At 39.4% G+C, this 237,825-nt stretch overlaps 8 protein-coding genes across 21 annotated transcripts; 6 read left to right on the top strand and 2 right to left on the bottom strand.

Annotated features, from left to right (window-relative positions):
• The first annotated feature begins 1,604 nt into the window (after positions 1-1,604).
• Positions 1,605-66,564, top strand: camkk1 (calcium/calmodulin dependent protein kinase kinase 1). Of its 2 annotated transcripts, XM_023342604.1 has the most exons (17): positions 1,605-2,247; positions 27,075-27,491; positions 32,989-33,036; positions 34,594-34,647; positions 37,774-37,825; positions 38,391-38,524; positions 45,953-45,989; positions 46,332-46,353; positions 47,071-47,159; positions 50,455-50,654; positions 54,362-54,415; positions 54,714-54,787; positions 57,061-57,148; positions 58,342-58,470; positions 60,227-60,330; positions 62,096-62,143; positions 63,103-66,564. In XM_023342604.1, the coding sequence occupies exons 2-17, from the start codon at positions 27,159-27,161 to the stop codon at positions 63,173-63,175; spliced, it is 1,539 nt and encodes a 512-aa protein (XP_023198372.1). In that variant the 5' UTR covers positions 1,605-2,247; positions 27,075-27,158; the 3' UTR covers positions 63,176-66,564. The 2 variants fall into 2 exon arrangements, with proteins under 2 accessions (XP_023198372.1, XP_023198373.1); XM_023342605.1 differs by lacking the exon at positions 62,096-62,143.
• Positions 66,565-67,367: 803 nt separating this feature from the next.
• p2rx1 (purinergic receptor P2X 1) lies at positions 67,368-89,841 on the bottom strand. Of its 10 annotated transcripts, none has more exons than XM_023342608.1 (14): positions 89,494-89,841; positions 81,704-81,848; positions 77,899-77,970; positions 77,502-77,571; positions 76,414-76,501; positions 76,060-76,140; positions 72,760-72,901; positions 72,468-72,613; positions 71,303-71,393; positions 71,141-71,221; positions 70,948-71,043; positions 69,125-69,214; positions 68,952-68,990; positions 67,368-68,867 (listed from the first exon to the last, which is right to left on the bottom strand). In XM_023342608.1, exons 1-14 carry the CDS (start codon positions 89,628-89,630, stop codon positions 68,862-68,864), a joined length of 1,284 nt encoding a protein of 427 aa, XP_023198376.1. In that variant the 5' UTR covers positions 89,631-89,841; the 3' UTR covers positions 67,368-68,861. The 10 variants fall into 10 exon arrangements, with proteins under 10 accessions (XP_023198376.1, XP_023198377.1, XP_023198378.1 ...); XM_023342609.1 differs by having other exon boundaries at positions 68,952-68,987; XM_023342610.1 differs by having other exon boundaries at positions 67,368-68,870; positions 77,514-77,571.
• On the bottom strand, positions 72,908-76,050 carry LOC111610110. The gene is made up of 2 exons (XM_023342617.1): positions 75,433-76,050; positions 72,908-74,885 (listed from the first exon to the last, which is right to left on the bottom strand). The coding sequence occupies exon 2, from the start codon at positions 74,877-74,879 to the stop codon at positions 73,917-73,919; it is 963 nt and encodes a 320-aa protein (XP_023198385.1). The 5' UTR covers positions 74,880-74,885; positions 75,433-76,050; the 3' UTR covers positions 72,908-73,916.
• A 5,418-nt stretch (positions 89,842-95,259) lies between the features above and the next one.
• Positions 95,260-104,505, top strand: dhx33 (DEAH-box helicase 33). Its single transcript, XM_005800788.2, has 12 exons — positions 95,260-95,603; positions 95,794-95,954; positions 97,359-97,586; positions 97,669-97,839; positions 97,964-98,149; positions 98,231-98,342; positions 98,906-99,065; positions 99,176-99,264; positions 99,370-99,497; positions 100,219-100,422; positions 100,503-100,589; positions 102,995-104,505. The coding sequence occupies exons 1-12, from the start codon at positions 95,393-95,395 to the stop codon at positions 103,301-103,303; spliced, it is 2,046 nt and encodes a 681-aa protein (XP_005800845.1). The 5' UTR covers positions 95,260-95,392; the 3' UTR covers positions 103,304-104,505.
• Positions 104,506-105,271: 766 nt separating this feature from the next.
• c1qbp (complement C1q binding protein) lies at positions 105,272-108,584 on the top strand. Its single transcript, XM_005800787.2, has 6 exons — positions 105,272-105,669; positions 106,707-106,857; positions 107,178-107,271; positions 107,414-107,509; positions 107,744-107,869; positions 107,957-108,584. Exons 1-6 carry the CDS (start codon positions 105,417-105,419, stop codon positions 108,104-108,106), a joined length of 870 nt encoding a protein of 289 aa, XP_005800844.1. The 5' UTR covers positions 105,272-105,416; the 3' UTR covers positions 108,107-108,584.
• Positions 108,585-109,869: 1,285 nt separating this feature from the next.
• LOC102233325 (carbohydrate-responsive element-binding protein-like) lies at positions 109,870-130,563 on the top strand. 4 transcript variants are annotated; one of them, XM_023342568.1, is made up of 17 exons: positions 109,870-110,360; positions 111,369-111,475; positions 113,984-114,066; positions 114,162-114,251; positions 114,738-114,779; positions 119,199-119,373; positions 121,502-121,582; positions 123,473-123,624; positions 123,714-124,326; positions 124,403-124,479; positions 124,887-125,127; positions 125,898-126,013; positions 126,194-126,316; positions 126,489-126,616; positions 126,808-126,931; positions 128,798-128,927; positions 129,062-130,563. In XM_023342568.1, the coding sequence occupies exons 1-17, from the start codon at positions 110,023-110,025 to the stop codon at positions 129,208-129,210; spliced, it is 2,769 nt and encodes a 922-aa protein (XP_023198336.1). In that variant the 5' UTR covers positions 109,870-110,022; the 3' UTR covers positions 129,211-130,563. The 4 variants fall into 4 exon arrangements, with proteins under 4 accessions (XP_023198336.1, XP_014324911.1, XP_023198337.1 ...); XM_014469425.2 differs by having other exon boundaries at positions 124,884-125,127; XM_023342569.1 differs by having other exon boundaries at positions 124,866-125,127; positions 125,946-126,013.
• Positions 130,564-131,498: 935 nt separating this feature from the next.
• On the top strand, positions 131,499-215,730 carry srrm3 (serine/arginine repetitive matrix 3). The gene is made up of 14 exons (XM_014469434.2): positions 131,499-131,681; positions 171,538-171,840; positions 183,133-183,234; positions 191,253-191,354; positions 191,759-191,839; positions 192,168-192,236; positions 195,877-195,912; positions 196,093-196,143; positions 196,992-197,099; positions 199,582-199,744; positions 208,784-209,061; positions 209,795-210,046; positions 210,138-210,263; positions 213,871-215,730. The coding sequence occupies exons 2-14, from the start codon at positions 171,551-171,553 to the stop codon at positions 214,133-214,135; spliced, it is 1,923 nt and encodes a 640-aa protein (XP_014324920.1). The 5' UTR covers positions 131,499-131,681; positions 171,538-171,550; the 3' UTR covers positions 214,136-215,730.
• Positions 215,731-217,039: 1,309 nt separating this feature from the next.
• Positions 217,040-222,008, top strand: hspb1 (heat shock protein family B (small) member 1). The gene is made up of 3 exons (XM_005800786.3): positions 217,040-217,611; positions 220,185-220,248; positions 221,396-222,008. The coding sequence occupies exons 1-3, from the start codon at positions 217,224-217,226 to the stop codon at positions 221,550-221,552; spliced, it is 609 nt and encodes a 202-aa protein (XP_005800843.1). The 5' UTR covers positions 217,040-217,223; the 3' UTR covers positions 221,553-222,008.
• The last annotated feature ends 15,817 nt before the right edge of the window (positions 222,009-237,825 follow it).

Raw genomic sequence — 237,825 nt, 5'->3', positions numbered from 1 at the left:
ATGGGTGTCAACGACTCAGTGATCTCCTGGGTGACTGACTACTTGACAGGCAGGCCACAGTTTGTCCGTCTGGGCAGTGTCCTGTCTGATGTGGTGGTCAGTGACGTAGGAGCTCCACAGGGAACTGTGCTTTCTCCCTTTCTCTTCACCCTGTACACCACTGACTTCCAGTACAACTCTGAGTCATGTCACCTACAGACGTTTTCTGATGACTCAGCGGTTGTCGGGTGTATAGGGGATGGAGAGGAGGGGGAGTACAGGACACTGGTGGACAGCTTCGTGGAGTGGTCTGACCAGAATCACCTGAGGCTCAACATTAGTAAGACCAGAGAGATGGTGATTGACTTCAGAAAGAAGAAGATACCTTCACGGCCACTAAAGATCAAAGGGGAAGTGGTGGAGGATTACAAATACCTGGGAGTTGTAATCGGCAACAGACTGGACTGGGCATCTAACACTGACGCTGTGTGCAAGAAGGGGATGAGCAGACTCTATTTTTTAAGGAAGCTGAGATCCTTCAATGTGTGCAGCAAGATGTTGGAGACCTTTTATCACAGTGTTGTTGCCGGTGCCATCTTCTTTGCTGCTGTGTGTTGGGGAAGCAGCATCAGAGCCAGCGACTCTAATAGACTAGACAAAATCATCAGGAAAGCTGGCTCTGTACTGGGACTAAGGCTGGAGTCCCTGGAAACTGTGGTGGAGAGGAGGACACTGAAGAAGGTTCTGACTATTATGGACAATAAACAGAACCCTCTCCACCACATAGTGGACAGACAGCGGAGCACCTTCTCACATAGGCTGCTCCAGCTCTGCTGTCGTAGGGACAGATACAGGAAATCCTTCCTGCCACATGCCATCTCACTGTACAATAAAAGCTAAATCATTGTTCTGCACTAATCAGTCCGATTTTGCACAACTGCACTGTGGCACACTTGCTGTACATATATTTACATATACATTCTGTTCTGCATTTTGAATTCTTGCTAGGACTGCTCTAAGCTGCTTTTTATATTGACAGCATGTTATATTTTATTTTTATTTGTCTACAATTGCTACTCAGTGGTGGATGTTGTGTGTCTTGTCTCTATGCTGCTGTAACTGCGAAATAATTTCCCTGCTGGGATGAATAAAGTAATTCTATTCTATTCTATTCTATTCTATTCTATTCTTTCACAAAATAGTGCGTCATACTAATTGTGTACAATTATGTGCTGCTTTATCGCATAAAATGCAGTGATTATTGTTGAAAAAACTGTAGGAGTTCAAGGCATTATATTAAAAAAATATATAGAAATGACAGTAAACTATCATTTCTACAATTGATTGAATGAGGTGTTGAGAACCTTAAACACATTGATTAGTTAAAGCCAGGTTTGTTATAACGGAGCCTAATTCCAGGTGCATTCGCGTTCTGCACCTTGCACACATTTCTGGGGGGTAATGGTGTCCAGCTGGCTCAGCACAGCTCAGTAATTGGGTTTTGATTCTCCTGGTTCTGCAGAACTAATCAGAACTTCATTGGAATCCTGGCTTTCTGTAAATATCGCCGGGAGCTGGCCGCTAGGGGCGCTGGTTGCCCTAAACCACTGTAGTCCAGTGTTTAATGGAGGCGCGATATGAAAGATTGGACTTCGTGGCACGTGCGGCATTAAAGCTTATTATGAAATTCAGCGCACGTGCTTGGTTAGACGGAAACCGAGCCGATTTATTGCTGGACGCGAATCCTTGGTGCTTCACAGCAGCACCAAGGATCGTCTTCGGGTGATAACGCTGCGCGAAGTGGGCGGATTTTAGGACCCGCGGGTGGATTCCTGTTCGAATAATAAAAGTTGTGGGGATCCGTTCGCTTGCCGACGCGAGACAAAAGCAGCCGGACTCCATCAGAAAGTGCTCGTGGGTCACCCCCGCCCTCCCCGCCGGTGCCGTTCCGAACCTCTCCGCTGCGGCGGTGCAGCAACCAGACAAAGCCGAGCGTAGCGATCCCTCCGCCTGCTTCACTCATACATGTAAACAGACGCAGGGAAAGGGGGCGCGCAGGCTGCCGTGTCCGTGTTTTCCGGCAGAGAGGGCGTGAAGCATGGGACGCAGCTCCTGTCGGGAGCCGATCCTGCCACACACCTAGAGCTCCGAAGCCCGTCGGATCATCCGCTGCCCAGCTCGGCTGTGAGGAGAGGCGCGGAGCATCCTAACGGGACATCCCTCCGGATCCCCTCCGGTGGAGAGCTTCCAGGATCCCGTTTGGAGGGGGTGAGTGAAACTTTTTTCTTTTTTTTTTTTTTTAAATTCCCCGTGCATTCGCGTTCTGCACCTTGCACACATTTCTGGGGGGGTAATGAATGTAATGCGGTTGGCTCTCACTCGCCGCACACACCGGGAAGAGGCGGGATTCTCGGCAGTTTGTACCCACTTTCTGCGCAGCGGAGTCCCGGAGGCTGCACCGGAACACATCATGCACGGTGTGGATCTGTGTCATGCACCTGGCATGAAGGGATCCTGCTGAATGTATGTGTGTGTGTGTGTGTGTGGCTGGCAATAAAGGTACTGCTGAAATAATTTATAGATGTAAGCCCTGCACATTTACGGGGCCTCCTGCGTGTAAACTCCGTGGTGTGCGCTTACTGTAACAAAGTGTTTTGTTTTTTCTTTGAGAAATAACTGTAAGCCACAGTGGACGATGCATTTGCATCACACTGATGAGGCTGAAGCTTCATGTCCATCTCAACTGGGGCTCATCTAACCGGTTCTGCAGGTTTGATATATTCAGGGCTGCAGGGTGGTGCTCAGTCGTTCTGCAAAATGAAAGCAGAGCCAGCCTAAGGTATAAGCAAGATGAGCTGCTGGTTATGGGATCCATGTCAACAAGGGGTTTCCCCGAGGGGAGAAAAAAAAAAATTCAGCCACGGACTAGTTTTTCTTTTGCTTCAGAGGTTTGGAAATGGCGAATTGGAATAAGTTTGACATTCCTTTCGATTTAAAAATGTGACCTATTTAACATTCATAAAGAACTGATGAACATAGTTAGAATCATACAGAAGATTGTGCTAATAGTTTGAGAATTGTATTTGCCGTATCTGTCCAAAAACTGTCAAAGTAACTACAGACATTATTTTGGTTTGTTTTTACATGCAACCAATTTATGTTCCTGACTAAAGTAAACTATTGTTTACCAGGCACAACAACTGCTAGACTCGATTAAGTTATTGTAAATAAAAAAATCAAACAACTTAACATTCAACACGTTAACATGCTTGTTTCTACAGGAAGATGCTTAATTTTTCTGCATGCCTATAATAAGACATATTGAAGCAGAAGGTAATGCTGACAAAGCGATTCATCGGGGGAGTTTGAGTGGGCGGGGTGGGCTGAAGGAGGGGCAGCATTCATGGCTGACATGTAATGCATAACGCGTCTGTTCTGCTCCTCAGACCAGCAGAACCAGCAGAATGTGACATGATGCCTGCTCTCGCACACAGAAAACCAGCTTGGCAGGGTGACAACCTCCATCCCCCGAGGCCGTGCATCAAATGAGTTCAGCTGAGCTGCTCAGAGGCCGTGTTGCAACATTGCCGATGCGTTTGTGGCTGTCGGGCGTTCAGCCGCTCGACTTCCCTCTTTTGGACTCGTTAAATGCTTCGCCTTCAGTTTTTTTTTTTTTTTTTTTTTTTATGGGCTGTGAATGTCACAGACGGCACAGAGAGACGTAACGTGAAAAGGGGAAAAAAAAAAAAAGGATTTCTTGATGGGATTCCATGAACTTTAGACGGCTTTTCCAACTGGAACAATTTGGCAGCAAGTAAAGCGGCTTTTATTTTGTCCCGCTGGCCTTGTGCACATTTGCAGAATGCTGCTGCAGAATGGTGCAATTTTGTAGAAAGAGAAGGCAAACGAAAAGAAAAAAAAAGACAAGAGGAAACTGTTGCTGAAAGCTGGTTACGGTCTATTCCTTTTTATTATTTCTGCTGTATGTGCTGAAGGCTGTGACACGGCATTGGCTCTCTTCACACAACTGAAGCCGTCTTTTAAAGAAGAAGGAAGTGTCGATACCTTCGAGATCTTTCCGCCTCTTAAGCAAATCTGCTTCATAAACAGAAATCTACTGATTTCTCTTTCGATATTTGTGCAGTGGCATTATGTAAAAAATCCTGAGCAGCACTGTGCGTTGTTTTGCCTTTCATTCCCAAAGGATCTGCTGTTCTTGGCATCTTGCATTCACACAGCACAATGCTGCCACCACCGTGTCTGACTGTGGAGATGGTGTGTTTAAAGTTATGTCTAATTTAGATTAGCTGCTTTTTCACTTGTCTTGACAGCTGTACATGCAGGGCTGAGTATTTCTCACTTATATTATGTAAAGGTTAGCTCCTCCCACATGAGTCTGATTCGCAAGCGAGAGTTGGACTCTGGCCTAACATCGCCCTGTGCTGGTTGGTGTCAACTTTGGCTTTACTCTGCATGGCAACCATTTTCATTTTTAATATCGTCACATGTCTATATGCTCTTTTACCAAAGACAAAAGAGAAATCCTACAACTGCTAAAATCTGACACTGCTCCATTGTTGTTAACATGTCTGGAATAAGGAAGTTGCTCTCGTGTCTTCTTCTTTGGTTTTTCTGTCGTTTTCTTCAATAGTTGTTGGTGCAGCACCACCAGAGGCGAGGGAGGGAATTGTTTTTTTTCGAAGGGTTTGGTTTGTTTGACACAGTGCAGTTGAAGCAGAGGTAGGAAGACAGCCTGCCATGTGCAACTGAAGTGTGCTTTCCCAGAAGCACATGCCTGCTGTATCCAAAGCAAACATTTCTGTGTTTAAAGTCTCACAATCTTCAATCTTGCATCCCTGACACCAAAGCGCAGCTGTACACGCGCTGTCGCCGCTCTTGCTATTGTTGCAACTCCTGTTGCCTCCTCTCCTCTCTTCTGCGGAATCGGCCCCCAAGTTCCTGGAAGCTCTCAGCGTGTGTTTGTGAAACTCGGCCGTTATGGAATCGTTCTGCCGTTGCAGGGTTGAAAGACACGAGTGTGGAGAACAACAGAACGCAGAGGCTCCTCCATACTTATATTTTTCATGGTGCGCTCAGTTGTCTTTATGATTACTGCTAAGCTTTAGCCAGTTCAGAACCCAGCAGCGACAGACTAAAAATATTACCGCTATGAGCGAGATCCACGGATAAAGAGTCTGGTGGATGATTTCTGAGCTTTAAGTTGGTAGAGGTTAACAATATTAGTCAAATTCAGCTTCCTTTTTTAAGCACTATCAGAATTGGGAACAGCATTCAAACATCTTCTTTCTAATTTTACTGCGAGCAGTCAGAAAATATTCAGAAATGTAGCAAATACTGTAAAACAAAAAGGTTTTGCTCATTTAAAACGCATTCATCTTAACTATGATTAGCATCCAGTATTAGTGATTACTATCTGGAAAAAGCATTCTTCTTTAGGTCTGTAGCCAAAGATCATTTTAGTAATCAGTATTCTATCGGTTATTCTGGCGATTAATTGAGTAATCGGACAAAAAAACTAAAGGTCAGGCCCTCCAGAAACTACTTATGCTTATAAGTCATGAAAACAAACGTCTAAGTAAACAACACATTTAATAAAAATTTTTTGCAAATATATATTTTATTGCTTAAAATGCAGTAATGGCTTTTCAAAACTCCTATTTAATTTCTACTCCGAGTGATTACATCTTACCAACTACAACAAATACTATTAAATTTGAAATGTTCACTCTAAGTATCTTGAAGTTAATATAGGATAGCATCAAATAAATGATTTAACTTATGCAGTCAATATGGTGTTGTGCTTTTTAAAAATTTGACACACTTGTAAATAAAGTGCCGCATAATTGTTGTTTTGACACAATTTACCCTGTTAGCTAACTCACTGCCAAGAAAGCCCCTACGATTAGCCAGTACATGCTACGTTAGCTAAAATGTACCTCCTTGTTCACCTGTCACAGATTTAGGAAAACATATTTTTTCAACGGAACATAAATAATAACTGTTGGCAACTATGGACAAGCTTGGTGTATTTAATGGTAAATTACAGAAAATTGTTTATAAATGTGGTTTTTGATCATTTTTGTTTTCATGGGAAATAAATTGCTTATATTGCTTTTGGATCACAAAAGTAATTGCTAACAATTCTTTGAAATCACATTCCAACAATTTCCCTTGGAGCGTGGAGATCTTTCTCGATTTTTGCTCCGTATATCACCATCCTGCTGATCCTAACTCTTACACAGGTTGTTCTGGGATTATTACTGTGAAATGAGGTAAAATCTGATAGACAAGCTAAGACCAGACTGTCTTAGCTTATCTTGTGCAATCACCTGCTGAGGCAACTGCATGACAGCCATGGACTTAAAAAGGCACAAACACCAGATGAAGAATGCTGGTTCTGTTCTGAGGACGACTGTGGAGCCACTGGAGATTATTCCTTGAGGAAACAAATAAAAATCAAGAAAATGATGGGCAACCGTGAGTTTCCTCTTAATGAAGCAGTTAAACAACTATAATTTTCACTGTAGTACTGTCCACTTCAGGAGAAGCTGCGAGGATCTACAATGACTAGTTGGAGAAAATTGTGCAAAATGAGTTGCGACAATGTTAAATTTAATGAAAGTATTTTTTAACTGAACTGAAAAGCAGAAATTGCACTCTTGCATGTCTTTGGATTTGTTCTCCATAAGCTCTACAGATGACACATTGCCTGCAGTTGCTCTTTACGTAAAATAATTTGTTTTATGAGGCTGTGTGTGAAAACGAGGCAGCTCGAGTTACAAAAAGCATGCAGCAGCCATCTTCAGCAGTCTGTTAATGTTCCATGCAAACAAGTTGTTCTCCACCGCTTTGTTTCCACTGAGGATCACGTGTTGCAAACTGGAGCTTTTCGCCTCTCCCGTCAACAACATCCTTCCTGTTTGACCAGACATTTTGATTTTGCACTCCAATAAAGAAATGCATATAAATATAGACAATATTTAGGTCTTGGTCTACACATTACGATTAATGTCTCCAATTAGTTTTGCCTAATTAGTCTGGGAGTTTTATCCAGAAAAAACAACAATAATGACTTCCTTTTATGAATTAAACTACTTTAAAGTAGCATATTAGCATATAAAGTTAATAAAACATTGGACAATGTCGGTTAGGTATTATGTCAATGCAAGCATGTGAATATATTGGCACATTATTTGATGCAGACTGTACTGCGACAGTCTTCGTTTTCCTATTTACACACGCAAACACAAATGCAGACCTTTCTCAAGTCTCCACTTTGGTGGGAGTTTTAATGACTAAGCAGTTTTAGTCGCACCATTTTAACCGTGCCTCCTTAACTCCCTCATTTCATCAACCTAAATTTAATCTGACAAATTGAAGGTGAGAACAAAAATACGTTAAGCAATACACCTAGTTTACCTGCATTGTAAGCATTTTTGACAACTTCTGCACACAGTTGCAGGAATAGATTTGCTGTTGACATTTGTCTTTATTTATCTCTGTTGCTGTTCTCCAGGTGCATTCCTAAATTTGGGAATTTGCCCTTTAAATAGAGCCTCAGACAGTTTCTTGGTGACTCTGTGTCAGAAAACATGCAACTCCAACATAGGGCAGCATTCAATTATAATTTATATCAGATTAGCCACTTCTATCTTAATATTTATCGTGTAATTTAGAAATAAGCCACCAAGTTTAAATGAAAGTTGAACAAATATTAACTATAAGAAAAAAATCTTAACAAAACCCTGATTTTTGGTACAATTAATGTCAAAGAGGTAAGGCTGCTGTTACACTTAAATGCTACCTTTCATATTTCCACACCTTCTTGATGAAAATATAATTTTTGATGTCAGCTTGGCTTTAAGAGCATCACTGTAAGCTTCAGTTTATTGGGTTGGGAAGGTGTAGCCGGAGAGAGCGAATCCACGCATGAATACATTTCCAGGTTCTCATTTTTCCGCTTTGTGTGAGGCACACTTACGCTTCATTTTAGCCTTGATTATTCAAAACACAACCAGCAAGGATTTAGGGACTTCTCAGATCTCTCACTTAAACCTCATCGAGTGCAAGTCAAGCAACCACACGCCCACACACTTCTCCCCACTTTTCATTAGCATGTGTATTGGAGGTACCTGCTTGCATGATGTACCAGCTGCACCGGTTATTTAATATCATCAGCACATGTTTAATTTCAGGGGAATATCTAAATGGTGCAGCTTGTGAGCAGAAATGAGGAAAACCAAAAACTGAGAATGGACATGCATGTTTGTTCACTGCGCCTCTAGTTTAACTTTAGTTCAGAATATTAAGATATTATTTACTTGAATCAAGCTCTTATTTCTGGCTGTACGGTTACTGCTAAGTTAGTTTTGTCTTATTTCGAGTGTACAAAACTAGACCTAAAGTACCTGACAGTTTTTTCAGTGAAGCTACTCTGACCAGCTTCCCTACCTCCGTAGCATGATGATGCCACCACCATGCCTTACCATGGGGCTGACAGTATTTACAGTGATGTGCGGTGTTCAAAGGTTTTTGCATCCATGCCATAGAAATTGAAGTTAGATTTTATATGACTTTCTTTCAACAAAAGTTTTTCTTGTCCACTGGGCCACATCTATGACCCAGATGTTTCAGTGTTAAGACACAGAATGTGACTCAGTCCACAGGAAACGAGGAGCACTTCTTGAATGTCTGATTCTCCTCCGGGAGCTCCAGATGCTGTTCAGTCGGATATTTGCCAGACATTTTGATTTTGCACTCCAATAAAGAAATACATATAAATATAGACAATATTTAGGTCTTGGTCTACACATTACGATTAATGTCTCCAATTAGTTTTGCCTAATTAGTCTGGGAGTTTTATCCAGAAAAAACAACAATAATGACTTCCTTTTATGAATTAAACTACTTTAAAGTAGCATATTAGCATATAAAGTTAATAAAACATTGGACAATGTCGGTTAGGTATTATGTCAATGCAAGCATGTGGATATATTGCCGCATTATTTGATGCAGACTGTACTGCGACAGTCTTCGTTTTCCTATTTACACACGCAAACACAAATGCAGACCTTTCTCAAGTCTCCACTTTGGTGGGAGTTTTAATGACTAAGCAGTCATTAAAAGCAGTCAGACATCTGCTGTTGTTAGATAACAGCAGAACTAACTAATGTGTGCTGTCCGAACCGTCTCCCCAGACAGTAGCTTCTCCTCTGTTCGCTACCTGTCACAGTTTTTCTCCCTCCTTGGGGCATATTGGACCGCTCAAACTCTGCCTTCTCTCCACTTTTGCACAATCGTTCCACACCTAAACAGGATTTTATGTTCTTCCAAAAAGGAGGGTGATGTGCAGATTTAAGCCTGCACACAAACAGTTGAGGAGAGTGTATTTAACTTGCTTTGATCTTGGGGAAACTCTTTGCTTTTTTTAGATAGAGGAAGCAAAAATGATTAGTCACATATCTGCACAGAGAGGCTGATTTAAATTATTACTATTATTTTTTTGTTGCAAAAATGAACTAGCATTGACTCGCAACAACACAATATGCAACAACACAAAACAGAACTGTTTTGCAGCTGCAGTCATCTCTTCTTGGAATTTGTTTATTCAAATTCTGCATTACTGCACCTTGTGGAGGGTTTTTCTTTTTGGTTGCTGCATGAACCTGTCAGTTCTGCATAATTTTATTTGCTTAAATAAATAGATTTCTTTTTTTTTAGATTTGTGGTTCTTGTTGTCCCATCAGGGTGAGTATTAATAATCCTCCACATCGGGGTTGGAGTTTATAATTTAAAGTAAAATCGCTGATCGCTTAGAGAACTGATTAAAAATTCGTTCACACACTCTTTTTCCTTTGGGGTGAGTAGTAGTAATTATGCTGCTCCATTTTCTTCCTGTGCCATCATGTTTAGGTCTGAACTTGCGGTGTCAGCGAAAAGTTTTCACGCACTCCTCATCGCTGTCGGTGTAATATTAATTAATAATATTGACCTTTTAATGAAACATTTGTCATTTTTTTTAATCTGGAGTGAAATTGCTCAGCAAACTGTATTTTACTTAAAAAGTTGGGATTTATTGTAGATTTTTATCTCACTTTACAAAAGGTCTAAATTTTTCATACAGTGTCAGATACATGCATGTGCTTACACCAATTTTTGATTTAATGTTCCTGATGTTAAATCTTCACCTAACTTTTTGTAGCCAACAGCATAAAGAAAGTGTAGAGTTTATTTGTGATGGTTTGTTTTTAACGTTTTTAAGCAAAATAAAAACTAAACAGCCTCGTAGTAGAGTTGGGTTCGGGGCCCTTCTGAAGACCTTAATATTACCCAGATGTATCCATTCCTGAACCAGTTTTGATCTGTTTTTTGGATCTGTGTTTTGCTGCAACTCCCAGCTGTGCTCAAGTTTCAACCATTTAACATGAACTGTTGACCCTTCATATAACAGGAGCCGAGACGCAGACTGGCCACAGTGTCAAGAAGTTTGTTGGCAGGAGTCAAAGTGTGACTTTCAAGTTGAAGTATACTGGCTGTGACAACAAAATGCTTTTGGTGGTGCTGATGGTGCTCAGAGTAGGTGAAAGTAACGATGGAGGACAATCTACAAATTCCTGAATTTGAACTCTGATCAAGATGGTTAAAACTTGGAGACGGTTGAGTGTTGTAGTGACTGCAAACACACAACCAAACTGGTTTTGAAAAAAGAAAAAAAAAACTGCTCTCACATCTGACGGTCTGGTAGAACCGGTTCGATTGGGGACCAAAATTGCAACATTTGGTCCATTTTCAGCGTGTTCATTTGAACCGCTGCACTGTGTCAAATGAGCCAAATTCTTTGAATAACCTGTTCCCCCTCCTCACCTGTGGTGGCGCTGCACCAAGAACTATTGAAGGAAACAACATAAAAACCTCTGAAAGCACAGTGCAAATTTCTTCACTAAATGTAGGCAAAAATGGAGTAGCGTCAGATTTTAAGATTTCTTCTTTGTCTTTGGCAAAAGATCATGAGTCCTTTCTCTGGCTTGCGCACTTGTTTTGGTTGTTTTTATGCAGGATGCCCTGCACTACAGTCCGCTTCCTGCTTTTGGTGTAGTACGTGGTTCACTGGGCATTCACATATTAATTCAAACTGCCATTAATTCAAACCAGAGTTCACTTCAATTGAACCAAAGTTAGGTTTTTAGACAGACCAGAGTTTTCTTTTCTGGCCTGCGTCAGAGTTTTCTCCCCAAACAAACCAGATGTTTTAGGCAAAAGAACAAGTTTGATTAAAGCAAACTAAACAGGGCTGGTGTGAAGGAACCCAGAGCAGACTGAGGGACTTCTGATCGAGTTTTAAATAGATCAGACTGAAGATTCAAAAAACTAGCAAGAAATTCAAACTTATCCACCTAATTTGTGTGTGTATGTGTGTTTTTTTTTATTCATTAAAGGATTCATTAAGGGTGGTTTTTGTATAACCGTTACACCCTGAGAAAAGGGGCTTATTAAAAATTCTAAGACTGAAGGACCAGAATGATGAGGGTATGTCAACTTTTGCCCTGCACTGCATACAGTCCAGTAAATAAGGCAGCAGTCTGGCTGTCAGCAGTAAATACTAATGTGTAGAATATCTCTACCTCTGTGAACTAGAGCTGTAGGTGGCTCCTGCTGATTGCCTGCAATTACTTAATAGATAAATTGTTGCTGGGCAAGAATTCAACCCTCAATGCTCTGATGACAAGTTTTTTATTTATCACAATTGGTTTTGCCAGCTGAGAGGAAGGATCTTAGAGCTCTGCACTCTCTGCTCCCTCTTCAGCTTCTCTCTGCATGGCTCGCTGTGCCATTTCTGTCCTTGCAGCAGCTCCATATAAATACCCTTCAGTGTGGATGAGCTTGCTGGTCTTTTTCTATTGAATCGTTGAAGGAGTGGAAAGCTGAATATGACTGGGAGCCTGCCGACACTAGTGCTCTCCTTTTCAGACGGAAACCTTTTTCGGAGGAGCGAGGCATTCTTTAGATCCGTTCCGATTCTGGAGCTCGACCAACCTTGGCCTCAGCCTTCATCAACGTTTCTCTTTGTAGCTTTTACAGAGGTAGGGTGTAAGAGATTTTTATTTTTTTTACTTAGTGTGGTGTTTCACATCTCGGTAAAATGAAGAAAAGGCCTTACAGCTCAATCTGCTTACGTTCCCCACATTTCGTGATTAAAAAGCTGGCCTTCATCCTTCAGAGAGAAAATAACCAGAATGATTCTACTGGAAATACTGAGAATACTTTGCAAACATCTGTCATTAATCCTCTGAAGGGGAGAAAATGTTGTGCCCTAGATTATAAGTGGGGGAAAAAATATAAGGTTAAGTCCATGAAATATATATTTTTTTGTAAGTCAAAATCATAGATCAACAATACATAGAGGACACATCTCCACACATCGCAGGAGGTTTGGCTGGCCATTTCCTTACGCAGTTCCACTCGATTCACATTTCCCTTCGCTGCTTCGTCTGGGATTCGTTCCATGGAGTTCAAATTCTGAATGAGTTTCATCCTGGCCAATCAGTGAACAGAAAGAGGAGTTGTAAACAATGACATCGATTTATTTTATTTTTTCTGCGCTGTTCTGGAATTGTAGTCTGACTACGACTGGCAGCAGAGGAAGCTTTATTTATTCAAAAGTTCATCTTGGATGCCAATTGTTGCGTCTCATTTGTCCTTTAGATGTTTTACAAACTTCCAGACACTTTAGCTTTGTTCTCTGTACATTTGCTACACCGTGTTAATCTGTGCTCTTGGATTACTATTTGCTTTAGTGAGCATTTTTAAAGTTTGGCCTAAGGGACAACAAAACTATTCAGATATTTGGACTAAAATCAGGTGAAATTATGTTTGAAGTTTTATAGAAGTCAACATTTAGTACAGATTGGCAAGAGAAGACTAAATAAATGATGCAGCACTCAAAGATCTTATCTTTATGATCTAGCAAGTTGCTAAGATTCCTTGGCATCTCCTATTGTACAGGTCTATTAGTTCAGTCATTTATGCTACTTAATATTTGAACCATTGTGATTTCTGCTAAGTTTTTGACATTTTCTATTAAAGGCATCTTGTCGGGTTTTTAATGCTGCACTCTAGCTTTGCTTTGGATGAAGCCGTAGATTATGGCTAGGATACATCCAACTCTGACCTTCCTGTCTTCATGGGGGCATTTTGTGACCTAGATGCTAAAATCACTCGCTGGATTAAACCAAGACAAAACAAAAAAACAAATTGTAGTAAACCTGAGGATGAGACGGAAGGGCTGAACAAACGAGGAAGAGCTGGATTTGAAGTCTCTGAACTCATTGGAGCGCGTTTTGGAGCTGCTTACTATGCTTCAGGATAAACTCAAAAAAACATCAACAATTTGTTCTCAATTTAATGAGCATGTGGAAATTGACTCGAACCTTTCTGCTTCATGCAGCAGCAGTGGAAGCAGGGGAAAAACAAGCACAGCTTTCTTTAGAGATTGCCATTATTTAGATGAGTCATCAAAGGACCAGTGGGCTAAACATTCCTCTCTCTGATACCAGCAGTCGGCCTACAGCGATGCCTCTCTACTCCTTTGTCTGCGACCTTTTCCTCAAACAAAGAGCCCCACCACATATCCAATTAGGTTTTTTTTTCCAAGAGTGTCTTCAGGTTTTTCAAACCGCCAGAGTTGCATTCAGGAACCTGTTTTACAGAGATAAGGATTAAAACTATTTGCCTTGTTTTCCTAAATCCTGCGAGAAAGACTGATTAGTTTGGGATTTACTGAGGAGAAGTTGAGGACGCAGCTCGTTTTTAGTTGTCAAGGAGCAGCAATAATTACTTCTGCCGAACAACTAGAATCAAATCAGTAGATCAAAAAGCCACATCAATCATGCTGCTAATTAGGTTAATTAAAACATTGTTTATAGTCAGAAGCTGCAAATGGGTGTGCTGTGATGGGAGCCTGTGATATTAAGATCTCACAGTAGTTATTGTTGAATGAAAGTCTGCCTTACAACATGAGTTACAGCTGAAGAAGAAGCTCAAATGGCATTAAAGATTGACCCTTGACCCTGGTAAATAAAATTTCTCTAGAGCCACAAAACTTTATCAAGCTTTATGAATGCCTCTTATGTACACTTTGGTTGTTTTTATGGTTAAATTAACTTCAACTTTAATTTACTTTTAGGCCCAGAGCATCAGGGGTTTACAAGAAAAGGAGGAATACATTTTGAATTGAACATTTTAGGGATGCAGCGATATTAAAAATTCGAACAGATATCGATATACGATATTGGTTGTTATTAATATTGGCCTGATTTTACTTATCAGACCAAACCAATTTGTTTTTTTTTATTGACTAATTTAATAATTGGATAGCAAATGGTGTTTAATATATTTTTTAAATGTATAATTTGAATTAGGTGAAACTTAAACGGGCACTAGAGAAGTTCAGGGTTTTTACAGACAAAATATTTTTCATCTTAAAAGCAAAATGTGTATTTTTTTGTACAGTCTGGCTTAATAACTAATTTGAATGTATTCTTTCAGCAAACAATTAACAGATTACTAAATTAGTTGACGGTTATTTCAATAATCGATTATTCGATATTTTATATTCAGCCCTATATAAAACAGACTAAGGAAAGAGGAAATGTCTTTCAGAATAGTGTACAGGTTTAGTCACCACAGCACTTCTGACCATTTCAGAATAAAATGTTTATGTAAGATCATTAACATATATCACTATTATTCCTATGCCAGCCTTTCTACACCTTTAAAACTGGTCTACAAATTTTACCCTGTCTGCATACCGACTCTGTTATGGTTGTGCTCGGGTTGTTTTTTTCTTCCAGGATTAAAAGATAGCGAGAGCTGAATCGGTTTGCTGCCTACACAGTCATGGCTCCCCAGGCACTTTATCAGTCGGTTAGACGGCAGAAACATTCAGCCAGCAGCAGCAGCAGCAGCTGCTGTGCATCAGGACTTTCCTAGTAGCCCACAGGTTTGTGCAAGTGATGAGAAGGCATAGAGATCAATTGGATGTTCTTCCTCTCTGAAGGATTTAGAGTATTACTCCCAAGGGGAGAGATAAATGGCTTCTCATTTTCCACAGCAGCAGATTAATCCTCTGCAGGTTCACAGCGGAGCATCCAAGGTATTTACATTCAGGTGTCTCAGGCTTCTCGGGGAGAATTTTAATGGTCAAATAAAGATGAAAAATATTATGTTTCTCTGAATTAAAAAAATGCGGTCCCCCCCACACACACCAGCACTAGGTGGTTCTAAAAATAGATGGCCGACTCCACAACCAAGGCGTACCACGGGTAAAAATCGAGCGACTCTTTGGTTTTCGTGTCAAGAGGTGGAGGGTGCAAGACGACGCGAAGCAGATCCCTCTGTGTCGGAAAGGAAGCTCGTCAGAAGACATTTCTTAGACTAAAGGGAGGTCAGCCATGCCGGACACTGCAGGCTCATTGTCAGCGCTAGCAGAGGAGAAATAATTGGCTCATTCAACTTGCCAGTTTGCACTCGTACATCCTGTGTAATCCCGGGCTTATTATCGCCTGAGGCAGCCAGGCTCAGAGAGGGTGGCCCTGGATTTGGTTGGGATTGTTGTCCCAGACTGTTTCCGCTTCAGTCAGATTGATTACAGCTCATGGACTTGGTGCGTGTTGTTTGGCCTGAGGAGCAGCAAGGGCTGCATTGGTCCAACGCATCAGTTGGATTGGATGCACAAACTTCGTGTTGGACAGGTTCACAGATCCAACTGTGTTTCATAGTGTTAGCAGCTAATCCTGCTGATTGAATTAAAGTGTTCAAGGGATTAGTATGTGACAGGTTAACTCAATAGAAAGTGTCTTGGTGTTTTTTAAGTAGCACTGACTCAGTAACGCTGTCATCAAGTCTGAGTCACCCCCACGGCTTCCTTAAATGATATGCAATTTCTCTCTTTTGTCTCCTAGCAATACAGTTTTTATTTATTTTATGTAATCTCAAAGCACTCTACAACACAAGTGGGTTCTGCATTTAATTAAAGGGGCAATATTATGTTTTCCAGTGTCATGATATTATTTTATTTTGAACAAAGTAACTTTTACAAAATGCTGTATATCTCAAATATGACTTAAAAGAAATTTGACTTTGCAATTTAATGCCTTGAAATTGGACCTCTGTCTCTTTAAGAAGCTCCTGCTCTTTTTGACGCTCTGCCATCACAACATTCCTCTATCAAGCGTTGTATGATGGTAGTTAACATACCAGTAGCATTGAAAATAATATCATCATCTGGGCTTTCCTTCAGTGTTTAAAGTGAAAGTAGTCGTTCTATATGTAAAACTCAGATTTTGTTTTATTTTATTGTGGCATTTGACAAAAATTATTTTGCTAATTTAACAGACCTAGTGATCAGACCAAACATAGTAAGTGATGTTTGGTCTGAATTTTTTATTTATTTTATTTTTAAGACGGTGAAAAATGTTTTTTCTCACTGTATGTAAACTTCTGGTTTTGACAGTAAACCACTTTGAGCCCTTCCCACCATGTCTCTCTGTGTTCCACCATCACTGCTCCGAAAAGAGTCCAGAAGAGCTTTGCAGTGAGTGATTGCTGTGCTCTCGTAACGTCTGGGCTGCTGTTCTGGTGAGCCTTCTGGATCCTGACGTGTCATTTTGCTTCTGTTGTTGCCACTAAAAATGAACTGGCTTTGGCACAAAATAAACAATCACATTCCAAAGACCATAGGAGAGAGAGAGCAAAAGAGCCTGTTGCTCAGAGTGTGATGGATTATGGGTTCTTTGACTTAAGCTGCTGCACACTGCTGCTCCATATGGATGAGGCTCACCCAGTCAACAGTGATGTAGCATAATTGCAACCAACCAGGAGAAACACTGGGAAAACCTTGTCCTAGTGTGAATGTTTTGGGTAATCCTTTTGAAATCCCAGAAAAATTAAGAATTTGTACAAATGTGGGTGTGTGTGTGTGTGGGGGGGGTATGTGTAACTGTAAGTGCGTGCGTGTACATGCAGAGGAGCTATGCAAATCCTCTTTTTAGTCTTGCTGCATCATCCATCAAGATCAGCAAGTGAACGTTCCCGCTGGCTCGTCCGCTCCTTGTATTCTAGCACTTTGTTTTCCCCATGAATACTTAATGTGACCTATCCTTCACTTGAGCGAGATGAAATGTGACAGGACCCCGTTAACCTGAGGGAACGCGGAGGACGTAGCTTCAGGCAGGGAAAACTCTTTTTTTCTAGGAGCCAATTTCTGCAATAACAAGCAAAAGACAACATTTGATGGCTGGAGCTGAATGTGGCCTTTGCTGCATATTGCACCACCTTGAAAAAACTTTTCACACTTCAATATAGAAGTGTGAACACCCCTAAAGCATAGTAGACTTTTACATTTTTTGGCATTTCACAGTGTACTGTTCAGTCTAGCAACTAGAAATGGAAAAAGCATGTCACAGCTGCAAGCCTGTCGAGACATGGTTGTACACCTCAACTGACAGGATGGACCTTTACACAGGGGTGGCAATTGGAAAGCAATTTGTAAATCAATCAGAAGCCATCAAATATGCTATGGCCCTTTTTTACTAGCACTTAGCAGCATGTCTCAACTTTTCTCAACTGTACTATCAACTGTACTGAGGAACTGCTGTATTGGGTCGGGCCATCAAGAAGTGGGCGATCCCAGAGTCTGAAAAGTAGTACGGTGTGATCTGTGCGCGGCATGAAAGCAATGCAACATTGACGACATGGAAGCTACATTGGACATTCTGCTCAGTCTGTGGCTTTTTTGTAAGATTCAATCCCCGTTGTGAGCTTTTACAAATGGTGGGTTGGACGATTGTAAGGTTCCTTCCTGGTTCTAGTCAAGTTGGGTGTCTCCATTGGCAGTCTGTTTTAGAAGGTGTGAGCCCGCAAAAGCTGTGGTCCACGCTCCCATGATGTCATTTTGCGGGTGTACCCCATTTTGCTTCCAGTTTCTCCAAAATCCATGTGCCAGTCAAAGAATGCAGTCCGCTGCCAATCAAATAGCTTGCGTGTCGTACATGACTTCATCTGTGTTACCTCTGAGGTGATTACAAAAAACGTTGAGAACCGCTCAGGATGTGTGAATGGAGTCGACTCTGGCCATGGAGAAAAGGTTTAAAGGAGTCGTTCTTGTGACCCAACCGTTGATTCCACCCGTTAGCCAATAACTGACAGTCTTCTGACGTCTTGCTTTCAGCCAATGCTGTCTCGGCACGCTTTAAACCACAGTGAAAAAAGTTCTAAAACAGGGACTGGTTCCATGTAATCGTTACCAACGGAAATCCCTAAGAACAGAGTAGACCCGCACTGAGCAAGTGCTGGTGGAAAAGGACGACTAGAGGGTGCTCTAGTGAGATGAGACCCAAATCTGAACGTTTTACAAAACATAAAACAATTCACGTCCACATGAACACTTCATCCCCACTATGACACAAAACGGTGACAGACTTCAGACTGGGCTGGAGGTTCACCTTCCAGTAAAACAACCATACTGCTCATACAGGAGAGATGCATTGAGATGTAACGGTCCAAACATATTAATATTTTAGAATGACCCAGTGAAAGTCCAGGCCTAAATCTAAAGGTAATCCTGTGGCATTACCACATAATGCTATGTTAATAAGTGCTCTCCATTCAGCCTGGCTGAGCATGAACTATTTTTACTTGCAGGATATTTCAAAAAAATCCTGTATTACTACCTTTTGTACCTGTTACCTTCCACTGCACAATAATATCTTACTTCGTGTTTTTCTCTCAAAATACACTGAGCTTTGTGATTGGAATATGACAAAATGAGAAAAAGTGGTATGACAGTCTTTGCAAGGAACCAGTGTGTCGGTAGTCTGCAATAGCCTGCAGCAGCAGTGTGTTGACTTCAATGAAATCTTATTCCCTGATTATGCTTTGATGTACCTCTATCACTCAGCTAACACCGGGAATATTGGATGCTGAGCAATAAACGTCTGTAGTCGTAGAGTCGATGAAAATGATGTGTTGTACCTGCGGGTTTGTGATGTTTCTGTCAGTAACTTATAGATCTATGAGTGTGCTGTTGTTTGGTAAGTTGGTAAATATTCAAATAAACTTAGTCTGATGTTATTGCTCCTTAATTAAATGTCTGGTTATTGCCACAGTTCATTTTCTGATCATCTTTTTAACCCCTTTTGCTTTTGTTCTGTGAATGCTACATGTAGCAGGGTATGTGTGTTGTTAAAGTCCGATACAGTGACTTTCCAGGCATAAATATTGAAGTCAGTGCAAACGGGGCACCAGGGAGTAACGTGTACAGCAATCAGGCTCCCTGATGTGCGCAAGCATCTTTGCATGGGAGGGACTGTAAATGTTTATCGTTTAGCTCAATCTCCAAAGCCCCAAAACCTGATCAAAGTTCAACGATTCAGAGGGCACTTCCAACTTCAAGGGAAAATGTTTGGCATTTAATTTCTCTTGCTTGACTGCAATTTACTGGACTTTGAGTGTGGATGAATTCATGATTCTCACTGGGATGTAGTGTCCTCTGAAGCATAGAGAAACATATTTTCAGTGCCTGTCTATCTAAACCACTGTCTTTAAAACAGACTTTGTAGCTTTATGTCACTTGACTCACTTTATTGCATAGTAATCTCTTCGGTTGTAAAACCTGTAGGAAGCAAATCTCACTATATTTATCTGACTGCCCTTGTGTCCTTTAATGATTAGTTGTTATGTCCGCTGTTGTACTAGTTGCTATTGGAAATTATGTGTGAAAGAAAACAATTCAGCCTCAAAACAACTTATAAAACTGTTTTTCCAGATGGACTGATGCACTTTAGTGGAACATCATTACCCTGTTCATAAGAATACACCAACGAACTGAACATAGAAGTTGGTAGCGAGCTAAAAGAGCCTTTCTCAAACTCAGGGAATGCTCACTAACATCAAGTCAATCGAAAACAACCTGAACAAAGGTAGAATTTGGTTGTTTTTACTTTTGCAATAACAAATATGGGGTTGTTCGACAATCGAAACATCACATAAGCGTCCCATTTACACAAATATTGTCTACAGGTCTGGCTGGCTGGTCTGCCCTTTTGTGCCAAGCGACAAATCACAACTGAACTGAACATTGACCGTTTTCAATGGCTATTTTGTGGTATAATCTGTCAATCCTGATGTTGGTTAAGACTGCTTGCACTACTTTATTAATTGAGGAAAAATTCAACTAACTCAACATTTCTTTACCCTTAAACTTATTTTAGTTGTTGAACATCCGTCCATTCATTCATTGTCTAGACCTGCTTATGTATAGACATTTGGTGTTATCATTTTGCAAGAGGCTGGGTACATCCTAGATAGGTCACCAATCCATTACAGAATTTTAGAACATAATAAAATCAAAATAATTTCAGAAATTGAAAAAATAATATTTTACTGCTGACTGAATTGAAAATATCATAAATTTTCATTCATTTTGCCTGATTGAAGCGCACCAAAAGCTGAGTTTTGTGGATCATGACGCTTCTAATTTGCATAGTGAAAAGTTGGAGGCTTGAGTCTCGAGCAAACAATTCTACTGAAGAAGTGTCATTGCGTTAGCTTGTAAGCCACAAATTTCCTACGTCTTACAAGCTAACGTTTTCAGGACCGAGCTGGATTATACTGAACAAAGCACAGATCCTACAATAAATGTATCTTGTTGTAATACATTTATTAAAAAGCATTCTGAATCAGTTAAAGTTGTCAAATGTATTGCAGGTCAAAGCTGTTCAAAAACTGGCCATCAGAAATCATAAAAATTTCTGACTGTTGCATCTGCACCCAACTCTGTCTTTGCAGTTTCTATATGGAAGAAAATAATTATTTGACACACAATGACCTCATCTTAGTGAAAGTGTTTTTTTTCCCCCCACATGTGATATAATCCAACCATTCTGTTAAAAGCATGTATCCAAACACAAATGAATGATCACAGGACTGAAGGGTTGACGAAATCACTCAAATTGAGGAAATCCTGTTTATTTTCAGCTTCCAGGCAAACATCAGATAAGTCTGCAAGTCAAACTCTGATGCTCACACATCCCAACAAAGAACTTACTTTTTGAACCAAATCATAACCTTTCTTTGAATTTTATTGTTGTTTGTACCTAAAGATTGTCTGCTTAACTACTTACTTAAATTTGTTCACGTTTTACTTTTAATTTACTCTTTACACAGATAAATAATCTCCTGAACCTTTATTTTATCTTAACAACTAATCCTGAGAGCCTTGTTCTTATTGGTGCTTGCTGCTTCTTCTGTTCGCCACTTTATTTGATCTTAAACATGGAGCCACAGTATGGTGCCCATCAATACACACTCTGCTCTGCATCAACAGTTCACAGCCTGCCAGTAGCACTGCAGGAGCATATTCCCTGCATCTTGTGGTTTTCTGTGTTTAATGCAGACATGACTTAGAAATCATAAAGCTCTCAATCTAATCTAAGCAGACATCAGTTTTGACCTCAGAAGCCATTACTTCCGTCTGAGAATCGTGACATAATTTCTAAACAGTTCAAAGTCCAACATTACAAAACAAGAAGAAATCACAAGATGCACATGTCACTGTATCTGAAGAAAACCAAAAGGAACACCTCACACCAACCAAGAAGTCATTGTTTTATAGCTGCAGCTGACTGTAGGAGTTGCACACAATCACAAAAATTACAAAACGACCAAAGTAGAGATGACTGACCAACGCACAGCTCTCTGCAAAAAACCCAAAACAAAACAAAAAAACAAACGTAGCGTGTTACCAAAAAGGAACGCCGTATCATCTGTCAAAAATGGTGGTGACGAGATATACTGAAGTCCCCAAGTCAACTACGAACTGCTTATATCAAAGTCTTCTTAAGTTAAATGTTAAGCCAGCTGCCCAGCAGTTAAAACTCGGATCAAACTGGGGCAGGAAACCAAACATCTCAAATCTATAACAGAAGTGTCACAGTACATGTAGGAATCAGACCAAAACACTGACGGGACATTAGGAGTTTCTTGAAGGCAAAGGGAACCAACAGGAGGGTCTAGTCATGAGAGAAAGAAAACAGTGATCCTAAATACAAGAGAAAGACTGTGGCTGATCAAAACAGGGTGCAGCTGTGAGGAGAGAACAGCCTGGCAGGCTGAGGGAGAGAGAGAGAAATTAACAGCATAAGCTGAGCAGAGGATGAGTAAACATAAACTGAGGGACAGGCAGAAGATAAACCTAAATGAAAATAACAAACTGAATACAAAGAAAGAGCTAACAGAAAAATCTAAACATAGGTGAATAAACAGCTAATCTAAATAAAAGCAAGACAGAAACAGGAAAAAAATTGCTAAAGCTGAGTACAAACTAAAAAAAATATCAAATTGGAGAAACATTAATGATTAAAACCCAAAATCCTGACAAGAATGAACAAGGAAAGGGCCATCAGTCAAGAGTCGATGTCTAAAATTAAACGTGAATGAAATAATGTGGCGCAGCGTAAAAAGTAAAAATGAAATTGTTGTGAGAGGTGACTTTGCAGCAGTGAATCCAATTTTTCAGCCCTTGAGGGTCGATGCTCTGCTGTCTCTGCTTTAGTTGAAATGGGGACATTTCCTCATCTGTGTGCCATCAAGTGTTCCTCGTTTATTTAAGCCGGGTGCCCCCGTGAACTGAAGTTCCTGCTGAATCGTGGGGTGTACTTAGTTTTACACAAGCAGGTTTCCTATCTTTGTTTAAACCTTTGAGTCCTAAACCGTAATTCTTCCATAGTTTGCACCATCTGAAAAATTCCAACGGTTTCTGAAAGAGGAGACGTTGTGCTTTCCAGCCAATATCGGGTTATTATGGTAATTTAATCCCAGGGAGTGAAATTATTCTGAGGGGCGCTCTTTTAATAGACAATAAATTCTGAAAATAACTTGCTAGATATTGAAAGTTATGGATTAACGGGAAAATATATTTACTCACAGGACATTTTAGGAACTGCATACAATTAAAATAAGCAAAAATATCCAAGCAGACATTTAAAATTTAGGACATAAAAGGTTAATTATCTCAAGGTTCTATTTAACCAATTCTTGAACCCCGTAAGGACTGGCTGATTTTTCTGATGAGTAAAAAACCTTAGGATAGAAGGAGGGTGTACTTTCTATTTCCCACAACTGATTTATTTGCTGTAGTTAAGCATTTCAAACCATAATTTGGACCAGGATGGCTGGATTTGATGTCAGCACACAGCCAAAAGATGATTGAAAGCAGGTTAGGGGTAAAAGTGGCTCACAAATGGAAACCAAATCAATTTATCTCTCCTCGTGGCAACAGGCCATTCATCCCTCTTACTGTAATTGTTTCTGGTGTTTGCTACATGCTGTATGTCAACAGGAACATTTTCAAGAGCCCTAGAAGAAAGAATACAAAGCTTGAGGTGAATATGCTCTGTAAACCAACAAATGTTGTTGGCTCAACTCCAGTGCCATAAACTGTGGGGGATTGGCATTGAATTGATGCAAAAGGTTGAGTTTAATCACCTCATATTAAAACAAAATAAACAAACAGAAGTTGCTTTTTCAGTTTTTAAAATTTTTTTAATCATATCTAGAAAGTCACTGCAGTAAACGACCAAACTCTCATACTTTTTATGAGCCTCGGTGAAGCGTTGGGACAGAGCGAACGTCACAGCTGGTCCATTTCAACTGAAAAACAATTATCTGACAAGGTGGATTGAAGCTGCAAATATACAAAGGTCCCATGTGAGATGAAATATTAGTCCTAATGGAACCCCCCCCCCCCTCCCACATCCCCCCAAAAAACTGCATAATGCGCTTGTGTAAACCAATAGAAAGTCTCTCAGCGCAGCTAAAATTGATAACCAGAGCAGGACTTCTCCTCCGCCGCCCACTGCTGCCAGGATATCGCTCCCACATGCATCTCGCTGAGTGGAACCACAGCAGAGAGAGCGAGAGCCTGTTTCAGGAGACGCATAATCACCAGTTGGGATGAGAATTAGCAAAATATGACAGTTCCTCTTTGTTGTCGTTCAAATGAGTCAGGACGCAGACAATGCACTTCCCCCTCGCTGCAGGTGGTTAAAAGGACTCTTCCCGCTCGTGCAATGCATATCATTTAAATAACAGCCATTCGGAAACCGAATCGGGCGGACGTTGATGTGCGCATGTGCCGCAGGGCGATCGTGGCCCTGACGCCTGACGAGCACTGCTCCACATGACATCCCTTTCAAGTCATTAAGCTTGTCTGAGTAATGGATGAGAGCGGCCATTTTGTCACATGAGCCAACAGAGTCGCTGTCAGGTTGCATCACTGATGTCATTAAATGGTTTTACTTCCCACCATGTGGCGCTTCCCATTGTGATGCCGGATGATTCAAGGATTTGTTTGTCTACAGAAAGCCTGTAGGCTTCAGAGCTGAAGCGACAGGGACTGTTGGTGAAGGCCAGACCTTTTGGCTCAATGCAGTTTTTCTTTCCATTTTGACATTCTGAATGTGTTGCTGTCTTCTGGCAATGGGGGAAAATGAAGCACTGTTTTGTTTTTTCTTGTTGCTGAAATCGGACTTTCTCTGCATAGTTGTTAATACTGCAGTATTATTAAATGCGTCGCACAGCAGCGCACCGTTTACAGAACTAATAGTGGAGCTGATTATGGCTTGGTTTTAAAGTTTATTCAACAATAGGATCTGACAGTGTTGTTGCAAGATCATAAGACGAAATAAGCTAGTTTATGAAAATATCGCAATGTTCTTTTTTCCCCACTATCAAGCAGCCCTAAACAACACCAAGCAGCATAAGTCCTGATGGAACATGCTTTAATCAATTTATTTATATTTTTGAGAACATTTTCCAACCTTTTATCAAGTTTTAGTGAGCATTTGTGTAAATATTAGTTTAAATATACCTAATAAAAATGTTCGGTTAGTATCACTTGTCCTTTATCGGAATAAATTTCTTGTCATGATAAAAAATTTAATTTATCGCCTTCATGATAAATTTCATATTTAAAAAAAAAAGAGAGAACTGTTCATTTTGTCAAATTTTGTGCTATTTTCTAAACTGTTTGTTCAATGAGAGTAATAATAAATATCAAATAAATTTGAAAATATTAAATGCAATGTAGTGATACAAATCATACTTCTTTTTGTGAAGCGCTTTACAAATGAGAATGTTTTCCAAGAGACACGTGTGTTTGTGAGGCTGTTACTGCTGTCTTACGTCCACAGCCATATAATCACCTAAAAAAAGAAGTAAACAATAGTTCTCGTCACTCTTATTGTCATCACAATAGTGTAACAACGTAATATTGTGATAAAACTAATCACAATTGGCAACTGATTCATATCGCCAGTGAGTGTAGAAAAGACAGTCAGGTGGATGAAGAACTGCAAACCACCTTGAGATCCAGGAGCACATCACTGCTGTGTGTGACTGTACCTTTCTGACACACTTCAGGAATAGCATTCTGCAACATGGCCCACTTCCTGAACACCTCCAAGGTGACCTTGCATTCAGCCTCCCTGTCTCACTTTTGGGTTTCTTTTCTAGTAGCTTACGTAGGTAGCAGAGACTTCTGTCCTCCAAAACCTGAAGCAGATGTTGGAGAGAGTTTTACTACTTTTTTTCCCCCCGTCTGACATCTTTTTCTTTATATATGAAAGGCTAGAATGCACTTAACAAATTTTTGGTTATTCAGCCAAATTTAAGCTTCATGTCAGTCTGGCTTTGTGTGTATTTCACAGGGGTACAGTGGGTCATGACCGAAGGCATAACGTGTAATTAGCTTTTCAATGAAAGGGGTTGCTTTTATTATTTCTGACATTTGTTTGAATTAATGAGCACATGTCTACAGTAAGAAACTTGACCCACCAGGCCACCCACATACAGAAGAAGATGACATTTCCTATTTGCATCAGACCGCTTAACTAAACTCCAGCCTCTGGTTTGCGTTGGTACTTCGATCAGCTTTACTTGTTGAGCTTTAGTTGTGTGAACAGTTTGGTACCAACGGGCACCGAGGCATTTTAGAAGAGCATTTTAAATGAATCGGTAATTTTCTAAATGTATACAAGCTTGTTTTTGAGCTTTGAGTCATTCCTGCAGGTGCAGATCTCTTGCACTTATTCATATACAAACGGCATATTTTATCGAATAAATTTTTTTCTTGCGCTTTTTCTACTAACTTAAAGAAATGACAAATGAATGAAAATATTTTTAGAAAGTGGCTTTTACTCCTATCATCCCTTCTGCAGGTATTAAGACCATGCTATGAGAATTTTTCTTTAAGTATTTATAATAACAGAATACAGATATAATTTTACCAGAAGCAGAAAGCTTGGATAGAGTTGTCATGATCTGACACAAGCAGCTCGGTCTGTGTGGTTCACGCAATTTCCAAGTTTTTTTTCCTCAAAAATTTCTATTAATCTCAAAATTTTGGGGTCTTTTCTAACTAATTTTTGACTTTTAAAATCCTTGTGAAAAATGTATTACTCCTGTTTTGTCTTTTTTTTCGTTTTAAATCTACAATGGCCCTAATACACCATTGTATGATGTTGATGTCGTAGAAAATGTTGTATTTTCTTTACTGTAAAACTTGTAAAACGTCATTCCTCATTTTCCATTTTTTTTGTTTTCATAAATTTACAACTTTAATCTTTTGCATCATTGTCATTATTTGGACTCTAGAGTTGAAATAATGACACTAGAGTCAATGTACAAAAAATATTTTTGTAATATTATAAAAAACATTTTTTGTACCATTATGACTTTATTCTTGAAATAAATAAAAAAGTTGTAGCCTGCCCCTAATGTTCTGTCGTAGAGTTGACCTGAATTCAAAGTCCAAATAAATAAAAGTTGTAAAAAAGGCTTATCAAACAAAGATGGCGGCCTTGGGCGTACCAACATCACTCTAAACTATGGCTTGCATTTGTATAAAAAAAATCATCCAGATTTTCCAACATTTAAAACAAACATTTTTATTTATCAATTGAATCAATTTATCGCCCAGCTCAAACCCTTACCATATTTCATTTCCTATTTGATTCCAGTTCAGCTGAGGACCGCAGGCTGGCCCAGGTCACATTGATGCTGCTGGGTGCTTCTTGGTACACGATCACCCCCCTCTGGACGCCATGGCGATGAGCAGTGACCCGGGCTGCGAGAGGCTGGACCCCAACTCCTCCAAACAGACGAGCAGTCTCACCGACATCATGGCCGCCATGACGATGAAAGACCCCGAAGGCTCGTCTGCCAACGGCGTGAAGAACGGAAAGGCTCAGCAGGAGGGCATTCAAGGCAAGAGGGTCCAGGTGCTGCGACCTCACCTGTCCGGCAGGAAGCTGTCCCTTCAGGAGAGGGGCACCTATCTGTCGGCGGGGTCAGAGGGAGGTTACACACACATCTCCCCTCGAGGGGCTCGCAGGCCCACGGTGGAGTCGAAACGGGTGTCCATATCAGACTCTCAGGTGAGGCTTTTACTTTTCTGTTTATCTGAATAGAAACCTCTGAGGGATGGTACAGGTTGACGTCAGACACGAGGTTTCTCTTTTTTGGTTTTACTTAAAGGGGCAGTATTATGTAAAATTCACTTTTTAGTTAGTCCAAAACAAACCTTGAGTGTTGCTTTGACTCTTTTATGAATGCTTGAGGAATCCTTTAATCTCCTGTGGCAACCATCCAGCTGTGGAAAACGCATCGGCTTTCGACAAAGCTCCTCCTTGGAGTTGGAGTTTCTAGCCGAGCAGCCCACCCCCACAGCTCCGCCCCCACTCAGCTCCTTCAAACTTGTGGCAGCAGCAGATAGCAAACAACTGGTGGAACTGTGCGTTTGCTGAACTCATTATATAAAACACTGCTTCTCACTGAAACGCTAAGAATGCTGTTAAAGTGTTAATAGAGGAACAATGTTGTGATGACTTCCTGAAGGCGGTGTGTCGGAAAGAGCAGGAGCTTCTTAAAGTGACAGAGGCCCAATTTTAAGGCGTTCAATTGCGAATCAAAAATTAGATCAAATCAAATTCTATTTGTGTAGTACATTTCAGCAACAAGGTAGTTCAAAGTGTTTTACATCTTAAAAACAGAAAATCAACAATTGAAACATTACATTAGTCAATTTTATTTTTTTTAATATATATATATATATATATATATATATTGATATATACAACAGAAGCTAAGTTTTACTTGATTGTGCTATAAAATGGCTGTGTGAATGTGATGTAAATATATAATTCTGCCCCTTTAACATTCAGAGTCAGAACTTGACCTGAATCCTTTCCTCTCAGCTGCTTTTCACCGTTTCAACAAAGTGAAATGACAAACCCAGTGTTGCGTTCATAACGGAGCAGGATGTGCACGATCCAAACAGCCACAGCTACTTGACACATTGTGAGTGCACTCGAGCTGTTATACAGCTGCTTACTGAGCTTTTTTTTTTTTTTTAGTCAAATAGCTGTGAATGCATTTTAAATACAGCGGACAGTTATTGGAGTTTCGACACTTCTTTTAATGAAATGGATAAATCTAACCCCTGAAATCAGCTCACAGCTTTCCTGTATAACGACCTGATAGATGAGCTCCTATATGTGATCTCAGCTCCCTGCTCCCCAGAACCAGACCGGTACTTGGTGCCAGCCGACAGCTGACTGCAGCGCGACAAGGCAAAAACAAACCTTTACTGATCCTTAGAGATTACCCTCATGGACAATCAGTTTGTTGTGTTTCAGTTTTCTTTCTTTGACGCAGCTTCGTCAAATTAGAACCTTCAGTGAAAAGCAAACTTACCTTCTAACCTGAGTTTTTGTCCAACCTTGAAGTGGAACGAGGAGTGTTGCTCTGGAGGTCTGAACTCTGCTCTGTCTGGCTAATTGCTGTACCAAGTGACCAGGATGAAGTTTGTTCACATTGTGCCAATTCCCCCAAAAATATTGTCTCAAGGCATTTACGAAGAAATTCAATCCAGTCGTACAAACAGGTTCAAAGTTCCACTTATTCCAAGTGGAACCTGATTACAATAGAAACCAGACGCTTACTAAGTAAAAATACACAAACATTTTTTTCCTCACTCTTTGGTTTGGACATTTTTGTTTTAGTGATATTAAGTAATACGTTTTTGTGTTTATGAAAGTTCAAAATGCGTTGATATGTACTTGTGTTCCCAGGTGTGTGTACTAGGCCAGAGTCAGGACAAAGAATAGAGGCGACAAATCAATAAAAAGCAGGTGATTCAGACTATGGTTTATAGTGGAAGATGTGATAGTGGGATTGCACCACGTAGGCAGTTACATCATTTCTTCTAATAATTTTCATATATCCGGTTTGGATGAGAAAAAGGAACAAGAAAACCGTTGTTTTGCTAATTATCTGTGTTAGCATCGACAAGCCGTTAAGATAACGTCTGGTTAGAAACCAAAAAAAAGTATATTTGTTAAAAGCTGTTTATTCAAGTGTTTGGCAGCGGGATATATCATGTGTAGCATATGGAGAGTAGTAGCTGGTTACACGTGTAATGTAGAAGGGGTATCATCTGGCACTAGGAGTCTCCTGCATATCCATCATCCCCTTGCATTTTTCAATTCGGCGTGAGCATTAAAAATGCATAAGATCTGCCGGGATGTGGAAGCCCTCTGAATTTAACAGACTGCTGCCACAGATGAGCAGAGCTGTCATCGTGTTCGTTCCCGTCCTCCTCTTACTAAGACTTTATGAAGGACCGGGTTATATTTTAGTTCTCTCACTGGATTTGCAAAAATGACACTTTACAGAGGAAGGCGACAACACTTCCTGTCTGCGCAAACAGCGATTACGCCATTTTTTTTTCTTGGAACCTGAGGGGAATATGTGGTTAGCTTAATAGCTTTAAAAAGGTGCTTAATGTTTTTATTTGTTGTAAGAGAAGGTCTAAATGATTTGCCTGTGTCTCAGCTCTTCTTAAAAACAGAAGAAATCTTTAGATAATGCCATCTGAAGAAAGATGCTAACACCTCTTACCTAACTGCTGATTTCTTTTTTTTTTTTTTACCCAGCTTTGTAAACACGGTCTACACATCATTTCCTGCCACAAAGGGAACTGGGTTCAAATTCAAACACAATAACTTTGCTGTTCAGTGGATTAAAGTTGGGATTAAGATAATCCAGAGGAAATAGGAGATTAATCCAGGGCTGCGGGAACAGATAGACTGTAATGTGCCGAACGTGGTTATGGCTGTGAGAGCACAAGACAGACCGGAAACAAATTAAGAGGTCTGAGCCACTTAAGTCACCCCGTGACATTGTCACAACAAAAGAAGAAATCCAGCTGTAGATTCACTAATATGACGAATCCACTGTTTACTAAACAAACAGGCATTTTTACAGATTTTTTTTTACAGTATAGCACCAATCCATACACAAGGCGATAGAAGGCGAGGTTGTTGCGTTTGTACAGCAAGCATTGATTTAAACGGTGATAAATCTGCTTCCCGCTCCAGATGTGACAGTGCTTCAGTTTTTATTTCATTCTGACCAAGGAAGAAATAGTTTTACTCTCACTAGACTTAAACGTCAAACACAGATTCATCTTTTTGTCATATTTTTTGAAGCTCCAACAGCAGGGCTGGTACAACCGGCTGCAGAAAGTCTGCACATTAGCACAATCGGGCACATCGTTAATCCATAAAACATGCCTTAAAATGTTCTTGAACATTTAATCAGAGCAACATGGAGTAAGCGCTGTGTTTATAGCAGATTAAAATTACACGGGGCGTGCTGTGGTGGCGCAGGGGGTTAGCACGCCCAACGTTTGGAGGCCTTAGTCCTCGTTGCGGACGTCGCGGGTTCGACTCCCGGTCCCGACGACCTTTGCCGCATGTCTTCCCCCCTCTCCTCACCCTCCTTCCTGTCTGCCTACTGTCAAAAAAATACGAGCCACTAGCGCCGCAAAAACTCTTCGGAGAAAAAAAAAAAAAAATTACCCACCTCTTCAACCCACCTCCACACCTTCTCCATCTCCATGCTCTTGGCTCTCCGGGCCTCCATCTTTCTCCGACCTCCATCACCAGTGTACAGGAAGACATTCCTAGTCAGCATTGGAAATGCTCATCTAAGCTTATTGCATTTCACAACAAAATGTCTTCCGCCAGGGTCTGAGCACCAAAGAACTTTAATTCATTCATGTCAATAAACCCTTTTAATCGCTGTTTTTCTCCGCCTGAGTCTCTCCAGACTGAAATAAATCATATGAATAGAGGCGGGCTAAAAAGTGAGTCCTTTTAATATTTAAACAGTGTTAAAACAGAATATTGGTTTCCTTAATATTCACTATTAAGCACCACTTTGTGTTGGCGTATAACATAAAATCCTAATGAAATACATGGAGGATTTCTGTTTTAAACGGGACAAAATGTGGAAAGCTCTTGCGAAGCATGCTTCCCGTGAGTCATGTGGGGCTTCAGTGTTAAAGAGATTGTCTGACATTAAAGAAAAGATGGAAAAATCCCCAGCGACTCATTCCAGCACTAGAGTTGGATTTTTGTGAGAAGCGTTTTAATGTGTCAGATGTACTTGAGGCTTTCTGAATGGTTTGTCTGAGTATTAAGTGAAGCACCATGTCTACAACTCCCCTCCACCTTTTTCTCCTACTTTTTATATTCTTGTTCATCTCTCCTCAACCAATCAAAGCAGTGCTGTTATAAGGTGCTTATATATCCTGTTTTCACTCCTGTGCTATATTCGCAGCCATACAGTCATAGCAAACTACATACAGTTTCATGAGTCCTTTAAATTCTTGAAAGCTTGTGAATTTGAAAAAAAAAAGAGACAGTTAAAGGTCCTGGAAAGTTTTTGAAAGCAGCCATGAAAAGACACCGTCGTTGAAAGTCCTTAAATGTTTTTTTGTGTGTGTGTGTGTGTATGAAAATTTACATGGATGTTGACGGTTGTCAACATGTCATTATTTCTGTTTGTTCGGCGCCACATTCTGCGAACAGAGAAGTCTTGAGCCGAACAGCTGTTAATGTTAGCTCAATATTTGGAAACGTGGCCAAAAACGGCCATCTTGGTTCACCTCTGCTGCCATCGCTAAAACTACAATCAAACTACATTTCTAAAACGTCATTTCTAAAGCGTCGTTTTTTATAGCGTCTTCTGTTCGCTGATCGGTCCCGTTGAAATTCTACCAGAGGAATCCAAGTGAATGGGAGAAAACCCAGATTGGGCTGTGAAGTGAAATTTGAATTGAGCGGAATTGCATAAGAAGGTAATAGCCAGATTAGTAATCCATCTAAATTTGACATTCTTACGAGACAAGCTACGCTGCCTGCTGGCTCCACGTCCAAATAATGAGTATTTTGAGTTCTGCGCTCACCTTCCATCCTTCATCCTGTAAACAACGCTCCAGGCTAGGCCCCCGGCTGAAACCAGAAAGCCGCTTTCAGCCCCGTCTCTCTACAGTTCCACCTCTTCCTTCTTCAGTCAGAAATCCCCTGCTCACTTTCTGCTCATTACCGTGCAGTCCTGCACTCTCAGCACTAGCCTCTTGACAAAATATCCTCCCTCCCCACCACCACCACCACCAGACCCTCACCTTTCCTCTCGCCTCCTCTTCTTCCTCCCTCTTCCTCCTCCCCTTGTGTCCCGCTGTGGTCTGCTCTGCGCTGCCGCAGCCCTGGCTGACTCCGTGCTGGTACGGCGGTTGCTATGGAGCTGCAAATCAGCCATTTAAGCAGTAGCACCCTAATGGATTTGCAGACAGTAAACAGAAACTACAGACTGCATCATTTCCTGCGTCTCAGAAGTAAATGACTTGCAGGGCACGTGGAGACACACTCACCCAGAGGGAATGTGTGTTTTTTTCCTTCCCTCTGTACCAATGAATATATACAGTATATATATTTTTTTTTTTCCTTTCGTTGAAATGCTGCAAATAATAACTGCAAAGGATGATAACACTAATAATTAACTCTCCATCTTTTGTCATCCTTCCAGGATTGTATCCAGCTGAACCAGTATAAACTGAAGAGTGAGATTGGAAAGGTGAAGTTGGTTTTTTTTCTCTTTCAAAAATGTCAACCCTTAAAAACATAAGAAGCGCCACAAAGACTGTTCTTTAAATACAGCTAAAAACCGACATTTTCAATATACAATCATTTCGTACAATAAAATCGCTGCCTAAGAGAGTGAGTGTACAGATTATTTTTTCTTTTCATTTTTTTTCTCCTGGAAAACCTTTCAAGCCACATACTGAACAGGGTTGTATGAGTCACAGGCAACAGAAAGAGGGTCGGAGCTAAAGTTTGAAGCTTCAGTCTTTACACCCAAAATAACCCGGTCACTTCAAAATTTATACCGGGTGTATGATCTGTGGGGGAAAGACTCAGAAACAATGAGTTTCTTTAAATCGAGGCTAAAACCCGCCAGTTTAGAGTTGCCTTTGATTCATAACACTAACTTTATTGTTTGCAAAAATGTACGTTTTGTTTACATCTGACGGTCTGTCAGATGCCTCATGTAAAAACGACGTCTGTCGCACAAAGTACAAAGAAAATAGTTTTTGTCGAAGTGGCCACAAAAAGAACACATTTCATTCTTGCCATTATATTTAATACTTCATAAGAAATTCAAATGCAGAGAGAATGCATTTCTCAGTTCTTAAAAAGTTTGTACCAACTTTTAGGGCTGTGCTTTCGTGATATAAACTTACAAGTTTTTTTTATTTTCTCCTTTTCAATTCATTTCAATAAAAAAAAATCTTTAATAATCCCAAAGGGAAATTAAATTTGGTTTTAATCTATCTTATTCAAGTTTCTTCCTTCAAAAAGTTTTTGGCGATTCTTTCAGATTGTGTTGCGTTATGTTTTTTTTTTTTTTGTGGAGGCGTATTGTCTGCTAATTGAAGCAACATAAGTTTAATGCTGAAATAAAATTTTCAGCCAACCAACTGTTGCATTTATTCTGCTATCACAATAAAGCACGACATTTATTTTGTTAGTATCTCACTGCTTGCATTAATTTCTCTAAGTAATTTCTAACAAACATAAATTGTGCATTTTCTTTTTCAGGGACATTTATGTAATTTGCTTTCAGCACGCTTCATAATCACGGCGAATAAAAGCAGGACCTCGCCAGTGCAAGCGGTTGTTTTTTTTTTTTTTAGATGCTCGAAGCTTCTAGAAATCTGTTTTGGTGCTTTTGATGGAAATATCTCAGACGGTCATTTATTTTTCAAATAATTTGTAGCAAATTTCAAACGCATCAAACCTGCTAAAAAAACATGCTGACATGTTTCTTGAGAAGGAAACATGTCAGAAAAGGACATGTTTCTTTTGTGTGTGTGTTGGCGTGTTCGTCTGTGTGGGATGAGCTTATTCTGAGCTGCCAAAGAATAAAAATGTGGTTTCTGAATATGAGCTGCGCTGCCTTGTAAACATTCTGTCAGTACGGTGCTACCGTCTGCTCTCTGACGCGATGCTTTAGAAATATCAGCAGTCTCTCTCATGGGTTTAAAAGAAATGTGGAGCTCAAGGAACGATTGCTGCATGTCCCCTTTGTATAGGTCCGTATTTAATGAGTTTTTTTGTTGTTATTTTGTAGGGCTCCTATGGCGTGGTCAAGCTCGCCTACAACGAAGATGACGACAAACATTATGTAAGTCTGGTTTTGTGTCTCAGAAAGGCTTCGTAGACGGACCGCTTGCTTTGTGGTCGTCATCAAACCTTCACCTTTAGTTGTTGACAGAAGACCGCTGGTATCGATTGTGTTTGGGGTTTTTTTCTTCTTTTTTTATCCCGTTGCCTAGCATTGAGTTTTATTTCCTTTGGCTGTCCCTTGTATTGAACCTAAAATAAAAGCTGGTGGCAGTTGAAGTGCATCTTTATTTATATATATATATATATATATATATATATATATATATATATATATATATATATATATATATGTATGTATGTATGTATGTATGTATGTATGTTTTTTTTTTCTTTCTTCAAATATCCTTGCTACTTATGCTTTGTACACCTGCTGCTCTGAGGTCAGTCAACAAAAAAACAACAAAAATAAAATGCATACGAGGCAGCAGTGCAAGGTCATTTTTCGACATTTCCGTCAAGGTAATGTGTTCCCTCGGAAAGCAAAGCGATCTGCAGATGTAAGCCGTCTGATGCCTTAACATAGCTAAGCTGTCCTGTGCAGCAGCAACAATGAAAGCCTCTCGGTGAGTTACGTCTTCTTAAGCTGCCAACTCTGGATGGATTTAAGAAGTACTTTTGAACTGCAGCCAGTGGAAGCTCACGGTTTTCAGTATAAAAATTCAAGCTTATAAACACGCAAGAAGTGTCGGCCGCCGAGCGGTTATGTAAAGGCATGCGCGAGCCCTGAACCAAAGGGCATAAAAAGATCTTTATTCTACAAACTTTGACTCCTGATTGTGATTACGATACGACAGAGCTGCTCAGACGTGCAGCAGCTCGTCGTGACGAGAGCTGGATTTTACAGGGAATTTAGAAATTTTCCATATGTGGGTGAAAAAAAACCCCAACTGCAAAAGCAGGTACAACTGGTGTGATATTTTACTCCGTCTGCTTTTCCAGATTTTCACATTAGTGCAACTAATATGTAAATCTCTTTTGGGCCAGTACATCAGCGTTTTCTTTCAGGCATGATCAAAAACATGCACAATATAGTATAAACTTGACCACAAGGCTAACATTGTGGCCTTCAGAAACTGTACTCTAAGACAAGTAAATGATGAGGCACACTATTGCGTCTTAACTCGTTTCCTGAGGATTGCTTTGCTTCCAAAAGAAGGTCGAGGGGGGAAAAAGTGAAAACTATAAATCTCACTTACAAATAAAAAAAAAAGTCGCTTTCCTTTAATTTCATCATTCCCTTTTCTTAAGCAGCATAACAGCACCCAACTGTGGGAATTAATGGCACAAATAGAGCATTTTAGTTGAGAGAAGGAGCTTTGAGTTGAAGGGCTGTCAAACTCAACAACAGAATCGGTCAAAACTGGATGTCTTGGAAAATGTTGCCAATTCAACAGGATGGAAGTTTATTCTTATATCCCCGATGGCATTTAGTTATAAGATATTGTGAGAAATCTATAAAATGCTTAGGAGTGTCCTTCTGAGAAACGGCAATTTGTTCAGCTAAAACAAAGTGAGTGATTTTCTCACAGGACAAAAAAAACCCAACAGATTTCTGGGTCTGTCAACACCTGCGAATATTGTCAGTTCTCAGCAATTAACAGCTGTGGCGTTCAGGTTTCTGCTGTTAGCCGATGATGTGAGGGGGGCAATTCACACGCCAGTGGTTCCGGTTATCATTTGTACCGTTGAATTGCACAACACCATGCCACGCCTTTACAAGAAAAAGCTGGCTTTGTATCTGTAAAACATAACCTCCATGATGAGACGGTAAATTTGCCATCACTGGTCACTCTGGCTCAATATTATGCTGATGCTCTTCTTCTAGTCAGTAAAAGCTGAAGTTAGTTGAAAAGTGAGTTTTTCAGCTGCTGCTATTCACTAGAGCTATCTACAGTTCACTCCTGGTGTTACAAACAACATCCAAGTGAGGTTATAAATTACCTTTACAAAGAAGTTGCACTGTCTAAGTGACTGAATACTTCCATTTTGACTGAGTAAATAAGCTGTGTATCTTGTTAGCAAAGGGCTTCTGTAGTTTCTGCCTTTATTAATACACACATCTTACAACCCCCCCATGGGAGTTCTGTTTAGCTCAGTAAAGATTGCTTCTTTCATTTCTCTGTATCTCATTTGTCTAGCCTAGCCTAATCTAGTCTACACATGTGATTGATGGAGACATCTTCTGCTTAATGAGGCAGTAATGGGATAATCACACTGGACCCTTCATGCATATTCGACTTGCTCCCAGGCTTTGATCGAAGCCAAAATCCACTCACATTACCTCCTTAGCCTGTGGTTGATATTAAGCTACAGAAAGATTACATTTAATCATGTTTTCGCATTTTTGTTGGAAAACTTCTGTCTCATATTGGTGATGATGAGCCTCTCCTCCCAGTGCAGACAGATTTGATTCAGGAATTGAGACGGACAATGTTTTATTTTTAAGAGGATGTTCATGAGGAACGCAGGCGGCGCGCCATGGAAACCATGTAGAGGCGAGGGGGCCGCCTTCCTGCCGAAGCTGCTTTCTGCACAGTCATAGCCATGACGACCGCAGAGGCCGCTGAGCGACCCTTGAGCATCACGCTTTGTGTTATCGAATTAGAACACGTTCCACCTTTCCGATGAGCTGACAATAAAATCACCAAGTCACTATGGCAGCATGTGCTGACGAATGTGCCAGTGTTGTTTTTCTTTCTTTCTTAAAGATTTGCAATAATTACATTTTTCTTTTTCAGCTGTTTTATCAATTTTTGTATATATTTTTAGGAAAAACGCTCACACACGGCTCTCTTTGGAAGCCAGTAAATGCTGGTTTTGTATTAAAAATTCAGGGGCTGTAGACTTCTCCGGCCTGTTGCAAAGGAGAGTAGCAGATATATCCCTAAAATTTTTATGTTCTGCACTTTGATGTTGGTTTGTGCTGCAACTCGGCTGAAATCCGCAGTAGAACACCCTTAGTAGTTAAAGATTTTGTTATGCAGTTTCATCTAATTAAAAATGTCTTCTTTTTTTTCCCCCCTCCGCTGCTTTTTATACATCTGTCTTTTCTGTTTTTGTAGAGCTTATGACGTATTCCTGGATATGTGGTCATGCTGTTTGATCAGACTTCTTTCTGTCCTAGGCCATGAAGGTGTTGTCCAAGAAGAGGTTAATGAAGCAGTGTGGTTTTCCACGTGAGTTAGTTCCATTTAAATCTGCAGTATGTAACTTTTCTAAAAAAAAAAAAAATAATCTTTTAGATATTTGTTTAAACTGTCACTATGTTGTGACAGTAAGGTATGAGACAGATAATGTGAAAAAATTGAGCTCGTCTAACTTCTCAGTGCTCCCATTGCTAACTAGCGCAAGGCTTGGCTGCTAACTAGCCTTGGGAACACTAGGTTAGTTAGCAAGATCACTAATGACAGTGGATGAACGACTTCTCTGTAATGGTAAGTTGTTCTTCCAGCATTAGCACAGTAGTAGCGAGTACAAGAGGTTGATTGACAGTGCTAAGACTCTCCTGGCTCTGATTGGTTGTTTTTGATCAGGCAGCAGTAGTCGCTCAGGTGGAGTAGATTGATCTTTTCACAGATTATCTGTCTGTCAAGACATGGTGTCAGTTTTAACAAATGGGTAAAACTGTTGTTTGTTTTTTTTTTTTTTAAAGTTACATACTGTAGCTTTAAGGATTTGTAAACTAAATGTTTGACAATAAAGTTGGACCGTGTGTAATCCGGAGTGTGTGGTGCTCTGCAGGTCGCCCTCCCCCAAGAGGACCCAAGGCAGCCCAAGGAGAGCAGCCTAAAGTCTTAGGACCCTTGGAAAGAGTTTACCAAGAGATTGCCATTCTTAAAAAACTAGACCATGTCAACATTGTCAAGCTGGTGGAGGTATGAATTTTCTGCTTTTGTAATTGGTTGCTTCACTCGTCTTTGTTTCATAAGGATTTTTTTGTACTGGAAGGCATTGTCAATGGCTTGGATTCATTGTTACAAAGAACACAAGATAGTCGTTGTTGTTGTTTATTTTTATTGCTGAGTGCTTTTACACGGACGTGCCGTCCGGTTAAACTGTAAATAAAGTAAAAAACAAAACATCAATACTTAGTATTGCAGAATTCAATCAACACAAACTTAAACACGGATTTATTAGCTAGGCTTGACTAACCAGTTATAAGGCAGTTTATTCTTAGAACACTTCGTCATATAATAAACATCGGCCTTCAACTATCACAGCGCAGCAAACACAGCTAGCATTGGGCTAATTAGCGCTAGCAAATTCAGCAAGTTCACGCTTAGAACAGATAACAAAAAACTCATCTCCCCACAGCTTACAGCATTAATAACTCACCACGTTGGGCAACACTCATGAACGCCAGTAGAATATGATTTTATTGTAGCTTCAGCTTGTTAGCTTCAGCTAACGGCAGTCTCGGTGTATTACTGGCCTGCCGCAAGTTTCTTCTCTTGTTTCACCTCCCCTCCGCTACCAATGCAAAACAGCTACAGAGCCCCCTAGCGGAATGGGAGGAGTGAATCCAACATTCATCATTTGGCTAAGCTAGCAGCATCAAGCTAAACGTTTTGAAACGGATCTGTTGAAGCCTTTGCTCCACTTGTTGGATAGAGAAACCGACATCCTTGTTCTGTGTACAGGTGTGCTGAGTTTTAAGCCTGATTAAAGAACAAAAGCATTTAGCACTGAAATGTAATCTAAATGATTCACTGTCACTTTTTTAGGGTTAGCCCTCCAAAAATAGCTAATACAAGAAGACTAGTCTCTACCTTATTTGCAACAACCAATCAAGAACAACAGAACAAACCTTGAGAAACGACCTTGAGAGACAAAAGCACATTTAAACTTCAACATATTAACTCATGCTAGCACAAACAGCTAGCTAGCTTCACTAACAGAAGAACCTAAGCTGCTGCTCTGTTTTATTATCTTGCCGCTTATATTTGTTGATCTAGAACTGGTTTTTACATGAGCGCTTTATTTCTTTACTTCATAAAACTTTTCGTAACATCGGTTCCATCTGCTTTGTATATAGCTGGTGTGTTGGGATCAAGGGTGTAAAATGTGCCGTCTGGTGTACTACTGTGCAAAATAGTGTATGTTTAGCCATGATATCGTCTTTTTTTTAATGATCGCCTGACCCTATGGGAATGAAGGTCGGTGCTTCAAAGTGGTTTTAATATAGCTGATCAAAAAATAGGTCATTCTGGGCGTGCCGCGGTGGCGTAGTAGGGGATAGCGCAACCCATATTTGGAGGCCTTGAGTCCTCGCAGGTTCGACTCCCGGACCCGGCGATCTTTGCCGCATGTCTTCCCCTCTTTCCTTTCCCCTTTCCTGTCAGCCTACTGTCATATAAGGGACACTAGAGCCCACAAAAAGACCCTCTGGAGGGGTATAAAAAAAGTAGGTTGTTCTGTTCTGCAGCTGGAGCCACATAAAGCATTCAGTATGAGAAAGTCACCGTTGCTGACAGAACATTTGCATGCTGTAGCATGAGATTGAGTAAAGTTTAGTAACATCTGAAGTAATGGCATGTAATATGTTCGGTAAAACTGCAACTTTAATGCATTTGAATTGTTTGACATGTCCAAAAACTCTGGGGAATTCTGGTTTAGTCTCATTGAACCACCTCATTAAATCACATTCTGCAATGTTTTTCATTTAGCTGAATTTTAAAGTAGAAAAATGAAGAGCTAAGAAGCGGTTCTGTGTGGATGTTTTCACATCTGCCTCTCTAATGACAGCTAGTAGACATGCTCAGCACGTTTAGCATCCTTTGAGGTCAGGATTATCCTTCACTGTGCTGTCTTCAGATAACCTTTCCCCTCAGCGTGCTGTGACTCACACTTTTTCATTTTAGCTGAAAAGGTGGCTAAATCCCCGTGGTGCCGTAGAACAAGCTGGGAATATGCTTCAGGGTTATTTTTCAGTCACATTTCTTAATCCTTTGTTGATTTATTCTTGGACAAGAAACACTTCTATCCTGCAAATAAACTCCGTTTGATTTCAAGAATTGACAGACGTCCAGGTTCCGCTGGGGCGTTTTGTTTTGGAAAGACCATCGCTGATATCGACGACTGTGACTCAAGACGCACGCCGCTCTCTGGTGATATCATCGGTGTTTTCAGTCCAGCCCAGATGGCGGGGGCAACCGATGCGCTGCTGGGAGTTAAGCTTGGGCAGTCGGGCTGCAGGGAAGCAGTCTGGCTCGCTTGGCTGAATTAAGGGCCAGGACTGCTGAGTTTCCAGGAACAAAAAAAAAAAAAGAAAAGTTGAGTGCTTCTGCACCATGTGCTAGCTCTGACAGAACACCCTCGCTTTCATCTCTTCCATCCTTTGTCCACCCTTGCTTTCTCACACTCCTTATGGGCGCAGGAAATTAGTCCTCGCCTCCTCTCCATCCCTCTCTGTTTGTCATTTTTTAAATGGGGTGTGGCTCGGGCCCCCATCACATACATTAGAGGTACCCAGCTGATTCCTCCGGGAGACCTCACTCCAGTCTCGTCTAATCATGAATATACTGTCCATCCGTCCCTTAAACACTGAGCCCACGCCAAGTGGAACAGACTAAAGCTGATGAAAGTGATTTGGTCATTTGTCACAGATGGTGGGAAGAGACAGACGAGCCTGTGCTGTTCTCACCAGCATGTTTAGCTCTTATCCATTAAAAAGGACTCCATTAAAAAAAAAAAAACAAAGCACATTTTATGTCATTACTCTTTTTTTTCCCCCATCTTAGTCCCTGCAGTAACCAGCAGTTTTGCAGAAAGCTATTGACGGATTTCACTTTGCAAAGGGACGTTTCTAGGTAATGGTTTTGTCTCCAGCTATATTGAAAAAGCATAATGTGTTGTGTAAATAAAACTTTGCTTATTGAAAGCGCTTGCACAAGGCCATGTCAGTAAACATTATTTAAACAGACACAAGCAAACCTTGGAGTTTCCTTGTGGCTTCAGCTGCAAATTTTGGGAACTAGTTGTTCCAGTGTCGGGTGTCCTTGACTGGCGCTGGCCTCTGTTCCAGTCAAAAGCAGCTACCAGGATGTTTAACTCAGGTGACTTGTGCTCTGTGCTTTGTGAAAACTGTGAGCCGTTACCTTGAAGCAGCAAATTGTTGGCTGTGCCGTCCATTGTGAGTCTGTTTTTCATGTGCGGTTTGTGGTTCGAGGCTGGATTGTCAGCCTCAAGGCCGCTTGCTGAGCTGAATGCTTCATGCATATAAGGACGTCTGTCTGAGTCAATTCAGAAAATAATCATGAAATAATAAACATTTATCCTGTTCCGCCTTGCTTCAACCCTATAGGTCGATGAATATATAGATAATTCTTAACTTGTAAAACAAAAACAAAAAAACGCTTTATTTATTGTTGAAATATGAATCGTTATTTCATTCCATACATTGTTTGATAGATATTTCTAAGTATTCTAGATTTTGGACTAGAAGTGATCAAATGTAGCCCACATTGATTATTTTAACTGCAAAATGGCACCAATACAAAGCCGCTAAGCAACTTTAGAGTCATAAGCCACTAATATCTTGTCTGTTACTTTGTCAGCAAATGTAAAAATCTTCTGACTTCACAAATGTCATCAGCATTTGGATGTGACTTTTGTCCAAATGTGAAGAAATCAGTGCATGAACTTGTTTTTCCCATATCTAGATTTTCTCCTGAGTTGCACAGGATGAAGGTCCACTGGGTTTTAGCGCATGTAGTTACATATTCCTGTTTTGACAGATTTGGGTTTTGGGATTGATTAAATTTTAGGTCTTTATTTGACTCTTTGATCAGTGCTTTAGACATGACTGCAAATTAGGGATTCAGTCAAAATTCACCACAAGGGAGAATAACAAGCAGAAAGTAATGACATTGATGTAAGTAAACTACATTTGTTCATGTGTTCAAAACAAAAAACATGACTTGATCTAACATCATTTTACAACTTTTAAAGATTTCAGTTTCCACCAGCCATTAATTTCAGCTTTTAACATTTAACGGGGCTTCCATTGTTAATTTTCCATTATAGCAAGTTATACATTCTCAATTTATACAGAAACAGCATGGAGTTTTGTCTGCCTGAGACTGTAAAAGAATCTTAGACAGACAAAGAAATAAAGACACGTTGGCGGTTTGTTTTAATATATAACAGTATGTGAGATGTCTCTGTCTGACATTTATAGAGCCACCTACTTGAAGCTAAACACTTGATGCAGCTGCGTTCTTACCAGATTTCTGTTCCTCTGTATTTGCCATCTGTCACAAAGGCGGCCCACGAACCCGTGTGCTGGAAAAGATCTGCAGTTTGCTGGTACAGCTGGTTAACTGGGGTGAGACTGAGGCTGACACTGAGAGACTGGGGAGAGATGCTGATGAGGGACAGGCAGGGAGGAAATGAAGGAACATGGAGCTGAACTGAGCCCCCGAGGAGAAACGGGGAGCAGAGGAGGTGGAGACCAGCAGGAAACAGAACGCTGGTGTCACAGGAGAGTGACTCAGAGCACAAAGTGGTTTAATATCTTTGTAAATAGCTGGTGACAGGGACAGACTATTAATAAGGCCTTGATTGCGGCTGGAGACGCTCCCTAGCAGCTCTATGCAGGGCAACCCGCTCCTTTCATCTCACACAGAAAAACAGGATAGACGTTCCGGGCCGGCGAGGAAGAGGAGGCAGCAGTGAAGAGCAGGTCTGCCTCTCATCTGGACTGCAGCCGGTTAAACGCAGCTCCAGCTGAGAGCGTAATCCATTTTCACATTTCGACATGTCAGCGCTGGAGCTACATGCGTATTAGTAATCAGTCAGAAGTCCTGTATATTATATTTTACTGCCACAATTATTTGATGTAGCGACTGTAAACGGAAGTGAGCCGTCGTTAATGTTGTTACTTCTCCGATGCGATGATAGTTTGTGACTGTGATGAAAACATGCACGCTCCTAGATGCGGGTTCTGCTTCTTCTCACGTCGAGAGATAAAATGTCATCTGTTTAGTGTTGTGTTGTGAGTTCTGCTTTGTGCAGTGCAAAAGTATTTTACGCCTTTGACCTTTTGCCACACTTTATGACATTATGACCACAAACTTCCGCGAATGTTATTGGGATTTTAAGTGCCAGGCTGACACAAAGTATGAAAATGTTCACACTTATGTGAACATTCACACCTTCTATTAGCTTTTGTCCAAGCTAATGGGTGATATAGACTTAAAGTTTTAGCACAATATTTTTGATAAGACCTATTTATTATTATTTTTTTTAGTTAACTCTATGGCTGACGCAGCTGACATTGTGCCATAAAGACAAATACTACTGTTGAAGAACGTATACACATAAAGAAGTGATTTGTTTCACTAAGCTGCACACCATGCCTGCATTTAATCATATTTCTATTTTTTTTTTTTGACATTAGAAAAAATTGTAAAATTAAAAATCTACAAAATATGAAAAGTTTTGGGTAAAAAATTATTAATCTGAATTTATTGTGCCACAATAAATAATTCTGATTTATTGTAGCAACATTAAATCAGAAATATTATCATAATAAGACATTTATTGCAATAAATACGAAACGATAAGATAAATGATCACCCCCAACTTATCCCTTTTTAAAAAAAAGCAGTATTTAGCCCCTTTTATACGATGCCCTGAAATGAAATCTAGCACTTACACTAGCATCCGGGCATCAACCTGGTTAAAACCTGGTTAAAATGACACCGTTCCCGGTAACCCAGCAGGAGGAGATCTTCAACGACAGAAACTGTTAACAGGAAAGTCCACAAAACTGGCTATTTTTGGGAAAGTGTCACAATGAAAAACATTGTTGAAAGAAAGCCAATAAATGTCTCATTTGTAATTTGCCACATACGACACACAGCAAATACAGAAAGACGTGTTCAAGACTGAGAACGAAGTTTAAAGCTGTGGTCAGAAGGTCCAAACTCCAGCTGTGCAAAGCTGGTAGAGACGAAACCTTTTACTGTTGTAATTGCACTAAATGGTTCTTCTAGAAAGTATTGCCCCAGAAGGACTAAATAAAAATACTTTCCACATTTTTCAGTTTTGTCTGTAGAAATAATTTTAAAATGATGTAACTTTTCCTCAAAAGGCAGAACTGTAGGCTACTTTGTGTTTTTGTGTAAAATCCCAAGAAAATATTTTTCTTGTGGCAAAAAAATGGGAAAGTTCAAGAGTTAGACAAATTTTTACAACATCCTCTATAAAACTGCTTTATTCAGCAGTGGCATAAAGAACAGCAACTACACTTAAAACTACAGCAGAATCACAACATTGCGTCACTTACTATTTCCGACCATAATCCCTTTGAAGATAACAGAACGAAACCCAGTTTCCGTCATTAAAATCACGTATTTACCACCGTTGTGAAATCTGTCCAGACTGTCTGACCTCTGCTGCCAACTGTTTGTAATCTGCATCCAAGAAAATCTGTCTGCTCAGTGGAAAAACTGTCATTATCAGAGCTCATCTCGCATGCGGCAGTCTGAGGCTCGCAGCCTAATGGACGGGATTAAAACGTCTGCCCACGTTATCCTGTTTGTGGTCAAGCCACCACCCATTTATTTTAGAACGCAACTCGACATGCACGTGAAGATAAGCGGCACTCATTCATTCTATACTTGCACGGTTTTATTCGGTCAATCCGTCCATGCCTTGATTTTATTTAGACATCGTAACAAGGGAAGAACAAAGTCCGGGAATGTAAACTCGAAAGTCGTCAGCATAACAACAAAATCAAATTCCAAATTGCCTCAAAATGAAATCAAATGGCAGGAGACACGGAGAGAGGAGAAAGTCTCCTAGTTTTGACCCCTGAGGCACCACACAGCCAAAACACACAGCAGATGTAGAAGAGCGTCGCTGATATCTCAACCTGATACTGTAAAAGAATAAAAAGAAAAGAATAAAAGAAGGATTTTCTCTGTTGTTTTGGAGATGTCTGAGCATTCTCTGGTCATGAGTTGACTCCTTTTAATGAACAAAAATTAAAGTTTATATGTACTGTTTGTACTGAATGTATTTTTATTCACAAAATGTGTGTAGTTGAGTCATTTTAGCCTTATTTTGTGTTTGTTTTCAGCAAGACAAATGCTGCAAGAAAAATAGCCTTTTTGGCTACTTTTGGTGAACTTACAGAAATGTTAATTAATGTCCATTGTCCCTGCCTAATGCATCAGTATATTTTTAAAAAATCCAAATGTACAGTTTGATGAAGCTAAATTCTGCACATTTTGAACAATGTGTTATTCTGGCTTGAATAACTCAACATTCTCCGTTTCACCTACTTAATATTGCAGGTGCTTGATGATCCATCGGAGGACAACCTCTACATGGGTATGTATGTCTGATTTTCCTTTAATTTATCTGCTTTCTGCTCAGCAACATTTGCCAGTTGGACAGGTGTATGTGTAATTTCTTCAGAACCCAGTATGTCTTTTGCACCACCTCAGGGTTCACACAGTACGTAGGTGAAATCCTCTCTCAGCATTCCCAGATCGCAGTTCTCCTGCTGAACATCAAACTATTCGTGAGCTAAATCTAGGCTGGGTAGACGACGGCTACTAGGAAGTTTGGATGTAATCTCGCTGGGCAGAAGTGATTACAATGAGCTAATGAGTAAAAATATTCCACCTCACATGTATCCTCTTTGTTGTCCCCTTGTTTTGTTCCCGATAGTGTTTGAGCTGATGCGTAAGGGGTGAGTAGAGAACATGTCCTCTGATTTCTGTCTTTCTCCTCCGTCTCTTCCTCATTCCTCCATTTCTCCATCCCATGCTCTGCAGCGCTCATTGCTCTAAGCTTAACACCGTGCCTTAGTTTTTCCTCCATCTCAGACCTCAGAGGAAGACGTTACAGTCTTGGGGGTTTTCACAGTTATTTCCAAAGCCAGCCGGCTAGAAAAGGGCTTCGGGTCGTGATGTTTCTGAATCGTTTAACTGATAACAATAATAAACATGAGTGGTACTTTTTTTTTTTTTTCCTAAATGTGATTTAGTTTTTTTCAATGCCTGGAGAACAAATAAAATGACCCGGATATTTACTTTTGTACTTAGTACTTCATTGGTACATTCAGTACGTCTGCTTTTTACATAAACTCGGTTCAGTTTATCCATCCAGCATTTCAAATGCAGTTTTCTGATCTGATTCGGCTCCATTCGGAATGCAGCATAATTTATGTCCGCTGGTCATATGTTGCCATTTGATCATAAAGTTGTGTGTCTAAGGAAAGCGTTGAGGATAAAGAGGTTGTTGGGTGTGATGAATAACACATAAATAATGTGTTATTTATCACATTCAGTGTTGTCGCCTCACCTTTGCTTCAGACATTAACTCGTTGTTTTTGTTCCTCAATCTGAATCCAGTTTTAAAAGCAATGTCTGAATTTGTGTTTCTGCCCGGCTGTGTGAATCTGCAGTCCAGTGATGGAGGTGCCAACAGAAACTCCTTTCTCAGAGGAGCAAGCACGGCAATACTTCAGAGACATCATCCTGGGCATTGAGTACCGTAAGTCTGCAAATCATGACAAAAGTTGCTAGTATTTAATGCGTGTATGTTTTGGGTATCAGAGCGTCTCCTGGGCGTAAACCATCAGTTTTAATACTTCTTGTTATGATGTACATTATAATGCTAAAGTGTGATTAAAAATTTTAATAGATTGTAATTTTTTTTTGTTTTTATTTGGTGTCTTCCTTTGATCTGCATAAAGGAACAAAATGTTCTTGAGCCTCTGCCGCCGTTCCCTCGCCTCGCCTTCTGGCAGCATTTATGTCCGTCTGTCCGTCCGATCATCGCTGAGCCACAGTTTGGTCCAACAGTTTTTCTCAAGCTGCCTTTTCGCTGTAGTGGAACAATTTCACTTATTTGCTGTTATAGAGCTTGTTCATCCAAAAGGACATTGCTGTCTTTTTTTATTTTTTCTCACGTCACGTTGGTTTGTGTGGAGTATTTACCAGCACTCTAGCGCCTTAAATCTTGAAGATGATCGCAATAGAAAAAAAATCAAGTTTTTTGAATTCCCAAAAATGCTACAAAAGAACACATCGAAGCATCTAAGTTAAGTTAATCTTTTTAAACACAGATTTTTTTTTAGAGTAGACAACAGCATGTCATGATGTCTTTTGAAGAGTGTTTAAAAGATGTTTCCCTTAACGTTAACATTTCTGCCATAGTTCTCCAAACGAGGAACAATCTGATTGCTACAAAAGTATCCACCTCTTTTCAACTTTTCCACATTTTGTTGCAACCAGAGAACTTCAATGCATTCATTCAATGTATGTGGCCTATAGTACAAAACCAACATAACTCTGTACATAATTACAAAACAGAAGAAAAATCATCATTTCAAGTTGAAATCAGAAAAAGAGGCATGTGTTTGTGTTCGCCCGCTTTACTCTGATACCCCTGAAGAAAATCCATTGCAACCAGTCGTTTTCAAAAGTCAGAAGAGTCCAGATTTTTGTAGTTTCGACTCGAGTTGCACAAAATTACTGTATTATAAATACCATAAAGAACGCAGACGGCGTAATAAGGAAGTCATAATTTGCAATGCTGGTCCAATACATTGACTACTCATTTTTAATCCAAAGCAGCGACAAATCAACTTTATATTTAATTATTAGTGAGTTATCTCTGTTTTAGTATTGTCCCGTCTTAATTTAGACTTATCCAGAGTGTGTCTCACCCGTCCTCCATGAATTGTTGGGGATAAGTGACTGATGTCAGACGATACCAGTGTTTTACTTTCACCCTAAACACACCAAGTTCACAGTGAAACAAGGCGGTGGATGCTTTCAATTCAATTTTAAAGAAGGAAACATTTCAGAGGGAATGATGTTGTAGTTATGCTCATTATTTAAGAGTCATTGTAGATTGGTTATCGCTACGGGCAGGAAGGATTTCCTGTTGTAGTGGATGTTGTGTCAGATGTGCAAAACTCTCCCAAAGAGGTTGTACAGCATCTCTGCATTAGCAGGGACATGGAGGTCATCCTGGAACGTTTAGATATTTCCCTTGACGCTAAACACCCTCACTAGCATTCAGTCAAGCCGAAGCTCTGCTAATAGCTAATATTGGAGCCGTGTGCACTGAAGCAGAGAGACGTCTAAAAGTTTCCTTGAGGACGCCGGTCCTCGAGGAATGCAGTTTAAAACCACTGGTGAAGATGACTCCACATTTCGAGTTACAAATGACCCACTCAAAGTCTCAGCCTCATCCAGTTGAGGAATCTGTGGCAAGATTTTAAAGATTGAGGTTTACAGACGATCTCCTTCAGTTCAAACTGCGTTTGAACAACGTGCCAATCAGACTTGAATCAGCTACATTGGAACAGAGATGCTTCTAAAAGTGACAGTACTTTGTAGACAGAAGCTTGACACCATGACTTAAATTCTGTTGAACTGAAAGTCCAAATAAAATGCATTGAGGTCTGCTATAGATAAAGCAGGGTATAAGCACTGAAAGAAGTGCAAAGCCTGTGTTTGGCAGATAAGTTAAAGAGAATCTGTTGGGAAACGTGTCCCTCTGCTTTGTTGCAATATAAATGCTGAACTCTGGCAGGCACAATAAACTTCAAGCCTTTAATTTTCTGAATTGTAGTTTTAGTGCTTAAAGTGCATTAAAATGTCTCCTGCAGCCTCCATGAATCTTAGCCGTGAGTCGGAGCTGGGGCTCCCGATGGCATCGTTTTAATTTGACCGTTGTGAGCGCTACGACATTTAATAGTCGAGAAGTCAAGCGCCCCCTGTTTCAGGAAGACCTCCTCACAGCAAGTAGAGACCACTTATCCCATCAGGGACGCATTCAGGGCCTATATTCCAGAAGACGTTTGAGGACGTACTTAACTTTCACTCAAAGATGACCCCTGGTTCACAGTCCTCCCATCATTCTTATGAAGCGGCAATCAAAGCTGGTGATGCTTTCCTCTGGGGAATAATCACTACTTCTCTCTCTGATGGGTTGTTTTGTTAATTATCCCACTTCAGATTCTTCTTTGTTTTTTTTGTTTTTTTTTCCCAAGTGGGTTGTGGTTAAAGAATAGCAAATCTGCATTGTTGATTTCATCAGAACAAAACTGACACTCAAGCACATATAATTACATGCAGAAAATAAGGACCTGATAGAAACAAAGCTATTGAGGCGGTCGACTGCTCAGGTCCGCCTGTAGTTAAATACCTGGGTTAGTTTTAAAATGAGCGAGGTCGTGGTATGGCAGTGATTGCCAGTGACGTCAAGCTACTAAATTTAGAACAGCGCACTGGTGCCATTTTAGTTTCGGACAAACAAGAGCGGTAAGCCTGGATAGTGAACAGGTAGTGCAAGTCAAATCATCTGCTCGACAGCGATAAAAATGGTAACAACAAAGCCAGATCACAGAGGATTTTTATTTCAGAGCCGTTTCGTGGCGTCGCTGCTTAGCGTGTTTGTGTGGGGAAACATCTGTTTCTTTAGTTTCTGATCAGCTGATTTGGGTTATTAATATGAACAATTTAATGCCCATCTATTGGTGTTTGCCAACTGCAAAGCAATATTGAAAATATTTAGAATTTTGATAGAAACATTATCGTTTTCATGCACAATCTGGGAGACTATTTGGTGGATTAAAAAGAAAAAAGATGGCAGGAATTCAATAAACTGGAGCAAGAAATTAAATGTAGTTTTTAAGGGAACGGCGTAGCCCCGTATGTAAGCACTATTCAAACTGTTAGATCACAAACATATTATTGAACTATTACACACCAGGTGCATTTTGCTTGATTTTGTCGGGATGGCTTCTTTAACTTCTCCCCTCCTTTTTCCTCAGTGCACTACCAGAAGATCGTCCACCGGGACATCAAGCCGTCCAACTTGTTACTAGGAGACGACGGCCATGTGAAGATAGCTGACTTCGGAGTGAGCAACCAGTTCGAGGGCAACGATGCTCTGCTGTCGAGCACTGCAGGGACTCCTGCTTTTATGGCGCCAGAGACTCTGTCAGAGAAGTGCAAGAGCTTCAGTGGGAAAGTGAGTCGAATCAGTGGATTTGAAGTGTAGTGCATGTGCGTTTGGGTCGGAATTTAATTTCTTTATTTTCTGGGTGTCATTTTTGGGTAAATAAGTCTGACTTTCGTGGTAAATTTAAATAATCACCCCCTGCTTCTGAAGGGAATGTGGGAGAAAGAGAACGTTAAATGAAGACTGCGGATACTTAATTAAATATGTCTAGAAATTAGTCCTAAAATTTAAATGTAGCTTTTTAAAAGATCTGTAAGAGTGGAGTTCGGAAGGCTTTAGCTTTCGTCGACAAATACTGAATCTTGGATCTTTTTTGGGGGGTATTGTGTTTCTTATTAGAAGTAGATTACAGTGTTTTTGAACAATCTCTGATCTGTTTGTAATGTAATATTTGGGGGGGGGGGTGTAAAGACCTTTAAATTTATAAAGGTGGGGCCTAAACCAATTCTAAAACGACAAGAAACCAGTACAGGGGAGCTAAAGTCATTTTGTCCCTTTTTATGGGTTTTGCAACACAACTCAAAACAGCTGAAGAGAAAGTCTTCACTTGGTGTAATCCAATGAAGTTAAACATGAATTATCATAAATTCTATGTGTATATTCTAGTATCAAAACACAGCGATTTGCAGATGTCTTTAACTCCTTGAACTCCCTCACATTTCCTCTGTTATTTCATACCAAGTTTTGTTATAAAGTTTCCATTGATTAGTTGTGTTCTCATGTAATAGGAAGTTAAAAAAAAATGCATTTCAAATATCTCACTCTCACTCTATTTACGTTTTCAACAGCTTTCTCATATTTTTCAAATTGTCATAACTATCAGTTTCTGATCTGCATTTGGATGTTTTCAATAGGCTTAACATTTTCTGCCAACATGTGAACACGATTTCCTCCAGACTCAAAGCGGTTGATCTTTATGAGTGTCCTGCTGTATTCATGCGGTCAGTTTTGACTTCCTGCTCCTGTACAGCCGCCTCCCTCTTCGCTCCGTCCTCCTGTGGGTTTCCATAAAACCTAAGAGAAGGGCTGTGTATGTACATTAAAGAGGAGCCAGAATAGCACATTTGATTGCAGACAAAACACCACCAGGGTAAAAGAGCCACTTTAAGTGCTTCAGTGGGCTGTTTTGCCAAGGTTTCAGGGACCAAGTGCCTCTTCCTTCCTGATTGTTCTTGCACTCTCTCAGGTTTTGATAAAGAAAAGCCTTTCTTCCAGGGGATGTAAAAATTAGAAGTGAGTTTTATAATATCCAACACTTGTATGTCACTAAAGCCCTTTATGCTTCATTCCCAGAAGTACATGATGAATCTAGCACTATGACAAATTGCAGTAGATAATGAGAGGGTGCTTTAATCAAGTCTTGCAAAAAAAAAAGAAAAAACTATTTTCTCGGTCACCCCTTTTGCTTTCTTGCCAAACTTGCATGATTCAAATCATCAGCAAATTTTAATATCGATAACCGGAATAAATGCAAAACTCAGTTTTCAAATATTGATTTTTTTTTTGTTAAATAAAAAAACTTTATGCAAATTAACCTGACTGTATGTGAAAAAGAAAGTCAAGCAATTCCATGAAGTAACTGTTAACCACATTTTTATTTTAGTTTTATTAGACGTGCGCAGATCTGATTGGCGCCGAAGCTGCAGAATCAACAAAACACTAAAACGGATCCTGTGACAACATGAAATAGTCTGAAAAGCCTCAACAAGCAACAAATCCCGGCTCAGTCTGACGTAGCTAAAGAAACGAGAAACAAAGTAACAGTCATGTTTCAGTCCGGAAAATATAATGAAGTCTTTTCAGAACGACTCAACAATCAGAAATGTCTTTTTTTTTTATTATTTATCTAAACACGTTTCAAGGCCAGGAACATAATGCTTGATTATTTACATTTTGCTTGATTTTGATCCCTTCTGTGAAAATATTTGGTAGACTGACTGGAAATGCTTCCTGTTACACCTAATGTAAAACTAAATGTTATTTCAGAAAAGGAGCGTAATGAAACGTGTGACTTGCTTGTAATAGATACAATAAGGAATGCTACAGCAGAACATCAGTTTCTGACCTAAAACCCAAAAGCGCACTTAGTTTAAGCTCCAGGACAATCTTCGTGTAGATCCACCTCGGAGCTGGTAAACCAGCGTGTCCCCGTCAGTGTTGTAGGTTAGATCGCATCTAAAACACTCTGAACATGTCCGAGCCCTGTGGAAAAATTCATCTGTAATGGTAACAGATCAGGCTGAGACTTCGGCAAATGGCAAAGAGCAAATTCTTTATTGCATCCGCGGATGGGAACAGCACACAGCAAGCTGCAATGAGTTCTGAACCTTCAGTTACAGTTACACCTTTACTTATACAAGTTAACCGATAACAGGAAGGGAGAGTACAACCTATACTTGTGTGATAACAGAGTTAGAAGGGTGTAACCTAACCGCCAGTTAGGTGGTAAACGTCTTCTTGTTCAAATATGTGAGTTTCCAAAAATCAGGTTTGCTAATGGAACAATTTTGCATAACAAGAGCATTGTCAAACCAGAATACTTCACACTAATGCATCAATTTCTTAAAACTCTGAGCTGGTGACATTCCACAGAGAAACTTGTTAGGACTCAGGGCTTATTCCATCACACTATAATTACCTAAACTATCTGTTCTTATCTGTTAACAAATACTGGCTCCTTACCGTGGTGAGGCATTGTTGCTATCAGCCTGCTGCAGTTGCTGCAGGGACCCCTCTGAGTGGTTCTGCAGAAACTCTCTAGCCTACATACTCTTAACAGGTTGAACAATACTAATGTGGTTAAATGAGTAAAAGAATTAAATAAAAACATAAGCAAAATAATAAAACAAATTTTCTTCCACAGCCCGACAGGTTATTGAGAACTTCCCCCATCTTTAGCTTTTGTTTAGCATCTTCCAGCTCCATCTTGTTGCTTGTTTTATCGCAGGGTGAGTCAGATGCAAATCTACTGGGATGTGTGATTGATGGGAGCGGAGCAGGGTGGAGCTGCGCTTGTTACAGTCTGATTAACTTCTGCACCCTATTTCCTCTCTTTATTTCCTCAACGGAGTGAACAACCTGCTCCTCCGGTTACGCTATCATAAGTAGATCAAAGCAACTTTATATCGTTCATTCTCGCTTGACTTTACCTGTGCTGTAGGTATTGCAGGGTTATTACATGTGCCACAAATAATTCTGTCCCAACCCGGCCCAAATCTCTGCTTGGGCTCGGGCCGTAAATTTAAACTCTGGTCAGTATCTGTACCTAAATCAAATAGAGGGACTGAAGAAGATGCCTGATTAAAAACGACTCTGCAAGGTCAGGTTGGTTTGGAAAGCTTTTCTTTTCTTAATAAATTAACTCTAGTTAGTCTTTGTCTGAAGCCAAAATTAGCCGGGTGATCTTAAACGTATTATGTCTCCCAAAACAAATTAAAAAAATTAACTCTTTTTTTTTTTTTTTTTTACAGCTCTACCTGGTAAGGATTACCTGTAGAGAAAAACCAAGGCAGAGGCACAAAGAGTGAGGTGGCTCAGCTAGTCTTTCTGCTTAATTGTAGCACAAATCCATCTTCAAGGCTTCTGAAAAAGACGCCCTAAAATAAAACGACCTGACGTTCCATAAATCTCCCGTTAGGTTTTAGTGCTGTGAGTGATTTCCAGTCGGTGTGACTCACATTTGCATTAAACTCCTGTTTTGTTTGTCTGTTTTAAAGGCGCTGGACGTGTGGGCCATGGGAATCACCCTGTACTGCTTCGTGTTTGGGAAGGCAAGTGTGCACACTTTCTGTCTCTCGCTTATTTAACAGCGTTGTAACAGCGAAAGCCGTCTCCCTCTGTAGCAACACCTCTGTGGGAACAAAGCGTGCCGCCTTCTCTGCGTCTGATACGGCGCTCGTTCATTTAAATCAACACCAGAGGCTGATTGCTGCAGCTGTAATTTGTCTGATCCGTCTTCGGAGAAGCAGATTGAATTTGCCAGAGCTGTGATTCAGGCAACCTGCATTGTGGATTTAACTCATGTTTTTTTTTGTTTTTGTTATTGTTTTTGTTCTCCTCTACCTGCAGTGCCCATTTATTGACGAGTACATATTGGCTTTGCACAATAAGATAAAGACCAAGCCTGTGGATTTTCCTGAAACGTGAGTTTTTTTTATTGTTCCAGACGTTTTTCATACCTTTTTAGAGAAAATTGCAGAGTTGATTACACCTTTTCTGTCCACTTTGTGCTGCTATTTTACCTCTTATTGTGAATTTTAGCATTAAAAAACACTCCCCCCCCCCCCCCCCCCCCCCACACACACACACACACACACACACACACAAATCAAAACAACTGGAATATGAAAGGGAGTCACCGGTTTGGCATCAAAACAAGCGTGTAGACTGCAACAATAGCATGTGAACATACAAGCTGCGGTGCCTCCCTCATCTTTCTTTCAAGTAAAAGATGAAGTAAAGCACAGAGGTCTTCCTGGGTGATTAAGTAAGAAAACGCATGAAGCCACGTATCGAGCGTCCGCAGAACGAACAGACTGATAAAATATAAACATGGAAGGCGGGCGGCTGTGTTAGAACAAAGTGTTATTTTGTTAATAAGGAACCGTCATGCTTACTGGAGTCATGGTTGCGCAGGAAGCTCTTGCATTAGGTTCGCCCGTCCCCCCACGCAGACTGTAATCGCATCATTTGTATGCTATCAAAATCAATAACAATTAATGGTGCCGTATTCTGAGCGGTGATGGGGCCGTTTGTACAAATAATGTCACGCCACTGTCACCATGACGGAGACTGGGTTTCCTGATTAACATCATTTTTATCACATTCTCCTCTTTCAGTGTCACGTACGTTGGAAAACGCAGGCGGATTGAAACCGTTAGTAATTTTAGTGTTTAATTTTAGTCATTTCTGTTTGGATAAACTGAATTTAGAATTAAAATTGTTACAAATTAATTGATGAGCCCTTTTTAATAAATTGTGAAAACTGCTCCTTATAATAAAAGTAAAATTAGAATGTTTAAAATTAGAGGAATCACAATTAGAGATTCTCCGATCAGAATTTTGTGGCCGATTTCCGATATCTGTTTTTTTTTTTTTTGTAAAGCTTTGACCTGCTACTTTCATCTTCTTTTTAAGAACAATATGTGTATACTGTGCATATTATGGACAGAGGCAACATAACTATATTCATGCAAGAAAGGATTGAGTGTAAGGCAAAGAATAAATGTTTTGAATTGACATTTAGTTTAATCTTTAGAGTCTTAATTTAGCAATAAGCAACGTTAGCATCATTGGCATTACAAAAAACATCCTGAGCTTTCCTTAGAAAATGATTTTTTTTAAATCTGATGTATGCAGAATGTTTTGCTCTCTCTTGCTTTCTTGCAGGCTAAATAAATCCTATTTGTGTCTCTACATGTTATGGGGAAAAAATGATTTTAAATAACTTCTCGCGTTTCTTTGCGACCTCTAATTTCACTTTTAAACACCTCACTTTTTCAGTTTTTCTTAGTTTTTGTTTCCAGACTGCCTGGGTAGGGTTAATCAATCTCTAAATTGGTCAATACTGTACTGCATTGTTACTTATTATTTCTTAGTTTGAGGCATTTTAAATATTGTGTTATTAGCTGAGGAAAATATTGCACTTTATTGAGAATATTCAATAGGTAATTTACATTTTTTGCTTTAGAAATTCCCCCACAATGATGTGCCTGCAGGGAAAGTATGCATATGGGGACATAAAGCATTTCCACTAACAAACCATTAGAACAAATTGACGTCCAACTGGCGACAGCTCGCTACAACCACCGCAACACTTGCAAGTTAGCAAAAGTGTTTCGAAAAGCAGTTGAGAAATGGATTTGTGAATAATTTAGAAATAATTTGTTTTCTAACATTGTCAATAAGCTGATGTGTAATAAAATGTTTATAAATATTATATTAATTCAACTATGCCTTTATTATTTGTTTTAATTGTCTATAGAAACCCTAAATTGAAGGATTGAAGTTTACCAAGTCAATATTTTAGAGTAGCCATGATTATTTCTTCTACTTTCAAATGATAATTTCAATTTTGTTTAATCTAATGTGTAATTATCTTAATTGTTCATGTAAATACTTGATACTCTCATTACAGCTGAATTTATGTACAGTAGTATATTTAATTTCTGCAGCTTAGATAACATTTAGGAGAGTGTTTATTTTTAAGTGCTGGTTGATAAAGTGCAGTTCCCAGTCTGTTTTAATTAAGCATGGGCTTTCATCTTACCTACTTAATGCACTGTTAATAATTTAATCATAAAATCCTGAAAAACACCCGGAGCCGTTTTAAAAACGATGTCAGATGATCTCAGTGTCTGTGCGGATAAACGAAGCAGTGTCCAAAAACCTGACCGAGTCTCGTTCTTCATGGCAGACCAAACATCTGCGAAGAGCTGCGGACGTTAATCTTGCGGATGCTGGACAAGAACCCGGACACCAGAATGACCATTCCTGAGCTCAAGGTACTGTGGCAGCAGTAGTCGATGTTCAGACGTGTGAAAAGACTGCGGGTTCAGCGTGGCGTTGTTTACCCTCGCACGTTGGCTTTCGATTCCACCAACTTACTGTCACGTGAACAGTGGGGCTCATTAAGCCGTGTGTCCCTGTGGACTAAAAACTGAGTCAGTCTGAATCCAGGGGCCGGTCACAAACGGAGCAGATAGCAGATACTTCTCCCTCCCCTCCCCCCAACATGTTTCCATGACACAATCCGACGACGCCGCCGAGTCATTTTCTCACCAGAGATGCTTTGTGTTTATGGAAAAGGAGATAATGAGTCTGTTAGACATCATGTGTGTCCTTGTGCAGAGACATCCACACACTCTCTCTTACACACACACGTCAGAGAAACATAGGATGAAGCACTGAGAGGTGCGACACTTTCCTTTGGCATCTTCCGTGTTTTTCATTGAAGATGACCAGTCAGAACCAAGTGCTCCATAGACGAACTAAAGGACAGGCAGCTTGTACTTGGTTCATACCTCAAATGATCTCAAACCGTGTCTCTCAGAAGGTGTAATCTGTCTTCAGACTTGTGAAGACACTGTTGCAGTAATCAATGCAACCAAATGCTACATCTAGCTAGGATATTAGCCCTTTTATCCCGGAAATGTTCTTGAGGTGATAGAAGACTGACTTTTTAACTCTCTTTATGTGTCTCTGAAAGTTCAGATCTGAGTTCACCCCTCCCAGATCTCGGGCCTGATCTCTTGTTTCCAGCTGTAATAACTGAAGCTGTGTGTTGACTCTTTGGGTCCAAAGATAATAACTTTGGTTTTGCTTCTGTTGTGCATTAGCAAAAAGCGCAGAAAATACGATGAATGATTCTAATGTTTTTACATTTGGCTCCTCCCGACTCAGTACCTTGTTGGACTAACGACACATAACAGCAGTGAGTGTTTTGGAGTATGTTTCTACAAGCTTTGCACATCCAGAGTCTTGTGAAAAAATACATGTAAAGATCTAGTTCCAGAATACGGTTGACATGTTTTGGGTAGAAATTAGATCAAAATCAGTTTAGGTCTTTGCTTCATGAAACAAACACATCACATAACACTTGAAGTAAAAGCTCCCATTGAGAACTAAGGTGTAATGACAAGTGTGGAATACATAGTGTTTATTGGGGGTGTGTGGGTGTGTGTGTGTGTGTGTGTAGATGGACCAGTGGGTGACCCAGGGAGGCACTGACCCTCTGCCTTTGGAGGAGGAGCACTGCTCCATGGTGGAGGTAACGGAGGAGGACATCCAGAACTCTGTGAAGTTTGTCCCCAGCCTCTCCGCTGTGGTAAGAAACACCGCTGGTCTTCAGCAGAAATGTGACTAAGAGCAGCATCGCCTTTCCTAATCCGAGCAAGGTTAAACAGAGCAGTAGAATTACAGAATAGTACAGAACGTTATTAAGACACATGGAGAGTTTGCAAAGAAGTAGGACAGGGTGTTTTTATAAGACAGAATACAAGTCCAGAAGACTTCCTGTGAGGATGTTTTAAAGACCGTATCAGCTGGAATCACTCTCCTGGTGTGTAAACAAATCCAAATTTATATGGATTCTCTGAACTTCACGTTGCACGAAATGAATCACGTCCAGCAAGCGGGAGGAATTTTTGCCTGTTTTTGCATCAGGTTGCAGTTGTCCACTTAGCCACAAAGGCAGCAGCCGAAGGGACCAAAGAGGTAAAGAAAAAGAGATTTCGCCACAAAAAGCTTCAGATCCAAACAAGATCATTGCTCTCATCAGAACTTTAAGTACAGTTTAAAACTGCATGATGGAGGAATCGCATCCAGTGTGGTTCTTCTAAATTTTTAAGCAATGTAGATGTTTGGTGGGGTTTGTTTTATTTTTATTGAGGAGTAGAAACTTTCTAACCATCACCTTACTCCCACAGCCCCAACCACTGTCAGAAATAACAGCTGTCAGCAGACTTTACTTTGCACATAATCCATGTGTTGCAAATAGCACCGGTCTTCTACAATGTGGCTCCATTTGCATTGTAAATATAAGTATGGGGAGATTTATAACTAGATAGTAACTCATTTAAATGAATAAAGTTGCTGTTTGAGAAACATTTAAGAAACAGACTGAGTGCAGTTGGAGAATAAAAAAACAACAACTCTGGTTTCCAGTAACTTTAGCAATCAAAACACACCGTGTGTGTTTTACAGCCACGTGGAACATATAATCTTATCTGAACTTTCTGTTTCCTGTTTATTTGTTATATTCACCTGTGTATTATTGAGTGTGTTTTTAAACGGGCAGTATTATGTGAAATTGACTTTTTTGAGCTTTACATCATGTTGTGAGTGTTTCCTTGAGTCTTTCATGTTTATTTGAGAAATCGAATGGTAACCAGTCAGCTGTGCAAAACGGCTGGGTGGACCTAGCTCCGCCTTCGAGGCGCAGCTCCTCCCCGGAACTGCAGTTTCCAAGCTTCCACCACACAGAGGAACCCTCACCTGCGACTGTCTTACTCAACTCCTTCAGACTAGCCAACAGCAATTAGCAAACACATTGTGAAGCTGTGCATCTGCTGAGCTCATTGCATGAGTTACTGTACTTCTCAGTAAAACGCTGTTAAAAATGTTGGTAAAGGGTTAATTGTGATAACTTCCTGAAGGCAAAGTTTCAGAAAGAGCAGGAGTTTTTAAAGAGACAGAAGCCTAATTTCAAGACATCAAGTTGCAAAGTCAAATTAGTCATATTTGATTTATTTATCGTTTTTGTAACAACTGAAGGTAAGATAGTTACTTCATTGTGCTATAAGATGGCACTATGTGCCTGGAAAACATATAATACTCCCCCTCAACAGCTTTTTATGTGTGAAACTCTGACATATTTTTTTTAAAATCCACAATCCCCAGCCTACACATTTATAATTTGTTTCCAAGATGTTGAACATTTTTCATAATGTGACTCTAATTTCATGTCTCCCCTCCCCTCCCAAGCTCACAAAAACTAAATAATTCATATTGTTTACTTCTGTCAGCTTCAAATCAAAGTGGAGCCTTCGCTCATGACGGTTTTCGTCCTGTGTTTGCCTCAGATCTTGGTGAAAGCGATGTTGAGGAAGCGCTCGTTCAGCAACCCCTTTGAGTGCCCGAGCAGGCGAGAGGAGAGATCCATGTCTGCACCTGGCAGCCTGCTCATGTAAGAACACACAGTCCAGTCTGCAAATATCACCAGAGCTCCTACATATTTAATATTTCCATATCCCCTCCTCGAGGATGAACCAACACAAGGAGCCGCTCCCATTTCCGCCGTAGTCTGAAATTCTGACATTCACCCGGGTCCCTTTTATTTTCTATCTGCTCTATCAGGTTAACTTGCTCTCAGTCTTCTCTGCAGCACCTGCTGCTTTGTGTTGCCATAGCACCATAATTCAGTCTTTCATTCTATGCAGTAGAGCTTACAGCTTTTGTAAGTACGTGTTTTTTGAAGAATTGTCACCAGCTTTTATAGCCAGAAGGATTCAAAGTGACACGGGAGGATTTAGAATAAATTTTTTTTTAAAAACTAGGGTGTGATGCTGACCTTGGGTTTCCTGAGCTGTGAGTTGAAAGCATCAACAGAGGGATGATAGCCTCATCCTACCATGCAGCTTCCACATACACAGAACATCCGTAGCTGCCCTCCGCTGGTCTAATGGTGCCCCTGGAACAGCGGTCTGTGTGAGGGGGTCTGGTTTATTTATCAGGGAGATGAGCCTCAGCAGCTCTGTAATCTCTAACTGTGGTGGGTATATGAGATGCTGTCTTATCTATCTGGGCTGAAGCTTGCCCCGCACTGCAGAGAGCTGCTACTTAGAGGTGAAGGTTATTTTGTGGGGAAAAGTGAAAAAAATCTGCCCCCTGCTGGCAGACAGGAAAAGAATCAAGGCGTTAATATACTCGCTATAGTTCTGCTTTACGTTACTTAAGCATCAACTTAAAAACAAATACACATAATTTCCTGCAAATTGCAAGGAATGTTATTTAAAGTGTTATGTAAAATGTATTTTTTTTGTTGTTGTTGATTTTTTGCTTTACATGATGTTATAATGTTATTTCCTCATCCAAAACATACCTGGAGAGTTGCCTTGATTCTTTCATGAATGTTTGAGAAATCCTGTAATCTCCCGTGGCAACAATTCAGCTGCTGTTTTCAAGCTTCCGCCTCACAAATCAATTACTCGCCCACTCAGCTCCTTCAGACTAGCCAGCAGCAATTAGCAAACACCAGGTGGAACTTTGAATCAGCTGAGCTCATTATTCCTGCTACTTCTCAGTGTAATGATGGTAAAAATGTTGTTAAAGGATTAAAAGGTTTCTTAAAGAGACAGAGGCCCACTTTCAAGGCATTTAGAATACAAAGTAAAATTTGTTTTCACTCATATTTGCTATGTACAGCAGTTTTATAAGAACTGAAGGTAACATAGTTACTTGATTGTGTTATAGAATTAAACTATGGGGCTGGAAAACACATAACACTGCCTCTTTAAATTACATTTAAATCCAGTTTACTGTGCCAGAATGTGCAGGCTGAGTTGCGTTTCAGCTGCCCTGCTCTTTGCCAGATGGATGATTCCTGTCATCTTGGCCTCCTGATCTTATTTGCCATCATGTTTACTTGAAAATACAACATGATGCAATCAGCTCAACAGATAGTCTGTTTATTTTTTTTTTATTCAGCCCTCCTCAAGCATTAAGTGTTTGATCTTATTTTTACCTCTTTTGTCCGTCTGTGTTTAAAACCCTTTTAGTCATGCAAAGCTTCAAACTGGTCACTTCGAGTGGCATCAGGTTTGAAGCGTTTTAAATGTTTTGTTGGTTGATGAATCCAATATGTTGGGCGGGGGTGGGGACCTCGTCACCTGTTGGCATGACTCCACCCACTCATCGGTGACCTCTCCGTCTTTTCTCCCACTCTCCTGCAGGGACTCGTGGCCCTTCAGGCCCTCTTTAAAACTGCACCCTTCACGCAGGTAATCCCTTTGTGGCCCATCTGCCCGCGCATCATTATCCTCACCTTAGATTGCTCGGCGCTCACTTACAGAGCCTGCAGAACTCTATCTGTCTCATGAATCTGTGCGCTTTTTGTCACATTGCAGCAACAAACTTAATTTTTTGGATTTTGGGTGACAGAAAAATGTCTTGCCTGGCCACCCCATTGATACACCGCTCAGGCATGTGTAAGAGATACTACAGAGCAATCGTCTTTAATCAAGACATAAATGTAAAACCCAATAACTAATAAATATGAATATAAAATTATAAAGAAATTATAGCCGTTTGTCTGAAGCTAATCTGTTCACTTCAAAAACACAAAATCTTACCAAGCAATTTTGGTCTAGTTTTAGTGCAAATATCTTGGACGAAAGGAACTCACAAGGAGCTTTTCAGCGAGATATAAGATATAATCTGCCAGGTTAACATACACAATCTCATGTATGTTTCTGAAAATCTGCTTGCAGTCTAGTTTTGTAAGAGTTTGTGTTTTGGCAGTGTTGCGCTGGGTTTTATGTCAAGTGATCAGAGTAAACAAAAAAAATTAAGCCACACTCTTAAGATTTTTAATAAAAACTAATAAAAAAGTGTAATTTTCCAGCAATGTGATCTTTGTCCACTATTTTGTTTGGTCCATCATATCACAAAACTGACATCTTCGGTTGCAAGGTGACATAAGGTGGAAAACGATGACATGGGATGTGAATGGTTTTGCAGTTGCTTCTCTCCAGCTGTCATCTCAGAGATGCTTCTGTCCTGTTCCTGCAGACCACCTCCATCATTCTGCTGCAGCTGCTTCTCTGTCCCCTCTCTCTTTGTGTCTGCAGAGGCTGGAATCATAAGCTTTGTGGGTGGGGGGGGGGGTTCATATAGACCGCTCCACATCAGAGGCACAGGATCCCCTGCTGATCTCTCTCCTCTCTGTCTCTTTGTTTAGAAAGAGCAGCGCGGGGGACGGGCCCAGAGAAGGAGAGCTGGAGGACCTCCACGAAGACGAGCCTTTCTCTTGAGGCGCGACGGGAAGCCGAGCTTTCTGCTTTGACCACTGTGCGCTCCACGCCTTCACCCAGCTCCAATCAGTGCCACAGTAAACCGTGTAAATAAATGGATCTATAAATGTGAAATATCGCTCGCAGATGCTAACGCTAACTTGGCTTGATTTTAGAAAATTCTTCATTTTCTTCTGTTCATTCTGGATTTCTGAGCTCAACAGCTTACAGGTGACACCGCTGACCCAGTGAGAACAGCTTTTTTCTCACTGGGTCCACTTGGTTTGCACACTAAAGTAAAAAAAAAAAAAAAAAAAGGAAATCTTTCTTTATTTCCATGCATGCTCATTATCAGATCATCTACAGGATCTACTCAACAGTTTCTCTCTGACTAGCATGTTAACCATACTGGTTCGTCTCTTCAGTGAACTACAGGGCTTCTGACTGCTGATCAGTCTTTTTAATTTTAGAGCCTGATTCCTTGTTCCTGTCGCAGCCCTTTTTTTTCTCACACCGGTGCCGTCGGTAACGTTTACAAGGAAGGCAGTGTGAAAAGCCTCCGTTCTGCCTTCATGGACCAGCTCTACAACGTCGAGCAGAAAGGACGTTGGCTTTGCTATGCATGCACACATTTTGAATGGCACTGCCCCCTGCTGTCTGACATCAAGTGACTCCAGTGTTGGCAGGTTAGTTCACGCTTCTGCTCCTACTCTGCGATTATCACTGCTGTCAAACACAATCTCTGCTTTTAATGTAAATAACAGAGAGGACTTTTAAAATGCGGCATTCTGAACGGTGGATAGAAACGCAGACGAGAACTCCTGGAGTGTTATCAAAACTGTAAATATATGATACATACATATATGGAAATTTGTTTGCGTTTTTGCTCAGGATTTTTTTTTTCCACTGGACATTCAGTGAAGGGCATTTTTTGTTTAACGTTAATTAAAAAAAAAGGGAAGCAAGTCACCTTCAGGTTCAACAGTTTGTATGCAAATGGTTAAACGTGTGCCAGTTCATTAAGATTCTTTTTTGTATTTGCTAAGAAAAAAAGAAAAACAAAAAAATTATCTGTACATGCATCACCAGATCATTCTGAGGTTCCGAGAAAAATATGTTGCTTTGTCATTTTCAAAAACTGTTCCCTTACTGAACTGCTTGGCTGACCTTTGAAAAAAAAAAATGTCATAAACCATAACAGAGAGAGATGAGTGAAGGTCGTGAGCTTTACGGCCTCATAAAGCGTGACAGAAGAGGAAATGCACAGATTTTTTCATAAGTAAAGTTCACAGTTACTCAGAACAGTTGGCACCGACTCAGAAACCGACACTTGTAGTTTACTCAGTCTCTGCGGACTCAGCTGTACAGTAGGGATGTCCTAATCCAATCCCTCGATCGGCTCTGAGTACCAATCTATTTTTATAACACCTGCATCAGTCCCAAACTAAAATAAACCCCCAACAGCTGTCGGAGTCTTATGCTGCAGCCCAATGAAACGAGCAGCTGCAATTTGCAAACCCAGTTTTTAAAGTTTTATTTTAGTGCGAAAGGCTTGTGGGAAAAAAAACCCTTGTTCTATACTTTGGGTGACAGAAAAATGTCTTGCCTGGCCACCCCATTGATACACCGCTCAGGCATGTGTAAGAGATACTACAGAGCAATCGTCTTTAATCAAGACATAAATGTAAAACCCAATAACTAATAAATATGAATATAAAATTATAAAGAAATTATAGCCGTTTGTCTGAAGCTAATCTGTTCACTTCAAAAACCCCTTGTTCTATACTTTAAACATTACTTTGTTCATCTAAAAAAAATCAGGGTATTCTGTAACAATTAAGTATTTTTCACTCTATCTTAACTTATGCCATGAAAGAGAGACTGTAATGTTTGTTGGGGTTTCCTTTGTGTTTCAGTCATGACCCGCCCCGTCCTCAGGAGAGAGAGCAGCACAAAAAGCAGCTGAAACACCAGTTATTAAATTTTTTGACATTAAAAAAATAGGTTTATAAAGCAGGAGAACTGTTTCTCAAAGTTTTGGCTGTAGATATTTAACCAGAAAAGCATTGAAATATGTTACTAGACAAATCATATCAAGCATGCTAGCGTTAGCCTTGCTCTTGAGCTAATTGCTCCACAGGGCAGCACCGTCAGCACGAGCAAGATGCATTTGAGTCGGATACGTTTCTTAGTAACAAATGATAAATATTTACACATATTAGGTGATTCTTTGTCAGATGATTTTAGTAGCCCTTCGGAACCAAGCTAAGCTCGCCGGAGCAGCATATTGAGACTGGGATAGTATTTCAGTCGCTGTGAGTTAAAACCGATTCACTGTCAATTTTTAAATGACTCATCAGTTTCTGGGACAAAAGATCCATATCGAGACATCCCTCTTGCATCGTTTGGGTATTTCTTTCATTTCACTGGACAGATTTCAAGCAATTCCGTATAAGAATAAAACTCTTTCCAGGCCAGAACCATCTAATATCCAGTGCAGCCCTTCGCGTTCCTCCATCTTGACCTCAGAAATCTGCATTAATGAAAACAGAGGACACACACTGTAAGTGATTTCTGTACTTTTATGCTCAAGGGTTTACACAGATTTTAAAGACACTCCATTTTATCACAAAGCGGGTAATGGAGAATGTATAATGTGTTTGCAGTTTTGACCTTTAATTTGAGTTTGTGTGTCTGCTTGCAGGGTGTCCTCTATAGAAGGGCTCTTGAAACCAAAAAGTGTGACCAGCTGTGATGTATTTGCTTGTATTTATTTGCTTTTAAGATTCACATCATTCTTTTATATTTTGTACATTTCTCTAAATCTGCAGTAGTATGTTTCTATGCAGACTGCTGTGAAATTGTCCACACATTTTTGACTTGTTGCACTGCCAGAGATCACTCATGTTGCTTTCTCTTGAATCTATATTTTAGTAGAACGGAAACACAGCTCACATTGAAACGAAATGATTGCACTTTGAAACACACAGCTTCGTCTACAGGCTGCCATTTTATACAGTTGCCATTATGTACAGTTTCCGAGCTGATGGTTCACCTGTAAAAGACCATATTTACTGTGCTTTTTTCTGCGATCAGTCTGCATGTCGCAATTATGTCATCTACTGTTTGAGAAAATTTGGCAAACTGCTTTTTCTTTGTGTCAAAACAACGTAGAGCAAAAACACTGCATTTTAACTGCTGTTTTTAATGTGTATGTTCATATTAGGGAAAAAGGTGAATGTTGTAAAACAAGGGCAAACTTTTATTTATTTATTTTTTTGTCTTTCCTGCTGAAATGCCAATTAAAACATAGAGCAGGGTGCAGAGTACAGGAGCAGCCAGAGGGGGCAGCATTGAGTTTGGGATCTTCTTCTGTGATTGAATCCAAATACAGCATTTTTTTAACATGACTCTGAGATGTACTGCTTCGTTTATTTCACCTCCTGCATTCCTTGTTCACCATCTTGTCTGAAGCTACAGATTAATCCAAGAGGAGTCGAGCCAAATTAACCATTTAAAAACAACTTAAGTATTAAAGGTGTCAAGAGAACACCATTTTAAAACGATGAAAACCATCATCCCTTTTATTTACGCAGAAGCTGATGAGTATTTACACAAGAAATGGAGATGGAAGGCAGTGCGGCCTCAATACTTTTCCTGTGTTGAACACAAACTCAGAATGGAAGACGTAAAAATCTAGAAAATCTTCATGTGAAGCACAATAAAACTTTACCTTTTTCAATAAATTTACCTTTATTTCAATTACTCTGACAGTGACGCTTTATGGGGTTCCTTAGGATTTGTTTCACACAGGAAGACCATTGGTGGCGCACTGACTAAAAAAATCAATTCCCATTGCAATTATTGGTATTATGATAATGTATATTTAAAGGAATACACTAACAATACAAATTGGGGAGTTTGGGAACTCTGGTGTTTATCTTAAAGGAACAGCTTTGTTTGTTTTTTGTTATATAAAGCTGTTAACATTAAGGGTTCCGTTATCCATAATGGAGAGAAATTATATAGAAAGAGCTGCTAATGGCTAGTCAGATGGGCACCAAAGTTGCAGCTGAAATGTTCTATATAAAACAACTCAAACTAAAAATACTACATCCATGAGTTGCATCATATTCAAATCTATATTTTGAAGATACAACTGTTTTCTGATCATCTTTGACCCACCAGAAAAGCACAGGAAGCAGATGTATTGCAGCCATATTCCATCTAAGCTAATTACCATTTTTTAAGTGTATAAGTTTTAATATTTGCTAGCATAGCAATGTATCCCACAGGTATGAACAGTTTCCGTATGAATTGTTTCATTTGCTTAAATCAGCTAAATAAATGTGACTGTTTTAAGTGATGCTCTTTGTGTACATGAGCCACTTTTCACAGTTTAAACTAAAACCTCTTAATGCACTGGCTTGTAATAAGAAGAAAAGAATAAAGAATTTTTAAAAAGCTGCATTTTAATTACAAATGTGCACAAAACTTTGTTGATATTCCACTAGTGTTGAAATAACACAATTTCGCAATTGCTGCATTTTCATTAAATAAACACAATTAAGATCACATATAAATAAGTTTCTTCACCCGATAAGTCATTAAAAAAAACATGCTGTGCTGTCATCCTCCTACTTCCTGTTGTCTTTTCTGCCCGTGATGACATCCGGTTATTGATCACGTTACTTATGTAATGTGAAAAATGTTTCCATCCCAGTTTTGCGAAACTCACTAATTTTTGTAATTCCAATTTGCGCAATAGTTGATGGAAGCGCAGCATGCGAGTCATTAAATCTGAATTGTACTCATTCCTTTCTCACTTACTACAAACTGACTACAGTATGACATATTTCTAAAACAAGTAAGGGAGCTGGCGCTTAAAACGTCACAGAACTTTAAGGAAAATCCAAACTATCCCTTTAACATCTTTGTTGCTGTCCTGCTGTGACTGCAGTCTGTGCCTGCTCTCTGTTTGATGTCGGGCTCACATCTGAATGTACTCACTCCAATAAATGGAAGCATGGCACATCCCCATGGAATGCAGTTACAATGTAAATATGTACCAATATAAACAAGCTATTTTTTTTGCATGCTTTTTGTACTCAACAGTAAAACATTAAAAGTATTCTCGAAACACCCGAACGTTTGCCTGTTGCTGTATGAGTAAAGCAAAAAAGCACAACGGTTGAAGAACTTGTTTAATTTAGTTCAACTCTTCGTCACATGTGTACACATGGGATGGATCGCTGTGGCGGCAAATGCAAACACAAGTTTGGTCTGTTTTTTTATGTGGAGTGACGGGGACTCTGACGGAGGTGATGAACGATTTGTCCACACAGAACACCAACGTACCACATCTTCTTCTCTCAACCGTTTGTTTGCAGACATGATTAGAGTTGTGGAGGTTACACCCTTCTTGGGAACAACAAACACCAAAAAAAATAAAAAATACACATACAGCTTGGAAATAGATGCCTCGACATTGAACGTTAATGATTGCAGCCAGTCATGTTGGCTTTTTGAGTGGGAGGAGGTCTCTGGTTGAAGATGCTGCTGAGGATCAGTGAGAAACAATGTCTTTTATTTTCTCAGAGGTCCATCCAGAGTTGGTGTGCGTGTGTTTTCCTCCGTTTCCCATGATGTTGTTTCTGTGCAGTTCACTTTATGAAGCAGCTTGCACGCTGCCTTCGTTGCTCCCAGATCACTTCTGCTAAAGAGTGGAAGGGGAAAGACCTCAGCGATCAACAAGGCTTTATTTTTCCCTACAGTCTATAATCCTCATTTCAGATACCTCAGCCTCTGTGGATCCTGCCTCTGAATCAGGATCCTGCTGGACAAAAGCAAAACAACAGAACAAGGAACTATTTAGATCTCTACTGTGAGCCTCGTCATTGCTACCTTTACAGAATACATCTGGAAATCAACAGAATCTGCTCTGATGTCCTGGTTTCACCTTGCACTCACATTGGGCTTGTCTTCGTCTTGAACTTGTCTTGAATTTGCTTCAAGGGTGTAATAGGCGTTAGAGTCTAAATCAATAGACTCATTGTCCTGCTGTAAATACAAAACGTTCTGCCTGTTTTAGTGGTGCGACTTCAGGGTAGAGCAGGGGTGGGCAACTCCAGGCCTCGAGGGCCATTCTCCTGCAACTTTTAGATGTATCTCTACTTCAACACACCTGAGTCAAATAATGAGGTCATTAGCAGGACTCTGGAGAACTTGACTGCACTTAGGAGGTGATTCCGCTATTGGATTTGCAGGACACCGGCCCTCGAGAACCAGGATTGCCCCTGAGGTAGAGGATAGTTTTTATACTATTGATGAGGCTTTTGGATGGGTGGGAGAGGAGAGCTCTTCAGGTGGGATCAAGCTTAGGGATAGTGGATGCTTGTGTGGGGGAAGACTTGCGGTTAGGGGAGGTTTTCATGCGAGTACCATGTCTGATAACTGGTTGTGCTTTATATAACGCATGCGGCTCTCTAGCTCTAGCGGTCTCCGATGTTAAGAACCAACAGCAATAACCTGTTGCCCTTAATCTGATGGATGGATACATGACATTATGACCATAGTAGAATATTTGCTCCCCTTTTGGTGGTAAAAAACAATCCCTGACATGGATTCCACAAAACCCCTAAAGGTGCACTGTGATATCTACACAGCTGCAAGCAGTAGATTCAACTATCAACAATCTCACATACTGTTGATTGGGTTGACATTTGTGGAACTAACTACTCGGCCAAGTCAACATGTCAAACCATTTTTGGTTTGAGATGAAATACACCGCTCCCAGTCAAAAACAACCAGTCAGGAGGAGGGTCTTAGCGCTGTCACTCATGCTTGTGTTTTCACATCTCAATGGCAGAGAAACAACTTACCGTTACAGGAGATCTGTGTATCTGCCGTCATTGGTGCTTATGCTAACTAGCCTGAGCATTCCTGACAGACTATACTATTGGGGAGAAGCTGTAGTAGTCTATCACAGCGCAAGGGAGACTGGGGAAGAGAAGTTGTGAGCAGTGCCTATGCAATGATTGGCAGCGCCAAGGCCCTCCTTCTGGCTCTGATTGGTTGTTTCAAGTTGGCACTGGGAAAAGGCAGAGGATCTCAATTTTTTTTCACAGATAATCATTCTCATGCCATACTGTCGTGACAGTATTAACCAATATGTACAGAATATCTTTTATAAAAGTTACATACTGTAGCTTTAATCGATGTCTAATTTATTCCATCCACTTACAGGAGCCATAAAAAGAGCTCACCAGGGTTAATCTCAGTGGTCATAATGTTATGCTTGATCAGTGTATGTGACACTCAACAGCCAAAAGGTGAAAGGTGTTAGGTGATGTTGGGAATGAATAATTCTGTTTTCCTCCGTCTCTTTTAGCTGTTTGCATGCTTGCACACACACACGCTCACACACCCCTGCACACGCATAAACAGAGCTTAAGTTAAGGGAAATAACACACTGGGGACCGCCCTCTTAAGAGCGTAGCTTAGATAGAGGCCTATAAAAGGAATTAGAAACTGTAGTTAGGTGCCATTTTGCTGTGTTCTCCCATAAGGAAAGAATGACAACGGGCCAACGCTGCATTTTAGTCTTAATAAATGGAATTCATGAATTTAACTCACTGATTCTTCTTGAACCTCAAACTTTACGAACCTAGCTGAAGAAAGGATCGTCTCCAACAGTGAAAAGAATTAGCCGTTAGAACTTCCCAACAAGGGCTGGTGTGAGTAACAGTCTCTCTGCTGCCATCTTGTGTTTAAAGTAAAGAAACAGAACTTACCTGTGTTTGTGTGTCTGTATATTTGAACTTCATGTTCTTATAAAACTCCCTTTTTGGTAGCAAGTAAAGCAGCACCAAGTCACAAACAACAGTTGCCTGCAGATAAAGAGAAAAAAAAAAATTTTTAGATTGTGAGTGACTCTTATTGTTGATGGATACTTTATTAATGTGGAATATAATCCAAGCAACATACCACTCCAAAAATCCCCACGCCTGAGCCTATTGCTGTGAGTGTTGGGATTATGTCAAATTTTCTTGCCTTTAAAGGACACAGCTCCAGTCATACAATAATTTTTTTAAATGATTTATTAATGCTAAATTCATATCAATGAAAATAAATATTTATTTTACTCACCAGTGACTTCACAATGACATCAAACCTGATGCCAAAAACTTTAAGGAGGGTTCTCTTGGGAATTTTATCCTCCATATAATGCTTTGCATACCTGTAAACAATCACAAGGACTGTCAGAATAAGACCTCACTGCTTCTACTTCATCTCATAGGCGTCGACTGAAAAATATAAGGATGTATAAATAGTACCCTTGCAACCAATAGAGCCTTAATAGAGCACGAGAGAAGCCGCAGAACAAAATGAAGCATTCTAAACGAATAAGGAATACAAATCAATGTGTTAAACTGCCCGAGACAAGCAAACATCATAAAGTTCAAACTAAACACATCTGAGGCAGAATAACATCAGGAGTAAACAATGACTTAAGTCCAGTCAATAAAATGAGCAGTTGGTGATGGAAAAACAAGGTTCATCTAATTGAATATTTGAAAAAAAAAACCCTCCTTTTTCCTAGAATAAAATAAAAATCCTAGAACCTACCAGACAACAGGCTGGTACACCTGTTGTACTATTAAATATTAGTAGTTTTATATAAATACATATAAAAAAGTACAATGTCATTGCAGAGTTGACTTCTTTAAACTAGCTTGAGTTTCTAATATTAGCTTGATTAGCATTACTGTCTGTTCCCCCAGAGAGTCCTGGTCCTAATTCTGGGATTAAAAAAAGTTGCCACCAATTCTAAATCCAGAATGTTCCATAAATAACAGAGGAATCAGAAAACATGTTTTGTGTATGTTTAACCTTCCTGTTATCTGCTGAAAGTAGCTTTAGATATTGTTTCATAATCTATCCACGCTCTGAACTTCTTCACAATGTTTTCCCTGACCTGCCACTTGTGTTCCTTCAGTCCTCATGATGCTGTTTATTGACTAATGAAACAAACTACTTATTTTTGGCGTGTCCGGATAAATTAGGAAAAATACAAAATGCCTACTAAATAAAATCACCTCAAAATGACTAAGTAATTCACTGTAGTTTGAGGATCTAACTTGCACAAATGCAAAAAAAAGTTTAAGATGTGTGACTACCTGTGAAAGGTAAGCAAATACACAGAGACTTAATTATTTTTTTAAATATCAAAATTGCATATCTCTAGATGAAATAACTGTCATCTGAAGTCTCCAAAACTGACATAAATTTGCTACTCAGTGTATTCTATCACCTGAAGTTATACCCAACCGACGCACTGGCGCTATCTGTCTCACTTGGGTTTCCATAGAGACCGTGAAAGTTGTACTCTGGCTTACAGTGTTTTACATCGACGTCGAAGTTACATGTCCAGTCGACGACAATGCCAATAGCCCCTCCCTGTCAAGCAGACAAAAAATGTAAACATCCATAATCAGACAATACATCTGCAGCTGTGATTTCACAAAACATAAACCTGCTTCATCACAACTAAATAACGCAGAATCATTATCAATTAATGCAGAGATACTTTGCTGGAAACTTACCTCTTGGGCTAATTTTTCAAAGCTGAAGCCAGACAGTTTAACTATATCTCCCAGTTTGAATATTGGACAGAGCGGTTCTTTCTTTGGATGGAAAAGGCATTTGCCGATGTAGTTACTATCAATTCCCTCCACCAAGTTACTCCTGCGAACAGTTCAAGTATCAGTAAAAACAGCTTTTCATAAAAGCCACTTCAGCTTGGTCGTATGCATTCATGAACTGAAAACGTTTTATAATTACAGTAATTTTACAGAATTAAACCACTAATGAACTATTCACACATTTCAGTGATTCTTGAGATAAGGGACAAAATGGTTTTAAAATTCTTCCACCAAAAATGTTATTTATTCCTGAAGTTATGTATTCATACATGACAAATAATGTTTTGGGAATGTAAATATGTTCAGGTGCAGGCTCCCAGCTGCAGCATTTTCTTTTAAATTACATTTTTACTGGATCTGACTGAGAAATTTGTCAACACCATCAGACAAAAATAAATTGGTATAAAATTATTTTTTAATGAACTTATGACTGATATTTTTACTCTCTGTGGTGTCTTAATTATTTTAATTATGTCCATGTTTTTTAAATTAATCATACCACAATTTAAACATTTATTTAGTCTGTATTTAATTACTCCAGTTCAATTGATACAAAAAACAATTTTGAAAGTAATCACCACAATGAACAGTGTCATTTATTAGTAAAAAAACACATATGCACCAAATACATGAATTCAGACATTTCACAAACAAATGCCTATCAAGAAACAAAATAAATATTATTTTAAACAAAATGCAACATAAACTACATCTGACAGAGTTGACGGCACATGACGGTGTTGACACAAAACTGATGGTGGTGACAAACTAGTAAGTAAAAAGAAAACACTGAACTTGAAATGACATTTAAGAAGAATTAAATGCTGAAATGTTGTAGAATGTGAAGATATGAAGAAAAAATGTGAAATAACCATATTTAGATTTCAAGGAACATCTAAATTTTTGAGAATGTACCTTTGTCACTGAAGTCATCAACCAGGACGATTTTCAATCAAAATGTAAAAGATGAATACAAACAAAAATATACACGACAGAACTTTTTGAAATATATTGTGAACTAATTCATATCTTTCTAAATCGCTTAAAAGTCAGAATATTTAATCCCCAGGCAATAGACGTGTCACATATTCTCCTTCAATAAAATCCATAACAGCTGGTGAAATGCGGTATACACCCCTGGTGCTGCTTGTGCGGACTGGTGAGGATGGTTTTCTCAGCCTAACTAGGACATCCGAAAATGGCACAAAGCAGATATCCCGACGACCTTGTTTTTGCTTGAAGCTAAGAGTTGGTCCATGAGGATGAAAAAATTCCACTTGTACATCTTCGTGCTCTTTGTCAATTTGTAAGGCTTTAGCCAGCCACCATTTTCCATCATACATCACAACAAGCCAGTCTTCACTTTGGACATCACAAGGATCTATCAGGGTTGTTGTTCCTTTAGGTGTCTTGCTCGGCTCCTTCTCCATTTCCTCCATCAGCATTTCCAGAGGATTTTGAACTTTAGCAGTGGTTGAACTTTCATGGACATCTGGGTCCTGTGTTGTGTTGCCAAAAGAGTGAATGGTGGGACTGAAGCACTTGCAAATCTGTGGCTCTCCGCAAAAACATGAAAGGAACCTACAATGGATGACATTCCCCTGAGCTAGCACTTGGTGAATGTTTCTTGTTCCTGGAATTGATTTCAGGGTTTGCAGGAGGAGAGAGTCATAAGACTGAAAATCTTCATTTGTCACAAATTGCAGCTTGACACCACTTAAGCTGTTGGACACCTTGTCAAAGAATAATTTTGCAGAGCCTTCCTTTGCTCTGTTTCTGCGTTCTCTTGCCTCCTTTTGTTTTTGCTTCCAAAGTCTTCTCTTACGTCTCTTATCTCTTTCACCCAGATTATTGATATGTTTTATTTTTCCCTCTTCCACTCTCTGTCTCCATCTTTTCCTTTCCTTTCTTAAAAACTCTTCCTTCAGCTCAGGCTGGCTATTTATTTTTTCTCTCCTTCTTTTCTGATACTCCCTGTTCCTTCTCTTGCGCTCCTCCACTGACAGCTTTTCTCTGGCCATTGTAGCCTGAAATATAGGCAATTATCATCAGTACACTGCTTGTCATGGGATAAACATACCCTCCCTTACAAAATAAACTACATCTTATTAATTTTAAAGGACTAATAAAATTGTATTAAATTTAAACCATTAAACTTTACAAGTTGCTGAAAATAATCAGAAACATTTTTAAAAAGAAATACATGATGAATGTGAAGTGCTGTCAATTATGTAAAATACAGTAAAATGAATTAACTGCACACTTAAGTGACATTTGTCAACACCATCACTAAGAGAGTCAACACCGTCAGTTAAAAAATCTGATGGAGTTGACATCTGACGGAGTTGACAAAACGCCATGCTAACTTCATTTATATGATGATATTCTGAAGGAGGCCATATTGTAGCTCATCAGTTCTTTTAAATCCTTAAAATATACTAAAATTAAGCATTTATTTAACAAAATTTCATCAAAATTTTGAAAAATGTTACTTATGGTGTTGACACTTTATGGTTGTGACAAACAACTTAGGAATAAAAAAGAAGAAAAAACAAAAGAATAATATAAGCTTACCAGAGCTGCTTATCCCCCCCAAGCACAGGAAGAGAAAGGAAGTGGTCATGGGGTCCTCAGAATTTCTGGTGCCCTTCAATAATGCCTGATTTTTTTCACATTCTTTCTATGTCTGACGGTGTTGACAAAAACTGAGGACACAATTTCAATTGAATTTGAAAATACATTAAATGACTTTTAATTGCATTCATTGATAGTTATGAAGTTAGTTGTTTGAATACTTATAAAATAATATATTATGACAACTAAATATAATTATTTTAGTTCTTTTAAACTATGATAATGTATTGAGTTCTACACCAGGACAAGGGTTTTTACAGACACCATTCACCTACTACAATGTTTAAAATAAAAAAATATTCAGCAAACACCAGGAAAACATACATTGTTGTGCTCAGATGACCCAGGTTAGTTTAGTCAGATATTTAAAATATATATATTTGGTGTATATTTTATTCAAATTTTGTACTTTATCCATGGAACCTGTTTTGTCCCTATTCTCAAGAATCACTGATTTATCAGAGCTCAATTAGGATTTTTCAATAGTTGTAGATAAGCCTGTTGATTGTTAATATTGAATTAGAAGTAAGTTTTGTTGTCTAGTTTTTATTTGGTGTGAGCCTTCACCTGGTGACGCCAAATAAAGGGAAGGTTACAGAGTTTTTGATGAAAAGCGTGTAGTTTTCTGCGGATATCAGAAGAGGAGGACTGTAAAAGAAAAAGAAAAGAAAATTAGACAGTGTTTCTGCTGTTTTAAAAAATATATATATTTAAAACATCTTTTTATTTCAGTTCAATTATGAGGAGGAATTGCTTAAGCACAAATTGAATCAGGGATCATAACTCATACTTAGCTTCAAACATTAGCTGAATAGACTGATATGTTCATAATGAAATTAAACATTTTCTTTATACTGACACTTCTTTTACAGTTTGCAGCATTATAAACTGTCACAGGATAAGATCGCAGATCCCACGTACTTCGGAATAGTGTGGTCATCCTCAATTGGGCACCATGCTAGCACCTCACAGGTTTGTGTTTTGTTGACACAGACTCCAGTCATTTGTCCTTAAAATGGGAACATGTGAAATCTCATCATCAAGACAGAATTTCGAATTGGAACAAGAATGGGGCAAAAAGTACATCTCACGCTCTGAGAGGCAGCATCTAACAGAAACGGATGTCACTTTTGACATTAAAGTGTTTTAAAAACATCCTCTGCCTCCGCACTTCTCCTTATCTCTGATTAACATCAGCAGCGGCAAAGCGGGACATGAAAGTGAAGCAGAGCAAATGCTGAAGTAGATGTTTTTCTTTATCTTGCCCCTGATTCTGATATGTAAATATAAAACTTCTGTGCACGCGATTGGTTCGCGGCAATCTCGTCCTCTCATCCGGAGAAACGTGCAGACATTTCAATGGCAGGCACGCGAGGAGCAATCGCTGACCTTTGGCTGAAACTCACCGACCTGTTTGGCCACAGGGGCCCGTTCCCGTAAGCTTATACATTTCCACCAGCCTGTCACCTCTAAAGGTACTTTGCCACCTCAAAGTGAATTTGATGGGTCTGAAGAGGACAAATCTAAAGCTTTGCTCTTATTGAAGTCGATGTGGGACGAGGAGAAGTGGAAAGACTCCGAAATAAAAAGCTGGAGACTGACAAAGAAGAATACGTTTACGTAACCGTTGTTTGGACCCATCAACGGTGCTCTCATGTTCTGTCCCGTTGCTGTCATGCAATGAGACAGCTCAGACGCAGAGCCTTAATCCGGTGTCTGTTCGCTTTAGGTCGGGGTTTTAGGTCACAATATAAGCAAATACACCAAATGTTTGGTTGCTAAGGCTTGGAGTGTTGGTTTCAACCCCATGGCCCCATGACCCCTGCCACTCTGCTTCTGGCAGTTACTGGAAGCCCCTTCCTAGATCGCAAATACTCAGTAGACATCAGACTTTGCCGTCCTCCAAGGATCACTAAGCAATGTGTTTTCAGATGCAAAATCAAAACGCGATACCGTGAGGCCACCGAGGCTTGATTGGAGCTCCGCATAGATGGTTACTCAGACTTTACCGTGTCCCGTACGTTTGAAACTCCCTCCTACGCAGTCTGCGTTTGATGTGCAGTCGTGCATCCCTTTAAGCTGTAAGGGAACAAGAGAATGGGGTCAGTTTGCATATAACATGTTGGAATGTAAACAGACAGCCAATGAAGAAGAAAACAGAGCAACACCGTTGGGTTAAAATGATCTCCCGTACTGTGCAGCCTGTTAGTGTTGCATCGTACTGAAGCCATTAGGTTTACACGGGTATTTCCTGCTACACAACAACAACACAAATGACCAATTACAGAAACAGTCTTGGAATGAGACACGATTCAGGCTTTCTTTTACTATTTATGGCAGTGTGTAGGACAGACCAATGGCAGCAGGTGGGACAGTAGCAAGAAAGAAGGGAGGCTTAGCACATACCTCTGGGCATTTTCCCATCTTCTGACCTTCGGTAATGATGTAGTTAGTCATCACTACGAAAGATGAGTCTCCCTAAAAGTTCAAAAAGAGTCACAAAACATTAATAAAATATTTCATGTGAAGGTATATCTGCCATTATACTGCAGAATAAAGAATGCAGTCAAGATATCGCCTGAAGTGTTCACAACCCTTGAATGCATATTGACATCCATTGGGGATTGTTTGTGATAGACCAACACAAAATGGCACAACTCTTGAGTTGCAGAGATCCGCGGTTTGCATGAAGAAAGCCAAAATTAATCTTGTGTCCAGTTTTCTACAAGCCACATAGGAGACATAGCAAACATGTAAGGGAAGAACATGATCTGATCATATGGGAAATATTTGCAAATATGGGCTAAAATCTCAGCTTGTAAATGTGCAAAACTAGTAGAAACACACTAAAGCACTTTCAGCTGTAATTACCTCAAGGTATAGTCTATAAAGTATTGACTTAAAGGCACTTTCATGTCAAATCCATGCCACACTTTCCAGATTTTGAGAAAAGACTTTAAATCATACGATCTTTTCAGGCCACTTCACCTCTGGTGTTTGTTTTCCTTGTATTAGATGAGGAGATTTTTAGTTAGGTCCAACATGAACAGTGTAAACCTGAACAAACTTGACAGATCTTCATCTCACATCTTGTTGAGAAATTTGACAGTTTAACATTTTTATTTGAATACTTTCAAACAATATTCAAAACAACTTCAGGCTACAATGGACACAAGGAGCTTATACATTTGTTAAAGTCTCCAACTGATTTTACATTGGACAAATATTCTCCTAGTCAACAGACTGTACTCTTGAAATCAGCCAAATGTTTATGATTATGAAACTGAAACTTGCAAACGTGAATGAATTCAGTTTCCTGTTAGGAGTGCACGCAGCAGACCTTGAGGAAAATCACTGCAGACTTCCTTCTTCTTACTGTGAGATCTGAATGGAAACAAAAACTACGGTTCTCTTTTGAGAACCTTCATGATGAAGTGTTAAGAAACGACATGGCAACACTCTTCCCCCCTCTCTCCAGTTTTCAGTGCCTGCTGACATCACAAGGTCAACTTTGGTGTGTTTGGTGAGTGCTGAGTCAGTGTGAAGAGATAAAGGAGAAATCCAAATGGGAACACAATGAGGGAGGGACCAGCAGACACAATGTGTCCATTCAGATTAACGAATCAGTGGCATAGCAAACTTTTCATCCATCCATCCATTTTCTGTACACCCTTGTCCCTAGTGGGGTCAAGAGGGGTGCTGGTGCCTATGTCCAACGAACGTTTCGGGCGAGAGGCGGGGTGCAAACTTTTCAAAATGTATTTATTTTATTATGTTGTATTGTTTTCTTAAATGCTACAATTTGTTTCATAATTTCTGCAACTTGATGTGGTTTCTTTTTTTTATTTGCTGGTTGTGACTGTTTTTTTTTTATTTCATCCAAGCAAATGCAGCATTTGCAAGGAAGACTCTGTGATTGGTTGGCAGTGTGGGTCAGTTGCATACACTTGAGTTGTACACCCCTCTTGCAGGCGGGGCAAGAGTGCGTGAGAGTAGAGTGCCTGTCAGAACTATTGAGCAAGAGTGTGTGAGATTTAAAAGCTCACACCATAAATTTTTGTTTGTTCACATGGATATGTGCGCTCATGTCACGCTCGGGTTGGTGGCACAAGTAGTGTTTTTGAGTAAAACTGCGGGAACGGGAGGGTTTCGAAACGCTTATGTAACCAAAGATGAATCGAGTTGAAACAAAAAAAAATACAAAAATGTAGCTGGATTTATTTTATACACATTAATAAAGTAATCTGCCAGAAAGATTTTTTCAACACATCAAAAATGAAGACCAAAAGGGAGAAACCGCTTCCTCCCCTCACAACACACACACGCACCATTTTCCTGACACATACTACATTGAGGGGACCCACTGCTCCTTGTGGGGACCGAAGCCTTGTCCCCACAAGGGGAAACTGTGTTTTTGGGTCAGGGGTTAGATTTAGGACTAAGCTGTGAATTGAGTTTTGGATAGGGTTAGGGTTAGGAATGTAATGGATAGGGTTAGGATAAGGGTTAGGAAAAGGTTAAGGTTTAGGCTGTAGAAATGAATAAAAGTCAATGGAAAGTCCTCATAAAGATAGCCACTCAAAGATGTGTGTGTGTGTGTGTGTCCCCACAAGGTATTGCAAACAAACGCACACACCATCTAAGCTAACTGGTGTTTCTCTCCATTCCAGTCTGTGATAAGGTTGTTTTCTAGCAATTTGATGTATCGGACTTCATCTCTTCCTGAACCTCTCTTCTGAATGAATCAAACATTTCCTTATATTTTATATAAGTATTTGGAAAATTCAAGTTATACCTCAAAAAGAATTAGTTTTCTTTTCAGAAAGAGAGAGAGAGAGAATCATTGACAGATGTTTTTGATAGAGTTGAGTCTTTAAGCAGTTTGAGAACCTGAGCACTCATTCTTAGTACAGTTCAAATTTAACCTGTATGTTTATGTTTATGTTTGTTTACTTTACTCACATTTTAATAGAAACACCTTAACATGATTTAAATTTAGATTTATATACAAAAACTTTAAGTGACTAGATTCAACATAACCTTTCAATCAATAGCCAAAGCCCATCATGATCCACCATTTTGGAAACCTTATGTAGCCCTGCGCTACATACGTGTGCTGAGTCTTAGTGAAACATTATCTTTACCTATCTATAGTAGTTTTTGCAACTATCATTTTTATTGCTTAGTTTTATTCTAAAGGTGATTTCAAGATCTCACAGTTGTAGTTTTGTGATCCCCAGTTGGTCCTGACTCCAAGAATTGATCAGAGAATTTGTTGATGCTAACAATTTCTAATTCAAACTATGCTATTCATGCTAATTACCAGTATAAAACCAGAGTTTAAAATTTGAAATCTGAAGTCAATTTCTGCCTTTCTATTAAAAGTAATGGTGAAACTTTGTTTTATATGGAGCCCTCTGTCACACACAGTGTGACATCACCTCTAATCCTCACAAAGGTCAAAGCTTTGTAAAGGGTTAGCAATTAGCTACAAAATTCTAAAAGTTGCCTCTCCAGTTTATTGCAACCTAAAGAATGACCATTTAAGAGTTCTTTTTTCCACACGTCATGCTGGAAATTGATTCCTACTTGATCAAAGCACACAAAAAAGATCTGTTCATCAAGTTGGTAGCATCTTGTTTGTGTGATACTTTTAAAAAATGTCCACACCCAAAACTCAAACCAAGCAACCTTTATGATGTCTTTATGTTTCTTTCCCACAGGTTATAATCCTGGGTTAGGTTTTAGGTCAACAAATGTAGTTAACTGCAGTGTAACTTTCAACTTGTTGTGTACTTAGTTCATGCACACAATATCATTAAAAAACAAACTTCTCAAACCGGGTGAGTACTAAATTTAAAGAGCTACTTTTTTGTCTGCGTATCATTTCAGTGTGTTCATAGATAGATAACAGAAATGTAAGCTGTTGTTTGACAGTTAGTATGACTTAAATTCTGTCATGCCTTAACTGATATGCAGTTTCCTTTTGAAAGCAAAGAGTGGTGACATTTATTTTCAGAGTCAGGCTGACTTTTCATCTGTGTGACAGTTTGATTTATGAACAATGCTGACTTCATCCCCTTCTGAGTGATTGTCCAAACAATGCTCCCTGACTTGTTCCAGGTTTAAAGCAAAAACTGGAGCGGTTTAGATAACTGGAACAGGCAGCGACTAAATGACCCGGCCGGGCTTCGGCTGACCGCTTACTGACCTGAGGAGGGAAGACGTAGTCGGCCACGTCCCAGACGGTCTCAATCCCGCTCACGTTAGTGTAGCCCACTCCCTTCATTTTGGTGAGCACGGAGCTCACTGCCGTGTCTGTGGACTGGTAGCCTTTCTCATAGATGAAGACCCACCTGTGAAAGACACATCAGTCCTGTCAGCACCTCAACCGCTTTCCAGCTCAATCCGTCCAACCAAAACCCAACAGCAAGGTTATATACAGGAGTGATTGAAGCATGACGCTCTGCACAGCCGGCAGCTCACTGTGGGTGAGCTAGTCCTCTCCAAAGAAAAGGACAAATCTGACAAGCTGTTTCTCAAAATGTAGACATCTACTAGCTTCAGTTGATGATTTAAAAGAAAAAGAAGAAGAAGAAGCATAAAGCATTCCAGGAAGCTGTTGAGCGAGTGCAAGTGGTTCATGCAGAAAGTGAACTTTGTCTCTGCAGAGATCAGAAAGGAGACCGTGCACATTGCTACATGTGGACACATGTGAAAACACAGATGCAAGAGTGCATTTTGGAAGATTGCTTACACGTAAAAGGAAATTAAGAAATTATTTGAACAATAAAGTAAATACACTCTCAGTATGTTTTTGTTCATGTTTAATTTTGCCTCATAATGGACCAGGTGAAGCTTGTAAAGTTAGATGGCAACCCTTGTTTAATTAAATCAAGCTAATTAGATTAAATGTCAAGTCACTATGGGTTTGATTATCTGCTGAAAATATATGCCTAGAATGCACATCACGTTAGAAAATGTCATGTAATGCCTTACTCTGATTTTCTGTAAAGAAAAACGCACAACATTGCTTTAAGAGGTCACAGTTTAGTCCTTGTAACGTCCGGGGTTGTTTTGAGTTGTTTTGGAGTTTGATTTATTGATTCTAGTTCCTTTGTCCCTTTCTTTCATTTGATCAGGCTTGTTTCTGTTTTACTTTAGTCAGGCCTTACTAAGTGATTCTGGTTGGAGCCACATCGTACTGAATACCGCCACCGCACACAGAGCTTGCCCAGACCGCGTTAGGCCGTGTTGGTTTAGATACAAATTGCTATTGACCAATTACTGCCCACTTGCAGTTCTTCAAGCTAGTCTATTGTCCCGCTTTCTTACACAAGCTCAAACATTCTTTAGGAAAGTTTTGTTAAACAGACATTAAGTTTGAGAGTTGAATCTTATTACACCAGTTGTATAACACTACAAAAATGCATTATATTTAAAGCTGGGGTATGGGACTTTTACAAAAAAAAATGTTTACCTATATTTTATTAAAACTCTCACCATGTTGTGATAGCTAATCGGTGAAAAAATCGATTTCGTCCACCTCCTCCCTGGGCCAAAAACAACCAATCAGAGCCAGGAGGAGGGTCTTAACCGTTACGAATCAATGCTGCTCAAAGTTTGTTTTTGTGTTTTTTACTTTATTTCAAACAAATAACATCAACATACATACTGATGTTAACTCAAAGACAAATATTAAAATATTATAATAATAAAAAACAAATAAAGAATAATTACAGACATTGAGGGTGTTGATGTTAAAGTCTAGAAAGACAAAAGTTAAATAAATATCTATACATTGGTAAAATAAAATGATGTGTACTTTTTCAGTTAGGTTTTCATAACAAAAAGTGTCAAAAATATATTCAAATACATGCGAACACACAAACAGCAAAAAGAACAATAAAAGCAACAAAAAAAGAAAAGAAAATAACAGAGGGATCTGCTTATGAGATGAAGTTACATTTTGGGAAAAGAGTTAAAGTTTTTACCAGTTTCTTATTATTAAAGGTAAGTTTTTCAACAGAGGCAATATACGTTTTTAAGTCAGTTTTTTGAAAATTATTAAGAGGGGATTTTTTCCACTCCATTTCATCCTGTGTACATAATATTTTGCTAGGATTATAATAAGATTCACTATATATATTTCATCTATAGAAAAAGTTTAATTGTTAAAGATGAGTAAAATATGTAAATTTGATAAAACAATATTTTTTCCTATTTTTTCTGTAAGGAGTTTTTGCACGCCTGATCAAAATATTGTAGTGTGAGAACATTCCACAAATAAATGTTCAATACTTTCGCCTTCTCACAGACAGAGAGCAGTTGTTGCTGACATCTGCAGAGAAGCAACAAATATTATTTTCAACTGGATAATATCTATGTAAAATCTTAAATAAAACTTCTTTGATCCTATTAGTAATTACATATTTATGAGGCAATAAAAAGATTGCACTCCACAATTTTTTGCTCAAATAATTTTACTTATGGGAGTGCAGAAAGTTTGTAAGTGAGTTCTGATAAACCCGTTTGTAAATTTCTTATTCATTATATTAGTTCCTTCAATTGGAATTGACTCATGAAGGTTTAGATCGTTTGGATGTATGGTTTGTGCTAGACAGAGCAAACTATGAGGAACAGCTGTAATGACCACTTCAAATTCTTTTTGAGACATCTCTCTGTCATTGTTGTTCATAAAATGGTATACCACTCACCATTTCTGTCAAGTAACTGATTTATCAAATTAATATCATTATCAACCCACTTATGAAGAAATAATGATTTGTTTTTATGTATTATCTAATCATTGTTCCATATGATGCAGTAATGAGGAGAGTAGTTGTGTTTATATAGAAGATTTCAACATAACAGAACCTGCTGATGAAATGTAGCTAATTTGACTGGAAGTTTTCCAACTGAGAAAGGACAACGCAATAAAACATTTAGACCCCCTAGTTTACTGAACAAATGATTTGGGAAAATATTCCACATGGGAAAAATCCATTTGGGAAAAATCCAACAGAATTTGGATTTTTTTTTTTTTTGAAATCTTTTAATCCAATTAATTTTTAACATTTGACAGTAAAAGTCCAAACATTTAAACCTCCTTCAGCTGAAGAGTTTGACAGAACAAATTTTTTTTATTTAATGGGCCTTATTTTTCCACATAAACTTGAAGAGAATTTTATCTAGATCAGAACAGAACGGTTTATTAACATCTAATGATGCGAAAGGATATGACGCCCTGGTTACCAATCTTTAAAAAGCCTGACCTGCCGATTTTGATTTTGGCTGATATGATTATTTTTTTTGTCTGCAATGTCGCTAAATATAGCAAGAAAGTCACTGAGTTGGCAACAGTGGGGTGAATATTGTTAACTGTAAACATTCAGACCTGACCTGGTGGGCCGGTCTCAGTCAAACCTCTCCTTGCAGAGCAGAAGAGGACAGAGTCTGATTTTTAAACCTTTGCTGACGAAGATAAGATTAGGGGATAAGATGGGCTTCACATGTAAGTATCGGCTGATCACCATCCACCAAAATGAAGGAAATCGGCGCTCAGAAATCAACTGGTCGATAAATCAGTTGGCCAATAAATGTATCCTGTATTCTATGTATAACATGTATATAATGTACACAGCACTGCCAGAGACGCAATAAGTTTATAGCAGGTGTGTGAATGATCTAATGATCGGACTGCTGATTGCAGCCAGTCCACAATGTTAGCAGAACTAGAGGGCCCCAAAACCAGATCTCGCTTAGGGCCCCATCGAGGTTTGGGCCGGCTCTGGTCTTTTCTATAACATTAGAGGTTCTTGAGATAATATAAAAGCATGGCTGCCGGTGCAGAAATCTTGTTTTTAACTGTTTATCCTTTCGCCTCTTTAATATGCAAAGTTTGTGCTGATGAAATCTTCTGTTGTCAAGGTTTCAGTATTAATGCCAGGATTTGAGGCGTTTATGATGATTCCTGGCATGTTGCAATGCTTTGTGTTTGCATAAGATCACCGAGAGGGACAGGCAACAGCTGGCGTGCCCTGGATATCAAGATATCATATCCACACAGAAATCCTCTGTCGAACATGTGGAGCTATTTTACGCTGGGTGTGAGGAGCAATTACCCACTGGCATGACGCCCACAGGACAACGTGTGTTTCATCACGGTGTTCATTTGTCTTCAGACAGTGGAGCGCTACAGACAAGCGTAATTCTGAGTACACCAAGAAAATAAGTTCAGCACAAAAGGCTATTAACAAGGAAAATGGGGGGGAAAATATACAAGCTAATGAACTAAATGAGTGTGGAAATAATAGATGGAGGCCGTGGAAAATGCTAATCTAATTGAGATTTGCGTTTGACGGACAGAGAACATAAATGCAATAAAGAAAGCTTCAAGATGTGTGGGAGCTTTTCTTCTAGCCAATCTGCAGCACTGAGATTAATCTTCCAATAGTGAGTAAGACTGATGAGAGAGCAAGAAAATATTGGATGCAAGCTAAAAAAAAAACAAACAAACAAAGATTGACTGACATTGGGTAACTACGACTGTTAATAGGACTTAAATAGATGGACAGCTCTCACACTGGATCTAAATTCAAGAGTTTCAGTCATAAAAGTGCCATAATACTCTGTAAAATGTCTGATTTGTCTTTGTGTGTCCATTGAAAATGGGACTAAAAATTAAAGTGGGAATAAAAAGCGGTAAAAAGAGAGATATTCACAAAAAGATGTATCGATTTGCTGATGATTTTTTTTGGCAACTTCTTGATATTTCTCATTTAAAAGTTGGCAGTGTGCAGAAATTCTTCATTTGTCTTATCACTCAGCAATCTGGCCACAAGCCAACAACATATTGTTTCTAACTCTCAGATTTCTACTGATTACTTGTTGAGGCTGACCTGAGGTTAATATGAACATGAACGTTCCTGACAAGACTGTGTTTGTCGGCCCCGGCGCCGCCCTGACCTGTTCTCTGGGCCGCTAAATTCTGAAGAGGAGATGCAGGACAGCTTTCTAATTACATCTTCTCTGTGGGACATCGCCGTTGGCTCTAATGTGGCCTGATAGGCTGCAAGAGGCTGGTGACAGAACTGGAATGAGGCATGGCCAGCCCGCGACACAGAAAAACCAAATTGAAACGGTTCCCCCTTTTTTTCACTCACCTTTCTACCGAGCTCACCTGTGAGCCAAAACTAGCTGTCATGTTTTAATAGTCATATATTCCTACATGGGCTGCACAGTGGCACGGTTGGTAGCACTGTTGCCTTGCAGCAAGAAGGTCCTGGGTTCAATTCCCGGCTGGGGTCTTTCTGCATGGAGTTTGCATGTTCTCCCTGTGCATGCGTGGGTTCTCTCCGGGTACTCTGGCTTCCTCCCACAGTCCAAAAACATGACTGTCAGATTAATTGTTCTCTCTCTAAATTCTCCCTAGGTGTGTGTGTGCATGTTTGTTTGTCCTGTATGTCTCTGTGTTGCCCTGCGACAGACTGGCGACCTGTCCAGGGTGAACCCTGCCTCTCGCCCGGAACGTAGCTGGAGATAGGCACCAGCAACCCTGGATATATTCCTACATGCCAAACCTCAATTTTGTGTAGTAGAGTAATAGAAAACCAACTAAACCAATTGTCATTTTATGCATGTTGCTGATTCTGTGGAATTAAATCATTAGTTGAAAGGGGCCTAGTCAAAACAGCAGTTTATGCATTCCCATAGAAAAACTGGTTTCAAACAGGTTGCCTTTACGCAACAATGAAGTCAGCAGCTGTTGCTTGTGCTGGTTTTAGTATAGATCTATTTGAAAAATTTGAGTAAAATAGGTCATTGTTTTAAAGCAATGAAGCGCAAACCCTGAGAAAAAACCTGGTCTTAGAGGAGGAAATCATATGAAGAAATACAGGAAATCTTCAGATAAACTGATCTAAGACGATGTCAAATTGAAATCTAAACGAGAAAGTTGATAAATAAAACAGAAAACCGTCGTTGGAACTAAAGCAGCAAAGACTATCAGGGTGAAAGAAGAATCTGTGTGAAACCGAGGTACGCCACAGTTTTACTGATGGAGAAACGACATGTAATGATAGATAAGCATGCCTCTTTTTTTATAACATGTATGTCTTTCTGAGAAATTGCTTAGGGTTTATTTCAAATGAAATGGATGTTGAGATGGAAAAGAAAGGAAGGTTCAAAGGGAAAGAGGGAGATAGAGGAGACAAAGAAGGATAGAGAGAACACAAGAGAACATCCTAGAAGTCTGCTTCTACACCTGCAGAAAGGAGAAACAGAATCTTGGTTCTCAGAAAAGCATGCCTTTAGTTACTCTGCTGCTCATTCTGCTTGGAATATTCACCAAAAAAAATTTAAAAAGGTTTGAACTTGTCTCATTTAAAACGTTTGTTTATTTCTCACGTAAAAGACAAAACGCATGTCTTGTAAAATAAACATCGCAGCTCATTACGACTGCTGACCCATTTTGCGAGGTCGGCCTTACAAGCTGTAACTAGGTAGGGCTAGCCAGAGTTGCTCCCACTTTCCCAGTGGGAAATGCAACTTAGGAGAGCATTCCAGTAGCTTTTTGCAACTGGTAAGTCATAATTTCCCAGTTATGACTAAAACTGGAATGCAGCATGAATACCAGGGAGTTTGCTGACTGGATAGAGAAACAGTGGTTGATTAGTAACTGGATTCAGCTTTGAGAGGAGGCCATACAGGTGGACTAACAGAGCGTGGGTCCAAGTCTGATCCAAAACCAGAAACGTGGAATGGCATCGTACCTCCGTTTTGGGAGAAACAGTTGGTTTAAAACATTTGGCTCTCCCAGAACTGTTCCTCCATTGCAACTGGAGCAGTTGGGCTTGTAAGAAGACAACAAGCAAAAAGCGTCTGACCCAACATAAAAATCAGCGCTTCTCTGATGGCAGTCAATTTTCCTCCACTGCATGGCGAAACAACAACAATCCATTCTAACGTCATGTGACGTCGGCAGTACCATATTTGAATACCAGATATTATCACGGACCTCCACATCTCCGGTTTCTAATATACACACGCAAATGCAAGTAAGAACATTTTCAAATCACCTTTTTTATTGGAGTTTTTATTAATACTTGTTTTAAAATTATATTAAACAGAGTTGAGGTGTGCATTGAAGATATAATTGCATAATTTTGGGGGGTTTTTCCAGATATCTGGCTATGTGTGGAAAAGGCTTGAGAAGAGAGAGATAAGGACCGGAGCTGGGAGTAAACATAAATCTGCTGCTAGGATTAAGAAGGTACACAAAATAGATGATACACTATAAAGTTGTAAATTCTGCAACAGGCCGTGTTACATCACTTTCTTTCAGAGTTTCATATTTGAGGACTGTCAACATCACCCTGAGCAGATAACAGGTCGGGAGTGTTTGGCAGCAAATTGTGCAGCGCTTGATCTTTATCCGTTGTAGCATATGCCTCAGTGTGGTTCATCACACTCGCTCCTGCAGGTTCTGCTGCTTAGATGCACAAACTACAAATAAAAACATATATTGTGCAAATGCTGTAAATGAGACAGGTGTATTTTGAGCTAGTAAGACCACATAGCTGGAAACAATAAGCCCATTAGAGCTACTTTAATAGACTCCTGCGTGTCAAAGCATGTTTGTGGAGGGTGGCTCAGGAAACATTAGTGAAGAAACGCGCACTTTTTTAATGTCTGGATTTGTAGGAGTGGACAGGAACTATCTGTCCTGTTCATCAGGATCTTCTGCCACGGCTGCCAGTCAAGGCTCTCCGATTGTTAAAGAGTGTTTGCTCTGTCAACAGGACGTGGTAAGCCAAAGTATATCGGTTTCCCACACAAACACTCGGTTCACTGCAAACAAAACCTCTCTGTTTCAGTCAATCTAGCGAGTCAGTCCCCCTACTTTCAAACCCAAAAGTAGAAGAAAAAATCCTCAGAGGTCATGACATCTTCACTGCTCTGATAAGCAAAGAGAAGAGGAGATGACTTTAAGTGTCTTACCCGATGATGTAAACCAGGACCCCCAGCTGGATGAGCCGGCACACCACTCCCACCCTCCTGTTCCTCACCAGCACCTGGCGAGGGGTCTCGTACTCGAAGAAGAAGTCAGACAGGGCGCTGGTGATTTGGTTCTTCATCTTTTCTCACCAGCTGACCCGCAGACAGGAGGGTCTTCTCCTGTCGCCTCAATCGCATATATGTATATAAAAGAGAAAGCAGAAAAAAAATATCCCTCTTTCTCTCACTCTGAGTCTGTGCCTCGGCTCCGGGCTTGCAGAGACACTCCTCTGCTAACGTCTGACACGCTTCATGAGATGAAGTAAAGAAAGTTCCTCCCTCCAGCTCGGCTCTGCCTCCCTCCCTCTCTACTCGCCGGGGTCACCGTCTCCTCAGACAGTTGTGTTTGATCATCTTTTTCCCCCCTTTTTTTGGGCATCTCTTGTTTTTTTTGTGCATCCTCTTAACACAACAAATAAATCAGTAGACATTTGTTTGACTTCTTCGAGTTAAGAGCAGTCTTTAGCTGTTGCGCTAAGAACCGGACCTCCTCCTTACTTAGAGCAATCAAACCTTATCATCTCCACCGAGAGGCTCTTCCTGCATGCAAGCCGGAGATAAACACAAACACAGCACGTGCATTTAAGCTTGTTTTCCGTTTCTCTTGTCACCATTTGCCAGAAGTTAAGCCTTCTTAAATTTTTATCTTCACTCTATGTGACTGTATATGTATGTGTCGGCGTGTGTGTGTGTTTAGGGGAGTGTTTCTCACTCAGCTTTACATTCCTTTTTCTTCAGGAGGTGCTTTGCATTCCTAATCTTCCCTCACAGGATGTGTGAAGTGGCAGCTTGGAATTATGCAACAACTGAATGAGTGAAAATAAGATGGGATATTAAGGGAAATATTTCCCACAATGATAGAGACGTATGGCTTGTCCACAGAGTTTTGACATTTGGGCTCAACAACCAGCTCCAAATCAGGGCAAAGCTGTTGATTTTTCTAAAACGGGACAAACGTGTTTTGAAATTTTCCCCCAAAAAGCATGTTTGGAAGGATTTGGCGGGACTGCAGCGAATTTACAAGGATTGCAAGAAGGGTTTAATGTCAGTCTAAACAATAATCCAAAATTAGTGGAGTATTTGGATTCCAAATGCTCTAATAAAAACAATATAATCTGTAGAATCTGGTGCAAAGGGCGGTTGTTTTAAAGGGATACGGGCCGATAAAGGACTCGCTCGGAGGGCCAAGGCTTTGTTTGGAATTTTTTCATATTAATCATGTAGTTCTCTGTGTTTACATGTCTGCCTTTATCTTTGCCTGTGTTGTTTAGTCTGTGTTTTCAGTACATATTATTATTTAAAGCATTAGTTTGGGAGCAGAACTTGGGGAATTGATATAAATCGAGCGAGAACAACAACAGGCAGTCAATGTGTGGTGAAATTTAAGCTGTTCTTACATCCACAGTCATAATGCTCAAGCAGAGCAACAAGAGCTACTACTGGTTCTGTTATGAAGGGAAAAGAAGATATGGCCGACAGGTGGTTTTTCTCAGTCGAGATTGTTTTGCAAAAACAGTCTAGTACTAAGGAGGAGTGGGCTGCAACTGTGCTGTCCTGCATCAAGTACTGCACAGACACTGTCAGCATAGAAAAATGCACAAGAGTGTATGCTAAGCAGAAGTCTTGGATTCCTCTGAGGAGCAGGAACGCCGCCTTCATGTCGTGGGGGACGTGGAGCTGTAAGGTGACCAAGAAAGACTTCAGAATGAGAAACAAGGATCATATCTGGAAGGAGATGTGGCAGAGTGTCCAGTCAGTTGCCAATTACAAACCCAGTGACAGAGCTGTGGATGATGTTACTTTGCTTACTACTTATTGTACTACTTACTACTGTGGCAACATGAAGTGAAACATGTTCTAATTCATGTTATCTCAATCTGCCTGACATCTTCAACTACTCATCCCAAGACCAAGAGTCCAAAGTGTTTGGTTTGTTTTTCACAGTATAGTGTGAAAGAGAACGGCATCAGCTGAAAATGGCACAAATGTTGCAACTTTGGTCCCCAAATCGGATTGAGTCTACCGGACTATCAGGCCTGATTGTTAACGTCCAATAGAAGTCGTCAGAGATTGGTCTTTGATTATACATTTTATCTTTTTCTTTTACAGCTCGTCTTCATCAGGATACCCACTGGTCTACAATCAGTAGCACTCATCATGAAGTATCACATCAGAAGTCACATGATCAGCTGAGAGGGCAAGCCATTGGTCCTTTAGCTTTATTCTGCAACAGGAAATACTCATGGTTGACAACCGTCTGATTTGTGGACTTAAACATCAGATTTCATTTTTCAATCCAATAGAGACTGTTTGCTTTTCCAGAGACTGTTTGCAGACCAAGGGGTTTGTCCAAATATGGGTAAAGACTGCTGTATTCTCCGGACTGTAAGCCGCACCACAGGACACATCAGTCAGAAAATGCAGCATGAAGATGAAAAACATAATGAGTAGCTCTGGACTACAAGTAGCAGGACCAGCCAAATTATGAAAAAACTGAAATTTATAGTCCAGAAAGTACAGTACTTAAAAAGTACTTTAAAAAACTCAGTATGTTAACATTGGAAACACTTTAAGAGATCATAGCCTGGTTACAATTATACTTTCATACACTGACATAACATGATAGCCACCAGCTAAACCGCTAAATATATCTTCATGGTGGCACCTGTTAGTTTGTTAGTGGGATATATCATATTGTTATGCTAAATAAATGACTGCGTTGTCAAAGTTGAATTGATGAAAACACTGAACCTGATGATGAATTTCTAGTTTATATTCGCAAGAGGCCACATCCTGCCAGCTTTTGGCTTCGAACCAAGAGGATTTCTGGATGAAACTGAAACACAAACATCAGGTAAACTTGGAGAATCACATACAAAGCTCAGAGGCGGTTAGATCATGTAATATAAACAGTGTGTGTGTGTATTGTTGACACAGTGAGACAGAGATTATCTTAATTCACTGCCAGGTCTAACCTTCTCTGCTTCTGTCTCCTAGGAGATTATTAACTAAACCTCAACAGGGAAGCATTTGCTTTTGTTCAGTAATGTGGAGAGAAAGAAATCGATTGCAGGTCAGCAGAATGAAGCACACTGACGTATCGGCAGACGCCGTGGAAGGAGAGAGAAAGGTATTTCTGCTTAAGCCAATTAAAAGGAATTTGTTACACAATTTCCTGGTTGCAAGCACCAATTTCTCTGGAATATCTAAGCATGTTGGTGCATGAACCATTTCATTTCCTCCAATTGTAATAGTCCAGTGAGTCTGACAAAAGAACGTCACACCATGACGGATGGCGGAGCGTGCTTCAACAGGAGCGCTGCTCTGAATGAAGGTTTGACAAATGAACTCTGGAATTTAAGGAATTTTTACACCTCATTTCTTAAGACAACTGATGACGGGTTTATCAGGCAAAGCAGAGAGTAACAACATGTGATGGAGGTTAAATAGAAAGTATAGTGTTAATTTATGTCCTTATTTTTTCCTACCTTTGCAAAATGTGGCAGAGGGAAATGTTTGATATGTTCAGATTTATTTTCTGCAATGGCCTGCTGACCTGCAGAACGTTTACCTCGCCTCTCATCTGACGACCTCTGGTGACCCTGTGAGGATAAGTGTGCTAGACAATGGATGGATGGTTTGTTCCTTGATTCATTTTCTCTACTTCGCTGTATTTCATATGATTTGTTTTGTTCATCTTAATAGTTATTCTGATACTATGAAATGCAAAGTGTTAGAATAAGAAACTTCGACAAAAAATAAATTAAAAAATGTAAACACAAAGTATATGGAAATATCAATTTATCACTATATTTCTTCTAATAAAGTAGGAAATCTCTACAGCCATAAAAACACCAATTAGGCTGACTTCAGGATTCAGAAACCAGTGGTCGTGACAATTAGATTAAAAAAAATAATAATAAGTGAAATGAATTTGTTATTAAATGCTTTTTCACATAAATCTTTAGAGAAACTCATTAAATCAACCATCAAAAAGAAGTAAAAAGAGCTGTGAACAAGTGAGAATAAGAAAAGTGTGGGGTCTCACAAAACAATCAGAGCATTTACTGAAGGGTTCATTACTGCCATCTTTTTTCTTGTGCTTTAGCTGACATCAGCAACTTATTGACTGAGAAAAGATGTGAGAAATCTTTAAACATTGTGAAAAATCAAAGCAGAAGCAGAGCTAGATGTTGCACTATGACAATGATCCACAAAATACCAGCAAATCCTCTAAAGACTGAATCAGGAAAACATTTTTTTGTTATCGTTTGTGTAATGGCAAAACAATATTGTTGTATAAGTGTAAGTAAATCGTGTTCCTTTCCATGGGTAAAAAAGATGACATCAAAATGTGAAAATGTTTTCATAAAGAACTCAATGTTTGGGATATAATTTTTTCCCACTTAATGCACATTATGTAGTAGACACATTCAATTGTAGGCTGAAATGTATCTTTTTAATAATTTCTTCATTCCAGTACAAGATGCTTGCAGCACAGAAGGTGACACAGAGAAGTGCCAGCATGGTGGCTCAGCTCAGCTGAGGATGCTTATAGGACACCCAGGCTGAAGGGGGACATCTTGGAGAAAGTTCAGTGATGAAGTAGAGAATAGGAAACAATTCTGTATTTTATCACTGAATGCTATTATGAAATGGCAGGAATATTGACAAGGGAGTATGTGTTGAGTATGTTTGTACATTTCCAAAGTCAAAGGTGGTGCAAAATGGCAGGGCCAACATCCTGTGGGAGCTCCAGGCCCACAAACCCGGCCCTGACAAACGCATTATGGAATGCTGAGGTCATGGAGATGCTCAGAGAGGTTCGTTTTCTTTATTGTAATAAAAATACACAACAATATGTAGCAAATATCACTCCAGCTCCACAAATAAAAAGAGATTACTATGGGATATTACTGAGTGTAGAGGGGAGATGACAGCAGATTCAAACAAGTAATCCAGAAAGGAAACTATGATAACTGTTTTGACTAAAACTGAAAAATAATGCACTCTGTGTTTAAATGATTTGTGAAGCATTGTAAAATTCACAAAATGCTGTAAATGACAGCTGTTTTATACAAGTATGAACAAAAGACATTTCAAATATAGTAAGGGTATTTAGGAAGAAGCAGGAAAGAGCGGAAAATGTGAGCCTGACCCATTCATACACATCATGTTAAAAGGCTGTAGTGCAGGAAAAGTGGGGGGAAAAAAGAGATGATTTAAAGTCTCTGTGTCCGTATACAGTGTTGACACGTTTGACAGAAAACAGTAAATACTGATTAAATCCGTTATATCTGTCAATGGTTTATGTCGCCCTCTGCTGGACAACTTTAAGAGGCGCTCATGTTTAAATTATTACTGGTTAACGTTACAGGAAACGTTGTGATACTATTATGCATGTGATGAACGTTTATTTAGAGTACCATGAAAACGCCGATGTTTATCTGGTCAATAAAGGTTAATATTATATATATGTATATATATAAATATAAATTTTAATATGTAGTTAGGGCTTGGTGAATGTGGTCCTAATTATTTCCCCTCTTCATTTTTATTATTATGTGTGTGTATTTAGTAGAACTGCATTTAAATAAACGACTTTTAAAAGGACATCGATAATAAAAAAGATTTTAAAAAAAACAAAAAAAAAAACGAGCCGGTGACGTCAAACGTGTGCGCTTGAATTCGACCACGTGGTGACGTTTTTGCAGATGTAGCAAAACATCCGCATTGACGCTCGCGCGTCCAGTCAGCGAGCACGAGGAAACTTTTCGACGTATCTGCTCACCAAAACAAGAAGCCGCCGAGGTTCTCCTATCCCGGTTATTTCCTCCAGACCATGCCCCATGACCCCGACCTTCCTCCGGCTAAAAAATTCAAGCCGGGGTCCGTGTTTTTCCGCCTGGAGAAGAATAAACCTGGAATGCTGCTGCCCAGAAAGGGAAATGTGACCACACCGATTGACGTCCAGAGGAAACAGCTTCCAATCTACCAGGCGAGAACTCGGCTAGTGAACGAGCTGAGACAGCTTCATAATGCTATTGTTATAGGTAAAACACAGCCAGAGCCGCTGCTGGCTTTTATACTACGCTCACCGAACGAGTAAAACTCTAAATGCTAATTTGTTTTCAACTTTTTGGAGTTTTGGGGAAATATTCCTGCCCTCGTCGCATGTCTCGCGCAGATAATGTAGTTCCTGTGTGTTTGTCATTTTAAACATGACCCATTCCATTGTTTCAGGTGAGACTGGCTCAGGGAAAACCACTCAGATCCCCCAGTACCTGTTTGAAACCGGCATCGGCAGGCAGGGCTTGATCGCCATCACCCAGCCACGTCGGGTCGCTGCTATCTCACTGGCAGCCAGGGTGTCCGAGGAGAAGAGGACTCAGATTGGGAAGCTGGTATTGCATTTTATTTTATTTTATTTTTTTTTTACAATATAACCAGAGTGACAAATCAACACAAAGTAGTGCTTCAAGATTTACAGTGTTAAATATTCACTCCTCTATACACTGATACCCCTAAATAAAATTTAGTGTTAGTTGCTGTCATATCGCGTATTTTGGCCTACTTTAAGCAGTCCCTCCACGATGTTGTGACGATTTTTTTTGTAATTGTTGTCGCCAAAAATGACTGATTTTACGCCACCTTTCTCATAAAGTTGCAGTTCTGTTAAACTTTATTTTTACCATCTTTTAAAAAAAACCTTTAAATTGCTGCACACAAAACAAGACAGTATTTTAACATAGTAACAGTTAAAGTGCAAAAAATACTTTAAAGTACGTTTTTGCAATGGTAACCCTAATACAAATGAAATCTTGTCCTGAGAAGTTGTCAAAGTGCAAAAGAAGAATTCAGCATTGGTCATTCTAGTTAACATCAACTGCTTATACAGTATAGGCAAATCGCAGTCGGGAGGCTAAAAAGTTTGGTCAAAATTCAGCTGAGTTGCAGTGACTTGTCAGAAAATGTTAAGATGATTGGTCATATATATATATATATAAAAGTTTACCGGTGAAACTTACAGGAAAAAAATTATTTTGTCAATGTTTTCTTGAGAGGAGTAGGTTGGATACCAAGTGAATTTCTATTAATAGTTGCAACCACAACTCTCTGGATGTGCTGTTAAGCGGCAGAAAACTGACGCTGCACATTTCCCTGAACACACCATCACCAATGTTTAGCATAGTGGCGGCAGAATTATGCTGTGGGACAGTGGTCCAAGGTTTCCCCCAGAAAACTTGTTAAGCCTGGTGGTTGTGCGCTCAGCAGTCGTTCATCCACCGCTGTGTTTTTGAGTTAAAAAATGTTTGAAGTTAACAGGAAATTTGAAAATATCACTCAATAATTATGTGTTGTTGAAAGATTGGAAAATTAATACATGAACACCAACTAGAAAGTCTTAAAAAATGCAAACATTTAAAAAAAACTTGAATAAATAAGAAATGCTTTAGCCTTGTGGGGGCACAAGTAAAGCCTGGTGACCCGCCAGGCTTATAATACACTGGGGGAAACCCTGGTGTCAAACTCATTTTCATTTTGGGTGTATCAAAATCACGAATGTTCTCTCAAAGGTCTGGTTGTGCCTGAATGTATTGATAAAACCCATCAACAAACTGCTAAAATCTCTATAACTATCCATCCCTGCACTCGATAAGTACTTTTTAAAATGAAATAATATTGAACATCTATTCATAACGATGCAATTTGGCAGTTTACAGATAAAAACAGATTTGATTTTTAATATTTAAGCACACTGCTGTTTTCTTGAAGTCTCACTGTTACATGTGTACTACTTCTTTAAGGTTGGCTACACGGTGCGTTTCGAGGATGTCACCTCGCCCGAGACGAAGCTGAAGTTCATGACGGACGGGATGCTCCTGCGCGAGGCCATCGGAGACCCCATGCTGCTGCGCTACACCGTGGTGGTCCTGGACGAAGCCCACGAGCGCACCGTGCACACCGATGTGCTGTTCGGCGTGGTGAAGAGCGCTCAGCGCAGACGCAGGGAGCTGAACAAGATTCCCCTGAAGGTGAGATGCCCGCTGTCATTTATTTATTTATTTTTTGTACCTTTTAGTCAAAAAGCATCTGAAAAGCAGCTCCTTTCTGCAGGTCATCGTCATGTCTGCCACGATGGACGTGGATTTGTTCTCGGAGTACTTCAACAAGTCGCCTGTGCTGTACCTGGAGGGGAGGCAGCATCCCATTCAGATCTACTACACCAAGCAGCCCCAGTCGGACTACCTGCAGGCTGCACTCGTTTCTGTCTTCCAGATCCATCAGGTTGTCCTTCACACTCCGGTCAAAAATGATAAATCAGGACTTGTTGGCAGGAAAAAATAAATCAACCCAGTTGGTTTGTTAGATGATTCATTTTGACAAGCTTTTCCATGCTGCTTATTCGCAGGAAGCACCGCAGTCCCACGATATCTTAGTGTTCATGACAGGCCAGGAGGAGATCGAGGCTCTGGCCAGGACGTGCAGAGACATCGCAAAGCATCTTCCTGATAGCTGCGGCCCCATGGTGGTCATCCCTCTGTACGCATCGCTGCCGCCAGCACAGCAGCTCAGGGTCTTCCAGCCAGCGCCCAAGGTAAAGCAGACGGCAAACGCGCAGGTAGCTGGCTGTGACGTCTGAAGCACTCAACGGTTCCTGCTTTTTGTTGTTGTGCAGGGCTGCAGGAAGGTTATCCTCGCCACCAATATCGCAGAAACGTCAGTCACAATCTCTGGGATCAAATTTGTCATCGACACGGGGATGGTGAAGGCCAAACGGTTCAATCCAGGTGAGAGGCTTCAGTCTGATGCATGTTTTCATACATAACCTCTTTAACTTCCCCATATTTTATCACCTTACAACTAGAAATGTCATTGCATTTTTTTAAAGATTATATTTTTTTTCTTAAACAAGTGCATATATATTCAAACCCCTGAATTGGGTCCATCACTTTTGAACGTCTAGAGAAGGGACCTCCAAATCCAGGCTTTGTGGGCCAGAGTCCTGTAACTTTTTAGATGTATCCCTGGGTCAGCACACCTCAGTCTCAGCTGAATCACCTCCTCGGTTCAGTCAAATTCAGCACATCTAAAACCTCCAGCACTTAAAATAGACTTTTTAATCATGTAAAAACATGCTTGTCAAACAGGGTGATGGCCCGGACATCAAAAACAATGGAAACATTGGTGGGAAGAAAAAATCCAGATTTTTCTAAAGTTAAATCTTTAAAAACAATTCAAAAACTAGATCAAATTGATTTATTGCCCAACACTAATTTGTATATTTTTACAGTATTTAGAATACACATGATGTCACATAACCTCCTTGCTTCCGATGTGTTTTGCCTGTCAGACAGCGGTCTGGAGGTGCTAGCAGTCCAGCGAGTTTCCAAGGCTCAAGCATGGCAGCGAGCCGGCCGGGCTGGCAGGGAGGACGCCGGCTTCTGCTACCGGCTTTACACCGAACAGGAATTCGACAACTTCACCCCCATGACTGTGCCTGAGATCCAGAGGTAGGACGCAGAGCCTCCTCTGCTGGAATTTCTGAATTATTCAGGTCAGACTGATGGAAGAGGCTTTTCTACTGCAGCTTTTCTCTCCTGTGTGTGTTTATGTCCTCCAGGTGCAATTTAGCTGGTGTGATGCTGCAGCTTATGGCGCTGGGCATTCCTGATGTGATGAACTTTGATTTTATGTCCAAACCTTCTCCAGGTAAGAAGCAGTTGCTTAGTTATTCCTGTTCAGAGATTTGCGTTTTTGTTGTTGTTTTTTTATGCGGTGGATCTGTTAGTATCGCTGTGTCCCTGTTTCACCCAGAGGCCGTCCGCTCTGCTGTGGACCATCTGGAGCTGCTGGGAGCTGTGGAGAGGAAGGACGGGCAGGTTCTCCTCACTGCTCTGGGCAAAAGGATGGCCAGCTTCCCTCTGGAACCCAGATATGCCAAGGTGCAATGTGCTTTTTTTGTAGTGCTGCGATGAACGATTATTTTTAACTAATCGAATTATTTTGATGATCAATCGATTAATTGAATTTAAAAAAAAATTGGTACATTCTGCAGATTTTTCATTTAACCTTTTTAAGCCTTTTTTATGCAATATTTGAAATACGTACATTAAAAGATGCAAATAAATAATTCAATTCCTTTTTAATTAAGGAAATAAACATTTTGTTGCTTAAAATGCAGTAATGTGTCATTCCTTTAGTTCACACTTTTTATCCAATTAATAATCGGATAGCAAAAGGTGCTCAATTGGAGGTTGTTGTTTTTTTCACAGAATTTGAACCAGATGAAGCTAAAACTCCTACTTTGGAGTTTTTGTTAGAACATATTTATAGTCAAAGAAGGCTTTTTTTTATCTTAAATGCAAAAAATATTTATAATTTGTACAGTTTTGGCTTAATTATTGCTCTGAGCATGTTGTTTCAGCAGACACATGTTTTTTGAGTTTATACACTCCCGTTAACGATTAATCATTTTCAAAATTAGTTGACAATTAGTTCTATATTCGGTTAATCACCTTTTATCTGAATTATCATTTCAGCCCTACTTTTATTGTAGACTTAAAGCAAACATGAGGGAACATTTGGAACCAGCGGCATCACATGAACAAAATTCAAAGCAAATATATCTCACCGCTTCCTCATGCGGGTTCCTCTCTGCCGCAGACCATCCTGCTGTCCCCGGACTTCTCCTGTTCCGAGGAGATCCTGAGCATCGTGTCTCTGCTGTCGGTGGACACCGTCCTGTACAACCCTCCAGCCCGGCGGGACGAGGTGCTCGCAGCACGCAAGAAGTTTACTTCTAGCGAGGGAGATCACATGACTCTGCTCAACGTCTACAGAGCTTTCAAGAAAGTCGGCGGTAACAAGGTGGGCGTGACGAGGAGAAATTCTCCCAAAAATGTCCAGAAAGACCACCTCTAACCCGTTTGAATTGTGTTGTGTTGTAGGAGTGGTGTCGGGAAAACTTTGTCAACAGCAGGAATATGGGCCTGGTGAAAGACGTCCAGGCTCAGCTCAGAGAAATCTGTCTGAAGGTACAAGTCTGCTTATCAGAATCACATCTAAGAATTACATTTCAGTAGTTTATTTTATTATTTCTATGTGGACTGTGCAGTTCCTGTTTTGTTGTTAAAATAAGATTCCATGTTCAGATTGGGCTTCTAAAATTTCTGTACTTGTGAAATTCAGGAGAAGTGAGGAGTAGGATAGATACCAAACAGACCGGCACCCACCCTGGGGATTAAACCGTAATCATGATTAACCACTTGCAACAACTCACCAGTTGAAAAATTTCGACCATCATTGTCACTTTGTCATGACACACGTGCCTATAAATGTTACCTTTCTACTATGTCACCAGAATACCTTAAATTATGTAAGACATGGTATTAGTAGTGAGTGAAAACAGTTGAAAGTCTCACTTTTTTACTGATAATGTTGGTCATGTTTTTTCTTGTCATTAGTTTTAGCTGCACCTCAGTATGTTATCCATCAAAAGGTTTTACTAATGACACAAAAGTGAAACTCTATTCCAACTGTCAACAGCCCTAAAAAGTCACTTTAAGCTGCCGCTACATGTATGGTGTATGTAGGCCTGTCACGATATCAAATTTTGCTGAACGATTAATTGTCTCAAAAAACTATTGCGATAGACGATAGTATTGTCTGAAGACCTTTTTACACTGATTTAATGGAAATGACGAAATAATGCATGCGATTTCTTGCCAAAGATGTATATCCTTTATTTTCAAAAGAACACTCAACACTGGAACTGGGACATACCTGGTCTCTAAACATTTAGAGTGCAGGGTCCAGTCAGCAGCTATATAGTGAATGGTCAAGCTCATATATGGAGTCATATTTGAACTTGACCACATATCCGACGTAGCAGAGTAAAATGAAATGTCTTTTATCTCCTTCAGTATGTCCTCTTTAATACTGCTGTAAAGTTGTGGAATTGCCGTTTGTGATATGTATGTTTTTCCGGGGATTTCGTACCGTCTATCAAAAGTTTGCAACATTTTTCGAAATGCCGGCTTTTCAACAATATTAAATGGGAGCATCTCTTTAGCAATTAAGCGAACTACGCTGTCTGTGAGCGCGCACCACTTTGCGCCGTCCTTTTTGTATGCTTCCTGTCGATGAAATGTTTCAATGACGGTGGACTGTCGCGAACTTGAAGACGAAGACGGGCCACCGGTTGTACTTTTCCTCCTCAGCTGGAAAAACTTTACTGGATGGTTGTGCTTTAGGTGCACGTACAAGTTGGTTGTATTGCTACCCTTAGTTGCTACTATTTTATGACAAATGCGACATACCGGCTCGCAAAGGTTCAGCGGTTCACCTCGGTCATTTGGTTTGAATCCAAAATACTCCCACACTGCGGCAGTTGCGTTCGGCTTTGAAACGAGTTCCATTTCGAGTCCCTCCTCCCCCAATATGAGATAGTGTTTCTTTACCTTGCTAACTCCTCACGGGGCTCTAAAGCTGCAGCAGTACAAAATGATGTGCGCGCTGACTACCTGACGTAATAGTCCCCTCCTCCTCCCTTCTCATTTTTCCCTTCCTAAAAAATGAGGAAGGGAGGGGTCAGTGGATAGCGCCGGAGTTGAGCCTACACATCCAGCGTCATCAATAGAAAGAGAAAAATACAAGCAGAGACGATATGGACGATAAATTAAATGACGTCGATAGGTTTTTTTTATCGTACGATTAATCGATTTACGGTTTATCGCGACAGGCCTAGGTGTATGGGAGTGAAGTCAAAGTACACTGACAAAAAAAGGTTCTCTTCTACTAGTAGCCTCTGTGGGTAACAGAAGAGAGCGGTTAAGGATTTTATGGAGTTGATTGTATTAATGGAGGACACACAGACAATGTACAATGGTAAAACAACACATTTTCTTACCTCAGAACCTTTATGCTTGCAAACAATACTTGTGGTTACATGACAGTCTGGATGCTGACTCCTCTTGCCCGGTTATCCACAATTTGTGAACCGCATTTTAATGTTGCCAATTAGTGGTCTCACATCTACTGAAGAGGATTCGGGGAACTGAACAAAAAGAAGAATTCAGACTTTTTCATAAAATGTCAAAATATTGAGATTGATTACTTTTTTCTGGGGAGAGTAATTGTTTTAATAAACATTCATAAGCAAGGCATTTTTGAGAAGAAAACAGCAACTGTTTTTACATACACTGTCATTACTATGTTATTATTACTATAGTAATGGTGATTCCTTTTTGAGAAACCATGACTAAAAGACTTTGTGTGTCAGAAAAGTATGTTTTAACGGGATGCATTGTGATTTTCTTTTTCTCTTTCTTTGACGACAAGTCAGGTTTTCCTAGACTAAAATGCGATGAAATTTGTGATTTGTTTTTCATTTTGCTTGTTACTTGACCTTTTGACTTAACAAAGCACTTGTCTTTCCCAGCTCAACCTGAAGCTCGAGTCTTGCGGGGCCGACACCGGGAACGTCCGCCGCTGCCTCGCCCACGGGATGTTCATCAACGCCGCCGAGCTGCAGCCCGACGGAAGCTACCTGGCTCTGGACACCCATCAGGCCGTCGCCATCCACCCGTCCTCCGTCCTGTTCCAGGCCAAGCCGGCGTACGTGGTCTTCAACGAGCTGCTGTACACGTCCCGCTGCTACATGAGAGACCTGTGTTTGGTCGACGCAGACTGGCTGCTGGATGCAGCGCCGGAGTACTTTGGCCGCAAGCTGCACCTCAGCAGGAGCTAACAGGACTGCACTCTTGAATAAATGAGGGACTTGTAAACCTTTTGGGGCCCACTACCCCCTAGCTGACATTGGATAAGAATGTTTTACTGCAGCTGTACAAATCAACATCTGTTGACTTCCTGCAGGCTCTGGCACCACGTGATGACGTTTGTTCTGGGGGTTTTTTAAAATGACATCTACTTCAGCTCTTTCAGGATCTGCATGCAATTCAGGGACACAGATAACTTCACTGGAGCACAGTTGGCAGGAATCAGAAGAGCCAAACTTCTGGACGTCGGCTGCACGTTTCAGTGCAACTGGATTATAGCAATGACTGCTATAATCATTGCTATATTATAGCAATCATATATATATATCATATATATATCAAAACGTTAGCTTGAAGATCAGTGATGTCCTCAACTTTCTCAGCAGGTAGTTTTAGGTTTATAAGGATAGTCTTTGAGAATTTTCTGCAAAGACAGTAAAATGTGTCATAATCTGTTCGACAGAACAAAAATTCACATTTGAATTAAATGAAAATATTTCCATATGCTGATGGCATTGCTACATTGGCTCGTGCATGTTAAACGTGTGACATTGCATGTGAGAGGACGTGGCATGCCTTCTCTCTTCATGCTTTACTCCTCGGTGTGTATTGGGACAGATTGTTACCTAGCCAACACACAGATACTGGGTTATTGTAGCTGCTAGACATCTAATGTATGCAGTGCATGGACATAGTGGTAAAAAAGAAAAAAAAATCTAAACTATAGGTTTTGTTGAAAAATATCAATTTTATTTTTTACTGTGGACTCAGGTTTGTACAATATATACATTTATATATATGTATACAAAACCTGAAAAAATGCATCAAATTCCAACTGCTGTAGTTAATGTATTTTGAGGTTCCTGCAGAAATTTTTTTATTTTGACTGAATTTCTAAGGAATCACTCTTACTGTGATGTCTGTAACTAGAGGTGAAGCTTTTGAGGTCAGCAAATACTTCATGTGCATGCATGCAGTTTGTAAGAACAAGTGCAAGTATTGAATGAATTCATAAATTTGTCTATTGTATATGATAAGAATTTGTTATAGTCTTGCATAACCAAAGTTGTTTCTAATAAAAAAGAAGTTTTCAATTGTTCAAAACACAAGTTTATTATGTGAAAGTATTGAATTATGTCCTCAAAGCAAAATTTATTGAGATACTATTAATTTAGTTATATTTAAGAGATACTAGAGCTCTGTGAAAAAATAAACCCCCTGTACATATTGACATACATTTTCCAAGCAGTTTCTTACCTTATTTTAGCTATTGTCATAAGACAGTATATCATAATTTTTATAAAGATATTACATATTTTTAATGTGTCTCTCTCATATTTATGAGAAAATGTCTCATTTTTTTCACTGTCATCATTAGAAAACACTTTTTTGACTTGGGTATCTCAGTTATGGAATAATGTCTCACAATTCTGAGACAGATTAGTTATTTTAGATCTAGTCAAAAAATATGATTTATATTAAAATTCAATAACTGGTCACTCTTGTTGGCAATCATAAGTACAAAAGTTACATAATATAAAACATGAACAAGGATTGCATCATGCATCTTGTAAGAAGTGATGGTACTGTTTCATGATCAGACACATGACCAAGTTGGAAACATATCAGTTTTAATGCGAGCAGACATTCTAGATTTGATTTGTTATTGGATATTTTAAGTCACTGATTGAAGGAGAGAATGGTCGAAAATTATAAAACCATCCTGGCGGAGCAGAAGCACTGCTTAATGTAGTATCTATTGTAGCCACAGGGGGCGCTGATCAAATGATTATTCTTTTTGAATAAAGTTTTTTTTTATTTTGTTTTTTCTTCCTTATTGATAAGTTGAAAATTGCTGATATGTTCAGATTAATTTTGGATAAACTGAATGTTTTTTAAATCTCTCTTTTATCGTCAAAGTATTACTTCCGGTGCAAACGTCAAAGTTAAGCTAGGTCAATGTGTCCTTCCACACGTGTTGCGTGTTTCTTGTAGCGGCAGCAGGAGTCGTGAGGCTCACAGAGGTCTCTTTGGTCTTAAGCGTAATTATCCTGTTTCTGAAAAGCTTCTTATATCCACACAGCCATGCTGAAATCGGTTGTCCGTGCGGTGGGAGCGGCTGTTCGCCTTTCTTCAGCCGCTCCGTCAGCGGCGCGAGCCCTGCCTCTTAGCTACCCGGCGTTGCGCTCTCCAGGCTCGGCTACGACTCGGCCGTTCACCCGCTCACTATGGATGTTGAATAACAACGAAGCTTCGTCGGGATACAGGCCCAAGCTGTTGAGCTCTAAAGTTTTAAATCCGTCAGTATCGTGTGGATGTGGAGGACTACACACGGAAGGTAACGTTAATGCATTTTACCAATTTAGTTGAGTTAGCCAACCAATTGGCTATTTAGTTCTGTGGTAAAGACTTAAAATAATGGAGCCTAATTAAATGCCATCTGTGGGGCTCCTAAAAAACGTAACCTGTGCAGTGTTCTTGTCTCATGTAAAGTCTAATAGCACCCTTATGCTAATTAATTGTCGTTTACCTTGATGTTAAAATTTGTTGTTTTTAGCTAGAACTGTAAACGCTTAAAAATGAAAAGTACAGCACTAAGTTTATATGGTTTATTATGTACCAACAGTAAAGAGCTTGGTGATGCTAAATGTCACTACAAGGACGTCATTGAAAGTGATGTAAGGCATCTGTGGCATCCTGGATAGACGCATTGATCAGACTTGTTCTGGTTTATTTTCTAAGGGCACATTAGTATGAATACAATCATATTTTGATCATTGTAGTAATTTTAAGAAAATGCAGGAATCACAAGGCAATTGGCGTTAATCGTTCAGTGTTTTTTGTCAACTCAAAATAGAGTATGATGGGTATAGGTAGCAGGTTGATGGACGCATTTACTGGCTGAAAATTAGTTCTGGTTCACCTAATATATCTAAATAAAAATATATAAAATTAGAAAAGTTAGAGTATTTGAGCATCTGATCAAGAAAAATTAGGTTGACTTAATTCCCTAGCCTGATGAGTGTAGGCTTATAATAATGTACACTATTTTTTCCCTGAATTGAGTCAGTCACAGGTAGATATGGGCTAGTAAGAGATTATCATAACATTTATGACCTTGTTGTTCTATTTAAAAATGGAATAGAACAACAAGGTCCTTCCACTCTTCCTAAATTAACAGATATTTACAGCTATAATGTAATGTCATTGATATTTATGTCATATTTCAATTTTAATACATAGAATTACACAAAAAATATAGAATGAAAACAATTTTGCTGTTCTGTTTTCAAATACTAAGGCTGGGAGTACAACAGTCTGATAGTAGCGAGTCAGTCTGACTATCTTAATTTATCTGTTACATATTTAAAACAGGTGACAAAGCGTTTGGTGAGTTCCTGTCGGATGAAATCAAGGAAGAGAAGAAGATCCAGAAGAACAAATCTCTCCCTAAGATGTCAGGAGGCTGGGAGCTGGAGATGAACGGCACAGAGGCTAAACTCACGAAACAACTTTCTGGAGAAAAGTAAGGAAGCCAATATTTCTATTAAATGTCTTTCCTCTAAACCAGCTTCATGATTGAACCAGTTTTATCGCTGTTACAGCAATGTACATTTTTTGTTGTTGTTGGTTTTTTTCCGTCTGCCTCCACTTTCTGATGAAAGTAGTTCTTTCCTCTGACTCGGTTCAATTGGTGCTGTTGGTGGTCCACTGGAACCAGTGCTTTCAAACAGAAAGAACTGCAAGCATTAGCTGCAGTTTAAAGGGAAAAAAAAAGTAGGTTTGGGAAAAGTCATTCTTTTAATGTTAATCACGTGCCTTATTTTTTTTCCACCCCTACTATAGAATCACTGTTACATTCAACGTCAACAACAGTATTCCTCCCAACTTTGAGGAGGAGGTGGAGCAGGGACAGCAGCAGAAATCTCCTGAGGATGAGGTGAACCAAATCATTTTTTGTCTTCCTGATGTAGTAATTGCTGGCTGTTTTTAGATTTCCTTATTCACCTGAGATGTAGAATCCTATAGTTATCTGTGAATATGAACGTTTACCTCATGACAACTCTGTTTTCATTTTACAGCCAGAAATTGTGTCAACACCCAACTTTGTCATTGAAGTTACAAAACAGGGGGCCAAACACTCCCTTGTGTTTGACTGCCATTTTCCTGAAGATGAGGTAAAAAATTTAAAATATTAAAATAAGACAGTATTTTTAAAAAGTTGTATTTAACTTAAAAGTTATTTTTAATTTAACTTGGGTATTCTTCACAAGTCATGGAAGTTTTAAACTTGCATCACAATTGTGTGAAAAGTCTTGCATTTAACCCTCTAAATCTACCAGAAGCCATTGTATTGGGTATTAGTTTTTATTTAAAACTTCTGATTTTTTGTGTGTGTGGGCGCGCTGTAGATGAGCCATGGTGAGGGTGAGGAGGAGAGCGATATCTTTGCCATCCGGGAGGTCAGCTTCCAGCCAGAGGGAGATTCAGACTGGAAGGAGACCAGTTACACACTCAACACAGACTCTCTGGACTGGGTATGAGCAGAAACAGTGAACTCATACCTACTCTGCTGCATAGTATGTTGAAAAACATTCATTTCAAGCTGATACGTCTGTTTTCAGGCTCTGTATGACCACATGATGGACTTCTTGGCTGACCGCGGGGTCGACAACACCTTTGCTGATGAGCTCACGGAGCTGAGCACAGCCATCGAGCATAAGGAGTACATTAAGTTCCTAGAAGATCTGCAAAGCTTTGTTAATTGCAAGTAGTGTCGAACGAGATTGCCATAGTTCTTAGTGTGCAATCTGACAAGGACGGTGGTATGAAGCAGTGAAGCACTCGGTGATAGATGGATCTAAAACCACAAAGAGACTGAGTTGGTGTGTGGTAATGTTGCCAGCAGCCGCTATGTTGCGGTTGCTTTGTTATTATGGCTTAGTATAAACCAGATAATTCAAATTTGTCTGGACATCATCATGACAGTTGTCGGAAACCATCATTGCTCTCGATTTTGCAGAACTTGACTCGGCTGTGTACGTTTAATGTGACCTGATCAGAGTTTTCCTTTAATAGCTTTTTTTGTGTTCCGGTTTCCAATCATCATGTCTTCATGTCTTCCCCCCTCGCTGGCCAGGGAACAGAGTTCTTGCTGAGTGGTTGTGGTTTGTCAGATTCAGAAGGTCTGGTAATGGATGTTCTGTAGTGTGAAGCTGGAAATACTGTTCAATAAACAATTTGATACCCAAATGTAAATTAAATTTTCTCTTTCTATGGACATTTTACATATAAAGATATTGGAGGTTGTTCCTCCCACTTGTTTGCCTCGTTGGTATGTCAGAATAGATCTAGTGATAAATGTTTAACAAGATGAGTAATATATTTGGATTTTAATTGGAGTTCTTGCCTGTAGATGTCACTATATCCCACATAAGAAACACAAAAAAAAAGTTAAGGGTAAAAAATTGTTCTGATAAATAGTTTGTCCCTTTTGCCTTTAATCTGTTGCAAGATAACAAAAGGCTAATATAAATTTAAGTGGTGAACATGCTAAAAGAGATTTAGATTAGTTCTACATCAACTTTATTTTGTAGCATTTACTGTTTTCCCTTCCTACATAGAGTTCCTAATATTTATATGAGACTATAACTTCTCTTTTCAGCCGTAGCTCATAATTCATTTATATGTTGAGAATCAGAAAATTTGTGGAAAAACAAATTCAAAACAAAAAAAAAGCAGGTGAAAGTTTAACAGTTCTGTTAAATTTGGAGCACGGAACTAAAGAACCAGTGCATCACACATTGCATGTTTTTTTTATGTTGGATTTATTTATTGACGTATAACTATTTGAAAATTATCTTTTTGGAATCACCATATAGACTTCCATCAATTTGTACTTGCAAATGTGTATGCTTACCTACTAATGTTCTGTAATTTGCCTGAATATTTATTTTTTCTAGCTAAACTGAACTGAATTTTATTTTTACTATTTTCTTCACTGTTTGGTCCAAAAGAGCATCAGTAAATTTGAAAATCTGATTAAATCCAGGTAATTTTTGCAGTTCGGTATTATAAATCATACTTATTTAAGAAAGTGACATCCTGAAGAAGCCGATTTCAAATGGCAACATTTTTCAAGAGCAATATTTGTGTTTAAAGTGCCATGCATTTACAGCCATACAAGTATCTAAAAATGAGTAATAGTTTATTTTACCTTTATCAAAATATCACAAAATATCGTGATTAAATTCTAAGTCCATATCGCCCATTCCTATCGAAATTTCTTCCGGTAAGTCAGAATATGTTCTATGTACTACTGGACGATTTAATTATCGTCAAATACTGCGATAGTTCTATAGACGATTAGATTTTTTTTTTCCAGTTCTGCCAAAAATAGACTGCATAGCACTGTCCGAATTTGAGACACTGTTTTGAAAATGACTAATAATTAATGCCGCAGCATTTTGAACCCTTTCCCTCTTAAAGATCCTCCGAGTTGTTTTCGCGTGAAGTCTTTACGGATCAGGAAGTTGACACGCCGACAGTCTGCTCTGACACTGCCGTGCTCCCACCCAGAACGCAGAGGTGTGCGGTCGCCGCTGCTGGACGGAGTCCACCCTCTTCAGGTAGAATCATCCAGCGCGGGCCGGAGGGGGAGCGTGGAAACCCGCAGAGCCGCTTGCATGCCATGGCGAGAAACGGCAGCGTGTGTTCGGCCGCGCGGAGCCAACTGCAGGACTCCTCTGAGTCGGACTCGGAACCGGAGGGGGGTCCTGCTCGTCCGGCGGGAGTCGGACCCACGCCCGGCTCTTTCGCCCGCACCCAGGTGATCCACAGCGGACACTTCATGGTGTCGTCGCCGCACAGCGACTCGGCGGCGAGCCGCAGGAAGAGCGGCGGCTCGCAGCGGTACGACTTCGACACGGTGAACAGGACGTGGTGCCAGACCTACCGGTACCACTCCGGGAGCCTGAGCATCGACCCCACTCTCACCCGGCTGTTCGAGTGCATGTCTCTGGCTTACAGGTGAGTTCTGCAGCCTGGTCATGGGACCGGGTCAACAACGAACCTGAGCTCACAGATTATTGACCATAGAAAAGTGATTTTTGTGCAGTTTAGTGCTGAATCTGACATAACCTGAGCCACCCGCTTTATTAACACGCATTCTCAGTTTTAAATTCAGCTCTTCCAATGAAATAAAGAAAGCATTCTGCAGACTAAAAATTACTCCAAGCTTTATTACAAATGTATTAAAGCGCCTCAAGCAGCCTGCAGTGAAGAAAGTCTGCATAAAAGTATGTTTTCCAACAGATTTCCCCTTTAAAACTGATAACTGAGGCTTGTAGATGTGTCTCTTACACAACAGCCTGGAAAGTCTTCACTGTAAACTGGACTTTGAATCCAGTTGGCAGGAATGGAAAGATTACAGAGAAACTGAGGCAAAGGGGAAAAGGTCATGTAATGAAGGCCCACTGCCTTTAATTTCTTTTCTTTAATTTAAGGCTCACAACTGCTTGTTTAATGATGCAGCGACATATTACAGTCACTAATATAAGAAATTCAGCTGATCTTTTGCAGAACATGCTAAACTCCAAATATAGATTTACTCGAAAAGTTTAAATATTACAGAAAATCAACTGTAATGTGTAATATGTTTAGTCTATCCACTCTCCTGCATACAAAGCAGAATAAATTAGTTTTCAGAAAATTTCTCGCAGACATTTTAACCCACTAAAAGCATGTTGATAATGATTCGCTGGGCTTCCTAGCAACACCTGGCTCACCTCACATTAGCAGACCTCTTCTCAGCTCTCTGCAGGCAGAGGGATCTTAGAGGGAAAAAAAAGAAAGGCAAACATCCTGTCTGAGTACCGAGAAAGCAGTCAATCGGGTGCTATTAGTCAAATTCAGGACAGGTTTCCTGCAGGGGCGAGACAGTCAGGCAACAATTTGTTTTTCAGCATTCTTCTTCTTTAAGATGTAACTCATATTTCACTTTCTTTGTTTTTTGTTGTTTTTTTTGCTCCACCACAGCGGGAAAATAGTCTCTCCCAAATGGAAGTCGTTCAAGGGTCTGCGCTTGCTTTGGAGGGATAAGATCCGTCTGAACAACGCAATATGGAGAGCATGGTTCATTCAGTGTGAGTCTGCAAGTCCTCTCTTCTGCTCCCACCTGCTGCTCATTGCAAAGTGTCAGATTAGGAAAATAAAAGCGGAGTCACCATTTAACAGATAGCTGTGAAAAGCGATTTCCCGTTTTCAATTTTATTCATACCGCTTTTGCTTTTTCGTTTTACCGTGGAGGAATTTTGGCCCATTTAATTCAGTCACATTGGAAATTTGCCACATTTCCAACACAAGCAGTCTGTTTAAGATGGAGATACACTGATCCAATATTAATATCTATACCGGTCCCGATATTGTAAAAAAAAAAAAAAAAATCCAGATCGAGTATTGTGACAGTGTACCCGATTCTAATTCTATAGTTTGTGCTCTGAGCGACGTCATGCTTTATTTATTTTACACAATATTTAGAATTCTTAATTGAACTTTCTGAACCATTTGAAAGGTTTGCTGCAGTTTATTTTTACATGTTTGACCAAGATAGTTAACCGATTGTATTTGTCAGCTTCACTTTCATCATTATTTATTTTACATTGGCTGTTATGCTACTATTTGTACTGACTGAACAAATTACATTTGTTTTTACATGTTTGACCAGCTGTTGGTGTATTTAAATGTGCTGCACTGGTGCAGGTTTATCAAATAAATTTTTTATTCTGTTCATTTATGTCTGTGTTTAAAAAAAAAAAGAAGTATCGGATTGGTATCAGCCGATACTAAATCTCAGATGTTGGTATCGGTATCGGAAGTGAAAAATGTGAATCAGTGTATCAATAGTTTAAGAACACACTGCAGCGTCTCATCTGAATTATGACAAGGCCTCTGTCTGTCATAAAATCCTCTTAAATTTCACCAAATTTTGACAAAAACAAACGGTGAAAAATCTTTAGTTATTGGCATGAAAACTGTTTCAATGCTCTATACTGGATTCCAGGAATATAACAAATACCACAGAAAAAAAAACACTTTTATCTACCTTTTAAAATGTTGCCTCTCCTTGTCATAATACTTGAAAAAAACATTTTCTTTTTCAGAAACACGTGCAACCTCGCAGAGTCTTAACAATGTTTCTGAATCATCCTTATTTTCACCGGTGGGGACAGGTCAGGACTGCAGACGGACCTGTACTCAGAACCCTCAATGTCCTTGGAATGTGTGTGGAATGTTGCCTTTGTGTTCTGAAAAATGCATCAGGTGTTGCATAAAAGGTGTTGCCTTTAAATTTCTGCTGGACATCACTTCATCAATGCTGCAAACATGTCACAGTGCAACAGGGACTGACATACCTCAGCTCTATCACTTAGCCTAATTTGTTAAAAATAACAGATAGCTCTTTTTAGATCTTTCTCAGACCGGTGGAATTAGATTTGTTTTTAAAAAGTAAGATGGATATAAAGATTAAATTTATGGATTTTTTTTACATGGTGGCAATCTATAACCTTTAAGCAAATCTTGAAATTATTGACTGATTGTGAGTTTAGCGGGAGAGTTTTTTGTTTCTTGGCTTTGCTGTGACCGCCAGGCGATGCCAGCTGAAAGTTGAGGTGTGGTTTATAGAGGATTCTGCCTTCAGGTCGTCCCGCTGCCTGCAGGTCGGACCGGAATCTCTTGCCTCTTGGAGTAATAATAGCTCCTCGGTCTGCACATGTAACGAAGGAATAAACGGCGCACTGGAAACATTCTGAGAACATGGTAGAGTTATCCATGCGCAGCTTTAGCTTGAGAAATATGGATTGAACCGTTGGCAGGGGATGTTGTTCATAAAAAATACAACGCTTCTTCCAGATGGCCAACAAAAACACAAAGAGAGATCAAACATATCTGACACTAAATTAACAAACATCATTCACATTTTACATGTTAATAGAAAGGTTTCAGATATTTTTCTGCAGACGCATTCAATAAATTGGACTATTCTTGAAAATCCCACTGATCTTAGGAACTGAATCACTAAGGGAAACATTATATAGATTAATTACACACAGACGGATGTTTGAAAGCCTTTATTTCTGTTAATTACGATAATTTTCCACTTATAGTAACGAAACTGCAACAAAACAAAATCTTATTTGGTCTTATTTCTAGTGCTAATATCTTTGTCCACTTTAAAATAAGACAGAACTTATTTACAAGTAACTTTCCTGCAAGATATCAGAACTTGTTTTAAGTCAATAACTCATTAATAGTAATTGAAAAAGTTCTGGTTCCACTGGCAGATTATTCCACTTATAACAAGAATTTTTTTCCCATATTATAAGTAACATAATCTGACAGTTGGACTAGTACTTTTTAAAATCACTAATAAGGAATTATTGACTTAAAACAAGCTCTTAAATCTTGCTGAAAAGTTATTTGTAAGTTAGTTTTGTCTTATTTCAAGTGTAATAATAAAGTTGGCAAAATTGTGTCTGTTTTGCAGTGACACATGACATTTAAAATTAGAATATTACATGAGCCCAATAAAGGAATCCATTTTTAATAGAAAAATGTAGCTTTAATGAAAAGTCTGTATCTTTGACCCTCAGATGTGGAGAAGAGGAAGAACCCAGTGTGTGGGTTCGTCACGCCGCTGGAAGGCTCCGAGACAGAAGCTCACCGAAAGCCTGAGGTGAGCGATTCAAATGAGTCTTGAGTCGTGGTTAGCTTTCCTTTTAGCTTTCCTTCTCTGTTAAACCTTGGCTTTCTCCGGTGTTGGAACGACAGGCAATCATTTTGGAGGGCAGCTACTGGAAGAGGAGGATTGAAGTGGTGATTAAGGAGTACCACAAGTGGAGGATTTATTACAAGAAAAGGGTGAGTGTGAGTCGGCTCCACGTGTTTCCATTTGTTTGGCTTAGAAATCTGTGAGTTGTAGAGATTTTTTTTTTGTCCTAAATTATAGTCAGTTATCAGAATGTAATAGAGTAAGCACATCACCAATCACCAACAGACCAATCAGGTCCTTTTGCAGCAAAACATCCCCACACCATGACACTTCCATCTCCGTGCTCCTGAGTTAGAATGAGGATGTTTTCCTGGAATGCTGTATTTTTTTTTTGTAGCATTTCTCAATTTTTATTTTCAGATTTCTTAATTCTGAATGAAAGAAATGAAAGCAAAATTTGAAACAGCTACCAGGCTATTTAAGTATTTTCCTCCATATTATTTGCTCTGCAGAAAAATGTGTCTGCTTTCACTGCCATTAAAGAACTGAAAAGGTTAAAATTTTTGTTCTTTGTTGACTGTCAGACTCACTTATTGTAAATCAGACTGCAAGACTTCTCTGTTTCTGTTTTGCAGCTTCAGAAGAAGAAGGATGACATCCTGTCAATGCTGCAGGAGGTATGTGATCTGATCTGACAAGTCATTGTCTATTCTTGCTTCTGAGTATCTTTCTGTTTGTCTTGGAAGTGCATCAAGGTAGAGGGATATCGATTTTATTTTATTTTTTTTGACCATTCGAGGCTGAAGCCGGCTGCCTGACCTGGTCCACTTTGTGTGGGCCGGTGACCTGCTTCGTTATTATTCACACCTGAATGCATTATAAGAACAAGAGGAACGAGTCTCCCTCTGTTAACTAGATAGAAACTAAAAAAAAGGATCCGCAGGGGCAAACCCCCCCCCCAAAAAACACTTGAGCCGTGCGTCAGAGCCTGACATTTGTAGGTAATTGACACAGTGATTACCAGGAACTCTTAACACCTCTCGTCCGTTTTTAGGGAGGTTTTAATCTTCATTCAAGTGAAATTGCTTCAAAATGTAGTGTCTTTTTTTTTTTTTTTTAAATGTGACCTACTTGCAGCAGGGCTTTTGTCAGACTTAAGCAGCAGAGGTGCTGTGAGTTTGTTCGTGACGCCATAGGATGCAGAAACCCAAAGTGCAGATGTAATTCGGCGAGGCAGCGAAGAAGCAGGAGGGAACCTCATGGATGACAGCTCAGTCCTCTGAATGAAGCGGCGGCGGATAAACTGAGCTTCTCTCCGGCGCTGAGAGGCTTCGTTTACCTGAGTTAAAAATTAAGAACGCTCCGGTAATGAGTCTGTGTCCTAGCATCCATGCGATCACGGCACTTAAAAGGGAACATATCAGCAGCTGGTCAAAGATCGCTGCCATGTGTTATCTGGCCTTCCACAAGTTACATCCAGAGGCAGGAAAAACACACAAGCGAAACCAAACAGCTATTTTCGTTTCATCAAAATAGAGTTTTGCAGTCTTTCATCTTACTAGATCTCTGTTTTAATTTGGCTAAAATCTATTGAGCTAAGATTTTTCTTTATTTCCAGTTTTATGGAGTAGAAGTTGTGTTTCAGAATCCAAACAAATTCGATTCAAAATTGATTTTCGAGTCAAAACAATTGTTCATGATGCTTTCTGCTTTAATCTATCGGTGTGTGAAGAATCCTCATGATCTACTCCAGTCTGAGGAGGTAGAATGATAAATGGAGACAATAAAATTGTCAAATTTTTTACATTTTAAATAGTAATCCATGCTTAGATGGGATTACACCCTCCCTGCATCCCCAGTTTTATTTTTGTTTTTTGTTACGGTCAGAGTGTCACGCCTTTCTGCAGACAGCCAGCGATGCAATTTCCATAAAAATTTTTTTTTAGGAATTTGACGGTGTTTGTAGTAATTTAGCAAAGAATCAAAAAACATGTACATATGTTCTCACCACAACGGAGAGATGCTATGTATTCATGTCGCCTGTGGATACACAAAACGGATAATGGAAGCGAAATAGTTATAGTGAAATATCAACATTGCTGTCCCAGCAAAACACAGCCACAAACTTCTGACCAACTCAGAAGTTTTCAGAGGGCGGTGTGTTGTTCCATGTCTGGAAAAATGTACTGTAGTTGTAGAAGATTTAATATTCTTCTTTTTGGTTGTCTGTATTTCTAAATGCATTTCAAATTAAGGTTCTAAAAACCAAAAGAAATAATAATGTCAATGGAAAAAAAGCACTTTGTAAAGATACATGTATGCACATTACGTCAAACTGGAGTCTACATAATTTCAAGTGAAAGCCTTACTCCATCCGTTGAAATGTTTTTTTTAACAACATAAAAAAAACAACTTTTAAAATATATTTTTTAATGTTGCTAAAAAAAAGCCCACGTTATGACTTGCGCAGCCATAAGGTACAGCACACGTTGGCTCAACTGTAGCTCCACTTATATTGCGTGTTCCCAAAGTGCTCAAGCTTCATTTTCCGAACCAGCTTTCACGATTTAAGACCCTGAAAGCTGTAGCTTGATATTATTCGACAGAAATAAAAAAATGTATTCATCCATTGTGTCCCACTTATCTGAGATCGGGTCGCAGGGGCCGCAGGTTCAGGAGACAACCTCTGACATCCGTCTCCCCCGGCGATATCTTCCAGCTCATTTTAGGGGATGTCGTCCCTCCATTGAGTTCTGGGTCTCCTCCCTGTGGGAAACCTCCAGAGGGAGGTGCTCAAGAACCACCTCTGTTTCCTCCTGTACACAGGGTTATTTTTGTAAAGTTTAAGATTTTCATGGCCTAATTGTCAAAAATGGTTCCTTTTGATTATTTACTTAAGGAATAGACACATCTACATTTTAAAAAAAGGTAAAATAAGTTGTATCATAATGTGGAGGAGGGTAGGCCGTTCAGTCATACTGTTGCTCAAGATGACCACCAGCTCAGAAAAGGATGCAAGAAAAGATGAAATTCATATATTGATTTGAGGTTTTATAAATAAAAATGAATAATTTTTCAAGGCAAACCTATTATCCAAAATAAAACTTCAGTGATTTGAGAGCAAAAGTTTTAAAATAAAGCTTCTAGAATGGTCATGAAGTCAACCCCAGTTTCCTTTTTCTTCCTCTTCTTCTTTCTTTCTTTTTTTTAAAGCAAATTCCACATGTTGTGGTTTCATGACTTGAAATTTGGCTCCAGTGCTTCCTCCTCACGGGCCGCATCTAAAATTAATCACTTGAAGTGACTTCAGATCAAACCAGAGGCTTCTTTTTGCAAAATTTTCAAAATGATGTTAATTGATAGATCAACATCATGTTGAAAATGTGATAAGTTCAACCTATGAATCAAGCTACACTGAATTAAATAGAGATGGAAGATGAATTCTTGCATAATGTTTTAATTTAAAATTAAAGTGTGTCTGTTGCGGAGATAATTGTGGCAAATTTAAATTAGACTTTTCTTTTTCTTCGTCTTTGTTCTTTCTTTCTCTGTTTCATTTTTTTTGGACGTCGTCTTTATTGTGAGGTACCACTCAGGGAACCCAAAACATGTCAATACGTGCTATGAGAAGTAGGAAATTTTGAGGTTCCTATGTATGCATGCGTGTGTGTGTGCGTGTGTGTGTGTATTACCCCTATTTAACCAGGCGCAGATTGACTGGCCGGGGCTTCGGGTCTTCCTGTTTGCATGCACGTGTGTGCAGCTTTCAGAATTAGGTCAGGGACAAAAGCCTGTCGCTGGTTTTGAAATGTTGAGACGTCAAAATGAAACCACATAATGATAACCTGTTGGGGGCCTTGTGTTTTTCGACAATGTGATTTTTTTTTTTTTTTTCATAATGGTCTTCAGAAACACACACGCACACAAACACATGCATGTGCATGCAAAACTCACCAATCTTCTCAGAGGGGATGTCTCAAACGTAATCAAAGGAGCTTCCGGCTCAATCTGGGCTTCCCTATAAGACCGGCTCTGGATCTGGGGTTGGTGGGTGAAGATGACAAAGACGGTCAGGGTGAAATAAAGCTCTGTGTGCAGAGGGAACGGACCGAGTCATCAGCTGCATTTTCTGTAAGTTTTATTTGCTTTCCAGAATACAGAGGCTCTAATATAAAGGGTTTCTAACCAACTGGTTGCTATAAAGGGGGGCAAGTGTAGTTTTATTACTAAAAGGATATTCAATTGTCAATATTTTTTGTAATGCATGTATTCAAATATGTTGAGTTTTAGCTTTTTGTTATTATGAGATGAAGTAATTTTGCAGCTAAGAATTATTTCTTATAGTTTAGGGGTGGGCATTTATCGTATCGTTTATAATTTATTGCATAAAATGTCTTATGATTTTAGGAACTTTGATTTATTATTGTCATGATAGATTTCAGTCATTGTTGGTATATTAAAAAGAACTGACACTGCATCAATAAATATGACTAAATGCGGTTACTGTGTTTGAGTTAGTGAAAGAAATCACACTTTTTAAATGAACTGAACTCATATCAGGCTTTTTCTATCTTTTTGACCACTTAAATCGCTTTACACTCGAGTCACATTCACCCATTCACACTCACAAATGCTCCCACATTTATACACCGATACGCAGATTGATAGGCAGTTTGGGGTTTAGTGCCTTGCTCAGAGGCACATCGACGTGTGGCAGGAGGAAGCTGGAATCGAACCTACAACCTTCCGATCACAAGACGACTACTCTACCCACAGAGTAGAAGCTTATTGTAAACAGGAATATTTTTCAAGGACAATATTTGTGTTTTGTGGAATTAGAAGTGCCTCGCCATGCAGTCACAGTCGTACAGTTACATAAAAAGAAGTATTAAATAGTTTTCTACCAAAGTTTTCAGCACTACCACAATAGCACCACAAAATATCGTGATAACATTCTACATCCATATTGCATTCCCCTAGTTCAGTTTTCATGGCAGCATGTGAGTCACATGCCATCATCGCATCACTCTAGCCTCCGCTCGTTTGTGTCGGTTCTTCTGATAATGTTTCTCCGTCTTTCTGCTGCTGTGCTGAAGGGGCAGACCTGCCAGGCCAAGCTGGACAGATGGTCCAGTCATTCCTACCAGCAACCTGAAGTCGCCCCCGTAGAGGCCCACATGTTTGACCTGGACTGCCTTCTGTCCGACATCTCCGACACTCTGTTCACCATGACCCAGAAACCCTGTCCCTGGACCAGCGACAGACACAACAGTGAGTTAGTTGTCCACATCTGGAGAGTTTCGAAATGTTTTGCTGGGAATTTGTGTAAAACTGAAGGACTTTTTAACAAAGTGAAGTTTTAGAGGTCCTCATGGTATTGTGTGATTGTGTGTCATGCACAATTAGGCCTGTCGCGATAACAAATTTTGCTGGATGATAAATTGTTTCAGAAGTTATTGCGATAAACGATAATATTGGTTTGAGACAATTTTTAAGTAGTAATGGCAAAATCCTAATGCAAGAACACATCCTTAAAGATTAATAAACTTTAAATTCTAATGAACATTTAACACTGGAACTGGAAGACATTTTAAATATCCAAAATAAATAAACAAAACTACAAATAAAATTAATTTTGAAGTATTTGTAAACAAAATTGTCCCTCAAAAAAAAAAGAAAGGGCTAGTTGAGACGACAGCACCAAGTGAAGACTTTTATCATCCAGGTTTTGGTAGAAAGAGAGAAAAAAGAGCTAAACAATAAATCATGCCAATGGAAATTATTGAGTTAGTTTTAATTTATCGTGCTATTAATTGATTTATTGATTATTTTGACAGGCCTATGCATGATGTTTCAAGTATAAAACAGAAATGTTCATGTAACATGATCTAACTGGCTTTTGTTGAATTCCATGAAATTGTTAATTTGCAACTATATGTGCATCGTGTTGTAGTCTAACAATCCTTTTTTTATCCATTCCATCTTTTCAGAATGTAAAACTGAGCATAACAAGCTAATATTAGATTAATATGTCCAACTGTCTCTTTGGATAGAGCCATACAGTTGACTGCTTTACAGAGATGTGCTGTCAGGCGGCACTAGGTTATTTTAAATACCTTAATAAAAGCGACGGGTGGGGCTGCAGGTTAGTGGAGTTATTACCTCTCTAATGCTTCACAAAAAAGTCAAGATCACAGAAAGGGTCAGGCAAAGTTTGTGGAGACACGCACCATCTCCAGCACCATCTGACTGACAGCGGTAATCTTCTCTTTTATTTTTCATGACAAAACAGACAAAATATGTGGGTTATTTTTTTGTTTTAATGATTCTTCTTGGCAATAAATCGGATATCGTTGAAACAGAGAAGATTCTTCTGTTGGGGTAGGAGCATCTGAGTCAGGAACTTAAAGGAGCAGTATTATGTAAAAGCAACTTTTCTGAGCTTTTCGTCATGTTATCTTTGCACATAAATGGAGTGTAGCTTTGATTCTGTCATGCGTGTTTGAGAAATTCTTTAATCTCCCGTGGCAACCATTCGCATTTGTAAAATGCTTGGGGGGAACCAAGTGGTGCCTTCCTGGAGCTGCAGGTTCCCAGCCGAACTTCTGCATAATAGATCACCCTTCCCCTTCACCTCCCCCACTCAGCTCCTTCAAACTAGCAGCAGCAGCACTTAGCAAACACAAATGTCTGGAGCTCATTATAGGAGCTACTTCTCAGTCCACTGCTCTGACGAATGTTTGTTAACGCTTGATAAGAGGAATGTTGATGTGATGACGTGCTGAAGGCTGAGTGTCAGAAAGAGCAGGAGTTTCTTTAAGAGACAGAGCCCCAATTTTAGGGTGTTAAATTCTGAAGTCAAGTTTCTTTTAAGCCATGTTTGAAGAAGCCCATTTCAAATGTTTTTCAAGAACAATATTTGTGTTTGAGTTGCTATGAATGCTGTGTCATGCAGTCACAGTCATACAGTTTCCTACAAATAAATATATATACATTTTTTTCATCATGATATTTATAGTTATCACAATAGTGCCACAAAATATCGTCATAGAAGTCTAAGTCTATCAGGATACTGCTCCTTTACAAGGACTAGATAAGTTGATAAAGAAGGCAGGTTCTGTTCTCTGTTTAGAATTTATTTTACAAAACCATCAAAGTTAACATTTTAATGTGTTTTAATCCAGTCTGGGATTGGTTAAAGGGAGAAAATGTGCTGTAGTAACGATCAATATGTTGTTATTTATTTACTAATAGATTAAATTAACTTACAGAGTGATTTAATCATTTCTGTTTAAAGTTGTTTGTCACGGTGATGAGTTTAACAATTGATACCATCGTGTGAAAATAAGGAATATGCCTTTTAATGAATTATTTAATTTTGAATGCTTTCTCCCATTAGCTTACACAAGCAATGCTGACATGATCCAGCCAGGCCTGACGCCGCTGCAGCCCAGTATGGATGATTTCATGGACATCCCAGGTACTCCCTTCTTATTCATCTGTTTATGTGACGATTCATTTCTTTGTCAGGAGGAGCAGCAAACCTCCGTGCAACTGCAACATGCAATGTCTTAGTGTTTAATTATTACCTATTGTTGTTTTTCTTGAAGCTGGTTAGGTAAGGATCTTATCAGTTTGACAAATTTAGACCGTAGGCGTCCAAAGTGCAGGTCCACAGGCCATTTTCAGCACCTGGGGGGATTTTGTGTGGCCTCCCACTGCTGTTCAAGAATAGAACCAATCTGGACGGTGGCCACAGAGCTTTATTTAAAATTATTATTATTATTTTTACATTTTTAAAGACATTTCCCTGATGAAATAAAACCATTTTTAAAATTGAAAATGTTTCAGCATAAAGTGTTGTTCCTTATTTTAACACACCTTCTGCTACCATCATAGTTTTGTAGTAAGCTAGACCACAAGCATCCAGTGAATTTTACTGAAGACCACACTTGATCAGCCATTTATTAAACCTGCGTGAATACTTTCAAAGACAGAGTGACCCATATCCGGTTACTATTTCTGACAATAGCCTGAAAATAGAAAGCAATCAATACAGCAAACAAATGAAGCCGCTTTGCATGCTGCGGTTCCAGAATGACTGACACATCTCTTTCGTACCAAAGCGTGAAAAAAAAAATGTATTGTGTTTTTTAATGAACAAAAAAAGTTAATTTTATGTCCGTTAATTATTAAAACAATTTGGACACAACTGTAAAGTAAGAATGGCAGATCTCAAATTCTTTGAGATGTTTATAAATCACTTACTAGACTCAAAGGATGCTACAATGTGCTTTCCCAAAGGTCTCAAATATACCATGAGATGTCTGGATGAAGTAGAGTTGAAAAACAAGTATTTTGTTTCTAGTATGTCTAAAATCTCCTAAATTCTTGTGGGAGGATAGAGTGACACTTCAACTTTTGGGCGCATATCCAAAAAGCACAGCACATTATCAAAGAAACAAGACTGAAAAATGGTGGCGGCGCCATTATGGTCTTCATTTACTTCTCTTCAGATTAGCTAGACATGTTGTCAAGATGGACGAAACCAAGAAATATTAAATAAACCGATGCGTATTAAATACCTGTTGGTTTTGACCCAACACTCTCTACAGGTGAAAATGTAGAGATTTTTTTTAACCAGAAAAGATTAATTAATCTTTTAACCAGAAAAAAATTAAATAATTTTTAAAAATTAATTTAATTTTAATAATAATAATAAAAAACAAATCAAGATTCTTCATTAAAAATCAAGAAGAATGTTTAATGTCCTCAGAGTTGTGGTCAAATTTTGACAAAATATATTTTTGTCAAAATATTTTGAAGGCAAATATTCTGCTAACCTCCTACCAAAGAAGACTGAATGGTAAATTTAATCAAAAACACTTTGACAAAGTATTGTTTCAGGTTTCTCATTCTTATGAAGCCAGGTCGTTACAGGTTTTTTCTGTTTTTCGTTTCAAAAGATTTGCTTATGTCTTTCTTTCTCATGAGTCATACAGAATACATTATCAGGGTCTCATTTTGTTCATCACAAAAAATAAACATGAACATTGAGTGTAGATATTTCATATTCATAGCTTTTTGTGCATGCTTCAGCAACCAATGACTGGAGAAAGTATCAGACCATTACTTTTCAGTAATGCTGTCATACTCAGTGTGTCCTCCAGAGGGCACCTTTCCACTTTCTGAGCGTTCTGGCAAATTGGAAAAAAATGTTCTTTTTTAAACACAATTTTTATTGTTTCAGCACAAAAGGGAAACATTACATTATAAAACGTCACATTCCTACCACAATGTTTCCCAGATAAAAGTAATTTGTAATATGGAAAGTATGTCTGTCTAATAAACACTGTTAATGTGGTCCCAGATATCTTTCTGAACTACCGAGGTCAGCCCACTGACCAGAGTGGGTATGCCGACTGTAGCTACTTTGACGGTCCACCCAGCACGGCTTATGCTCCTGTTCCATCTCCTGTTGTGACAGCCCCTCAGCTTCTTATCGACACCCAGCTGGCTCAGGTGGTTCTGCTGGTTACAGCACTTTCTGGAGAGTTTTATTAAAAACAAACGTTAACGTCGAATCTTTTTTTTTTTTTTTTTCCCTGTAGCCTAATCTGTCTTCTGACAGTCTACCCCAGTCCTCTACATCCAGCCCTCGCTCAGAGCAGACCAGGGCGAGCCAGGACTGTGGCGAGTACCATACGTCCAGCATGGCCTCCGGAGCCATGTCATACGGACATCAGTTGTACCATGATGCATCTGCGTCTACAGCATACACCAGTAACGCAGAGCAACCTGTCTCTGCAAGCGTTCCTTTCCTTCACCCACTGCCGTGTCACAAGTTCGGGTTGTACACAACGGCGAGCGTGACCTCTACCGTTATCACTCACACAGCCTCCACCATGGGAGCTCAGGGCTCCGTGTACCAGGCTCATACCTACGCTCCGGCAGTGGACCCGTACTCCCATACCCACTGCCACTCTCTCAGTTACCCGGCTGCCGCGTCGGACCCGGTCCACGCAGCGCTGGCTCCTGTCACAGCGACCCACTGCCTGTCTGTCCCGGAGCAGTTGGTTGTTTCAGGGGTCAGGGGGAAACACAAGCAAAAGACAGGAGGACTGCGGACAGCTGGGTCCCCCGATTTGCCCTCCATCCCCCAATCCACTGCCCCCATCCCCACCAGCTGCCTGGCTAAGCTGCTTTCCTCCAGCACACATGACAGTGAGCTAATTCAAACAACTGCTTTATGTCTGATAATCGTGAAGCGCACAATGCATAATTTTCTCTGTTCTTATAGGAAAACCAACGCTTGGGTTTAATAGTACCTCTCTGATGACAACGAAAGGTCAGAGGTCAAAATCTAAGAGCTTTGTGGTAAGACTTTAATAAGTGTATCTGTATTTTTTATTTAGCACAGAGATAAATAGATGTAACAGGAATTGTTTAAAACACATATTTCAAATACAGGCACCCATGCTGATTATAACTTAAAGCTGGCTGAAACAGTGTTTTGTCACCAAAGGTTCATCAGCTCATTTTATGTGCTTATGTTTTCTGTATTTGTTAGCACTTCCTGTCATTACTGTTTGCTGTCTGAAGTATTAAAGTGTCTCAAAAGGCACTTTAATACTCTAGTCAGCAGATTTGTTCTGTAGTACTTTGGTCCTTAATGTGGCATCAATAGAAATGTGATGTAAAAAAAAAAATTCTAGTTTAGACATAATCAAATGGATGTGCTCTGGTGTTCTCTTCCTCATCAGAAAACATGTGTTGTTCAGCAGACAAGCCGGGCCGCTCAAGTTGGCGGCGTTTCCTCGACACTGCAGCCTGAAGCTGGTTGGCCTACAGTGATGACTCCTCCGCTAGGACACAGCGGGCCGCGCGTCAGCACCTCGAGAGGCTCAGCGGTGTCCGCTCTTCTTACCCACGGGTCCACCAACAGCACCGCAGCCCTGCTCATTCCCAAGACTGAGAAGCTGTCACCTGTTCCTCTCTATGCCACAGACAGGAGCAGCCTGACAGGTACGCCCTCACATATCTCACTTTTCCAAGGACATTGAAGCTGAATTTTCAAATAAATGATTAAATGTTAACATTTAACTCAAGAAAATGTGGAGAGAAAAAAAGCTAGCAATATATCAACAAATCACATTAGTTTGATTCTAATAAGGCTGCGTATGATTATTTTAGTCATGATTAACAGAATAATCAGATTAAAAACGGGCACATTTTGCAGATCATTGAACCACTTATTGTGTACGATTTTAAAAATACATAAAAGATGCAAATAATTTTTAATTAAGAAAATAAACATTTCTTGCAGAGAAAAAAAACATTCTTCTAACGTCAACATGTGAAAATCTCAGGGTTTCTGCTCGACTTAGCATCAATACAGTGTAAAGCTAATCTGTTGATTATTTTTTAATTTACTCAACAAAAGGTGCCTAATAGTTTTTTTTTTTTTTTTAAGAAATTGAACCAGGTGAAGCTAAAACTATGCCATTTTAGGAATTCTGGGTAAAAACACATATCTACAGATAAAGAATGTTTTTCATCTCAAATGCAAATTCTGTATATTTCTAATTACCGCCCTGAGAATTTTGTTCTTTTAGAAAATAGCATATCTCAGAGTCTGCAGGGATTTTTCCCTTACTATTGAAGTTGACAATTACTTCAATAATTGATTAATCACAATTAATCTGATTAATTTTTTCAATAATTAAGAGTCGAATTCAGAATATTATTTATGTGTTGAAGCTCAATTTAAAGATCAATGTTATTATTTTTTTTAGTTCGGTTCAGTGCTCATCCAGGTCAAATCTCTCCACCAAACCCTCTAGACAAAGCCTCCAATCCCGGCTCCCCACAGTCCGGCTTCTCAGGACAAGGAAAGCTGGAGTCTAATAAGGTGGGACATTTTGTAATGTTTACATGTTAAATTAGGTGTTTCTTTCTATCTGTGAACATTTCCTAATTAAGAACTTGATATTTGTCGGAGTACGCTAATCTTTTTTCTTTGCTGCACATGTAGGAAGGTTTTGGGAAAATGAGATTTGAAATTTGATCTACATTTCTGTGCTGTCTGCAGCAAGCAGAGACCAGGAGGATAACTCACATCTCTGCCGAGCAAAAGAGACGTTTCAACATCAAACTGGGATTCGACACTTTACATAACCTGGTGACGACGCTCAGCTCCCAGCCGAGCATAAAGGTACGCTGAATAAATGATGCAACTGCATTTACCAATGAAGCCGTCGAACAGTGAAGAGCACCGGAGCGACCTGATGAAGTACATCTCCCAGTGTAATAGAAGCGCTAATGACATCGTGAATAATTACGCTCCGTTGTGTCGCGGGTTGTAATCTGTCTGCGTGCTGGCACAGATCAGCAAAGCCACGACGCTGCAGAAGACTGCCGAGTATATCAGTAAGATGCAGCAGGAGAGAGCTCAGCTGCACGAGGAGGTTCAGAGACTCCGAGAGGAGATCCAACACCTGAACTCTGCCATCAAGTGAGACATTTACTCACCATCAGCCTCTGATTGTGTGTTTCCTCATTTCCTAATCAGCCAGCATTAGACATGCTTATTCAAGACTGTGTCTTATCCCCTCAATGTTCCTCATTCTTCTTACCCTACTATCATGAAGATGGGTTACTCTGCTCTGTTGACTCACGGGGTGTGCATGTGTGTGTTTTGCACAGTGCTTGCCAGCAGCAGCTCCCAGCCACAGGTGTCCCCATCACACGGCAGCGCTTTGACTACATGAGGCAAAAGTTCAGAGAGTACGTCCAGGCTCAGACTCTGCAGAACTGGAAGTTCTGGATCGTATCCTTATGGATGAATTGAGTTTTTTAAACTCGGGAACTAAATGCGAAGCAACGCGGCGCCTCACAAAAGTGAATTTATATTTTGAAGTAATTTGTATTTTGTCACCACACACCTGAGAGTGTTTTATTGAGATTTTATGCCATAGATCAGAGGTGTTGGCCACGTCAAGATCAGAAATGTCCTCAAAGTGTCGGTTGTGTCAGAATGTATAAAATTAGCGCTTTTTCTTCATTCGACAAGTACTTCTAAAAATTTATTAATATTTAAATAATTTGGCACTAAATAAATAAAAACTGGCTAGATTTGACTGATAAAATAACATGTATGCACATAACTGTTATCAAAGTTAGTTTTATGTGGCCTGTATGAGTCAAACATTTTACAATTGCTTGGTTTTAAAGTTAAATAAAGGCACTTTTATATTTATTTTGAGCTTTTGAAGTAAAGAAAGTTATCAATCTTGGCAAGCCACTGAGAGCAGAGTGACAATACCGACATCAGGCTGCAGACACTTTAAGAATATCAAATGATGATGTGGTTCCAAGCCTTTTTCTCCAAATACGTATAAACAGACTTTATGCCAGTTAGAAAAGAAACTGCTTCCAATGTAGAAAAGAAAATTGTCTGTGAAATATCAGTTGAGCTTCCACACCTTTCATTTGTTCTGATTCAAATTTAACGTTGCAATTTGAGGTCAGAAGAAGTTCATTCTTTAGTCAGGGAGTCAACAAACAGACATTAAACACCGTTGTGCGTTGTTTTTTGAAAATTATTGCTTTTTATTTAATTCACCATTTTTCCTGTAAAAATCAGTGCCACTCTTTGAAAAAAATATATACTGAAACCAAGTGTGAAATATTAATGAACTCAGGATCCTCTCAACTCAATACATTTAATAAAACATACCACAAAGATAACATCAAAGACGGGAGCTAAAAAATTCTGAATTTCAAACTTTGCTGCCAGAGGCACCTGTGCAGTAAGATGATTTATAAAACATCTATAGCTTGAGAAACAAAAACGAGCAGGTTCACATCTGAGTTTGCCTCTGCGGGAGTTCGGAGAATGGTCAAGGTCACTTTTTGATTTATTTTTTTTCCCCCTCTGGCATTTAATATTAAGATCTGTGAAACTAAACCAGCCAAGAAACGTGGTGGTCTTTCAACCGACATGATGCTGGTTGTTGATTGGCTTTGAATCTAACAAGCCGATGAAGTTTAAACGTTGTCTGCTTCTTCTGAGAAATTCAGAAATAAAATGTTAAAATAAATAAGTCCCTGGAACAAATTCCAATCATTCTGCAGCGCTATGCTAAATCACATCCTGCATATTTTAGCTTGGCATGGGTCTGCTGTAAAACAGCCCTGCTCCCTTTGTGGCTTTGTTGCATGATACGCTGACTAGCATAAAAAAAAATTGCCTCATTATAGAAAATTAATAATATGACAAAGCATATAGCACCGTTATCAGGTTTACTACTTTTGTATTTCTAAAGTGCAAAACAACAAATTCTTCTTGATTTGAACATTTATTTACAAATTATAAACAATAACAGTGTGATCTTGTTTACTGGTAAAACTATTAGCGTTAATATGATGTACCTTTGTACATCTTATTCCATACACCGTGATTTAAGATGTTAATAACTGCTTTTAATCTGCTTTATTCTACAAATTATTGACTTGTTGGTTAAATTAGTGTGAATTGGTTGGAATGATTGTCTTCAGGCACAACATGCCAGATGTGTAGGTCATTAGACACTGAGAAATGTTTGACATATGGTCAGGTTCGTAAATATGGTTGGATTTATTGACAATATTGAATCCCGGTACTGAAACGTATCCTTTCTTAGCTCAGTGTCAGTTCAGTATCATCATTGAGCCTCTGTTCGAGTCCTACAATGGCATGGTTTCCACTGCCAGCGTGGAAGACCTGTGTCGATCTACTCTCTCCTGGTTGGACCAGCACTGTGCCTTGCCTGCTCTTAGACCCAGTGAGTCCAGCACAAATCCCATCAGAGGCTTCCACAGTTACACTCCGTTTGTTAGTATCTCCCTCTATGTGGTCAGCCAAGCTGTAAGTCGGCGTTTTAAATCTTGTTTCTCCTGTTCTTGCTTGTTCTCCCAGTGGTTCTGAGTTCACTCCGTCTCTTGAGTACAACCACAGCCATCCTGACTGACCCAAGCCTCCTACCGGAGCAGGCTGCACTCGCAGTGACCCAGGGGGATCCTGCTCCTGCTATGGACCACTCCTTACAGCCCATAATGCGGCAGTAGTGAGCACAGCTTATGGACCAATGAAGAATACCCTCAAAAGAACATCCTGTTTAGTGAAGGGACGGAAATATGGAAAGCCGCTTCAAAAGTCATTTGCGTGATTTCTGGTGGCACCTGATATCTAGAAAGTGCAGTTAAGACCCACCTTTATCATGTTTATTTTACGCTACTACAAAATTTATGTATACAAGCTTTAATTAGTGCCACCTGGAGTTCAAAAAGTATATCACCCCTTTTTAAACTGTTCAACAAAACCCATATCTAGCTATCTGTCTAGCTAACTAGCTAGACAGCTAACTAGCTAGATAGCTAGGACTCAAGACTTTTGTGCAAAGGGTCAGAGTCCACAATTCAATAGAAGTCCTTGAAAGGGTATACTACAGTATTTGTAATAACTTAAAATAACAAATTATACATACTTTAAACAGGTGGAATTACTTAATTATTTTTGTAAAATACGTGAATAATTATATGTGAAAATCATTAAAAAATGTGTTCTTTAGCCATTAGAAGTTAACAATTTTTTTTCAAATTATTTCGTAATCCAGTTTTGTAGTGCGTTATATTTGATGACACATAGTGAGAAAAAAATATTTCATAAATGGTTGACATGAAGCAAATACCTGAAGTAATTGGATATGATTTGGACACATTATAATTTGAGTTTTAAATGCAGATTTAATCATTTTTGTATTTTATAAATTATTGACATACAGTATTTGTTCATACACACACATTTTTTAGGCATTTAATGTATTTATTGCAGTATTATATTGACTACATACATAACTATTTAGACAAATGATTTAGCCCCTTTGTGCCCTTAATAAGCTCTCATTTTTTCTTTATATTTTCCTTCTGATTATATATATTTGTGTATTGTTGCTTAATAAACTCCAGGTGGCGCCTTTGACAGCGTTTATTGAACAGCAGGTAACACGATTAATGACAAAACCAGCTTTCCATAGCGGACAAAACTCAACTGAAAGCCTGAATTTGGATTTGATGCTCACTTCTAAGACTGCTTGTAGTGAATAAAAGTAAATCATATTTTCAATTAAACTTCCAACTCACTCAGAACTAATACTAAATGTGATGTACGCTTAAAGTTTTACCGTATACATATATTACATATTGCATAAGTACATGTAGCATACTGTACATTAATTTCTGTGACCCATGTAGAGCTGTCAATCACTGTAGCAATGGTGACTTAATTTTACATGTATATTGTGTGTCTTATAATTGTGTTTAAAAACAGTGGCCTTCTACAGTTATTCTCAGGCTGACTTACATATATAAAACATCATTTCTCCCCTTTGCTCATAAATAAAGTCAGTGCCTTGTATCCTGCTTATATGATTTTGTGTTCTTCTAGTTACAGCTCCTTATAAAAGCATTCGTACGTCTTGAACTTTTTATATTTTGTCACATTGCAACCTTAAACGTCAGTGTTTAGATTGGGGTTTCTCTATAAAGCGATATCTCAACCTTTTAACATCTCAGTTGTCAGCTTTGTTCAACTCACTGGCTATACATGGAAAGACAGTACCTACAGCACACATTGAGTTTTACATTTATATCATGATTAAATGAAAAAGGGTTCAAGCTGTATAGAGCAGTGGTGCCCAAAGTCAGACCTCGAGGGCCAGCATCCTGCGTGTTTTAATTCTCTTCCTGGTTTATCACACCTGGATCCAATTATGGCGCATTAGAAGGCCTATGAAGAACATTGACATGGTGAAAAGGTTGTTACTACCACCAGAGAGAGAACTAAAACATGCAGGATGTAGCATTCTGTACATTAACCCTTGAGGACAGACTTTGGGCACCACTGGTATAGAGGCAGTGTTGGCTGGTTTTAGTCTCCAAGAAATAAATAACAGATGTTGACTGATTGTCATCATAATTTAGGTCCCAATGGAAATGCTGATTTTGTTTTTTTGTAGTTTTGATTAAGGATTTACTTATTAAGCATAACCAAAACAAAAACAAAATCTAAAAATCAAGTTCCTGTATGGCAGCCTGTTTCCACCACTCTGTTAAAAAAAATATATATATATCTCCTTATTATGAGATAGTATCTCAAAATATATATATATAATAAGATAATTTATTTTATTTTTTTAACAGAGTGGCGGAAACGGGCTTCCATATTCCTGTGTCATTAAAATAGGAATAATTTACTCGTTGTGCTCAATGTCACCTCTGTGCTGTAGGCGCTCCTCCGCTCTGACAGAGGGCGCTATGCACTGTGGCGAGGGCGGAGAAGCCCATAAAAGGGGTTTTGTTCCCGGAGCTGCTCGAAGCGCTGTCCACTTCAGCACCACAAGCCGAGCGGAGGGACCGAAGCTGCGGCTCACCATCAGCACCAGCTCACACCCGAGTCCCAGATACCCGAATATACTGAGAATACACACCGATATCCGGCAGAAACACCGACCGCAACAGGACAAAGGAGCAGGGACAAGGTAAGAGTTGTTAACAAGGCTCAAATAGGATTAAGTTGGAGCAGACTGACGGGCTTCTCTCCTTACCTCCTTGCTTCATAAATACGGGATAGCGGTGTAAGGGGTGTTTACGTTCTGGTTGCGGCCCCGTACATTTATCTCCCGTTTGAAGTGACGCGAGGAGGAACGGTGGCTGTCCGAGCTCTGCGGATGATGCTGAGGTTTTATAACTCCTATTTCCGTCTGTCGATACACAGTGGCCAGCTGGCGCTTGTACGTTGGTCTCACCTCGCTGCGGAACATTTAATATTTCCGGAGCCATTTTTGTTCATGTGGATTAAGGCGCGTGCTTTATTTCATTGAGCTGCCTCTCTGCTTGTTTGTGGAACATTTATTTATTTATTTATCTATCTATTTATTTATTTATTTAGCTTTTTCAGAGTAATTTATAATCATGGTTCGTGCTGTAAACGTCGGTTTTATTTTTCACTTCCTCCGGACTCCTAAAAAAGTATCTTAAAGCTACAACTCGTACCATGAAAAAAAAAAGCATTACAACGCCTTTAAAAAAATAAACAAACAACAACAATAAACACCACTAATGCTTTAGTTAAAAGAGATGCCATGTTTAGTATTATGTTGTTTGAGCGACGTATTGAACAGAAGTATAGTAAAATACCAAAAGGTAAATATTTTGTATCAAAATTTCTTAAAATATAAAACTTTACATAAAATTAGTTTAGTTTGGAATATAGGAATTAGACTTGACTTGCTATGTAGTGACTGCAGTCCCATTCATCTAGTGAAAGGTGTTCATTTGATTTTGGTTCACTGACTCTCGTTTACTCCACCTTCAAGTATATATATATATATATATATATATATATATATATGTAATGATTGATGTATTTGACTGTAGTCAGGAGGGAGTGTGTACATAATTACAACAAATTGTCAAAAACCATGTAATCATGTTAAATCTGTAGTTTACATCTTTTCTTTCATTTAATTAATGTAAATATTTGGCAAAAAAGGATGAAAGGACAGGAGCAACTCAATCTTGGGTAGATTGAAGCAGCATCTTTCTTTTGGCCCATAGTCTACATTCAGCTTAGTGCCTCTTTTTTTTTCTAACACAAACAAATTATAATTAATTGATAGCTTCAGGTTTTTTAAAACATTTTCCACATTTTTTCAGACTTTAATCTAATGTTTTTTTTATTTGTCTTCTCTAAAAAGGTTTTTATATCCACTGAATTATTTCTATAAATAAATAAGTGAGACGAAAAAATACTTTTGTAAATATTAGCAGCAGTAAGTATGGAGCACACTTACCCCTGACAGCATGATACTACCATCGCCATGTTTCCCTTTAGGAAAGCTATTTTGAAAGTGAAAGTATTTCAGTTTGCAGTGTGCAGTCTGCGTTACCTTGCAGAGAATAGAGTTCATTTAATAATTTGCTTGGAATTGCTTTTTCGTCTCTTTCAAGTGGCATAAAATACTAACGCAAAATGTTTTTAATCTGACAGAATTGCAAAAATCATGAGTGAGTCGTTCCTCTCATTGATAAGATGTCCACAGCCATCACCATCTACCGTAACTCTGAAGAAACGTGTGATATGAGCTACAACAACATTTAAATTCCATTTGGGATCAATAATGTATTTCTGAATTGAATTGAAATAATTCTGCACCTAAACACATACACACCTGAGGTAAAATAATGGAAAATAAAACAATTTTTGGTTTGATTCTTGTTAAATGCAGACAGTCAGTGCTTTTCTCTTGGGCTAATGTGCTCTCCACATTTATTTGCTGATCATTTATAAATAAAACTGATGATAACATTAGAAACTGGAAATGAAATTAGGATACGCAGTGCGAATCTCTCTGCAGCGTCTACATACCAGCTGATTGCAAGCCTCCGTTTATACGAGCAAATCAGTAATCAGCGCTTGGTTCACAACATGCTGCTGAGCGGAAAAAGAAAAAAGTCAGCAGGAGTGTGTGTTTTTTTTGTGTCTCTGTGTGTGTGAGAGAGAAAAGGAAGGACAGTGACAACCCTGACGTGATCCCTGTGGCTGCACAGCACTCCAAGCTCCACTGTGCCGGTCCGACCTGGCCGAGCCAAAGCGTGGAGCGTATCTTTAAATGCAGCCTTCCATTTTGTCACAGTGCTGCTATTGGAGAGATAGGACCAGGTGAGGAGAGAGGCTGATAGAGGGATTAGCTTGCATTAGGATGCTGCTGCTCATAGAGGTGTGAGAGAAATGCCATCTTCCGCTGCCTCCTGTCTCTCATCCTGCTTCTCGTCTTTGGGAGCATCTGCCTCCTGCCTGCCCCACGTTCAGATCAGCGGTGATACCCCCCACCTCTCTCCAGCATCTTAGCGACGCTCCTCGCCGTCCCTCCTTGCCTCTGTCGACGCACGCCTCCGTCGTCTCACACGCACGCGGCTCCTCCTCCTGTCCTAATTCTTCTTACTTCAGCTCTCCTGAAGGGCGAAGCCCCGAGGGGTGAGAGAGAGCACACGGGGGCACATCTGAGCAGGCGGCAGAGCGGAGGAAGGATGTTAAGATTACCACAAGTCTAAAAGCGCAACCGCCAGACGTTTTCTCACAGCGCAGGTCTGAGTTTATGTGCCTTTGCGGAAAAAGAATGTTGTGGTATTTGCAGCACATCAGGTCTGTGTTGGTTTGTTCGAAGAAGGCCGTTTCGTATAATGGAGTTTGATTTTAAAGCTGCAGGAAAGTCAGCCTCCAAAATTACTTTATGATTTGCAATAATTCAGACGTTGAGGCTCTTGTTCAAAGGATTAAGCAGAAAATCCGGTAGGTTTAAACCTGGATTTTTACTCAAATAATGAGGCTTACCCCCACTATGTGTTACATAGAGGTTTGAAATATTCAAAAGTGGTGAATGAGATTGGATGGATATTTTACATTAGCTTCCAAGAAATACATTCCATACGACTCTGATATTCCATTTACAGCAAAAGCATCCATAAACTATTCACATTTTGTAACAACACAATATATTTTGTTGGGATTTACTCCCACCTAACATGTTAGCAATATAGTTTATTGGGATTTTATCCAACAGAACAACACAGTAGACACATAAAACACCAGTTTTCAAGTATGCTTACAGATTCTCATGAGATGTCTGGACTTTGACTGGGCCATTTTAAAACGCTTTGATCTGGTTGAATGTTTTGGGTGATTGTCTTTCTGGAAAGTGAACCTCCATCCCAGTTTCCAGTTTTTTTTCACCATCCAACAGGTAGCATTATGTAGCATTATGCTGCCAATTAATTTGTTTTACAAGGGGGTGTTCAGGGTGATGCAAAGGAAAAATCTTACAAATTAAAAGGAAGAAAGAAATTAAAAATGTTTACCTTATTGATAGACAAGTGGGTCTTGGCAAACATTTACTTGTTACTAAATTAAATGATAAATTCAATATTTTTACTGACTGTCTTACCAGTTCAATATTGTTTTTATTGAACTGTTTTTATTTTTGCCTCATATATATATATAGCAATATACAGCTCTGGAAAAAAATTGAGAGACCACTGGATTGAAAACCTCATGGTTATTCTACCAAATATTGATTTATGAATTCTTCAAAATTCATAAATCAAAATTCAATACTGAGTTAAAACATTAGTATTGTTCTTTATAAATAAATATCAATTTGTTTAATTTACATTATTTGGGGTCTGAAAGCACTGCATCTTTTACGTGATTTTGACTATTTCTCATTTTCTGCAAATAAATACAAAATTTTTGCTTTGAATTTTGGAGACATGTTGTCAGTAGTTCATAGAATAAAAGAACAAAGTTTATTTTACTCAAACACATACCTTTAAAAAGTAAAATCAGAGGAACTGATCATTTTGCAGTGGTCTCTTGCAAAATTATTTGTAAGAGACCACTGCATTTGTGGTCTCTTATTATTTGTGCATTATTTATCCTATTATCCTATTTTATCCTATTTTTTATTATTATTTATTTACCTGCACCAGTAACACTGGTATATATGTATTTTTAATCACACTTTTAGTTTTTCAGTATTTTTTCTGTCTACTCTGGTAGCCAAGCAACAACATTTCGTTTCCAAATTCACTGTTGTGTTTTTGTGCGTTGACAATAAATTAAGTGCTAGTCTATGCCATTAACGCTGCATATTTTGAGATTTACAAGTGGTGAAGACTTAAACAAATAATCATCTGTGGCCAATTTACAGATTCCACCCTGATCTCCTTTCCTTAAACTTCGCTTTAATTACCTTTCAGCAGAGTGGATCAGAAATCCTCGGGGAGAATCCTAATGAATCAGTTCTTTCATAAATATTTGGTCTGAAGTATTTTTAATGTTTGTGCTGTGTTTTCTCATCTGCAACTTCAAAAGGAAACTTCTCAGTTAAAGCTGACCTCCTTTCATCTGAGCTTACCGCAGCGTTTTCTATAAGGAACTCCCCCCCTCTGCCCCCGCCGCCGTCTCTCTGCTGCTGTCACACCACTCCTGTTCTACGAATGATAAATCTCATCTACTTTTATCCTACACCCTCTGCATGGACACACATGATCACACACACCCTCTCCTACTTTCCTTTGAGGAGTTTGTATTTGATTCCTCAAACCCATCTCTCTCAGCGTTGCAGAAGAGCACATGCATCACCAAGCGCTGTTTGTTTTGTTTTTCTCTTGCATTCAGATTCAGTGTGGGAGTTTGTGTTGTTTTTGTTCCGTTCTGCTTCACCGTGAGGCAACTCTCTCTCTCTCTCTGCGTCCTCGGCGCCTGTTGGAGCCAGCTTCTGGAGCTGGAGAGCATGACTCATTTCTGATATTCCAAGTTCGAGTCTGTGAATCTCCTCAACGCTGGTGGAGATTGCCAACATTAGCCACTCTACAACTGTGTAGAGCTCGCTCTCTTAGTTCGGTGCTTCAGCATCTACACCCACCTCACATGTTAGCAGAGCAAATCTATACTCCCCAGCCTGCGATGGAAAAAAAGCCACTCTTTACCAGCCTCTCTTTTCTCTCTCTCCCCACTGCAGCTGTCTTTTTATACGCTAATGGTTTGTTCAAGCGCTTGACAGTTGGGTGATACAGATTATTTGCAGCGGTGACGGCATAAGAGGACCTGTACTTTAAATATGTTGATTTGTGTGAGTTTAGAAGGAACAGAAGTGAAACTAGAGACTCATTTGTAGTTTTTGTGAGCTACTTTACTTACAGATAGCAAATGAGTTTGTTAAAAAAACCCTAAAATATATGAACCTACTTTTATTAACATTTTGGACACCATCAGTTGTTGTCGAGCGCTGCTAATCCACCTCATTTACTTTGCTACTGCTTTATAAATCTAAGTATTTCCATATGATTAGAAAGTTGCACAGAGAGAGGTTGGAGTTGAGGATAAGATTTTTAGAAGATTTGGGAATGCCAAATTATAAAATTACATTTGGTATTGTATGTATAAATTTGATCTTTTGTGGGTGAATTAGAGAAATTCCACAATAATTCCAAACTTGTTCATATAATCCATTTTTTTTCCCTAAACTATTAAAAATACTCCCTGTATAACCAACTCACTCAAAAAATAGGACAGTTGAAATGCAGAACTTAAAAACCCAAACAGTATTTTGTAACTTTGTAACCCTAACAATTAGATTTAAATAGCTACATCAGAGCATTGGCTGTGAGTTTACTGAAAAACAATATATTCTGGTTTCAAATTAGCACCTTTGTGTTTTCTCCCTTTCCTCCTGGGAAGTGTTATTTGGCCAAGTCAACAGTGTTGATAGTTTATATTGCGAAGCGAGGCTAAACGTCATCACAACAACAGTGCTTGATGTGATGCCTCATGCACACCTCGTAGAACAAAACCTTTAAATCCATGCTGGCAGGGAAACAGGAAATAAAATCAGCCATTGGGCAAATTTAAAGAGCCTGATATGTGGAAGCAGGATTTTTGTACTGGAAACCACATTAGCACGTACACGGTCCAATGAAAGGATTGTACTGCTCAATTCATGACGCAATCACTAAAACGTCCGTCACGGACTGCAATAAATGATCATGAAATAATACACATTAGAGCTTTTTCTGCTTTCCGAGTGGGAGACATTATTGATGCTCGCCAAAAGCTTTCTCATCTGACAACACTGGCGGGTGAGCAGCCAGGTCAAGGCATAACAGACCCAGACAACCGAGCTGAAGTGCACATTACTGTGATTGGCAGCAAAGAGGCAGTGCAATTTCAGACAGAAGCAGCAAATGAAATGTAGGCTCAGAATTAAAGCTTTTACTGTCAAAGGAAAGGAGCCGTCCGGGGACTGCTCCGCGTAAGTCATTATACTCTTGGCAGCAATGCACTCAGACATATCCCAACGGCTTTGCTGACCCGCATTATCTTGTATTAACCTAGAAGGAGGCTTTCCTGCTGGGCGAATTCATTTTTTATATAAGCATTTTGACCGGGAGGGGTTTTGTAGAGATGCACCAATCAGGTGAGCAGAGGAAAGTTTGGATACCGATCGTCAATCAGCTGATCAGATACAAAAATTACAAACTAAATACTCTCACTGTTTTTGTTTTATGAAGGCATCAACCTGCAGAGTGTGCTTTGCTGCACTTCTTTGAGTTTAATAAGAGTACCAGATAAGGCAGGGGTGTCAAACTCCAGTCCTCAAGGGCCGGTGTCCTGCAACTTTTAGATGTGCCTCTGCTGCACCACACCTGAATAGAATAATTAGGTCATTAGCAAGGCTGGGAGAACTGATCTACACAAGGAGGAGGTAATTAAGCCATTTCATTCCAGTGTTTTGTACCTGTGGCACATCTAAAAACTGCAGGACAGCGGCCCTTGAGGACTGCAGTTTGACACCTGTGAGATAGAGGTATTTAGACCTTTTTCAAGGCACAAAAAATACAGACAGTTGAAGGAAACTGTTTAAAAGCTACAGTTAATAAACTACAAACTGCATGTAAGTTAAGCAGATTACTGCAGGCTAGCTACCTCAGCTGACAGCCCAACTAAATAGTCAGCTAAAAGCATCCAGGGTTGCACAGAAATGCAGAAATAGATGATATTCAATATGTTTACTTTATTGGTGACATTATGTTGACAAAAAATCTCCACTTTTAGATTGTATTGTCTTGTAATTCCTTAATTTTTAAAATAAATATAAAACTACTAATTCTGCCATTTGAAAATCAGATTTGTCAAACTATTTGATTGGTCCAGCGTTAAGTTTTTTCTTCTTTAAGTCTCTATCTTCACCTTTATTATTCTCTCACCTGACCCATAATAATCCTGTATTATTTTTGGCCTTTCATAAAACATCGCTTTCTCCAGCGTCTCTTGGAGATGACACCAGTCACTTTAGGGTTAATTGAGTTTTTCTCTCAGTACTTTTCAGGACAGAACTTTAGGTTCCGGGTCAGCTAGCCGACTGTGAGGAGTATTTAAGCCGAGATGGAAGATCAAGAGAGAGTCTGCTTCATCTCCTGATCAAAGACAATTCCGCCCCAGATACATCCTCATCAAGAGGCAGGGGGAAAAAAAATTACATAAAATTTAAAACAGGCTGCGATTTGAATAATTTATACCACCTTTTCTCTTTTCTCAAATCAACTTTTCACACTGATAAACGTAAAATAATAACCGTCCGCTGAAGTTTTAGTGGAAAGCCTAATATTAGTCTTGCTTTTACTTCTGTATCTGCTTTTTTTGGCAGTAGACTGATGTTCTGTCAAGTGATCATCTGTGTGTGGGCACGGGGATGTGTGTTTTGGTGTGTGTGTCCTGTGAAGAGCACATGAAACCACATTGTCGAAGTCAATGCAGTCAAGAAAAGAGGCTGCGCTCATTTTTGAGTCGAGCCCTTTTGAAGCGTTCACACAGTTACTCCTCAAAGGGCACGGTTTGACTGCTTGTTAGCAATCTTTGGGCTCTGAGTGTGTGTACCGCATGCACGCGTGTGTGTGTGTTTGCGATAGGTCCCCCAAAGGACCCTCTTCCTCTATCCAACTGACTCCACAGCTGCTTTGAAGTTGCATCTAGGCAGAGAGGTGAAGGAGGGAGTTAAAGAGTAAGAAGGGGGAGACAAAGATGAATGGATGAAGGGGGGGGAAAGCGGTTAAATGCTTTTTTCCTTTTATTCCAGGACTCGTAGTTCATCTCTGAGCCTTTATTCCCTGAAGATTTAGGAACGATGTCACAACGTGCACGTTCATCCTTTCTCTGGGGAATGTATGAAGCTCTGTTTGAGACTTATCAGGGCCGTTCATGTCAGCGAGCTGATAAATAATGAAGCGGATTGGCGTCCAGTTACGTCAGGTGACTGCTGTGTACATTTCAGGAGCTGTGTGGGTGTGGGGGCCGGACACAGAAAAGAATAGAGAGTGGGGCAGCGGCAGCTGCTACACCCAACACAAAACCATCTGCTGCTCACTCCAAGGTATTAAACACACACCCCCACACACACACCCACACACACACACACACACATCCTGCCGAGGACTTTGTTTTGACTTCCATTCATTTTAGTTGCTGACATTTTCCCTACTCCTAACCATTACCTCTTCTATTAACCCTAACCAGAGCTTAATTCACATCATAACTCTAAATCTAACTAGTTTAGGAGCCCATCCCAACTGAAAAAAGTAAAGACCAGGAAAATGTCCTCTCTTTCCAAAAAATGACCGCCCTTTTCAGGTGAAAATGGTTACAGTGATCCTCTATATCAGGGGTGGGCACTCCTGGTCCTCGAGGGCCGGTGTCCTGCAACTTTTAGATGCATCTCTACTTCAACACACCTGAGTCAAATAATGAGGTCGTTAACAGGACTCTGGAGAACTTGACTGCACTTAGGAGGAGATTCAGCTGTTGGATTCAGGTGTGTTGGACCAGGGAGACATCTAAGAGTTGCAGGACACCGGCCCTCGAGGACCAGGAGTGCCCACCCCTGCTCTATATCTAGCACATACAAGAACATGCACCCACACACACGTAAGTTTGTATTTCCTTCCATATTAGGACTTTGTATTTGCTTCTTATCTCAAGCAGATTTTAATTTATTTTATTTTTTACCTATTGTATTATTTGACCAGTCAGGAACAATAGTGAAGATGAGATTTTTGTTTTCCTCATTTTACACAACATACCTCAAGACCTAACCCCTGATTTTCAGATAACTTCTTCAGAAGGTTAGTAAATATGCTAGATTAGCTAAACAAGTACATGTGCACGCCCGCACACGCATGCCCACGCCCGCACACACGTTCCTCTGTCGCCTTTTTCACACACAGAAAACAATATTGTCTCTTTCATCATTCATTTATACATTTGTGCAAATGATTCTTTAAAATCACATTTGATGCAACATATCCAGAAAGGTTCTTGTGGCTGTGGTTCACTATGAAATATTAATCATTTTCTCAGTAATGTTGGTATTAGAAAGCATTGTAGCAGCCTACACTAATTGCCAACATGCACTTTTTCCCCCTTTTTTGCCAGGTTACAACCACAGACTTCACTGTTTATTTTGATTTTATGTTGTGGAGCAACACAATTCTGAACTGAAAGACAAATTTTACACAACTTTCTAAATGCGACAGTCCAGCAATCAATCCGATCTTATAATTGTTCACAGAATTAGTAATCAGAGCATGTTTTACAAGAGTTATAAAGCAAGATTTATATGCTACCAGGAATCATTTTCAATCAATAAAACCACAGTAAAACCAAAAACACCAAGGCCTTAAGGTGAGGTTTCTGCTCTGTGTTAGAAATTGAAGCAGTTAGGATGAATCATTAGGAGTTTGCAGCTCTGAACTGGGTCAGCAGAACAACACATTTTCCCAGATGAATAAAAGGCCTACAATTATCCTTTCTGTCCTACTTTGAGTGTTTTATTTTGACCAGACGACTCTCTGGGAGAAGGGAAGCTGGAGCTGTTAGATCAACCTTTGTTTCTGAAAAGCACTGAAACCGATCAAAGGAAAACTCCCTGCGCATTAGACATTTCACAATGATATAAGTTGAAAGGTTTATTGATGAAAGGGGCTGAAGGGATATATGTATACGATGTGGATGTGGGTCATCTGGGGAGACTTGCTGGTGAAGACTTGGGAGGAGGAGAGTGTGTGCGTTTGTGGGGGGTCTTCGGAAAATGACCCTCTCCCTTCACACATTTAGCATCCCCCAAATAGGCCTTGGAACAAAGAGGAGTGGGTGAAAAATTCATTTCGTGTGTATTCCCTGCCAACCTTCCTACATCTTTGACTCTTTCCTGTCCTTTGTTTAAACAGCAACAAAGCTGAAATTTAAACCCAACCAATCACTTTAAATGCTCCATAAGCAACTTTAATATGTCAGTTTATTGTTAGTAGGCACACCGTCAGCTGAGTAAACGCCTTCTTACGTGATGTGAACACAGTTTATTGTGCTGTTCACTTGGCTCTTGCATGTAAAATGGTTCATGGCTGTTAATGGTGTAATTTCGCTGTAATCTGGTCTCATTTTATTCACATCATTTTGCTTCTCATTCTGTATTTAATATAACCAAAGTTGCGATAAAACTGCTGCCATTTATTTGTATTTCTGCTTTTCTCATTCCATCCTTAATCACTTTGCTTTGATGATGCTAAATTAAAGAAAATAAAAATCCAGATTTGTTTTTTGTCACAGTGTGAGCAAACATAGCCTTTACTTATGTACAGTCTTATTCTGTATGCTGAGTGCTGCATTCTGAATGGCCTTGTTTTTCAGTACCTCTTGAAAATAATAACCTTTAAGCTGGTATTAAATATAAAATCATTACATTTGGCTGTACAATTTAATGTGTTGAATAATTTGACAGGAATTACAGGAAAAAACCTTCATCAGCTCCTTCGTTAGCCTTGCCTCAAATTCAGTTTTTGATTAAAATTTTAATACTTCTTAGCTTGGGGTGCAAAATTACTCAAACCCCTGGCAGGGTTGGATTGAAAATTTTCCACTTAAAGCATTTTGTTTCTGATAAGAAATTCAACTAGAATCTATTGGCATAATATAAAATAATTATTATTGTTCCTCCACTGCACAACTTTAAGCACTTGCTTGTGCTTAAAGGTTTTACAGTGTTGTTAAAGAAAAGATCAAATTTGCTATTTACCGTCTAATCTGTCTCTGCAGAACTTCCGCATTCTAAAAAAATCCATGTCAAACGGACCACTGAAATCCACGCATAGGACCCAAACTGCTTCAAAAGGTCTATAGGCGCAAATCACCAAAACACTTTGTTTGTGAATGCCATTATTGCACGTGTGCAATAACGCCGCCGCCGTAAATGGCTGTTGATTGTTTTTGTTTGCCCTCCAGCGCGATGGATATTGGAGATAAAACAAAAGAGTGAGTGGGAGAAACGATCCTCTCAGCAGCCCCTCTGCCACTGTCATAATCCTGAGTGGGTGATGTGGTGAAGAGGATCGGCCAGAGATAAGATGATGACTCAGGGAGCATCTGTCACTTGAGGAAATGAGACAGAGCTCCAGTAATGGCCTGTTTGGAGAACACTAACCTCGCTGGTTCAGCCATTAAAACCCCTATTTACAAAAGCAGGCTGGTATAATCTCTCCACAGCCTCCGTTTGCGCTTTACGTGCTTGATCTGAATCATGTTGCATATCCGCAGCTTCCATTTAGAGCAAGCAGTTGCCTTTATGCAAACACAGCGCTTATAGTTATTTACAGGAACTTTGTGTAGCCATCGTTTGTTTTCAGTGATAGGTGCCGAAGACCAAATGCCATCAGTGCTGAGCTTCAGCATGTGGCAGAATTCATTTTGTCTACCCCAGAGAGACAGGGAGGGGAAAAAAACCCAGCCAAGGACACACAGGAATAGAAGCAGGAAAAGGTGATGCTGGGAGCAAAAGAGTCTGGTGAAAAGATGAATGCTGACTCTGACCTTTTCCTGTCTTTTCCCGTTGCAGAGCACTCTGGGAATTTTCCATCAAAGCAGCCGGATGCGATTCTCGCAGCGCTTTCTGCCATTTAGAGCCGGCCGAGGCTGAATTAGCAGCCTGCTCCTAGAGCTGGTGCGCACCAGCGGGTTCTGGTAGCAGAGGGACCTCGGTGTAAAACCGAAACCTGCGTGTGGGTTTTGAGTGGCACTGCTTTTTGTGTCTTGTGGTCAGAAGTGTGTGTGCTCAAAGCAGCTAGTCGACTCTCTACAGCCTGTCAAACAGCTGTCTGGTGGGAGGAGGGATAGAGGTGAAACAGTCTGTCTCTGCATGAACAAGTTAAAGTTAATTGAATATTCCTGCCTTGTTAGACCTGTAAACAGATGTTTCTGTGAATGGTAACCTGTTTAAGTAAACTACCTCAGTACTTACTGAGTGTTTATGCATTGATTGGTATGGAGAAATCAATAGGAAATAGTGACAAGGAGAAGATATTTATTTTTAAAAATGCTCAGGTATGCTGAGGAAAATATATTTCCACATATCGAAGTTATTATTTGGATCACAAACAAGAATGCATTCATAAAAGAGAAGATGGCAACAAATTTCTAAGACATAAAGTTACCAATTAAAAATCTGACCTGCATTTAAAGCAGGATTAATGTGTTTTCGTTTTTGAACAAAGAAGTGGGCGCTTTGCAAATCTCGACGCACCCAGAGATAATCTATGAAAAGGATTTCAAAACTACTTTTCCGGCTTTGTGTGTTTGTTGTGTGGGGGTGTGTGTGTGTGTGGGTGTGTGTGTGTGTGTGTGTGTGGTTTTTCACTTCAATAGGAAAGTCTAGGCAGTGATTGCTTTTAATTATCTGAATCTACAAATCTGGCTGAAACTATCGGGGCTTCTCTGAACAGCTCTTTCACAAGAAAACTTCCAAGGTAGAAAGTGTCATAATGGAACAAAAAGTTCAACTATCAGATATTTTTTGTGCAATAAATGGAAAAATACTTAATTTACTGCGTTTTGATGCACTGAAATACCTCACCGCTTCAAGCTTAAAAACTATACTAATTATTAGTTTATCCAGGGTAATTTACGCTGGACAGTTTCCTTTTAGTTCATATGCTAGGCATTAATTAAATATAACAGAGCTGTAGGATTTTGTGTTATATTTCAAGATTGAATTTTTTTGGGGGGAAAAATAAGTTGCCAGATATTGCAAATTTTTTTTTTTTTAAAGTGTCTAAAAAATAACAAGATTTATTTATTTTTGCCACCGTTGTATGCATCAGTTTACATGTACATAATCATACTGAGCTGTACTTGGGTACGACAGCTAATTAAGGGGGGAAAAAGAGCAAGTTTTTCTAGATCATACTACACCGTCTTAAGAAATATTTGATTGAACCATTTCTCAAAAGCCTAGTCTAATCCTTTCAAACAAAAATCAATTCTACTTCAGACTTTTATAGTTTAACTTAATTGATTTCCCCAGCAGCATTTCTACAGGCCTGGCTGTGCACTTGGGTTAAATTAAACAAAATGAGTTCTCTACAAAACATGAATACAGCAAAGATGGATGTATTTTCAGTGTCTGTAAAGGAGAGGAACTGAAAGCCCTACATGACTTTTCCCTCTCAGACAGCGTGGCAGCCTTCTCGTATCTCCTCAGACAGTTTACACATATCAGCCAAGGATAGTGGATGGTGAATTATTTAGGAGCTCTATCAGACAGTGTCTCCCAGACAAAGTTTGTGAATTCAAACCTGATATTGGACTGATTTGCAAGGAGAGAGGAGCATGAAATCTGGTAGCTCCCACTGAGCCCTTTATCTACTGCTCAGCAGACCCTCTGAGGGGAAAAATATCCAAGATGAGCATTAGAGCTAAGCAGTTGTATCAGATCGACACGAGGTAACATGGACTGTTTTATTTCTGCATCTGAAAGAAGGTTATCTTAGCGAAGCATGTCATCTGCTGAGGGGTGCTTTTACATTAGGCATGGTGAAGTAATGTCTGAGTCCTACTCACGGCATCCTAGCATCTCATGTCGTCTCCTCCTTTAATCAGTTTGATTGAGCCACCACAAGCAGTCACTCTGACCAATTATGTTGGTCAATGTACCAAACATCAAAGAAATTTCATCCATCCATTTATTTTCTTACACCTTTGTCCCTAGTAGGGTTGGGAGGGGTGCTGGTACCTATCTCCAGCGAGAGGCAGAGTCACCCTGGACAGGTCGCCAATCTGTCGCAAGGCAACACAGAGACAGACAGGAGAAACAACCATACACACACAGGAGAATTTAGAAAGATCAATTAACCTTACAGTCATGGTTTTGGAAGCCGGAGTACCTGGAGAGTAACCACACATGCACATGCAAACTCCATGGAGAAAGACCCCGGACCGGGAATCGAACCCAGGACCTCCTTGCTGCAAGGCAACAGTGCTACCTACTGAACCACTGCACCCATCAAAGAAATTTGACTTTGCAATTTAACACTTTGAAATTGCGCCTCTCTCTCTTTAAGAAACTCCTGCTCTTTCTGACCCTCGATCTTCAGGAAGTCATCACAACATTGCTCCTCAGCGTTGCACTGAGATGTACGTAGCTCTTATAACGAGCTCAGCAGATGTGCAGTTACACCAGGTGTTTGTTAGTTGCTGCTGGCTAGTCTGAAGGAGCTGAGAGGGGTGTGGCCCAGGAGAGAGGTGGTCTGTGAGGTGGGAGCTTGGAAGGTTGAAAACTGTATCTTTGGGGAGGAGCTGCATCTCAAAGACAGCGTTAGGTTCACCCAGGTGTTTTGCACAGCTCAATGGTTGCCATGTGAGATTTAAAGATTTCTCAAAAATGCCTGATAGAAACAAGGCAACACTCCAGGCATCTTTTTAATGAGAGAATAACATTATAACATGCCCCTTTAAAGAGCACCACAAGGTTTCACATACACATACATGCACATTCTGTTTCTTTTATTCTTTATTTTATTTAACCTAATTTGTAAATACTTATACTTTCTGTCTGTATGCTGTGAGCATTTAAAACCAAGGTCATATCCTTTGTCTGTGCACATACTGTACTTGAGCTGATTCCGATATGAGGGAGTGCAATAAAAATTTTAAACAGGGAGACTGTTACATTAATAATGAAACCAAATGGGATTTTTCTCCCCTTATTTTTCAAACAGAAACTTTTTAAAAATGTTTTTATTCTTTTGAATGCAGTTTCTTCTTTGTTGCTGGTGAATTTGTAAGTTTCTTGTGTTCCACGAGTGTTCAAGCTAAGAATATATTGACTTCTTTCAAGGATTTTGTTCAGCAGTTAAATATACAGGTTTTTGCTGCTCTGGTGTTAAATACTAACTACTTTTTGCTGCTTGTACACCAGAATTTCCCACAGAGGAAAAGTTAAGATTATTCTATACTATTTTTTTCTTTTCACCTAGTTCCTTTCTTTTTTAGTCTATTCTTTTGTCTATTTGTGTTGGACAACAACTATACCAGAGATTAAAGAAAGATCACTGGACTATTTTGTTTGTCCCGTGTGTGCATCTACATAAATGTAAGAGGTAAATGAGTTAGTTTAATTCATTTCTGACCAATTTTAGAATTAAAATAAACATATCTTTATTATTCAGACCGTCTATGCTTTATTAGGGATTGTTGTACTTCCAAATTCAGGCTTTATCCCTACAAAAAGTAACTGAAAAATACATCAAGTGGTTTTTCTGCTGGTCTCCTATGTAGAAATATTGTTAATCAGCATCATTTTACTTTAAGTTGAAGTAAAATGCATTATGTTAATGTGGCTGTTTAAAGCAGATGCAGTGATTTGGTTGCTTTTCTGAATAATGTTCAGTTTATCTGCATGTATCGGGCTCTAGAGAGTACCTAGGATGAAAAAGAAGAGGAGCTGCAGTAATGAAGCGGTCAACTAGAGACAGTAATTCTGAGAGAGTGCGCTGGAAATAACCAGGACTAAAATACAGCAAGGCCAAACTCCAGCACCATTGCTACAGTAATTTACCCAGCAGACCGCCAGAGATTCATGGACCTTTGCCAACTGCTTGTTTTTTCTTGTGAATATTTGACTTTACTTCTCCCTGTGGATCGTAACTAGTAGAATTAGAAATAGGTTTGTATGTTGCACGCTGGCACGGAGGTGCGAGGAGAGACTGCAGACTCTCTCCTGTCAAGGAGACGCGATACGAGGCAGGGGCTTCATCTCGGAGATTGAAATAAAGTGGTACATTTTACTGCTGCTCTTTTGTTCGAGTCGGAGCTGCTGTTTACCACAGGGGCCCACTTATATTAACCAATCCGATAAAACAGACACACTGACAGCCCTTTTTTGTCTAAGGGCTCCCAGTAGCCATTAGAGGATTTCTGCTGGCTCCCATTTTGGAGAAGTGTTATTGTGAAGATGGACTTTTTCAGAAGTGGGAAGTTACAGCCTCTATAGGCGTCTTACGTCAGCAGTTCAGGCCTCTTAGGCTTTTGATTCGCCGCAGTGCTATTATTAGTTCCTTTTTTGTTTTGGAGCAGAGACGATGTAAGGCTCTTCTCGTATAAGAAAACACAGTATATATAGAAAGATAAAAAAGAAACTATGTTTCAGAGAGTAACTACAAAATAATTCAATTCAAAAGAACATTATTAGTCCAATAGGATAATAAAAGACCAGATGAGGTCATATTCATGAGTTAGAATGGTGCTGTCAAAGTCCAAAGTTGAAATTTGATGCTTTTTCAATCCAATTTGTCGGAGCTTGAGCTATTTTGCAAAGAGCAGGGAAACAGTTCAGCCTCCAGATGTGCAAAGCTGGTACAGACACATCCAAAAGAGCTTGCTGCTCTAACTGCAGCTGGTTCACAGCTTTACGCTACTTTTTGTTTTTGTTGGTCTGTCATTTCAAATTCCAATAAAATTCATTGACGTTTGCAGTTGTGACGTGACAAAACGTGAAAGTGTTCCAGGCGGTTTAATAGGCATTGCAAAAGGCTGTCATTGAGAGTCAGGTTGAGGCTTGTTCACTAAAGTGAAAAATGGGGAGCAACAGAGATGCGTTGCATTTTAAACCCTTCTTTCCTCCAAAGCTCTGCTACTTGAAAACTCTATGTCCTCTCTCCTCTCTGTCAGAACAAAATGGTCAATAGATGGCATTGTTATGCTGCGTAAATACCAATAGCCACCTGTTTGATAATTTTGTACAAGTAATTACACATTTAGAGTGTTTTTGTTGTTGATTAAGGCTTTTAGGTTTGCTCTCAGGTGTTGCGTTTCTTTTCCTTTCCCCCCGACTCTCAACTGAATTTTGTCGCAGGGTCTCCCGTCCGATTGATTAGAGCAGATTTTTTTACGACTTTAAAGGGAGTCAGCTGTCAGGGGAAATTTCATGCCCAATGCCTTTTCCATTTGAGAGAAGCAGGAATATCCAACTCGGTGGGGGCATGCATCTAAAAATCGCGAACCATGAAGACTATAGGTTGTTTTGAAGCCCTGATCCGGAGTTGGAAAGTGTACGAGGTCACGTAACCGAAGAGAAAAATGCTTTTATTCATTCTCTCAACAGCCCTGGGATTAATCTACAGTGCCATTCTGAGTGCTGAAGGTGTTCAGGCTTTTTGAACTGGACAGATGGTAAAAGGGCTGGACTTGTCTGGCTGTAAATATGATTAACAAACACAAAGTGGGAAATGTGAGACAGACGACATCACAGTGAATGCCGAGAGAAATGAGTGTGCGATCTTTTTAATGTCAGGGTAAGTGCCGGAATCTGACACTACATCTGAGCTGCAAAGGGACAGAAATGGGCGGAGTGAGCCTGAGTTTGATTAATTGTCGCTGCCGGTAGAGCTCGGTTTAATCTGAAGCCCTGTTGTCTTTAAATACCAGTATCAGTACCAGTAACACGTCTGCAGCAAAGGAGAGCTGAGGGATTGTCCTGGGTTGAAATGAGAGAACTGGCAGAATTTGAGCAAAACACCCATGAGAGCCAAAATGTCAAGAGCACACTTCTCCTTGTTGCTGGATTAGTAGCAGAGCCCCGAGGAGATGCATCAGGGGAACCAAATTATTTTGGGGATTAGAAAAGCAGCTTGCCGCATCTCCTCTCCCTATGTACAATAATAAAACATCACTCAGAAATGGGCAGTAAGTAACTGGAAGACAAGACGCAATAACAGAAAATAAAATCAGGACAGAAAAACTGAATATCTTGTATTCGGGTCCTGTTGAACTCTCCATGGAAACCAGAAACCGCTTTCCAGCCGCTGTAACCGACGAGAGCGACAGGCGTGCGGCACAACTCGTGGATGTTTGATATTCAGAAATATTACATGTAAATGCCAAAAAGAAAAGAAAAAGAGGAGCAGGAGAGACCTGGGTGCAGCAAGGAATTAAGCCAGAGTGCTGGGCAGGAAACAGATGGCAATGGGTGAGGAGGGGGGAGGAGAGGTGGCACACAGATAGACGCAAAGAAAGCCTGGACACACTCATCCTCTGTCCTCCCAGGGGATTAATAAGCCCATCATGGCCGCTGCCCATATGGGGGAACACAGACGGGAAGTGACACTGAAAGGATGATTCTGTATCTGGTTAGGCATTTTGTCTGCTAATGCTTGGGGACTGTTGTTTCTGCAGATGTTTATATTGCTTTGGCTACGACTGAAGTCTAAGTAAAGAGTCATAAACACACAGATTTGTTGTGGCCTTCCAAGAATGCTTTGAGTTATTTGTTGCAGCTCTAGAACCAAGCAGGTGGCTGTGCATATAACAGGCAGATAAACATGGGGCACCATCCCCTCACTGCGCCAACCCCTCTCTACGTAGACTGAAATGGCTCCGTGACAAAGACTCTGGCGGACTGTGGAGCAGCTGCTGCGTCGGTATTGACTTCGTCTGGAGCTCCGTTGGTGTCTATGACATTTCCAGCACTCTCACATCACCTCCGCTGCGGTCGAGGGCTCCGTCTAACCTTTGTGGCGCTGAGTGGGAGCCCATAGGAGGAGAAGGAGCCAACTCACCTAACCTTTATGAGTCCTTTTATAGAGACGCCCCCATCACCACCACTACCAGCAGCACCAACTCCTCCCAATCCCCCAACGCACAGAGGGTGTTATGGCTCTGCCACACCCTAGTGCTGACAAGTTGGCTCTGCTGCTGTCACTAGCTCCCTGGAGACTTGGCTTGCATTTACCATCCGTATATTCTGCCAAACATGAGTGCAAAGAACAGCAGACAGTGTGGCTGGATGCCCACAATGGAAGCATACATACATATATAGGCCCTTATAATGAACAAAACAATGGTGTCCATTATTACTACTTTAATTATGTACATTTCAAATGAAGATGGCACAGACAAAAAAAAAAATCCTTAAATATTGTGTTGCAGCAATGTCGGCATTTGTCACTCTTCCCGAACAAACTTCTCAAACGTTCTCAAGCTAAAGAACAATTGAGATTATTTTGAGCTTTATTTCATGTTACTATGTTTTTATCTCATCAAAACAATATCTAGAGTGTTGGTTTGAGTATTTCATGCATGTTTGAGGAATCCTTGAGTTGCCCATTACAGCCATTCAGGGGTACCTAACCAATTGCTCATACAAAGTGCCTATTTCCACAAAGATCTTTCTTGGAGCTGCAGAGTCCAAACTGAGCTCTCCTGACCTTCTCCTCCTTCAGACTAGTGGCAGCAGCAATTATCAAATACCTGGTGGAACTGCACGTCTGCTTAGCTTATCATATGCACTACTGCTCAGTCCAGCATTCATAATAACAGTTGTAAATGGCATAATGCAGAAATGTTGTTGTAATGACTTCCTGAAGGCGGAGTGCCAGAAAGACCAGGAGCTTCTTAAAGAGACAGAGGCCCAATTTCAAATTGTCAAAATCAAGGAGTCTGATTTTTTTTTGTGATGATTGATATATACAGCATTTAATAACAACTGAAGGTAGCATAGTTACTTTTTACAGGCACTATTCCCGTAAAATCCATTGTACCATTGTCTCCTTTGTAGGAGATTAAAAAAAAAATTATTTCAGTGAGCTGTAAGTGTAGTGACAAATATGACAGCCAGGGAAATACTTTCAAATCCATAATGTGAGTTTTCTTCTAATTCAAGTCCTGCATCTAACAAACTGATTTAGATAGAGCAAAAAAAAGACACCGAATGCACAGTGACTAATTTTGTTGTTCTGATGAAAAGTCAAACAAGATCTTGACAAAACTGTTCCCCTGTCACATCAAGTCCCTTTGACTGTGGGGTTCATAATTAACCAAGCTGCAGCTACTGAGTGTATTAACAATGGTGACATAAGACACACATCTCGTACTGCGGATTGTAACAACTATCTACTTTTAGAAATGTGCTTCATTTGGCTCAACCTGCCAAAAAAGACATGCAGATATCGGAAATAAATACAGGATGCTGATTAGTTTTAGTGGAGTTAGTGTTTGACTGTTACATACTTCATACCTTGCCTTACTAATGAGTTCAACTCTTTCACTGAATGATTTGCTTTGCTTCCTAATCTTTGTAAGAACACATAAATTCTGATTTGTCATCAAACTGGAGCTTGTTGTGGAATGCTATAATCCTGATAGCAGATTTTAAGTCTTTTTGAAGATTTTTTTCCACTATCAGCTGCTTCTATGAAAAGGTAAACGCTTTTCAGCTCTTATTATCCTGCCAGGGAAAGTAATGATGTTGTGAATATCAAAGAGCTACAGTATTTATGGTTTTACATGTACTTCAATAAGGGTGGCTGTCTTTGTAAATGCTGAAATGTGTCCCGCACTGTTGCTCAATTATGTAGCTTTCTCTGACAGAGTTGAGAAATTGGGGCAACTGTGAGAGGTGATGTTCATCAAGGCGTCGCGGTTTGTCTTGTGTTATCTCCTTTTTTGCCATGACTGGGTCATTTCATGCATTGCTGCCCATCCGGGAGCGCTGCAAATGGAGATGTAAGAGGACAGACGGACATATATGGGTTGAGGTGGCCCAGCTCGCCTTGACAATCTTGGTGAAATTGAGTGACTAACATCTGTTTTTAAAAAAAAGTCCAGGTAAAAGCTGAACATTGGTATCATTTAGCGCTTTGGAGGGCAGTAAAGGACGATGGTCATCATCGCTGTGGGAAGCATGTGGGTCATCATATCATCAAACGGAGCCAGGTATATATCATGCTCTTATTTTCACAAAGTGTCTCCTTTGGTACCGACTTCCCACCATGCTGTCAAATAAATTACCTCTAACTTGGAGGCCATTTGTGGCCATTGGATTGATTTTATATGGCCCTAATTTTAGGTAGAATTCAAGAATGGTACAAATTTGGCCCCGTGCAGATGGTTGATGCAGATGGACACTTTTTAAAAAATTGGAGTGAGATTGTTACTGATGGATTAAAATCTTCCTAGAATGTAAAATGCTCGGTACAACACATTTGTTTTGTAACAACCACATTTTTGCTTTCATTTTGATTTCACAGAAAGTAGTGCCACTAACATTGAATAACTAATTTGAGGACATTTGCAATCCATATTCACTGCTCAACATACAAAGGCAAACAAGAACTATTTTCTTTCTTGCTTCAAAATAATTTATGTGAAAAGTTTTCTTTTTTTACATGAGATTACAGCCATATGGCTAATTTATAACAAAACAGAAAATAACTCTGCAGAATAAGAAGTAAAATCTATATCTATAACCATATTTATTTAATCTACCACTAGAATTTATAACCATCAGACATAACGACAACAAATAAAACGTACAAGCTAAATACTTTCTTAATTTTTCATGTATTTCAGTAAACATGCTGCATCAGCTGCACTTCTATTATAACTGTGCTCGAATCTTTATTCAGCCGATTTAAAAATAACAGAATCTCACAATTGTGGTGTTTCCATTCTTGAATAAGGTCGTTCTCGCGACAAGTCATTAAAAATCGTGGCAGTGACGGATGCAAATGGTTACATGAGATATATTCATTATTAAGTCTTGGCTCTAGCTCTCATCAGCTATCAGCCATCAGAGGAGAAGTCGGTGTCTTATTCATGCTATGGAGCAACAAGCCCTTTATTCTTTGAAGTGACTACATATGCAGTGTTTTGTGGAAATTTGGCGATTTTACAGAAGAGTTATGAATTTAACACTTTAGATTGACACACAGCTTTTTATGAACTATGCCATGCGTGAGAACTCTGGTGAAGCTACAGTAGCTGAGCAGTGTCTGTAAAAGAACAAAAACAAACCATCAGGCTTTTAATACTTCCTGTTGTCTTCTTTGTCATTTTTGCCAATAGTAACATCGGCCTGTTGATCATGTATGATGCGAAAAAAGTGTTTCCATTGCAGTTTTGCGAAATGCATCTGTTTCGATATGGCACAAACAAACTTGTATTTTCAAATTTGACGTCTTTCCATTCGGGAAATTTTGTATTTTTGTCATTTCAATTTGCGCAATTTTAGGAGGAAACGCAGCAACTATGAGGAACTTTGGAAAACTGTTGTCATGTGAACAAGGTTAAAAATGATGTAAAAGACACTTGAGTAAACCAAAAGCTAGTTCCAGCCTAGGGGTCTAGGTCATGTTACATCCTACATGGAGGCATGATTTTACTCTGAAGAAATTAATCTTTAAACTGCTGCTGGGTTAAATCCAGTTCACGGCATGTTTTCCCTGTGCCTGAGTGCATTCTCTCTGGATACTCCGGCTTCCTCCCATAGGTGTGTCTGTCGTCTAAGTCATTTATCAGTCGCTTAGTTTTCCTTCCACCAACTCATCTAACCCTTCCCTCTACAGTTTGCTGCTTTCAGTCAACATCAGTGTCAGATTCATTTTCTCTGACTGCCTTCCTTTGCTGTCGGTCTGTAGTTGCTCACAGCGTGTCTGGATGACTGGATCCATTAGTTATAAATCTTGTCAGAACAGAGCTTTTAGCAGTTTGACCTTGATTTAGCAGAAGCTTTCTTCCCTTTAGTGTTCGTTAATCAGTGTGTGTCCCAGTGCTATAAAGAGGTTTCTTCCTTATCATGACACAGGCGGAGGTCTTGACAGCGAAAGAAAAACAACAAAAAAGTAGGCGAGGTGGCGCATTGCAGAGTCCAGTCGCCACGCTGTGGATAAATTACACGTTTATGAGCAAACAGTAGCCAAAGTGATTTCCTCTGTTTAACTTTGTGCGTCTTATCTCGGTGAGGAAAAGGGCAGCGTGCAACGCTGAAATCCTCCCACAGTGACACTTGTTCTCTTTCATAGCTTGTCTGCTCCGTTGTTGTCATGGAAGCTGACTTGATTCCAGCTATCACCAGCCGTCATCTTTAATTGCAGCGTGCACGCAAATAACACCCCTGTTTATTCCTATAGCTGATTGCATTCACACGCAGTCGGGCGTGAAATGGAAACCTATACGCTGCTGGGTCACGCTAGTCATCTCCAGAGGATTGCGACGAGGGTCTGCCACGCGCACCGTAACAAGTGTGTGGGCATCACTAGCTCCACTTACTCCCATACAGTAATCTCTGCTACAAACACAGGGGAAAAAAAACAAACTGTAGGCAAGACACAAATGATCAAACCGGCCCAATCACATAAATCACTGCTGCGGCTGCATTCAAACACCGGCTTTGTGATTTGAAGAGGCACGCGGAGCGGAACGTACCTTAATGGACTGACATCTTGGCCCCGTGTCTCTTTCCTCCACTTCAAGGCTTTGCTGTGTGCTCAATTTATTGAAGTGCTACTGTCCAAATTACTTTAAGATGGAATGATGCGGTTGCCTGGGAGACATGCTGAGGAGGGAAGAAAACTCACCTAGGATGTGACAAAGAGAAAAGGCTGCCTCTCCGCGTCTCAAGAATTATAATTGTCACTTCATTGCAGGTTCTAATAAGGAGGGTGAGTAATGATGGATCACAGTTTGGATTTGAGATAACCATTGATTTTCCAAAGCCTGCTGAATGAAGTGCTCAAACACCCAATCAAGGATTAAAAGAGGAACTCATAGAGAATCACAGGATACTGCTAATTATCTTGCAAAGCATGCTTGGTGCTTTGTCTATTTATTTAAACATCTGCCAACTTGCACTAATCTTCCCTCCATAAATTTATCTTAGCAATCAGGCCTTTACTACTGAAACGGTTTGATTTGCCAAATTCATTGAGTGATTGTAATTATAATTTAGTTTTCTTTCTTTCTTTTCTTTTTGGACTAAAATGTAATTCAATTATTTCCACATTTGTTTCTCCCTGATGTTAGTTTTGGTATTCGTCCAATTTTATTTTGAAATACTTAATGCTGGCTGTGTCTGGATACAGACAAGGATGGATGGATGGATGGATAGATTTTACTTCTCTCCAATTATTTAGCCTCACTCGTATGTGTTGACAGAAATATTTTAGTCGTTTATCGTCAATCAGTTTCTCTTTATTTTGTATACTTTCTGTATGCATAAAAGGACATTGACAAAGTATTTTTCTCCATAATTTCAGTCACGTGTATTGCCATTTTTATGGTTTTGTTTGGTCAGAATTCATTTGTCTGCTCTGAAAAACAAAGAACTGACTGATTGTGATTCATTTATGCCTAAAACAAGATTTTTATATTTTCTGACTCAAAAATATGACTGAATGAAATTGTATGTGACTCCGAATAAAAAAAATAATCATGGATGCTTGCAATTTTTCAGGCCGACATACTATCTTTTCCCCCAGCAGTCCTCTATTTTTTCTTTCATGTGTGAAGAATTTTGAAATTCAGTGAATACATGCGTCACCTTATTTTTCATTTTTCAGATTGTCCCCACGGCTCCTTGGTTTGTGACAGCGTAACGTTTACGGGATTCCTCTGGGCTGGGCTTCTGTATCTCACACAATAGCTTTCTAATGAGTCTTTCCGCAGCACTCTTTCCAATTGTTCTGCACCAGCTCACTGCTTTTCTAAGCTTTTCTGCTGAGTAGATAACTTTTCTCTAATTAGAAGGAATCGCAGCTTCAGCTGTTTATGCTCAGTCTCTGCTGTGGTAGTTTTGTTGGCGTTCCAGGTGTTACGGTGTGACCGTTTACCTCAATGTGCCTGCAGACTTGAGCATTCTCACCTTAGCAGCTTGGCATGCTGCTCTCTGTTTAGCGCCGTGTTAAGACAGTCCTGTACCTTTCAGCTCTGACAATCATGGTTAACTTTATAAAGGTAATGTGTGAACGGCACCAACAGTAAACTGTGAATCCTGCTTTTTGTTGACGTTTTCTTATGTCTTATCATCTTTGTGTTGCTTAGTAAACAGTTCACTTTTTTTGTCAAAGAGATAAATATCTTTGGCCAGTAATCCTGAAGATTTTGTCAGTGCATGACCTTCGTGTTCTCTGTACTCACTTTAAGCTTCCTTATTAGCATGCAGGCTCATTGTTCCTGACCTGTGAGAGTTGTGACTCAGAGGGCGACGATAAGCCAGCTAGAATTCTCAAAGCTGGCCAGATGGAGCCAGACTGCATTAGCATATCAGGTTAGCAACTTAAGTGGATTGTTGGATTAGGCATATTTTAACAGAAGCCAAGATGGAAGTTGATTTAGGGTCGACAGATGCATTGGTATGGCTAAAGAAAAAAATCATTATTGCAGATTAACACCTAAAATATATATTGTCCGATATACTTTATTTTATTCAAGCCATTATAATTTGTTTGTATGATAAAACTGGATTGATTTGGGGAAATATTTGATTGGAAACTTTGCGTTAAAGCCTCACGAAAGACAAAAAAACTCTAAAAACACAACAAAAAAACCAATTGTGCTTTGCAGACATTTAAACATTTGGGGCGCCAGATTGAAATTTTAATCTCTTGTATAATGACAAATAATTTTGAATACGCCAAGTTTAATCATTGCTATTATTAAGAAAGTTTGAGAGGTTTTAATCAGATTTTGTGTAATTCTTTCATCCTTTATCTGTTGAATCCTGGTGTTATTTTATCTTTTCAAAAGCTGGCATGCAGTCAGGTTTTTTTTTTTTTTTACAAAGTGTTCAGACTCTATTGATAAATGGTGTGTGGTTGCCCTTCTCTGACCTGAAATCCACCAGTTTAAAATCTCCTACTCCCACTGACTTGCACATTGTTTTAGCTGTGGATTGTTGCCTACTGTAAACCTAATCAGCACAACACCACATCCTAAAAGAAAAGTATTGATTTTGACCACTCTCTGGTTCCGTTTGTCTTCTGATTTCCACATTTTATGCTATCCCTGCTCTGAATGTTCTTCCACTTCCCACAATGTGTCCCCGTTTTTCATTAAATTTAGTAGAAATAAACCCTCCCTCAAGATTAAGCTTGTAAACATGTCAAAGTTAAGACTTTATCCAATTAGTGCCGGAGTTAGCCGTACATATTAACATGACACTCTATGCTGTAGCTATAAATAAGGATGCAGCGTCTCAGTCAACACGTCAGATTTAATAAGGACTGAAATTCATTGCTGGCTGCGCTCCAGTTTGAGTCATATGTTACGCTCCAGTAGTGGATGAGCATTACAGTATAACAGCTTCACTAATCTGAAGGTCTGTTCCTCTGCAGTCGGTTATGGCTACATAGAAACAATCAGAGGCTGTTGTATGACTTTGCTCCTCAACATATATATATATATGTTTTTTTTCACAAGTGTAGATGATTTCTATGGGAAATGCCAAAAATACAACCAAATTGCACTACTGCAGCAGTACTCTCTGGTGCCTCTTTGGAGCTCTTCTCTGTGCAGCCTGCAGTGGTGCCACTCATTTATTCTCTTCTCCGGGACAATATGTGAGTTACAGGACTCACCAGACATTCATTGAGCTCATGAGATGAGACAAGAGTTTAGCAAAATTGTTTAGAAACTAAGAATCCCTCATTAAAAAAAGTGTAAGTAGTATTGGTTTTACAAAACAAAAAATGTGCTTTAAAGCAGTGATCCCCAACCCCTGGGCCGCGGACCGGTACCGGTCTGTGGACCAATTGGTACCGGGCCGCGCAAGAAAGAATTAAATACGTCCGTTTTCTGTATTGAGTCTGGAGGATCTTTTATTTTGAAAATCCTTTAACCAGATCCTGTCGGTTACGTCTTGAGGGCCAACATTGAGCCCACAAGCAGCAGAATGATTTAGAAACAGCAGCGAAACAGCAGCCACGGTGTCGGTGTGTGCACCCCCCCCCCCCCCCCCCAGGTCCACAGCAAATTAGCAAAGTTTTGACCGGTCTGCGGTACTAAAAAGGTTGGGGACCACTGCTTTAAAGCATCTATATATGGTACAGTTATTGTGATTGTGTAATACTAAACTCTGATTAAAGAGGTAATTTTTGTGTTTTCACTCTTATACTAAGATTAAATCTCAAACTGTGAATTTTCATGCAGATCTGGGTCCTGTTATGTAAAGCAGGGTTAGTGGGGTTGTCGTAATAAATTCTGGTTCAGTTTGTGATTTTTAACAAACCTGACTCGCTTCTTATCTGGAAACGTCTGCTTGGAAACCTTGCAGACAAAGTATCTTCTCACTTGAAGTTAGCAGAACCTCTACCAAAGTGCACTATTATTTATTTTCCAGGCATCTAGTGGCATTTCAGAGCACAATCCAGTAACTATGTTACCTTCAGTACTTATAAAAATGCTGTATATAGTAAATATAACTTAAAAGAAATTTGATTTGACTTTATTATCATGTTGAAGTCAGGCCTCTGCCTCTTTAAAAACTCCTGCTTTTTATGAACAACACTTTTACCATCTTTTTACTGAGAAGTAGCTTACATAATAAGCTCAGCAGATGTGCAGTTCCATCAGGTATTTGCTAATTGCTGCTGGCTAGCCTAGAGGAGCCCAGTGGGGGAGGGATGCTGTGTGGGGCAGGAGTTCGGTCACTTGGAAACTGTTCTCACTGTCTTAAAAAGAGGAGGAGCTGCGCCTCGATCCCCCCAGGGCGATTTGCACAGCTGAATAGTTGCCACGGGAAATTGAAGGATTTCTCAAACATGCATGAAAGAATCATGGCAACACTTCAGGTGTGTTTTTGATGAGGAAATAACATTATAACATGATGTAATGCTAAAAAAAAGTGAACTTTACATTATACTGCCGCTTTAACAAGCTCTAAATCATATCTATATGACTGGTCAAGCAATTAAAATAGGTTAGCCACAAAAAAATCACCCGTTCTGCTTTAGAAACAAAATCTGAAGTAAAGCAGAATTTGGTTTTACATCGTAGGGTAAATATTGTCGTACATATTTTCATAGCTGTTTTCGGGGCTGCTGTGTGCTGGCGATGATGGTGCTTGTTAGGTGAAGACTGCGACTGCATTTAGCTTCAAACCTTTGGCTGCACTCAGCAAAACAGTTCTTGGCAGATTTTTCTCCCTCGGGGGGGAATCGGGCATTGTTGGAAAGTTTTGAGAGACTTTTGCTGTTGTTTCACCATAATTAGGAGACGGCGGATGTTATGTGGGGTGACAGTGAGCGCTGTGCTGAGCAGAAGTGAAGCTTCTTCTGTTGCAGGTGTCTCAGAGGTACGTCCCGGGCGAAGAACGTCAGGGGTCGACAGTCTGCTGCTAACTGACAGCCATCACTTCGTATCAGGAAGCTGATCACTCCGTCCTCCTGAGTGCTGTGTCAATTCAATAGCAGCAACAGTCTGGGCAGGTAGAAAGGAGGACAGCCTCATTTCAGCTCTGCAGCAGTCTGAAGATTAGCTTCAGATTGCTGCAGGCAATTCAGCCGACTCCCACTTTGACTGGCTCTGTGCCCGACAAACAGCAGGGAGGTGGTTGAGAGGAAGATTTCATCCATATCAAAACCGTGTCTTCGGATGTTTTCAAAGCACGCAGGAGTACAAACATGATGAAATGGTAGTACCGCAGGATATTGTGTGAGCATTCTTCACAGTGGTGTCTAAAAACGCAGCCTGAAATCTGTGGTGGAAAAGCCAGCTGTGATGAAAACACATTGTTTTTGTTTGGGTTTTTTATCAGATCTACAGCTCTTCCACATATAAAATTATGATCACTAGATGCTTTAGAATTGACGAATGAGATTAATATAATTAAAGGAAAAGATTTATAGAATTGAATTGGTTTTTTAAGTGGTTGCAAAAAAAACCAAAACCCAGCAATGGTAAATAAACTTAAGAGTAGGATTTATTTAACGGGAGAAATCAAGCACTTTTAGGTTCTTCACATTGTCATATGAGAGGTGAAAACGTATCTGGGATGTGAAACTCACACCAGTGACTCCTTGTTGTTGGCACCTTGGACAGCACAATGTACAGAAACTGCTTGGTTGAATATTGAATTCTATGGCTGGAGACCAAAGGTTAAATCAGGCACTGACATATAAAAGGCAACTTAAGTTTTATCTGCTGAGCAGGCAAGAGCAAATGATACAGTCCATTGTTAGACATGGATAAGCTCTGTCGTAATGTTTAGCGCTGTCTCCTAGACTGTGTCTGGTTCAGATCTAGCTGTGGTTGACTTTATATATGAAAACTTTACATCAGCTTCCCTTCCACAGACCAAGATATTAGGCTTAATACAGTAGATGATTCTAAATTATGAATGCGAGCCTCCATATTTGTGTGTCTTATAGACAACATGTCAAAAAGATCTATCTCCATTTTATGAAGAAATATTGAAGGTGTACTAGAATACAGAACGTGCGCAAGACAAAGACTAAAGCTCAGTGGAAACTGGGATTCATCTGTCAGTTTCCACTGTCTTGTTGTAGCGGTGTAATTGGGACTGTCAAATTAATGGGATCAAAGAAGTAAGTACAGTACATTTTTGATCCACCATGCAGAACTATCTAAAAAGAGTTTAATACGTGAATGCTTCCTTTTTTGTTTAAGATATGACAGTGATGCCGAACAGAGCGAAAATGCAATGAAGTGTTTCTTCAGAAAAATCTAGTAGGAAACACAGAAGGGAACCAACGTCAGCTAATATCTAACAAACAATTTAAAGACTTTGTAAGAAGACAACCCAAAGGTAGAAATACTTTATTTAGGCTAAAAGACTCCGGGATCATTTCTATTAAAGATTTGTGATACTGCATATGTTGGCACCAATCCGACACCAAGTAAATACAGGGCCGGTATCGCTGATACCGAGACAGTTACCGATACCGATAGCATATTTTGAATTTAAGTTTGACATATTGACATCTGACATTTCTTTGTTTTCGTTTGTTTTTCTTTTAAATTATTTTGTTCAAATCTAGGACAGATTTTGGACAAAGTTTGCAGGTGTCAACAAAATACTTCAATAACATTAACATGACAAACAGTAACAACAAACATTTCAAAGTGCTAAAAACTATCATCAAAACAAAATCTTTTGAGGTAGAGAAACTGCAATGCATGCATAAAAAATGTTCAAAAGGGAATCTGACACTTAAGTATTGATCTTACCACGCTTTTATTGATTAGATATTGATACCAACTTGGTATTGATATTTTAGACCTCTAATTCCTCCGTTTTCCTAAGTTGTGCCACACACTTCTAGATGTTGCCATTTCATCCCAGCTTACCTGTATTTCATAAATGTACTATTTCATACTGATGTACCAACCCATTGTGCATTAGTGTATTTCTGCAGGTTATTTAAATCAGCCATTTATACTGATATTCCTAAAATGCTCAAATCTATTCTCTACATTTAATGTATCTACATTTTATTTCTAGCAATACTTTCCACTGATGCTTTGTTCTGAACCGCGTTTGAGTCAATAAATATTTTGAAAAAGGAGCGATCACAACCTGTGCTCAACTGGATACAAGTGAGTGATGTCTTGCTGGTAGATGCTGTTTACTTTATTGGAAAATGAATTTTATTCTATACAGCAGACTGTATAGATTATAGAAGATGCTGTTGGCGGCAGCTCCTCTATTATACTGAGAGAACACACACATTTAATTTTGATATTTCTCTTACATCATGCACCACTCTGGGAGAAAGCAGGTTTAGTTCACTCGTTGAAAGTCTTATCTTGACATCCGTATGAACATTTCTGCTCTAGAATGCCGGTCATTTGTACATATGTTAACAACCTGGTGTTGATTTTTGACATAATGCAGCAGATTAAATTAAAGTTAATCAAAATTCATTTCCCTATGTCAACTTGAGCGAACCATTTTGATTTCACATCCATCTATGTCAGTGTTTGCAGTTAATTGATCAGGAGTCCCACAGCTATCGACCCGGTCTCATGACAGGACAACGATAAACTTCGTCTTAGCCCTCACTGCAGAAATGTACATTTCCCTCAGTGATTTCCCTTCTGAGACACAAGATCTATGCAGCTATTTGACTTGGGATTGATGTAACAAATGTGCAATTAAAAATGGAGGTAGATCAACAAAATCTTGACCAATCTGACAGTTAGCTGAGGAAAGACGTAACGATCACAGGAAAATCAAAGTTTCACATAATCACATAAATATACAGTAAACAAATGTAGAAATGTATCTGATTAAAGCTTATGAGCTACCCAGCGTCACATAGCTTTGTTATATCCTAGAAATACGTGTATGCATTTTTCATACATGTCACATGAAGGCACCAAAAATCATTTTGTTTGACCAAAGTTAGAATCACTTTTGCCAATTTCAAGAAAAGAAATTGATAAAACCGGAAAATTTCTCTAAAATCTATAAATATTAAGGGAAAAAATACAAATTTTTTTTTTAGTAAATGATGACCGATATGATAATGTCTATACTAGCTAGAGGCTGCAGAAATATTTCATAAGCATAAGGAACATGCAATATGTTCCATACAAATTATAGTCTCACCTTATGACACTTTTTATTTCATTTTTATGTGAAAAAATAACACAGTTAAATACGGATAAAAGCTTAAAAATAATTACAAAAATTGAAAAAAAAAATTAATGATCCGTTTTAAAATTGGCCAGTTTCACATACTTTAAATACCTTCCAATAACAAAAAAATATTTATTGATTTTTGCTAGATTATTTCAAATAATGTAGTTCATATAGCATTAAAATCAAAGCTCTAACAACCATTACACAGACAAGGTTAGAGAGGTAAATGCAGATAAGTTGGAAGTGGTAAGGCAGTGTGATCGTCTCCCCGTTCGAATGGCCTCCACTCAGGGCAATGACAAAGTTGTGTTTTTCTGTGTCTTGTTTTGACAGCCGGAGACTGAGCTGAGCCCATCTATCCCCTGCCACTGACCCCTCTAATCACATCAGGAGCACTCTGATGCTAATCATCTCTCCCAGGAGACGCTGCACATGGCAGCTCACTGGAGTTCATATGATAGGCTGGAGTTATGCTACAAGGCAGCCAAAATGAATTACAGGGTTAGAAGAGCATAAGTTCATATCTGAGGTGGAGCATGTATTCCGTCAGTTTGTCTACTTATTTGAAGCTCAAAGCTTGTGTAGTGTTTTAAGGTTAATCTTCCAGCAGTATAGTAAACACTGAACACGCAACCAAAGATGCAAGCATAGCCGTGTGGTTGAATGGCCCAGTCAAATTCCAGACCAACATCCAATCGGGAATCTGTGGAAATCCTTTAGAATTGCGGTTCAGAGAAGCTTTCCGTACAGTATGACTCAGCTTGGGCTATTTGTCAGGAATGATAATGGACGGGTCGTGACGGGGCGGAGCAGGGAGGCGGAGGGGGCTGATTGCAAATGCATGTCACACTTTTCATTGTTATATTTGTAGGAAATTTAAAAAACTACAGCATGTGTCATTTAGATTGATGTCCTACTCTGTTTGTCTATTGGGTTCTATAACTGTTGTCGTTTGTGGCCGTGACATGACAAAAAGTAAAATAGTTTAAGGGATTTCTCTGTATTTCAAACCAAAACTACATGTTTTTCCTCAACAAACATCAAAGCTTTCCAAATGCTATTCTACTCTCACTCAACTCTGTATCGCTCCGATTCCACTAATTAATTGTGGATATGTTGATTCAAGATGTTTTATTTTGTTACCCTGACTCCCAACATTGCCTGCAGTGCTTTTGCTCAGAGGCGTTTGCTGTTCTAAAAGCCATCAGTGGAATTCTGCACCAATTCCCCACAATGCTTCCGGCTTCCATCCGGAGCGCGTTTCAACCACAATTAGATCTCATTCCAACATGTTTTTTTCCATTAGAGTCAAGTAAATGGAGAAATGATGAGCTGCTCCTGAATTAACTAAATCAGAAAAAGAAAGAAGAAAAGTTTGATATGCAGCAGATATGGCGTGTTTAGATTCAAACATCTAAAAAGGTCACAGTGCACATCTGTGGTTTTGATTCCCTGCTCAAATTTGTATGCACCATGCATCTGACTACTACAAAAAAATGGAGCTGTGGAGGGAGGTAATGAAAAAAAAAAAAAAAACAGTTGAGGCTGTTTGTTTCCTGGCACCCAACAGCAATCTAACGTGCTTGGAATAAAGACCGGTGACCTTGTGGGAGCTAAACAAATCCTGCAGGTGCCAAAAGGCTGACAGCGAAACACACGTTTCCAGCAGAGGGGCCGATTATTTTAGAGAGAAGAAAGGTAGAATGGGAAGTGGGAGATGGGAGGCACAGGAAAAGAGGCGGGGGAGGATTTACTTGGTGAGAGCGCAGACACGTTGCATCCAGAAGAAACGGCTTCTGTAGCTTCGCTGTGCAAGTCTCCGTTAAGGTCAGAACCGTTTTACTGCCACCCTGTAATCATGGCCGAGGGGCATTCGCCGCTGAATGAGGCTCAATCGTCAGAGTCATTGTTCACAACACCGAGCGACCTATGAGAGAGGGGTGATAAGGAAAGTGACACCATGTAAAATAGACAGTAAAACAGGCAAGAAAGAAAAAATATGGGAGCAAAATGATTTCAAATGTGAGGCTACTGTTGCAGCAAGCAGCAGTGACATTTGACTTTAGATCTACATTATGGATGACACTCCTAAATCTGCTGTGTAGTCAGACTTTAATTGTAGAGAACATCCATTACTATCTCTGACTGCCATCTATATTTTCATAATTTTTTAGAGTAAACTGTGTTTACAAACAAGTCCATCAGGACGGCCCTTACTGTGCAGATGGTCATACATACGTTCTTTGTTTAAAGAATCCTGCCGTAGGGTTTCCTTCTGTAAACACTGTTCATATGCGCAAATACAGAGAAGCTCTGATGGAGCCTGTCCAACAGTTCAGAGAAGGAACATTATGCATCATTGCGAAACTTCTCCCTGACTGATGCATTTTACAATTATTGCACGGTTATTCTGAGGGACAAAACCACTTACATGATTTAAAAAGATGAACTACTGCGCATTCGTTCCGTGTTCACAAAAGCTTTTAATAACAGATGTTTATCACGGAATGCTATAAATACAAAATGCTATACATACAAAATGCTGCTGTTCAGGGTGAATCAAACGGTAAACCACTAAGGCTGAGTACACAGCAGATTTATGAGGATTTCAGTGATGATTTGAGTGATTTATCCACGGTTTTGGAGGAAGAAGCAAGATGGAGTGGAAAAACAGAGGGAGCTAGTTCTACTGAAGGGTGGCAACCATATTTTTTGAGTCATGTTGTTCTGGAAGCAACAGTGACTTCAGTGTTTCTTGGGAGGAAGAGTTTGACAGTGAAGGGTTGGAGCCGGACATCTGTCACCGTCACCTCCAAATCACTGAATGGATGGCAACTTTTATTTTAGCTGGCGTTTCTCTTTCATATGCGACCAGAAATCTTCTCAACCTTTAAGTAAAAGTCTAAAAAATTGGTAAAAAAGGTGAGAAGCGAACCCTGAAATTCAGGTTTACAATTGATACAGCACAGTGGAAACAAAATGAAAAAGCACAATATAAAGTTGTGTTAATCTACTTATTAAATTCTAAACAGAGGAAGTAGTTTACCCTGTTGATGAAGGAAAGAAGTAAATTAAGCTGTAACAGTTAGAGCGCACTGCATGCACACCCAGTTCCTCCCTGCTTTGTTTCCATCAATCACACATCCCAGAAGATTTGCATTTGACTTGCCCTGTTGTTACAACAAGTGACAAAATGGAGCTGGAAGATGTTAAACAAAAGCAAAAACCAGGAGAAGTTACACTAACAAGCCAGCAGAGTGCAAAGTGAGACGTCTGGAAGTATTTTAAACAGTTTAAAATACTTCCAGACTTCGTTTTGGGCCTTGAGCTCGACTCTAAACACCTGTAGTCCATCATGGATATGTAATGTTGGACAAACTTTAGCTTTTGTTCAGCCCAAAACAACATGTTGAATGTTGGACCTTTGAAGTCCTCTGGACCTGTCCGAATTTAGTCTAAGACATTTGGACCTGGGTCCACCTCTCAACAGCTTTCAAGCATCATTAGTTGCAGTTTGTAGATCTCCCATCACCTTTCCCTTTAACATTATGTAGACAAAAGGGAAAGCATCTCCTTTATGTTTACTTGATAAAAAAATTATTTTAATAGTTGATTATTCTATCGATTAGTCTGATGGTTAATCAATTAAACAGATGGAAAAAAATGGGCACATTCTGCATGTTTTTTGTTTAACCACTTAAGTTTATAATTATGCTTTATATTTATAAAATTTTAAAAGTATATTAAAATGCAAATAAACTAATAATTAAATCCCTTTTGTGAATAATAAAATAAGCATTTTATTGTGTAAAATGCAATAACAACGCTCTTTCAGTGTCCACTTGATCATTTCCAGCAAAAGATGTGTATTTACACATAAAGAAGGTTTTTATCTTAAATGCTAAATGTAGATAATTTTTTGTAAAGTTTTGCCTTAGTTATTGCTCTGAGTGTGCTGTCCTTTCAGCAAATGGCCTTTTTCAGAGACTGTTTACTCCAGTGGACGATTAATGATTTACTAAATTATTTCAATAATCGATTAATCACAATTAATCCGATGAATTGTTTAAGCCCTAATAGGACCATTCTTCTGAAGGTTTGAAGAGAATATAAATCTTATTGTAACAAATCTTTTAAATTCAATGCTGTGATAGACACGCATCCTTTATTCCAGATCAACAAGTTTCTGTCTTTAGCCGCATAACATAATGTCCTGTAATTGTTGCTAACGAATTGCTTAGATAATTATTCCCCCATTTAAAAAGAAAAATAAAACACCAGGGCGCAAGTATAGGCAATTTCCTCTCATGTTATTTTAACTTGATGCATCATTAGCTCTCTAATGTGTCTAGGATTTTTATTTTTATTTTTTGCCATTCGTGACCACAGCGACTGTTATCGTTATTAATGGAGTTTTAAGTGTGTGATCCATCCGCTGTGTGTATCAGATCAGTCAGCACTGCGTGGGCTGCCAGCCACCATGTAATTGAAAGATCGCAATGCTTGAATGGAAATTACAGCCAGTATTCAATGTTTGGTTGAAGACCAGCACCTGGCACACCCACTGTGTCTGGCTGTTGTTTACAGGCTTTGTTTCTGTCGTCCGAGGTGCGATGTCGCTCGCCGCGGACACGGCAGCAGAGAGGGAAACTGAGCACGGCCGTCTTCTTTTTATCCAACGAGGCCATCTTTTATTCAGAACAGCAATCAGCGCCTCATCCTCAAACAGACTACTGAATGCTGAACTGTAATATTATCTCTTTGTGATATGAAATAGCTTATTGTTAAACTTGGCGATAGAGACAAAAAAAATGTCATGTTTCGTAAAGGATGGTTAGATGCTGTGATTGTCTCACGCAGCAGAAGATATTATAATAGCAGAAGAGCATTACTGCAGCAACTGGAGATAACCTTCAGCCCCCGCAGAGGACTTTAACACAATTAACTGTGTGGTTTCGCTTTTTTCCTGCTTATATTTTCTCTTTTCTTTCAACTAGAAAGGAAACAGATTTTCAGTTCTCCTCCCGTGTCTCGTGAAAAAAGACAGATGAATGTGGGACGTAATAATGAGGCTGCTCGAATTAAACGGCACGCTTTGACACACCAGCGTCGAGCCCACATCTGTTGTTGTGCAAAAGTGGCCTCCAAATTTCTGATGGTATCTTCATTTCATCGTAGCTCATTACAGTGGAACCTGTTTGCAACGGTTGGATGGGCACATATGGTGGGATCTGTTGCTTACAGCTTATTCATCGGGCCAGGACATGATGTCCGGCATGAAATTAATTATTTGTGTCCTTCCTTTCCCCTCTTTGAGATATCGATCCAGATCCGACTTAAGTTTTTACTGACCTCAGGACATCAGATATTGGTTACTTGTGTACACACACACACACGCCTTCACAGTGCTTTTTTACAGGGTAGAAGTAGTATGTTCACCTTAAATACAAATACCACAACTTTACAATACTGTGGTATTTGTCATGAAGTTAATAAAAGTACATTTATAACATGATTTGATTACTTTTGTCATAAACAAAATGCAAACATTTAAAACGGCCAAAAATATGCATAAAATGTACACTGTTATAGTATTGAAAACTAGGCTGAATAATAATTGTATTATAGTTTCCTTTGTTTTGTATTAACTGTTTCTACTGATTGTATTTAATGACACATTTTTGTAGTCAAGTGATTTTAACTTTGTTTTGTATCTTTGTTTTTAGCAAGACAAATTACTCATTGTCCAGGGGCAAGAAATTAAAAACAGCATTTCGGCTAATTCTGGTGCATTTGCCGAAATGTTAACTTATGTGTGTCATCCCTTCCAAATAAATTACAATTTTAATTCCTACCTCTGATGCAGGTGGAGCAGTGTGAGGGTCATCCTGGTCGTTGCACAGTGGATCATGTTTTAAACCTGGTGGAACCTCTAAGGCAATCATGTTGAGGCAAATTCTCGTTCAAATAAGGCTGGGAACAAAGTCAAACTTAATTCCCGTTCCGGTTGGACTATGCCAGGGTTGTCCCTCACCCCTTTTGGTTTTTGTAGTGCTTATGGGCAGAATCTGGAGATGCAGTCATGGTGAGGACGATGCATGATTTGGGAAGCTTTGTTTTGTGGTTCTTTAGGCCATGACCTTCAATGTGCAGTGAATCTGTTCAAAGCCTGAGTTAGTCAGTGACTCCATGCTATCTCAGCCAGTCAATAGTACTGTAGACTCATGTTCCCTCATGTGTCTGAACAGACAGACAAAAATGGAAGGGAGATTGATTACTGGTATGTAAAATTGGCATTTCATTACTGAAAACTGCAGGGGACATCAACAGAGCGAAACCACCATAAGTGTCCAGAACTGAAATCTAAGATAAACTGCAAACTAACATATAAGTTGGCTAGCACAGCTCAAAGTTCTGAGAATCAGGGCTGTAGAAACAGAGTTAAAAATGCTCCTGGTTTTGACATCCTAACTTTTTAAAACCTTTCTTGATAACTGGCTCATTCCTTTAAGAGGGCATTCAGTAGCACTTTGGTTTCAAAGTTCCCAGAAAGATCCATCGCCCTTTTGAGTCCAATTTTTGTGAAAACAAAACAAAATAAAAAACGAGACAATTTTCTAACACCCCTGAACAAATTGTCCTGAAGCGTCCAGTCCAGTCATACTCTGCTGCATTCGGAGGATCTCATTTCCCATGCAAGTCATTAAGAAACACTCTTAAGACACAAAACTTCATTAGCAGACAGAGACGTTCTCATCGAACAGAAATGTAAAATTTGTTCACGTTTGTCACAGATCTTCTACTGCACTTTGGTTTGCCTGAATGCCATCTTAAAGTTCCCACCCGATAAATGAGAGCTCTTTTTCCTGCTCTCTTTTGCCGCAGACAAGTGTATGTGCATGACTGACTGCTGTCACGGAATATTAAGTGCTGATTTACTGTATTATAGATTCAGAGATAATACCTCCTGCTGTCCCGCCACCTGTTCTGTCAGCCGACAGCAACGTCGCTACGCACGCATCCACAGATCGTTTAGCAGGGTGCAGCACTTGAAAAACACAAACACATCCTCATTAACCAGTCAAAGACCACCATGAGCAGCTCGAAAGCACATAACCGGCTGATCCTACATCACAAGCCGCTCACGCTCAAAATAGATGAAAAGACTGTCATCCTGAAGCTCTGGCCATCATCCTCTCTTGACTCCTCCATGTTTGGCAGTGATGAAGTACATCTCCTGGTTGTTTTTATATCTCCTTTGTGAAAAATGAAGCTATCAGTTGTAGAAGAAGAAGAGGAATAGCAGCGCTGGGTGTCATCTGAGACTCCAATGCAGAAAACCTCCACCTCTCTACATGTACCTGCACCGACATTAAAAGAACAATCCATCTTGATCAGAGCAGGAGCCACACTGCACTGGCACCAGATACTATTCTATACATGGAAGTGAGAGCTTCATCACTATGTGAGCAAACGAGCCAGCAAAGGATTGGTGAAAAAAAAAAAATCATATTCAAAAAAAGTCATTCATTCTGTCACACAGTCATCTGTCACTTGTTTATTTCTTACAAGTTCAATGTTGGTGAACTGTTCTTCATCCTCCACTCCCATACTTCTTTCCCCCTTTCCCTGCTGCCATTTGTCTTGCACCATGTTTCATTATGCTCCAGCAGATCTTTCCTTCCTGACCTGTCTTCCTGCGCTCCAGGGTTGTTGACTCATGCAGCACGAGTTGATGCCCCCATTCTTTCTGGACATGCATTTCTTGGTATCACTTCAAAACTGACATGTGCAAAGTTTGCAGAGTACACTGCTCAGTTCAAGCAGAAGCTCTGCAGCCTGTCCAAAGACATTTGAATCAAAGCCCAACCTCTTCACCCGTACAGTCTCCAAACATTTGTAGGTTGCTGTTTCCCTGGAGTCTTTGTTGTGCGGACAAACTGTAAATGTATAAAATTTTGCTTAATAGGTTGTTTAATCAAACTGATATTTCTCATAAACATCAGATCATCAGCACAACATGTGACTTCTAAACTCCACTGGACTTATGTCTTCGCTTTTCTCATTGTCTCCACAGATTTAAGCAGTCAATGTATGACGCGACAAGGATGCCGTCACCCAAGGATGGTGTAAACGCAGTGGCCCAACCTGTGGTCCCTGGGACTGAACCTGGAACAGTCGCAAGTTCAGGAGGGCCAGCAGCCACGGCGGTGCTGCAGGCCAAAACCGAGGAGGGCCAGGCGGGAACAGAGGAGGACGAGGAGCTTAAACTGGAGCCTGTCCTGGTGAAGAAGCCACACAGAGAGATTTTGGACCACGAGCGGAAGCGGAGGGTGGAGCTGAAATGTATGGAGCTCCAAGAAATGATGGAAGAGCAGGGGTGAGTAGATGAGTCCCAAACGACCTTTAAAAGTTGCCAACACTGTTAACAGTGAAGATTTATGTCAATGTTATGCAGAACTGGTGCTGTAGGAGGTTTGCAAAAAAAACCAAAAAATAAGGTGAAGCAATTGTAGTGACATAATTCTCTCATTTGAAATACACTCTCGAATTTATTTGTGTTAAAAATTGCCATCCAAAGACAGTATTGTGGGATTTAGTTTAGATTGCCAACCAGCATCCTTCAGGTTCTTAGTGATTCCCCGTAACTAAATAGTTTTTATGATCCTAGCTGCAATGCAAATTTACATAATTGTTTTGCGCAGGATTTATGAACATCAGGCAATGATCTATAAATGCATGGCAATGCTCATAAACCATGTTGCAAATGGTGTTCATAAATTGAGTTGAAAACAGGAGACTGCTGCTTTATGCAATGTATAATGGAGCATTTTTAACTATGACTGTATTTTTTTAAGTATGTAAATGACAAATGAAGCCATTATGGGCCAAATGTACCAGAAGATAATTCCTGTTATGTTTATCAATGACCAAATAACCTGCACTTTTAAACAAATAAAAAACACTACATTACAAGCTACACAGACTTTTTTATTTCTAAGAAACTTTTGAAATTTATTTTCACAATTACAGTCTGCTCCAGTGAAAACCATGAACAGACAGACAATACGGCTCCCATTAATATGAACAATGTAACCACCGAAGAATCAAATGAAACGTTTAGAAGTTTGACACATGACACTATCAGTGTCATGTTAGTTTGTCCTGAACAAAAATTAGTCCTAAATCCAGTTCAGCCAAGGTAAAATAAATAAATTCATGCTCAGAGTTCAGAGTTCTGCTCTTTATCATATTTTTGAGAGAGAGAGAAAAAGAAAAAGAGGATCTGAGAGTGCGAGAGATAAAAAAACAGCATCATTCAGTAGTCTCTAAAAAACGTTTCGCTCATGCGCGACTGAGTCTTTCACTCTCCAGAGATGCACATGCCATGGGAAAAATACACCAAGCAGGAATATTGTTGTAGCAGTTCTCCAGTTCTGCAAAACTCCTCATTTAAGTCTTTTAGCTGATGATGTGAGCTGAAACCTCCAGGATCTCTCTGGTGCCTTAATGCTCTTCCTCCTCCAGCACAAAGGTTCTTAGTCACAAATGTTTTTTAAAGGAGCTCCAGGGAGGATTTAGTACATTTGTGATTCATTTGATTGAACTTTTCTGCAGACTTTTTTTTTTTATCAATACAGGGAAACTGGCTAGAAAAGCTGATTTTGAATCAGTAAAAATAATTTGCTTTTATCTGCTAGTCATCAGTTATTTATGACATGGAATTATGATCGATTTGTTCCTGTTATTTCAGTTACAAAAAAGGAAAGAATCCATTTTGAGATTTATTTATTCAAAAACAGTAGGGAGATCTTTTTTTTTTAGATTTAAATTAGGTAAATATTCTTGGCAAAGAACTTGGGGCTGCACCGCTATGCAGTTGTTAGCGCTGTCCTGGATTTAATCAAGACGATGGTTCCCCTGGGTGTGTGCCTAGTTTGCCCTTATTCAGTTCAGGCTAACCACCTGCTAAACTACCAACATGAGCTTAGCTGGACTTAATATCTGTTTATAATTTAAGTCTTAGCATTATGTTTTATTTCTATTTCCCCACACGACTTACTAAAGCAACAAAGTAATTTGTGAAATGCTCCAACAGCAGAGTGGATTAAAGTCTAAAAGGTTTTAGACAGCTTAGTTAAAGCAAAACAGCAGGGAAAATGGTATGAAGGGTGGATCGATAAAGGTCACGTATGCAGGAACTGAACTGGACACTTATTTTCTTATGAAGAATAAACTGTTTCTTCAGCACCTCTGCCGCTCTGTTCACGTTGCATATTGTTCCCTGCTGTGTCGGTGTGTTTTGCAGGGAGGTTTGGATTCTAAGTGACATTTGTGTTTTCAGAGAATTAGTTGTTTTCTCTTTCCTCCGCATCTCTGTTATTACAAGAGTGCAAGGCAATGAAAGCCGTAGCAGAGAACGTGACACTGACAGGTCTATTTCTTTACAGCTGCTGAATTCGCGAGGAGCAGCAAAAATATTAAATCCAGAACCTGTTACCTGCCAAAACTCATTTTCATCTTCACAGAGGAAGGAAAGTAAAAAAAATAAATAAAAGAAGCAAATTACTGCAGTAGAGTGAAGTAAACACAAGGGACAGTGTGTTTGTAAGGAAATGGTGCATTGCATCTATTTCTTTTTATCATGTGTTTATTTATAGGTGCCTGCTATGAAAATGTTATCACAAGTTTTTTTTTTCCTTTTCTTTTTTTTATCTTTTTACACATTCCACACATGGCTGGCAATGAAACTACTATTTCTTGTGGGAGTCTGCCTGAAACTTAAGCTTAACGGTAATTTTACTGGCATTGGAAATTTGTTGAGATGCTTCTGGGACCTATGCTGCCAGAGATAGTGCTGCTTCCTGTCTGGCCAGAGGGCCACGGTTAACGTAGCTGGCAGTGTTTATAATCAGCAGCAGTCACAGAATATGTCCTGATAACCCCGCCTTCTCTTCTACTTCTTCAGAAAGTTACATAATGTCACATACCAGCTTCAAACTTTAACATCTTGTATTAGAAATGCATGTGATGCATATTGAGTTACCACATCATATCTTGATAGAGATTTTCATTTGGACTTAAGTCTGGACTTTGATAGTTATTCCAGCTTTTTAGCTACATTTAAAAGGTGGCTTCTTCCACAAAGGCCAAAGATTTGTGGAGGAAGCAGCTAATTAAGGTGCTGTTGCCTAATTTCCCAGATGAGCTGTGGATCTCTGCGGTTGCATTAATATTCACCCCCTTTAACATCACTGGCCTAACTCAACAGAGGTCCAGCCAATTAGTGCAAGCAGTCTCTCAATGAGTGGAATGGAAATCACCTGAGTGCAGTGAGTGTGTCTTAAGTGATTCTAGTACAAAGACGACTGAGTCTGGAAGGTCTGAAAAAAGACATTCCAAAAAAATCTGAGAAAATGTTGTTGACAAGTACAAGTCAGGGGATGGATGCAAAAAAATCTCTAAGGTACCAAACATCACTGGAGTTCAGTTAAATTCATCATAAAGAAATGAAAGAACATGACCCATGTGTAAATCTGCCTGCATCAGTCCGTTCTCACAATCTGGAGGCGGAGGTAAAATTAACACAACAAAATATAAGGAAATCCGGTAAGACGATTTATTTCCGTCTGCAGGAAAACTACTGCTTCAGAGAACATTTATTTTCCAGCAAGACAATGACCCAAACCATTTTGTTGCTCTTGAATGATTTGTAAAAAGAATGAAGGGGTAAAACATCTAAGAGGGTGAATATGTTTTATAGGCACTAAACATCAGGGAATCTTGCAATGCTCAGTGTTCATGACATTTTTACCTCCAACATGGTCCTAGAAAGAGAAAAACGTGCTGGAATGCCTTATGGTTAAAAAAAAAAACATGCCTTTTTTGCTCTGCGTTTGACCTTTTTAATATAGTATAGGATGATGCCGTACTGTCAACTCTTGAAAATCACATTACCATCTACATTTTCAAATGTTAATCGGCGATGTTGCCGTTGGAGACAGTCGGTGAGGAGTGATGGCTGACCGGGGCTGTGTTATTATCTTGGCATCCAACTCAAACTAAGAAAGAACCATGGAAATGTTTGAGACTGCAGTCAGCCGTAATCCACCATTTCAGCACTTCACCCTGATGGATTTATTCACAGAAACACACACACGCCCACCCCCGCACACCCCCACGCACACACACACACACCGTGCCGCTTAAATAACCACAGCTCGGAGTTGAACTACATGCTGACAGAGTCCATAAGAAATGACGAGCCCTGTGATCCTGTCTTAGTAGAAACGGGTTGCTTTCCCACAGATGCCTTGGGACATTTTCCTTCCATCACATTTGTCAAGTATAGAATATTGCCTAATCCTACTATATATTAAAAGAGAATTAATTAATAATTGAATAAATGTCAAGCTAATTAGTCATTTTTAGAGGGTACGCACAGATATGGGAAGCGACAGAAGGGTGGTGGTGGATTCGATTTAGTTTTTGTCCTTTGATTTCACTTGTCCTCCTTGAGCATGAATGCTCTCGTCAGGCAATGGGGCCTCATTAAGGCTGCCTGAGAAGGGGGGGAATGCCTGAGAGGGGAACTTGCACTTTCCCCATCTGTCAAGGTCCACTCCTTTCCGGCTCCTGGGTTCAGAGTGATGTAAAAGAGCCATGCTGTCTGGTGAAACATTTCAGTGGCAGAGAGCAGCTTGGCTAATGATGACAGAATACAAGCCGACCAGACACCCTGGCTGACCAGCTCCACAGCCTCACACAGAAAGGACTCCAACTACTTAGCAGAGTGTTCGAGCTCTGGATGGACTCGGCTCGTCTTGTTAGGCTGTAGTGAAAAGGGGGACGCTCATTTGCCAGCTTGGCTCGGCAAGGATACCCCTGCCTCTCCAGTTTTTAATGTGCCTCTTTAAATAAAAGTGTGTGTGCACAGGATTAAGGGATAGAGAGAAGGATGAAATATGAGGATAGAGAAGGAGAACAGTGCCAGACATTAGGCATAATAAAAATGGAGGCTGTGTTGTGTTTTCAGGGGTTGAGACAGAGGATTCAGCCTCCTTCTCACCCCTGGTATTTCTTTTGATGGATGTCCTGGTGAAGATCTGGGTTTGGGGACAAATTGGATGCCTGCCACATTCTTTAAGACACTCCTCTTCCCTTTACAGCCCCTCCCCCGCGGACCACCAATCTGCTTCTCTCTTGTGAGACGACCAGGATAAATGGTCTGTCATGAGTGATGGCCTCACCATGGGAGCCAATTAAACTGGCTCTGCGATTAAAGGAGTCTGTTCATTTAGCTATCTAAAGCCTGGCAGCATCCCTCATTCATTGTGCACTGAGTGCTTCATGGCTGCTGGCAATACTGCCATTAATGCAGATTAAATATGACTGAAGGTTGCATACATTAGGCCATTTATAAAAGATGTCTGGTTGGAGGAGCACGGTACGATCTGTGCAAGGAAAAACATAACCTAGGGACATGCTGTCGTGTTCGTCCCCCGGACACGACGACATGCTGACTACAAGGTGGTAAACAAAGCGTGGCGTTTTGTGTTGAAGACATGGCCCACTAACTCTGCAGTTCCCCCTCATGTGCAGGACCAGATTATTTAAAGGGTGTTTTTATCTGCTGATTGAGACTTAATGAATGTTCATGGTTTGAACTCCTGCGGTGTGCCAACCGTTTCCCCAGCTCTTAGATGAGCTCTCTTTTGTGCTCCAACTAAACTGCAGGCTGTATTGTCCCCCTGGAAGGTGAAATCAAGTGTTAAGTCCTCTGTAGTAACTCTGACCAGCTTCCTTGTCCCTACTAAAAAACACAGCCACTACATCATGCCACCAACACCATGTGCCACTGTGGGTTAAGGGACTTAACAGGGTCTTATCAGGTTTGCAGTAGTGCCTTACTATTTGCATTTTTAACTGATGGATTGAACAGAGTTATGGACTATTGGTGTATTCCTTAAACAAGACACCTCATAGCTGTATTACTTTGCATAGGACAGGTACATTATGATACACAACAGTATAAAAAGAGATAGTCTATCCATACAGGCAGACATGTAACAGCATAACTGAATATTGCTTTAGAGACATGTGAGAAGATGCTTTTGAACTCCAACAACTGACAAGTGAGAAGCCCAGATCTCATTAAGAAGGCTGCTTTCAGAGTCTTTGATGCCAGAGCAAATAGCTGTCTCTGCCCTAATGGAGGTTTTCTTCCATACTAAAGCCTGCGTCAGAAACTGAGGAGCTAGTTTTCTCAAAGACTGAAGGTTTTACTGGGGTTCTTCTCAAAAAGAAAGAACCATTTTGTCATCACAGAAGTGCCCTGGACAGTAAAAAAAAGGGCAATGATAGACAAAACGGTTGTCAGTTCTTTTGTTAAAGGAGGTCTTAGGAAAGATGAACAGTCGGAATGTGTAGACAGTGTAGCCCAAGCGATTGATCAGCTTGCACTATTGGCAAGGTGAAGACGCAGCTTTCTATAGGGAGAGCTCCTTCTTTGCTACCTTCTCTGTCAGGTCTGCCCAGGGTTTGTTATCTTACTAGAAAATCTATGAGTGTGGAGAGCATCAATTGAAAATCCTCTCCACTTGAGAGTTAAACTGTTTTACTGTAGTGCTCGGCAGGTCGTTTTAATTCTATCCATGAAATAGAAATACGGGGGTGGTTGGATTTGGCTTCCCGAGTTCCCAGAGCTTTTCAGCCTCGCTAACTACAGCTGATGCTTTCAGAATCTCATAGGTGCACAGCTATGTCTGGGGACAGCTTTCAGAGAATAGCTTATCAGATTTCAATCGCAGACAGGCACTGGCAGTTTGAATGAGCGCAAGCTTGCCCCACACTCCTTGAATCGATGCCTATTATCATAAGAACGGTCTGGAGGCCTCAACTATTCATTTTTCTGTATTGAGAGTTAATGGGGGAAATCTGTGGGCGCTCTAGGATGTCTAATTACACTAATCAAGTTCTTTAATCGTGGTAATTCTTCATGGCTACAGAGGCACAGAAGACCTCTCTCAGATCAACGTCCTTCCAAATTCCTGTAGACTTATATCGTTTATTTGGCCTCTGTAAAATTACTAAATTCCTTTGAGGTACTTACACAATTTTAAAAATACACAGGGGACACGAGCAGTTGGATATTTTACTGATTTACAGTATGTGATTTTGTTGGGAACGATTACTCATTTTCAGAGGAGAACAGATGGCACATTTGGGGGGAAGTGGATACCTTTATTGCTAAAAGAAGTGGTAATTAAACATGCACTGGAGAGATGTGTTGATTCAGGGAGCAAATCCTAATGGCATCTGACAAACATCCATATGTGGCCATTTACTCAAGTTAATTTAGAGCTCAGCTCAGTGTGTATTTCTGTCTAACTTTATTTGAAATGCTCCCAAGATACTTGGCTCAAGATCCTGCTGGCCTATACAGGGGAAAGTAGATGGTTTGAAAATGCCGTATAGACAGACATATAATCTATTTTTCTCCATGTAAACTATATGATATGGGTCAAACACTTTACAGTAGGTATCGTTCCACAAGCTTCTCACATCAGTTCAGACAGAAACGGTGAATCTGAGTCAGGTTTGTAGGCCGTCTTGATCATACGGCATTAGATCAGGCCGTTAGGATGGGCACCCAGTCCAAAACATTGACTTTGTTGACCTTGAGCCACTTTGTGATCAATGTTAATGGATGCTTTGCATGGGAGAACTACTTGCTCCCAAACTTCAACTTCCAGGATGCTGCAACCACTAACATTCTGCATCAAAGCATGTTTGTGTCTGAGACACTAAACCCATTTCCTTCCTGAACAGTATAATGACAGGTCATTTTCATAATAGTCATGTTCATATCCAAGGATGAACCAGGATATGAACAAGGTATTTTGACTGATTTCTGAATGATGTTTCACAACAAAGCGTGATGTGCCTCAAATTAACCTATCAGAAGCCTTGAATCCATGAAATCACCTTTTCAGCGTTCACAAATTGTTTCAAACCATAGTGATGTAAGAGAAAGTTTCCACTTTTCAGACATAATTTTTTTCATTATTCAAGTACTTCGCAAATACAAAAGAATTGGGTACCTCTTCCCAGGTTGGTAGAGTACCCATAAATTGTACTCAAGTAAGAGAAACACTGCTTCAACATATTTTGTTCAAGGAAAAGTAAAAACTAAATTAAAAGTGTTTGGTAAAAACACTACTTAAGTACTGAGTAACTGATCAAAACATCAATCATTTAATGTTTCAAAATTACATCATCAGTTGGAGCAACATTTGAAGTTATGTGGAGATGTAGGCATTTTAAAAAAAAATAATAATTCAGAAAAATAACTACAAAATATATTTTCCAACTCAATTTCTTTCAATATAAAATATATTAAACTTAAAAACTACAGATGTGTGTCTCTGTCTGGTGAATCTTTGGTTAAAACAAGCTAGTTCTCCATCCAGTGAAGTTGGTCATAGTGGGTAGACTAGGTACAGCATAGTAAAAATACTATTTTTTTTCCAAAACGTTACTCAAATAAACATAACTAGTTACTTCCCAAGAGTTAGAACAGGAAAGGTTGAGTCTAATTAAATGTCCAACAGTCAGAGAGAATTTTGTATTTCTCTTTTTATACAGCGAATGTATTTAAATGGTTTCAGTTGTTGGGGCCTCCATTTAAATCCGGTAGGTATTGCTAGCATAAACACCAACAAGTCTCACAACGTAAAGGCAGAAATCTCACAGGCATGTTAAGTGTTTGGCCAGTACCAATGAGTTAAATATTCAGCATTGTGTACCCTTCTTCGATCTGACGGAGCAGGGCGACTGCTGCAGAGCTTCAGCTAATGTATGGTGATGGCTCCTGCACTGTGAACAGAAAGCCATGAATATAAAGTGTTGGTCTGGGCTCTCTGTTGTGCTGAGCCGACAGCTGCTGAGCTGAGAGATTGTTACACAGCTGGACCGGATGGCGCCATCACACCGTCCGGCTTCCCCTCGGCTGAAATATCTCTCAGCTATTTCTGATGGCCATCACCCTTCTCTTAATCTCACTCTTCACATTGCCATTGTGCCGATAGCTACCAGCTATCCACTGCTGCATCCTGGGAAAAACAGCCACCCCTCAGACTAATGCTGTTTCTATGCAGATACGAGACGCTGGTTAATTTCCAAGTCAGCTAATAGGACTCACAGATACATGGTGAGTCCATATATTTCACAGATTTCACAAAGGATATCTGTGAAATCCTTTCCAGTGTACTAACCTTATCGCACTTTTGCACATCTTTCCTGTGCAAAAATGTTAGCTACAAGTTAAAACCCCACTCTCCAATGAGTTTTGTCAGGATTATGTAGTACGGCATAATTATGAAATGTATGTAAAATGCTATGTCTGGTTAAGAACTGACACTGGCCATGACTCAGTGACAGGGAGTTTGGTTGGAAGATGGATGGATGCTGAAAGGTGTCACAGATTTGACATTTGAGGGATTCTTCATGTGTTAAAACAGCCCAGTCAAAATCCAGCACTGCAGAAACACAGAATTGTACCAAGTATTTTTGGTCCAGTATCTAGTACAAATATCTAGTACTACTTCAAATAAGGCAAAACTAACCAATAAGTAACTTTTCAGCAAGAAGTAGAAACTTGTTTTAAGTCAATAATTACTTGAAATTGATGAAAACGTATTCGGCAAACATGCAGATTATTTCATTTATAGCATTGGAAAAATGACACGTTATAAGTAAAATAATCTGCCTGTAGAACTAGTACTTTTTAAAATAAAAAATAAGGAATTATTTTCTTAAAACAAGCTCCTATATCTTGTTGAAAGGTTTCCTGTAAGTTAGTAAGTGTACCTGCACTAGAAACTAGACCACAAATACTCCGTAGGATTTTTTGTTTTTGCAGTGAGACCTAAAACCATTTACAATCTTTGGCAAGACTTGAAAATTGAGCTATTAAGAAAAGGAAATATTGAAGAGACAAGAGTTCAGTCTCTTAATGTGCAAAGCTAGAAGAGCTCCAAAATCTCCTGGGTGTAATTACAACAAAAGTAAAAATTCAAGGATGGAGGTGAACTGAATAAAAAAGATGTCACATGTTTTCAAAATAACTTGGCATAACAAAATCTATCCATTTCCTTCTACATCTCAATTAAATGCTACATTATGTTGGTCTCTTTCCAAAATTAAAGTTACAAGTGAGTTGTTAAGTAACACAATATGAAGAAGTCCTGGGGTTATGAGTACTTTTGACATTTATATCTGGACATCATGCAGATTATCTTTAAAATTTTTAATTGGGTGGAAAAAAAAGGTTTCCTTGGATCTCTGCTTGATTGCAGCGGCGTGTTCTGGTTCTGCACAATGAACTGTTCAGAGGCAAACTGCCATCCAACACAACAGGCATCTAAAGGAACCAGAATCAGGAGGGCTTCCTGTCTGCTTCAACCGGAGAACAGGACAAACACAAAAAACACAAATCCAATACCTGCTAAAGGCAATGATGTGCAACTCTTTCAGGATGACTTCAAAGTTCAGCTCGCACAGCTTACATCTGAATTATTCATGAACCTACTTCAAACTTCACAGCTCCCAGGATGACCAAGTTGATTTATACTTTTCCCATTACATGAACCCCTAAAAAAAAGAAGTTCAGTGTATAATCTTGGTGCATAATATCATGTGTACTTAAGACATAGGATTAATGTGCTTCTTTCAAGCTTTTCTAAAAATAAAAAAAGCTTGAAGATTCTCTTCTCAGTGAATGTACATGGCTATTGAAAATTTTAGAAATGTCAATGGCCATATTGAAATTGGCTTTTGATATGCTTACCGATAGCCAATTTTATCTTATATGCCCAAAATAAAAGCATATAAAGCTTTATTTGCCCAAAGCTTATAAAAGCAATTCATTTGCCCAAAAGTTTGAATGTGCTTTTGGGCAAATAAGTGTTTAACACACACTGATGCTTGGTCATATAGAAATTTTTAGTGACAAGAATAATAACCTAAAATGTCCAAAATGCAACACATTAAGCTGAGTTATGGTCCAATTGGTGATTTAATCTTAGAAGCTCTGTACTGAACAGGTTGCTGTGGTAACACAGCAATCTTAGAAAATAAAAATGTAGCTCAAGGTTGCATAGATGGATTGTATTTACCAACAACTATTTACTTGTTATTCTTTTTACTCAATGGAACTGCAAGATAAATAAGCATTTTTGAATTCTGTGGCACCCACAACTTGCCTTAAATTTTTAAGATAATAGATAGAAATCTTCTTGTGTACATCTGCAGTGGTTTTCATTATTCTGTGTGGATTGTGGAGAACTCCTCTCAGAATAAAACATGACACGCTGTGCAGGCCAGAGACAGAAGGGGACATCAGTGACTCATCAACATTATTTAGCAGAACTCAGTTATTGGTCCATCAAAACAGAAATCTTTGGCATTTTTTGTGGCTCTGTGTAGAAGCAGGAGATGTGACAACTACCAAGGAAGCATCTGGCAAATATGTTGGACGATATTTCCCGATGCTTGAGCTGCAATCATTACTGTTAGTAAAAGTCGTTGCTTATGAGCTCACCATTCAAAACTGTAAATAATAGATAAATATGTATGTTTTTTTTGTAACTTCTGTTTTTCATACCTACAGGTACACTGAGGAAGAGATCCGACAAAAAGTGAGCACATTCAGACAAATGCTGATGGACAAGGAGGGTGTTATCACCAGAGAGGGCTCTCACACACAACCCGTGTAAGTTACATTACATCTAGCTTATTCTGAAAATGTCTTTTTATTTTTTCTGTTTATTAGTTGCACATTTTCATTGTGGAAACGTAGAAAAATGTTGGACATTACAAAAGAATAAGCGCAGAAATTGTTTAAAAAAATCAAATCAGCAAATTTAGACGTGTTATTTAATCAGAGGGAATGTCAGCACATAAAAATCTTAGTTCAGTATTCTTTTACCATCTTTATAGTTAGACACAGACGTTTTTGTATGCTAATTGTGGATATGAATGTCATATTTAATTTGGTCTTTTAATGATACATTTGAGTCATTTTTATTCAGTGCGAAATAATTGTATTACATAATTTTTTATTTGAATTGAACTGATTATTTTATTCTAGTAGAAAATATCAGTTGAATAATTTCACTGAACCCCACAGTATTCTGGGGGATGTAGGCAGAGGAAAGGCTTTAGCTGCTCAACTTCTCATGATGAGCTAAAAACGGTTGGTGGCATCAACTCACTCACTCACTCTTTGGTTAAAAAGAGCAACAGCAAGTTGAGAAAATTGCGCAGCAGCAGTTTCAGGTTTCTCCACCGTGCCTCATAACTGCTTAAAAAAAATAATTCTGAGGAGTGAATACCGTTGATAAAACAGGAAAGATCCCACTACCAGTTTCGTAGTACTTCAGATAATCAAAACAATTAACCTGTCTAATAATCAATATCGACTGATTTAAAACTCTTGTATTGCTAGTAAGTTACTGAGCCACCAGGCATGTTTTACATCAATTAGCAAGCTTCTGGTATAAGTATCTGATTGGATATTTGAACACTTCTTATTAAAAATGGTAAAGCTCATTTAATTTTCATGTTTTACAACTCAAGCTTTGCACAGAAGGCTGAGAGGGAACTGGTCTTATCTGGAGCAAAGGATTTTAGACAAAGACAGTCATAGTGTGTTCGTACTCTGAACATACCGTAGAAAAAGGCACGTCTAAATCATGAGTAATAGGAACAGCAGGGGCGTAGGCATGGTGGCCTTCTGAGCCAGTCCATCACACATCCAGAGGCGGTGGAGTGGAGTCGACCTACTGTTTGTGACCTTATGACTGCTAATGAAGTTCATGCATCCTGTGTCTCAGACATGGCTAATGATTCTTCCCTCCTTTGCACCTCATTTGGTGTCTGACATTTACCTAGAAGATGTTGAGCTGTGGAGCACTGCTGACGGAGCGGCTTATGCTGCATGCAAAGTTACGCAACGGTGAATATATTGACATTTATGGATCAGCCAAAGCAAAAGTCAAAGACTGACAAAGGTATGTGGCATTCTGCCAATTAGACTTGAGATGAGCTGAGGTTGTAGGTGGCCACATCCAGAAATGGCTCATCTGCAAACAAGCTCAAAATCCATGATAAGAAAGTTTTCTTAAGAAACTGCTTGGCTCACTGTCTCACTCTCATGAGATGAGCCAATACAAAGTCAGCATAAAGACTTTGCAAATCGCTAACAGGGTTCCAAAGAATTTATCAGCACAGAATATTTAAGTCCAGGAGTGTTCATATAATTTTATGCTGATCTCTAAGATGACCCTAAAGCCAAAAAGGCATTTTTATGTTTCCCTACAGAAAATAAATGTTTCATAAATCTCAGAACTGTGTTTAAAGTTTGTTCACTGTCAAACAAATTTAAGTTTAAACTTTAAAAAGTAGATTTTGAAGTAGAAACAATAATAATTTTTAAAAATCTGTTTTTTGTCAGTCAGTCTAATGACCAGTCTTATTATTTGAGAACCACTTCATTTTTTTGCTTCAAAATAAATGCATCAAAAGACAGGTGTGACTTATCACAGTCATCGCTTAGACTGATCTCACCAAAGGAAGCAACATGCTGACAGATTTCACTTAGACAAAAGATATTGCAGCGTTTTAATATTCCAAGATCTTGTGCCAACAGAGACAGCCAACACCAGCTTGTTTTATCATGACCCTTAAAAAGATTCGCAGAGATGGCAGATAATTTAGTTCTTACTGAGCAGAAAAAAATAATGCTATACATTCAAATATTTGTACGCAAACCTACTAAATAACAAATCCTGACAACCTCACCACTGAATATAATCTTGCTTCGAGTGTATTTCTGCTCAGTAGTAGCAGTTATGTTGAGCCCATAATTTTTTTCAGTGACTTATGCAACTGGGAGGAGGTGAGGGCCGTACAGAGTAGTTTACTACTGCAGTAAAAAAAACCCTGCAGTAGGAATAGATGTGCAGCCTCCTTCTTCATACTTACTACTGTCTGCATTGATTTTTCTGAAGACTGGATGGGAAATGAGAGAATGAATGCCGTTGAGTAACTCCGAGTTACGCATGAAATCTGTGCAATCTGTGCAGGATTAATGTAGAAGCTGACCCAGCATTGGCTTCGCAGAACAACCAACTGTCAGATGAAATACTAGAGAGAGACCGGCTTTATTAGAGAACAGAAACACGGCGTAATGGATGTGACTTTACAGTTCAGCTGTTTTGCATAGTCCCTGCTAGCTAACCTAGCACAGTACTTCAGATGTAGCTAAACACATGAGCTTCAAACCACCACTCTCTGAGCAGAAACAAGATCTAGCACCGCTCAAATGTTGAGGAATAATGAATCTAACTTCCACCACAAAATAACACACTATAACTCTGGGCAGCAACGAGAACAGGACTGATCCTTCAGTGGCCGAGCGACTGTCTGAGCGCGGATATGAATGAGCTGCGCCACTTTGTGCTGCAGCCCTGAGGAGGGCCTCGGTCACAGTCCATCACTGCCAGGTCCCAGGGACAAAGGCTGAACTATGAAACCTCTCGCCTCACCACTGCAGCACTGAGCGTGGAGGACACTCGTTCATCTGCCTAACAGGGCGGCTGTCTGGCTAGACAGATGTCTCTCGCATATTGGAGCCTGGCACCAATTAGGAGATTAAGAACAGGGTGGGGAATTAGTTGATTCATCACTAATGACTGAACACAGGGGCACTAGATAGTTAAATTGTTGTTAATTGCTTTTTTTGGCAGTGTGTTTCAGTGCTGCCTTCCTGGCCTAAAGCGGGAAGCCACACAGACGGCTTATTTCAGTTTGTAGAAGGACACAATGACATATTGTGGAAGTTAATCCATCTGGCTGCAAATAGTGCCTTTTAGAGCTCATTCTTGACTGGACAGAGAGACAGACCACATTGTAGTCCATACTTCATCTGACATGTCCTTGAACGGGTAGTTTAAGCTTTTTAAAATAGGTTCTGCTAAAAGATTTTTCTTACACTTTATTTGATGGGGTGTGCATAAGACTGACATGACATATAACACCTGTTATGAACATAAAGGAGTCTTTATGAAGTCTCATTCGGTAAATAATGACACTTCATACAAAGCTGCTCTAAAGGTTACACCGAAAGTCCATTAAAAATGCCAACTTTGCATTTAAGTGTCATTATTTACAAAATCATGCAAATTGGGACTTTTAATGGACTTTTAATGCAACTTTTAAAACAGCTTTACATTAAAAGTGTAAATATTTACCGAATGTCACTTCATGACAACAGTCATAGACATTCATGAAGACTCCTTCATGTTCATGTCATGTTTATGACAGTGTCATGTCAGTCTTATGCACACCCCATCAAATTTTAAAAAGTTAATATCCTACCCGCAGTAAGGATATCTTAGCATCCTAATTTACAAGATTCATACAGGTGCTTGAAATCCTTAAAAATGCTTGCATTTCAATTTCCAAGGTTTGGAAAGTGCTTGATTTCTGCAAGGTGCTTGATATTTTGTCATAAAGTGCAGTATAATATTTAATTAAAACCTAAATTTTAGAACATTATTTACAGTTGAAACCAGATATTTTTATACACCTCGTTAAAAGTCAGACACATTTATTTTTTATCAGTGTCTGAAGTTAAATCACACTGAACATTTCTCGTTTTAGGTCCATTAGAATTGCCAAAATTATTTCTATTTGCTAAAAGCCAGAAAATTTTGTAAAAATATTTTTAGAGATTCTTTTTTTAACTAACTTTGTATATTATGTTTAAGCATTTAATCTGAGCAGGAAAATCATTTACCTTACATGATTTGCTTGGATTGTGTTAATGAATATTTACTTAAATAATGAATACTTATTAATCTATGCAACTGAAATGAAGTGTTGATTATATTTTGTATGTTAAACAAAGTTATTGAAAAAGGGAGATTTTTTTTATTCAGTTAGTGTTTTGTTCTCAGAGCAGTGTAATATGTGTCATATTTTAGCTTCCCTTGTCCCTGTTGTCACAAGACTAGATGTCTTGTGGTTTTATTTACATTCTATAACATATAGCACTACATTGAATCTCTCTTTCTTATTTGATTTGTATTGTTTTTGCTTGGATTTTACCGTGGGAAAAGTGTACGAATCCTGAATTTAGAATAAATCCAGATTAGCTGGTCATGGAGGATGGTGTTAAGGACCGGTCCAATAGAGTGAAGCCCAAAGTCAATTACTGCTTTTTTAAAAAAGCAACTCTAGGGCAAAGGGGAGCTGCTCCATTAACAAATCTCTTGTGTAAAATCTTTTCTGCAAACAAAACCATGTAGAGCATTTCTAATCAGTCATGATCTGGTAAAAAAGAAAGAAAAAAAAAAACTAAAGAGATGTGCAATTCAAAAACATTATGGTGGTTTAAATGAACATTGTTTTATTGATTTTTACTGTGCCTTACCTTTCTACTCTGTAGTTAATGAAAGGAAAAACTTGACATGCTCTGGACTCTGTATACGTTTCACACAGGACGATCATTGTTGATGCACTTCCCCGTATATATACGCTCCGCTGGAAACAGACACCTGCCTGTCAATATAACATGTACAGAGGGTCAATTTCAAGTTGCGATTCAGCAAATTACTTGGCAGCAACTGAAGGCATTAAGGCATCTACAGTCGGTGGAGTTCAAATCGAGCATCAGAATGGGAAAGAACCAACCAACTGTGAACGTGTCCTGGCTGAAGGTGCCAGACAGGCTGATCTGAGTATTTCAGAAACTGCTGATCTGCTGGGAGTTTCACATACAGCCTGCTCTCAGGATTGCAGAGAAAAAGAGAAAATGTCCAGTGAGAAGCAGTTCTGTGAATAAAAATGTTATTCACAGAACTGAATTCTCCTCTGCCAATTCTCAGAGGAGAATTGGCAGACTTGTTTGAGATGATCGAATGGGAAAAGTAGCTCAAATACCCACAGTGGGAAACATTGAGTCTATTTCTGCTGTAATATTCGGATGGTAAGGTCAAAATTTAGAAATATGGAATCATTGACTCTTCCTGCCTTGTATAGATGGCTCAAATGGAGTATTGGTGATATTTTTGAACACTTTGGACCCCTTAGTGCCAGCTGAGTATTGTTTAAACTCCAAATCTTACCTGATTATTGTTGCTGCCCATGTCAATCCTGTAATGACCACAGTGTAGCCATCTCCTGATGGTTATATCTCAGTGTAATGCACCATGCTGTAAACCTCAGTTAATCTCAAATAGTTTTTTTGAACATGACAGTAAATTCTCTATGCTATAAATTTTGTGAAAAAAATCAACATTGTCTGCATTCTCCCAGTTCTCCCACTAATTGCTCGATCTTAAACAACCAATCAGAGCCAGAAGGAGGGTCTTAGTGCTGTGAATCATGCTTGTGTACACACTGCTCAGACCTCCCCTTTTCTCTCTGCCCGAACGCTATGGCTTGTTCACCCCAACAGAGATTGTCATGAGTACTCACACTAGTTAGCATGTGATGAACAGTTTTTCTGAAATGGTAAGTAATTTCTCCACCATTAGTGTTTTTTTACCAGCGCATACACGAGCACGATTGACAGCTCTAAAACCTTTCCTCCAGCTCTGATTGGTTGTTTCGGGCTGGGAGTGGGGCATTTCTGCAGACAACAATAATAGCTCAGGGAGGATGTAGAGAAGAATGATTTTTTTTTTTTCACAGAATTTTGTATTAAACTGTCATTATGTTGTGACAGTTTTAACAAGTACGTCAAAAAAAGAAAGTTTTTTCATAAGACTTACATACCCCAGCTTTAAATCCACATTAATTTAAACTCAATCATATAAATTGTGAAACATCCATATTTCCTACAGCTGGTTGCTTCTCTCAGCCATCTGTCTCACTCTGTAGGTTTCGTTCTCATTTCCTATTAGCGAGATTTAAGCCGGACTGTCGTGGTAAAATAAGTAGTTTTTTTAGCTGATTCACAGCATCCCTGCTGGGCCCATTCATGCTCAGCCAATTAAGGGTTCTGTTGCCTCATGTCTCCCTAACAAACCTCTCTGCTTTCCCCCTCTAGATATCCAACATCACATATTATCTAGATTTCTTTGCTTTCCATTCAGATCTGATATAGAGGTTTGCCTTATAGAGCTCGCATGTGCGTTTGAAGCTGTCACTTAGGAATTGCTATCCTTTGCTTTATTAAATTGTTTTGGTGTGTCGCTTCAGCTTCTTCTCTTCATTACTCCACTCTTGTTTTATTCTCTCCCCCACTGGTTGGGGCGGCAGGGCAATTCATCAAGGTGATGTATGTGTCCTCATCCCTCTGATCTAGATAACCTGTACACATCCAGCAACTGAATGCATATCCATATTAAGAAAAGTCAATTATGGTTTTTTAATTACAATGTGACAAGACAGTGTCAGAGAGATGGGTGAGTGTTCATTTCTTTTTTTCTTTTTTTACGACTGCATTGACACGGTGAGGTCAGGTTGGGTCAATTACACCGGGGCATTAAAGGGAAAACGGGGCTATTGAGGCAGGAAGGACAGGAAGGAGTTTGCAGCCATCTGTCAGAAAATACAATGCAGTGTGTCTGAAGAGTTGGAAGATATTAATCCCACAAGCTGAGCCGTAAATTGGAAAGCAGTGTTCTCAGATGTGGGGTCAGGGGAAATTAGAAATGTCCTAACAAAACTTCATCCACAGTGAAAGGAATAAAATTTAAATTAATATGTTACATAACGGGTGTGTTGTTGGGACCATTTTTAGCGGTAGAGTCATAAAGTGTCGTACATAAAGCGTTCATACCATCACCCCTTTTCACATTTTGTATAAACAAAAACTTTAACATGTTTTATTAAATTATACATAAAAATCTGAAAATCGCTAGACCATTTAAAAATTTATTTAAAAATTTATACTAAACTATTAGTCCAATACATCAAGGCAAACCTCTTTTGCAGACTAACAGGTTTCCTTCTAGGACTGTCCTGTTGTTAACTCCATTCAGCTTTTCTTACCCAGAACATTTGCCCCCCAGCATGCTGCTGCCTCCACCATGTTTCACCTAGAGGAAGGTTTGACCAGGTTGATGTGCAGTTTTTGTTCTCCATCACACATATAGGCAATGACATAAGGATGTGAATGGAATCAAACTTAAAATAAACTATTGAATAAATTAGGATAAAGTTCATTTGCATTATTGTGGTATTGGTAATTAGCTGGAGCTTTAACAAAATTTGATTACCCATAATTCCATGTGACTCCATTGAAATGCTCATATTATGAGTAAATAATTGTTGCACACATTTTCTATTGCACCTATGGACATGCAGTGTTAGAAACATGAAAATGTGTCTTTTCATGTGTTTTTATCCACTGAGGCAGCAACCATACACACTACGAGGCTTCTGGTATTATCTGACCCCTAGTTAACTTCTCTAGACTTTAAATAGCACAGTGAGCAATATGTTATGATAAATATAGTGTACTTCGCCTGCTAATATTGCATTGGTTTCTGGGAGGATTATCACAGTTTGCCTGTTGCTGCACTTTGCTTTATCATTCAGTCTGCTCTCCGCTGACAAACATGAGTCATAAGTAAAATTAGCTTTTCTATTGTTTCCCCTTATGTGGCGTCCACAATTGCCGTGAATACACAGCAAACGTCAGCATCAATTTAAAGGAGTAAGACGGTTTTTGGAAAGCTCACTTTGTGTCGTGATCCTTGACTGCTGTTCTTCCAGGGTGAACCACTTCCATTATCAGGCCGACGCATACGAAGATGACCCAGACGCAGTCGGCTACGAAGACGGAGACTATGAACAGGACTACCACAGTGATGACAGGTGGGCTAAAGAGGGAATAGGAATTAAATCGTTCCTACGAAAGATTTCTGAGAATTGCTTTGGAGAAAATAAAATGGAAAACCCAGCAGAAACATTCATTCAGAGTAACCCTGCAAATGTTGCTGCTATCAGCCTGCACACAGAAAATAACAAGTTCATTTTCTTATAAGCAATTTGCTTTCATTGCAGAGACGTAATGCATTGTTATTGCAGTTGGGCTGAATGGACTGAGGAAATGAGAAAAATTTACATTCGTTATGTCATTGCCAAGGCGCCAAAACAACACCAAATTACTATAATCTAATACTGAAAACTGAAAACGATTATAATAACAATCACTAGTAAATGCTTTTGCACCGCCTGACTCTGCCTCCTTTTTTTCTCCCGTTCTCTGGCCCATTCAGAATGAAAAGGAAATCAACCAGCTCTCCATCCCCCCATCCAAAGAAAAGGAAGAAGAAGAAGTCTGGCCGTCGAAGGAGTCGGTGAGTGGAAGCAGCCCCTCCTAAAGACGCTTCCTCTTCCTTTTTCTTTTCCAGGCTTGCTGATAGGATAATTACTCATGGTGCAATTACTCTTTATGGTTTTGTGGAATGAAATCCTAATTGTTTTTCTGTGAATATTGCAAATGAGTCATCAGATACCATAACCGTGGAAGTGGAGGTGGGGAGTAATGGGACAAATATGCGCATAGCTCCCTTTTTTTTTTTTTTTGTCAATGTCAGCCAAGAAGAAAGGGAGGAAAGAAGAATTTATCAGCAGCCTGAGACTCCGGTGTCATACCTGCCTCCCTCACCTTCTCTTCATCAACAGGTTTGGCAGCTCCTCGCCCACTCGCAGAGAGAAGAAGAAGAAGAGTGGGAAGAAACACAAGCGAGACAGGTGAGTGTGTGCAAGGTGTCATCAGTCATATCTCAAACAAACAAGAAAGCCTGGATTCATAAGGTGGTACGGCTGCATGTCTTTTTCCCTGAAGCTTGTGTTTGAGTTGCTTTTGCTGGTCGGAACCGGATCTGACTGGACCGATACGTCAGGGGCTTCTTGCTCCAGGTTATGCCTCTTCTCCCCCCTTGGGAAGAAAAGGTTTTTTTGTTGGTTTCTAATGGCTTCTGATAAATGAATGTCATTTTGTAAAACAATCCCATGAGTTTTTTTCTTTCATTTGTTATGATTGTCGGAGCCAAGCACTGACAAATTAGAGACTCATCTGGGATAAAAACCGAGGCGTCGCACATTCAATGTTAGGACTGTCTCTGACAACAAACAAATTTGTTACGGTTTGGTTCACGGAACATAACGCATGAAAGGAAACCGTCATCGAAAGTACTTACAAATTCAATTTCTTCGACATTAAAACAACAGATGCTTAGGAGGAAGAAGAGGAAGGAAAATGTTGCCTGAAGACGACGAGCAGTCACCACATTTACAATCAACACCAATTACATTCAAAAACAGAAACACAAAAAGACTCAAGGCTGCACCACATTTTTACCCCTACAACGATGTGAGCTGCAGGAATGTAGTTGCTTTTATCAGAAACCTGAATTATTCTCACAGAGACGCATCTAAATAATTATTTTTTTCTTTTTACTTTTATCTTCCATCTTTTATATATTTTGGATCCGTGTGCAACTTGTCGCAGTATCAATTATTACTGAGGAAGGTGAGAGAGAGAAGGGAATAAGACAGAGAAATTACCTGGAAAACATAATAAAAGCACAGAGAGAAGAAAAAGGTTTGGGTTAAAAGACAGCCAGCTGTTTCCATGTTAGAATAATTAGTAATACAAAAAAAGAGATGAGATGTAGATGGAAGATAAAAGAAAAAAGATGGAAAAGACAAAAGGAAAATGGCGAATGAAAGATTAAAACCACAATGATTTCTGATCTATGTTTTAGTAATACTTTGATCAGTAGATGCTGATTTTGGCTTATTCTTATATACTATGAGATGTATGTAAAATTACAGAATGTGCATTTTCACCTTAACTCCAAAAATGTACCTTAATTCCCAAAATTGTGGAAATATTTCCAAATCCAACATGTTCCATAACAGACAATGGTTGAAACCTTTGCTGTAGTATATACAACCTTCCTGTTACCTGCTGAAAGTGCTGCTCTCTCACAGAGAGAACTGGAGATGGCTTGTAAAACAGGGTGTCCACTCATCTGTAAAGTCTTCAAAAGTCTTGAATTCATGCATCTGAAATTAAGGCTTTAAAAACTGTTATATTCATTAAAAATGCAAGTTAGCTTTAAATACTATAATTTCAATTTTTTCCATGAAAGAACTATTTAATCCCATTTATTTATTTTTGTTGTTGTTGTTTTACTCACAGGACTTTAGTCAAACATTTGAGCTGCACCCAGACGTGTGCTAGCTGCTAATAAACCGTAGCTACAATATAGCTACATACTGTAGCTTTTCTGTAACTATCATGGGTGATGAGCTTGAAATTCGACAAGTGACAGTGAGAGACGAAAGTCACTACCACTCAGAGTGAAACCAAACACATGGGAATAACAACGACAGCGACTAAAGTGGACGACACAAACAGAGTCCAGAAATTTCACATTTTTGCTAGGCTAAATTGTAATACAGCAAGATCCCCCAACCGTGGCATTAAAAAGCTCTTGAAAAGTCTTAAATTTGACTTGCTGAAAGCTGCATATACCCTAAAAAAGGAAAGACAGTAGTTTGAAGTCGGGAGACAAATGTGGAAAAACGGGATCAAAGGTAGGAGGATGGGAGGAAGAAGAATAGGGGAGGCGTTCGTAAAGACATTAAGAGACGGAGACCGAGGGAAAGAAGAAACCGAAGAAGAGCAAAAGCTCATCAAGAGCAACTTGTGCAATGCCTTGGGACATGGTAACAGCAATAAGCAATTGTAGAGAGGCCTCCTCCACCCAGCTTCGTTCCCTGCCTGACTCGGGGGGGCAGTGGGGCTAAATGTGTTGCTCTAATAACCCAGCCTGTACGGGGGTGTGCACAACACAAGAAAAATGAGCCTTTCTATAAATTGCTGAGCTGCTCCGCTGTGCTTTCCCACCTCTCATCCATCCATACACCCCCTCCACCTACCCTCCGTCCCCGCTGTTGTCCTCATTCCCTCTCCTCTCTTTCGTCCTTGCTCCAAGAATGCTCTGCATTGCAGGTGATGTTGATGTATGAATAATGTATCGGACAAACGGAGCCAGAGCAACATGCCTTGTTCTCCCCCCCCCCAATCAGGCTTCCTATTTTGAGGCTATCAGATATACATGAGGAGAGGACCTCAGGGTCCTGACCTGCTGCTTTCTTGCCTCTATGAGCAACAGCTTCACTCTCGCACTGTTCAGTGTTTCAGCAGAGTGTTTGAGGAAGAGACCGACTAGATTTCCTCCAACGAGGAAAGCCGGTCTGGTCCTCAGAGTTTCATATCAGCCACATATGTTACTATGACAGCTTTATTACTGCCCTTTCAGCAAGTCAACACTTTTTATGCCGCATGCTGGAGGTGAGCCGGGCGATACTAAGAGGGAAAAAAAATCAGACCTGCCCGACTAATCACCATGGTAACTGCAATGAAGGTGATACTGATGTGAGGGTGGTGTGTCAGTCTTAATGCTGAGGACAGAAGAACGGTCAGCCTCGGCTTTATTTAAACACTTCACACCCGACTGTGACTAAAATGTGAAGAAATGAACTGCGGCAGCTGTGGTGTTAAAAGAACATCTGAGACTAAACACACCAAACACCTGGATGGGTTCTGTCCCAGTTTACAAGGAAAATACTCTGTAATAAAAGAATTTCATTCCTAAATAAACATCTACATTTACATTCAGACGTCCAAGTGGATATATATTTGCTTTCATATGCTTTAAGCTTTTCAGTATTTTGTTTTATTACAACAGATGTTCAGTGTTTGTTCAAATAAAAATATTTTTCTCACTGTCCATAATTACAGATAGTCAATTTGTCTCTGTCCTTCCTTGCAAAATATCTCACTGGCAACCACTGTCGCCATGGCGATAGTGTGGTCAGAGTAATGTGAAGTGCAAGCATTTTGCATGTAATACAAAAAGTTCAGTCTTCACTTTACATAAAATAAAGAAAATTATGGACAACCTTGATCATCACGAGACTGTCTTAGAAAAACTGAGTGTCTCCAGTCAGAGGCTTCTTCAAATTCGCTGTTTTACAGACTGCTACAAAAGATCCTTCCTGCCCACAACCATCACCATCTGCAATAACTCTTTGAAGAATATGAAGTAATATGAATTGGAAATTTATTACATTAGAAAGGGCTGGATATAAATCCACACCAAACTTTGCAGATTATTTATTTATTGTTTAGTAAAAGATTTAGAAATTAAGAATGCTCTTTCTAGTCACTACCGTTTGATAACCGTCTTTCAGCATCTAACTTTATCCTCCATCCTGGAACCGATTCCAAAAGACGGGTTTGGAATCCTCTGAACTACCTGGAATCTGTCACATCTTACTATTATTGGAATCTAACATAATAATTTTGTTTTTACAGGTCAGCATCTGACGCCAGGAAAAAGAGAAGATACAGGTACAGTAAAAACCACCTGGCCAACTTGTCAGTCTGTTGCATTAGCATTCATCAGTGCAGTCTTCTTTGGGTGACATTGCTCTCATTAATTACCTTTTGTTCACATGGTAATGAAAGAGAAGTGGTATATTGTTTTTAATCTACATGCCATCCTTTCCTTCTGTCTGACTTTTATTTCAGGTCAGGCAGCCAGAAGAACAAGCACAAAGATAAGAACAAACAGAAAAAGAGGTGAGCCACACAGGGAATTTACTCACTGAACACCTTGTTTTCTTCTTCTTTTCATAATTTCGCACACAAATAAACACTGAAGTAGAATGAGTGATTACTAAATTAGTAATCTATTAATCGTTAACTGGAGAATTCAGACTAAAAAAAAAGGCCATTTTCTGAAAAAACAACATTTTTAGCAGCAATTTAGCCAAAAGTGTTCAACATGTATTTACACATTTTGTATTTAAGATGAAAACACTTTTGTCTGTAAATATGTTTTACCCAGAATTCCTTAAGTGGCATAGTTTTACCTTTACCTGATTCAAATTCACAGGAATGCTACAGTATTGCATTGTATGCAATAGAAGTTTTTTTTTGTTGTTTTTTTTACTAATTTAAAAAGGAATTGAATTGTTTATTTGCATTGTTCAATGTATTTCTAATATTGTATTAAAATTGGTTAAATAACAAATCTGCAGAATGTTCCACTTGTTTATCTTATCAATAATAATCGATTACTAAAATAACTGTTTTGCAGAGAACATGGGCATAAATTTCATGTGCCATGTAGATGTGTAGAGATGTAAGCAGCTGTAATTGCACGGACAGGCCTCATAAATTTATAGTGGTACTTTTTACTCATAATTAAAGACTCAAACTCAAATATAAAGTGCACATTTATATCTTTTCATTTGAGTAAAACAACTTTGGACGTGTTTAGCTCTGCGTGAAGCATTTCAGAAACTACGAGTTTGACGACTGAGTGTGCGTTGTTGTGTGTGTCTCCATGATGTATGCATGCATACATGTTCCGTTGCATGTGAATGTGTGTGTGGTGTGTTTGTCCATCTGCTGTCATCCATCAGGTCCTCAGGTGAGACCCCCAGCAGGGGCTCACAGCGTCAGGGCAGCTGCTGCAGCTCTCGAAGCGTTTCCCTGTCCTCCACTCGGAGCACCTCCAAATCCCCCTCCAGGTAGGCGACTCTTTGACACACACGTGCACGCTCCGTTTGTGCACACTCTGAAATTGGTCTGACTGGGCGGTTGCCCTGGTGACCGACGGTGTCTCTCCCTCTTTCTCTCTTTCTCATTTACTCTTAGCCCTCGGGGGAAAGATTAGGAGACAAATTGGGCTCCTCAACGTGCCTTTTAATAATGCACTTTGAATAATGCACTTTGCAATATCTCGCTCCGCATTCCTGCTTGATGAAAAACTATTCATTGTCAGTCACATTGTTACTCAGCCTATGTTGGACTGAGTAGTTCACTCTCTTCTTTGACCGTATTCCATTTAAAAAAGTCTTCATCTAATTTTTTCCCCCTTTTGTCAGGTTCTGACAGTTACTTGCTGTAATTTCCTTCACAAAAGTTAATTCAAATATGTTCAGCTCTTAGTGACACAGTAAGTTTTGCCTCTGTTTTTTCTGTTTATACTGACTCTTCTAGAGTGTCCTAAAGTTTGTTGGAGGTATCCTTTATCTGACATAAAAAAAGAGTCGGGTTTAAGATTAAGGATTTTTTAGTTTTACTGCTAGACGATCTGTGCGTATTCTCCGTCTATCATTTGTTTTAATTGTTTTCAGAGTTCCTTGTTTTCTGGTTTTAAAATGTGAGCTCTAAAGCTCCAACCATGTAAATGTGCAGCACGATAAGTGCATTAAAAGCTTGCGGAGCAGCTGATGTCTGCCAGCAGACTTTTACAGTTAAGATTTTTATAGTGTCTGTGTGCGGACAATAGTTATGCCCATTTCTTTACTTTGTTTTGTTTTTTGGGGGTTTTTTTACCCCTCCAGGGGGTCTTTTTGTGGGCTCTAGTGTCCCTTTTACGAAAGTAGGCTGACAGGAATGGGGAAGGAGAGGAGGGAAGACATGCGGTAAATGTCGCCGGGTCCGGGAGTCGAACCCGCGACGACCGCGTCGAGGACTCAAGGCCTCCAAATATGGGTCGCGCTAACCCCTATGCCATCACGGCACGCCCAAGAAGCCCGTTTCTTTATAAATACTACTATAATTTAACACCGATAAGCTGCATAATTATGATTACAAGAAGAACGCCAGATAAATATGATTCAGGTAAAAGAAATTCCACTGTGATGTTCCAGAAACATTATCAAATCTGTTCTAACTTTCCTTTCTGCTCTTTTAAGGGCATTTTCACCATCCTTTATTTCCAGTAATAACCCCTCTCATTCCCTCCGACTCCAGTTTTAAGCTGACATAGATCACTTCTTTGATTTTGACAAAAAGCCTTTTAAAATCTGCTCGATAGTTGATCTTACACTGTGGCAAAATCCGTACACCTCTGGCAAGAACACTTCAGACTCTGGCTGCTCGGTGCTGCTTGTTTGAAACATGGGCCGTCATTATATCCTGTTATTTTCACATTAATTGATGCAAACTGGGCACTCGGTTTGTCTGGGGCTGCAACCCATCCCACTCTGTCATGACTAGCTACATTTACTCAGTTACGTTTACTTGAGCAACGTTTTGGAAAAATGTACAGAGCTAATTAATTAGAGTTCTGTTAAATGCACTGTTGGGATTAGCGCGTGTTAAATCTTTGTGCCTCTCTTGGGCAAGCCGTATTTCCTTCTGCATGTTCTGTTTCAGAAAGTGTGTATTTTTGCACCACCCATTCACACTGTTTTTGTTTATGCTTCCAAAAAAATTCAAGTACCTTCTACACCTTTCACTAGGAAAGTTTGTGCTCCACTATGCAGCCTTGTGAAATAGGTATTTTTAAAATTCAGCTCTCACGGTGCATTCACACCATCCCTGTTTGGTTCGCTATAACCAAACTCTAGTTTGTTTGTCTGGAGTCCGGTTTGTTTGGGAGGTGTGGGGAGGCACACTTAAACTCATGTGGACCTAAAAAAGCTAATTCTGGTCTGCCTAAAAACGTAGGTCTCACTTCAGTTAAAGTGAACTCTGCTGCACATGTGAATGCCAAGTGGACCAGAAAAAAGCCAAAAGCCGGAAGCAAACTGTAGCACATGGCATTCTGGGTAAATACAACCAAAATGAACACATATGTTTGGCACTAGTGAAGAAATGGCTTGTGGTCTTTTACCAAAGACAAAAAATAATAAATCCTACAACTGCTAAAATCTGACTCATGACATTTGGTGAAGAAGGAAGTTGTGATCGTCTCTTCTCCTGAAGTTTTTGTGTTTTTCCTTCAGTGGTTCTTGGTGCAGCACCGCCATAGGCGAGGGAGTACCTGGTTATTCAAGGAGTTCGGTTTGTTTGACATAGCGCAATGAGAAAGTGAACCGCAGCAGCTGAAAATGTAATAAATGTTGCAATTTTGGTCCCTAATCGAAACGAGTCTACTAGACTTACCCCATCCAAATATTTTATATCTTTTAATTCATTTATATTTCTCCTGTGGTGAAAAAGTTAAATTTTTTTGTTTTCACAGTTTGTAAACCAGTCTGTATTTTGTGTCTCTTCCAGACTGAACTCCAAGCACAAGACGGACGAACAGAAGGCGTCGGCCACATCACCGCCTCTGGCTCCGAACAATCCCGCCAAGTGGCACAACGGGGACCACACCCGACGGAGCCGCAATGGCAAGGCGGCCAGATTCACACACGCCGAGGGCGAGAAAGGGAATGATGTATGTACTTTCCTCTACTTTGACCCCACCCCTCCCAAACCCCACCCTCCACCCACCACACCTTCAGTGGTCTCTACCACAGTCTATGCAAAGCTCTTTACTTGCTCTCCCGTGTTGGTTTACATCAGCTCTCGTCAGCTAGACACAAGGATTAGGAAGATTTAGTTGTGAACTTTTCTCAGGTTTTTCTGGGATGTAAACAAGGTCTGAAGATTATTAACACTAATATTTTTGACATGTAGAAGGCCCTATATGTGAAACTTGCTGCTCCTGCTGCTTTGTTTCTGGCTCCGTTTCTTTCACTCCTCCGCCACCATGTTGTTGTTTTTTTTGTTTTTTTTTTGTCTCTTTGGTAGTTTTTGGGTTGTTTTTATTTTTGTGTTTGTTTCTATGTCAGTGTTCTGCCAGTGACACAGTAAGGGAGCTAAGAGATGGAAGATTCCTGTGCTTTTCGTCAGCACAGTAGCGTACGATACCCTGGATGGTAAATTTAAACACGCACAAATCGTACTAAATAAACATGTAATAATAATAATAATCTCTAAATTAAGCAGCTGCTGTCTTAAAAATATTGGAGGAAAATAAACAAGTAAAACTTTTGCTGTGTCATATTTTAATGGCTAAAAATACAACGCTGTTTAAAAAACAGATAATGCAGAATGGGATAGTAAATCTTTTATGGTTTATATGTTTTTATTAATAGACAGATATAAGTTTTTTTCCTCTCATAAATGAATCGTTTCAGCTGTGGACTGGGGATAGAAGTGATTAATAAACATTAAAAGTAAAAACATTTATTTGGGTAATTAGTTTTCTTCATTTTGGTCTTCCTTCTGCTTTTCAAAGATTTCAAGTTATTGGTTATAGAGAATGGTTCAACTTTTTTAAATGCCATCTGACCTTGTAAAAGTAATGATTCATTTCATTCTTTTTAGTTGTAGGACTTTGTATATGGGAAGAACATCACACCCAAAAAACCAGTGATCTGACTACCTACAATTAGCAAAGCAAGCCAATGCCTTTGTGTTTCCCATCATTTAGTAGAGTTCAACATCAGAGGATGTTCAGCACTATGTGTAGCTGAGTTAATGAAGGCAACCCGCTGTAACTCCAGATTTCACAACATTTTACATGCATAAATAACTACCATGAGTGACTATTTAATATCTGTTTTATCTTACATTGTTTGCCATGTAAATGCTGGCAAAGTTCAAAGTTGTTTTTACTATAGGGAACAGCAAACACATCCGTGAGGGGTATTGCTTCTGCTGTGGGACCCAAGCCCAGATAAATACTAAATAAAACATGCAGATCTCAAAAAATAAGGAGAATAACGTGACCGAGACGGACAGGGAGAGATGGAGGAAATCTAACTACAGATCAGCTGACATAAACACTCTCTTTGCACTGAGTCTTTAACTTCTGTAAATGCAATGTAATAATGATAGTAATGATGCTAACTTTAGTTGGAATTTGCTTTCAAACAAATTTCTGAACAATTACAAGGAGATAATAAAACTTTGCTGTTTAAGAACAAATAAAATGCCACGAAAAGCAAAACAATAGGTTTGAAATTAAGGCAAAGTGAACAAAGTGGGTCTTTAAATGAGTAATTAATAGAACAAAATATTTTTTAAACATTGTATAGGGCTGCATTGCACTTAAGAGTAGTCATAGTTACTCTGAATGCCAATTGCTGTAATTGGTTTTATGAAAAAGATATGAGAATTTTGTTTAAAGATTGAGACAAGAGAAACAGCCCAGCACACCAACTCTTTTAAAAACAGAGCATCACCCCAACAGTAAAACATGGTGTGGGTGGTATGATGGTCTGGGACGCAATACTGTTTCAGGATCTGGACAGTTTGCTGTAATTGATGGATTCATGACATTCATTCATGAAAACTTTCCAACATGGCTGAAGTAAATCAGTCCACAAAGAGGAGAGGGTTGAAGTCCCTTCATATTGATATAAAAAACAGTTTTTGCTAAAGCGTCATGGTGAATGTTTGCAGTAGTTGCGCAATCATTTATAATGTTAAGATGTGATTACTTTTTAACTGAGCTTATCTTTGATTTTTGATATCAAACCTTGTTTGTTTGATGATGAAACAGCAGAAATCTGCAGGCGGGAAAATACATTTTGTATTGCTGTTATTTCTTTTCTATTCAAATATGACACAGTAAATGCAAAGCTTGTATGAAACGAACTTGTGTTTATCGGTCCTAAGTACTATTTTTTTGTTCTTTATAATAACACAAATATGCACAGAATGCTCCTAAATCTTAAAGAGTCGCGTATCAGACAACCAGTCCTTGTTTCCTCCAATGAGCTCTAAACTCCTGTGTTCATTTCTGAAAACGACCTCCCTCCTATAAATGGATTATTAATACTGCAGCAGGCTCCCAGGAGACGTTGGAATGAATTTAAAAGGCATCAGTCACTGGGGGATCTAACAGCAGCTGATTGTGAAATACCATTTCTTTGATGAATATGTCTCTAAACTTGGCTGCACACACTGTAAACACTTCCTCCTGAGAACTGAAATCCCCGTTTTTCTACTACAGCTTGCATGTGTCTAAAAGGTCTCATCTGATCCCTGTTTTTCCCCCTTTTCCTCTCTCTGCTTATTTCATTCATTGCTGTTTTTATGTTTTCTTCCCCCTTATTGGTTTACATAATATTTGCCCATGAATAAATGCCCAAATCTCTCTGTCTTCCAAAGCGCTCATATGCTTTGGAACTGGATCAAGTAGGTTAACTGGGTATGTGTCATAGTTTCTTCTTGTCAATGCAGTTGTCTTTCTTCTAAAGGAGATAGTTCCTCTTCTCTTCCAGGCATCCAACAACTCCACCAGGCGTTAAACACATGCTCCTCCTTACTGCTACACCTCACCAGTTCAGTGTGCACGTTTCCAAAAGGTGGCAGGAGCCGGTCGCTTTCTAATTCATGCGTTCAAGAAGACTGAAAAATCTCTAAAGAAGTGGGGCTGGAGTGAAAGAGGAGCATGTGAATTGGTCGTATTTTTTCTGGCAGCATCTTTAATAGATAATCTGATGCTGCCACAATGTAACACAGCCGAGAGTTAGAAGGGTTTTAAAAAGCTACAGATTCTTGATCTGTTTTTTTTTTTATTATTATTGCTGAAGCTGTGTGATTTTTTTGGTTCTCTATCAGCACAGTTTGTGTTCCTGCAGTAGGTCCCTTTGGAGGCATCTATCCACCATGGAGGAGGCAGAAAACTCCCAGGAGAACTTTAAGAAGCAGCTAACAAGTAGAACCGCTAATCAGTCACTCCCTTTATGAGAAACCTAAAACATGTTAAAATAAGAGATTTTGCCGGTACAGCAAAAAATAAGAAATACACTTGAAAATTTCTCATATTTTGTCACATTACAACCACAAACTTCTAATGCATTTTATTAGAATTTGGTCCGATCAGATAACAGAAAATCCCAACCTTTACAGTGCAAAGAGCCATTTTTACCATCAGCACATCTGAATAGAGTAGCACATTTTATATAATGTTTTGAAAAAGAAAACTTCTCATTTTTGATAAATAAATACAGCTGGAGGACTTAAAATAAAATAAAAACCAACATAAGGTGCTTGCCAAAGTAGTATAGATACATTGTCTTCTAAAGGATGTCATGTTGGAAGACGATTCTTTTTGTTTTGTATAAAACTCTACAGCTGGCGGTTCAGGCAGACATGCAGCCCATAATTTGGTGAAATATGACATTACATCAAGGACGACCTAACCAGTGTGATGTTACAGGAAACATGCAAGCAGTTTGTCTTTTTTTGTCTTTTTAGCTTGGTAGAGGAAATGTGAGCCTCACATTGTCCTCTTACGGAAGTAGGGTGTGCAACACTTTCCCTGCCACAGGAGGGCACTAGAGGGTTAATTTCTGATCAGAGCAGCAGAGATTCACAAATAATTTATACTTTTCTAAAGAGTACTTTATGACACCGTGTTTTCAAAGACAATTTTTATTTGCTTTTAATTTTTAATTTGCGAAGGGACTAACGCCCCGTTTGCTACTGCTTCTCCGAGTTTCCCTACGGCGGTCTGCCTCCTGCATGGTGGATGTACGGGTCTGAAAAGCAGCCAATTCTGTTTTCGCTGCTTATTAAGGAGTATCCAAAAATAAATAAATAAATGAACATAGCCTCAAATAACTTTGACTTCTAACACCCTTATTAACACAAGTGATAATGTTAAAAAGGGACCAAAGCCATTTGAGGTGTAAGCTTTTAGAGAGCAGATTGCTCTTTGTTGCTGCAGTTGTGCTTATAGTTTTAAACATATTAAATGAAAAAGGGGTTTTGTAATAGAGCTGGGCCAGCATCTAAAAGTCCTGAGTGAAGCACTGGTTCACTGCTGCTGCTGCTGCTGGGGAAGCCTCCGGGGCCAAAATGTGACTGGGGTCCCTTTGAAATGTGCTGACTCTTTTTAGTTTGTCCATCTTAGCAGTGACTTCCTCCTCCGACACTCTGCCATCCTCCTCCTCCTCGTCCTCTGCTACCTGTTCATCTGCGCCCAGTGTGACTCACGTCTCACTCTTGTTATTTTTCTTCCCACATCTCTTTCACATCAACCAGCTCTGCATGCCCCTCCTCCTCTTCTTCCTCTCCTCCCTCGCTCCACTAATCTAATTAACTCTCTCCCTCCCCTGTTTTGATACAAATATGGCTGCATTTGTACAAGCGAAAAAGACAGCAAATCATGTAGTCTCTAGTTTCATTCTTTGTTTCTGGTTTTAGTTTGCTTTTGAATTCCATCTGGATTCTTCTTTTTTAATTTTTTTTTTTCCCTCTATTTTCTTTTGACTTTTTGTTTTGTTTATTCCTCCTCAGTCTCTGGACTCAAATATGTAGCTGTGATACTAAAAGAGGTCATTGTCTTTTTCCCATTTCGCTGCGGAGAACATTCCTTCCTCCTTTTTTTTCCTTTTTTTCTTTCTTTCCTTTTTTTGTTGATATTGCATACGTGTCACTGATTGAAATGGAAGGTAGGTAACGCTTTGCCTACGCACGTGATCTTTATGCAGATGAGAATGTGACAAGCACCCTAGCCTGAGTGACGTCAATGTTTCTCTCTCTCTTTCTCTTTCTCTCTTTCTGTTGTTGACCAATGATCTTTAACTAAATCAGTCTGACTTCATCAATTATGATTTGACTCGTGAGAGATTGGATTACATAGAGCTCTGGTTTTTCGCTTTACTCCTTAACCTCATTCAGAAGTCCACTATCCCGCTCTTATCTTCCAGGTCCCATTACTTTACTTTTCTTTCTGTTTTTGGTAAAATGCATTCTGTTTGTCCGGCATTTCTCTGTTTGTTGGTGAGTTAGTACATTCGTCTATTGAGTTCCTCCATATTGATTTTTTTTCTCCGACAGTTTCTGACCGCCATCACAATCACCAGTGATTGTATATTTTCTGACTACACCGCTTAGTTGTCTTCTCTCCCGCGGAGAACGGCTTCTCTTTCTGCAACAATCAGTCGGTGCTTTTTGTCCTATCTTTAGTTTTACTGAGCTGTTCAGCCCGTTGATAATGCATGCTGAAGATCCTGCTAAATTTGCTTTTTATGAAACACGTTTTGGAGGTTTGCTCTCTTTCTACCTTTTGTTTTCTAGCAGAGTGCATTAAGAGTTGTAGTTCCTAAGTGCCCTCGTGAATCTCTAATCTAGGCTTTATTGTTGCTGAAAGCTTACAATACAAGACACTGTTTAAAGGATAATGTCGACATCGCCGTATTGTTTCCTCCTACCAACAAATCCTTTGAAAAGACCAAAGCTATTGTTTGTGTTTCTTAGTTGGTCCCTATGGAGCCTCGGATGCATTCAGCCCTTAAAGAAGCTCCAGATTTATTTATTTTCTTTCAAAGACATAATATTCCTTGTTGGTAAAATGTTTCTTCCCACAAAGTAGATTTTATAATGTTTGGGGGTTTTTTAACAAAGAAAAAGCTTTTAAAAACTCACAATATTGTTTGGGATCAATCTTCACATGGGAATGGGGTAGAATCTTATCACGATATTTTGTGGTGCGATGATGATAAAAATTAAGATTAAAAAGAGAAATCTAATGGCTGTGACCTCATAGTACCACAAACACAAATACTGTCTCTGAACCAAACCTTCCCGTTCAAAACAGGCTTTTTCAGGACACCAGTTACTTAAAAAAGAGTTATTTATGTCGTTTTTGTTCAACTTTTATTTGGAAAAAAAAAGGCAAACAATCTAAACATTATCAGAGTAACTGGTGAAGAAAGTTCCAGATGTGTTTGATAGAAAGAACCACTGTTCATAAGGTCACGTGAACAAACAACAGCTTTTAGTTTGGACATATGTCTTTTAAACTGTTGTAACATCATGGATTACTTGTTCGTTTTGGTCCTTTCAATGGGTTTGTTCACAAAAAAATAAAAATATTAAGCTTTCCACATTTTGTCATATTACAGCCACAAACTTCATTGTATCATATTATATGAATGTTTGGGTCTATCAAAGAAAGACAGTGTATGACTGTAAAGTAGAAGGAAAAGCAAGCAAAAAAAAAAAAAAACAACAAACAATTAACCACTGAAAAATTCAAAATGGTTGCCACAGTCATCACAGATAAATACTTTCAGTGTCAAATTATGCATAACTGGACCCATAAAAAAAATAATTATGTTGATATTTTGGTTGCTAGACAACTTTTCAAGATGGACGTCATGATTGCCCTGGAATTAGATGAATGTGTTTGGTATCAAACCACACATACTATTCACATTTTGAACCATAGAAATTAAATATATTTTATTGCTCTTGTTCTATTTATGGTTATGGTGAAGAATATTATATATTTGCACTAAGATAAGTAGTTGATATTACTAGTGGTGGTCACAGCTAACCAAAAAGAAACGTAGCTCTGAAAAAGCTAACCTGCTGGACATATAAAAATCGAGTAGAAGCTAATGCTAACCATGAAGATGACTGTTGCTCATCCTGTGAAATGTTACGTTATTAATTTAAAGTTGTATGAATATGATGGCCAAAGTCAAAAACATATAGTGTTACACACAGTTCATCCAAGTTGTGTAAATAAGTAACATATTTATGCCAATAATTACTTTAAAATGTACAATTGCACATATACATAGCTAAGTAACTTTCATTTTACTGTCAGTCCTGCACTTTATATTTTATATTCATATTTATATTCATATTTTATACTGTATTTTATTTTATTCTGGAGTAACCTCACAACATTGTAACCTCAAAACACTGTCCTGAGCCGTATGCAACGAAATTTCGTTCTGTATACACCCTGCGCATGCAAAATGACAATAAAGTCAGTCTAAGTCTAAGTCTAAAGAAAAACGGCAGCCATTTTGGAAAACAGCGGTCATTCTGAAATTTAAGAGGAAAACATGAAAACACACATGACCTGAGGAGTGAGCATACAAACTGTTATGCTTGTTTCCACATTTGAAATATTTTAAAGAAATATGCTGAACTACATGGCAAGCTTGGTAAGACATGCTCATCTTTTCAAGCTACAAAAACTGGGCAAGGAGGGAAATAGGCAAGCAACTTACAATAAGTCATGTAGGAAACACCATAAACATGTTGAAGTTGATCTGATCAGCCGACTAAAATAATTTTATGTGCACTACTTAGCATTAGTCTGTCACATAAAGCCCAAATATAAACTGTTTATGTTTGTGATATGACACAATGTGCAAAGGACTTTGGATACTTTTGCAGAACTTTATATAATAAAATTAGCCTTACCCTTTTAAACAGTGGTTTATAATTATAACTATTTTTTTTTAAGAATTGCTTTTCACTTCAGCTCAATGAAAAGGTTACATTTTTACTCTTCTGTCACTACAATGGAGGTTTGCCAGCTCCAGCAATCTTGGACAACATCAGTAAGGATGAAATGCTCCGTAGTTTTCTGTTGGAGCAGCTCTCTGGAAATAAACAAGGCTGTTTTTGTAAGAATTAATGTCCTGGATTAAGGGGCTCTATGAGCCCAGATGCTGAAGTCGGTAACGTCCAAACATTTCAGGTCCTCTGTAGACAGAGAGAGAGTCTTATTTCACCTTTGAACCAGGCAGCTGCTGCGTGATTTTTAGGAAAGCGCCCGGGTCCGGAGGATTTACGCTCTGTGTGAGGGACTCCCTGCACATTGTGGTTTCTCCTCTTTGCTTTTCAGTTCTTTTCTCTTGATTTCCATGCATTGTCTCATGAGTCACTGGCAGGGAAGGGTTTTGTGTCTTTTTCTCTTGCATTTTGTGAATCTAATGATGCACTTATGTTGCCCCACTTTTCCCTTTTCTTCATACCTTACCTACTAAAGGAGGGAATACCACTTTATTGGTAAGTGGATGTTAACCAGAAGGGAGTTAAACAAGAGTAACCATTAAAAAAAAAATAAAAAAAAAATGAAAATGGGTCGCTGTTCACATCTCAGCAAATGTTCTCAGGAAACACACAGAGAAAATTGAGTAGCAGTCAGTTTGTTTTCTGATTCAACTGATTCAATAATTGTGATCTTTATTTTGTTCCTTCCATTTCTGTGATGTTTCGTCAAGTTGTCTTCTCTTCCTGTTTTCTTTCATTTTAATTTTTTTAGCCATTACTAAAAAAAAGAAAAAAAAACTGAAGAAGTCCTCTTTCTATTCTCCAGAATCTGTAGCTCTGTACTTTCTGCCTCTGCTCTAAAACTTATTTGGTTCACTTTTTCTTTATTCCCTCTCTCTTCCTAGTTCTTTTGTTTGTTTTTGCGATTCTTATTTTTATTTTTTTTCAACTCATTATGGTTTTGCATGTCAAGTATTGCATGCGCTGCACCATAGAGGACTATCTATAAGCCATATGGAGAAAACCTAGATCTTTTTTCTTTTAGATGTTTACCTTCTTTTGGCAAGTAAACCGTAGCTCTTTATCACCAGCCTGAAAACATTCTGATGCTATTTTTGTCCTATTTCTTTTTTTTTCCTTTTTTTTCCTTTTGTTGGTCATAATTTCTCTGCAGAAGCTGCGTCTGCTGAATGCAAGCTCTGCAGGCATCCAGTCTACTTTACTAAAAGAGCAAAAGCTCCACAGCGCCCCCAGCAGGAACCAGGCTGAAGAGACTGGGAGTGTGGATGGCAAGATCGCAGCTGTAGGGAGCTCCTTAACTCAGACGTCAGGGAGGAGAAGCGGCCAGAGAGGCCAGAGAAGGAGCTCCCACTCCCCCGATCACAGCAGCGACTCGGCCCACACCCAGCACAACCACGCTCACAGAGGGAGGACGTCCCGTCATCAGCGAAAGTAAGTCGCTGCTGGACATTTTCTACCTTTTCTCACCGATCATCCATCCGCAGGGTTGTTAAAATTTGTTGCATTCTGGAAAGAGGTTAACAAAGTTATGCGTTTTCATAATTTCCTATTCCTCTTGATTTTAAATTGAAGTATCCAGGATAGAAACTTTCACAACTTAATGGAATAGATTTGTGAGGGGAAAAAATTTACGTAAAACATGAACGACTGTTAACGAAAGGGTTGAAAAATGACATTTTCTGTGAATCTACAGATGGACGTTTTTGTTCAGTACTGGGAGAAGTGGGAGAAATATGCCCGAAAATGCATGTCTAATTTTATTTCAGAGAAATGAGGGACTACATAAAGCACAAAAATTTAACTTTAATTTTTCTTTGGAAAATTTCTTATTTGCATTTTTTTATTGTAAATATTAATGTTCCTTTTCTGGCTGTTGTTTTTTATATTGCTTTTTACAAGAAAACAATGTACATGTTAAAAACATGAAGGAGACAATATTAAATATTTATAGGTTGTTTTTTTTTTTTTTCATTTTTTTGGCTCCGTCAGTTTACATTTTTGCATTGATCTGCTGCTTGCATTGTGGCTAAAAAGTGTCGATCGTGTGTTTGATTTGATTTATCGATTTTATTTCAGACACGAAAGTCAACAAAACCACAGAATACGTATTTCCATTAATAAACTAAACAAAGCAAATTAATTAAATTGTGGCATTTTCCCTCAGGACAAAAGGTGGCCACTCCTCCAAGCGTCACAACCGCTCTAATCGAGGTCAGGCGCATCACAAGAGCCCGTCGGTGTCTCCGGGACGCCACTCACACGTGTCAGGTAGGAAGAACGACGAGTCTCGGAGCAAAGCCAACCTCCGGCAGCGCAGCAGCTCCTGGAGCAGTGGCCGCTCGTCCTCGCGCTCGGCCTCCAGAGACAAGGGCACCGGCAAGGTCAAGTCCCCGCACAGCAGACAGAACGTCTCCAGGTGAGACCCAGCAAGCCCGGCGGGACAAAGGACTCGCCATCTAGATTCTTTTTGCTGCTGCCGCTCTGACGGCCGACTGTCTGTCATGCAGAGAAAAGGACAGCGCCAACCGCTCCGACACCGACAGCCGAGCTCGGCGCCGCTCACGCAGCTACTCACCTATCAGGAAGAGAAGAAGGGATTCCCCCAGCTTCATGGAAGCTCGGAGGATCACCAGGTAACGCCTTTTTATCACCAGAATAAAAATCCTGGTATCATAGAACATCCACAGCCTTTCAATAAAATGTCCTGCTCATGTGTGAAAATGTCTCGTGTTCAGCAGCTTCAAGAGATGCCATACAAAAAGAATTAGGAGGAGGAAACTTGGACTTTGTAACATAATATTTCAGGTTAATCATTATGACTGTTGTCATAAAGTGTCATTCGGTAAATCTGTCCATAAACTACCCAGTAATATGGACAGTGTTGATCAGACACCTTGCCTGATTATACAAATAGAAAGGAAAAACTGTAAACTATGCATGCTTGTCCAGGAGGAGTGAATGTGGCAAGTAAATGATTCGATTCAATCCGATGGGTTTCCTTAGAAACCTTTGTAGCTTCTCTGAAACCCTAACTTATCATACTGTACTGTTTGATAAATCGAAATGTAAATATGATTGAATTGAAATTATTGTTTTTTGTAAAGTGCCTTGAGACTACCTTTGTTGTGAATTAGTGCTATATAAATATAATGAATTGAACTGAATTAAAAAATAGGCCGACTGCTTCAGGACTGACTGATGTATAACCAAAATCTGTATTTGATGTATGCGTAATTTTTTTTTCAGATACCACATCAGGAAAAAAAATCTCTGGCCCTTGAGGAAAATGGTTTGAGACCATCGGTTTATAGTGAAGCTATGTTTTCCCAACAGTGCAGGTTGGGGCACTGAGAGGTTTAGAATCATGGTCAGTATGTTTTGCAACAGTAGGAGTTTTGGTAACACTTTATTTGACGGGTTGTGAATAAGACTGTCATGACACCGTCATAAATATGACATAACACTTGACATAAATATTTATGACTGTTGTCATAAAGTGTTATTCGGTAAATCATGACACTTTTAATACATAGTTGACATTATTCAAAATGTCTTCGTTATGACAACTTGACATTAAACTTTAAAAATTATGTAGCTTTATGTTATTAAAGCTAAAGTTTAATCAGTAGCTAAAGTTTAATCAGTAATACTTTTAGAACAAATTTATGTCAGATCATGATTTCTTGATTAATGTCAAGTTGTCATAACGAAGACAGTTTGAATAATGTCAACTTTGTATTAAAAGTGTTATGATTTACCAAATGACACTTTATGACAACAGTCATAAATATTCATGAAGACTAACTCATGTTCATGACAGGTGTTATGTCATGTTTATGACGGTGTCATGACAGTCTTATTCACAACCCGTCAAATAAAGTATTACCAGAGGTTTTTGTGAAGGTTTATTTATTTATTTTTCCTTTACCTTACCCATGGTACCACTCTATGTAATAATTCAGTAAAGAGAAAACTTTTCATAGGTCGCCAGTTAAAATTAAACCGGCTAATGTTGAATTGCACATAGCAGCAGGATTGGTTTCTAAATACTGACAGATTTCACCTGATTTCTTCCGTTTATATGCCTTTTCTTCATCCGTACTATAATTTTTTCCGTGTGATTACAATTTATTACACATAATTTATGGATCAATGTCGAGCTCTTGGTTCAATTTGATTTCTCAGTGTGTTTTTCAGAGATTTGCCATGAATTTTGTCCCAATAGGAATATTAGAAATATTTTTACTGAGAAAAACAACATGTTAGGCATCATTTTTATCTGCCATATATGTTTAGTTTCTTCTTCACTTTAAAGCATTATTTTTTTCATTCTCATAATTCCTACTTATTGTATTGTTTCTTGTAATCCGTTACTTGAGCAGGAAAAAAGGAAGATTCTCCCACTTCTGTTAAATCCACTTTGCCGTTTCTCTCCCTGTTCATGTGAAAGCGTTGACGGACTTAATGAGTGAAATGAGTGTACCTTGTCATGTTTGCTTCAGTCCTAAAGGTCCTCACATGGAGACAACGGGATGCTGCTGAATTCAAATGCTGCAGGCTTGTTACCCTGGTAACAGTTGCTGTGCAGCAGAGCCCTGCTAGTCTGACCCCTGAAGCTCAGCTGAACATCAAACCATCAGAGCTCCCCTGAGTAAACCTGGACTCATCTTATTTTTTTTTTTCTTTGTCCTTTCTCTTTTTCTTCATCACATCTCCAAAACTCACAGTTCGGTTCTAAAGCTACACCCCACTGACATCACGCACTAATGCTGCAGCGCAGGGACGCAAACATTAAAATGCTATCAAGGTCTATTTACTCAGTTATTGGCAGAGCATCAGAAGCAGGAGATGAAGGTTCTGTTGAGCATTTATTCATCTTAAAACCTTCTGACCTGACAAAAACTCCTTCAAACCACAGAACTGCCTGGACTTTTCCCATAAATGTGAAATGTTGTCAAACTCAGGAGTTAATATAAAATGACAGGCAATTAAAAACAGTTGAAAACATTTCTGAATTCATTCTGTTAGCTATTTGTTACAATATTCGGACATTGATAAACTGCAAACAAATGTTAGTCTGAACCCTTGTTCAGCAAACATCCATGTTTATTTCGGGATATGCACCAACCAAAGATTTTGTGCACAATTAAATATTTTAAATCTTCTGGAATATTGTGAGGAACTAAATTTACAATATAATAAATATTAAAACAACAAACAAAATACAATCTGGCTTTAATTGAAAATGTTATTATTGACAGTGCAATAATTAGTCAAATATTTTATTGAAAATGCCTGACATCACATTACATACCTGTGCAGCTGAAATTAGATTTTATTATTTTATGAAAACAAACAAAATAATTATTAAATTGACATCATAAGCTGCTTTAGTATCTGTTAGCACAACTAGTGCAATTAGCATAACTAATTGGACTGTGTGTGTACTTTCCAGATAATACAGATCTTTACCTTAAATGTGAACGCTGTCAGCATTTTCTGTCAAAACAAATTGGAAGCTGGAATGAAAAAAACAAAACAAAAAAACCAGCAAATTTATGTTCATCCTTGTTTAAACATAACAGCCTATCGACAACCTAATTACAACTCTGAAAACGTCTTAAAGAACCTCATATTTAAAAACGGATAACTTTAAGTCGTCTACTTCAGTAAGAACTTCCACACTGAAAAGTATTGTCAGCATTTCCAGTTTGCGATCGGATCTTTTGAGTCCGATTTTTGAGCCAGGAGTGAATAGTCCCCATGTACGGTAACTAAAATGTTAAAAACTCCACAGTTCTGCTGGAATGAAAAGAAAATGCTCCTTGGTAGCATTTATCCGTCCCATAGTGTTGATCTGTATGGGTGACGGCCTCCGCTGAGAGAAAGAAAGGCGGTTCTTTGGGGAGCTAACAGCTGATTACCTTACAGGAAGCAATTCCATGATTGCTATTAACAACTCAATCTATTCAAGCTTTAACTAACAAAATGCATTTTCCTGCTGCTGAGTGTGTGGATGATCAGCTTTTTATAACCCACAAAGCTCATCTCTTTTAGAAATTGCACTTGTTTACTGTTTCTGGGATCTAACTTTGACTTGCTGATCTTGTCTCTAAAGCATCACGTTGCAGATAACAGCCTGATCATCTTAATATCTTAACACCTCCCTCATTCTAACTTGTCACACTGCTGTCTTTCTCCGACGTCTTTGTCCCTGCCCCTCCTCCTCCTCCGCACCAGCGCTCGGAAGCGGCCGATCCCGTACTACCGGCCCAGTCCGTCATCGTCGAGCTACGACAGCAGCCCGTCCCGGTCCAGCCGCAGCCGAAGCTACAGCAGTTACAGCAGCTACAGCCGCACCAGAAGCCAGAGCCACAGCAGGAGCCGCAGCTGGAGCCGGAGTCGCAGCAAAAGCCGCAGCCGGAGCTGGAGCCGAAGCAGGAGCCGCTCCCGCAGCCACCACAGCTACTACAGCCGCAGCAGCTACGACAGCCCGGGCTTCTGAACGCCGACAGGTGGAGGATGTTGCGCGTCTTCCCTCCAGAGTCCAAATTCCTCCATCAGGGACAACACCATCTCCAGAACAGAGCCTGAACAAAGACATTATGTATTTTATTACGGCACATTCATTTGGATCGAACCGTCTCCGATCATGTATCACACAGACAAAACAATTTCCATATGTCAAAAGAAAAAAAAAAAGCATCAATTGACTGAGCCCAAGGAACAAATCGCACAGTCGGTTAGCACTTTCCGTCTCATCCTCCACCAGAAGGGAGTTGGTAAACAAACACATGCTTCATGAATATAGAGACACATATATGTATTCTAAAAAAATTAACAAACAGGAGCTACATAGAAAACAAAGCCTACCAAAAGGAAACCTTCCAGATGTTTTTTTCCCTGCCATCATGTGCTCATCCCTTCAAACCCGTCTTCTTATTGAATAGCAGAGATCAACAAAAGTTAGAACAAATGAGAACTTGACAGCTGGAGGGAACAAAAAAAACTTTTTTATGATTATAACTTTTATTGTATACATATGCCTGTATAGATTTAAACTCTGATAAGTTCTGGCTTTGTAAACTATGCACTGTATATTCCATTTAGCTTAAGCAGGCGTGTTTCGCATGTTACTTCGGTAAAAGATTCTCCTGGAAGAGGATTTCTAAACTGAGAAGGGTGCCATTGAGTGTGTGAAGGGAGGGGAGGATGGGTGCTGTGTATTACGTACTTTTACTCTCCTCCCGTAACCATGTTCTTTCTACTAATCTGTATGTGTGTGTGTGTGTGTGTGTGTGTGGGCATGTGCGAGCGTGTGTGTGGAAACCTCGTCTTCAAAGATCAGCGAGTAGTCTGTAGCCTGAACTCAGGCTGCTCTAAAGGAAAACTGCTCAATTATGTCCAGGCACACGTATGTTTTCACCTCGAGTTTATCCTATTTATATGTTTATTTATTGGGTTATTTATTTATTTATTTATTTATTTGATGTTTAATTTATTTGACATTTTGTCACCAATGCAGGTAGATCATGCATTAGAATATGATCAAACAAGATAGTTTTGGTTTACATACAAGTGGCTGATCAAAAAGTAACAAAGTAAAAAAAAAAATTTAAAAAAAATGAACGAGGGCTGACTTTGAAATGGGAGTGCAGACTTGAACTATTCCACAACAAGCCTGTTTAGACTCCAGGCCCATCTTTCTTTTTTTTTTTGCTTCAACTGAATGAGAGAAAAAGCTCAATTTTCCTATTTGAGCTCCGGTGGAGCATTTTGTTTTCACAACATCTTTTTGTCCCCAACAGAAAACTCCACATCTTATTTACACCGCTAGTTATGTCCGTCAACTGAAGATGTACCATGACAAAACAACAACTACAGCATCGTCTGTAGGACAGCAAGTAAACCGGTGATACAATCACTTAAGTCTTCCTTTCCATTCATGGAGTCTTTTTCCACTCATACTTACAACTCTTAGTGTAAGCAGACTTAACCCAACCGGTGTGTCAAGTATATCATTGCCCCTTTTGTTCAGCTCATTCTTTGTATTGTACAAACTAAGCTCCATGGTAATAAACAAATGAGGAATTAATCAAACTTTTGCGTTATGCATTTTCTCTTTTGTTTTACACTTCTCAAGGCATAATGCTCTACTGATTAACTCTTCTTTGTGGCGCATGCTAGTTGGTGGGATATAGCAGCTAGAGAGTGAATCTGAAGGTAGTCTCAGTCTGTTCGGTTTTCTGAAGAGTGGCCCAACAAGAAAACAGTGGTGAATGCCCGTGTGGTTCAGCTACTGAAGCCCAAACTGCTTAAGGCACTGATGATGAAAAGGGTGATTAGAAAAACACAAAATGAGCAAAACTTTGAACGAAAAGAGCTGTCCAAGTTATACAGAGAAGCCAAGACAGGACAGTAATCAAAAGAGCAAGCCATGCTACTCTTAGCAGTGAAAATGGCAACAGTATGTACATGAGAAGCTCAAGTAGTACTATGAACTAATACTCATTATTTATAACGCGACAATACGTGATAACAAAATAAAACTGGGCTTCAATTAAAGTATCATTAAAACTGCATTATGTAAATATCAATGCAAAATGTAATAAAATCCTTGAACATATTTTGCGTTACTTTCTGGTGAATTATTACATTCTGCGTCGATTATTACATAATGTGTTTTTAATTATGTTTTATTACATTTTGAAACCCAATGTTGTGGGGGAAAAAATGTATGTGCGAAGCTCAAGTTTACATAATACACAAGATCAAAAACTCAAACAGGTCAAATCAAAGGATCATAAAAGACGAGGATCATATCCCCGATTCTATCGTCTCTCTGTACGGCTTTTTAACCAAACAACCACAAAGATACTTAAAGAGGAGCAGCAGAAGCAAATGAGGTGGATTAGTAGATCTTACCAACAACTGATTGTTTCATCCAGGATGAGTTAGCACAGATAATATTCTCTGCTGCCTGGAAATTGAGCTGTTGGCATTTCATGAGACTGTAATACAGCAACAGTCTTCAGTCAGAGGCCTCTTCAGCTCCACTGAAAGACTGACTGCTTGCATTGAGTCTGTAGAGCAATACACTGGAAATGAATACAATGCATCCTTCCTTTTTCTTTCCATTGATATTTTTTAATATTCTTAGCTTTAAAATGCTTCATTGTTATTATTTATTAACAGTTGATGCAGGTAAATTCTCTCCCTCGATAAGAAATGCAAATTTATCTAGTTCCTCCCAGAACAATCCCGTGTCTCTCCAGCCTTTTCTAGTTTCTTTCAGAAGAACAGAGAGGGGAGGGGCTTACTCACAGGATTTCCACAGAGCCCCCGGCAGCTGACACTACGCACCGCCCTCCTATTGGATTCTATTTACAAGCTGCGTCTGCCACAAATAGAGGTTCCAGCACTTTCCAAGGCATTTTGGGGGAGGTGTGCCGGCGGGGCTCGAGTGGGTGGGATGTTTTGACGGCCGGGGGGCTGGTGTCTCAAAGTGTATAAAGGTGCTCTGCCGAGAGGCAGGGAGCATGTTTGGAGCTTTTCTTCTGCAGACACGCCTCCTCTGACTGACCGCAGCCAGCATGGCCGAGAGACGCATTCCCTTCACCATGCAGCGCACCCCGAGCTGGGACCCGTTCCGGGACCTGCACCAAACCAGCCGCATCTTCGACCAGGCGTTCGGCCTCCCGCCCGTGTTTGAGGACTTCCCTGGGTTCCCCACCACCCACTGGCCCGGGTACATGAGGCCGTCGCTCATGGGCCCGGACATCATGATGCCCTCCGGCCCCATGATGTACCACCCGGGCCACATGATGGCCCACCAAGCCAGGGCCCTGTCCCGGCAGATGAGCAGCGGGATGTCCGAGATCAAGCAGACGCAGGACAACTGGAAGATCTCCCTGGACGTCCCCCATTTCTCACCTGAGGAGCTGGTGGTGAAGACCAAGGACGGTGTTTTGGAAATTTCTGGTGAGCACTTATTCCTTCTTTCCTTCCTTTTCAGCATGCTTGTTTTAAAAGTTTCCTTCACAGAGAAAAATGTGAGGAGTTGGAAAAGCAAGAATTGCAAGAGGTTAAACTGCAGGAGGACAATACTTTCCCTTAAGACTTGGGATAAGATTCCAGTTGCAGGATAAGGAGAACTCAGGATATTATCTCAAGACACCCCACCCCAACGGAAGGGAGGAGTATTTTGGCCGATATCCTTCTAAATACATCACAACACACAGTTCAACTTGTGGGAGGAAACTTTTGCAACCACTAACAGACATGCAGAGCACAATTGTAATATTTAACCCATCCTGTCATGAGTTCGCCTCAGAATATTGTCTCAAGATGTACTCTGCCCCTCCCCCCCGACATGAGGGACAGAAGCCCATAGATATGCAGTTTGTGGGAGGCAGTTAGCTATTTTCGCTCCCCTTCCATCATCCCAAAACACTAAAGCAAACTGAAAGCTGATGTAAGATCCCGTAATAACCTTGATCTCCAAAGCCTTGCTCCCTCCGCCGCCTGTATGGCATTACCAAAAGGACCATCCTCATAGCAAAGCGACTTAACTGTGAGTCACAGCGGCTATCTGCTACTTTAAAAGGACAGCTGGATCCCGTCCCACTGCCTCACTGCCAGCCTCACTGGTGTTAGACACTGGACCTGGTCAGAAAAACAGAGATAAACAAAGCATGTGATTCAATGCCAGGGGAATTTGGCACTTCATGTCTAAACGTTCACATCGTCAGCTTAATTAGAATTGTTTTTCCACACACTAAAGTATTATCTCCTCAGCGGGTGTAGGCCTGCTCACAACTTATGGCTGCTGAAGAAGCTGAGCTGAAGTTATGTGTTTATATCAAGCAGTTTGGTCCTATTGAGTAGATATAGAATAGAATAGAAGTACCTTATTCATCCCAGCAGGGAAATTACTTCGCAGTTACAGCATAGAGACAAGACACAGTAACAACTACCACTGAGTAGTAGTTGTAGATAAAATAAAAAATAAAAATAAAATATAAAATGCTGTTAATATAAAAAGCAACTTAGAGCAGTTGCTTCCCCAACATACACAGATATGAGTCTGTCTGAGGTCAGCAGCCTTTATCTGCCTTTTCACAGTAAACAAACATGAAACAGGGGCAGTGTTTAAGCAGCACAGACAGACATGCAATGCCAAAACCACTTCTTCTTCTTCTAATATTAATAATAATAATGCAAAGGTCTTTATGAACAAGATGAGATGAATGTTACTATTGAAAATAGTCATATTTACTATTCCTTAGAGTGCTAAGGACTAAACCAGTTAATCTCAGACATCGTACTAATTTTGTAACTCTATGTTTTGACAGAAATAAAATGAAGGCCAAAACATCCTCTCATCCACTGGCAGTAGAAGGTTATTCTAATATTGTTTTGGTGTAATTCTGCATTTCATTTCCATGTTTCATATGCAACAAATAAAACAGGAAGATCCTCCCAAGTGAATTTCCAAAAGAAAGTCAAACGTTTCTCACCTGGGCTGACCTGAAAATCCAATATGGCTGCCACACATTTAAAAAGATAGCAAAAGCTGCTGTAATGAGTTGTTTACTTTCACTTCTGACCTTATAAAATCTTTTCAACAGATTGCATTAGTGAGTTTCATAGCTTCAACATATACAATTTTACAAATGCACATTTACTAGCCTGTTTTGCTAGTGATTAGCTTGTGCCTTGACACAAATGTTGTCCTGCATCCTGTCTGCTCCTGTTTTAGCAAAAATATTCTCCACTGTAGTTTTTGAGTTTGCTTTTCTTAAATTACTTTTCTTGCCTTATAACAATTAATCAGTTTTGTATTCAAAAATTGTAAATGTTTGACAATACAATTTCTGAGTACCACTGAAGGTAACCCAAAGCCCAAAAGGGCGTCCTCGTGCCACAGTTTGAGAACCTGCAGACAAAGGTCCTTTTCAGTTCTGCTTAGAAACTATTCAATGCCTGTAGCCTTACCATGTATCAAATCCTGCTTACAATTTGTTAGCATAGTGTAGACACTAAAAAAATAGCAGGTCTACATTCAGCCTCTACTACCACCACCAGAAAACCCTAAAGGGTAGTTTTTTTTTCTCCTTCTATCCCTTTTTTCGTGCTAAAATATCTCCCAGTAACTTATTTTAGATAGAATTTACTAATGAATTATTGGTTATCCATTAGCTAGGGTAAGTGTTAGGTACAGTCCCTGACATAATACTAAAAGAGCTACATAGGCAAGAAAACATCTTTCTACCTACCAAGTTTTAAAGTTTGCAGCTGCAGAAGAACTTGGCCTGTCACACTAATCTCATAAATTCATGGTTTAAAAACAGGAGATGCAACTTAAGCTAATTTCCTTAATCATGTCTTCAGTCCTCCTTGTGAAGACCCAGGTTTTGTAGATTTCATTCAATACTAAGAGAACTATCTAAATAGCAAAATTAAACAGAATTTACCTTTTGAATGTCATTAATTACATGGTGAAAATAAACAATTAAGCTAACGAAATGCTAATTATGCTGTCGGTTTCACAGCCAAGCATGAAGAAAGGAAGGACGAACATGGTTTTGTGTCAAGAAGCTTTACCAGAAAATACACGTAAGTAACTTTTAACTATCATTAATTCAAGGGCGTAAATCCCATCTCATTATTATATAAACAGGAAAATTTCTTAAGACCAAGTTTTGAGGGGGGTTGGCAAAGTTACAGTGAAATGTAACGTAAAATGTGGTTTAAAAAGTTTTTAAACCACATTCAAGCTGCAAGACCAAAAATGGCTAGTAATGCACATCAAATGTGTTTTTCTAAGTAAGCAAACTATTGAGAAATAAAACAAAAATTCAATTGTTGCTTAGATATGAGTTTTGTTCAGTCTCACTGATCTAATCTCTGCTACGCCTTTACAAAAATTTAAGGTTCAAAATAAAAAAAAACTTTAATGAGTAACTGCGCTTAATAAAATTCCTCATAAACACTGATTTATTGCAATAGCTCCCAATACAAGTTATGGCCTGTTTAAATTATAACTTAAGTTGCTTCATTTTTAAGCCTTTTTTTTAGTTTTGCCATGTCCTGGATGACTGGGAATCTTTGTAATCTGAAATAATGACATAATTAAAATACAAAGCAATAAGCCGACAACAAATCTTTAAGTTTTAAAGAAAAAATAGACTGATAGCTTTAGTTAAAACTTACATCTGTCTACTTTTAGATCTGTCCGAGTTTATAACTGATTCATTAGATTTCAGGCCTCCTGGCGATCAAGCCTTGCCTCTGCGAATCTATAGTTTATCAGAGCTCTACTGCCACCTACAGGCTGTAACGCAATACTGCTTTTAATATATTGCATAGTGAAGTGTTGACTGCTCTTGTTCTTGTATTAAAGGTCTCTGCATTTCTTTTTAAATGATTGAAATAGTTACTGCGCAGAAGTATCTGTAGCCCTTTATTGGTGTCACATTTCAATTACAGTTCAGTGTACTGCGAAGTTAGTTTTCTGACAAAGATATTTGTTTGCAGGATTGCACAATATTGTATGTTGTTGACCTCTGAAAGTATTTAATAGCTCTGCATTTTATTTAGCGGCAACATAATAAAGTGGGGCGACACACTAAGATTTTCATCCGTAAAAAAAATAATAATAATAAAATGCCTTGAAGGTTGGGATGTAAGGGGGCAAAATGTGAAAAGATTCAGTACTTTTGAGAGGCCAAAACTTGACTGTGTCCTTTTTGCTCCGCTCTAGTCTGCCCTCTACTGCCAACATCGAGAAGGTGACGTCCTCTCTGTCTCCTGAGGGCGTCCTGACTGTGGAGGCTCCAATCAACAAGCCAGCCCTGGAGTACTCTGAGACCACCATTCCTGTAAACGTGGAGAGCTCAGGAGCCGTGGCCAAGAAGTAGAAAGAAGAGGCAGGCTTGACCTCTCTCAGTCATCATGCCAGTGACTCAGCGACACACACACACACACACTTTTATATAAGAGTTTTGTCTACTGGTAATTATAAATATAAGTGGGGGATATATTACTGTTTCTTCCAAATTGGGCCTGTGGCTTGCCCCTGCTTTCCTCACCCATCCGTCCACAGCACTGAACCGAGCACATCGTGTAAACACCTCTGCACCACTGCCATGTGCCAGTTCATTGAGCTGTGACTACACTCCTCTGAAGGACTCGTCTCAGCTTGATCCCATTCACAGATTAATTTAGCTGTTATTTGTTGCATCTTCAAATCCACTTGGTAGTGTCCCTTGCCAATAACGTTGTGTCACTGGGTTGGAAAGCAACCGATTTTTATCTGAAAATGTGTTTGTTTCTTAAGCCACTGAACCGGAAAATAAAGAAAATTAAACCTACAAGGTCTCTTCTGCATCGGCTGTCTCTGTCCTCACTGAGATGTTTAATCAGTCACACTGGGCTGTGTTTAATAATAACAGAAACATCAAGCCTCCCGATGTTGTAGTTTCCTCTCACTGAGTTATTCATGCAATGGTCAGTCATGCAAAAGAGAGCAATGAAACAAGCCAGGCCCTGTGAGTGACTCAGGCCTACCAAACTGGATCCTGATGGTTGTTTTACAGACTTAATAACAGAGCGTCAGTGAAGCTGCTTCAGATGATCGCACATCGGTGAAATATTCACAGGAGAGCTACTTATTCTCTCAAACCACTTTAATAATCTTAAAGTGTCTTTTACTTAAACAAAGCCTCCATATGAGAAACAAAATCAACGGGAAAACAATGTTTTCAGATATTTTGTGAATACGTGAAAGATGGAAACAATAAAGCATAACAGTAGCGTAAGAATAATGTCTATGTATATACTGCATATTCGTGTCATATTACATGCCACACTCAAAAGTATGTTGATGACACTGCCATCATGGGCTGCATCAAAGACAACGAAGAAGAGTACAGGAGCCTGGCGAGGGACTTTGATGTCTGGTGCCACAGAAACAGCCTGCAGCTAAACACATCCAAGGAAAAGGAACATTGACTTCAGGAGGGTCAGAGGCAGTCCACGACCAGTTCTGATAGGAGGGGTGGAGGCGGAGGTCGTGCAGACCAATAAATATCTTGCCTAGGGCTGGACAACAAGCTGGACTAGACAAGCAACACCAAGCAGCTTTATAAGGAGGCCCAAACCAGGATGCACTTACTTGAGGAGGCGGAGATCCTTTAACATCTGTGGAAAGCTGCTGGGGTTGTTTTACCAGTCTGTTGTCACCAGCGTCTTATTAAAGGATGTGGCGTGTTGGGTGGAAGCATCTCAAAGTCAGACCTTCGAAGCCTGGAGAAACAAATCAGACAGGCTCAGTGGTCGGTATGAGGCTGGACTCTCTGGCAACAATGGCAGAGAAGGGAACGTTACAGAAACTCTGGACTATTATGGACAACGCCAGCCACCGTCTGCACATTGTCATCAGCATCCAGGAAAGCAGGTTCAGAGGGAGACTGATTACTCCAAAGTGCAGGACCAACAGACTGAGGAACTCATTTGTACCTTCTGCAATTAAACTCTAAAACTCACTGGAGGCTGGAAGGAGGGAAAACAAGAGAACATCAAAAACAGAGGGACTATGAAGGTGATGGTAAAACCGCCGCGCCACAGGTGTGTCTCACACACAATCAGCATAAAATATATGTATTTATATATAAAACATATACATATATATATATATATATATATATATATATAGATAGATAGATAGATAGATAGATAGATAGATAGATAGATAGATAGATAGATCGATCTATATATATATATGGAGCGATAAATATATATATATAGAGAGAGAGAGAGACAGAGATCTAGATAGATGATGTAGAGAGAGAGCGTTATCTACATCTATATATATAGATATAGACCTTTATAGATATCTAGATATATGGATATCTATATATAGATTTTTTTATAGATTTATACAGAGACACACACACACACAAACATATATATATATATATATATATATATATATATATATATATATATATATATATATATATATATATATATATATATATATATATGAAGAGAGAGATGTAGATAGATTGATATCGATATGTAGATATATTTAGATATCTATATATAGATTTATATATATTGATAGAGAGAGAGACGGATAGATACATACATATATATATATATATATATATATATATATATATATATATATATATATATATATATATATATATATATATATATATATAAAGATTTAGAAGACGGTAGATAGATTTAGATATAGATATATAGATTTATAGATATATAGATTTATGTATATTTACAGAGAGAGAGACATACAGATACCTATATATATATATACACTGCTCAAAAAAATAAAGGGAACACTTAAACAGGTGTTTAACACTTAAAGTGTTCCCTTTATTTTTTTGAGCAGTATATATATATATATATATATATATATATATATATATATATATATATATGTATAGATAGATAGATGGATAGATAGAAGTGAGAAAGTGAGGTAGATTTATATATAGGTAGATTGATTGATATTGATATGTAGATATATTTAGATATCTATATATAGATTTATATATATTTACAGAGAGAAAGATAGATACCTATATATATATAGAGAGAGAGAGAGAGAGAGAGGGGGGGAGAAAGAGAGAGAGAGATATTTAGAAGGCATATAGATTTAGATATAGATAATCTATCTATATCTATATATGTATGTATTTATACATATGCATATATAGATATTTATATATATATAGAGAGAGAGATTTATATATATTTAGATAGATAGATAGATTTAGAAGGTATATAGATTTAGATATAGATAGAGATCTATCTATACCTATATATCTATATCAATATATATATATTTAGATATATATATATTTAGGTATACATATATATTTATCTTGCCCAAAAAGATAAATAGTTATCAAAATTTTTCCCAATTTGTATAGGTTTAGATTTCTAAAATTCTCTTTTTGTTCCACGTTGTTTAAATTTTCTTTTTCCAAAACTCCCTTTAAGTAATAAATATGTTGGTCTTATTTTCTGTTTAGAATTAGAAATAAAAATCTTACACTGGATGAACATGAGTACTGATGTTGTTGAATGTGGGGGAAGCCGGAGCGCCCGGAGTGAACCCACACCTACACGGGGAGACGTTTCCCCCCGTGCAGTCCTGACTTTTTAATATTGAAATGTCCAATTAACAACAGCAGTGGCTCTTTTTCCAATTACCGCCAATCACCCAACCCACACGTGGCCCCACCCCCCTTTTAAATCTAATGCACTGGAGACATAAAGTGATGTCTACGCTGGATGGACTTTACATCTGTCTTTGAATTTGCGCAGAGATGTTGGAGATAAAGCCCTTATGAAACGCTTCCACAGTGGAATCTTTTTTATGGGGTTCTCTTCTTGTTCAGGGTTATTGTCCTGCTCAGCAGACTCATCAGTTGCTTGAGTCTCTGATTCCCGAGGTGTTGTTTCAATTACATGTTCGTTTAGTGTAACCTTTGACTGTGGAGGGGATGTTCTCTGTGTTTCCATTAGACCACTCTCCTCTTCTGTGGAAACTACAGGAACCTTACCTGTTGCATTTTCTGAAACTTTGCCAGGTTTTGTCTCTATTTGCCCAAACGCTGTCTGTGGGATCTCTGGTATTATTTCTAAGTCAGTTTTTGGTGTCTTAGTGTTTTCGATCAAGTTTTGATGTGTCTCTATCAGGTTTACAACAGTTTCCAGTTCTGCTTTTGTTGCCATCTTCCTCTTTTTCTTACATTTAGATTTAGTCAGTGGCCTTCTCTCATCTTGGTGGTCTCCATTTTGTTGGGTTTCAGAAACCATTTCTTCTTCAGTGATCTGCTGTACTTTTGCGATCACTGTTTCTTTTGTACAAATCTCGTTTTTAACGGAGGCTTTCTGATTCCCAACTATTTCTAGTGTAGAAACTACTTGATGTTCACTGTTTTCTCCAGAACCATTTTCATCATTGAGGGTCTCCAGCTCACAGGCAGCTTTCATTGCTGCCGTTCTCCTGATCGTACGCTTAGATTTCCTCGATAGCTTTTTTTCATCATGCTGGTCCTCATTTTGTTGTGTTGTGGAGACCGTTTCTTCTTCGATCGCCTGCTCTTGTTTACTGGTGACTATTTCATTTGTGTGAATCTCATGTTTGATGGTGGCTGTCTGATCCCCAACTGTTTCTAGTAGAGAAACTACTTGATGTTCACTGTTGTTTCCAGAAACGTTTTCATTTTTGAGGTTTTCCAATTCAGAGACAGCTCTCATTGCTGACTTTCTCTTGTTCTTACGTTTGGATTTCTTTGATGGCTTTTTCTCATCTGTGTGGTCTCCGTTTTGTTGTGTTATGCAGACCGTTTCTTCTTCAGTAATCTGCTGTACTTTAGCGATTACTGTTTCTATTGAATGAATCAGGTTTTTGATGGTAGCCGTCTGATCCCCAACTGTTTCTGGTATAGAAATTACTTGATGTTCACCGTTTTCTCCAGAAACATTATCAGTGATGAGGTTTTCCAATTCAGAAACAGCTCTCGTTGCTGCCTTTCTCTTGTTCTTACGTTTGGATTTCTTTGATGGCTTTTTCTCATCTTCCTGGTCCCCATTTAGTTGTGTTGTGGAGACCATTTCTTCTTCGATCGCCTGCTGAAATTTATCGATGACTGTTTCGTTTGCGTGAATCTCATTTTTAATATAAGCTGTCTGATCCCGAACTGTTTCTGGTACAGGAACGTCTTGTAGTTCGCTGTTTTCTCCAGAACCATTTTCATTATTGAGTGTCTCCAGTTCACAGGCAGCTTTCATTGTTGCCTTTTTCCTGATCTTACGTTTAGATTTCCTCGATGGCTTTTTCTCATCTGGGTGGTCTCCGTTTAGTTGTGTTGTGGAGACCGTGTCTTCTTCGATCGCCTGCTGTGGTTTACTGGTGACCATTTCATTTGTGTGAATCTCATCTTTGATGGTGGCTGTTTGATCCCCAACTGTTTCTAGTATAGAAACTACTAGTTGTTCACCGTTTTCTCCAGAGACATTATCATTTTTGAGGTTTTCCAATTCAGAAACAGCTCCCATTGCTGACTTTCTCCTGATCTTACGTTTGGATTTCTTTGATGGCTTTTTCTCATCTTCCTGGTCCCCATTTAGTTGTGTTGTGGAGACCATTTCTTCTTCGATCGCCTGCTGAAATTTATCGATGACTGATTCGTTTGCGTGAATCTCGCTTTTAATATAAGCTGTCTGATTCCGAACTGTTTCTGGTAGAGAAACTACTTGATGTTCACTGTTGTTTCCAGAAACGTTTTCATTTTTGAGGTTTTCCAATTCAGAGACAGCTCTCATTGCTGACTTTCTCTTGTTCTTACGTTTGGATTGCTTTGATGGCTTTTTCTCATCCGTGTGGTCTCCGTTTTGTTGTGTTATGCAGACTGTTTCTTCTTCAGTAATCTGCTGTACTTTAGTGATTACTGTTTCTATTGAATGAATCAGGTTTTTGATGGTAGCCGTCTGATCCCCAACTGTTTCTGGTATAGAATCTACTAGTTGTTCACTGTTTTCTCCAGAAACATTATCAGTGTTGAGGTTTTCCAATTCAGAGACAGCTCTCATGGCTGCCTTTCTCTTATTCTTACGTTTAGAGTTCTTTGATGGCTGTTTCTCATCTTGATGGTCCCCATTTAGTTGTGTTGTGGAGACCATTTCTTCTTCGATCGCCTGCTGAAATTTATCGATGACTGTTTCATTTCTGTGAATCTCGTTTTTGATTGTAGCTGTCTGATCCCCAACTATTTCTCTTACTGAAATGTCTTGTTCACTGTTTGCTCCAGAATCCTTTTCATTACTGAGGGTCTCTAGTTCAGAGGCAGCTTTCATTGTTGACTTTCTCCTGTTCCTACCTGTAGATTTCTCGAATAGCTCGGCCTGCTGATCCTGATGCTCATTTAGTTGTTTTTCAGAGGGCTGTTTTCTTAGCAATAAAAAGAGCTCCGTTTGTGTTGAAATTGTTCGATAAACTGGTTTGAATTCACATCTGGTTTCCAGTGCATCTGACTCAGTTTGCGTTGAAATCGCTTGACAGACTGGTTTTAACTGATCGCTGGTTTTCTGTACATCCATCTCTGTTTGCATTGAAGCAGATTGATCATTGACTGTTTTCTGCTTTGGGCTGTCCTGTGAATCTGTCTGAACTTGAACAGAAACCATTGAATTCTTGACTTGTCTTCTCCCTGAGAGTCCTTTCTTCATCAGATCTTTCTGCTGTTTAAGTTTAGCATTTAGTTTTTGATTTATATTGAACATCTCATCGAGCTGTTGCAGTAAATATTTCTGTACTTCGATATATTCTAATTCAGACTCCTTATATTTGGCAAGACACATGCACTTTTCAGAAGAGCGGGGCAAATTCTGAATTTCCGGTAAACGCTCTCCTTGAACATTTTCTGCTGTTTGATTATCAAGAACCTCAGTTAAATTCTCTCTTTGGATGTTGTCTTTGGGCTTACCCATAGATGGAAATTTCTCCCCTTCTTGGTCCTCTTTGGTGACTATCTGTGTTGTAGAAATCACAGTTTTCTGGGAATAACTTTCCTTTGCCAAGGAAGCTGCCTCATCAAGTTCTTGTTCCGGCATTGAAACATTTTGAGTTTCAATATTCTCAGCAACAAAACTGACATCTATGCGAGGTTCTGACTGGGGGAGCATTTTCCAAAACGTCTTTTTTCCGCTGATGGGCAAAGCTGCCTGATAACTTTGGTTTTCTGGCAGAGGACCATTATTGATGTCACCGTTTTCAGTAAAAAATGCAAGATCTACGCAAGCATCTGACTCGGGGAAAGATTTCCATAACAGTGGCGTCTTCTTAATGCGCTTCGTCTTTGATAACTGTTTTTCCCCGTTTTGATCCACTTCCTTCTGTGATTTGGAGTTGGATTTCTTTTCGGTGACCAGTTGTGTGGTAGATATCACAGGTTCCTCTTTGCAAGTCTCCTTCATTAAGGAATCTTCCTGATCACCTTCTTTTTCAAGACGAAAAGTGTCCTGCTTGTTAACATTTTCAGTGAAAGATTTTAAGGGCTGTTCCTTCTCTGGTGTCTCCTTCAGTACAGAGATCGATTCCTGTTTGGTATCCAGTGTAACATCTTCATTTCCACTACTTTCAGCTGAAATACTTAGATCAGCAATGGCATGTTTCTCCAACCAGATTTGAAGTGGTATCATTTTCTTCTTTTTGCGCCTCGTCGTTGGTGGCTGTTCCTTAGACTTTGACGGCTGTTCCTTCTCTGCTATATTGATTGTCTCCTGCACTCCAGCAATGGACTCTTCTTTACTGATCAGCAAATCGTTCTGCTGTTCAATATTTCCTGCAGAAATCTCTTGGTCAATGGGGACGTGTTCCTCCGACCGGGTTTTAAATGGTACCTGGTTCTTCTCATTGGACTCAATCTCAGGTGGCTGGCTGTCCCCTTTTTGATCCACTTTCTCCTGTGATCTGGAGTTGGATTTCTTTTCAGTGACCAGTTCTGTTGTAGAAATTGCAGGTTCCTCTTTGCAAATCTCCTTCATTAAGGAATCTTTCTGATCACCTTCTTCTTCAAGCAGAAAAGTGTCCTGCTTTTTAACATTTTCAGCACCAGACTTAAAGGGCTGTTCCTTCTCTGGTGTTTCCTTCAGTACAGAGATCGATTCCTGTTTGGTATCCAGTGTAACATCTTCATTTCCAGTACTTTCAGCTGAAATACTTAGATCAGCAATGGCATGTTTCTCCAACCAGATTTGAAGTGGTATCATTTTCTTCTTTTTGCGCCTCGTCGTTGGTGGCTGTTCCTTAGACTTAGAGGGCTGTTCCTTCTCTGCTACATCAATAATCTCCTGCACTCCAGCTTTGGACTCTTCTTCAATGACCAGCGAATCGTTCTGCTTTTCAATATTTCCTCCAGAAATCTCTTGGTCAACAGGGACGTGTTCCTCCGACCAGGTTTTAAATGGTACCTGGTTCTTCTCATTGGACTCACTCTCGGGTGATTGGCTGTCCCCTTTCTGATCCACTGCCTCCAGTGCTTTGGCGAGCGATTCATTTTCAGTCACCGATGAGGCGTCCTGCTGTTGGATATTTTCAGCAGACATTTTTTGCTCCTCAGTTGCGTGCAGCTCCCACCAGACTGCAAATGACACCTTCTTCTTCTTGCGCTTGGGTGTCTTGGGTGGCTCTATTTCCCTTTCGACAATGTTGTCGGATGTAACCTCTTCGACGGTAGGCTGGTTGGACTGCATTGTAAACTTTGCTTGTTTTAGGTTGTAAGCTAAATCAATTCTCTATAAACTCAGTAAAGATTTCACGTGAAGTTTGATGTAAATCTCCAAAAGAAATGTGCACCAAACAAAGTTGAAAATCTAACTGTGAACTGCTAAATAAATTCTCAAGCGAAACGTATCAACAACGGCTGCTAAACGGCTGTGATGAAAGTAGATCGACGTGACGAGCTTATATAATCGCTGGTGATGTCAGAATTCTGCCTTTGGAGTTATATTGTGATGCCACATTGTGATGTCACAGTTTTGTTTGATATTCGGAGCGGGCTTGTCTGATGGATTTTTTGTTAACACCACGGATGCGCGCGCAACCTGACTGCAGAAGGAGACAGTGGGCTTTTAAACTGTCACTGGTTGCCATAGTTACCACTGACAGGTAATGTCATAATGGAAAAATATAATGACAAAATAATTTAGATTGCTATTTTCACCATGTGGTTTGTACTGTAAAGTTTACTTTTTTTATTTAGCTTAACCAGTTTTGATTATTTTTTCTTCAAAATCGTTGAATTTTCTCATTTTCCCATTCAAACGCTCGGAAGCGCAGCTGGTGAGGCAGCAGCGGGTTGAGCCTCACCTGGGATTGCGCAACCTCTCGCTAACTGCCATTCTGAGAGCATGCTCCCCCTGTCTGTACGTCACCAATGAAATGGTTAAAAACATTTAATATATGAACTGATTTTCCATCGATTTTTGCCCTCCAGCTTTGTCCACATGCGTGAAATTGTCTTATGTAAACAATAACATTCTGATGGTCTACATTTGTAAATATGATTATGATTAAGTCAGTGGTTCACCAGCATTGCACCTCAGCACATGTCACTAATAACTTAGCACATTTATTGAAAGAAAAACTACGTTTTGTCTTTGTTTTACTTTTACTTTTTTTTTGCATGCTTAACAATTCCAACAAAGTAAATGCAACCAAAGTATTTTGAAATTACAGTGAACCCTCGTCATAACTCTGTTCACCTTTCACGGTCTCGCTGCTTCGCGGATTTTTTTTGTGCAGTTTTTTTTCCACAGTGCATTGTAATCTGCGTCCTGATTGGCTAAACAGTCTCCACGCTTCTTCTCTACCTGTGTGCCAATAACGTTACGGTATTTCAATATACGTAATACAGCAAATTTTGGTAAATGTTTTTGCCCAGAAGAAAAAAAGAGCGACAACAAATACCGATAACTATGTTCTTCTCTCGAAAAAACACACCTGAGTGGAGTCAGGCCGCAGTGTCAGCGAAATACGCGAGTCACAATTTGTCCTACTATTGATAATTAAAATGATTATTTTACTGTAGTTATTTGTTAAAAAGCGTTTAAAAAATGCTTGGGCCTGAAAGCAGGTTTTGTTCTTTGGTTCACTGTAGAGTATTTAATTATGCTGTACAATAACTGTAAAAAATAAAGGTAACTACTTCACGGATTTCGCTTATCACGGTTCTTTACGGAACGCAACCCCCGTGAAAAACGAGGGTTCGGTGTACATTCTCGTTCTAATGTCCAAGTTAGTAATTCATGACTGTTTCCCTGGTAGATTAATATGACGTAAAGCAGAGTCTTGTTTGTTTGTTTTTTACTACAGAAAGATGTTCTTTTAAAGGATTTGCATTTACTGTAAAATAAAAAATAAATCTCCACAGCTCACTGTTGGCAAAGAGCAACTTCTTAGGGACATGTCCAGCACTTGTGAATCTGAAAAATATTTTCCCGATACTCCTAATTGCATACAAACTCAGAACTGTACAGGATCAAGTATATTTTGTGTTGATCTGCCAGGGTAGATCCTAGTAAAATACACTTCAGTTTGTGGTGTCGGTGTAACAAATTGTGACAAAGTTCAAGAGGTGCAAAGACTTTCATAAGATACTAGCGATAGAATGACAGGAATTGGTAATAGGTCGCATTGTGGCTCCACCAATTTCCACTAATTTATTGGCCCGGTTTATCTTGTTTAATCTTCAGCAAACCAACAAGCAGAACCTGAGTGAACTGTTAAAGTTCTGATCAACAACAGTGGGAGCCTTTCAGTGAACGTTTATGCTGAAGCATCTGGTGGGTTCAGTTCTGCAGCAAGCAGTTCTTTAGGTGTGTATAAGAGAAAAAGCCCCGTGTACTTTGGCCTCCTATACTGAGACAGAACCAGCTACCATCCCGTAGATCTGTGTGTTGCAGTCAATCGCATGCGGAGCTGCATGAGTGGAGCCAGCTGTGCGTGTCATTCTGTGTGCGTGCGTCTCACAGCGCTGAGTGAAATAAGACCTGAAGCCTGTGATATCATCGCTAGATCGGTTGTTTCCATCACTTCTTGTTCTTCCTCCACGTCGACTTGCAGTTATTCGCTTTGCGTGCCTGTTCGCTAATGCACTCACTAACTCGACTCCTGACTCCAAAGCTATTTATAGAGGGCTCTGCTATGCACTGAGCTTCCAGCACGTTGGAGGGTTACAAAGAGTAGACCACAGAAAAAAATACAATTGTTTTTCTTTCTCTCTTTTGTTTTTTTCCCCCTCATGCCCCTTGATCTGAAGAGAGCAATAGGTCGGCTACGATTAGACTAACCTCAGCTGTTTTCACAACGTGTGACTATATTAGCCGTAATAAATATCAACCTACCAGCGGAGAATCGTATTATATATGACTTATGATTTATGCTGAGTTCATGAATACCGGACAGACTCTGGCTTACAAGGCACCCGTTTCTAAACCACTTTGCATGTCAACCTTTCCTCCTCTGTGAATGACAACTTCCCCCTTGCTTTTAATGCAGGCCTGCATTATTCATGGCGTTCCCCATCCATCCAGAACCCTTCCAGGCCGTAAACCGGGGGAGTGCTCTGTGTAAAGTAGCAGAGGGATCCAAGGTTGCTAATTGGATTGGTCTCAGATCCTAACTTCCTGCACTCAGCCAAACCAGAAATGCTTTTCTAAAACGTTATTCTGTAACAACAGAGAGCATGGTGTGCAAACAGCACAGACCTCCCTTCACATGGCTTCTGTTTTGGCTCTTGTGCTGCACCTATGAACAAGTTACAGAAACAACTGCCATCAATCTGTAGAGGAATATCAGGCCACGCTTCTTTTCAAAATTCATTTATTTCAGCCATTTTATGCAGAAAAAGTCAATTCAAGGCAGCATTTAAGGATAATTTGAACCCAGGATTTGACTAGGCCAATTCAAAACCGTAATTTTATTTATTATTTTTTGTGCTGGAGAAGTTGTCATTGCACTATTGTAGTAGTCTTGATTAATTTTAGGAATCTTAGAGTAATCTTGGTGTGTACAGACAAGCTGACTGAATGTTCAAATTGTGACAATTTGATTATAGTTGTACTAATAGGTTTGGAAATAGCTAAATATTCTGTATGTTTTGATTGCAATTTTGTTATGGTGACTGAACAGTAATGATAGTTTGTCTTCAAGGAGGAACTTCCAATATAAAGCTTGCTAGAGAGAGCTTAATAGCCAGCAGCCTAATGCTTTTTGTCATCCTGAAATTAATTCAGTGATATTTGAAGTTTTGGAGATTTTTTTTATTCTCCTCAGATTTTTGTGATTGCTTTTCTTTCTTTTTTTTTTACTTGGTGAGGAGAAAAAATTAAGTCAAGCGCTAGCTGAAGCATAAAGTGTGTGAATCCTCCTTCCAGTGCCTGGCTAAATCCTACACTGGAAGTGATGGAGCGCTCTAAAGCTGACATTAATGTTATTCCTACCAGAAAGCCAACACACACTCGCACAGACATCCCCGCAAAGCAATTCAGTAGAATCACAACCAATTTACAAATTTTAGAATTAAGATTTCATACTTTCTCAGACTCAAGTTGCCCGGTTTTATAGTATAAATACAAAATTTCACCATGAATATGATGCAAATCAGTAAAATCCAGTGGATGGATGACAAAAATATGGAAAATATGTATGTATGGATTTAGGTAATGGGTTAAGGAATAGAGTCTAAAAAATATACTTTTTAAAAATATATATATAATTTTAAAACACATATCAAACAGTATTATCTTATCTTAAGCAGCTCACTTTTCCAAGGAACTCTGAATCAGTAACAGTGTTGGAGTCCAGCAAAAGTTCCAACCAACGGAATGACTTTATACTATTAGAATCAGAATGAATGGATTTGCTTTGCACTTATTCCATAAATTTATATAAAAGAAGAAAGAAGAAAGTTACATTACACTTAAACACAGAAATAGTTCTGGTGGGAAACAACTTTTAAAAAAAGCTGCTAAGCAGGGGACAGTGAATATAATTATCTCATATTTAAATGAAAACACTTTGAACCCCCACTTTACCTTTTTTAACATTGTAAAGCTAAAGACAAGTAATTTCTAGAATACTTGTTCTCTGACATAAGAAATAAAACTAAGCTGGTAGTCTAACAGTTCTTTAAAAGACATATTTCCAGAGCGACAAACCTCCGTATTTTAGTTTTGGAACTGTTTCTTATTACTGTTTTGGCCTTTCCACACATATAAACCTGAGGTACTGAGCAGGAAGAACCGATCCACCAGGGGGAGCACTAATGAGTTATTAAAGAGTGTGCAGAGACAGCAAGAAGATGCTCATAGAAAGTGGAAAGAGCTTTAGGAGAACAGGGATATAAAATGGTTCTGTTCTGGGGACGACTGTGGAACCTCTGGAGACGATGGCGCAAAAAAGGATTTTACAAAAAAATCAAGAAAAGTATGGACAACCCTGACCAATCCCTTCATGAGACTCAAATTTGTTGTAACACAGATACAATGACCAAATGACCAAAACTATGAATGATGACTGTGAGCAAGACGAATCTCATGTAGCGGTTATCCTTATTTTTTTATTAAGTCAGTCCTCTAATTTGCTTCAGTTCAGTAATTTCTTATATATTCGGTTATGTTTAATTATTCTTTGTGTTTAAGTACAGTTAGGTACTTTCTCTCGCACCCTTGTGCCCTCACACCTGCAACTCATGAGCTAATCAGCCCCGGTCTTTAGCTCCCGCCTTTAACCTCCTAGTATTTATTCACCTCTCCTGCTTTCATTCCTCCTGGTTCAACCCCGTCATGTTCCTTCAAGTACTTGGTTCCTTTATGTGTTCTTCTGGCTCTTTTGTAAGTGACCGTTTTATCATCGTTTCTCATAAATGTCACCATTTACTCCACGCCTCTGCCCCTGGTTCTCAACAAATCAGGTCATGACGTAAAAATTAGATTTAAAAAAGACATTTTAATCATACAATGACCAAATTAAAAGCGTGATATCTGTATCCCTGTGCAGTTGTAATGATTAAAAGCAGGTGGCATCTTGTTTATTCTCCGTGGCAGCAGCTCGGGTTGATTACCCTGCGACCAATTAAAGCCCACCAGCTGTTTAAAATAATCACCGCTCCCTTGCTGAGTGGAAAAGTTAATTACGGTTCTTGACTGACACAATCTTCTATTTATTCCAGGGAACTACTACCTGGTTTAATAAGATGTATTTATTTTTCCTTAGAGGAAGTTGAATTATCTGCTCTGATGTCTAGTTTTGGGAAAAATCTATTCTAAGGAAATCTATCAATAGTCTGCACTGTCAATTACAGTGAAAAATGAAGTAGCTGAACTAACCTTTTGCTGTTAGTTAAGATGTTGGGTGGGAGTATCTGTTCTTCCACAGTAATTTCAACTACTCACGGTACGGACATAAAAATTGACACCGTTTGATGAAAATTTTGCCCTCATTTCAACTGTTAAAAAAGAAGCAAATTGATATTTTGCCAGTTTTATCCTGACAGGACTGCAAAAGTTAATGTGCACTTCTTAATAAGACTCTTTACTTAATGTAGATTCTCTGACAGAATTTTTGGCTGCTTGGTCTGAGCGTCATGTATGGAACAAAATTAGTGTCAATAAAAGCAAACAAGTAAAAGGACGAAGTCACCCCAAAACACATGACTGCATTAAATAATTTTGTTATTGAATTGATTACAGTCATGATTATTTGCCGTAAGTATGTATGTGGTTGTTTGTCCTGTGTGTATTTGTGCCTGACAACCTGTCCAGGGTGTACACCACCTCTTGTCATATAAAATACTTTATTAATCCCAGAGGAAAAATGAAAGGTTGTAACTTATATTATACAATTTTCTTCAAAGAGTTGCTGTAGATGCTGATGGTTGCGGGTAGAAAGGAGCTCCTGTAGCTGTCTGTTTTACAACAGATCTGATTAAAGAGACCGTTTCTGTGTCATGCAGAGGATGCTCAGGGTTGACCATAACTTTACTGGTTTACGAAGACTCCTTGTTGTCACAATAATGTCCAGATGTTCCAGAACCAACCTTTATTATCATGTTTTTCTTTTTTAGCCTTTTTAAGGCTAACTAATGACTGCTAGAGACGGATGCCAGCATGCAGCCCCTCATGGAATGATGGTATATAAAGCTGTTTGATATAACCTGAGTCAAGCATGTCAAGCATGCTTTAGCTGCAAGTCGGGAAACCAGTTCTAATTGTTGTGCTGATTCCCAGTGGCTTTACAAAGAAATAATGTATTCCTCTCAATTTAATGAGCTCAAACATTAGAGAATGTTCAGAAAGAAAGTTTGTACAGCACTCTGTCACTTTAATTTAACAAGTCAAAAACTGTCAGTAGTAGTCGTTAATAATAAGCACCTGTTGCTTTGGTAGCCATATTGGTCTTCCCAGTCTCCAGTGGATGCTCTCGTATTTTGAACGCAGTGTGAATAGAACGTCTCAGAAAAAACTTGTATATTTGAGGCATTTAAAGGTCCAGCATGTAGAATTTGGATTGTTCTACTGAAATAAATAGCACATTTCCCCAAAATGCTAAATAATGCGTGTGCCCCTTTTAAGATTTATTATGAGTAAATTGGCGGGGGAAAAAAGGTGATGCAAAGAGTTTTTGTAAATAAATGGATGATTTATAATCTAATGTGCACCAATCTTTGAACACATTATCATACACCAGTTAAACTACCAGTCATACTGGTTTGGTGAGTTTGACTATTTGTGAATAAAATATAAGTAGAATGTACTAATATTCTAGTAGAATATAGTATACACATTGGAAACACATTGGAGAACAATATAAAAATATAAAAAAAACAGACAAAAATTTCTCCATCACTGCAATAATAGAAAAGCAACATTTTCACATCCACTCAGAATACTTGGGTCTAGCCTGTAAAAGAACAGTCATGCAGTTCTCTCCTTGTAGTTATTTCAATTAGGAAAAGTTATTGACAAGATCTTCATTCTGTTCTAGCAATATTCTGTGACTTGTAACCTCACACAGAAAACGTTTTCTTTTAAGCTTTCTTGAACTAATCTGACCTTTTCTTGGCGGTAAATATATAATGCATATTTTAGGAGCAAACAACATTTTTGACAAGCACATTTCCTTTTACTTGTCCGTTTAAACTTCAAGGTTTGTGTGTGCTTGTGTTATGTCTCTTAATTTGCACATGCAATTTCTATAGGCAGGTTTTGCAAGAATGTTGTTCTGGCTCGGGTTTATTTAGAACAAAGAAGACCAGATGCAGTTTGGACTCCATTGTAAAATAAGATGAAAACAGCTCCTTGGTTTAGAGCAGATCTGAAAGCTGCAAACCAGCAGCTACAGCATAATACGCTTCCTTTTAGTGTGTACAACTCTGGGGAGCCTCCCACTCTCCACTGACTGGTAAAGCGAATATGCAATCAAAAGTTCATTCTGGGTGCAACTGGCTAAACTCTTTTTTTTTCTCTTTATTTTAGTCCTGTGCTGCCCCTCTGGCCCATACAGCTCTGGGTGGTGAGTCATATCCTCCATTTTAAAAGCGATCACTGATTGAAACTGTCGTATTTTTGCACTTTTAGGTGAGTTTCAAG

Source organism: Xiphophorus maculatus, chromosome 11 (assembly GCF_002775205.1).
Source record: "Xiphophorus maculatus strain JP 163 A chromosome 11, X_maculatus-5.0-male, whole genome shotgun sequence".
Taxonomy (NCBI): domain Eukaryota; kingdom Metazoa; phylum Chordata; class Actinopteri; order Cyprinodontiformes; family Poeciliidae; genus Xiphophorus; species Xiphophorus maculatus.
The sequence above is the reverse complement of the archived record's forward strand: the minus strand, read 5'-3'. Positions and strand labels throughout refer to the sequence as shown.

What these genes read in the sequence shown, in the direction of transcription:
- camkk1 (XM_023342604.1), top strand. Translation starts at nt 27,159, where the DNA reads ATGGCGATGAGCAGTGACCCGGGCTGCGAGAGGCTGGACCCCAACTCC. An exon ending in TGAAGAGTGAGATTGGAAAG is followed by an intron (nt 33,037 to 34,593) that starts GTGAAGTTGGTT and finishes GTTATTTTGTAG; the next exon opens with GGCTCCTATGGCGTGGTCAA. An exon ending in ACTGCTTCGTGTTTGGGAAG is followed by an intron (nt 54,416 to 54,713) that starts GCAAGTGTGCAC and finishes CTCTACCTGCAG; the next exon opens with TGCCCATTTATTGACGAGTA.
- LOC111610110 (XM_023342617.1), bottom strand. Translation starts at nt 74,879, where the DNA reads ATGGCCAGAGAAAAGCTGTCAGTGGAGGAGCGCAAGAGAAGGAACAGG.
- p2rx1 (XM_023342606.1), bottom strand. Translation starts at nt 89,630, where the DNA reads ATGAAGAACCAAATCACCAGCGCCCTGTCTGACTTCTTCTTCGAGTAC. An exon ending in ACTACGTCTTCCCTCCTCAG is followed by an intron (nt 77,971 to 81,703) that starts GTCAGTAAGCGG and finishes TTGAACTTTTAG; the next exon opens with GGAGACTCATCTTTCGTAGT. An exon ending in GATGACCACACTATTCCGAA is followed by an intron (nt 76,141 to 76,413) that starts GTACGTGGGATC and finishes TTTCTTTTACAG; the next exon opens with TCCTCCTCTTCTGATATCCG.
- dhx33 (XM_005800788.2), top strand. Translation starts at nt 95,393, where the DNA reads ATGCCCCATGACCCCGACCTTCCTCCGGCTAAAAAATTCAAGCCGGGG. An exon ending in TCTTCCAGCCAGCGCCCAAG is followed by an intron (nt 98,150 to 98,230) that starts GTAAAGCAGACG and finishes GTTGTTGTGCAG; the next exon opens with GGCTGCAGGAAGGTTATCCT. An exon ending in GGCCAAACGGTTCAATCCAG is followed by an intron (nt 98,343 to 98,905) that starts GTGAGAGGCTTC and finishes TTTGCCTGTCAG; the next exon opens with ACAGCGGTCTGGAGGTGCTA.
- c1qbp (XM_005800787.2), top strand. Translation starts at nt 105,417, where the DNA reads ATGCTGAAATCGGTTGTCCGTGCGGTGGGAGCGGCTGTTCGCCTTTCT. An exon ending in AGAAATCTCCTGAGGATGAG is followed by an intron (nt 107,272 to 107,413) that starts GTGAACCAAATC and finishes TTCATTTTACAG; the next exon opens with CCAGAAATTGTGTCAACACC. An exon ending in ACACAGACTCTCTGGACTGG is followed by an intron (nt 107,870 to 107,956) that starts GTATGAGCAGAA and finishes GTCTGTTTTCAG; the next exon opens with GCTCTGTATGACCACATGAT.
- LOC102233325 (XM_023342567.1), top strand. Translation starts at nt 110,023, where the DNA reads ATGGCGAGAAACGGCAGCGTGTGTTCGGCCGCGCGGAGCCAACTGCAG. An exon ending in GAGAGCATGGTTCATTCAGT is followed by an intron (nt 111,476 to 113,983) that starts GTGAGTCTGCAA and finishes TTTGACCCTCAG; the next exon opens with ATGTGGAGAAGAGGAAGAAC. An exon ending in CACCTGAACTCTGCCATCAA is followed by an intron (nt 126,617 to 126,807) that starts GTGAGACATTTA and finishes TGTTTTGCACAG; the next exon opens with TGCTTGCCAGCAGCAGCTCC.
- srrm3 (XM_014469434.2), top strand. Translation starts at nt 171,551, where the DNA reads ATGTATGACGCGACAAGGATGCCGTCACCCAAGGATGGTGTAAACGCA. An exon ending in GACTACCACAGTGATGACAG is followed by an intron (nt 191,355 to 191,758) that starts GTGGGCTAAAGA and finishes TGGCCCATTCAG; the next exon opens with AATGAAAAGGAAATCAACCA. An exon ending in AAGAAACACAAGCGAGACAG is followed by an intron (nt 192,237 to 195,876) that starts GTGAGTGTGTGC and finishes TTGTTTTTACAG; the next exon opens with GTCAGCATCTGACGCCAGGA.
- hspb1 (XM_005800786.3), top strand. Translation starts at nt 217,224, where the DNA reads ATGGCCGAGAGACGCATTCCCTTCACCATGCAGCGCACCCCGAGCTGG. An exon ending in CGGTGTTTTGGAAATTTCTG is followed by an intron (nt 217,612 to 220,184) that starts GTGAGCACTTAT and finishes TCGGTTTCACAG; the next exon opens with CCAAGCATGAAGAAAGGAAG. An exon ending in AGCTTTACCAGAAAATACAC is followed by an intron (nt 220,249 to 221,395) that starts GTAAGTAACTTT and finishes GCTCCGCTCTAG; the next exon opens with TCTGCCCTCTACTGCCAACA.